The following is a 228,305-nucleotide window of genomic DNA, read 5'->3' as shown; positions in this document are numbered from 1 at the left end:
CCTAAATGTATGCAATCTGCATCACAACCGATCGTTTTCTTACAACTCATTGAAAAACATCCAAGATCTCATAGAATTACTGCAAATGTGTATGATCTAAATTCATGTAAAAGCTACACCAATACATTCCTTATAGTTGTAACCCAATTATTCTCTGCTTCAACTTCTTCCCGTCGCGCTAATACTTGCGCCAATGCTTTTATCATCTTTGTGGCCAACAAATAGCCTGCAGCAAACATGTGTACCGAAACTTCTAATGGCGAAAAGATCTAACAAAACGCAAAAGCAAATATCGTAGCCTCCCGACCCGACAGCATTTGCCTTCCTGATCAAGATTCCTCCTAATCCTTCCCAAACCCCCAAATTCCACGGAAATCGAGCACCCAGCAGCAAGACAAACATCCAGCACAGCGCACACCACACCCTAATGTGGAGAGCAAACTTTTATTAATGATAACTCGTCCCCATTCGTCATTAATGGACTCGAATTGAATAAATATCATTCCGAGAAACTATCGCTGGCACGCTAAACTTTTCCCTCAGCCTTATCACATTCTCCTTTTCGTGTATCGATGCAAGGCATATCGAAAACCGATCATCCAAAGCACATTTACTTACATTTACCCTGTGGGAGGGAAACTTTGGCTTTAGCACACACACATAGCACATCCTCCTATTGGATGGGAAAGCACTCTGGGTGGAGAAAGTGCGAAAATGTGGTTGAGAGTGACGTGAATAAAGCGACGGAAAACCCCCATGTCCGTGGTTCGAAGGGAGTGGAGGAAGTTTTCCTTCCACCCTTACACTTCTTCGCTGGCAGCATACACAACCGTACGCGTCGGGTTTATCCCATGAGGTGGGCCGGGTCGATGGTGTGGTGGCTTACGCCAAAACTTTGATACTTCATTTACATCATTAGAGTGAATTTTTGGACTATCGTTGCCTAGAACACTTCATCCATTCGTGTGGGGGAATGAAGATCGCGAGCGCCCTAGTCAGGATGCAAACCATTTCAACCTACGGAAGGAGACGCATAGGACGTGACGGGCGAAATGGGGAATAGGGGATGAAAAATCGACTCTGTCCGGTTCACCAATCAATCATCTCAAGATGCGTTACGAGAGGGCTTCTGAACGATATGAAGCTACTTAAAGTGGTGGGCCCATCGTTAGCGTTTCGGTCACCGGTCACGAGAGCGTGCTGTCGTGCGATTTCCCCGCCAAACGTAGCTCTCTCCGGTTTGCTGCACGTGCGGTATTGTGCTTCTCACGCACCCAGCGAGCGCAATGCCATGAGCGAGAGAACCGGTTCGGCAATCGGAACAACGTCGGGAAAGCATTCGCGTACGAGACCGATTGGCTGAATACCGACTGCAATAGATGACTCGGATCGAAAACTTTTACTATAATAATTTTGCTGCTTTTTTTAATTTACTATACAACTTCTAGAATGATCTATAAAAACTAGAAACAACAACGTAATCTTAAAATGATAAAAAAATATTTTAAATGGAAATCTCAGAAAAGGTTTTGAGTGTTTAATAAATATCGAAGGAAGGAACTAAGTATTTCAAAATTTCATATCGTATTTGCCAACCTTATTCAATATTTAATTAACATTGAAAGGACTTTTGGTAGAAAAGTGTAAATTTGATGTAAAACATTTTTTCTCATTCATTTAATGTCATATTTTTAAAAACTACTTAAGAAATTATTAAAACATAATTATGCTTTAAAATTATATCATTTAGTTCCTCCAATTAATTTTACAATTCTTATACGTCAAAACACTCCTCAACCCTTATTTTGGAAAACGCTCCGTGTACATTACAACCGCAGTGTGTATGCTGTCAATCGAAGCAACCGAGCACGAACGCACACAAAACCGGACCGACCGACCGAAATGCGTCGCTAGTGGTTACACTTAGTGCATCTCTGCCCGTCGTCCCGTACGGCCGTGTCTGTGAAGGTGTGTTGTGCTTTACGTAGCGAAGCGTTTCGCTGTTCGGTGTGTGTTTTAACGTAGACCGCCTCGACGTCGCTAACCCATCAGTGGCAAAGGTGTGTGTGTTTCGGTGGGCCATCTAATTAGCTTTGCATTTAATTACAACCTGTAAACAAGTGTTTCCTGCGTACAAAAGCAAGGTGACAGAATCCAGAAGCTTTATTTTGCCGTTTCGTATAGAAAAAAAGCTACCTCTTTCTGCGTTGACACACAGTAGTACAGTCTGTGCCTTTTATGGAAGGATTCGAAAACCAGATGTGACACAACGGTCGGTCGAGGCCACCGTAGCCACTCAAAGCCGTCCTTGATTGTTTTCTCACAAAACCCCGCACGAACGGGCGAGCGAAGGAAACCGCGTGCACCGGAAGGAAGCTTCACGCTTCCGGTAACTGTGGAGGAAAATAATAGCACGCGTGCATTGTGCCCGCGAGGACACACACTGAATTCCTTCGACATTTGTGATCGGGTGGCACGTTTTGGTGGGCGAAACTTTCGAAACTTTGCACCCCCGCCATCCCGGTCACGGCTTTATGATTTATTAGACGTTGTGTACTCTGCACTAGTGTGTGTGTGTGAATGTGAGTGTATGTGTGAAAGGCGTATGTGTATGTGTGTGTGTGTGTGTGTGTGTGTGTGAGAGCAATGAAGTGCGTGTGCATGATTGTGAGCATTTATTGGCATTGAATTGTGTGTTCCAGCACAATGGGAATTGATGTTGTTGTGATTGTGTGAGTTCGCGATACCGGTGTAAATAAATAAGTCGCAAGTTGCGAACGGGAATGAAAGTTGGCCCAACTGAGCAACGCTATTTGTTGCTGATGCCGTATTGTGCGCCGAAGAAAGAAATTACAAACAAGTGGAATACGCGCGATGAAGCTGCAGTGAATACAATCGGACGCACACTTCGTTTGTAGCAAACACGAGGAATACAAGGGAGTTGCAATTGTTACCATTTTTGTTCTGTTTCGTTTTCGTTTTCACAGCTGCATCAAAGGTTAGCGTTTGGAGTGTGTGTATAGCTGAAACAATATATAAACAATCTTGAATATAAAGGTAAGCAGAGCAGTCGTTTTAAATTAAATAACTTTTAAGCTACTCACGAAAACTGTTCTTATGGGTTCTCAGTCATACTAAACACGCTACAGTTACCATAAGAATTATTTTTATCATAACACGCATACTTCTACATTGAATATTTTCGAGAAAGAAATTTTTAAACTTTTTTTATTAAATAATCAACTACTATCCTACACCAAGTCGAATGAGTTTCGCCATCACCTACAGTGGAAAGTTCCGCATAATCTCTGGCGTGCAGATGTTGACATCCTGTCGTCGTCGGCTACGATATGCTACCCCACATGTCATCGCGCTTATCTAGCGTTCTACACCTGCTCACCGTACTGTGCGCGACGCTGATATCTGCAAAGAGGACGACTATCACAGAAACATAGATAGAGAGAGAGGGAAAAAACAATTTTGTAATAAATCGCATTCCATCCTATCGCTCGTTCGGGGTCGGTAAATCGAGAATGTCGTAGAAGTCGCCGCCGTCGGTCCCATAATTGTCTTGCGATGGCCCGCGGCAGTACGGCAGTACGAAAAAGCACTCGAGGTTATCAACAAACGGGGCTCCGTGGTACACCAACACCGACACGATTCAGTGCGCTGTGCTGTGCGTGAGAGCACCAACACCACCACTACTACGCACACCGTATTGAATGTCGATCGGTCGTTTGATCATGCTCGAGCCGTAATCATTGCTGGGGCGAGATGTTGATGGGGTAGGAGCTACTAACCCTTGGGGGTGTATCAGCTTCTTTGCTACGTCAATGTTGATTATGAGTCGCTTTTGATGTATTATTAGAGTTTATATAGCTTTTATAAATTTTTAACCCATTGTGTATCTTTTGTCTCCTTTTTGTTGAAATCATTTTCTTAATCTCTGTATTTTATGAACAACAGTTCTTTCCAGAGGCTGGAATTAGTGGATGAATTTGTCAAAGATGCTGTTTGATCAGAATTGCTTTATATTCATTGTAGGTAAAAGTAATTTTAAGATCTGTCACATGTAATGTTACTTATGAAATGATAGCTATACTAAGCTATAAGAGCTTTATTTTCAATTGTTTCGTTCAAAGAAAAAAACAGTTATTATTCAAAATGTTCATACTTAATTGACAGTTTATTTGTCGTCATAGATTTGGTTGATCTCGACAATGAAACATCTCAATATCGTCCTGTTTTTCGTTTTTAGGGTGTAGTTAAATATCGTTAGTATTAGAAACATTTTAATTATTTTTAACATTTATTGACATTTAACATTTTACTTAAAAAATATTGAAAAATGTATCGACAATATATTTGTACTTCCACAGGATATTTATAAGCAGAAATGAACTAACCTGGTCGAGCATGGACGGTTCATATGATTTAGGCTGAGATTTTTGACTTGATTTTTGAATTTCTGAATTTTTTTGACATAAGTCCTTCCAATCCTTTCAATCGTAAAAACGTTAAATGTTAAACTTCATTTTAATGATAGTATAAAGATAATGAACATCGAAAGCATTCAAAGTGACACTTATGTTCCAAAAAAAATAAGGAAACAAAGTAAAAATATAATTGCCACAAAACACAAGCCGGCAACTAAAAACACATTTAAAAAATCCAAACTAATAACGCTCACACATTGTTCGCACAGTTGTATTGCATATAATTTTTACAATTTTGTATTTTGGATACTTTGTTAAGACTTATTTACCTTGACAGCGACGAAATGACAACGAAGGGTTTATACGAGATTTGTGCATTACTGCTACTTTTAGCCGCGAGGTTCCATCCGAATGAATCGCTCGTTTCTTGGCTCGCGTGCTGTGTTTGTGTGTGTGTGTGTGTGTGTGCGTGTGTATTGAGTGTTGGTGATGGCGTTTTATGTTTTTTTTTGCGCGTTGCCGTTGTCTCTTGCTTTGCCCCACCATGCCATGTATTCCATTTACGGCCTGATGCGCTCGAAGCTCCGGTAACCTTCCGTAAGGCCCAACCGGATTCTCCACCCGGAGGCACCCCTCCCGCACGCCATTAAATCTGAATCGGCGATCGACGTAAAAGCATTCCCACCACCACCACCACCGTCATCATCATCGTCATCATCATCATCCCCTATTCTAGCACCTTTGAAATCGAAACGGTCTTCAAAGGGAGACGGACAGAGAGAGCGAGCGCACAGAAGAAAAAAAAACGTTGGGGCCGCAATTTTGGGAGTGCGCGAAAATGGTTTGTGCGGTGTTTGTTTGGGTGTTGTTTGTATCCATCATCGGTTGGGGAGTCATCGAGCAGCCGTTGTTTGGGTGGCCCCACCACCACCACCACCACCAATGTTTCGACGTTCTCCCCCAGCCCGTGTGCGCTCAGTGTGCCCGGAACAAGTTTTGGCCCAGGTTTCACGCGCGAATTGTGCGAACGGTAAGGCCAAACTCAACCAAACTGTCAAAAAGTGATTAGCCAGGAAAGTTTAGAAAACCCCAAAAACCACAACCGCAGAGCGAGTGAACGGAAAAAGTTTATTGCCAACAAGATTTGCAGAAGGGCTGGCAGCAATGAATCACTCAATGAAAATGGTGCATTGACAATAATGGGTTTACGTCATCTCGCCGCGATCGAATGATCGAATGGTTTGAATTGCTCGGGATGTAACGAACGCTTGCTTGTGGTGTTACAATATATTTCGAATCGAACGCTTGTCAATGCTTGCAACCAGAATGAAGTAATTTTGTAAAATATTCCTTGTATGTTATACGTATTTTTAGTATATTTAGTTTTTTTATAACAACTAGTCTACGTATGACTTTAATTTAATTAATTATAACTCCCCCTATTATACCCCCATGGTTCGTTTTGCTTCGTCTGCAGCCCGCTAGCGAATTATTATTTCATATTTTGTTGTCCAGCCAAACAAAAGCACCTTGGGCCCCATGGGCAGCCATTTTAATTTATTTGTTTAATATACCAATTAGTGGATTATAGGCTTAAATGAGTAATCATCAAATGCGTTCGCCCGGTGGGCGGGTGCTCCTATGCGGCGTGGGTAACCTCGAAATTAACACCATGAACTACGGTTATGTTTTACCTCGCGTTTACTGCCTCATCCACCCCAACGGAGAGGGTGGAAAAAATACTCCTCTATTTTACCAGACTCGGTCGTCATAATTTCATACAGATCGTATGAAAAAAGTGCCCTTTTCACTTTCTCTCTCTTGTTTCCTCTTACACGTTCCCCACCATCCAGGTTGCATATAAAACTGGATTATAAACTTGCCACGTGTTTCTAATTCGATTAGCTCTGGCGGAGCTACTGCATAAGCGTAAACAGCCCCAGTGGGAGAGACAGAGAGTATGTGGGTTTGAAAAGTTGATCACTCATAAGCGGGAAGCAGATGGGAATGATGATGCAGCGAGAGTAAAATTAGATCGACATTGCATATGGTTTTGGGGGGGTGGGGGGGGGGGATTGTTTACTCTCCAGTGCGACAGTAAATAAATTTGTACCGATGGAAAATCGTGGGAAAGCTGTTTAATAAGTATTTGCTTTTTAATGATTCGTAAAACGCTTTTGGAACAGCTGTAAGACGAAATACATAAGTTAAAAAATTGTGCCAATTATACAGCTTTATAATGCTGATATTTACTTCACAATATCGGGATGAATCTCTCTCTCTCTTATTTGAAAGGCGATGTAATTGTCCAATAAGAGAGGGTTTCAAATTACAGAGGTTGAAAGTGAATGAAAGGTCCCTACAAACAAGAAAGAGACAGAACATATAGTATGCAGCCTTATCGCGCGGCTACATGAGGTGAAATATACAGCGAAATGAACTATTTGACAGGTGAAATATCTGACAGGTACAGCTAAAGGGTTGGGGGAGACACAACATCCGCTTTCGAAATTCTATTAAAAATAATTGGCCGTATCGGGGTGGTCGTTCGTCGAAGAACGTTCGTCGCTCATGAGTGGACAGGGTTGTACCACTAGATTGGGCAGAACAAAATCTATACGGTTTTCTAAATTTTGATCATAGACGGCTATGAAATGAGTGAAAATGAGCGTCGCGGCGAACGTTCCCGGGAACGAACGACCACCCCGATACGGCCGAATATCTTTTTAAGCAGAACATTCTCTAATTGGAAAAAAATTATGAACTGTTGATTTGACGAAGTACTCGATATTGAAGTTAAATTTAATGGATTTAATTACGATTTTGTGCACGTTATTTGTTTGCATTGCACATCAGCTGGTTGCTGTGATGCTTTATCCGTCGGATATTTCGCCTGTCAAATAGTTCATTTCGCTGTATATTTCACCTCATGTAGCCGCGCGGTTAACTTTTGTTATAGGAAACTGCGAACAGGATTGCCAATTTGAGCATTCATCATTCAATAACCATGGCAACACCATACACAAATAAGAGGGTATTTTTCAAAAAGATATTTTTCGTATCCTTTCCTGGCGCTCCCTGTGAAGCATTTAGATAAAAGCAACCTGGAACAAGATTCATCTAACTAAATGCCCCTTTTTGTCTAATGCTTTCATTTGTTTCACGTTTTTTTGTTGTCGTTTATGTATCTTGCATTGACCACAGCACTCTAAACAGCTCACAAAAAAACCCTGCTCGGTGGAAAATCTGCTCTGCATGGTACACCAGCAAACACCTGCTTCCGAGAGTGTCGCAAGAAAACCGGCGCAAGATTCCTCACCAGAAACCGTGTCCCCTCACCCCATCGGGTGTGTAGATGCATGCATATTTGATGCACCTTTTTATGAGCACTAGCAGCAGCAGTAGCAGCAGCAGCAGAACGAAACCACGTACCTAGCACACTGGCAGTCGTCCGTGTCCGTGTGACTGGGGCAGGGGGAAACTTTACTTTTCGGGGCAAAAAGCACAACCACAAGCACTGTGGGAGAGTAGCAGAGTTTCGGTACGTCCCACCCAGTAAACGAGAAGTGTTTGCGCTGTGGCTCGAGCGATGCTGTTTGGATGGTTGGCTGGTTGCTTAAGTGCATTATGCAGGTGTTTAAATGTTTATATTTGTCGAGTGATGATGCTGATGTGAGAGTGATCAAAGGGAGGCAACCAGCACCCCGGGGTGGTGGTGGTTTCTTGTTTGCCTGGAAATGCTTTATAGCACTTGGAAAACGGGACGGGTTAACCAGCATGGGCTGGGACCAGCGTGGTCCGCTGTCGCCGTTGAAGTATCCTAATGTTTGTAGTCAATTAAATAATCTTGTGCAAATCGGTCGCGCGAAGTAGGGTGGATTATTTATGTTTAATAATAACTTAAACTCTCGCCTCTGTAAGACAGAGCTGTCTGTACACCATCGAAATCGTTTCTTTGTACAACTCTATTATCTTCTTTGTACGAACAATGTCTAACATTCCGAAGTCGTTCGATCATCCGCTTGTCTGAGGCATTCGTTGTTCACTCGTGACTCCGCTGAGGGCTTGAGGAACTTGTGGCTTGAAAGGGTGATGCTTGTGGTGATTACAACGAGCTAGAATTAATTGCGCTTGCAACCAGTCTAGTACAACGCGCTGTCTCACGTGGCTTCGTGTGTAGGTCATTATGTGATGACGCCTTGGCAATAATTCAGCGCTCTGTCAAGGCTGGAAAGCTGAAGTCATTCAACCGACTCGGCTCGCGCGCTAATTGTATGCTAAACGTTTCGTGAATGCTAAATGCGTTGTGCTGTGGTTTTCAGAGCAGGATGATCTTTAACTGAGAAAATGTTTGGTTTGTGATGATGTGGTGAGTTTAGGAGATGTTTTTTAGAATCTGAATCTGAAAATATTTAACAAAACCCAACAATTTAGACTTAAATTCAAGAACACAAGTATAACATAATTAAAAAAAATGCTTTCCTTTCATGTCCAGTGACTAATGTCAATCAAAACTCAAAACATGTTAAACATTTTTCATCATTTGTTCGACACAGCATTCTCACATTCATGTTCATCACTCCCACACGGTGGTCGGAAATCGTTGGCCGAGCTGACGAGCTGTTGGTTCTGTTCGAGCAAAAGTGACACATGAACATCTAAAAATAAAAATAGTGCCACATGTTGTCCACTCCTCAGCACTGCTGCTGTAGCCATGCCGTTCATGCCGTCCCGGGTCCTGGGTGCGACCAAAACTAAGCGTACAAATAATTAATACACATACTGCGTCAACATTCTCCTTCCTACCCTGAAAAGCAAGCGAAAAAAATGAAAACACACAAAATAAGCAGATGTTTGAACTTGAAATTTCATTCGTTGAGCTTGAGCGCGCCTGTCTGTTTCCTTTTCTGCGTTTTACGATACGCAAACATTGCATCCGAGCTTCTGCCAGAGACCGAGAGCACCGGAATTTGTGTCTCCAGGCGACATATTGATTTTTCTGTACGCTACGCTGTGTAATTCTTCTTCCTCTTTTTCAGCTTCCTTCTGCTGATCCAACATCTCTACTCCAATGCTTTTCCTTTCCACTTCAGGGTCGTCCGAACAAGAGTTCGTTGTCCGAGATGGGCTCACGGTTCACGCTCCCAGCCGGTACGGGAACACAGGCCCTTTTTTGGCAAAGGTGCACAGTCCCAAAGCTGGGTAGTGTTCACATTTAAAACGAATGGAAATGGGCAACGAACTCAATCGATGGGAGAAGACAAATTCTGTTCCACTTTTCAGTGGTGTAGTGTAGTATGCGTCGTTTCGTCGCACGGCAACGGCTCATCATGGGGCTGAAATTTCCGCGTTACGGGTATCAAATGTGTTTGTGTATCAACAATCGCTGTTGACAGCTGTCATTACCACCATTGCGTGGTTTGATAGAGACGCTGGGCTGGGCTGCATTTGTCTTAATCTCTGGCTAATCGCTTCAGTTCGTCTTCCCCAAAGGTCGGATTTGTGGCACTGGGTAGAGTGTGTAGCTATTTATTCTAAGCGATTAGCTCGTTCGCCGAATGGAATTCATTGCTATCTCGGGAGAGATTTTGTTTGTGCTCAGCGCTATGTTTGCCCTTGGGAAAGCAGACCCAGCGGCTTATCAACTGTTTGCGGTAGAGATGAACATTCAATGATTACCCCTGTAATGTAGCATTATTTGATTAGTGGATTGATTGAGTTTCTCGTAATCTGTAAGGCGATGCAATGTAAACTTGAAGACAAAATGATAGGCAGTAGTAGAAGTAGAACTCACGTTCTAATGCTTTCTTAATCATGTTTTATCAACCCTTCTTCGGCGTTGCAACAGCACTGATGCTCTGAAGCTCTGAAGCTCTCCAATTTCACTCTATTGCAGGCAACAGCATTCCATTTCGATTTCCAGCGTGTTACGTGCTAATGCGTATGTTTAAAGCACCGGCTCCTTTAGTGCCGTTAAGTTGTTTCCCCCCATTCCCGTCTCTAAACCGGACGCAGCTGAACCGGGTGACACATGCATCATATTTATGATACTATAAGCATCCTCAAAATAGCTCACCATTTGCGTATTGCCCGGGCTGGTGAAATATCTTCCGCAAGAGTTTTCTTTTTCCCACTTCCCCTCACAAACGCTGTGTGTCTCTGTGCACAAATGCGATGAAATGTGTCAAATAAAGTGTAGCGAGATGCTTAGAGGTATGAAATGTATTATAAACACCGGGTGAAATATGAGGCACAATGTTTGCAGCTCTCGGGCACGGTTTTCCATACTTTGTTGTTGTTTTCAATTCATTCCCAGCAGTGCATGATGAGCAGCGCCAACACCCTCCTGCTCGATTGAATGTTTTTTTGCGCAATTTTGTTACCATACGGCGTGTCATTAGAATGGAAACACTCCCACCGGGTGAGCCATTCATCATCCATCTAATTTATGACACATATCATGGCATATCACAATCTACAGTGTAGCCTTTTCTAGCTCAAGCTCCAGCGGGCTGTATCGAAGCCTTCGAGAAGCATCATTATTTTCACATACTTCTGTCTACTGAGCGGATCGGCGATCGAGTCCGTAAGCGATACACAATTAACGAATGAGTGGTGGGAAGCAGGAAAGGTAGCTGCTCAATTACACGTCCAATCATCATCATCATTCACTGGTATCGCACAGTACGACCAACCAGACGGATGTTAATATTTATTGTTTCATTTTATTTGCGCTTGTCCTTCGGATGACTTTCGGTTGACACTGAAAAGCGGAAGCTGAATTATCGATTGTGTACGCTTTTTAGCTACAGGGTAGGTGACTTGACTAGGCTGAATGGCATTTGCAAGCTCTACAACGATACAGCTATTGATTAGAAATTAATTGGAGCTACAGGAAATGGTTAAAATAACCTTCAGACTGCTTTAGCTGCAATGAAAAATGTATAAGTTTAATGATTAGAAAATGTATTTTAGAATTAAGGAAATCTCTCATCAAATACTACCTTACAAAGGTCTTCTCTTGTGTTCAAATCTGATATCTTTTAGGGCATTTTTCTTTTAACAGCGTTTTTTCTGGAGTGCTCAAAGCACTACATTAGGTTCGTTTCACGAAAGTAAGAGTTAATAAAGTGTTCCACAGCTATGAGAACTCCTGGAAACCCTGTATTACTTGAGAATTGAAATCTATAGAACATGATGAGCTAAATTCAATAGTTGATATGTTGGTACATCAGTACACTTGGACAATGACCTCAGCAATACCAACAACCACCTACAATTCATGTTTCTTCTTTAGACAGCAATATCCTCTTTTTTGCAGTGTAATAACCTGGGGCAGCCACGGCCGTAACAAAATCCCAGTTTTATTTAACAATTAAACTCAAACAACCCAACGCCAAACATATCGCTTACCTCATCTGACAAACCATCCCAGCATCAAGATTGACACACTCACCACACACACACACACACACACACACACACACACACACACACACACACACACACACACACACACACAAATCATTTATTTGATGTCTTTGTAGTCTGCGGTACAGAGGATAGGGGAAAAATGAAAAGTAAACTCCCAGCATCCCAGCAAAAAGTTGTCCTTGGTTGCAAATAATTCGTGTCATGCTGCCTGCAAAAGGTGGACCAAACCTTGGCACACACTGTGAGGAGCAAAATTCGAAAAGAGCAAAACTTTTTCCCACCCATTTCTCCTGCCCACACCACGGCCGGAGTGTGTTCATTCAACGCGCAACGGGAAGCAACAGCAGTAGCAAAATGAAAAAAAGTGGTTCAACAAAGTCAAACAAACGCGTGCTATCCACCGTTCAGTTTGAGGTTTGGCTAAGGTTAAGCTAACAAATCGTTCTGCTAAGGTTTCCTGTCCGTCCGCCCGCCGACACTTTGCTGTTTACATCTCCTCATCACACGTGGGGCGGACTCCCAAGGTTTTTGTGTGTAAGTGTATGTTTGCTGTCCGGGGAGAGGAAACAAATGAATCATGCAGACTGGACGCGCTGAGAAGCAAAATCAACCACTTCGGACCCCAAACGCGTTGGAAAAGTGTACATAATTTTCCTACTGGACAAACACACGCATCCGGGGTAGAGGAGTGGACCAACAAACGACCCACCAACACAAAAAACTCACCGCAAAGAACCGAAACGCTCGATCCCAAACTGTCTGGCCCGTATGCAGCTGCGTGGTGCTGAGCGCCACCACAAACAATCAAACAGAACTAATGATGTAAACATTCCATCATTTGGAAGGAACGATCGCTTTCCTTCCGTGGCCACGGCTCCACTTGCACAAGGCGAGGCATGGGCACTCGCTCAAAAAAGAAGAAAAAAAACGCCAACACCACGCCTGTTACGTACGTACGATGGGTTCCGGGACGAGCCAAATGAAGAAGATCATCGTTAATTAATGGCAATTGTCGGTTGACATGCGTCACGCGCAAACGTGGGCGTGCGGTGGTTGTTTTTTACGTCGCTCTCTCTGCGCTTTGCCGGTGGAACAACACGTCGTGAAGCGTGGAAAGAGTCGTTCCATGCCTCCGCCGAAATGGTGTTTGGAAGGCAACAGTTTGTCACATGGTAAGCTCTGCGGGGGGGGGGGGCTGGTTTTGTTGGTTCGCTTCTTCGCTGGATGTGTGTTTTTTTTGTACGTTAAAAGCATAAAATAATGTCACCCTGTTGTAACGGACAGGATCACACTGATCTGATGCGTTCCTGCTTGGTGGGTAACCAGTGGCTTTCGACTATGACTTCTCCCGGGTTACCATGTTGAGCACAGCGCCACTCCGAAGCCAATTCATGTTTTATTCAGTGTGACCGTTGATATGGTGATGGTGGTGGTACGGCTTGCTTGGATTTGCTTTGTTTCTTTCTTTCGCAGTTGCGCCCAAAAACACCACGACCACGGTTCGTTTTTATTTACGGTCCCGATGGTGATGGTGGTGATGGTGGTGGTGTCCTGCTAAACACATCCCGTGGAATAATGTTGATGTTAGTTGTTAAATTTAGCCTTGATTTACTCCCGTTCCGTGTGGAGGATTTGACTTCCTGATCCTTCTTTTTTCTCACTCACATTTTTTGTGAGTTTGTTTATCTCTTCACCGTGCTTTGGACGTTGCGGTTGCTCCCTAGGTGGACACGGGAATGAATATCCTGACGTAACGGCATCCATTGAATGGAAGGTGGGGAAAACCCTCCCCATTCCCCATTGCCAGGGAAGGCTGGGATGATTTGAAGCGTTGCGTCATATTACAGGAACCCCAAGAGTGTCCTGACCTTTCGTCCGCTACGGACCAATATGTCCTATGTGGTTGTGTGGTGTATGTGTGCATTATTTAGCAATGCGGGAACGTACGCGTGGCGTCATAATTCGTTCCGACCTTTGCTCCCGGCCCGAACGCTCAGACAACAAACATCAAAAACCACTGCCCTCCATCCTGTTGTGTGATGCCTCGACCCCTCGAAAGTGGAATTGCAAACATTGCCCCCGACAGGAGGGGGGGGGGGGGGCGATTGTGGTGAACCCCGGAAAGGAGCAAACAAAAACTAAGGGAAACGCGACCGGTAAAGATATCCGGAAGTTTATGAAATCATTTCCCACCGAGGAGGGGAAGCTCTCCCTTTCGCTCTCGCTCACTCTCTCACTCTCCCAAAGCACGAATGCTGCTACTCGGGCGATGGCGTAAAGTGATTCATTAATCTTTTCACACCATTATCAAGAGCGCTCATAATCGTTGCGTTTCATTATTGGCACCTACGAGTTTGGTGGATTTTGCGTTTTTTTTTGCTTGTTGAGAGGATCATTCAATTTCAATTCCTCCCTGTTTTCTGCTTGGTGGATGGTGGTGATGGTGGGTGATTTAATGTTGGTGCAGGTACGTTTGATTTTTTACCGCAGTGTATACAGGCAGCAACACAAAAAAAAAACAGTCAAAAACGAAGAAACGGAAAATTCCAATTTTCTCGTCATTATGGCCTTGGGCGGTGTGGAACCCTCCGGTAGCGGCGGTTGCCTTAATTTTGATTAATGATGAGTGATATTATTGGAAAATGAAAATCTTTTCCATCTTTGCCCAGGGACGGAATGTGGAGTTTGATACAAAAAGGAAGCAAATTGGTGGGAAATTCAATGTTTCTTTCGATGGGAGGGATTTGATGAATTTAACCTTTTTTTTTTGCTTGAAATGATACACCTTCATCTTTGATTTATATTCAAATTCCTCACATCTGAATCATTTCACAAAATTTGCTCTACAAATATGAACATCAAAACGATCTACAAAAACGTTTTCTTTTCAAAAGTGCCTTTCTTGAACAGCTGCAGTTGTCGTTTAATCCGTCAGCGCTTATTGCATATACGCGTTTGCCTAGCGATCAATGCCGATCATACTACTACACACCAAAGAGTGGATGCACATTTCACACACTTGCTTGCTCGTTCCGTTTCCTGGGAAGGCAGTGTTTTTATTTACTCTAGCATTTCATAATCCACCACCCAATTTAATCTCAATTTCGGTCCGAATCTAACCCCTTGCGCGCGCGTTCGATCTACTAAACAAAACGCCAAATGTACGTGAAACCCCTGGCAACCTTTGCTGGTGTATCTCTGTGCGTATGTGAGCCAATCATCCCCACGGGTAAGATACACGCTCATGATGCGCGGGAGGGGCCCCTCGGCTTTTATTATAGTGCCACACGCTCTACACCACGCTGCGGAACGATGTGCGAGATACATTTTTCATGGCGGCCACTAATAAAAGATCATCGCAAGGGCTTCTGAGTGCGAGGGCTGGCAGAACAGGGAAAACCGGCCCGATGATGACGATCATAACGGTTGCGCGTTTGCCTTTTGACGCCAAGACGTCACCGTTTTCGTGAAAAGGAAAAGGAAAGGTTAAACTGAAAGCTAGAATGGATTTGTTTTCAGTACACACACACGCTCACACACCCATACACAAACGCTCTCCTCCCATGAGAATTTGGATGGTTTATCGTTTACATTTTCCGGCAGCAACAACGACAAATATTGCCCAACGCACAAAATCAGCATCGTAATAATGCATATTTGGTTTTGTTATTACGCATTCCACGCGTTGCTGTTTTTCACGCAACAAACTGCTTTGCGCACACACTCAACTCACACACGCGTTCGCGCTGGAGAACGAGGATAGCCCATGGAAACGGGCCGTATGGTTGTATTTTTTTATTTTATTTTGTTTTATCTCGATCCTTATTCGCCATCTTCCGGCGAAGAGCCATACGATATCGGTCGGAGAAGGATCTCAACAGGACGGGAAGGTCTTTGAGGAAGTAATGTGGTGTGTGTGTGTGTGTGTGTGTGTGTGTGTGTGTGTGTGTGTGTGTGTGTGTGTGTGTGTGTATGTGTGTGTGTGTGTGTGTGTGTGTGTGTGTGTGTGTGTGTGTGTGTGTGTGTGTGTGTGTGTGTGTGTGTGTGTGTGTGTGTGTGTGTGTGTGTGTGTGTGTGTGTGTGTGTGTGTGTGTGTGTGTGTGTGCTATGCCTCTAAATTTACAGCGCAAACATGCAAATAAAGATGGATCGCTGTCGACATTACGTGCACGGCCGTATAAACACTAGCGCCGAGTGCCGAATTTGAACGTGAAAGCACACGCTCTCTCTTTCTACGGCACCAGTTCCGCGTGGACGACAACGACAATGAATGCGTAGGGAATTATTCCACGGATCATGTGTCGCGTGGTGCGTGCGCGGCAAAACCCCGGGCAAACAACGAGATTCGTACCACTTTATTGCGGTGAATTTGCTGAGGTTATGGTGCCTGCCGGTTTTGTTGCGCCCAGCGATGGTGGTGGTGGTGATGGTGGCACAATAATCGTAAATACTGTGAAATTGGTAGAATGGTTTCAAAATCCTTCTACGGCGGCGCTCTCGCGCGCGTAATTGTCAATTTTATGCTGTGAGGCCGCACAGGCGCATGGTTGTCACGCGTGTTTTGTTCTTTTGTTTTTGGGGAGGAGGGGGGGAGACATTTGTTGGTTGAGATGGTGAAAAGAATGGATTGATTTAACGCTTGCTTACGCACATTTTCTTGATGATTTTTAACAGAAGGAGTGTAGGAGCGATTTACACAAACCTTCAGCTATTTTCTGAATTATTGAATTATTTCATAAAGTACAACAGCAACATATTAATTAAATTAACGATGGATGACAAAGATTTGATGAAAAATTTAATTTATGACCGTATTTTTCATCAATTTTTCTTTCTCTTCTTTCCCTTCTTTCTCTCCATTAGGTACGTATCATCGTCAGCTTTAAAACATCCACCCACTTTCTGGCCCCCATCGTCCTCCCATCAACGGGCTCAAGCGGACTCTCACCACCCAACCAGTAAGAATGATTCATTTCTGTCTGTCCCAAAAACCGCTGTCACTTGCAGAACGCCGTAGCGTTAAAATAAATTGTACCATCTTCCTTCCAAACTGTCACTCAGCATTAAAGGGAGTGGCATGATTGAGATTGGAATTTGCGACTTCATCACCACAGCACCACCGTGCGCCTCCATATCGAGCGCGTAATAAGTTTCACCATAGCAACCCGGTGCCCGGTGTACCAGGCGTTTCCATCGCGCGCGGAAAACCACCAACACCACCGCCACGTGGGTTTTCGCCGGGGACATTTTGCGCATTCTGCTAGTGCTGGGCAGATTTGGCCCAGCTTGTGTACGATTGGAATGTGAGCATGTCGCATTTCAGGCTCAAATTTCAAGTCAATTCCGGCCTCAATCGCAAACGAACACAACAGAACAAGCGTTCGCGTGAAGCGTCGCTCGCTGCGGCTCGCTGTTGACGCTGGAGTCGAATGCGAACTGGAAGCTTGTCGTTATTTTCTCATAATTTCATTTATTCAAAATGCCATCTAAATCTTTTCACGACAGTGCTGGCGCAAGAGATTTGCGGCGCGCTCGTGTTACGACCGCTTCGTTATTACGCTTACGCCGACAGTAGTTGTTCCCTTCCCGCTTTGCATTGGCGTGTGCTGTGTGGTGGGCGGTTGCACTGTGTTGCCGGGATTTAAAATTAAACGAATCTTCGGCCGCAATCTTCGGCCCAGTTTTGCGCCCATCCTCTCCACACGTGTACGCGCGGTTCGTGAGCATAAATTGATAAATATGAAAATGAGCTTAAAAATCCTGATCCAACCACCAGCACACGGCAGAGGCAGATTTCTCGATTGTGGGGACATAAGCAAAAGAGAGCGAGAGAGAGAAAGAGAACGATGGTGTTAAAGTGGTAGGATAGACTGAACTCGTGTGTAAAGCTGCAACTGATGATAGTTGCTTACTTTTAGCCGGCTTGCTCCCAATCAGCAGTATAATCTTCTCAATTGGCACGAGCCGACGATGTTTTCCGAGAATTAGGGTCGTTTGCATGAAGGTCACGTGTAGCCGCAGACGCTTCGATTTATTTTATGGAAGCAATCAAACATACAACTTTTCAAAACAGTAACATAAAGTTTCTCTTTAAAACTAGTTTACATATTCTAGCCGAACAATGTTAAGCAAAAACCTTTTTCCTTATGAAACGAAATAGGGATTTCCGAAACCCATCCATTCGCAACGGTTTCTGTATGTCGACAGTCCCGACGGTGGAACCAGCTTACCGCTTACCGTCATAAATAGCATTCAATTTAATGAACATGCACGCAATATTCCCACGCTGGAGCCTACATTCCAATATCCCTACACACACACACACACACACACACACGCATGGACACAGGACAAAGCCATCGGTAGTAGATTCATTAGCAAAATGGACGGATGCCCATAAAATTAGCCAAAGTGAGTCTTGCCCCGCACGCACGCATAGCAAATCCATTTTGTATCCTGGGCCTGTGGCCGCTTCCGGGTCGCTCCCTCGCTGTTAACCGTCGCCGTCCGGCTAAAATCTGCTCTTTTGCTCTCGTTAGTTTTAAAATGCAACCATAAAACGACCGACAGAGCGACCGACCGGTCCTAGTTTTCGGGCACTCCGGGGAGATACAAATTGCGACCGAACAATGTGCGCCATCGGTGTGTTGTCGGGGGTCGTAAAAGGGTTTTTTTTGTTTTGTGGCAGTCTTTTTTCAGTCGAGGCAGAGACTTTTATTAGCACAACATATATATTTTTGTCATATTTCACATGGAGACGAAGCATAACGATTGCTCGTATTCCCTTTTAAACGGCTTATGCCACACTTATGAAGCGATAAACCCTTTGTGTTTATTGTTATCATAAAGCATGCGTCGTTCCAAAATTAACGATTGACAAGTGTGAGTGCGTTTCTTTTGCGTCGGTTTAAATCACGGTAAGGTCGCAGCAAAATATTAAAATATTGCCTCACCATAAACAATTCCGGTGCGGTGAATGGAAAAAGGGAAGCATTGCATCAAATCAGTTTGTTAATTAAATAAATCAACTAGCGGAAACCATTCATCATCTCGAATGTTTGCAGACGCAAACACGACCGTCTTGTCGCATTTTTCATCAGTCTATTATTCGTTGTAATTAAGAGCGCCCCAAGGTCCAACGCCGAGAACCACTTTCAACTCGCCAATAAAACTTTTCATCTTCCAATTTTCTTGCATAACAAACCCTGTTATAAATAGAAGAAACTTTCAAGCCAATACCACTTAGGAGACACTTTCTCCTTCTCACTTGTTGGAAACGTTCTGGCTTGTCTAACACGGCCGCACCGAGATGAGTTAATTTTGCCACGTGGTAAAACTTTTCACCGAAGGTAACCGGAGGCGTTGAAAAGGAACACAACTTTTGTGCGGCAACAACCTCACCGCCCGCAAGGATTAACCTCATCGAACGCGGAGTGCTGAAGGTGCTGAATTCGGTTAACTTTTCGAGCATCCGCTTGTACCAAAGGTGACTGCGTATTCTTAGAGCCGTGCCATACTTTAGCCGGTTACCATGCCTGCGGATCAAATTATGACAACGCCAACGGTAGCAGGCTGAGAGTTTCCAGGGGTTTTCCAATTTTGTGGTCACGTCTTCAGCTAGGTTAAACTTTTCGTGGCTCGGGAAAAGTTGTCACACGGGATAGAAATTTTAGAATATTACCTTGTACTTGGAGGCGCAATTTTGTTGCTTTAAATGAGAACCTCAATATTGAATGATTAATTATAATATTTTGGGGCGAAATCATACAATTTAAAAGTGCTTCCGTTTAAATGTAAGCTTTAGATCACCAATATTTGTTATTTATGTAGATCTTCTTAGTATCAAACTCATCTTTTCAACTTCAATACACTAAAGCTGACATTTCATGTAAAAGTTTGGACGTATATCTTGTCGAACGTAATCCTAATGGAATTCCAATGTCCATTTTCATTTCACGCAAGAAAAACTCGTGAAAGTTTCTCAAAAATTTAAGAACTTCTGAAATCCCCGTAAGATTCTAGTTCGTATCATAATCAGTATCTTTTTCTTAATCTTTTACAGTAAAACATTGTTCATTTCAACCATTTACATCGCCGTAAAGCATACAAAGTCCAAACCGACTCTATACTAAAACCTTGTAACAGAATCCTGCAAATTCCGATATTATTTCCTTCGATATGATATACTCCATATCAAATGATTCATTGCCGGTGAATTGCTAGACACGTTTAACGCACACCATAAATCCTGCAAATTGCACAACTTACCCCATGCTTCGAATAATCTCAACGCATTCGCATTGAAGTTGTTAAAATATCATTCCGGCAAACACACACACACACACACACACACACACACACACACACACACACACTTCACATCTTCACCGAGTGTCGTGAAGTTTTCCACTCAATCATCGCTTGCCGATTCTATTGGCGGTTCGCTATAAACAACACCCTTTTTTACGATCGTAATTCACGATCCCACCATGAAGAGTATGAAATTTATGATCCATATGGGGCAAAGTCTCGTTTCAGAGAGCGGGGTTTTTTTAGCGGCTGCTGCCCACCTAAGTATGTACATAAATAATCTATGCGAAGGTGGCAATGTTCAAAACCAGCACTTTAAACATTGCACACGCGCTTGAATATTGTATCATTACCAAGCGTTATTGCGATTCATTTACGATGTCAACTTTGTTTAGGACCCCCGTTTCACGTTGCTTAATATTTACACAATGAACATCATAAACACTGGTTTCGATTCGCAGTTCAACAAACCGCAGTTCTGTTCCTGTTCCTTCGCAGTTCCTTTTTTCAGCAACCAAACTGGAGTCAACTGGCAATCAACGGACTTAATTCCTTTCGCTTATCTGATTGGCGGTGGATTCGCTTATATTTCAAACAACGACAACAATCCCGAAAACAATGGCTCTCGGCACACGCGAACGGCTTTAAGACGGGGCGCGAATAATGGCCCTTACTTGGACGGTTTTAATTCGCTGCCATAAAAGTGTGTGCTCCGGTGTTATTACATTTCCTTCGCCTACTCAGTGCGTCCCCGACAGAAACCCTGTTACCATGTGTATCGCTTATAGTTGGCGCTGCCCTAACCAACCTTCCCGAATACTACCTACTCATCCGGAGAAGGGAAGAGGCAAGGTAGGCATACGGAGGGTGGAATAAAAAAGTCCCAACAACTAAACAACATCCCCGTGGTGGGGAGGGACAGGACAGGCGAAGGTGCTTCTTGCACCCGCCAGCAAGAAGCGCTGGAATCAAATTAAACTTGACTCTACTCATACTCCGATCCGAAGAAGTTTCGTACGTTCTTTTGCAGAACCTTTCCGTCCCCGAGTACTGGCCGCCGGGACCGGACCCGACACCGTTCTTTACGGTGTGCCATTAGTACCACCGCTCAACCATTGGACCGATGGCTCCCTCTAGCGTGATTTGCAGCGAAGCATCTCCCCATCTATATGAGGCCCAGATCCTCATAATGGGGGCGAGTTTTCAAACCCCCACCCCAGGGCAGGGCCCACCAGAGACTCGGAACGGGAAAGTTTTGCAGAAAGCTTCGCCAAGCCCGCGCTTGTGCTCTGTCGGACTTTCCGAGCTCATAATCGTCTTATCTGCTTTACGGACGTGCTTTAACAGACGGCGAAAAAGAGAGAGAAAGAGATAGAGGGAGAGCAGGAGCGCCCATCACACTGACAGCAGCACGCAGCACGACGCCTCGACACGTGTGTTATTATTTTCCACAACTGAAATAACACAAATAATTAATGCAACATTCTTGCCCACAATCACGCTACCCCCGCTTCACGAGGAGGAAACACGGAATTGGCCCCACAAAATGTGCAGATAGTTTAGTGCGGAACCGTTCTCAGACATTCCGACACAAAGTGGCGGCTAGGACCGCCGTAATGGCCGTAAAGGATTTCCGCTCCCGCAAAACAATAATAACAAAGTCGTCGCACCAATAATCAACCATTTCGTCGGTTCGAAATAGTAAATCATTTCCCTCTCTGGTCTCCTTCCCTGCCCGTTTGTTTGATTTGTGCAGGAATGCAGCAAGTTTTATTTTTTCTTCCTCTTCAGAAAACAATAATATTGGTTCAGGCCTTGCCTGCCTGCCAATTGGAGCTTTGGTTCCGCCGAGTTCTTTTTGCTTTAAAGCTGCCTCTTTTTTGCCCGCTGCACGGGCACACGGCACAAGTGGACAAGTTTGGTTCCATAATTTTATTACGCCAATTGTACGGAACGAACACAAAGGGTGAAGGGGTTTTTTTGCTGCCGTTGTTGTAGCTCTATTGCAACTCTTGGGACAGAGATAGAGAGAGAGAGAGAGAGAGAGAGAGAGTTTTCTTTTCTTTTAGTTTTGCCCTCTTTTCCAACTCTCCACAAAAAACAAAACCCCCTAAGTTTTCTGACCCCGACAGGACCCGGTCCCGGTGACCCGAACACCCTAATCGAAAGGCGCACAATAAAAGTTGACATTTATGGGTTCATCTTTTGTATCGATCCCATCGTCCCTTGGTGTCCCTCCCTGGGGGAACGGGTCTGTGCGGACCGTTTCTTTCTAGTCTGGAGCTGCGTATGGTTGAATGGTGGTTTCACAAGGAAAGCGGTCGAAAGCTTGCTTGCTCACGACAGCCTCCAGACGGCTAGAAAGCTGATTATAGTAAATTTTCGAAACATAATGTTGATTCCCACGTGTCTGTGTGTGTGTTTGCTACCCTTCAATGTATGGGTAAGTGTGTCCTATGGATCGGTTTAGCTCATGGTCTGTTTATCAGTGAACCAGTACTGATGCGTTGATTTACATTGAAAACTGGGAACACAGGGAAGGAATTAATTTTTAAACTATATTTTAACTAAAATCAACAACACTTACCAAACCAAAAACAACCCACCCAACCCAACCAGTAATGCTTCCCGTCCTAGGGATCCATCCCAAAGGGGATTCATCCTTCCCACCCAGCGCTTCACACATTGCCACGGATCCATGCTCCCGAAGAAAAAAAAAACCCATTTTGGGCATAAAATTTTATCGCTCTCGAGAATGTTTCTTGAAAGATATGTGTTTTACGACGGGCCGGAATCTTTTACGAAAGCCGACAAACATCGTCCGTCCGTCCCGAAAAAGGTTTCTGCTCCTCTTCGAAGGCGGCAGCAGCACGTGAGTTTTTCTCCCTTCCCAAAAGCCCACCCTTTCGATGTGTCTCGAAGAAAAGGGATTTAAAAGACAACCCCCAATGCGGGGGACACACTTACGTGTGTGTGTGGTAGTGAGTTGGTTAGTTGTTTATTATTTTTGTTCTGTCATGTGTTTAAAATGCGGAATAAGCTCCCTGCGCGAAGGGAGGGAGGAGCATGAGATGCTGGGTAGGGTTCTGTCAGACAGCGAGACACAGACCCGCCCGTGGTGTGCCAATCCGTGCGGCCCGACCATTACCCAAAAACCCGGCGCGGTGTGCTCCCGTGCCTTGTGGCGAGAGATACTAATTTCGATAAAGAATAGCGTCCCATCGTCAGATCGTTGTAAAGTTGGACGCAAACTTTGACAACCGCTTTGGGGGTTTCGCTTGAGTGAGCAGGGGGGGGGGGGAGGGGGAGGAAGGGAATGGGAAGCAAAGACGGAACCGGCGAACTCCTTGTGAGGGTTGCAAATTTTTCCATTCCGTTCGCAATTGTCCTAAAGGCCTACTAGGTCGACTAGCTCAGGTGTGTGTGTGTGTCTGTGGGCCACGGGTGATGACAGCAAAGCAACGGAACAGAAAACGGAGTGTACAGTCCCAAGCGTTTTTCTAGGAAGCGACCGTTCATGGTGGTACCTGTATCTTATCGTAAATCAACTTTTTTTTTTGTTTGTGTCTCTCGTTGTCCACGACTTGTCTTATTCTTTGTTCGCTTTTCTTTGCTCGCTCCATCTAATCAACTCTGTTCGTGGGTCTTTGGGGTTCATGAGACTCCTGCTACCTTGGACAGGTCGCATGCAGCAGAAAATTTATTACATTCCACCGGTGCCGCTCACACCCCGGGGTCAAAGTGCGACGAACAAGACGGTCGCTTGTTCTCTTCTTCAAATTTCAGACTCCCCCCCCCCCAGGCAGAAACTGTAAAACAACTTTCGATAAACTTCTGTTTATGCGTGTAAATAGCTGGGAGCTGGTGTGTATGTGACTACTGAGCTTTTCGAATTTAGATGAGGATGGAGCTTTTCTTTTTACCTTACTGCACACTGTGGAATGACAAGAATTTCATACAGATACGTGACAAAGGCTCCGGCTGGAATTTGGCTGGGTTTGGAAAATTTATTAAGAGATGTTATTATGTTGTTTTTCTATGTTTCTATGTAATTTCATACAACTTTACGTTATGATAAATATAAACTCAATATTTTGCTATTTTATATAACCTTTTATACAGAATTTCTGCATTTTTTCCATTCTTAAATACTTCAAATGTATGTGTTTTATGCATAATTTTAGGCAACAGAAGTTAAACATATAAAATACTAAATAAGAATGAAAAGAAACGCATTCAAGCACAAAATGATCCTTTTCAATCCCCTACTGCTCGTAAAAGTTGAACTGAACAGGTGGAAAAATGTATTATTCAGCCGTACTGGGGAACTCGTTCGTCGAGAAACATTCGTCGCTCATGAGTGGACAGGATTGTACCACTAGGTTGGCCAGAACAAAATCTATACGGTTTTCTAATTTTTTATCTAGAGGGCTATGAAATGAGTGAAAATGAGCGTCGCGGCGAACGTTCCCGGGAACGAACGAGTTCGCCGGTACGGCTGATTGTTATTCCATTTCTCATTGTTTGACACCTTAGTGTAGTATTTTCCTTTAATATTTGTTCACTTGATTGAATTTTTTTTGTTCAAAGTTTACTTTTTAGATTTTTTTTTTATCTATCTTTTTAAGATTATAATGTAGAAACTGTTTTATACATTACTATTTAAGGTTTTATGAAGCAATACGGTCTTTTTGTACCGTTCCTCCTGAATATTTTTTTTAAGGTTTTATGCTTCTTTGTTTCATATGTACTCCTAGTACTTTATAGCAAGCAGATGCTAGTTGTAACATTTGATAATTTAAGTACAAAACCAAGTAATTTTTAATATGTACACAATTATTATTTTTAGGTTTTTTTTTGCAAATCCTTGTTTCATATTTACTTCTCCTACTCTAAAAAACTCGCCCATATTTCCTATATTCTCAACCTATTTGATTGAAAATCTTTCAAGAACAAGTTTCCACTACTAACTTTTCCCTAATTTTTGGTCCTTCAAAATAGCACCATGACCATTTTGTTTTGTCCAACCTCCTTCAACTCGCAAAAGGGGTACAGGATTGTCAAAAGAGGCACAATCACACGCTATGCTTTCATCGGACGGATGTGACCCCGGAAGCACGGTGTGACAGCTCACTATAAATAAAATTTCCCACTGCTACTACTCCATCTTGGCCTCTTGCTTGGGGCACCGCGACACGATGTTGATTGCAATTAGTGCTAAAAGCAATCGATTATTCGACGTTAACCTTTTCCTTCGGAACCGCCTTTTCTGATGTTCCGTTTTTTTGTGTTGTCGCCGACTACTTTTCTTCCCTTTTCTATCATTTCTTACACCGACCGGTCATTGTTCACCGTCGGTCAAGGATGGCAAGATGGGTTGTTGGGTTAATTTGCTGCTGAAATTTTAGATGCGGAACCTGGGCGCCGGGTGGTACAGTTTCCGGTGGTGATAAAAAAGAAGGTCCAAGCGATAGAAAATTTATCAAAAGTCAAGTGAAAACTTTACGTCCTAAGAATTTATTCCATGCTATGCTGCTCCTCATGCTATCAATGCCAAATGTCAACGCCATTGTTGTGATCATTTTCGAGAGTGAGAGAGAGAGGGAGAGAGAGAGAGAAAACATACATTCTAGGGGTTGAAAAACTCCCGGTGCTTTCGCACATTGAAAAGCACAACGCTTCATTAAGCGTTCCAAGGCCGGAAAATATGCAACCCCCTTTTTTCCCCTCCGATTTTCCTTCTCGCCGTTCTTCTTTTCCATACGACACTCGGTCACTATCAGGATTGGAATTTTTCAACTTTTCACAATCACGTTTTTTCAGCTTCTTCTTCTTCTGCTAGCTCACCACCGTCCTTCGTGTGAATGTATTAACGTGAAAGCATACACATGCGATGGCTTTCTATCAGGTCTCTGGGGCCTTCCTTTCGCATTTATGAGCCTTTCCATTTCCATTAGGGACGGGGAGGAGCACGTACCATTCGTTATCCAAATTTGTAGCGGCCGCTTGATGGATTTTTCGTTCGTCTTCAAACGAACCGGTTGACAAACACATCAGCCGAATGGGTTCATTTGTTATCGTCCGTGCAGCTCCTTCATACACACACACGTTCACATTCGATCGGTCCGTTGTTACTTTGGCCCATCATTGTCGCCCGACAACTTCTGGAGTCCGTTCGTTTTTCCGTTCGTTTTTGGGGAGTTGGCGCACTACTGTCATCATTCTTTTCCTGTTCCAAGGAGTTTTTTACTGCCGCTGTTGTTGTTGTTCTACCCCAGCACGTACGGAAACATTTTATGGCATCGACAACGACCGACCCAAAAATCTTTTTTCCTCTCCCTTTTTCAAAGGTCCTTCCACTGCTTCTGTAAGACCTATTCGCATTCTACGCGGGGGAAAACAAGAATACGTAAGGATTCAACTTTAAGGTTGAGATTTTGCTTGTCAAGAGTTGGCTTTTTTGTCCTATTTTTCTCTACATTGGCGCATTCCTTTCAGTGTGATTTCGTTAAAAAAAAAGGCTTGCTGAAAATGCGTGCTCCCCATATCGATATGCTATCAGCGATTCCTGCCGCGTTCGCAATGCCACGAAGCCCCACCAAACAGGGTGGGGAGTCAAACGCTCCCAGACACAGTGGCAGTGGGGATCGGGATGGTGGGGAATTGGGACAATGGGACACAATGTGGGGTGGTTTGTGGTTTTGAGATTTTCAAACCCCCCATACGCAGCTGTGGTGTGCGGGCCCCGCCTGGCGGTACACGACAGGCACATCGACCGAATGATGTCGGTGCCTGTGTGTCCTGCTGATTCGCTTGCAAACGCGTCCACAAACGCGTCCACAAAGTACATTTTTATTGCTTGCCGAAGGAAAACGGCCGCTGTGTTGCCCGCTGCTTTCCCCATAGAAAACAATGTATCATCTGGCCTGGTGATTGGCTTGGTTTTGTCAGATGGCACACTCAAACAGTCTGTGTGTGTGCTGTGTTGTGTTGTGTTGTGTTGTGCGTTGCCTAATTATGATACACTTGATTCGAGCACGGGACAGCAAGACAGTACTGCATAGCAGGCGGCGGAAAACAGTGCTGCTCCGTACAGCGGAAAAACTAGGTCTCTCGCTCTTTCTTTTTCATAGACAACCACACACACAGAACACACGCAGAGCGTGAGGGGGTTTAATATCTTCCAATTCGCACGCCACCGCAATTCATTGACCCAGTTGCAGACCTGCTTTAAGCGAAACGGCTCCACACCGCCAAACAGACAATCACACACACACACACACACACACACACACACACACACACACACACGCACGGCCTTGCCCGTGACAGTTCTTTCACGCTTCCGCCGGCTCATCATGCTGGCCCGACGAAAACGGTTTTCAGTTTCGTTGTTTCGTTGAAACCTCAGACGGCTGTGCTATATTTGTGCGCCACAGCACAGCACACACACACACACATCACACCGACTGTTTGCTAAATCCGACAGCTTTCCACACGTTTCGCGGGCGGGGAGGAAAAGCTCAAGGGCAGAGTAGAGGGATAGTAACCGCATCAAGTGCGGGACGACAGGGTGAAGTTCCGGAAATCGAAAATCCATCATCCACCCCTATAAGCCTATGACGATGACCCTCACCTAACCTTCCTTGCTGCTCGTGCAAAAGGGAAGCTACCACCCCCCAAATCGGCTGTGCTTTTATAGGCCCCCCGTTCGTGTACCGTACACGTAAAATGAAACCACAACTAATAGTGCACATCATTATTTTATCGCAAAGCGATTCTATTTGCACAGTGCGCTCTTCCACCTCCGACGAGTCCTTGTGTGGCGGTTTCAGGCAGCTCTCTCTCTCTCTCTCTCTCTCTCTCTCTCTCTCTCCCGAACAACTGCGTTATTCTGATGAGCCGTTTCGATGATGTCATTCTGGCGAATGGTTCAGGCCTTCATCTTCCAGCATGCCATGCCGGAAACGATGAGAAGCCAGTTTTTCCTGCAGGATCATGCAGCAGGCAGGGTTGTTGAACGTCACAGCATCGTCACAAGCGCTGAGAGTTGTTTCAATCTCGGCACCACAATTCTTCATGATTGTTTCTGTAATCTGTTTGCGTTGGACACACGAGATGAGTGTGTCGTCTCAGCGGTTGTTCTCGATTTACATATGCAACTAGCTTCTCGTAGTAGAGATGCTTGCTCAGCCAAAACTGTGGCTCCGTGGTACGATCGATAGCGTAGGCCTTTTGTGTCTGCCTAGCTCCAAAATGGTTCTCCAAACATTGAACGCGTTCTGTGTGACAACTCTACCGTACCTTCCGGCATGTTTGGGCAAGAAGTTCGGTGGAGAGTGCAAATTAGGATATCCACATAGAGTGCAGTGGCCAATAAGGGGGCCGATGTCTCCTTTTGACTTGTCGGGGGGGAAGATCCTGGTTAAAGATAAAGTGTGTCTTCTATCCATATACTCCCCTCCCTCTGTGCCTTCTTGAGGTTAGGTACACGTCTTACTCCCACTGTCAGACGACCAACCCCTGATAAGAACGTATTCGGTCGCTCCAATCTTCAATAAACATACATATGTTATCATCATCGCTTAGTGCCGTACGAATGGCAATCTCTCCATATGTACTCTCCTCCCAGACGGCATGACGTCCCCGGGCTTGTGGGGACAGATTCTGCACAGATAAGCATCCCTGGATTCGGTAGCAGAAATTGAATATATCCGCCAACCTCCTCCCAACGGTCACCAAGCGAGAATACGTCTCGATGATGATGATCGGTTTGGCGAAATTGATTAAACCACACACAGAGACACAAAGAGGGGGAGATAGGTAAAATCGATTCCAAGCCACCGCAAAAAGCTATACAACATCACTGTCCAGCCCGATAATGAGTGAGTGCAGCAGTGGTTTTGTGGTTCCGGTGCTGCTGCTGCTGCTACTCGCTGGCCGTGTGTAATTGGAGAGATGACCGCAAACAGGCTGATTGCGTTCCGCTCGTTACGCCGAAATTTATGCAATGCGCTGCAAACGCAAAGGTGTCGCGCACAGAGAGTGAAGCAGCAATGTGAAAGTGCGCAAGAAACGGTGTGTCAACTTGTACGGATCGTGTTTTATTTATCTTCGCTTTGTGTGATGCTGTGTTTTGTTAGGGTATCGTCATCTTACTCTTTCTTCCCTCCCTTTTCACCGCTATTCATCTTCATCGCCAGCGATTCCTTCACCAGTCACACAAAGCGAGCTGCGAGCTTTAATTAAAATTTGCCATCTCTCACGGCAGCCTTCATCTGAATTTGGGTCGAAATTTGATTTTCTGCCCCGGACTGCCCGGACCCTTCTCAGTGGGGGAATCGTCCACTGCAAAGATGCCGGTGTGTGCATTGTGCTGGTGCGAAAAGTGGCGCGACATATTCGGGTCACATCCAAAAGCACATCCCCCCCCCCCCCCCCTTGCCGAATGCTTTACCGATTCTGTCAAAATTCAATTTACTTAGCGAGCGGCACACCAGTAAAACTTCATGCGCCAGTTCGTGTGATTGGATTAGCTTTCTCCTCCCCCTCCCTCCGGGTGCTTTCCTACTCCGTGCTCCGTCCAGACCCAGAGGGAGTTGTGGGGTGTGCTTCTTTCCCCCATTCGCGAAGCTTAATGTATTCATCGTCACTGTTAAGGGGGCACTGCATCAGGGCGAAACACATCCGGCAAACGAACTGCAATTGCAAAAGCGAAAGCGGCCGATGGAAACGATCGCGTCATGCAAACACCGAGCAAACGAGCAAACACCAAGATAATGAAGAACAAGGAATCGCGCTGTCCCTTTGCGTGTATGTGTATTTGTGGATGTGTGTGTATCCTTCGAAACCGGCACCGGTTTCCGGCGAACCGTTCCCAATTCATTCAGTTGCATGTTTACACGTGGCGGTAAAATTAATTCAACCCAGTGCTTGTCACCTTCACCCCGCTCTTGCTCTCTCTCTCTCTCTCTCTCTGTCTCCACTTCCACTTCTATGTCCCTTTGGGTTTTTCTGTGTGCAATAATTCTAATTTGCCAGAACAGCGCCGAATACGAATGTCGGTGACTGTAGCTGTTCGATAATTTGATTGCGTACCGGAAGCAAGACGGACGCAAATCGATACACTCGCTCGTACCGTCGTCAGTGGGTCGAATGCTTAATGGCTTGTTAGGTGCTGATAAAAAAACAGCACAATCAAACTCCTCTAGGGTAGAAAATATGGACGGAAAAGAAAGCAAACGTTAGGTCAGGGAAATTCATTCACAATTTTCAGTCAGACGTTGCAAAAAAACAGAGGAAACTTTCAACCAACAAAACCTAACCGAACGAAAGAAAATTCGCGTAGTGTTTGTTGTTCACCTTCCCCGAGTGTGGCTAGAGCTCTGTACGCTGTGCCCAATTTCCGATCGGTAAACATGCACTGTTTGATTTTGGTGATTTGTGCAAGCATGCAAGCAGACTGGGTGAGATACGGTGAATTTTGTGACAATTTTTTTGGTTGTAGATTCTTTTGTGATGTGGGTCATGCCCTTTCCGAATGATTCGTTCAATGCAGTTTTAGTTGAAAGGTATTAAATGAAGATTCAACGTAACTTGGAGATTTTTCACAAACACACAAACACAAAGATTCTAATCAATCAAAAAGTTATTTGTAATTTTAAAAAGGGGTAAAAAATCATTCTTTTTTTAGCAATATGTCTAGTGCTGGGGTTTTTTTTATAAATTATTTTATATTTTTAATTTTTTTTTATTTTTTTTATTCTTTTTTTGTAAAGATAATCAAAGTATTTTCCTTTTTTTGCTAAGAAAATTTTCTTTTTGTGTAAACAACAACATTTCAACAGCGTAAATGTAAATATAAAAGGAGACAATATATTCGTTGATTAGCTGTTGTACATAAAATGCTTCAAAACTAATAATAATAACAATAATAATAATAACAATGATAATGATAATAATAATAATAAAACTAATAATAATAATAATAATAATAATAATAATAATAATAATAATAATAATAATAATAAAGAAACTAACTGCTTTTCCCCATGATTTATGACAATATAGCAGAAGTATTTTATTTGTGATTCATCGTCCGGCAATCCGGCATCGTCAAAGCGTTATCGGTCGCCGTAAATACTTTTTCGGGCGACGTCAACCCTCAATTGGGCACTGTCATTTCTATTCGAGCCTTGTGAAGTATGAATCGGGCATAGTACAGAATGAAAGCGTCCTACTTTTGAAGGTGTTAAATCGGTAGCTTCGGTGTGTTTGATCTATCAAGTTGATTATAAATACGTATTTTGCATGTTGATTAACTTATTATATATTATTTTAAAATGTTTACCTAATTAAATCACCAAACATATTATATTTAAAAAAATATAAAACCAAATTGCATTGTACGGGTTTGAATTAAAAATTTTAAAAAAGGAATTTGAATAATTTGTTATGTGATTAAACTTAAAAATAGTGAATTTTCATACATATCAGTTCAACTACTAGCAAAAAAGTATTGTTTTACAGCTAGAAAGCAACAAAATATAAAGTAGGCCCAATTCATTCTGTATTTTGCCCGATTCATACTTCACAAGGCCCGAATAGAAATGACAGTGCCCAATTGAGGGTTTACGACGCCCGAAAAAGTATTTACGGCGACCGATAACGCTTTGACGATGCCGGATTGGCTAGGTAAACCCTGTATTTCTCAAACTGCAATCAGACAGTAAAACATGATTGTTGCCTTAAATACGCAATTATTAGTAAGCAACAAATAGAAGCATGAATAAAACAAACAACAATACAAAGCAAAAAAGAACAACCTTGCCCTTCATGAGTAGCATTTTTCAAGCGACGTAAAAATGTCTAGTTAAACACTCCGTTAAACTACCCCATCCATGGGCTGTATCATTTACTAAGATTTGCCTTTTTGCAACACCAAAAGCACTGCACTGTCTCGTTAGATAGCATTGCTGACATTCTCATGTCAAGTGTGGGTATAGTTGCTCCAGCCATCCTTCCTTCCTTCTATCTGTTGGCTGCCTTCTTGCACCCATCTGTTCAGCGCGGCGCTTTCATTCGTTCGTACTCTTTATATCCCAACGCCGTTGCTCAATGCAACACAATTTCTGTATGTGCGGTGCGATTAACGTCAGCAGCAACGGGCGGGCGCGGTGTGCTTCATAAGCAGAAGCCATAAGCCGTGAGCTTCAACCGCGAAAAGATATTAAAAGTAGCAGTGTGGTGTGTGTGCTGCACAAGCACGAGAAGCACCCTTCTCCTTTGCATCGAGCACACAATCTTCCACGTGAACGAGTGGCTCTGCTAAATGCTAAGAATCCTTCAACCGTCTATGGCATTACGCGATCACCGTGCGGCAAAAGAGCGGCCTACACAGCCACAGCCTACAGAAGAAAGGCAAAAGAGCAGCAGCAATCAGGATGGAGAAGTGCAAAATCGCAATTCGTATAAATATGTGTGTGTGTGTGTGTGTGTGTGTGTGTGTGTGTGTGTGTGTGTGTGTGTGTGTGTGTGTGTGTGTGTGTGTGTGTGTGTGTGTGTGTGTGTGTGTGTGTACTTGCACGAGATGGATGTGAATGAGAGTAGAAATATTTCGCAATACCACGAGCGTGAGCTTGAATACCACCCAAGTGGTGCTAGTGACGGCCACTTCAACCTCAATGCACTCTCCGCTGCGACACAATACGGCGGCAGCAGCAGGGGCGTTGGGCAGCTGGACGAACGGAGATGTAGCGCAGCAACATCTCCAGAGAATCAAGGCAGTAACGACCCAAGAGCACAACAACAAAAAGTGCAACAGACTGTGAATAGCAAGAAAAGGCAAGAAAACCCCCCTGCTCACATGAAAGCTACTTCATCCTGAGATAAGATTACATGAGCAAAAAGAAAGGTATGAATTATGCACCGCAGCAGTGGTGTGTGTGTGGTGCTTCACCGCTGCACCACTGCCTGCAGACGCAGCCGGTAATGTAGTGAAGGACGAAAAAAGGACACCCGAGCTCGGATCGGTGTGCTAGTTTTGTAAGATTACATTCTACCACTACTTTCCAAAGGCGAATCCTGTCCCTCCTTTTGCCACGACCTCTCACCTCAAACCGTGATAATCGCACTGATCCTTCTGATTTATCGCACAAAGTAAATTCACTTTTCGACCTTAATTGTGTATATAGAGCGAATAATTTATTCTACACGTGATCCAAAAGGTGCTTTTACTCACCACTTTGAATGGTTGTACTTTGAATGGCTCCCGCAAGCGTCTGACCCTGACCTTTCTTAGGCTGATTATGATGCAACTTCTTCTGACAGAGAGTGCGAAATTGGAGCAAAAACCTCGAACAAGCAAAACATAAAGAACATAAACAAACCTGCAGCTGCATATGCATTAATGTACCATCAGGCGAAAGAAGATGAAAACAGAAAGCCGCAACATTCCACTCGTGTATGCAAAACGCGTCGTTACCGTGGAAACCGTGGAAGCCTGACGAAGGGAGTTGAAATAAATCCCTCATCAGGAAGGCAGACCCTTCCGGTCGTTAGCATATTGAAATTGGGGTCGTTTTCATCCACACTTGCCTGCCCACTGTGCGCTGGAGGCCACCATCTTTAATCATCGTCAGCTGGTCAACGGGGAAAAGGGTTGAGAAAATCGAGGGCTAGAGTCACGCTCCTTTTAAAGCCGACAATTTGCATCAACAGCTCAGCCTTTGTTTTTTTGGTTGAAATTCTTATTCTGGAGGTCAAGCAGATGTGTGCCCGGGGAAACGTGGTTCGTTTTTGTATACCCATTTTAATGTAAAGCAAATATGTATAATTGTCTGCTATGTCTAAAGGCCGGGGTAAATTGTCCGTACTCGTACTAGTGTAGCTTCAATTTTCATCATGCTGGTTTTTGGTCATTTGGAGGGAATGCTCGTGCCGGATCTCAAATTTAAGTAGTTTTTTAACCGTTTTACGATGCGAAAATGGATTCAATGCGTGGCAGAACGTGTGTGTCTACCTTTTACAAAACTTTTCCCATCCGATTTAAATAAAACAACACGGAAAAATAACATATTTTCTGAAGCGCCTCTAAATTGTTTGGCAAAAAGCTTCGGTCAGCCGCCGCCAGATGCGCTAGTGAAAATCAAAATTACACTAGCGAGTACGGACAATGTACCCCGGCCTTAATAAAACATCATATTTGTTGTTTATATTTAAAATATTGACACTTGATCTGACGATTGGAGCTTTTTCGATTCTAGCCAACAGTTTTACGTGGAGTTTGATACTTGGCGGCTGAAATCATGTCAACACTCCGTACAAAAACACACGCCAAGCTCAGATTTTCAGGCTAGATTATTTTAGCCCGAAACATATGGAAATATGTATGGGCCGGCGGTACAACAAAATGCCCGTCAAAGCTCTAAATAATTCAACCTACCCAAACTGAAAACAAAAACTCCTGGCGCTCAAATATTACACATGACTCAAGCAATTCATGCTCCCTTCACAAAAAAAACCCCACCCCAATCCCAATCCCAACCGCATTGTAGCACAGTTTTCCACCTCGCCGAGCATCAGTATTGCAGTCACAAACAAACCAGCATTAACTGCAAACCGGTGGTGGGAGAGTGTGGGAGTGAAGTCGCTGAAATGGAACCGAATCGGTCGGGAACTATAAATAAGATTCCGCAACCTTGCACGGGTGTGCCCGCATGACCATTGGTCAATCCGCTGCGGAATGTAATGTCCGCCTGCACAAATAGTACCTCCGGACACCCCGGACAAACCCACCCGAACCCACCCAGTCACTCCAATGGGGCACAGAAAGGACACGGAAGTGGTAAAATTTATGCTTACCGCTACTTATCTTTCGACATGCAGAGTGCAACCCATTTTGCATATGTAGAAGGGAGTGGTGGGTGTGGTGAGAGGAGCCAGTATGCTTTCGTAACGCCACCGTGTCCACTACTGTTCACAGTGCACACGGTTACAGTGTGCGGGAATAAAAACCATCCCACTGCCTCGAGGACATCGTGGTACGGCGAACGAGCGGAAGAAATAAAAATACCGCTTCACGAACCCCCCACGAGGACAGTGTACTTGCTGTGTGTGCTACCTGAGGCGGAACGAGGTGCACTGGTATAGCTTTTTTTGTTGTTGTCCTCCCTAGTTTTCCTTTACCATTTTCCATTTGCCTTCATTCAACTGCAATCCGCAGTTTGGCCCAGCTCGTTTGTCATCGTGTGAAGGTCACATCCGAGAATGCTGGGGAGAGAGTGAGAGAGAGAGCGGTACATAGAAAGGGAAGAATAAGATTGGTATCAGAAGACATGTGGAGGCCGTGGGTGCATTTAACAAAAAAAAGGTGCCCTGCATCGCCAGGATAATGCTGACTTGTTTGTAACCTTACCACCATTCGTTTGCATACAATCGGGCGGAGAAAGTGTTGGCGTTTGTGGCTTTTCTTCCCTTAAGTTGGTGGGGTTTTTTTCCTTTTTTCGCATCTCTTTGTAGCAATGGAAATCTTACAAAGAATTTTTCATTTCTTTCTTTGAAAGGCCAACCTTTTTCTTGACAGCTGTTGAGACGGTATCTCAGAATGGTTCTACGAGTAATGGGTTGTTGCTTCTATAAACTAAGAAAAGATAAAGAAAGCGTATTTTCTAGGAGTTAATCTGACAAGGAGTTCGTTAAAGAAGCAGTAAATAGTGTAAAATATGTTATACTATTATAAGCTTTAAAGACTGTTGTTTTTTAATTCAAAATGTTCACCATGCAAATTATCCTATACGAAAGAACTGTACGTTCCTAAAAATCCAATTGCAATTCCAATACGACTTTCTTTATGTATCACATTAACAGCTGTATTGCTTCAAGCACTACTCGCCTACTGCGCTACACTCATACATCATAAGCTACTTCACTTTTATGCCTCTTACAAATTTGCATTCCGTTCGCCGCTCCATTCATCCTCCCCCCCCCCCCCCCCACCCATTAACAACGAAATGGAGCAAACGAAACAAATGCAGATAAGCAGACTGCTCGCAGAACATTTCATTGAAAATCATCAGACACTTGCGAGTGCTGAAAAGCGCGAACGTCTAGCAGACGCTTCTCGGACAATCGTCACCAATCGCAAACGGGTTTCGGGTACCGAGAGAGCATCCTTAAGACACATTATGCAGATTTTCCCACGATCGTTCTGCCATATCGTCTGCCAGCCGCCGGTAGACGGGGGGGGGGAGCGGTGTATTGGTAAAGTGTTGCGAATAAAATATTCATTTGATACTTAATCCGACGCTTAGTTTCAAGTGGGCAAGAGCTCTGTCTCTCTCCCGGGCGACGAGGGCGATACCATGCGGAGCAGCTGTCTTTCTGTTGTACGGTTGCTAGGCTGCTACTATGTTTTCAATCATGCTTAGTTGCTTTCCAAAGGGAATTATTATGTTGTTTGTGTTCAATTTTAATCAGTCAAACAACGCGTCTCATGTCAAGCAAAATGATTCATTTTATCCTTAAAGTTTATAGTTTTTATCGGTAATAATTTTGTTCTAAAAAAAGCATAATAAATAAATAAGCTTTCCCAAGCGACGACCGTATAAGTAAACACATGCCATTCCAGCACCGCCAAGAAGCCGGCAACCACCGCAAACAAAGCGCCCCGTCACGTGTGTGTGTGTGTCTGTGTGTAGAGTATTGATTTTATTCTGACCCAATTATTCAATATTTTCTGCAACGCTTCTTCGACATTTCACTTCGCGGCCCATTTTGGAACGGCGACGAGAACGTTTGGATGAAAGGAGATCGAATCCAGTCGCTTCACGGTGGATGATGAAATCCACCAACTAACTCTGCTACCCCTCTTTCCCTTTGCCAACCCCCGGTTTTGGTCCATGGAATGAAAGCCATTGAGGTTTATGTGTGTGTGTGTGTGTGTGTGTGTGTCATCGAAAGGCGAAAGATGAGATGCATAGCGATGATTGATTTTCCCCACTCGAATGAGACACGACTCCTTCGGAAAGCCGAGCATCCGCTGGCAAAACAGCATGTGGAAGATTTCTTGGCAGACGGCAGACGAGGAGTTTTAGTTTCGCCTCCCCGTTCTTCTGACGGCTAATGACAGTATGTTCAAGCGGTTTTGGGATAGCGTTATTGCGCTATTCGTTCCATCCTATGTCACTGCTGGAGGAACAGTTTTTTTCTCCTTACTCATCGTGCACAACCGTTCGACTCTTGCAAAAGCAAGCATAATGTGTTCTATCCGAAGCAGCCGAAGCACTGCCCGAGGACCTAAAGAAAGCACCCAGATCGAATGTCATTCAACCGGAACGAGAGAGAGAGAGAGATTGTTTGGGAAACTACACTACATCCTCCCTCTGCTCTGTATGACGAAAACGGATTTTCCCCGTAGCCCGGTATTGGATGCTTTCCGTAAGCAAGATAACCAGGCAGCCACCCAAAACGCCAAAACGTCTTGTTTCGTTTACCTTTAGGCACGAACGCTTTTCTGCCTTTGTGCACTTGATCGACCGCATCGAACGTTACCTGTGGCCGCATTCCCGCATGACATTCTGACCGCGTGACCGAACGTTCGAGCTCTGTTTGATGAAAAGCAACGGACGATTTTCCGTAAAGCTTCGCTTTCCACCTTCCGCTTTGTCCGTCGTTCTGCTGTGCTGTCGAATGCGTGGAAGATGGAAGCTTGCAAGGGGGATCAGGATCAGATTGCTTTAACCTCAAAAAACAACCGGAAACGGCTCGTACGGCGTACGGCAGATATGAATTTATCGCAGAAGCCACATTCCGGGAAACTATGGAAAGCAATGGAAGGTGAGGGACACTTCCCAAACCACTCCAAAGCGCAAGATGGACAGTTATGAAAGCCCACCCATTGCCATTGCCGGCAGCTTCTTGGAAGCTAGCGCCCCAGGCGGGGAAGGGAAAGGCGACACTTTCACTCGACCCACACCCATTGGCGCTTCTGCCATCGAAACAATACTGCGCATGATTGTGTGTCACACACTCACACACACATACACACACATGCGTATAGCCAGCGGCCGGCATAAGAATGTCACAATAGGGAGGACACGAGGAAAGCAAGTGCACGGAGTTTCCCAACAGGACAAAGAAAAGTCTTTGCGAGCAGCACAACGGCTGGCGGGAACGGTTTGCGTGTGTAGAAAAATTGGTCCACACTTTCACCTACCTTCGCTCGAATGTCTTGGAGAACTCTTCCAGTTCCGCTTCCGGCGGTGGGTTTGTCTTTAGATAGCTTTCGCGCAAAGGAAGCAAAAGAAAGAAAAGCAGCAGTTCAAGAACTCTTCTCTACCTTCACCACCACCAGTGGGTTGGAAAGGACAGTATTTGTTTAGGATTTTACGCTCCGTTAACGGCGGGCATTGTCGGGCAGCGTGAAAAGTTAGTGTGTGCGTCCACCGCCAGGAGTCGCTTGTGTCGCTTTTGTCTCTTTGCGTGCGAAGCTCTTCGTGTGCGACACCGCCTACTGAGGAAGCGCATATATCCCCATCTCTCTTTGTCTTACTCGTTTGGGTCGTTTTGCTTTACGATAAGCCGGGCTAAGCTCGTTAGCTTCTTCGCTAAGGTGGAGGTGGCTTCCCCTTTGCTAACTTCCGAGGTTTAAACTTCATCCAAGGCCAGTGAATCTTGGCAAAACGGTAGTCACACACCCCCTACCGAAAGATGAGAATGTTTACACGAACTTTTCCCACCGGCAGTCATCCGTTATGGTTGCGTTTTATAAACTTTTACAACGTAACTCAGGGCAGAGATAGAGGTAGTAGCTCCTTTCCCCCTTGTGGATGGTGCGATACTTGCTAGGAATTATATTTCTCATCATTTCCGCCACCAGTCCACACTGTAGGTGCCTGTAGAATCTATCTTCATTTGGCTGCCCCTGAGAGGGGGGGGGGGGTGTTTTAATAGTTTCTGTTTTTATTATACTGACAAAAATGGCAAAAGTTCCATCTAAAGCTTGCTGCCAACGGTTGGAATGAGAAGTAAAAATTTAAAACACTACAGTTTGACAGCGTCCTTTCTTTGTGGCATGATTTTTAAACTAAAGCTCTCAAATTTATAACAATAATTTATGTACGTTTTATTACTATTCAAAACCATTTTAAAATGCTTTTCATCGCATTGGACCATAAGATTTTAAATGAAGCGTAAAATGATAATTCCGTCATTCCGATGCTGCACTAATTAAAAAGATGGTCTCACTACCAGCGCCAGTTTGGACACAAATATTAGCCCATAAAAATAGCTCCACGATTTAAAAGACAAAACAAAGAGCCACTTCCCCACGTTCCCCGCGGAATGAAAACAATAAAACACAATCCTTCGTACGCCATTAAATTTCTCATCGCTCATTTGTTTTTTTTTTTCTTCTATTCTTCCCGGAGCTGCTTCCGGGTGCGAACAATTGTGAGTGTGTGTGTGTGTGTGTGTGCAAACAAAACCCACATTGTCGCTATTGTTTCGAGCCCAGCGCCGAAGTTGTGATGGACAGAAAACTAATGGCATTTATATTTTGGGAAAAACAAAAGCAAAACTAAAGCAAGACGCCATACGCTAGACAAAAGCAATTCGCTAGACACTCCAACACTGGTGTGAAGCTTAATTTATACATTTTTTAGTGCGCTACATCGCCCGAAGGGTTTTGTGCACAAAACTAAAAAATAAAAACCAAAAAAACGGCATCCAACTCCACGGATTTTGCACGCCCATCGATTGTCGCACGATGTCACCATGATACCACAGTTCGGGGTGGTTTTTTTTATTCAATTCGATTTTCCAACCCAATTTCCTGTCCCACTCTATTTGGGTATGCTCTGTATAAAGGTAGCGGAAAATAATAGCAAAACCCCAACCAAGAGCATCCGCTTGGCGTTCCGGCGTGTGGATTAAGGATACACGACCCGAGAGTACAATGCACCGCACACGATTTGTGTCACCAAAACAAAAAAAAACGGTGTCCTACGAGGAGAAGAGAAGAGGGTTGAACCAAGCGGCAGCACACAATTGTCATTGATGGGAAAGCGGGCAGCACACAGTGAAGCTAAAAACTATCGTAGAAATCGCAAACAATGAGCCGCGGGACTGGCGTGATGCGAATGGAAACGGAAAAGAAGCACTACCCGTAACCACTCCCTGCTCCCCTGCCTACTGTGACAGTGGCGTGCGTTGGGCTTACAGAAAAAAAAAACACCACTGCAAAGGGGTGACAGACCGGAAGAAGTGTCACTTGACGTTTGACAGCAGGGAAATAAATAAACTGGGCGATAGTTTTGCGTGCTTTTTTGTTTTGTTTTTACCTCACAGTTTTCCCTTCTTTTTGTTGTGTTTCGTAGTGCAGCTTTTGTTTTCCCATGACGGGAAAGATATAGTTTCATTTGGTGGTGTTTTTGTCGCTTCCAGTGGTGAACTTTTGATTAATTAATCAGTATCAATGAGCAGCGCGCGTAATCCATCGCAGTGGCAAAAGGATAAAAGGGAAAATATAAAAAGTAAAACCAAACCCTGAGTGATAAATTATTATTAACAACAGAAATAAGAGATAATGATATTTATATTGACTTTACTATTTTTGTAACGTCGGAAATTATAAAAAGGAATATTTCATTGCCATTTTTTGTAAAAATTGTTAAACGAAAAAAACGCACATTTTCTCCTTCTTTTTTAATATAATATAGCATGGCCAATTTTCCCACCATTTTACAACTCAAAGTTCATTCCATCGCTAATTACACAATCGTGCCAGAATGCCCAGACAAAAAAAACCCCTGTTTGCTCTAGTGACGTGAACCAAGCACAAGCCAAACGGCAAAACGAACTGGACGGAAGCATAATTTTCCAATTTATCAACCTCACATCCCGCACGTGCTGTGTAATCGACGCAGCTGGGACGCAGCTCAACTGCACCTTCTGTCACCATTTGTCAACGAGCCATTCACCCGCCACCAGGCGTCTCCATTCGTTATTTGGGTCGCACCACCCAACAACAACAAAAAAACCTTCCAGCCGCAAGGGGTAGGCTGTGATTTTTTGTGTTTTGTGCTGCTGAATCTGCTGAAGCATCTGAGATCATTCCCCATCGATCATTCCACGTTGCAGGCGATTGCTGATGCGATTTACAATTTTACCGTTCAATTGAATCGAAACGACCCCCGTTGGCTAAACTGTTACCTTTGGCGTGATGATGGTTGTTTTTGCTCCAAAGGCTATAGCAGTAAGAATGAAAGATTTACAATAATTGGGTTCCAGAAACAATCGTCCAGCTTGATTGCAGTAACTGGTGTGTTTGTTTAGCGCTTCACTGGAGCTCCAATAAAACGCCACCGACACGTGCTGGTCGTGATTTGGCATAAATAATCAAATTACAATTAGAAGAAACAAGGAGAGATTTTTTAAACACAAACTTCTTAACAATTCAAATAAATTGAATCACATACACCTGTTTATGAAGGTAGTTTAATCAATTACACAGTGCTTACACAGGCACAAAAAACAATTGCATTAAAAATTACTCCTACCCATCTCAACAATTTGCAGGCGTTCAGATGAACAACCTGACAACAATTCTTCAAAACATCCTCGAGCGAAGAGTCACTCCAGTCGGGCAGCACACGGGTGGGGGGGGGGGCAAAACTCTTAACAAAACCTTACTTTTCTACCACTCACCGGTAGACAGACGCACACAGCGCGTTCAAGCAGCCTCGAAATTGAGCACTCTCCATTTCCCTCTGTAAATTCAACAGCATCAAACGAGCGCTTTGTAATATTGCTTTTCATCACTTCTCTATCTCTATCCCTTTTTCTGTGCAAAATAAAAAAGCAGCTCCAGCTCCCTGCAGTTAAAAGTGAATGTATAAAAAAAAACAAAACACAAAAGTCCATGTATTTCCCAACATCCTTCCGGTACGAGCAAAATTTTACAAAAGCTATCAAGATGTTGGCTTTGTGTGCTGCTGTGTGTTTTATGCTGTCTTTTTTTGGTGTGTGCCCTTTTTCGTTCTTTTTTGTTCATTTCAATCCTCCCTATCTACCCTAGTATTGTGGTTCAGCAGACTTGGGTCGTTTTTTTTTCTTCTTCACTTTTCCTACCGAATTCTTGTACGAGCTTAATGTAACAAAGAACCCAACACTGTAGCCGAAGTAGCAGCAGCAGCAGCAGCACTGTTGCACTTGCAACTGCTACGCTAGAGTGTACTTCCGGTCGGGAAAGTGTTTCGCTTGCTGCTTTTCCTTTCAAATTATGGAAACTTGTGTTTCGGTTGTTTTTGCTACGGAATTAATGTGTGTTTTTTTGTGTTTTATTCCCTGCTTTCAGCATCGTTCTTGTAGCTGTTAAGCATATGATTATATTTTCGGTACATGGTGGCTTCGTTGTTTTATTCCTTTGAGCATAATTTATGCCGTCCTTTACATCTTCGGGATGATAATGCAATGTGCATAACAAAAGCATAAAGAAACAGATGATTTACAAAAACAGTTTCCAACAGCTTGGTAAAAGAATTTAGTCCTCTTTTATCTAAATTTATTCCTTTCTGATATATTGATTGCGTACATTAATTACTCACTGCGCGAACGAGCCGCAACTCTCATTTGTTGCGACCTGCATACATGCTTCTGCCATTAAACAGCCACGACGAATAGACATGCTAGCAAACCCGTTTCGGGTGCTTAATAAAATTCCTTATCAATTTATTGACCCCATAAAACAGCTTATCAATAGGCGCTTCAGCTGACGGCACGCAACGTGCGTGCTAGCCATATAGCCCCGACTTCCATTCATCATCGTAACAAGACCTCCCAAAGCATGACCTCGCTCCCCCTCTATTTTCCCAGTGTATAGAACGATCCCAGTGGGTGATAGAACGATCGGAACCCCATCCTGCAAGTCGGACGGAAAAATATTACCACCAATTTCCGGTCGGCTATAGCACAAATCACGACCAATCGGTAACGCAAACACAACGATCGAATCCCGCTTGCGCGCGCGCCCGCTTGGACGGAACTACGAGCTGGAGCGAATTCCGGTCATTAGGCTTCCAAATGTCGGTCGCTCATCGCGTCAAAGGAAAATCAATTCCACGCTTGTCACGACACAAGCGAGCACACATGCGTTTTTCCTTTGTGTTTCTTACGTGGGTAGAACGCGCCGGTAGAAATTTTATTTAATGCTGAACGAAAAGAACAACATAAAAGGGGCTCATAACATACTCACCACACCGCATAGCAACGGATGAACGAGTTGGGGTGAACGCAGAAGGCTACTCTTTTCTTTTTATTTGACAATTTCGCCCCTCACGTACGCAGCCACATCATCGGTGGAGACAACGACCAGGCGCTTCCATTGGGCAGGAACAAACGCGGAACCGATACGGAACCGTACGCGAACGGACCAAGTAAGAAAGAACATTCGCTCTCATCGATTGGTATTTTAGCGATGCGAGCAAATATTACTACCGGAAGCACTAAAAAAGACGTGGAATGTAATCTTTCAGCCCGGAGGAAAATTCCCCAAAAAGTGCAATGCAATGTTGTGATTGTTTATAGAATTTATGGGCAAAAAAGCATGTAGTTCAACCATTATATATACTTTTTCATTAAATTTCTCTAATGATATCACGTATCCAAGCTACATTACTTATCTTCACTTACACTACCAAACTGGGGAACATTTTTCCTCGCTTCGTCTTAACCACTGATTTTGCCTCCATCGTCAGAACGAACGAAGCGATGATACAAATTATTTCTTATCAAATATCAATTATGTTCACCCTCCCGACCATCCACGATCGATTCCATCGAACAGGGCCCACCCCAAGCCCATCCCCACTCATCAATCTCGGTTTACTGGCGCAACGAAACGTGACAAGCGAATGATAGGGCGCGCCTCCATTTAGCCGCTGCCATAATTTTATCGATTTTGGTGGTCTGATATTGTTGTGTATGTGTTTTTTTTTACGAAACAACCATTTGATTTGAGCTATGGACAGCAGGGGAGCAGTGGGACGTGATTCTATCGTAAACATAATCCACCGAAAGCAAACTACATGCACATTAGCGCGAGCTTCATTATTAGTAGTTCAGCGAAGGGAACGGTTTTGCATGACTTGTTTAGCTGCGGACAGGAATTTACACACACACACACAAACGCGACAGCCTCCTAAGCCCAATTTATGATCATTGTTATGCATTTATTCAACCATTCCCTAAAATTACTAATCTGTCAATCGTTCAATTAGTACGCAATAAAACACAAACCATTACAATAATTTTATGCAATTGCTGTGGTTTTTTTTTACCACCCGCGGTTGTGGGTAATAACAACACCGACCGCTCGCCATCGTTTTATTATCCATCAAAATCGCTGCAGGAGAAAAATGGTAAACGAAGCAGCAAAAAAAAATAGTACCAACGTCGTAATTTTGTCACTTCTTTGTTTAGGAACGTTTTTGCTTCCCTTTTGTGTGTGTTTGTGTGCTTTTTATCTGTGTGCTGCTGTTGTGTACACATAAACGCTCATTTTACCCGGTTTTGCAGTTATTACGTCCCCAGGCGTCGAACCGAAATTGTCGGGTCGAAAGATAAATATTGAACGAAACAAAAGGCAAAAAAGCCGTTGGTTGCTTTGACGATTTCGCACGATGGTCAGAGGTATAAAAAAGAAGATGGCTGACGGAGGATGTGAACTGTCACCTCGCTGTGGGCATTTCCTCTCTCTCTCTCTTTCTGTCTCTCTTTCTCTCTCTATGTTTTGCTTTCAAATTGCCTTCAATTACATTTTATTTTGAATTTACTTCTGTTTTACAACCGGTCGTCTGCTTTTTCGCGATAATTGAAGTAATAATTTGAGAGCCATTGGTTTCTGGCTTGATGTATGATAATTTAACTGTAATAAATTCATTTATTACAATCTATTTTCAAACATTTTGAATGAAGCTTTTGAAGAAAAAACCCATGCCAACAAAATAAGCATTAAACAGTGGCAAAGAAATCCTTGGAAAAGAACATTAAATCATAACCTCTGTACCGTTTTCATAATTGTTGAACCAAATAATAACCCAGCCAAGTTATTCCGGCACACAAACACACACACACACACACACAACCTCTAAACTTTTCTCCATACATCATCTGCCGCAGTGTGGCAAATGGTTTCGTAAATCATTCCGAATTGCTTTGTCGTCCAATATTGTCTCGTGCGCAAAGTGCGATCAATATAGCAAATAAAAAAAAACCTCCAAATCCTCTGTTTTACTCCAAAAAGAGTAGAAGAGACAGGAGACAAAAAAATATACAGAAACAACTCAACTTGTATCAACTTGTTGAAAATACGTGCCGCACGAAATCTGTGCCACTTTTGCTACACATACACAGTCTTTGACGCACCAACGTTTCGTGGACGCGGCACGATTTATGCGTTTGCCACCACCGCCACCACCACCCAGCACAACAGGGTCGATCATTCGCTCGTCGTTGCCATAAAAACGTAGCAGGATTTCCGCTGTAATTTAATTAATTATATTTTATTACTATCTCTGCTTCCTCTGCCTGTTCTCTGGCTGCTCCGGTGAAGTCGTTCCGTTGTAATGTGTTGTTGTGTGTGTTTTTCTTCCTCATCCTTTTATCACCGTTTCTCATGTACTCTTATTTTGTCTTCTTTTTACAGAGCTTCACTCCCGTGCGGCAGCTAGCTGTGGCAAAGCGGAAGGGCAAGAGTTTCCGTCACGGATCGTAGCATCCCGGCGTAGGGCGGTGTGTACGGTGTACGTCTTCCGGTCCACGGACTGTCGATTTCGTTATTACACCGGAACCTCCGCTCCGGCAAGGGCAACAGCAGCAGCAGCGTCAATCAAATCTGCGACTTCCATACGCTCCCCCTTTGAAACTTATCCGCACAGCCAGGCGGCACAACTCCACTGCGGAAGGTGCTGAGCCGAGTTCCGAACCGCACGATGGAACTCTCTCGGATAAAAACCCTTTACTGTGGGTTAATATTTCAGCTGCTCTTCACACTAGCCCTACCGCTGCCCTACACAAGTGAGTATTTGTGAACTGGGGAGGGGGGGGTGTTTTTCTGTCCACTAAGACACAGACAAATACAGCATTTGCCACACCCGGTTTTGCTTCCAAACTTCCAAATCCAAACTCCAAATCCATCCTATGGGGGGAGAGAAGGGGTGACACTCAATTCAATAAAATATAGCAGAAGAAAGTACATTCTAACAACTACCACCTCCCCACTACAGCACCCAAACACTATCGCACCGTTCGATGTCTAGTGAAACATGACAACATTTTACCCGCCCAAATACCGTTCGTGAGGAATCGGACCAATATTTGGGGCGTCGGGTAGCTTACTTTGTAACACGGTTTACTTCACGTAGGACCCTCTCCCACCCCCCTTCCCGGAACACACGAAAGGTTGACAGAAATTTGCCACTTTTATTTATTGCCTTCTAATGATCCATGAAATGAGGTTTCCGTGTGGATGGAACTGGGTTGCAAACTGGGCAGGGAAGCCGAGTGGAAGTAAGAGAGCAACTTTCCATACCCATCCCCATCCAAACATCCACCGACAGACACACACACACAGGCACACACAAACACACAGACACACGCACACGGGGTGAACCATTTCCAGGTTGGAAAGCCAATCAACCTCACAGTTTGATCCATTTTCTGGTCGGCGGGTGGCCCACGGGGATGGGTTTTTTTTCCTCTCTTTACACCGAAGCTAAAAATCATTTACCATTTACTCCGCCTACACACTAACCCCCCTCGTGTTAGTGGACATGTTTTGATATGGAGGAAGGGAAAGTTTGTGGCGAAGTTTAACTTGTTTTATTGGCTGCAATGTAATGGCGGACTGGCAACCCATTTCGTGATACCTGTCTGCCTTTCTGTGTCCCATCGGGATGGGGTAGGGGGAAATGATGATGGAAATTTATAATTGTTAACGCAATTAAATATAATTGCTATTATTTTTTAGATTCGTTTATCAGAGTTTGTATTTTTTGAACGAACATTGATATACGTTTTAAGTGTACTACGAACTTACTGAATTTTAATGTCAGATGTCGCTACTTGTTTCTAAAATGTTTGTTTAATCAGGCAACACTTTTATTTTGTAGAATCAGCTTTCTGATTTCTGAACCACTTTAACTCATTTCGCTACAGTGCACACAAAACTGTTGTTGTAAGCTCCAAGAATTGACAATATGTACAACGGTTGTGCAAAAAAGTAATCGAATTTCAATGAAAGTTTATCAGAATCATGCTCTAGCTGAAGGATTTTGGAGGGATTTTTATCTTTTTCGTGTAACGAGCTACGCCGTCATGCCGGCCTATGCAGGCTTTCGGAACTTATTCGGTTGCCAGATTCGAAGGTACAGTACGAAGCCGAAATAATAGATACCGGGGACGGTTCAGACGAGACTTGAGCCCATGACGGACATGTTTGTAAAGTCGAGCAAGATGACGACTGTACCACAAGAACATATCCACAAGAACTTAAATTGATATGTACCACAAGATATCAATTTAAGAACGGCGCCTGTATAACAAAAACATAAGCCACTTCAAGCATCTCAATCAATCCGCTAGCCCACCACAGGCTTCCATTGAATCCCGATAGAGGACAACATTGTAGTGGTTTCGTGTGGATAGCCGCCCCGATCCCGATCGGGCCAACGATCTTCGATTACACATGAAAATTCTCGATCGTGGCAAAGGTAGTGCTTGTGTTTTTATTTAATTACCATATTCCGGGCGAACGAAAGAGTGCAGTTGATAACGTCTCAACAGCATCTGTAAAAACGTACTTAGTAGTTTAAAAATCACGCGCTGTTTAGCTCAGTCATTGTTATTTTGAATTTGTTTCTGTTCTGATCGAATGGCGCATAATCTAGTTAACCAGCTAACATCACCAATTAAGACATTCACCTGAAATGGAAAACCATAGATGTTGTGCTAAGGATAAGTTGCGAATGTTTGACCAAAAACTGCGTTTAAATTCGATTGACAATGGTACGAAATTGTTGATATTTCCAATAGAATGCTTATGCGATATTGAAAATTAACCGTGTGGAATTATTGTGAAATTATTTAATGATTCTTCTTTCATTCCAATTAAAAACATCTTAAAAACAGATTGAATTTCACCGACATTCACACTGTACAATTATGTGTAACATAGCTAAACACAAAGCTGTAACCCGTAAACCATTTCCACCGCATCGTTAATACAGTTATCTCCGTAATTATCCCACTGTCAATTAGTTTCTGTGTGGCCCCGTGGATACACGCTCCAAAATATTTGACAGCATACCGGCAAACCCCCTCTCACATGCAAACATGTTTTGAACATTTCCCGTCCACTCCGCCATCCACCACAAACCAGCTCAACCGCCTGCTTCGTCCCAGACAGAGCGCCTTTACTACACGCCTTTACTAACCCATTTTCCACGGTCAAGCACAAATGGAACGCCAAAACCAGTGGATAAGAAGGATTCACCCCGTTTTCCTTTTGGTTAATGTAATGGCAAAAGCAACTACTGACGAACAATCATTCTGCGGTATCATGCCGTTGGGCCGTTGGGTTGGTTGAGCAAAAGCAAAAGCGTTCGCTGACAAACGGTTACCGTTGTATCGGTCCCGTACCACACAGATTCGGTCTTGACATGTTCGCCTCCTTTTTTTTTGGCCTGTTCAACGTTCATCTAGGACAGCCATGCAACGCAATATTGATATGGCAGCCAGAAGGGGCATAAAAAGGAATGTGAATAGTAAAGCGATCACGGAGAGGAAGGAAACGCTTACACCAGTCTGACAGCCGTATTCCCTTACCATTCCCTTACCCAGGCCCAGGCTGTCTGGCCAAAATTTGTATGCACATCCATACATGCAACAGGACAACATTGTGCAGCAATGGCAATCCGAATTCCACCAGCCGGCGAGTCTATTCGCCCCGTACAAATCCGCAGATGATAGCAGGGTAAGGGCGCGGATGCTTCCACCCGCAGACACATCGCCCACAAACCTCTCGGATCGCAAACGAACCGTTTAAGATTCAATGGGACTGCTTCCTATTATTTGCTTGGCTGGGTGAAGCTGCACAAATGTGTGTGTGGCGTTGTGTTGAGCGTAATTTTTGTCGAATTTTCCTCACCAACCAACCGACCAGGGGGCGTTAGATGAATGCAAAGGGTTGGAAAATTGAGATGGGTTTTTTTTGTTTCATTTTCTCTCTATTTGGATTCGCAGGCGGAGAATTTGGCTTCCCAGGCCAGGATCCGGTTTGAGGCCACCAACCAACAAGGACATACAAACATACAGATTCGTTCGAAAAAAATAACCAGCCCCAAACGGATCCTCTGAAAAGCATTCGGAAAAGCGAACGGAAAAAAGGAGTAGAGTTGGTGCCCCAGGCAAGCTCTGTATAATTAAGTATGGAGATATAATGGCATACATTTTCTTCCTCTCCATCCATGCCAGCCTTTACCATCTACACACACACATCCCCTATCACTGTTTTTGCGTTCACAGAAGGGGGAGGTGCCTTCGGGGGCCCTGAAAAGCCCACCCCGAAATGTGTACCCCAATGGCGTGGACAAGTGATAATTTATGGTTATGGCTTTTGACATGACATCTGTTTGTGCCACGGTCGTACCCAGTACGCTCGCTTGTGTGTGGTGTACTGTGTGACGACTTATTGGACAAGCTCTGTTCGTTTCTGTCGGAAATGCTTTGAAGCACGATCGGAGTGGATTTGGATTGGAGTTGAGTTCGAAAATGGACTAAAGGCACAACAGCAAGCAGTAGTGTCTGCATGGAGAAAGAACCACAACATCGATGCTGCCAGTAATAACAAGGAAACGCACATGGTGCGGCGGGCATGGGTTAATCTATGAGAATTGCGACAGCAGTAGCTTTGTGGTGGAATATGTACACAATGTATTGTACTGTTTATACCGTGCAGTACTGTGGATAAGTTCTCACACTGCAATTGAGGTTAAATCTTTTTTTAAATTGTTTATCCTACCATTGACAACGTGTCTTAGTAATTAAACTAGTAAACAAGCAATGACACATGCTTATTCCGCTAGATGGCGCACTGCTCGCAAAAGCGTTAAAGTTTATCTCAGCCGTAGATTGCTTTGATCGCTTCAGAAATATATCGGTGTGCATGCAGCAACACGATAAAGTATCACCTTGCTTCGCCAATACCTTCCCACAGCAATTTAAAGAGATTTGCACTAAAGTGGATAAAGTGCAAAATCAGCTTTGAGCCAAACAATTGCACACCTTCCCTGGCACTCCACCCAAACCCCGCCCCCCCCGCCCCCCGTACCATGGCTTTACAAAAGTCGGCCTACTTCGGTTTATTTCTCGCAAACAACAACCAACCGATAGAAACGTCCGTTGACAACAACGTCCATGCTATTTCCCATTTCCTGCTGCTGCTGCTAGTTGGTCCACATCGTTTAATGGAAAGTGCTGCCGTAAGCTTGAATAAAGATCCCCATGCCCATTTGGCTACGGTATTGAGTGGCCAGAAAAGGGGCTGGGGATTTGGTAGAGGGGAGGGTTATAAGTAGCAAATGGACCTGGAGATAGGACGGAGTACACAGTATCGGTTTAAATTTTCTTCGACGTGTCGGGTGTTTGTAATCTACTCTCGGCCAGGACGTAGACCCAAACGGTTGCGAAAGCATGAAAATTATCTATTCCATTAACACTGCTGCAGAGTCGCACAAACAAACACAAACGCATACACACACATTCGGTACATTAAATCGATGCTTGTCGTAAGAAGCAAAGTCTGCAGCCTGGTTGTGTGGTGATATCGGGGACAGTTTTTTTCGTTGTTGTGTGCACACTTCTCCTTGATTGTACTCTCCCTTTTGCTGTTGTGGGATAATTGGTGCAAGATGTTAAATTAAACCAAAGCATCTCGGATAAAGGGATTTAATCCTTCCTGATGATATGCAAACATTCACCAACATGATGGCGCAAACCTTGAGCGTAAGCTAGCTTGATGACCTGATGAAGACTGAAGCTCTAGTTGAAACTATTCCCAACTCATTGGAATTACTCGTCACGAAAAGGCGTACATGCTTATGAGCATTTTGTTTGTAAATTGTATAATGAGCATTCAGTTTCAGCAATTACTAATTTAAAAAAAATCTTTTTCATTACGCGTCATCAAATATTGAAACAGTGTACAATTTCAACATCCACCCCAACATGACCTACAGTGCGTAAAATTTTAAATTAAAGCTCCACCTCCAACGATATGCAAACAAACAAACGGCACCACCAGCAGCACTACGAGTACACAATCAAACCTCAGCGGACGCACAAGCGACATTGATAAACAGGAAAAAAAAACAAACAAAAAGAGCGAAAGCACGATGGGAAAACAAACTGTACATGCATATAATTAATTTCGGCGTATCACGCGCTTACCTGCCTGCCTGCCTGCCTGATTGAAAGAAGGACGTCGCTGTTTCGCGCACGTTTCTCGCACCTTACCAATTCATTTCCTGTCCATAAGAGCGTACACACACACAGTACTCCCGGCAAGTGCAATTAATATAGAATGAGTGGGAAATGGTTTTTTTTTAGCGCCGTTGGGTGCATTTTTGTGTGTTTCTGTGTGGGTAAGCCCTCCTGTGTGGGATAAGTATTGCGAGTATGGTGAAGCACACGAAATTGCTGTTGAAAATTTCATACGTGGCGGCTTTTTTGCACATATACCGCTGTAGGTTTTTTTCCCCCGAAAAGGAATTTCATTAATAAGTAGAACCTTACTTATTTTAATTTATTTAAAAAAACCGTCATTCCCCAATCGGATTAATTTCCCGCCATTGATTGCACATTGCTGCTGCAGAACGTGACCGGCAAGTAGGCGGTTTTTTTTCGCAAAGCAAGCTGCAATCAGCCCATCACCTCAGGATGAAGCACCAACACCGTCCGTCCGTCCAACAAGCTCGAACAAGCTACCGCTGCACGCTGGTTCCATGGAAACGCAAAAAAACGTGACCGTGAATGGAAAGTGTTCCCCTTTAAAACCCCCCATTCTTTCCCCGTTGTTCCAGCCGAAAAGATGCCATTTTTACACGACAAAACAATGCCCGATTGCAACAAGAAATTGGAGCACGTTTTACACACTCCCTTGACCCCCCCCTCCTCTCTACACGGTATAAATCCCTTTTCCTCGGCTGCTGCAGTGATAGAGTATGTTCGGTGCGCTCGTTCACTCTGCGCCAAACGTTTGCGCCGTGCGAGATAATACACTTTACCCTTGGTACAGTAGTACCAAGAGCCGTGCCATCTCAAGTCTCAAGATCGTTCGTGCAATCTTAAATCGATTTGACGAAGCAGTGCCAGTGTGCCAGCGTGCGAAAGTGGAAAACAAACCATTCTATGGGACTATTTTTTGTTCTCCCCAGAACGAATGCGTTTGTAGGGCTGAAAAACGTACCGCTCGTTTGTGGTTGCAATTTGTATCGAATGACTCGAAACTGATGGGGCGGGGAGGGGGGACTGGCACATAGAGCACATAAGGCGAGTTTTTGCTGCGTTATCTGTACTGTATTTGCTTAACCCTATACGAGACGAGGGGGTCTATTTTGCATATTAAGCATAAGCAGTTGTGTTTAAGGTTTTTGATGTATTTTATAACATAATACTAGTAGAATAACATTCAATTACTCACTGAAAGCCATTCGTTAAGTGGGGTTGTTTGAAAAACACATTTAAAATCTTAAATAAATGAAAAATTCCCTTCTACGTGCACGGTCTGTCTTGGAAAACCAAAAGAAAAGCATAAAAAAGTAGCACACTATGTGTAAGAAAAACATACACCACAATCCCTCTTCCGGTGAAGCTAACAGATGGTTCTGCTCATCATATCTAATGCCCTAGCGCCATCCGCCTTTCCCTTCCCTAGCTCATTTTCGCTCGGCTGGAAAATATGTTTAATGTACGTAAATTTAAATTTTTGCTTATCTTTGTACGTGTGTCTGTGTGTGTGTTGCTACAGTGCTCAGCCGCATGGTTATCTTTCTCACGTGCATTTTGGGCTTTCTACTTTTTGTCCCATTCCCCGCCTCCTCCTCCTCCTCCTCCTCCTCCTTGGTCCTTTATCCTTGGCGACCATTTTCCACCCGGTTGCGCTTGTTCGCTTTCAAACACACACACTCGGGATCGGGCGCTCGGTGGGTTAGTTTTTTTGCCATGCCACGAAAGTTTGCTGCTACGAACTGGTGGAACCATTTTTTTCACCCTCCGAAAAGGGTGTGAGGCTGTGAGGTAATGGTAGAAGGGGCTTTTCACCTCATTTTACGCTCCTCACTTTTAGTGCACTTTTCGCAAAACCGGGGGATTCTACCTACCCCACCGAGCGGTGTGCCGTTGTGTCAGCGCTTTTAGCCGATGCACCGGTACGTGTGATACGATTGTTTCGGGGACGCGCTTTATTGGCACCATTTCCGGTCAGTCCACGTAGGCAGAACCTGGGAGAGAAAAGCTCCCAACGCGCCCGTCATGTGGTGCTGTGCACAGGCACATTACATGCTCATTCCCGCTAGAATGCACACAGGCTAGAGTGACGACGAGTGTTAAACGAATTCAAACAACTAGTTAGTGGAACGTGAGGACGAGTTTCTGTCAAACTTCTGCTTCACTCTCGGGTGAAGCAGACAGAAGATTTTGGGAAAAGTGTAACTAAGCCTAGTTGGTCCGTTTCGGTAAGGATAACTTTCGTGCCTGTTCAACGTGCCTGCATCGGCAAATGTGTTCGTATTTTGATTCTATTTTAAAAAGCACTGATGCAACTACCGTTTTTTTTGTAGTAAGTTGGTCCTTCAGAGTTTGCCACTTTTGCCGTATGGAGCATTACACTTTGAAGAGAAAAATATACTGTGTAACTAGGGCTAAATGCTCGCCGATGTGCCTCTTATATTATTCATTTTTATTTCACTACCATACCCTTAGAGAGTAAAATAGTAAGCAAGCTCCATCTAGCGGCAAAAAATGCCCCCACCGTAGCATACTTAATCCCTTTAGTTTTGTCTATATTCATCACACACACAAACACACTCGATCTAAACAGCCTTTTTTTTTTCGACTAACACTTACTTCACATGCTACCCAATTTATTTTGGCATACACAAATTGACGCTCGGGAGCGGGCGCTTTTTCACTCCAACTTTCTAGTGTACCGGCTCTGCACGACGAAACACGAGATTTATCGGCTACCCTCTATCTGGATCGTTCCATATTTCTCGTTTGGCTTAAACCACCGACACTGCTTCATGTTGCGTCTTACGCTCGGGTGTGTGCCCCACATCCCCATAATACAACATTACCCATGAACACTCTACCGGCACGTTACCGAGCTGCACGGACACCCTCCGGGTAGATTGATGCGGTAGAACCATCAGAAGCTTTTCTCGCAGATTATGGTTATGTGCTGCTTGGTAGCTTCTTCTATATCCATCCCTGCAAATCCATCGTTTTGTACCTTGCGCACCAAGCACACTCCGACCCTGTACGCGACGCCCGATCGGGCGTGACGGGTGGGCAAGAAACGGTGGAAAGATGGACCAATTTTACCCCCTATCCTTGATGGGCTTATTCCTCTGCAACGAATGGATCATTATTACTACGTTCGTGCATGTTGTGCTTGATGTGGGCTGCATCACTCTGCTGTCGTGTTGTTGCTGCTGCTGTTGGCGCTGCTGCTGCTGCTGGTGCTACTACTAACGAAGCCCTTGTAAGTGTTGCAGTCCCAAAAAACCGGTGTTGAGGGAAGGTCCCCCAAATTGAGCGTACTACGGACCAGCCTGCACGTACTACGGATAAAAAGCTAAACCATCATCTATCTAGGATCTTTTACATAACCTCCAAACTATCGAATTATCCTCCGGTGTTGTGGCTCGTCCTCTTCCGGCCAGCAAGCCGTTCTTGCCATGCTCTGTGGCCGTTGTAGTCGGGCCCCATTAGTCTAGCTTTTCCTTTAAGTTGATGGTTTTTTTGGAAGGGGTGGGTTTTGCTGAAACTTTTCCGTGTTTCGTGTCTTTTTGCCTATGTAGATCTTTCACCAGGCATATGCATGCTTGCCACCATCAAAAAGCCACCGGTTTTTGGGAGATTTCAATTTAGATAAGACCACGTACTACGGCCACTCGCACGTATTTGTGTGTGTGTGTGTGTTGGTACAATTATAAAATATTGCTTCCTTTCTCCTCACTCTGCTTCTTCATGTTGCCCGCTATTCCTTAATCTGACTGTGTACACCTCTTCTATATCTAGCGATCTCGAAACGTCATTCACGGCACGGCACACTGGCAAACTGACCGTTTTGCTGCTGCTGCTGCTGCTGCTGCTAGCGTGCAATGCTGGATCCAAAAGTGGAAGCGTGGGTCATTATTATGCGACCGAAAATCCCCCATTAAGTCCTAGAGTGGACTGGAACCTGGAATGGTAGTAGCTGGCCGCCACGCTACGCCACCACATTAGCTTCCCGTGGCCTTTAGTGAGCGAGTGTGTTATTTGGAGATTAAATTTGTTTTTCCTTTCTTCACCATCACCATAGGCCTTTTCCCCGTCAACCGCTCTGTCCGTTTTGCCACTAGCATATGTCTGTGGGCTTCATTATGGGTTGGTTTTTTAAGGTACTTCGCTGAAGCTTCCTAATGTCGCGTGTCGTCCAGTGACACGGAAACCACTCTTTCCCGGTTCCATAACTTCCTGCCGTCCTGCCGGTGGTCGGTTAGTTTATCTGATGTAGTTTCAGCTTTTAAAATGACCGCTAGCTCTTAAAACGTCAACCAGGGTATGGGGCTGGTTGGACAAAAAACCCCCATGTCCAATTGTGGACGGAACAGAAATAAAAACACGCGCCACTAATGAAGGCGGTAGTGATACGTGAGAACTGTGGATGTTTGTTTTTTTTTTAAATTGAAATAAAAAATGGACGGAATGGGAAGTCATTAGGAAAATATGCAAAAAAGACGAATTGGAAAAGAGCACAAAACAACGGTAAGGTGAATCCAGTGGCGCCATCTGTTTAGAAATTCTCAAACCCATATGTTTGCTCAAGAATAATTTAAGCTAAACCAATAAACTCTTTGCGAAACATAATTCTGTGTCTTAACGGCTGCTACTCTTCCACTCACTGTTTAATTGTACAATAACCAAGTTTAGCGTGCGACAGCACAAGTTTAGCCTTCACATTTCAAACTAACACACACACACACAGCCACTCAACTTAAGCAAGCATCTAAAACACTTACGCAAAACTTCCACAATGTCTCCAGTGCCCCGAGCGCGGGCCCAGGTCACGTCGTTCAGGCAGCGCAGCTGCCACAAAGAAACACACCAGTGCGCACACCGGTCACAAACAACAGTCCTGCTGCACACAGTCTATTGGCACACGTATACCGCGGCGCTAGAAGTTGTTCCATCACACACTGCCCTTGAGCACAATATCATATGCTACTGCGATGCGATGCGGCTGAAGGTTTCCCGCCTGCTTCTAAAGAAGCGGTAGCCCCTAAATGTAGGCTATCGCTATCGCTGCCGGTACAACTTTCTCGCGGCGACAAGCCACGCCACGGAGACTTTTGTCTCCGCTTCGTTTCTTTTTCCCCGGGCCAACCAACGTGCGCGTGGCGATTGAGCTCTCAACTCTTTTGCAACGTCTTTTCTTCAAAGTTTGTGTTTGATTTTTCTTATCCAGTTTGGTAGGTTAGGTTTGAGTGTTCACAGCACAAGCGCCTTTGCATGTGCGATGCGTACTGGAGCTCGTACTTGTAGACGATTAGCACTTGCGCCTTTATTTATTTCGTTTATTTCCAACTTTGCTTCCTTTTTCATGATTTTGTTTGGTGTTATTAAGAAAAAGTTGCACTCTCCTACAAATATCAGTGGTGGAGTTGAACCGGGTGGCATTAATATGCATGTGTGTGTGTGTGCATATGTGCGAGGACGGTTTATTGCAAGCTACTGCAGCCACCGAAACGGAACGGTTTGGTTCCGGCATGCATAATCATTAGGGTTAATTTGTTTCAAATTTGCTTCGCCAAACTAACGAGGCAGTATGGACAAGAAAAAAGTGCATAATGGTATGCAGTCGGGTCCGGAGAGTTCGTCCCGTGTTGCCATTAATGGGGTGCTGGGCTCCCCGTGTGGTGAAACTTTGCACACTAAATTCTAATTGCTATTGAGTTTTGGAATTTATAGTTCAACTATTTTCGTAACGTTGGAGTTCCGTTGGTTCGGCACGAGACTGCAGAGGAAGAGGAACATTATTGTAATTTACAAATTGTTATTAAAGTTCCAAAAAATGTGTAATGTTTCGAAAATATGCTTAAGTACATAGAAAATACAACAATCTTTAAAATTCCTCTCCAGCTTTCCATTCCAACTTTCCTTTTCCTTTCCTCCGAAAAACGATGTGCGGTAAAGCTTACAAACGCTATAAATCCACTTCCTGCTACTGATTGCCATCTGAATGCCAGTGCACAGAATGCCATCCATCTCCCGGGCTGATACTAAACGTTTGCCTCAGGCACGAGCGAAAGTGTGATTTTGATTGATACAGCCAATTAACGACAAAACAGAAACACGATTATACATCGCTCTCTCCCTCTGTATGCCCTGTGTGTTGTTTTCACGTGCCGCGTGGAGTTAATGTTGTGCCCGGTGGCTAAACGAAACCATGAGAATGTTGTTGCTCAACCACTCAAACGATTTACTCGTTCGTTTCTATGTTGTGCTCTTGCTTTAGTATTCTTGTGCTCCGCAAGTTCAATGATTTAGTGGTTTGTGGTGGCTGTTGTGTTTGATGACGCTGATTCTCTGGTACAGCAATTCAAGACATTTAAACGATGCCATTGCACTGATTTTTTTTTGTATTTTCCTGATACTGATTTCTAGACTGCAAGAAAATCTAAAGAAAAATTAAGTTAAATTTCACTTCGTCGTTTTAATCCAGTGTCCCCCATCACTCTCATTCCGTATAGCGATTAACTTTTTAATTATTTCGGCCTCTTCTCTTTCACCTTTCACCGACGGAGTGACTATCCTGTGAACCGAAACACCTGCAGGATATTAAAATTTATTCATCCACAAGAAGAGTCTCTTGAAGAACGAAGTGCGCCAGCTTATGGTAAACTCTCCGTGCCAACAAATCCGTGCCGGATTCTTAGCCCGAGCTGGGATGTTTTGATTGTTTTTTCTTCACCAACTCTCTTTCTCTCTTTAAAGCCTTTGCATTCTTGCTCTTTCGTTCTTATCCATTTTTCACTCGCTTTTGAACCGTGTGTAGCCAACACAATCTCCACCTTTAATTCCTTTAACGCCTTCTGTTTGTTCGAACAAAACCCGCATGCTTTATGTCTAAGCGTATGTGTGGTTTTGCCCCTTTTCCAGCTGGAGTTGGAGAAACTTCGAAGATGCTTGAGTGGTTCTAGTCAAACATTCCCGGAATGCCATTGCTTAATCGGATATTCTACTTTCCTCCCGCAAACATCCCTCCACCGGGCAAGGCTTTACACGGCGGTGGCTTTCAGACACTCACAGGGATGAGAATATTTGGAAAAATTCCATTTTCCTCCTGCTCGCTTCTTCACGTTGGCCCACTTAACCGCCCCACCAACCGTCCACCGCACTGGGTGAGCTATTTCTCTACCGGTGACGATGAGTGCACTCCCGCAGGATCCTTCTCTGTGTGTGTGGGACCAATAGACACACACAGTCGATGAACGGGCCTGGCACGAGGACGAACGACCCACAAATTGATATGCTAATGCAAGCTAATAATAATAAGGCAATCATAATCTCGAACACACTCGAGCGTGGTTGGAGTGGATTGTGCCGCGGCACTCGAAAACCCCCGGCACAGGGGATGGAAGGGACGTCTCCCACCGTTAGGACACGATTTGTTTTGTTAGCTTGTACCTCGGGTAGGTAGTAGAGAAAACGGCCTCTTCGGCTAGCTGTTTTGATACAGCTTTGGCACTAAACGTCTAAAGTACCACCGTTTGGCAAATGGACGATGGCAGGAACACATATCGAAACGGGGGCACCATTCTTGTAGCGTGCTCAACACAGCACAGCATAGCCGGTCGGTTCGATTGCGTGCGACGATCGGGAATGAAGTTATCGAGTACTCTACTGCCAAACAGCACTTACGGCTTAACGAATGAAGCAATAACCGTTTTCGATAAATTCATCGCTCCTCGCACCTGACCTCCCACTCCCACCCACGGTAAGCGATCGAAACGACGAAGATGGTTAAAAACAGGTTGAAACCCGGCTTTCAGCTCCTTTCGAAATTAAATAACGCTCCGTTAAATTACTTTCCATTTTTAACCACCAATCTGGTACGAGGCAGGCACAATCTCTCGAACGCGCTGAGCATAATTGAATTGAAAAGCTTCGCTCGATTTATTTCTCCACCCTTCTTCTGCTAAGGGATATGCTATAACGGGTCGTCTTTTAACTTCGTTCCTCGGTCGGGAGGTCTATAATTGATCGATTACAGGTGTGGCTCACTATATCACAGCTTGGGGCGACTCGTTCCAACAGCAGATTTGCCCTCAACCTTGCAACCTGCTGCCCCGTCCAAGGTGAAGTGACTTTCGTGTTTGCGAGGCGCAAGATGAAGAAAAAAATCCCACTCGATCAACTTCTTGGCGCAGGCAGATGACGCAGCATCACTCAGTCCTGCCTTGCAGCCTCGGAGAGGCGAAAATAAATATTCATCACAAGGTGTACACCTCCCCCAAACTAACCTGTATTCACCTGCACTCCGAGACGAACTTAATAATTTTCGTCCCGAAGTGGAAAACGATAGCAAACATAACAAATAACCCAACAATGTTCCACACCACGCACTAGAAGGTGAACGGTTTTTACGCTAACAAAGTATAGAAAAAAGGATCGTTCGGTGTTCTTTTTATTTTCTGCAATCGATTACGCTGGTCATTTTGCTGACCTTTCGATGGGGCCTGCGAGGGTTGGTGGCAAACAACAATTTCCCCTAACTACCATAGCGAACAGTTGGATTGACCTTTTTCATTCGCACGCTAGACAAGCGAGGTGATCGGTAATCGGTATTTTAGTCGCTTTGTTTCACACGTTTCACACAGTGAGGGAATGTAATCCTTTTTGTGGATGGGTTATATTTGTACATCATTCAATCAAAAATGTGTATTTCGGGCTTTTTGCATTAGCATTTTGTACTTATGCTTGTATAAAGACGGCTGTGATACGAGTTTTATGTGGTTTGCCAACAGATGGCGCTGTAAAGCAAGCACTTAGCTTAGCTTGACGTAGAAAATGAACTGGCCATTTGTTTTGCGCAGCTTTCGAACACTTAATATGCGATAAAAGTCAAAAACTATTCACTTTTAACTAAAGTCACTTTTAATTGTTTTAGGTAACAAGAACATTCGCGTTTTAATTGAGCCTTGGGGTATTCAAACGCTTTAAACAACACTGAATAGTTCTATTAAAATAGTAAGATAAGTAAAATAAGTAACATAAGTAAAACATTTCATCCTAAGCCTTCTCAATACAATTAGTAAAACTCATCTCCCACCCATATGCCCCTAGGGAGATAGTAAGGGAGTGATTGCCATAATTCTGCCGTACAAAATACCGAAATACCGGTAAATACGACACACCGGTGCAGAAAATATGCTTCCCTTCTGTGTACTTACCGTACGTGATGGCACGTTGCAATTTCAACTCGAACCACCGGGTGTGTACACGTGTTTTTTGTGTCCTTCCTCCTCCCTTTTCCGGCCCGGAACGGCTCAGCGCTGACCTTCTCAAAACAACATGAAACACCAGCCTCAGGCGCCATCGTTCGATTCAGCGTTTTCCGCAGTTGATTAGTAACGCAGGGCACGTACTGCGGACAGGGTTTGAGTTATAATTTGAATTCGAAAAGAAGGAGCGCACCGAAAAGCCCGACCCACACCGACGGGCAAAAGCACGAGCGGGCGAAAGGATTGTTCATCACCGCTTCATAATCACGTCATCCGTTCGTTTCCAGTCCCGGTTTTTGGCCGCTTGTAGAGGGAGATTTGCAGTGTTAGGAACCTTTCTAAATTCATGCCCTTTCCTCCGCCGGTGCAATGCAAATCTGCTGACTCAAGGCGCACCTTGTCCGGTCGGTGGGCTGCTGCACCCGGCAGCGTTGGAGGTGACGGAAGACACCAATAAGCGTGCTGTTCGATTTTCGTCGTGGGACGTGTTTGTTTCACTGCGTGCTGTGACCCTGTTTCGTGCCCCGTTGAGGTACAGCACGCTCCAGTACGCAGTAAGGGCTGGGTCAATGCATGTTTAAGCAGCCACAAATCGAAGTGTACGTCACACAAATCACGTTTTCTTTTGAATAAAACGTACAAAAAACAGTAAATTAACATCAGGCGGGGTAGTTTAAAGAAACATCCGAAAGAGGTCGCCCCTGGTGTTAGTGTATTAGTGGATTTTTTTTCCATTTTCCACCCTCGCGCCAAAAAACTCCAGTCTGACGCCGAAACAAATGTCACTGACAAGTTGCTCATTATTCATCTCACACAGAGGATTTCACCACAAAACCGCCCTTGTTTTGTCCATTCGCTTCAAAATACCCCTTTTCTTTTTGACGCAGCTGACCCACAAAAGAAAGCCCATCGAATGAAAACCGTACTTAGGTTCGTCTGGGTATGTTTGTGTGTGTGTGGGTGTGTTTGTGTACATTAATGTTCCGTTCGCAAAGCCTTCCATTGAGGAGCTTTTGTGTGTGTGTGTGTGTGTGTGTTTAGTTTTTCCACCAATAGTAGTAGTACCTATACAAATTCGTGATTCATCAGCATTTATGGGGAGAGCGGTTTGATTGATTACCGAAAGATGGATGTTTCATCTCGATATGTTGGTGGGAAATAAAAACCCCAAAAACCGGAACACACGCCCAATAGTGCCCCAAACACATCACACATCCAACAGTTTCTACTCGTACAAACTACGAACAGTTCGGGGGCCGCTTTTGTGTGTGTGTGTGTGCTTATTTCCACCCGCCTCCTCGCCGCCATAGCCATTTTCCCTACGATGAATCTGTCACCGATTCCGCCGGTTATGAATTCCACAGTTGCTCCAGTTTTCCGCACACCATTTTGGCACAATCCTGCTTGCTTTTGCTGCCCGCGCTCGTCCGGTGTCATCGAAGATGCATCCCTCGGGAGGAGTATGAGCAGAAAGCGGCAGACCAGGCAGGCAGGCAGGCAGAACAGGCATGGAAAGTTGTATGATTAAAAGACCAAACCACTCCCAAAATGGCCGAACGAAATGCAGGTCGTGTTTCGTTTTGAGGTCGTCCCCCGGCCCGGGTTCCCCCGGTAGTTTTTAGGGGGGGGGGGGGGGTGTACAGTACAGTGCTTTGCGTCACACCCTGTCATACGCCGCTTTACTACTGACGGACGGACAGTTGCTTACCCCCCTCCACGACGGGGACGGGGGTCAGGGTAATTGAATTAAAATTCATCCTCATCGGTGGTTTGACAGGTTTCGAGCATGCTCGCTTCATGCTCATTGCATCCCCCTACTAATTACCTATAATCGATTGGAGCAGCAATCGAATTCCTGCTGATCAAGCAACGGCTCAGCAACGACAAACGAGAGCCAGAATCGCTGTGACACACAAACAACCAGAAATGATCCAGTTGCAACTCAAAGAACCACTCACTCGGGCTGCTGTCAGAAGATGGTAACAGTACACCCGGGGACCGATGTATGTACATCAATTAGTACATCGATCGGTACTGCAACGGGTAGCGGATTGCCGATAGTACACGCCGCGACAGTAACGGTCAGCCCGTTCTCGTTTGGTGGATCAGTTTATGTGGGTAATTACGCCGCTGCTGCCAATCCCAAATGCATCCAAAAAAAAAGGCGTCAGGAGTTTGTGAAAACATGGCACACCAAGTAGCGGGGTCAGGAGGGTTTATCATTTATAATTAACGGAGCACCACTGGTACACTGGTCGGGTGGCGAGTGCTCGTGTGTATGGCCGAGTGTATCAACGCGGATCATTATAATGATTGACAATTAATTATTGATGCATTAGCATAAATTGACACTGTTCATGGGGGAGGCTGTTTTTGCCACCGGTGATGTATACACAACCGATCCATATAAAGTGAAGTATTTGCAACACTGATGCTTTGTTGAGTGTTTTTTTTTTAAATGCCAACTGGTAAAAGTTTAATGCTTTAAGGATGGAGTTTAAAAAACGAATCACTAAGTGTTACTGAAACCCTTTAGATTCTAAACATTTATCTTATATTACATATTTTACGTCTTTTATGTTATATACACCGCAGTTATGGGATTAGTCTTCAGTCCCAACTACAGTTCCCTTCACTACTAACATACACACTCTCTCTCTCTCCTAAGTTTATTAATCCACTGTACGATTCATCATGCCTTCCAGATTGCAAACATGATTTAAAACATTATTTATAGCAAAACCGTCTCTTCCTCTTTCACCCACCCAAACAAGCCCTGTTTGCAATCCACGTGTAGGAGCAATGTAGCCAACGGCCAAGTGCTCGGGCAAAGTGGCCCGAAAGTGCATCGGTCGACAAAAAAAAGACACCCTCTACCACCCTGCCACACATTAACATAATAAACCTATTTTTGCCCTATGCAAATCGCGCGAATATTTATGCCGTTACGCAGCAACATTTGCAACATGATTCGCTTGCCGTGGCGTGGGAACGTAAATACAACGCTAGCAAAAGTCAACCCCAAACTGCAACAAAACGGCAGGAACACCAAACAGACGATATCGTGAATTGTCGTCGGTGCGTTGCGTCAGTTTTGGTTTTGTTATGTTTTTTTTTTATTTGCAAGGTGGCTCTATGCTTTCCCTTCCGTATTATAATTTACACTAACAAACCCTCCTCATCCAACTATTACACCAAATTCACCAACACACACACATATCCCGCATTTACCATTTACTTTAGTTGCTTATTCAATTGTTTTGCATCGTTTGTTTTATTGTTTTCGTCTTTTGTCTGCGATCGGACCGCGATCCGCTTTTATTACAGAGTATGGACGTACCTGCGGCGATATCGGTTGCCTGTCTAGCCAGGTGTGCGTGATGGCGTACGAATCCTGCTCGATTGGGCAACGCGAGGGTAACGATTGTGGCCGTTACCCGACCTGCAAAAAGAACACGGATCCGAGCGTCAGTGCAGGGCCGAGCGGTAAATTTTCCAAAACCATATATTCTCTTCCATCTTTTTCTCTTTTCCCTTAGTGTTAGTTACTTTTAAGTACGTTTTTTTGCCCCATTGCTTCCGTGATCTTCCAACGTTACGCATTGGTAACGTGTAACGCTGCGGGCAGGGCAGCTCTTTGGAGTTTGTCCTAGGCTCGTGGTGTGTCTCTCTTTCTCCCTTTAACCAAGACAGAAACTATTACGGGCAAGCGAGCGAAAGAACAGGAAGCTTTTTTTAGGTGATTTTACTTTTTCAGATGATACTCTCTCCCTTTTTAAGGATAGTTGGGAGTAGTCTCTTTTCTAAAATGCATGGTACATTACGAGGAAAGTCGAGGGAAACACTGTCTGTGTTTTGAGCGTAAAACACATACTGCATGATCAGTAACAGCAACTTTGTTTCGTTGGGAATCACATTCTGGGATGCATCTCAACACCATACAGTGGCAACTTGCATTATACCAATCCCGTTAAAATGCCTCCCGCTGTCACTTTTCCTCCCCGCTTCTACACAATTGCAATCGCAGTGAACTTTTCGCGAGCCTCTATCAAAACCCAACCCTCCCCATTTTGCAGGCGTGCTCAGTCTGAATCCGGCACCGGAAAACACCAAGGTGGTGGGCAGCAAGGACCCGAACTACCCGAACATGCCGATCGACCCGAACTACATCTTTGGCAGCGTGCAGACGACCCGATCGCCGTTCTTCAGCAGCTACCCGCAGCAGCCCGGCGCTGGCAGTCCGGCCGTCTTCCAGCCGCTCTACCCACCGCTCAACCAGCCCCCGGTCATACCGCAGGCACCGTTCAACTTTGGCGCGTCGCCCCACAATCCGTTCTATCCGCACAACCCGAACCCGAACCCCACCTCGACCGAGCCGAGCCTGTGGAACCAGTTCCTGTACAACAAGCAGCCGGAAAAGCGGCCACGCAACGGTGCCGGCAGTCGGGCTCCCAGCCCGCTGCTGTTCACTCTTTTTACCCTCCTGTCCATCGCCGTCCCTGTCTTACGAGTCCTTTCCTGTAGTAGTACCAGCGGTTCCTTATAATTCCCTCATTCCTTCCACTATTCCGTTGTTTTATCCTTCTTAGTTTCCTGGTGTTTTCCTTCATGTTGTGTTTTCTCATCCGTTTTTGATCTTGATCACCTTTACTAATATCTTCATCTTGTGAATAACCGTGATGTTTATTGGGTGGGTGAAAAACAAGTACACAAAGAATGAATTACTTGGGCTACTTTTACCAATTGTAAATGGATTTTTTGTACATTTTCTAACACAACGACAAACTGGTTCTAATCATTTAAACAAAACATTAAAGCAATGTGAAACAAACACAAAACACAAAAAACACACACACTAAAAGAGCTAATAATTATCGCACTAGGGAAAACAAATCGAATGAAAGATTGATAAAGAAAAGAGAAAAATACGAAGAAAAAAAAATTAATAATTACACAAAAACACACATAGACCTACAGGTGTTAGACACTGTTTGGGTGATGGTGTTCGACGGCTGACTGGTGAAGATGAGGATGAAATGTAGAAGAGAATGGCCAAACTATGTGTTAGCAATCAACGAACGAGCTGTTTTTAGCTGGAGCGCTTTTACTGTGCCGCTGGAAGGGGGCAGGCGATCTACGTTAGACGTTGTAAGATATAAACAAGACCGCACACAGACTCACACAGACACACCATGACCTTTACCCTCTTTACATCACTTGCATCACCCTTAAGCAACAACAACCGTTGAGCTACGTGCACCCGAATTCAAACTGCAAAGGTATCAACACTTATTCGTAGCAATCGAGTATGAGAGGTGACTGTTTAATGCAATCGTTATTTTGTGCTAAGCAAACCAAACCAATGTTAATACTAAAGTCTAACACCAAACCCGTTAAATAGGCACATACACACACACACACTGGAACTCTGTTGTAACCGGTAACCAATCGTACACCATCCAGCATGGGGGAAAAAACAACTAACAAACACACCAATGCCAGAGTCTAGCAACAGAAGTAAAAGTATAGATTTATGAAATAAACAAAGCTAACACTAAACAGGTGAAGGGTTAGTTCGAACTACTGGGGAATAGATACATAAGGTAAACTCAATTTTACACACACAACCCAACACAACAGCTATGAGGCAAGAGGTGGTAACATGAAAATAAAAGAATAAAACGAAACAATCTTCCACTAAACGTGAAAGTTCAAATTGCACAACATATTCAGAGTCAGAGTTGCGGAAACCAAACCTAGTACATGTTGAATACTGTCCCAACCAGCCACCAGACATAAAACACACACAGCACAAGCAAAAACAACAACAACAACAAAAGAAACGAAAACAAATCGTGACTAAACACTAAAGGAATACAGGAAAACTTTAAATACAAGATTTACAACTTAATGTTTAAATGGAACAAAAAACCACACAAACACAAAATTATTGACCAGTTGCTGCAGGGTTTTGCACACGAGCAGTAGAGTATAGATAACGAATGGAAACTAATAAAAAAATGAGAAAAAAAAACTACAAACAAACTGAATGAAGCAAAGAGAGGGTGTAATTTGGCAGGCCTTATCACCTGATCCTAAGGCAATGCGAAGCAATCTGAAGGCAAACGGTGGCAGCATACACGCCTGAGTGTGTGTGTATGTAGTGTGTGTTGAGAGTGTGTGTGTGTGTGTAGGAAAGCTACCAGGAAAGGGCTAACGTTCGTTGACTGGCAGCCGCCATACGATGTGCACCATGTTTACACGAAGCAATTTTCATGTGAAAAACAAGGAAGAATATGACCTAACACTAAAAGTAAAAAGGGGGAAAAAACTGCAACACCACACAAATTCTTTAAGAAAGATTATTTGTGACACAAATCTGACGAAGATGGAGTCTTCGCCCATCCCCAGTATGTGGAGTTAAGGTATTAAGAAGCTGAGCAGGGGGCAAAGCCACCCACGGACGGAATACTAAGCTAAGGGGGAGATAAGTAGGAAAAGGGAAGTGGATATAGAAAGAGAGAGATAAAAAAAGAAAAAAAAAGCAAAAAAATGGTAAATCTGAACTGATAGAAACAGTGGTTTGGGAAAAAGCTGTGCTGCTGTGCCGGTGCCCAGAGCTTTGCCGAGCCGGACGACTGTGATATCAGAAGCGAACGGCATGCAGTAACGGTATGTGGTTTGCATTGCGCCGTGTAGCAGGTCAAGAGGACTTTGCCGAGCGTGTGCACCAACCGCTCCTTCTGTGGCTGAACGGATGCTGAAGCTGCTAGACAGCGCGTAATCCCGTCGCCAAACTATGAAGCTTTCGAGCATCGGAATCAGTGGCCCGATAGCAGCCCCGAGTTGTCCGACACGATGACATAATTCTGTAAGCCCGCCCTGTAAACACGGTGCATTAACTTACTGCCCTACCAAGTGCCGGGGGAAGGGCTGATGTTCCGGTGATGTTCAGCTAACGCTGACCATCTGTTGGCAATTGTTGGGAAGGAAAGTTTTTACTTACATTTGTGCAAATTCGACTAAATTCGTCTGAGCTATACTTACAGATTGGATTTCTCTGAATGGGAAATAATAATGCAACATTGGTTACTTTTCTTTGTGTCGTCCTCGTTCGCTTCTGATACATGGCGTGCGCTCAATGGGCTCGAACCGTGCAACGCAAATCTGTTCCGCACCTTCCCGTAGTGGAAAAAAAATAATGATCATGTAAATAAATCCTGTGCGCAGAATGCGAAAATGTGAAAATATTAGTAAATCAAAGCTAAGCCGCTGCTGCTGTATTGCGTTTTTCATTTCATCTACTAACCTTTATCCATCTTCATTTCTCTTTAGCTTAGTGCTCATGATATTCGTGTACTTATTCTTACTTAGTTATTTTGCAGTTGCCCTTGTCATTTTTCTATAATATTCTAAATGATTATACCGGTTGTTTTTCCCATTGGATTCCTTCCGGCGAGAATTCGATCGGAAAAAAACTAAAACAAAGAACAAAATTTTATGTTAAAAAAGACACATTTTGTTACTTTCTGTTGCTTACCATGTATGTTTTGACCTTGATCGCTTTCTGTTCCTTCCTTGCTTTAGTTTCTGTTTTGCGTAACTGTCCCCGTACGCCAACTGTCCCCCTATCCCGTGTCCCACTAACTGGCTTTTGTTGTATTTGTTATGTTTTTCTTTTGTTTTTTTTTGTTTTATTTTACCTTCTACTTCATTCAACGGTTTGCCTCGTGTGCTTCGGTCCACTTGCCGGCAGAGGGAGTTAGCAATGTGTACAACAACGGTCCGAAGCCTTCCGCACCGGCCGGTCGCCCTGGAGACGACGATGTGCTCGGCACGCTCGGTTTGAATCCTAACAATCCGTACGGCCAGCGCCCAACGCCACCACCGGCCCGACCACCGCAACCAGCTGGGCCCTCACTCTACCCTTCGCTGCCGACGGACAACAACCCGGGCAACCGTTACGGAGGCAATGGCGGAGGTGGCTACAGCGGCGGCGGTGGTTCCTACAACGGAGGTGGTGCAGGAGGAAGCTCTTACAATGGTGGTGCTGGTGGTGGCGGTGCGTACAATGGAGGTGGCCAGTTTGACGGTGCAGGGGGTAACATCGTCGTACCGACACGCAAACCGGCCGCACCCGCCAACAACGGTGGATTCTTCGGTGGCATCCTGAGCGGTGTACAGAACGCAGTCTCGAACGCGGTCAAGCAGCAGATCGGCACCTACATCAATCAGCGGCTGGGCATTGGGCCGGCGGCAGGTGGGGCCGCCGGTGCCGGCGGGTTGGGCGGCCTGTTCGATGCACGCAATCTGATCGACAACAAGCGGCTGGGTGGTTTGTTTTCCGAGAATAAGCCGGCGGGCAGTGGAGGAGGAACCGGCTCGTCCGGCACTTCCATCGGGCCGGGGGGATATCCGGTGACGGTGGATCAGCGCACGTCGGCCAGTAGCTACAATCAGCAGTATGCGGCGGCACCGGCACAGTCCGTACCGTATCCGCAGAACTATGGCAGCTACAATGCGGCTGCCCGTACCCGTTCCACCGAACGTCCTGCTTATGGATGGAACCGGGACTAGGTGTGAGATGCGCTCCTGGCTACCTTACTAAAATACTCCCCACAATGCACTAAAATAATTACAAATGTAACACATTCACGCTGTTGAGGAATTGCTTCTGTTTCTCTCTAACGACGTATGCGCCCTCTGTAGGGTTTTACGGGTAACTGCTGACAGCGATCGCCGAGCATTTGAAATCCGATATTTTCCTTTATATTTTTTTTGTTTACTGTCATAGTATATTAACCTGATTAAAAGACAAATATCTGCACCTTTTTATACCATAATCACACTGTGACTAATAAAATACATACACAGAAAAATGCGTGAGCAAAACTGTTTGGTACGTTAAGCGTTGAGAATGATTTAGCATTTAAGTATTTCGATGAAATGTTCACACGGTAAGTAAAATTTAAAAGACTTTGATATTTAGAGGAATTTGTGCTAGTTTTTTGATGTATTGAAGTATTTTTTTTTCAATTAAATTTAATCTTTAACATTTTTTCAAATTAAAATCACATAATGGAGCAGCCTGGTACTTTGTATCAAAAATAAAAACCTAGCATAAAAATATAGAGTAATCAACATTGAGAGTGAAATGTTATAGTCTATACAAAATTGTACTATTTTTGTACGTAATTGTTATGTTGTTATAAATTATATTTTTCCCTTTTTTTGTAAATTGAATTTTGCAAAGCTAATGGAGTTGCATGGTACCTGTTACGAACCGAGCTTCTCCGGAAGGCCACGCGAAGGTTTGGCCCTCAGCAAGAGTTGCAGGGTTTGTAACGGAGGAGAAACAAACAGCAGCAGAGTGGACAGAGTATTTGATACTTCGCCTACTAACCAGTCCTTCCCGCTAGTTGCTTCTGATCCAAGGTTGGGAAGCCTATGCAGACGGAAGGGGGTGTTTGGCTCGGAAATCCAGGGGCTCTGTCCTATTTCGGATATTTAGAATTAAATCTCTTTACTCCAAGAGCTTCTGCGTTTGAATCCCTGCTTTATTTAAAATATGGCCTACTTTTATACTAAATTTATCCTCCCAAGTTTACCCGAATATCCGTTCGGACGGGATAATTCGTGTTTCCAGAAACATCTTATTTTCACGTGGAAGGATAAATAATGGTTACTATGATCAGATTGGTAAAAAAAAAGAAATTTAGAATCGCGTGCGTAACAGTAGGGGAAAGCGGGGCAAAATGGGCATGTGGGGCAAAATGGGCACCCTCTATTTAAGCATTATTTGACTACAAAGATACTTTCCAATGCTAAAAATGCATTCATTAGAGTGTTCTATGAACACCATGTAAGTTTCATAACCCTTATATAACAAATAACTAAGAAAAATGCAAAATAAGGTTTAGCAGTATATTGATGTAATTTTTGCCACTTCGAAAATAAGCTTAAACGTGTGTCACAGGGATGCGTTGAAGTTTTTCATGATATATTTTTAAAGATATGATATTTCTTTACAATTTGTCTGAAGCAATCAAGGCGATTGAATTCGTATTTTTACTAATATAACAAAAAATACAAAAATGCTTCACGTGGGGCAAAATGGACAGTTACGCTTGGGGCAAAATGGGCAGATGCTTTTGACATCTGGCGCTTGGTGAGGCTATGGTGTTGTATTTGTCGCCTAAATAACGATGACAGCCACAGCTTGAAAAGTTTCAATTTTGTAGATTTCAACGTGTAAAAATTGTTTTAATGTCGATAACATATTTTTGGAAGAATTTTAAGGGCTTTTCTGACCAGCAAAACAAAAGATAGAACGAAAATACATTTCACAAAACGTGCGCAAAAGCATAGACCATCACCTAAGCGCCGTTGTTGTGGCCCATATTGCCCCAGTGTTTTGACGTTTCGCAGTTTGTTTACATATGCCCATTTTGCCCCAGGGCTATGCCCATTTTACCCCGCGTGTCAAAATAGCTTCTCGTAAAACATCAACTTTTATTTTTCATTGTTTTCATGATTTTAAGTTGTTTTCTTTCAATGTGGCAATTTCAATCCATAGATAAAGGGTGGAGGCATACAATAATGAAAGAAAAATTGTGTTTTGTGGCATATTTAAAGGAATATTCAGTAAACTGCTTAACATGCCCATTTTGCCCCGCTTTCCCCTACCTCATACAAAAAAAACTAAAATATAAAACTGTAAAGATAAAATACAGAGACAAAAAATGCATCGTACTAAAACTATATGCTATATTCAACATCGATGAGATTACTCAATTACTTGCCTCAAAGAAATCAATTAAGAAACTGCTATTGATTCGCTTCATTCTCATACCCTAATACAAACACGGCATTATGCAAGGTAACAAGGGCGTGGTAGCCTTGCCTCGGGCAACTTAAAACTACCAGCACCGTCACAAAACAATGTTCCAACTTTCATACCGGTCATTTGTTCGTTCGTTGTGCGCATTGTTTCCCCCCCCATTCTTCGTAGCATACCGGTCAGTGCAGGAAGGAGGAAGAGAACAGCACAAACAATCCATTCCCGTCCCGTCGTCGCTGCGCCTGCGGATGCATCCGTGCCGAAGCAAAAGGAGGAAACAACAACTTTGACCTCACGGACCAAACGCTCTCAATAATAACGATGGTACCACCGGGCCCGTTCCTTTTACCTTCCCACCGGCCACAAGCCTTCGACCTTCGGTTTAGTTTGTTCATGCACAAATAAAATGCTTTTTGCTATCCATTTGTGTCCTTTCGGCCGGGTAGGGCAGAGCAGTCAGAACGCCAACAAAGAGTGGCGGAAAATTATTCTATTTTGTTTCGTGAGAACTATTTCACTACCGGGCATTCCGTCATAGTTTGCTCGCAGTTGTCCCCTTTCGGCATGCCGGCCACAATGCCACCCACTCGTTCCCATATTCTGCACCATCCCCCAGTCAGCTTGATCGAAAATTGTCTGCTGGAATTAATTAAAAGTTTTTTGATTGCAATACATCGACCGTTCGGGCATGGGAGCTGGAAGGGTGTTGCAGCGCTCTGGGAGTGGGAAAGGGGGGGAAAACTATTTCTCCCGGAAACGGGATCCAACTTTGTGGACATTGTTTTACGCGAACCATTACCACACGTACTCCCCCCCCCCCCCCCTGTCGCCTCGAGTGCTTTATGATGTAGAGCATGACCGAATGCTTTTTGTGCAGAAGAAGAAAAAACTCCACCAGAGTGTGACCACTCGAACGCGAAACAAAACTAAGCTATTTTCATTAAACTTTGCATCTTAAGTCAGCCATTCCTTCCCAGCGCGCAAGAGAGCGTCGGAGAGAGCGTACAGCGAATGGTTGCGGGGTTAGTGTTTTGCACCACTTCATACCACCACCATTCACTCATTCCAAAGGGTCACAGGTCACAGGTGAGTAACATTCGTGCCTTTTCCTTCCCTTTGCTTTTATGTATCTTCAGCAAAAGGAAACGTTTGTAAGCTTCTCTCCTACCTTCCCTGCCACCTACCTACCCATATGCCTTTCATCTACACCTACACCGGTAAAAGTTGATGAAGATGGAGAGTTACATCGTGTGCCGCAACATCGTGTACACGCGAGTGGAAAAAGGGTTTCCTGTTTTGCGACAGTGAAAAATGGTAGCAAAAAAGAAGCAGGAGCAAAATGCTTCTGCTTCTGGCGAATGTGCAGCGTGAAGTGTGTGCCGAAGCTTCTCGTACGGATGTGGTTGTGGCTGTTGGCTTACAGTTGGGGCGATGGTTTGGTGCTGCTGGACAATGAAATAACGACGAGCAAACGGACCGACCGACCGGATGCAACGCTGACCCCCTCGAGGGTAACGTGTACGCGAGTCATAAAGCAACTAAACTAACTAAGCCGCCAGTTAGGCACTGGTATACCCTCAAACTATAAAAAGGACACGGAGTTCCCCATTACCTTTTTGCTTTGTAAATTGTTAAATGGAAGATAAAAATTAGTTTAGTTTAGAAAGTGAGGTGCAAAAATTTAATGTTTTTTTTCAAAAAAAAAACCTTTCTGATGGAAGAAAATATACAGCACAGTACTAGTGATGGGAGCTCCGGATTGGATTCGTGAATCCACTCCGACTCCGACATTCTTAATCCGGATCCGACTTCGAAATAAATATGACTTCCAATCCAGCTGCTCCGAACGAATACAGTTTCAATTGGCTTCGATTGAATCCGGATTACTACGATCGAATCCAAATAGCTCCTATTAAATCCGTTTCACTACCGTGCTTAATTCGTAAAGCAAAATACTTACACTACAAAACAAACCTTGCGAGCAACCCTAGCTCCTAGCTAACATTACTGTATTCATAGCCACACATACAGTGAACCCTCTCTTATTTGAGACCTCTCCAATTTGAAAAACTTTTCTTATTTGAAAACTTTTCACAGTCCCTTTATTTTCAGTACATTTTTGTCGCTCTAAGTTGGAAAACCTCTGAAATCTAAACCCCTCTTAGTGTTGTACGGTGTTGCCATGATTATTGAATGGTGTATGCTCCAATCTGCAATCGTGCTTGCAGTTTCCTATAGCAACAGTCAAGGCTGCATACTAAATGTTCTATCTCTTTCTTGTTTGTATGGACTTTTCATTCACCTTCAACATCTGTAATTTGCAAACCCCTCTTATTCGACAGACCCATCGCCTCTCAAATTAGAGAGAGTTAACTGTATAAGCAAAAATTCGATCGTCTATGTGCGTACCGACAAAACACCGTATCCTGGGTTTTCGATGGTTTTCTGGTTGTTTCCAGATTTTTGTTTTGATAACTCTCCTGATTATTGGTTTGCTTCCCTAATGCGTTTGGATTCTTTCCACAATTTACTATCAGTTTCCCGCATATGTTCTACGCGTTTCTACAATTAATTTACATTATCTAAATGTTGTGGACAGACCGCTGCCTCATCCTGAGGGCTCACTGTTGACAGCAAGGCTGTCATCCTGTGACGTCCTCAGTGAGGATCGCGGCGCGAGCAGGACCAGTCGTCCTCTCCCCGCATTGCGTGTGTTGCCTTTATGTTATTTTATACCCGTGTAATACAATAATACCAAAGAGTAGTGATAAAATATATATTCTGTTTGTGCCGTACACACCGTCTCTTGTTTCATTTGTGCGGACACAACACTAAACATTGTTCAAACAAATAATACAAACAATTTAAAGCAACGCTCAATACCTTATTGATTAGTTGAAATAAATTTATTGGACCCAGATTATTTCTTGAAGCTACCAATAAATCGTGAGTTCACAGAGGCAAATAGGAAAGTTCACAGGAAACTTATAGCTTGTAGCTAAGTGCATACATAGAGTATAGTGGTACTGTATAGTGCAGATAAAGGAATGTAAATTAGGAATTGTAGTTATGAGTTTTTTTTTTAATAATTGGCTAAGGATAGTGCAATTTACCCAACTACTTAAAAAAGGCCAAACATTATTCCATGCCAAACAGCCATCCCCGCCACTAACTCCGGAGTTGATCCGGATTCGAATCCGAAAGCAGACCAATTTTGCCCATCACTAGTCAGTGCCCCATTTAGACGGTCTCGTGGTACTGTCGTCAACTCATACGACTTAACAACATGCCTGTCATGGGTTCAAGTCCCGAATAGACCGTGCCGCCATACGGTAGGACTGATGACTATCCTGCTATGGGGGGAAATCAATAAGTCACTGAAACCCAACCCCACAAGTGGTACAGGCAGGCTTGACTAACAACAACGGTTGTTGAACCAAAAGTAAAAAGTCAGTACCCAAGAATGTAATTAAAACTCATCAACAATGAAATAATCACGCAAATAAGTCATGTAAAACACAGCAAAACGACCACTAGAATAAAACAAAAATGTCGTTTTACCGACAAGTACAAAGGAATAAAGCCAATTTCAAAAGGTACAAAAGCACAGCAAAGGAGCTGCATTGTAAGCTAATTTAAACGAGACATTTCATCACCGCTACCTACCTACACGGAGGGCTTGGCACATGAAAACATTAGGCTCCCACGAAAACAATGCAGTAAAGATACGGTGCCGCCCATAAATAATCCAAGCAACCCTTGCACTGTTGATTTTAAATTTCTCTGCCCACCTTTGCTTCAATCCTTTCCCGTCGCTAGTGCACCGTGTATTCCACACTTTTGTATTCACTTTTCCCACTGCCCCCCACACATCATGAGCTTAGCGCGCCCTCAGCGTGGACAAGGGGGTTTTCGAATAATTAGAAGACATTTTTCATTTCCAGTCGTCGCAAAATGAAAGCGGCTCTCGGGAGTTTTTCTTCAAAAAAAAAAAAAGACCCCAAACACACGACCCCTTCTGCGCTCTAAATCATAGTGAGACCCAGAAGTAAAAAGGCATGCCAAGCAATTTGAGCCCATCCACGCAGTTGCTGCTCTGTTGCTGCTGGTTGACCGGGGAGACGAGCAACTGCCCGCCAACTGCTACTAAAACAACAAGAAACGCCACTTAGCGCTGTTTTGCTTTTGTTTTTTGGTTGCCCAGCCCAAAGTGTATGAATATCAGGTGGTCTCATAGCCTGTTTTTCATAGCAAAAGTTGAACGTCACTGTTTGACAGCATGGGTTAAAACATTTCCCCAAACAAGCTTTCTGACGACTTGCCTTACACACAAACAATCTTAGAATCTTCGTTATTTGCACTGAAATACCTTAAAAAGCACTCAAAATATATGTTACTGTAAGCTAAACCAAATCTGAACTAATTAAAATCCATTTTTGGATCAAAATAATGCCGTCGATGAGGACACCAATGTGTGCTACGTATGTGTTGCTAAGAACAAAGCGAACGGTTCCTATGGAAATTCACTTCACCCATTCTGTCAAAAGGAGATTTTTTTGATTTCGAAATTAGTTGTCAATTTGTATGGGACGAGACCACCTGATATTCATACACTTTGGCCCAGCCCATGCAGGGGAGGCTTTAATTTGTTCTGGGTTTCTTTTCTTTTCTTCTTCCTTCCTTACTTGCTGTAATGCAGCCCATTTTGTTGAGCTCGCCGGTATGCCGGTAGCCCCGGCACACACATTTAACACACAAATACGCAGTCGGAGTAGATGTTCATCGATGGTGCAGAAAATGTGTCCGTTGTGTGTGGCACATTAAACATATTACAGCACAGAGGAGATACAGACACGCGCATACACACACACTCACACACCCGTCGAACGATACGGCTCTTTCGTGGTACGCAAAACTTCCTCCATAGCCCGCATTGCCCGCACACACACAGCAAGCCGTGAGCAACACAAAACAAACACATCGGGCAAATGCTTTCCCACTGCCAGAGCCACGAGTACGGAGGCACATACGAGCCCTTTTTTCTTTTATTTTCCCTTGTTTTTTTTGTTTGATTTTTGGGTTGAGAAGGTAGGTGAAGTTGTTGGCAAAATTTAACCGCAATGCTGACATGCTTTTCAAATGCAAATTACCATGTTTTAGAGGGAGTGAAGGGAAGCAAAAAAAAGAAACTACTACTCACCATCATCACCATCCCACCATCGACTGGCGGCGGTTGGGGTATAATCCACTTCCTTCTGTTTTTCTTGCTGTAGAGGGACGGCGGAGAGTGTGGTCGATGCTTTTTCGTGACAATCAAACTTCCCATTCTGTCCACCACTCTCCCACTTCCGGTGCGTTTGATACATCAGACCGGAACGTATTATGCTCACCAAAAAAGAAGGAAAAGGGACGCCCGGAGTCTTCCGGAGCGGAAAGTTTTTCTAGCGTTGGGGGGTTTTCCCTTCCATTTCGACCCACTGTTTGCGTTTTAATGAACGGTTGCTGAGAGGTGTGTAGTAAGTACGGCGAGTGTACACGAGAGAATGTTTCACAAATGCGTCGAAGATGATGATGAGACCGAGCCCCCGAAGACCTCGAGCGATTGTCATGGAAACGCACTGGTACCATGGTTGTCTGTCTACTTGCCGACATGGGTTGCTTAGAAAGTGTAGCTCCAATGTAGCGTGGCCTCCAAGAGGATCTTAATATAACCTGAACAGTGCCTTGTCTGCTTCTTTATAAAGGAGTTTTTATTGGCAGGCCTCTTCGTTGAAACATTCAAAAAACTTTGTTAAATGACCCTAGTGTTTGAATCAATTGCATGCACGCTGTAAAAAGGCATTCATTTTTCATTATTATATTATTCTAACTTAATACATAAATAAAAACATCTTTCCTATCGTTCCACAAAAGAAACCTCAACTGCCAGTTCGTCCGTCTAATTCAAAAAGACCCAGAAGAAGAAGAACGACAATTGCACCCAAAATATGTTTACCCAGTTTGCCCCGCTTGTACGCGCTTCCAGCAACGTCCCACTCCCCCTTCTGTCCCATCGAACACACCCGTACCCGTCTCGTACCCGGCACTGAATACATTAGCATACGGAAATGGTTAACAAGCCGTTCGGTTTTGCCCGGTTTTCGCTATCCCAGCGCTTCTTTTAAGGTCGTTATATCGGGCCCCCCGTACTGTCGAACCTTCAATGAGACACGCTCCACCCGGGCTCTGTCCTGGTTTGGCACGTTGAAGCCAAACATTTGCATAGATCATCATCGTCGTCGCCCGTCGTTAGGACAAAATTCGTTAAGTTTGCCCGCGTACCGCCTTCCGAAACGCGCTGCAATGATATCCCGAGCACCGGCGGGCACACGCGGAAAGGCGAACAGGAGAAATACACCACGGCAAGATTGTGCACAATTGTGTGCCACAAGCGCTGGACAAATTTGTTAACAACTGGGAGAACTTTTTTTTTGCTTCTTCTTTAAGCCCGAATCTTCCCAACTTTGTGAGCAGAGAAGGACACGGTTCGTTACTTACCTTCGTTAGGCGATGTTTTGTATTTGAAAGGGCAACAGCATCGATAAAGGTACGGCGTAGCTTCTTCAGATGTAGATAGGAAACCGCAAGACCACTTTAAGGAAAGGTAAACAAAACATTATCCGTATCCTTTTCCCATGGACGGCTGGAAATTTGCGCAAACGGAAGCTTTTGATGTAAATCCATTTCTTCTAAAAGGCGAGTCAACAAAAGCGATGGAAAAAAAACATGTTTTACAAAACTAAATGAATCGAGGAAATAGAGATAAACCCCTTCATGTAGGTTTCTTTGTTCATGAATTTTGAAAAAAAACGCCACACAAATGTGCTTACTGTATGCGACAACATTTATCTATTTTATTTTGTAACGGTTTAGCACGCCCTGCCTAGAAGACAGTTTGGGCCTGTCGCCGTTTGGACACCGATTAATTTGGAATCACTTTGATCGCTCATTGGAAGACAAATGTTCTCTCATTCACGCTTTATGTAGCGTGTTGGTGTGTGTGTTTTATACTTTTGTTATATATTATTTCATTTCCCTCTCTGTCGTACTGGCAGAGTTTCTATTATATATAGCTTAGACGATTTCTCAACATGGCAGCTACAAGCATTACTAAAACAAATCCACGGCTGTGCGGTACGCAGACAGGGAAGAACTCTCTGGTCCATCTTATTGTCCCCGCTATGGAAACCGCGCGACCACCTAACCGGGATCATACCATACCGTAACGAATCAATCTACTAATGTCTGCTTCATTTTGTGCGCAAGTCGCTGTGCTGTGCGTGGAAGATTATTAAACTAATCGGAGCAAATCCATTTCCCATTTTGTCCGCAATGTAGCGTGGTTGCTAAATAGCAAACATCCTCAATTCCAATCCATTCATGTAGCAGCTGTCCGCTCATTCTCATCCGCTTCTGTGCAGTAAGTTAGCTGGCACAGGTGCTGGGCGTTTGGCGTGCGTTTACTTCACCTCCTTCAGCACCTGCCGGAATTTGTCCATAAAGATGTCCACGTGCTTCTCGCCGAAGATCAGTGCCGGGCGGAAGCGAATGCTCTGCTCACCGCAACCACCGGACAGGACACCTGGAGCACAAGAGACCACGGAAACGATAAAAAAAACCCCGGAATCGGAACGACAGAATCCATTCCCCACCACCCCCCAAATCCTTACCTTTCTGTTTCAGTGCTCCCACAATGTCATCGCGCAGCTTGGGCGTGGCACAGTTGATCGCCAGGAAGGTTCCCCGGCCGCGCGCAGCACTCAGCAGATGAGGGAAGTCTTTCTGGGCCTCCATCAGACCCTGCTTCAGCTTATCACCCGTACGGCGCACATTCTCCAACAACGATTCCTGCTTGATCACGCGCAGAATCGATTCCAGCAGCAGCAGCTTGCCCGGATCGCCCATCCACGTGTTGAACACGCGGTACGGCTGCGACGGTTTCATGTGCGCCCCGTGATAGTATCCACCCAGCTGCATCTTCTTGCTGAACGTCACCACGTCGGGCGGGCTGGGCAGATTGAAGTGCTCGTGGCACCAAATCTTACCGGTCGGTCCACCGCCCGTCTGCACCTCGTCGATCAGCAGCGCACTGCCCCGTGCCTTCGCAATCTTCTGCAGCTGCTGGAAGAACTCGGGCGACGCCTCATTGTCCCCGCCCTCGCTCTGAATCGGTTCCACAATGATGCCCGCCACCGGGATGCCCCGCTTGCCGTACTGCTCAATCAAGCGCTCCACCTCCGCCAAACAGCGCGCATCTTCCTGCGCGTTTTCGCGCACGTTCTCCTCCAGCGGATAGCGATACTGCGGGAACGGTGCGATCGGCCAATCGAACGACGGCACATCGATCTTGTGGATGTACTTCGAGTGCGTCGTCGACAGGCAGCCGAGCGTCCGGCCGTGGAACGCACCGTGGAAGCTCAGGATGCTCAGCTTCGGCGCGCCCGGGGCCTGGTTGATCATGCACGACTGGATCTCCGACTCGGTGAACGGGGTGGCTTCGCCTCGCTGCCTCTTCTGGTACCAGATGAAGATGTTTTTGAACGCGTTCTCGTTCGAGCAGGAACCGCACATCATGGTCGTGACGTGATCGAGCCCAACCGGAGCGACCGACATCAGCACGTTCTGGAGCCGGTTCGGCCAATCTTCGCCCGGGAACACGCCGAGCGCTGGGCGATTGATGAGTGCTGGAAAACGTTTGGAAAGTAACCGTTAGGGCGCGTGTGTGGCTGGGACAGTTTGCTATAATGTTTGCTATAATTTGGCCGGGGTGTGTGTCTTGGCTAAAAGGGAATTTGTTACAGCTATTTTGACCGATAGAATAAAGGAATTAAACGGCAAAGAGTAATTTTGTTTGCACTTCAAGTAACAAAACATGTTAGAATTACATAAAAACAACAAATAAATATCTTAATAGATTCCTTGCGGCCTACACTACAAATTGTAATAATCTAATAATTCAAAATAATTTAACTCTACTAATCATTTCATATTCCCTAAACTCAACATAACCACATGGAAAATAACAGTTTAATTAAGTAATCAAAGCAAATTGTATCCCTTAATTAAATCCCCTCGATGTGAAAGTAACCAAGCTGTATTACACATTCCCGCATAGTTGCATTTCCTCTTTGACATGCATCAAAATGCACCCTTCACCCTTCAATCTGTTGCACATTGAGTGCACCGCTAACTGCCTAACCTTGACAAACAATTTCCAGGTTGTCTCTAACGCGCGCTTTTACGAACCGGTATGATAACGGTTGGACTCTCCCTCCCCCCACCTACTAAATTCTACTCTACCCATTTGCCACGCGACACGGTCAGGGGATCTGATAAGAGGGACATAGCTGTAACGACAGATAATGCTGCGTTTTGCATCCAAAAATGCATAACAAAAAACGAACCACGCAGGTGCAGCAACCAACGTGTACCATTGTTTTATGTACACTCCCCTGCCGACACTGCATAAGCAACGAATCTCTTATCTTGCAGTTGACCAGACGGCACACGCCATCTACTTTATTATCTCGCATGCATTTAACGGTCAACAATTGCTATCGTACCGAAATAGCTTATCGAAATAATGTTTAAAATAATGTTAAAAATAGCAAACAGATTAGATTTCCAATAAGAAATGTAGAGCCAATTGTAGCGAACTTTTTGAACTGCTTGAAAATTACCTAAATTCTTATTAATTTAATAAACAGTCTTAAAACTTTTCACCCCAAACACACTTACTCGACAGGTTGTGCTCATCCCGGAACACGTTCAGCAGCTCCTTGTGATTGTAACCGAGCGGGACGGATGAAATTTGCGTGTAAATGTCGAGCAGCACGTTGCCGTCCACGTCCTGCAGATAGTTTCCGTACGAGTTGTCATAGTCGACAAACATTTGCACCGAGTTAGCATTCTGTGTGTGCGGGAAGAAGAAAAGGGAAGGGAAAAACGTAAGAAAATACCGTCAATGGAGCGCCAGTTGTAGGGCCACTGGGAAACGCAAGGTAGCAAATGGACAGGAACGTCCAAAAATAGCGAAACGCGTGGTTCAAACAGCGCCACAATAATGCGTAGGACAGCAGAAGAACAGAGATCAAGTTCATGATCAATCGTCGTACACTCGCGCAGGGGGAGAATGCGAATAATGGTGAAGGAATGTCTGGCGGCGAGGGAACATCGGTACCGTACGCCGGCACCGCAATAAATTCACCTCAACATTATAGAGGTCAGGGAACCGTACGAAAAGTGTCCCATCCACACACACACACACACACACACCTCCTACTACAAAGTGGCGTGATGGTTATTTATATAACTTTAATCGTCTCCAAGTGTGACCGGCAACACACCCTTTCTTTTTGTTTGCGTTCTACATAAATCACCGCAATCCTCCCAAAAAATCATACGCGTTTAATTTCAGGGACAGTTCATTGACGGACTGAGCCACTACGGCGCGGATTGGACTGTCCCAAGGAACGAACGAACCCCCATCGACGGTGTACATCGGAAGAAAAATGAACTTGCAAAAGCGAGGAAAAGGCGAACGAACGCCGCCCTACGCTGGTGGGCGCGTTGTTTTGGAACAACGCAAACAACTGATTGAAAGCAATTCCCTTCAATTGATACCAATTGTGTGTGTTCGCGGCATAGGGCGCGCCCCATCAACACGCGTCTCATGCACGCAATCAACGCGAAGGAAACCGATCCGGGATGCACAATCAACGCCCTTCCGCACGGTTCTGGGACATTCTCTCGGAAGTGCTTTTCTTCATGTTCCGCGACTACTTGGATGTGAGCAGCATACCTGCAGTTGATTTAGCTGCTGCAGCAGTGCCCTTGACTTGGGTCCAGGTACTTCGGTTTTCAGCGACGGTGCGGCCGGTTCGGCCAACGGAACGGCGGCAAAGTGGCGACTCACTGGCAAAAGGGGTAAAAAAAGAAGAACAAATTATTATTACTCAATACTAAGCAATGCTTTTTTTGCATTCTACAACATAAAAACTCACACTGGAGCAAAGCACGATGACGACGCTGGCATTCGGCACGCGCCAGAACGGTACCGATTTGTTTGAGCAGCATTTTTTATTCACCGGCACGTACTTTTTGCACTCCCTAAAAACACTTGCAAACTAAAAACACTTTAAATAACAGCTCACAGCGATACACTGCACGGCTTTCCAGCGGTGCGCTAGAATGATGTCTATCTCAGTGCAGCAGTTTTTTGTAGCTTCTTCAGCAGCCGACAGACCGAGCAAGTCACCATCGACCATGCGCGAATCGGCGACCCCGAAACACACACGCCGCACTGGGTTTTTACGTACGTGAAACTCACTACTGCACGACACACAGAGACCGTACGCGTGTATACGGTCAAACGTTTCGCTCTCTGCAACGGACAGATGCGGTTTGTACCCCGATCTCGTGGGAAATGTTCAATTTATCCTCCTGCCGCACACACGATGCTGGTGTGGTGGAGTCAACGCTTTTTTAAACCACACAGAAGCAGTGTTTTTCAAGCAGTACAATCGCTTGCACGGAATTGTCATGTGCTCTGTCAATTTAAAACTAAAAAAAGCAGCAGTTTTTCACGTATTTTTCAGCAATTCGTCCACAATGAAACAGGATGCCTAAATCCTTTTCATACCTGACTGAATGTATCCTTGTTATTTAAATTTAATTCCCCTGAAAACGGGTACCTGCGGCAATGACAGCACAGCCGGCCGGGATTACATCGTTTAGAGGGTGCAGTTGAATACTTTTGTCGCTGAACAGAAGGTCCGTAGACCGTTTGCTTTCAAAGTTCTTTCGTGTTGTGGAAAGGATACAGTTATTCACGAACAAAAGGATCCAAATTCGCTTTTTCAATTAAATTAAATATAAAACTTTAAATTTCAATAAATTTGCAGCTTTTTTATCCAAAAGTTCACCACAGAACAAGAGGACGAGATGTAGGTAAAGCAATTGTCAAAGGAAAATCAAATCATATCCTTCAAATTTACATTTTTAGGATTACGGATGTGCAGTAATAGAAATAAGTTTAAAAATACTTTATTTGATGCGATAATATGCAATAATAAGATACTTTCAAAACCTTACATCCTACGCTCTCAGTTCAACTGATTGGAAGTTTTCCTCCAGGAAACATCTTTGCGCCACATAGCTAAGAAATGAAACGAAACAAAATTATGTTATTATTTCGTACGAAAATTCAAAAAAACCGAGCATACCTTTGATTAACGCCCCAGCCGCTATCAATATCATCGTTCTCGACCGGCATCACTTTATCTAAATCATCAAAAATACCATAAACGTTCGACTGGCCCGTGAAAGTGATTTGCTGCAGCCGCTCGGACGGTGGACAGTACACACTGCAACGAAAAAAAACGAACAGAAGCTATTGATTAAAGAAAAAAACCGAATAAAAACCCCGTCAATTCCACTTACGTGTCGTAGAGATTTCTCAGCTGCACAAAGTGCTGCCCGTACGCCTTTCGGGACGCACCGTTGTCGTTAATCGTGGCGGACCAGTTCACACAGAGCGTCATGTGGCTGTCCCGTTGGTTGACTATTTGATTGAACTCTTCATTGCTGCCCGGTTCGTACACGCGTATGAATTTGGTTTCGTTCTTGAGCAGAAAACTGCCCGCCGCTTCCAGCGCGGGAAGTGTTGCCTTTGCGGCCGGCTCCGATGCGCGCACCGTCACGGTGGACAGCTTCTGCGAAACGTAACCTTGGAAGTTGCCATCATACGCGACGTCGGCCGTACGACGCTGCAGGTTACAGCGCAGGCTGACGGTTTCATTCGTTTTCAGCCCCCCACCCGACTGCAGTTTGGTGTGGCCGGGTGTTTTAATATCTAAAAAAAGGCATACAATATCAATTACATTGTCATTGTGTGTTTTTAAAGGCAAAGGAGCTCCTTGATACATACAAACCACTCTATTTTGCTGCAGCTCGTACGCAGAACAGTAAAGATACAGTTCGTTGATAACAATTTCCGTCATTAGCGGATGGTGGACTTGATTTAGATTCTTCACATTCACATCAACGCCCAGCTCACGTTTGGTCGGATTGCTCAGGTTGCAGTTCGCATCGACGAGCAACGAATCGTTCACGTTAAAGTTCCACGTATGACGCACGAGACGATGCCTGAAAGCAACCAAAATTAGCAACCATTCCTAAAACCATCGATTATTTCCATTGCTTACTTCAACTTCGGATAGTCCTGTGGCATTGCATAGTAAATCATCAGCTTGATGTCTTTCTGGCCCTTCGAGTATGGGGCCTGCAGCCACAGCGTGGCCGTCTTCGTCTCGTTCGGAGCGATAAAGTTGCCATCCGCCTCGCGGAACGCTCTACACACGTACTGCTTGCGAGCCTCACGATCTCGGCCCACGTTTTCGTTGGCCAGGTTTTGTAAATCGCGCCGTATCGACAGCGGTATGTCCGCTTCGCTCGGATTCAGCAACACATACCGTGGATTGTCGATGCACACGTAAATATCGTTCAGCACACTCACGCCAGCATTTGTCATGTTCATTTTCAGCGGAATAACCTCTCCCGCCAGCACCTCCGACGGTGCGCGACTGAAGCTGACGTGCAGGGCCGGCGCCGGTGGAAGAATTTCAATCTCCAGTTTGCGATCAAAGGCCGCCACGGCGGACGCAGCAGCTGCAGCTACCGGTTTGTTCCCGTCCTTGCCACCGGCACTGCCGACCCGTATCGGTTGCGCTTCGAACAGCTGTTTGCCCCACAGGGACGGCGCTTCGCCCGAACCGGCTGGCTGGGCCGCCGATATCTTACCGACGATGCCCAGTATACGCAGCTGGCCGGTACTACGCGGCGTGAGCTTCAGGACAAGCGTTTTCGTCTCATGCTCGCCGAACGTGACGAGCGCCACAAAGCTGGACGCGACCACGTTCTCAATTTCCGACCGCTCCTCCAAGCTAACGTCGCCGAGAAAGAGCGGCCGGTTGGAGAAAATCTCACCCGTCTCCCGGCGGAACTCCCACAGCAGGTTGATGTTCTCGAACAGCACCGCCGGTTTGATGGTGTTTTCCAGATTGAACGCCACCTCGATCGGTTCCCCGTGCACGGAGCGGGGGTTTTCCGTCGCCGGCGCCTCGGTGGAGAAGAGCGACTTCGAGGGACGGAACACCATCACCGGACGCTCGGCAGCGCTCTGCACCAACATTTCCTCCATCTTGTTCCACACGTTTTCGTCCGTTGGGGTAGCCTAAAAAACAGAGGAGCATGTTGTAAAGATACAGCTAATAGTCAGTCCTACGTGTGTATGGTCAGTGCGCGTTCCATGCGGGGCTTCAACTCATGATGGACATGTAGTTAAGTCGTACGAGGTGACGTGATGACTGTACCATCAGACCGACCCAAGCCACAGACTTACCGTAATGTTAATATTCGTTGCCGCCACGTGCAGCGGATTCGAAACCGGCGGCGGTGACGTTACCAGCACCTTCGTCATCGTCTGCACAATCTTCGGCAGCGCAATCGATGGAATATCGTTCGCTCCCTCGCCACCCTTCGCCTGCAGTGCTTTTTTCGTGCTGAGATACTCGCGCAAAAACAACGTCTGCTGGGTGGCCGTTTGCATGCTCGACGGGCGCAACAGATGCTCCAGACAGAGGCTCGCTTCGTCCAGCTTCTTCAGGTTCGAAGCCTGCCGGCCGATCGTGTACTGGATGTGATCCTCCGCCAAACTCCAGCCACGGTTCTCAAACACCTGGTACGCCTGCTTGTACGTGCGGAACGAATGCTTCCGCTGGCCCACCTTGGAAAATCTATGGCCCGCCAGCACGCAATGCAGCGCGTACTTACGATACTGGGGCGGATTCGCTAGCAGGAAGCAGTACGAGGCCTGCTCGAGCAATAGTGCCGACCGCAGGTCCGAATCTTCGCTCGTCATCCGGATCAACTGCTTGGCCGCTTCGTTGTACTGTTTGGCCGCTCGCAAGCACTCCATGGACAGCAGCGTGGCACGGGTAGCGAACTGGGGCAGCTTGCAGCTGTTCAGGTAGGTCAGTATTGCTTCCTCCATGTAGTCGTACGTTTTGCGACTCGCCGTGCCCTGCATGTGCGCGGCCAGTGCTGCCATCTCGAGCGCACCGGCATAGTACTGCCACGCCGAGTCAGCGTTGAAGTCACGCTTGGCCTGATGGTAGGCTTGGAAGGCGAGCGAATAGTGGCTGAACATGAAGTACAGATCGCCCAGCTTTCGCGTCTGCAGCTCTGTGGATTCGTTCGTGTAGACGACCGCATTCTGGTTCGTGTTAACTCCCGGCTTGTTCGTAACGAACCATCGCTTGGTCGCGCTTAGCAGCGATCGGCTGACACCCTTCTTGTTCGATATCTACAATTAAAGAGAATAATCTCTATGTCATGAAATAGTTCCCTATCATTTCATGCCAACTCTTACCGAATCGTTCAACACGCCCACCAACCGTTCCACGTAAGGAATCAACGCCCGCACGGCGAAATCCTGCACAAAGTGTTTCAGGTTGTCCAAATCGCCCGCCGTCAGAAACGACCCGTGAGCCACCTCGATGTCGCTCTCGATCGGCCACACGTTCGGATTGATCGTTTGCAGCGACAGGCTGTCGATGCTCGACGTCAAGCTCGACGTTTCCTGTAGCTCGATGCCCGTCTCCTGCACCGGACTCAGCGGATGCGCAATCACCTCACCCACCACAATGCCGGAAGGCGGTGTTTCGGACGAGAGGCTACTGCCGCTGCTGCTTATACCGCCACCGTGCACTAGCAGATTGGACGATTGTACCACCGTCGTGGGCATGCCCGTTACCGAGCCCATATCCTGCGGTGTCTTCGGCGCACTGTCCACATCGCTTGCCGTGCTCGGTTCCGACCGTTGGTGTTTCTTCAGATACCTTACCCACGGGTCGGGACAGTCGGTCGGTGGGCCACCGTGCGAATTAATCTGCAGCAGGAAGCACTTGTGCTCGCCGTAGGTCGATTTCAGCCCTTCGAACGCTTGCTGAGCCCTGAAAGGAGTTTCAAAATAGGATTAAATACAGCTGCCAAAGCACTCTGCGTCTGTCGTCAACACACTTTCCAATATCCCCAGAGCATCCGTCGTGCAGCATAACGTAGCAGTTGAGCGCATCGGAAGCGAACCACTTCGGCAGCCGGGGCGGCGTAATGTTCTGCATCATCTGTATCTTTTTCGTCAGCTGGCTGGCGGTCTCGATCGGGTTCGGATCGATGCTCGAGACGACGATCAACGAGCACAGCAGATGCCGGGTAAACTCGTGGTCCGCCGGGAACTGCACGGTGAGAAATGTTTCACGCCACTGCTCGAACCACGGCTCGGAGACGGGGATGTCCACGAAGCTACCATCGTCCAGCTTGATCGCCCGCATCTTATCGCCGCCCGGTGCGGTGGTGACCGCCTCGTTTAGCATCTTTTTCGCCAGTATCGTCTGCGGTGGGCGCCAGTTCACGTCCACCACATTGATCCGCAGCCCCTTGATCGAAACGCTCGTGCCGGCAATGTCGCGAAAGTGTGCTACGAAAATAAGGAAGCAAACAGTACCGGTCAACGCGGATACAATCACCGTTGGAGCGTTAATACGTACCATCGGAGGAAAGCTTCAGGAAGGGCTGTAACATTTCCACAAACGAAAGATTGTTTTTCTGGCACAGCTCCTCGGCCTGCTGGGACACGATGGCTCCCACCATGGGCGAAAATATGTTCTGTATGATCTCCTTGGTGGAGTAGTTCTGTCCGGTGAGGTGAATCATGGTTGTGACGGGTACTTGCAATCCCGTGCGCAAAATTACATTTAACTAATGAACTGATAACAGGAAATAATTCGTCCTCCGAGCTGAAACGTTTATCGATTTCCCTTTTCCTACGTAAACAAACACTACCACACTTTGACAGATGTGTGACAGCAACCAGCAGCTGATCCCGTACAGTGGTTTTCGCACGATCTCGTACGACCATCAAAGGAGTTGGCGAACGATAAAAAATATTCGATAATTTGCGTTAAAAAAAATATTGATATTTTCACGTTATTAAGCTTTCATCTAAACCGATCCGCTTCTTTTTTCTTTTTTTTCACTTCAGTGCATCATTAAATTATTTTATACTTTTTTAGATTTGTTTCGGGAAGCATTTCTCCATCACGCAACATTTGCAACATTGTAGCACAATTTAAAATTTTATCGTTGACGGTTTCTTATCACAAATGTTTTCTTATCTACACATCCACTAAAAAAGCGGCCTGTGATTTGTGCCCAATTTATCTTCGCGCAAATTCGATACGCACAGTCTCACGCGCAATCATCTGTGCGTGACAGATTCCGTGACAGATGCAAACGTAAATATTTACCCTCTGCATTATCTCACTCGCAACAACAAAAAGGAGGTGTTTCGTCCAGCTCCCAATCTAGTCGGCTCAGTGCAGCTTGCGCGAACATGCCAGAGAAAATTATCATCGTTACCGGATTCGGCCCGTTCGCAGGGCACGAGGAGCGTAATGCGAGCTGGGAAGCGGTAACGCTGCTGCCCGATGTGTTCCACTTCCGGAAGGATGCGTACCAGCTGCGAAAGTATCAAGTACCCGTTATATACGAAGAGGTGAATCGTATCTTGCCACATATTTGGAACCAAAAACCGGACGTAAGTTTAACCTTCTTGGCCTTGTTGTTCGTTTGAAATGATCGATAATTGTACCCATTAAACCGAAAATGTGTGTCGATGGTTACCTGTTGATCCATTCCAGCTGGTAGTGCACGTGGGCGTCAATGGTACGATCAACACAATCAACCTGGAGCATTTCTCCTACACGTTCGGCTACAGTAAGCCCGATTTCGCGCAGCATTATTTGCCCAGCGATAAGATAACACTCAACGGAAAGCATGCAAACGACAAAGAGTGCGCGATGCTTAAAACGAATCTTAATGTCGAACGCTTGGTCAAGGAGCTGAACCTCGAAACGAATGTAGCATGCTGTTGCTCGACGAATGTGGGAAAGTAATAGCAAAGCAGATGTTTTTTTGTTTACTGTGGTCGTTTCAATAACGGAATGTAAATACTCGCTTCTGTTGCAGCTACCTTTGCGGCTACATATATGTGAAATCGCTCGATGTGAACCAGGACAGGACGCTGTTTGTGCATGTGCCTGAAGTGAACGAACCGTACACCTCGGAGCAGACGATGACGACAATCTATAATGTGATAGGCAAATGCTTGGAGCAACTTGCCGCTGAACATAAGCTGTCCTAGGATGCTGCTCACCCCCTAACTACCTCTAATGCGGATTAACTCGGTAGAGCTTCACCTCAATGATAATTATCATCGGTTTCTGTATCTATAAAATCAAAAGGCCATATTTACACTACATTATACTGTGTAACGCAAGCGAATCGTACAGTATTGACTAACAATTATATTATATACCAACGGGAATTAATATATATCTTGCATAACTCAAACAGTTTTTTGGAATTCTTATCTTTGTGTTTGCATACAGCCATAGAGAAAAGGTAAGATAGGTAAGATAAAATACCGATAAGGTTTTATGACGATGTATGGTCTGGCAATTTGTAGAAAAGTGCGTGAAGTTGAAAATCTATTAAAATTCAACGTGTGCGATATTAACGTTATAATCTGATGTGTATTTTAACCATTTAAAGGGTACAGTACACATTGTTATGTGTCTTCCTATATCCGGCCAATATTTAGTATTTCCTAATTATTTTAAGCAACATACTGAGGAAACATTTTGTGCATTTAAAAAGTCAGTAACGGTCCGTTCAAATCACTGCCTTGAATTATCCTGTCAACACATTTGCTGCACACTGGGAGTTTCATATCTGTGTTTTATCGTAAAAAAAAGACAAATTTAATCAATGATTCGATGTTATTTCTATGAAGAAATTTATCAAATACGTTTTAAACCAATTTAAGCTCGTTTCTCTCTTTGGAAATAGTGAAATAATAATATTCAAAGCACAATATGCCACCTTGCTGTCTTGCTCGATGACCGCCGGCTGCTAAATGTCGTGTGTGTTCACTTCGAGGAACAAAAAAAAACACCGACACATCATCGTAACATTGTTGTTCTCTGTGCCGTGCAGGAGTTTAGTCAAATAAATATCGCCCAGGAAAGTACGATAAGTTGTAGAGTAACATGCACGCTCTCGATCCCGAAACGGCAAGAATTGTTGGCTTACCGACAGGAAACGACGACCGGAAGGAGGATGAAATCGAACCGGCACTAAGATTTGGCTTTCGGCTCGTCTGCTCGACGGCCCTGTATCCGCTGGAGTATGCCAAAACGCTCATCCAGGTACGTGGTGCGCGCCGGACCGTGGCTAATCCTCCGCCGCTAACCAGCTAAATCCTTATCGCAATCCGCATGTCTTATCGCCTTCCCGCAGCTCGGTTACGAACCGATCGCACCACGCCCCGGTAGGACGCTCTTTGGTGCGAAGCGTTTGATGCTGCCGAACATTTTCCAATACGGTACGTGTTTTGTTTCGTTCAACCGGTCCCTAGTCCACGGGGATCGCCTGAGCTGGGAAGGCTTTTTCACGTATACTTTCCTTTAACTTCGCCAGCTGCATACATCAAGAGCGTGGATGGATTTTTCGGATGCTTCCGGGGACTAAGCGCCCGACTGCTGGGCAATGTGCTCAGCTCGTACTACAGCGAAAGGATGGCCGTGGTGGTGATTGGCAAGGCACCGAACCGTTTCGATGACTTCGATTGGTTCGAGGCGACGTACGAAGACGTCGATGAGTACATGGTCACGAAGGACGGCAAAGTCCAGACCCGGCCGGCTGGCCTGGTGCGCAAAGCGGTAACGCACGTTTGCGGCATACTCATCTCCCATCCATTCCACGTGGTGTCCATCCGGATGATGGCCCAGTTCATTGGCCGGGAGCACATGTACGATGGGTTGTTCGGTTCGATCAGGGAAATCTGGGCGCACGAAGGTATTGGCGGGTTCTTTTCGGGGCTTATTCCCCGCATGGTTATGGAATTGTCGTGCATGGCATTAACCAGCTCGATCACCTACCTGTTCGCCAAGTATTCCGGGGCGAACAAAACAACCTGTGGCCACGTGAACACTATCGCTCACTTTTCGGTTACAAGCGTTTTCTACCCGTACCATGTCGTGTCGACCTGCATGGCCGTCCAGGGCTCCAGGTAACAATCGACGCTCTTGCTGGATGCCATCGTTATAATGTGTTAACCGTTAATTGTAACTTTTTTTTAATGCAGATTGAAGGCCGGTAACCCGCCCATGATGGATCATTACATTAACTGGCGCGATTGCTACGCCCGGCTGCTGCTGGATAGACAGCACAAGCGTGGATCGTCGTTCTTCTTCCGGTAAGTGGCCTCTAAGTGCCGTATGTTTGCTTAGTCATTCAAAGAACGCTGTTTAAAATCATACCGCAACATGTCTTATTAATGTGCACGTTAATAATGCATCCTTGTCATTTTTCTCCACAGAACGGTGGCCAGAGTAACTGGCAAGCATAGCGATTCATTCGCTCCGTACCCGGAATTGAAGTAAACACGCACGGAACAAGACACGCTGTGCTTGCTGTGCTTCACATGGACGGTATGCACGACTTTCCTTTCACATTAGATATTGTAGATTTCGTACCCTATTTCCCTATTTGCCCTATTTCCCCTGTTTAAAGGATGCAGTTTATATGGACACTGGTTCAAAGATTGTAGTTCCGTTGCTTGCATTTTCCATATTGTTCAATTTAAATCTGCATTTAGTTGTTGTGTTTCTTCAATTGGTTTCGACAATCGTGCGCAAGATGAAGCATTTATCGCCTCGGAAGCAAAAAAGTTATGTAAACTATAAAATAAACAAAAAAAAATCTACCCGTTTGCATTCATAACCAACCAAATAGACATTATAGAAGTGAGCTAATTTTCGTAGAGGCAATTCTATACTAAATAATACATCGTGCAAAACACACAAACCAGTTTAAAACGTTGAATACCTCTTCGAACAAGTCAGTAGTCAGTCAGTAAAGTGATAAGTAAATTTAAACACAGAAAAACAAATCCCCATAGTGTGTTGTTAAAGAAAGCATACATTTCCTCTCATATGTATGTCTGTAAATCCACACGCCCAACCGATGACAAACGTTTATAAACTGCTTAACATTAGATTTCACTTTTGCCCCACGGGTTACAAGATAATACTTTAGTGCAGGGAGGTCAACCGTCGCAGCACGGCCAACAGTAGTAGAGGAGCAACGCCCAAAGCGATGCTGCCGGCTAAATGCATCCCAGCTGCCCCGCTGCTCTGGCAGTACGTCCGATCGCAATTGCCCTCGGTGAATCTTTGGTACTTCTGCTTAACGTCCGACCAGTTGCACAGTCCCACGCTGCACCAGTCAAGCATGAGCGGTTTTTCGTTGAGGAAAAATATCACCCTTTCAGGTTCGCGCTGCTCGGCACACCTGCAAAAAGGGGGGAAATCCCCCAAAAAGACCGTTAATTCAAACTAGTTTACATCACGACTAATTATCGGGCGACTTACTGATACTTCACCGCAGCAACGTTCGCCGCAAACGGGATATCACTCGTCGTGTACTTTCGGTTGCGCATGAACGGAAAATTGTCCGCCCGCAGCGGCATCTCGTCACGCTTCGCCCCGAGCGCAGCCAGGAAGAGCTGTATCTCCGTATCGTGCGTAAAGTACGCCACCACCGATGGATCATCGCGGGACGACAGTTGCCGCAGCATATCCGCCATAGCGTGGCAGGCAAGCTCCGTACTCGGCCCGTACCCGTAGCTCTGGCGGTAGTAGTACGCCAGATCTTCCTTGTACTCCAGCACCCGCACCTGATCCCCCGTGAAGGCGGCACAGAACGGACTGGGGCGGGAAATTTTCCACGCCTGCTCATACCGGCACGCATCCCACAGCGTCTCGACCTGCTCCACGCTCAGATTGTGCCGGAAGCCGAGCCGCTGCGAAATGTCCCACACCGTGCCGGTAAACAGGGCCGAGCGAAGGAATTTGTTCACCTCCGAGTTTTCGTCCCGCTTGTTCCGATCCTTGTTCGCGTCAAAGTCCGGACAGTCGTCGTACGGTTTGAGCAGGCGGTCCGGTTCCGTCGCGGGCGTTGGTTTCACGCGCTGCGCCTCCTCCCGACCGAACAGGCCCTCCGCGAACGCTTTGAAGCTTGCCTCCGTGCGCTGCGTTTTCGTGTGGCGGAACATAAACTTGGCCGGCTGGTAGCCGCTGCCAAACACCTGCCAATACTTCTCCTTCGCCCGCAGTGCAATGTACTTCAGATCCTCCCAGCCCTGGTCGGTGAGAAACGAATCGTACTGCTCGGTTATGTTCGGATCCCAGTGCCACTGGCGCAGCAGCTCCAAGTCCTCCTCACACATGCGGCCATTGTCGGGCGGTGTGCGGCGCGTAAAGTAATTATCCATGATCGCGTCTTGTAGCTTTAATTAAAGGCAACCATTTTAGGGCAAATCGTAACTCCGAGCGACAGCAGCACTGACCACTTACCAATTTCAACTGCTTCGGCAACTCATTGATTTCACTCTTTCCCGGTAGTCTCGTGCCGTGGCGACTGAGCAGCCAAAATTTCACCGGTACACAGTCTGCAAAAAAGGAGGAAAACTTAATAAATCAAAACTATAAACAATACACTAAAAACAGCACTTACTCGGCACAATATGCTGCCGATCCGTGTCCGGTGCGCGTACCAGCTCGTACATCGTTTTGGTCGCAAAATGCTTCACCTGCTTGCGCTCGGGATCATCGTTGTAGCAGTACGACTCGCAGCACGTGCTGCGTTGCGCAGCGATCAACTGCACCGCGCAGTGGAGTAGCAGGATCACCTGCCAGATTCGTGGTATCATTTTTTCAAAGCTTCTGCAATGAAATGGGAAAAAGACTTATTGAAATGATAATGGGAAAACATTTAAAGGGCGGCTTATCATTGTGCTATCAATGAATGACAATCGTTATACGCGAACATGGATGGTCGCCGTGCTTATCGAACGTGTACTGCACATGTTGATCACGCTCACCTGGCCACACAGCAGCCAACCCATCACGCTTAATTGCAAAACCGAATCGATTGATACACAAATGTGTCCATACGTAATCTGTTTAAAAACAATTAGCCACCTCCCTCCCATATTTTAGTAGCAGTTGGACCTTTCGTCATCCAGAAGCAAACGAAAGCCATATATCAACATCACATTTGTTTGTCTGCTCTCGAGTGGTGCAAATGATCTTTGTTTGATCAATTACGATATCTAGATGCATTGCTGAGTGGTTTTAAACAGTGGTGGAAGCTGTTCGAAATCTATTTCAGAGACGATTCCGATTCCGGAGTCGGCTTCGAAATCGATTCCGGAATCAGAATCGACATAGGAATCGCAATTTGCACCGGTAACGGAATCAGGAATGACTCCAGAAATGCAATTAGCTCCGGAACGAGAATCTGAATTCTCGTTGTTCTTGAGTTCTTGAATTGAAATAAGAAGTTCCAGATGCAAAATCCGTCCGGAAATCTCCATGAGAATGGATCGTTTACAAGTAAATTTTGATTCTTTGCGGCTATCAATACAGCATCAGTGCATCCCAATGCCTATTCTTATGGAAATGCCGAAACCGACTCCGATTCCGAAGCCAATTCTGATTTCGGATCCAATTCCGATGCCAGGGCCAATTCCGATTCCAGAGCTGATTCTGATTCCGATTCCGGAACCTATTTCGAAGCCAATTATGGAACCAATTTCAAAGCCAATTCCAGAAACTGATTCCAGACTTACTATCGATTCCAGAAAACTTCGGAGCTAGCCGGAATCGATTCCGACGAAATCTTCATTTTTCCTATCACTAGTTTGTACACATAATTCTTCCGAACTTTCTATGATTTAGAAGAGAAGAAATTTATTTTAGATAATTTATAACAAACTATTCCCTAAAAGCAGATTTATGGTGTTTTTTTTTACCCCAAAACTCAAACCATTTCCGATACCATTTATGGTACCACTTTTCGGCGTTCAGTGACCTCTCTAATAGGGACGTCTACAATTGTCACCCCTGTTTTCTGCTGGTGCTCTTTCAATCGGAACCACATTTTATCGGCCAGAAGTTGTTGAACCGCAACCACACACACACACACACACAGCTCATTAATTGAACGGCCATGGGAAACATGCCGGCAGGGTTCATAATTTGATCAAACGATTGTAACTTCTTACTGGGCGGCAGCAACAGTTTAAGCGATATGATCCAACATGACCTTCGGGGAGCGCCCGCCATGGCCGTTATCACTATAGATCAATATTTATTTCTTATTCTAGTTGCAAAGCGCAAACACTCCCGTGTAGAACAGCGCATGCAAAAGGGGCAAACATTTACTAAATGCTTTAAACATGTATGTCTGTACGTTAGTCACCTGTGTTCCACTGGTTGCGTTTGTTTGCGGTTTTATCGGTGTATTGAAGACCTTAGCGCCTTTACCACAACGCATTACATCATATTTGAATTGCATTAGCGTGCAGCATAAACCGGTTTTCAACCGAATTGTATGCAGAAACGCTCCAAATTCCATCGCCCTTTTACGTTAAAAAACGCGCGATTTGTTTTCGAGCTACGATCATCATCATCATCATCATCCACGACCTTGGATAACTGATGCTGCTGCTGCTGCTGCTGCTGCTGCTAGGCCAGAGCCTACTATGCCGGTCAGCCAGCAACGAGATGGTTCACGATGACATAATGCCGGTGGTTTTTGTGTAAACGCGCTTCATATGTGTGTGCCATCATACGACGATGACGATCACTCAACCTCACATGGGTGGGAAAAGTGGCTCCCACCGCAGTGAACCGATCGAACCCAACCCCACCAACAGGGACAGGTGATGTTTAGCCTAATCATCATCCTAGGGAGTGGCTCCAGCATAATGGAGAAAAAAATATATGCGCTCTCCTAGAAAGTGCACCCCCTCTTTCACAGTCCACAGTCCCAGCACAAGCACCAGACGACACCAAACGAAATACATTCCATCGCGCTCGCTTCTTTGGCATTCCTTTTGAACTTCTTTTCCAGGCACCTTTTTTAACCGGTTTATTCTATTTCGTCGTTCGTCTGCTTTACCTGCCCGCATAGCTTAGCCGAGCAGCATAGTCGGCCAGGGTAGAATCATCTTTTTTTTTCTTTTCCCTTCCCTTCCCTTCCTCCCCCATCCGCCTTGACTGCTTTTATTTCTTTTTAATGCTTGTTCTGCACTTATGCTCAATTCTATTGTAATGCACTCGACCCGGCGTCTAAATGGTGGTGGTGCATTTCTTCCAACTGTGTAGTTAAATCGGTCGCTTTTTTCTTCTATCTATACGCCCGTTAGTTACCGGTATGAACTTACAAAGCACTTTTTTCTGTCTCTGTCTGTAACCATCAAACGGGTAATAATTAGACCCTGTATCCCTAACAACCAGCAACAGCAGCTTGACACACCTGCGAACACTTTTTTAGTAACCTTTGGATACTGCGCACACAAACGGGCCACTACCCAAACCGTTTAAAGTACCACACAGGAGGTGCACGTACACACCGAAAAATTGCGATTGACTCTTTGAACGTGTTTAATTGCTCCTTAGCTGCTAAAACGCATCACTTGAGATCACTGTGTTGGTAAGGGCTGATAATGCAGTAATTGTCTCACAAGTAGCAGCAAAACGCCTTAGAACAACGAACGGTGGTGTCGCTGAAGATGAGTTGCACCCTTACCAGATCGATTGATGGGGTACACGGGCAACGGCCGTTCACATCACCGTGCGCAGCAAGATTTTCTCCCGACACAATGAGCACAGCAGGCCGTAGTAGCGAGGACCGGACGCGCACAACAGACAGGTTTAACAGACGGGCGTGAACTGAGACATAACTGCGCCGACCCGCTAAACCTCACCATGAACATCGCCCACAGACTGATGATGATGATGGCGATGATGATGATGATAGGTTGACGCATATGCCCCGCGGGTTGTTGGTGCGTGATCGTGACCGCGGTTGTGCTCCCGCGCGTTTTATTCATTCGCTGCGCCGGTGATCGAGTGAACCGTTCAGTCCGTTTAAACCACGCGGGAGTTCATTTGGTTGTAATAAAATTTAAAAGTGTTTGTTTCAGTTTTGATTAATAAAAAGAAAAAGGATTGAAATTGGTTGCCAGAATGTAACAATATGTCCTTTAAATATTTGTTTTAATTATAACAACATACGCTCTTCTAGGTTCTAGAACCGCTTGAGCACGACATTCTTCGCGCATTCATTAGCACATAGTATTTAAATCCTAGTAAGCGTTTCCTAATCTATTCCCCTCTCGGAACGTGTGGCACTCAAGTCAAGTCGGTGTCGTTTTAAGAATAATACTTTAATCCAAGCAACCATAGAAACATTCAGGTAAGGCCCAAGTGTCCACTCTATTCCTGGAAAGTTAATTGCTAGATAACAGAGATACGAAGGATAATTTTATACAATCAAAACATGAAAAATACAATAGATATACATTTGTTAGAAACCTTTTTTTTTATTTCCTTGTTAATCTTTGTTCATTCCATACTTCAATAGTTGAGATTATGGCTAAACTCGAGGAACGCATTTATCCAACCTAACGAGATCTTGTAACGTAACAACTTAAAACATGCACACAACTCCTGCGCTATACCCGATTTTCACTTCTTCTCTCTCTAAAAAGCTAATCTGTCTGCAGTATGCAAACACAAAATACCCAAAAAAGAAAAGCAATAGTGCTGGAGCGTTGTGCGTGAGGATTAATTGTACCGTACAAAAGATAACCTAGTGTGGGGGGGGGTCATGATAACTCCTTCCTGGAATACAAGTACGTAAGCTTAATTTGTACACAATTCGATTTAATCGACCTCCTCCATGTGCGACAGATCCTCCGAGTCGTCCACCAGCGGTGGAGCATCGCCCGACGCTGGGGCCGCCGCCGCAGCACCGCTGCTGCTGTCCTCCGTCGTCATCGGCTCGTCCTCGTCGATGCCCAGACCCAGCTTGATCATGCGGTAGATGCGGGACGCATGGGTTCCGGGCTCGTCCAGCGAGAAGCCGGAGGACAGCAGCGCCGTCTCGAACAGCAGAATCACCAGATCCTTCACCGCCTTATCGTTCTTGTCCGCCTCGGCGCGCTGGCGCAGCGTCTCGATGATGGCATGGTCCGGGTTGATCTCGAGATGCTTCTTGCCCGCCATGTAGCCCATGGCCGACGAGTCACGCAGCGCCTGCGCCTTCATGATGCGCTCCATGTTGGCCGACCAGCCGTACTGCGACGTCACGATGCAGCAGGGCGAGTCCACCAGCCGGTTCGACACCATCACCTTCTCCACCTTGCTCTCCAGCACCGACTTAATCACCTTGCACAGGTTCTCGAACTTGGCCTTGTCCTCCTCGCGCTTCTTCTTCTCGGCCTCGTCCTCCGGAAGCTCCAGACCCTCCTTCGTCACCGACACCAGCTGCTTGCCCTTGTACTCCTTCAGCTGCTGGATCACGTACTCGTCGATCGGTTCCGTCATGTAGATCACCTCGAAGCCGCGCTTCTTCACGCGCTCCACGAACGCCGAGTTCTTCACCTGGTCGATGCTCTCGCCCGTGATGAAGTAGATCTGCGTCTGGTTCTCCTTCATGCGGCCCACGTAGTCGTTCAGCGAGCAGTACTCGTCTCCGGACGCGGACGTGTTGAAGCGCAGCAGATCGGCCAGCTTCTGCCGGTTCTGGCTGTCCTCGTGCACGCCCAGCTTCAGGTTCTTGCTGAACTGGTCGTAGAACTTCTTGTACGTCTCCTTGTCCTCGGCCAGCTCCTCGAACAGCTCCAGACACTTCTTCACCAGGTTCTTGCGGATCACCTTCAGGATCTTGTTCTGCTGCAGCATCTCGCGGGAAATGTTCAGCGGCAGGTCCTCCGAGTCGACCACGCCCTTGATGAAGTTCAGGTAGTCCGGGATCAGCTCCTCGCAGTTGTCCATGATGAACACACGGCGCACGTACAGCTTGATGTTGTTCTTCTTCTTCTTGTTCTCGAACAGATCGAACGGCATGCGGCGGGGCACGAACAGCAGCGCGCGGAAGTCCAGCTGGCCCTCCACCGAGAAGTGCTTCACCGCCAGATGGTCCTCCCAGTCGTTGGTGAGCGATTTGTAGAACTCGCCGTACTCCTCCTGCGAGATGTCGTCCGCGTTGCGCGTCCAGATCGGCTTCGTCTTGTTCAGCTCCTCGTCCTCGGTGTACTTCACCTTCACGGTCTTCTTCTTCTTGTCCTTCTTGTCCTCATCGTCTTCGGCGTCCTCCAGCTTCGGCTCGTCGTCCTTCTTCTCCTCCTTCTCTTCCTTCTTCTCCTCCTCGGCCTCGTCGTCGCTCACCTCCTTCTCGCGCTCCTTCTCCACCAGCAGCTTGATCGGGTAGCCGATGAACTGCGAGTGCTTGTTCACGATCTGCTTGATCTTGCTCTCCTCCAGGTACTCCAGCTGGTCCTCCTTGATGTGCAGCACGATCTTGGTACCGCGGCCCAGCGGCTCCCCGCTGTCCGGGCGCACCGTGAACGAGCCGCCGGCCGACGACTCCCACACGTACTGCTCGTCGTCGTTGTTCTTCGACGTCACCACCACCTTGTCGGCGACCAGGTACGCCGAGTAGAAACCGACACCGAACTGGCCGATCATGCTGATGTCTGCGCCGGCCTGCAGCGCCTCCATGAACGCCTTCGTGCCCGACTTGGCAATCGTACCGAGGTTGTTCACCAGGTCGGCCTTCGTCATGCCGATACCGGTATCGATCAGCGTCAGTGTGCCGGCCTCCTTGTTCGGGATGATCTTGATGAACAGCTCCTTGCCCGACTCCAGCTTCGAGGGATCCGTCAGCGACTCGTAGCGGATCTTGTCCAGCGCATCGGACGAGTTCGAGATCAACTCACGCAGGAAGATTTCCTTGTTCGAGTAGAACGTGTTGATGATCAGGGACATCAGCTGAGCAATCTCAGCCTGGAATGCGAAGGTCTCGCCCTCTTGTGGTTCCGGCATCTGCAAAAGAACGAAACGAACGAAAAGAACGAATCAGATAAGGTTGAAGGAATATGGGGTGAGGGGGGAGGGCGAGGACAATTCCTCTTTGGACATGAATGAGTCAGCAACAAAGAAACACATGGAGCCGCATTTCCGCTCAGATTAATGCCGTTTGCAGGTGCTTCCCGGCTTTCTTTCTATCAATTGCATTCTACTTTTCAGCGACACAAGATAATTCTAGAATCATTTCCTCTTCCATTGATCTTCTCAACCATCATTGTGCAATCATGGTGTGCTCATTATCAAAAGAATGGGTAACGGACACTTCGCGGAAATCTTTCGCTCTCTTCCTTCGCTTGGCGACACGCACAGCAAGCCTCCCGCTACACTTACCTTGGATGAGTTTTGTGGCTTTTCCTACGGTAGAACTGAGACCAATTTCACTTTCACACGGATGTGACTCGTTCAGCAATTCTGCGTTATGCACTGCACTGCCTTTTTCTTTATTCTTTTCGACACGTGCTTTGCGCCACCAGATTTTATACAGTATCAAACCGCTTCTGGAAACTTCAACCGCAAGACTGCTGAGACGACGTTCATCGGCTCGGCAAAGTGCCGTCCCGAGCGCTCGGCCGAATTGGAGTGGGGATAGCATGAACACACACTGCTAGACCGCACACCTCGAGCAGTATCGCGCACTTTGGTGGTGGAATTTGAATTCACCGCTTAACGCGAGCAATTTCTGTATTGAGCTGAAACAAACTTTCACACCTGAAGGTTCTGGAAATTGATCATGGGGAATATTATTTATGTAATTGTGCTTACTTTGGAGGAATAAATTCAAAGGAGGAATAAATTTTATTCCCAGCAATTTTACCTTCCTCCGGATTGGCTCTTTGATCGCAAGGAGTGTTGTACGATTATATGAAGAATTTTTAATTAAAATCAATTATCTGTACAAGCATTGTAGTCGATTTAAAAGATCCTATTAACTGCTTATTCAAGAAATGGAACGAACAAATAAGACTTTTCTGGAAAGTTCAGCAACACCGAAAATCGATAAATTCACTGTTGGTAAAAGGTCTTACAATTTCACTTGATGGAGCTACATGGATCCATCTTGTTGTCCCACCATTTGCTTTAATTAAAATTTAGTTTATTGATTAAAATAGTGCGGAAAATAGATAAATATTTCTTTATCCGGAGAAATTTCCAGTACAACAGAAAAGCTAGGTTAGGGCTGCCGGCGCCAAAATCGTTTGCCGGCGTTTTGTCGAGCAGCTCGCTTTGCTCGTATATGAGGGGAAGTGCAGGAGTAATCTCTTCCCCAGATGAATGAACACGCTTCGTGTGGAGGAGAAATCATCAGTTCATCGCTTCGGCTTGTTCCTGTTCATGGCTCGTGGTTCCTATGCATTTGTAAAGGGAATGGTCTAGAATGTTCCAGAACATTCTAGAAGCATCTCGAAAGATCCAAGGTGCTGCTTCCGTTACCGGTCTCGTTCACTCCTACTGACAGCTTCTATTAGCGGAACTGTGTGCATTGATAATTAAATTTTGTCATTTGAACTTCGTTTTAAAACGCATATTGTAAAATTTAAATAATTTGTGATACTGTGAGAAATTTTTGCTGATTTTCGGTGAATAGAAAAATATTTCCACTTCCCAAAAATTTCTTCTTCACTCGCTCGTTTGACAGTTCTTTGTTTACAAACAAGAAATTCAAATATCACCGTTAGTGTCCGTTTTTTTGCTGGTGGAACGGTGGTAAATCAAGATCCATTAAAAACTACAAATTCAAAATAAATTTTTTAATCAATGTAAATTACACAAAAAATACTACAAAATGTAGTGTATATAACAACATGTTAAATAACATGAAACATTACGCCATAGCTTGTTTTTCTTCTTCATCGCACCCGTCGTTTTCGTTTTTTGTTGAGAATTCGTTCCAAAAAAAATGTTAATACAAAACGTTATTTATTTATTGTTATAAAAATGATCAATAAAACGTACCAACTTCAAAGTAAAAAAAAATAGGTCTCACATTAGAGGTAAGACATGGAATGGTGCTCTACAGTACAGAACTGGACGGAATTAAGTTGCATTTCTCGAAAATACTGTTCACGGACTGACTCCCCCCCTCATGGGCCGTTCATTCAGATGCTGCCTCGAGGTGCGGTAAGTACGGTGGTAGCTGCACATTCTGCTTGCGCTCAAACGACAGCAGATACCGGAGCATCGGTAGCGTTTGTCGCAGATAGCGCCGTAAATCGTCAAAACTGGGCCTATCGCTAGCGTCCAGATCCCAGCAATTCAGGCACAGCTGGTACAGATCCTCGTACATAAAGCTGGGCCGTTCCGGCTTTTGGCCGGCACGTATCGCCGCAAAGAGATTGTCCGTCGTCGTGGTGCCGTACGGCGTTGCCCCGAGACAGCAGCACTCCCAGATTAGCAACCCGAACGACCACACGTCGCTTTTGGTGGAGTGGTTTTGGAATTTGATCACCTCGGGCGCGTGCCAGCGGCTGATTGCAATCGGGCTGCCAGTATCTTCGGCATTAAGCGGTGGCCCGAAGGCACTGACCTTTACCTCGAATTTGGTATTTACGTACACGGTGCGGGCACACAGCTTTTTGCTTACAACCTGCAAAGAAAAATAAATAAATAAATGTAGCAAACGTTTAGCAAGCACACAAATCGCACAAATCGCTTACATTGCTGTCGGCTAAGAACTGCATTCCATCGCACACCAAGCAGAGGATGTTCACCACTATCTCTTCCGAGATGGTGGAAAACTTCACACTGTTCGCACTGGCCGGTACGCGTGCGTTCAGCAGCGTCTGCTTGAGCGTGGTTTGCATCTGCTCGAACAGCAGATAGCACCAGTCGGGCGTAACGCAAACACCGTAGAACAGAATCACGTTCGCGTGGCCCTCGAGCGCAGTTAGGCGCCGGAACTCGTTCAGAAACGCTATCTGATCGACGCTCTCCATATCGTCCGTAATGACGTGCACCTGGGCCGGCATGTCGCCGTCCTGCTCCTGGGACAGCTGCAACGCTCCCAGCAGCACGTCGCCATACTTACCGCTGCCCAGCACCCGGTTAATGTCCAGGCTCAGGTACTTCCGGGCGTGGTTTTTCGCCGGCTCCAGCCCCTCGATGATGTCGCGCAGTTCCGCTTCGAAGCCGCGCTGCTCGTAAATGTCCGGCATGTAGCCATTGTTCTCCACCTCAAGTATGGGGCCCTGCAGCGTCAGCTCGTGATGATCTCCGAAGGGGCGCGTGTTGGCAGCGGGCGTTTTGAAGTGCAAGTACACGTACAGAATGATCGCACCGGTCAGTACGACGCCGAACAGGATGCAGGCAGTGGTGAGGATCGCAATAAGCGTTTCATTTCGTTCTGAAAAAACAAACACAAACATTCGAATTTAAAATAACTGCAGTGCGGGTTTAAACACGACAACCGGTCCTTACCGATTTCTACCGTTTTCAAATTCACATGATGATGGTCCGGATACTGGTGCTGCTCGTGCGTGGTCGTGGCGTACCGCACCTTCACCACATGGTTCAGTATGCTCACCACACCGATCGAGATGTGCACGTGCGTGCGGGCCGTTATCGGCGGGTTAAAGTAGCTGCGATACTCGCGCCCATCGCCCACAGTGAACTGTAGCGACTCGTCGTCCTTCATCTCCAGCTCGGCCGCGATGTAGTACGGGACCTTGTTTTCCTTCGACTGCTGGAACGTGCCGAGCTGGCTTTCGTCAATCTGCTGGATCAGCTCGCTGTTGACGTAATGCACCACCACGCGGTAGTAATTGACCGGTCCGTTATCATTCACTGCCCGCGGGATCTGTATCAGTATGGTCGATTCGAACCGGCGCAGAATGATCGGCTCCTCAGGTTCCGGATCCGGATGGCCAATCTCCGTGCTGCCGGCAATGCTGGCCCGTCCACCGGCCCCTCGAGCCGACACCGACACCACCGTAATGTTGTAGTCCGTGCCGGGCTGCAGGTTGGACAGCTCGAACCCGGTCGAGGTGTTGTGTACGGACCATCGTACCGGATATATCCGGAAGCTGGCGTACGTGCGTGTCGCCTCGGCAACGATCTCAAACTCCTCCACCATCACACCGTCGTCGGCCGGCAGATCCCACCGGATGGCGATCGTGTCCTCCTTCTGCTCACCCTCGATGCGAAGATTACGCACCGGTCCGGCTACATCGATGCCCGTCTCGTACACCGCCTGCGCATTGACTCCGCCACAGTTTGCGTCCGGCTGCTTGCCACACTTCAGATCGCACTCCCGGTCCTCCACGATGCGGGTTTGGATGGTGTTGGTGCAGCTACACCGGGAGCCGGACAGTTCGGCGTACCTTAAACAAAATGAGCCAGGTAAGTGTAACAGCAATAACGCCCAATTAATGCCCACCACCACCACCACCACACACAAAGCACAAAGGCTTCCCGGGCATGGCCTACCTGTGGAAACTGTTCGCACAGCTATCGACGCATTCGTCCAGATGTTCCGTCGTCAGGGCCAACCTGGCAAAGCGATCCCGTTCGTAGCAACCAAAGTATGCTCGCTTTTCTGCTCCCGCCAGGCCACCGCAGATGCTGAGCAGTGTAAGCACGCACAACGACAAGCTTTGCCAGCGATGAAAATGGACCACCACCGACGGAGGGTTGATTGCTGGGCGTGCAGATGACATCGTTTACTGTTGTGACACACTTTTATGCTGCCATCCCGCAATGAAGAAAACCCTCGCGCTTTACTGTAACGCTACAACGCGCTCGCTGACCACTGCTGCTGCTGCTGCTGAATCCACGAGTGCACCACGCGTTTTAATTGTTACACCCAGTGATCACACCCTGGCGAATGTAATCAGAGCGGTTTGCTCTGCAACGAGATGCACTTTGTTTATAAGCTGCAATGACGAATCGTGTGAGATCGCGCACAGAGCAGATCGAACGAGAGGGAGGTACAGACACACGATACACGCACACCTGACGGGTGTGTAACCGTTCTGCCTGTGTATTGACTATAGCAACCGTTGCTATCCCCACCCTTTCTCGCCGCGTCGGCTCGCTCGAGCGACGGCAAACATTCTTCCACGCGGAATGGGGGAGAAAGAACGTCGTGGAAAACAAAAGACCGATCAACAGCAACGCGTCAACAATGTTTGACTGTGTGCGTGTATGATGGGAGCGGGCGTGCCAAGATCACTAGAGATCGTGCTGTGATCGTAAACCAAGCGATAGATGCTCTGTGCTGTGGATGATGTGAAGAGCGAAAGATTTATTTTCGGTCAGTATTTACAGTACTTTCATATAAAAATTCATACGAATGAAGTTATGTACGGTCGTATCTTAACACCATTATAAAAGAATGATAAGTTCGCGTTAATGTACGCATCGTAACTCATCCAAGATCTTAATAATGATTAATCTGAATTTAATATGCAGCCCGGTGGTATATTCGTTACATGCGTCGGCTGGATATCATCTGTTCCCAACCGGACAACCTCTCCGTAGAAGGAACTTGACCGGCGGCATAGTTCTCATCAAAAGTGCCAGTAAATTCTCAGTATTGGTCGATCGACACGCTAGAAGATGTTTCAACTAAATATTCATAATTCTAGTAAGTAATAAAAACAGCGCATATATATTTGTTAATGACTCGAAACGTTTATTAATTCCATGGTCTTATGTTCCACTATAACGCGGTTAGAACTTCAATTTCACTTCAACAATCAAGGGTACAGCTGTGGTCAATCAGATGCTAACGTATGAGTTGGGACAGCAATTGAGGGATAAGGAATAAATGGAAAATATTGTGCTCTACTCCTCATTCACAAGAGATAGGACACAGAAACTAAGCTATTTTATGGCTTCCCCTCAATACTGATTTCAACCGTAATGTTGTGCAACCTCTGACAGCGCTCTCCTATCCTATCGGTAATCTTATCAAAACCTATGCGACCTATCTGCATTAATTCAAATATCAGCCTTTGGAATCGCTTTACATAAATATAGTTTTAAAATCTAGAGACTGGCGTGTGTGGCTTCCTTAACGGTTGTGTAGCGAATTGTAAAGAGCTTTACTAAAGCTTCTTTACCACCTTAATCGACCTCCTCCATGTGCGACAGATCCTCCGAGTCGTCCACCAGCGGCGGAGCATCACCCGACGCTGGGGCCGCCGCCGCAGCACCGCTGCTGCTCTCGTCCGTCGTCATCGGCTCGTCCTCGTCGATGCCCAGACCCAGCTTGATCATGCGGTAGATGCGGGACGCATGGGTTCCGGGCTCGTCCAGCGAGAAGCCGGAGGACAGCAGCGCCGTCTCGAAAAGCAGAATCACCAGATCCTTCACCGCCTTATCGTTCTTGTCCGCCTCGGCGCGCTGGCGCAGCGTCTCGATGATGGCATGGTCCGGGTTGATCTCGAGATGCTTCTTGCCCGCCATGTAGCCCATGGCCGACGAGTCACGCAGCGCCTGCGCCTTCATGATGCGCTCCATGTTGGCCGACCAGCCGTACTGCGACGTCACGATGCAGCAGGGCGAGTCCACCAGCCGGTTCGACACCATCACCTTCTCCACCTTGCTCTCCAGCACCGACTTCATCACCTTGCACAGGTTCTCGAACTTGGCCTTGTCCTCCTCGCGCTTCTTCTTCTCGGCCTCGTCCTCCGGCAGCTCCAGGCCCTCCTTCGTCACCGACACCAGCTGCTTGCCCTTGTACTCCTTCAGCTGCTGGATCACGTACTCGTCGATCGGTTCCGTCATGTAGATCACCTCGAAGCCGCGCTTCTTCACGCGCTCCACGAACGCCGAGTTCTTCACCTGGTCGATGCTCTCGCCCGTGATGAAGTAGATCTGCGTCTGGTTCTCCTTCATGCGGCCCACGTAGTCGTTCAGCGAGCAGTACTCGTCTCCGGACGCGGACGTGTTGAAGCGCAGCAGATCGGCCAGCTTCTGCCGGTTCTGGCTGTCCTCGTGCACGCCCAGCTTCAGGTTCTTGCTGAACTGGTCGTAGAACTTCTTGTACGTCTCCTTGTCCTCGGCCAGCTCCTCGAACAGCTCCAGACACTTCTTCACCAGGTTCTTGCGGATCACCTTCAGGATCTTGTTCTGCTGCAGCATCTCGCGGGAAATGTTCAGCGGCAGGTCCTCCGAGTCGACCACGCCCTTGATGAAGTTCAGGTAGTCCGGGATCAGCTCCTCGCAGTTGTCCATGATGAACACACGGCGCACGTACAGCTTGATGTTGTTCTTCTTCTTCTTGTTCTCGAACAGATCGAACGGCATGCGGCGGGGCACGAACAGCAGCGCGCGGAAGTCCAGCTGGCCCTCCACCGAGAAGTGCTTCACCGCCAGATGGTCCTCCCAGTCGTTGGTGAGCGATTTGTAGAACTCGCCGTACTCCTCCTGCGAGATGTCGTCCGCGTTGCGCGTCCAGATCGGCTTCGTCTTGTTCAGCTCCTCGTCCTCGGTGTACTTCACCTTCACGGTCTTCTTCTTCTTGTCCTTCTTGTCCTCATCGTCTTCGGCGTCCTCCAGCTTCGGCTCGTCGTCCTTCTTCTCCTCCTTCTCTTCCTTCTTCTCCTCCTCGGCCTCGTCGTCGCTCACCTCCTTCTCGCGCTCCTTCTCCACCAGCAGCTTGATCGGGTAGCCGATGAACTGCGAGTGCTTGTTCACGATCTGCTTGATCTTGCTCTCCTCCAGGTACTCCAGCTGGTCCTCCTTGATGTGCAGCACGATCTTGGTACCGCGGCCCAGCGGCTCCCCGCTGTCCGGGCGCACCGTGAACGAGCCACCGGCCGACGACTCCCACACGTACTGCTCGTCATCGTTGTTCTTCGACGTCACCACCACCTTGTCGGCGACCAGGTACGCCGAGTAGAAACCGACACCGAACTGGCCGATCATGCTGATGTCTGCGCCGGCCTGCAGCGCCTCCATGAACGCCTTCGTGCCCGACTTGGCAATCGTACCGAGGTTGTTCACCAGGTCGGCCTTCGTCATGCCGATACCGGTATCGATCAGCGTCAGTGTGCCGGCCTCCTTGTTCGGGATGATCTTGATGAACAGCTCCTTGCCCGACTCCAGCTTCGAGGGATCCGTCAGCGATTCATAGCGGATCTTGTCCAGCGCATCGGACGAGTTCGAGATCAACTCACGCAGGAAGATTTCCTTGTTCGAGTAGAACGTGTTGATGATCAGGGACATCAGCTGAGCAATCTCAGCCTGGAATGCGAAGGTCTCGGCTTCTGGTCCTTCCGGCATCTGGAATGGAAAAAAGACGATTGTTATTTAATTTTCAAATTCAACAGCCAGATGCGTTAGTAAAAATCGATACTACACTAGCGAGTACGGACAATGTCCCCCGACCTTAAAGTGGGCCCTCAAATTTACTTTCTCTGTAACGCCAGGACTCCACAGAGCATAACACGGAGCGCAACATAACAACTGACAGCTGCCAAACGCTTGAGAAAACGCTTGGGAAAGGAGGTTAAGCGTTTCATTAACTATCGGTCATCGCAGTAGGTTGGTAGCTTTTCAACGAAAAATGAGCGGCCTACTAAGGATATTCAAAACATGGTACCGGCAATAAAGCGTTTTATGAAGCGTTTAGCAGCTGTCAGTTGTTATGTTGCGCTCCATGTTATGCTCTGTGGAGTCCTGGCGTAAGAAGTGGATAATTGTGGAGAATAGAATGCCCCCACTGAACAAATACAGTTTAAGCACACCGAACGCATCAGGTCACGTTTGGAACGATCGTAGATAGCATTGAGCTCACGACACGTAACAAGAAATGGATCAGAGTAGCCGTTAGCATAGCAGTGCTCCTCCACGTTAAGAGTAATGGCCTCGCGTGGGGTGATTTAAGCATTGAAAATGAAGAGCAAATGACTGATAAAACAATGGCAACTAATCAGAGAAACAGAAAAATAAATGTAAAGCTAAATAGATCTAGAGACGTTTATGCATTGATGATGATCAATCATTACAACATGTATTACTAGCTGCAATCCGTATGTTTCGATTTACCAGCACACTTCGAGAAAATCGAAGCCATCACAAATCGATATTTAGTCCTCCTTCAATCAAGTTACGTTCTTTATACTTCTTCCATATAAATTATGGTATAAAATAAAATGCTCGTTCTGACTCCTAAATTTATTAATATAGCCTTGTTCAGACTTATCTACCTACATCCAGACCATATATTTAACGCACATTGAAATAATTAAAAATAATTGAAATAATTTATTTGACAACAGAAGTAAGAGACCACTGGAGAAGATGCAGTCAAAACAAGTGATTAGCAGCTCTCTGAAGCTTAAAACACAAAAATTTAAGCAATCTTCAATAGTATATTCTCAAATTATATAGCGGTAGGAAGAATTTCCGTGGAATAAAAAAAAGTCGCCTTATTGAAAAAACAATTCAATTTGGTAAACCCATACATACCTTGATAGCTGTTTGTGAACGCTTTCTTTAAAATCAACGAAACTTCTAAACTCTGGTAAATTAACTGTACAGAACAGTTCTTCAAACTTTTCGCTTTGGTTACAGGGCTTTCACACACTTCCCGGAATACACTGGCTCTTGAATCGCTTTGATCTGCACGCGGCAACGATTTTCTTGTGAATGAACAAAACTCACATGCGGCGCGCGGTTTTAGTATGAATGTTCACTTTGTTCTCTGGTAAACGCTAGACTTTTCTCGAAATTGAACATCTTGCTATAAATGTTGCTCGTCACTCTCTCACTCAAACTGTCAGTGCGAGCGAAGGAGACGGGTAACGGAAGCAGCAACTCGGATGTTTCGAGATGCTTCTAGAATGTTCCAGATGATTGTAGAGCATTCCCCTTACAAATGCATAGCAACTGCGAGCCATGAACAGGAACAAGCCGAAGCGATGAACGGGATGATTTCTCCTCCACACGAACCGTGTTCATTCGTCTGGGGAAGAGATTACTCCTGCACTTCCCCTCATATACGAGCTATGCGAGCTGCTCGACAAAACGCCGGCAAACGATTTTGGCGCCGGCAGCCCTAACCTAGCTTTTCTGTTGTACTGGAAATTTCTCCGGATAAAGAAATATTTATCTATTTTCCGCACTATTTTAATCAATAAACTAAATTTTAATTAAAGCAAATGGTGGGACAATTTTCGAATGTGAAACGTTTTCAACAGAACACCCCAAGATGGATCCATGTAGCTCCACCAACTGAAATTCAAAGATTCCTAATTCACAGTGGATTTATCGATTTTCGGTGTTACTGAACGTTCCAGAATAATCTTATTTGTTCGTTCCTCTTCTTGAATAAGCAGTTGCTATGATCTTGTAATTTGACTTCAATGCTTGTACGTGGTTGTAATTGATTTTAATTAAATGTTTTCCATATAATCGTACAACACTCCTTGCAATCAAAGAGCCAATCCGGAGGATGGTAAAATAACTGAAAACAATAATTTATGCCTCCAAAGTATGCAAAATCACATCATTAATATTCCCCATTATCACTTTGACTACTTTGATGAGAACTTTGATGCGTTAAACTTTGTTTCAGTTCAATATAGAAATTGCTCGCATGAAACGGTGAATTCAAATTCCACCACCAAAGTGCGCGATACTGCTCGAGGTGTGCGGTCGAGCAGTGTGTGTTCATGCTATCCCCACTCCAATTCGGCCGAGCGCTCGGGACGGCAAATTGCCGAGCCGATGAACGTCGTCTCAGCAGTCTTGCGGTTGAAGTTTCCAGAAGCGGTTTGATACTGTATAAAATCTGGTGGCGCAAAGCACGTGTCGAAAAGAATAGAGAAAAAGGCAGTGCAGTGCATAACGCAGAATTGCTGAACGAGTCACATCCGTGTGAAAGTGAAATTGGTCTCAGTTCTACCGTAGGAAAAACCACAAAACTCATCCAAGGTAAGTGTGGCGGTCGAGGCTTGCTGTGCGTGTTGCCCAAGCGAAGGAGGAGAGCGAAAGATTTCCGCGAAGTGTCCGTTACCCGTTCTTTTGATAATGAGCACACCATGATTGCACAATTGGTGGTTGAAAAGATCGATGGAAGAGGAAATGATTCTAGAATTACTTTGTGTCGCTGAAAAGTAGAAAGCAATTGATAGAAGAAAGCCGGGAAGCACCTGCAACGGCATAAATCTGAGCGGAAATGCGGCTCCATGTGTTTCTTTGTTGCTGACTCATTCATGTCCAAAGAGGAATTGTCCTCGCCCTCCCCCCTCACCCCATATTCCTTCAACCTTATCTGATTCGTTCTTTTCGTTCGTTTCGTTCTTTTGCAGATGCCGGAACCACAAGAGGGCGAGACCTTCGCATTCCAGGCTGAGATTGCTCAGCTGATGTCCCTGATCATCAACACGTTCTACTCGAACAAGGAAATCTTCCTGCGTGAGTTGATCTCGAACTCGTCCGATGCGCTGGACAAGATCCGCTACGAGTCGCTGACGGATCCCTCGAAGCTGGAGTCGGGCAAGGAGCTGTTCATCAAGATCATCCCGAACAAGGAGGCCGGCACACTGACGCTGATCGATACCGGTATCGGCATGACGAAGGCCGACCTGGTGAACAACCTCGGTACGATTGCCAAGTCGGGCACGAAGGCGTTCATGGAGGCGCTGCAGGCCGGCGCAGACATCAGCATGATCGGCCAGTTCGGTGTCGGTTTCTACTCGGCGTACCTGGTCGCCGACAAGGTGGTGGTGACGTCGAAGAACAACGATGACGAGCAGTACGTGTGGGAGTCGTCGGCCGGTGGCTCGTTCACGGTGCGCCCGGACAGCGGGGAGCCGCTGGGCCGCGGTACCAAGATCGTGCTGCACATCAAGGAGGACCAGCTGGAGTACCTGGAGGAGAGCAAGATCAAGCAGATCGTGAACAAGCACTCGCAGTTCATCGGCTACCCGATCAAGCTGCTGGTGGAGAAGGAGCGCGAGAAGGAGGTGAGCGACGACGAGGCCGAGGAGGAGAAGAAGGAAGAGAAGGAGGAGAAGAAGGACGACGAGCCGAAGCTGGAGGACGCCGAAGACGATGAGGACAAGAAGGACAAGAAGAAGAAGACCGTGAAGGTGAAGTACACCGAGGACGAGGAGCTGAACAAGACGAAGCCGATCTGGACGCGCAACGCGGACGACATCTCGCAGGAGGAGTACGGCGAGTTCTACAAATCGCTCACCAACGACTGGGAGGACCATCTGGCGGTGAAGCACTTCTCGGTGGAGGGCCAGCTGGACTTCCGCGCGCTGCTGTTCGTGCCCCGCCGCATGCCGTTCGATCTGTTCGAGAACAAGAAGAAGAAGAACAACATCAAGCTGTACGTGCGCCGTGTGTTCATCATGGACAACTGCGAGGAGCTGATCCCGGACTACCTGAACTTCATCAAGGGCGTGGTCGACTCGGAGGACCTGCCGCTGAACATTTCCCGCGAGATGCTGCAGCAGAACAAGATCCTGAAGGTGATCCGCAAGAACCTGGTGAAGAAGTGTCTGGAGCTGTTCGAGGAGCTGGCCGAGGACAAGGAGACGTACAAGAAGTTCTACGACCAGTTCAGCAAGAACCTGAAGCTGGGCGTGCACGAGGACAGCCAGAACCGGCAGAAGCTGGCCGATCTGCTGCGCTTCAACACGTCCGCGTCCGGAGACGAGTACTGCTCGCTGAACGACTACGTGGGCCGCATGAAGGAGAACCAGACGCAGATCTACTTCATCACGGGCGAGAGCATCGACCAGGTGAAGAACTCGGCGTTCGTGGAGCGCGTGAAGAAGCGCGGCTTCGAGGTGATCTACATGACGGAACCGATCGACGAGTACGTGATCCAGCAGCTGAAGGAGTACAAGGGCAAGCAGCTGGTGTCGGTGACGAAGGAGGGCCTGGAGCTGCCGGAGGACGAGGCCGAGAAGAAGAAGCGCGAGGAGGACAAGGCCAAGTTCGAGAACCTGTGCAAGGTGATGAAGTCGGTGCTGGAGAGCAAGGTGGAGAAGGTGATGGTGTCGAACCGGCTGGTGGACTCGCCCTGCTGCATCGTGACGTCGCAGTACGGCTGGTCGGCCAACATGGAGCGCATCATGAAGGCGCAGGCGCTGCGTGACTCGTCGGCCATGGGCTACATGGCGGGCAAGAAGCATCTCGAGATCAACCCGGACCATGCCATCATCGAGACGCTGCGCCAGCGCGCCGAGGCGGACAAGAACGATAAGGCGGTGAAGGATCTGGTGATTCTGCTTTTCGAGACGGCGCTGCTGTCCTCCGGCTTCTCGCTGGACGAGCCCGGAACCCATGCGTCCCGCATCTACCGCATGATCAAGCTGGGTCTGGGCATCGACGAGGACGAGCCGATGACGACGGACGAGAGCAGCAGCGGTGCTGCGGCAGCGGCCCCAGCGTCGGGCGATGCTCCGCCGCTGGTGGACGACTCGGAGGATCTGTCGCACATGGAGGAGGTCGATTAAATCAAGGGGCTGCTATGAGCATTCGGGGGTTCCGTGGTTAATCATCCATCTGAAGTGTTCAGGGTAATTAAACATGCCAGTTTTTAGGTTATATTTACGTAAAACAATTCTAAATGGTGATATCTCATCTAATGCAGTTAGGTCATGCAGGTCTGAAAGAGAGCAGGGTTTACAATAGAATTTTAATTTTCAGGAGAGTGCGTTAATGGAAGAGTGCGATGTATAATGGATGTTCAGGAGAGTATGCAGTACAGGATTTTTTTTAAATATTTTTGTTCCATGCGATAATTAGTTCGTTCAATAGCGTTGCGACAATTTTGATCAGTTCTGTATACTAATCTTTAGTTGAGTTGTACTTTACATTTGTGCATATCCTGATAAATTCAACCGCGTTTTAGCGGAGGACTCTACAATAAAGGACAATGAATTGTACTGTTTAAAACTGTTTCTATTTATTTCGGTGTTTGTTCATGAAAGATGCCAACCTTTATTTTGATCATCAGTTCTGAGGGATCGTATATTTGGTGTACTTGTTCACCTTGTATTATGTAAAAATTATTTGCGAGCTAAATGTGCTTGTTATTGTTTAAATTTGTACCGTTTGATCTTGCTGTGCTACAAAACGGGAAAAGTGCAAAATTTCCCCAACGATGTTTGACACCCCTGTCCGTACAAGCATTTAAACTGCGCGCTACATGTGTATGTGTATTGTTGCAATCGAGTTGTTTACGTCTTCGAAACGTCATCCAGCAACCCGTTAGCATCAAAACAAACCCGCGTCCAGGCAATGCATAGTAACTAATACAGTTTTTCTTTTCAATTCACATAAAAATCCATGTCGTTCGAAATGGAGGCCGACATGGTATCTAACCGTGCGATAGTGGAAATCGTGAACGAGTACCGCACGATGCTACAGCAGCAGATTGCGCTGCATCTGAAGCGACAGCGCGACCACATCGTGCGCATGAGACGCCGGTTCCTTTCGAAACTTGTGCGCCGTTTGCACCGCAACTACATCCTGTACGATCGCCACCGGCGCTCCCTACTAAGTGACGTGTCGTTTCTGAACATGAGACGCAGAGAAGTTCAGCCAGCAACGTCCCGCAGCAGCCTACAGCAGCCCGTTCCCGAGCAACTGCACCTGTTCCCGGCTAGCAGCGAGCTCGAGTTCACCGAGGAGCAGCTGGAACGCTTTCGTATCAATCACGCCACGTTCCAGTGCCTGTACGATCAGCTGGAACACGAGCTGGAAGACGCAGATTGTGAGCCAGCGATGACGGCAAGGATGCGAATGGGTGTAGCCCTGTACGTGCTGGGCACCGGGAAGGATTTCGAATCGGCCGCGACACTGTTCCACTTGCACAGCAGAGCCGTACGCGCATCGGTACATCTGTTTTGCAGTGTGGTAAATAAGCTGCTCCGGGACAGACAGATCGATTTTCCACTCAGCAGAAAACACATTCGCTGTGGGGTGAAGGAGTTTGAAGAATTGGTCGGGATTCCACAGGTGTTCGGAGCGATCGGGTGTCTGCATATACCGGTCGAACGGGGTACGGATAAGGATGCGGCCAAGTACATTAACAGCAAAGGATGGAGCTCCATCATATTGCAAGCCATCGTAGACAGCCGTGGAAGGTGGTAGCATGGTAACGCGTTGCACAAGGAGATCACCCTATTTATGACATTTTTTTAATTGTTTCCAGATTTCTGGATGTATCCTGTGAACATCCGGGAAACACGAATGCGGCAGATATGCTGATACAATCCAGCATATATCAAAGAATGGAGCAATTGGATGGGGTGAGTAGAGCATTCCATGAGGAGATATTTAAACAATTTTGAAGAAAAACACTTTATGCTCGTCTATTTCATACACAGCCATGTCAAAAGATTGATAAAATTAGCGTTCTACCGCTCCTGCTGAGCGACGGGAAATACCCGCTGCTACCGTGGCTGATAACTCCCTATCCAACGACGGCACAAATGACCCCCGCCGAACGCTCGTTTAACGTGTACGCAGCGAAGGGAAGGGCCTGTATCGTCCGGACCTTCGAACGGCTGGTAGGACGCTGGAAGGCGCTAAATCGTTGTTCCACTATAGTAGCGGCCAGCTACGTTCCCGAGATAATACTGACGTGCTGCATTTTGCACAACATCGCCGAACAGAACGGATCGCCGTACAAGGACGCTTGGAGCGAGTGTCACAACGAGGAGGACGTTGCGCCGGAGCAGCCCCACTGGGAGTGCCAAATCACCTCGATGGACGGGGAGGAAGTGCGCAATCGGCTCAGCAAGTTCATGCACGAACGTTTCCCTCTGATTGTAGACGATGATTGACTGCTGAAGAAGAGGCTGGCACCAGTTAGTTCAATTAGCACGAAAAGATAAAATGTTTCAAGATACATTCAACACGTATATTTTCCAATTCATTCTAGACGGTCTTTACGGCTATACGAGATCGGTCGTTTAATGTGTCTACTTATTCGTACGTTTCGATTACCTCAACCTGCTGCACGGACGGGCCCGCCAGCACGTCCTTTAGACGGGTAAAAAATGTGTTCATATTTTCCTCCATCATGGTCCGCGTCGTCTCCTGTATCCGGTCGATTAGTTCCTCCTCCTTGCGCACGTACAGGCTAAACTCGTAATCGATCAACCGCTTCTGGCTGCGGTAGAACTCGTCGCTAAGCTCCTGTTTGCTCATCGCTATCGTGGTGTCGAGTGCGTTCTTTCGCGTGGGCTTCTTCTGGCCCGCTGCCGTATAGCGCCCTAACGTTTTGCTAGTGGACACGCTTGCCCGCTGAACCGCAACGTTCCGTGCCGGTTGGGATGGTGGTTTGTTGTCGACAGATGCTGTATCGTCCTGCACGCTCGTACTCAACTCTGACGCTGCTGAAGTGTTGATTTTAACGCTCACCGGCTCGCCCGGATCCAGTGCACTGACGCACTCCTCGCCAGCAACACTCTTGCCGACCCGTTTGAGCAGATTGTCCATCTCATCGTAGAACGGGAAGAGCTGCTGTTCGTTTTTGCTGTTGCTACGCTTTGCCTTCGTGTAGAGGTTTTTCAAATTCTTCCACCGCACACCGATCTGCATGTAGTTTTTGTACGGAAAGCCGCTCTCGATCATTTTGTTCTCGATCTTGCGAAATATTTCCATGTTCTGCTTGTGCTTGCTGCTGAACGCACCGGCGTAATTGTTGTCCTGCATGATCTGGAGCATTTCCTTCGTCTCTTCATACTTCCAAATGTTGCGTTTGTTCATCGTTTGATTGCAATTTGTGTAAATCCGAAGCACAGAACGTTGCAATTGCTCGTAATGACGCTAAAAAAAAGATGAATTCACAACAACCGAGCAGGGCGCTGCTTGAATCACAACAAAACGAAATGTTTATCGAAGCTGACAACAGCAGTGTTGCCAGCTAGTGTAAAACGTTTACAGCGGCATCGAGGATGATTTGAATAGACCGTTGCAAGAGTGTAAAGCGATTATTATAAACTGCTGAGTTATTTGGACTGTACAGGCGGTCCCCGAGATACACGGTACCTCTTATACGCGGATTCGGAGATACGCGGTTTTCAAAATTTGACAATTCTTTGAGCAAATTGTACTGATTTGACACATCAATTTTAAATTGCCAAATAATTTCCGTTTTGATCGAATGTTAAAAACTATTTCAAATGGTTTAAAACTGTTATATTCAGTAAGAATCATATCAACTAATTCATAAAGTAACTATAACCTCCCCCTACTTGCAAAATTACACGAACATTACTGATATTTTAGCTGGAAACCACGAGATTCGACTTACGCGGAAATTCGAGATACGCTGTATTTTGTGGCCGTTTTCGGTCCCCATTAACCGTGTATCTCGGGGACCGCCTGTACTAATAAAAAGTTCAACGATAAAGAATAATTTTGATCTAATTCGAACGGGTAACTTATAATTGTTTAAAAAGTGGAGACATGGAAATGAACTACATTCGACAAAAATATCTATGTTATTGTTACCATTTAGATAATTAACTTGGTAATACGGACCAATCCAAACAATTAAATCACATGTAAGTTCTTTGCTTTATTTGTACATATATATTTCTGTCAACTTGTTTCAGTTTCGGATTGTAGGAAAAGTAAATAATATTTTAGCTAGACAACAACGGAAAAGCCTACGCCATTTGCCTACGGTTTCATCTAGAAAAACTAAACCCGAACAAAACGAAACGCAACCCCCATTCTCGTACGCAGGCACACTTCCTAGGTTCGCAACCCACCCACCCGCCCACCCAATTCCGCTATGTACAGGAGAGTGATTTATTACAAAAAAAACGCCGACCATCTTCAGCACCACCCCCCGTACCCTTACTACGTCCGCGAGGCAACGTGTGTCCGCGAGTGCAGGTGAACGAATGATTGTAACAGGATAAGGTTGGCTAGCAGCAGCCCGGCCACGAGGCTGCCACTCAGTGGCGCACCCCGCTCGGCCCCGTTGTACGTCGCGTTGCAGCACTGGGCGGCAAAGTTGATGACGCTCGGGTAGTAGTGGTTCCAGAACTTGACCGCATCGAAGCTCATCGTCGTGTGGTCGCTCATGTTGAACGACCGGTCGATGATCAGCACGCCCGGCTCGGTAACGGTGAACTTCTCCCACCGGATGTACACGCCCACCTGCGTCGGGTTGGTGAACTTGGCAAAGTTGGCCCACAGCGTCATCACGATGTCGGCCACCCGCTTGTCCGCACTGTCCCACTGCATCTGGTCGGCGAGGGCGAGCCAGTACGGCAGGCCCCACAGGAAGATCAGCTCGAAGTTGTGCGGCACGCCGACCCACTCGGGCACGTCCTTCAGTGCGGCGGCCGTCCGCGGCTTGATGTCGAACCGGTACACGAACGTGTCCGCCTGCTGGCTCATGTGCATCGCCAGCTCGATCGTCGGCGCGACGTACTTGCGCTCCGTTGCAAACTCGATGTACTTCCGGCGCAGCGCGAGCGGCTCGGTCGTCGGCGGGTACGGTTTGTACTGATACTGGACCGCCTCCATCACGATGTCCATGTTGCCGCCGCACAGCGTCTCGTTGAACTCCATCTCGGCCAGATCGCTCATGACGACGTCGCCAAGCAGCGTGTCGAACATCTCCGCGCCCAGCCCGTGCTCGAGCATGTCGCCCATCGTCAGCTCCAGCACCTCCTCCATGTCGGTGTGGCCGATCAGCAGCGGCACCCGGCGCAGCTTGCCCTGATGCACCAGCATGTTCGGGTGGTCCGGGATAAAGGGTGTGGTCGTGTTGCTCAGGCCCTGGTCGATGACCGGGCCCCAGTCGATGGGGGGCGAGTTCTCGGCCAGGATCTGTGCGTCGACTCGCCGCAAGCAATCCATCAGCTTTGTGGTCGGCCGACGGAAGCACCCGAAGGCGGTCGCCAGCTCGTCCAAAGAGGATGCATATTGCTTGGCGGTGCGGACGCTCGAGTCGAGCAGCAGACTGCCGGACATCAGGATGGCCTTGTGGAACATGTCGTCCGTCCAGTCGCCGGACGTGAGGTGCAGACCGACGCAGACCGCCCCCGTACCGTGGCCCATGATCGTGACCGAACCCTCGTTCCCGTTGAACAGCCGGATGTTGCGCTTGATCCAGAGCAGCGCGGCCGACTGGTCCATCAGGCCGAAGTTACCCGGTGCCTCCCCGTCCATGCTGGTGAAGAACCCGAAGATGCCCAACCGGTAGGCCACCGTCACGACGATGATCTTCTGCTTGAACACCATCTGGAATGGATTTAACGTGAAGGGCGTGTCGCCGTCAAAGTCGCCGGTCGGAAAGGTAACCAGCACCGAGTACCCGTCCGTTGGCATCGTTGCTGTCCGGGAGAGGAGGGGCGAGGGGGGCATGAAAGGAGAAGATGGTAAGAATTAATTAATTATCAAACATTTCAAAATGAATCAAACATCGAGTTTCCTCTTAATATTATACCAAAATCTAGATGTCGACTCAATCGATGAGATCCACAACGAGTCGACATCTAAAAATTAATCTAATTACCACAGAAACGAACCCAGCTTGCTAAGTCTGTTTAAGGGAGTCCACAGAAGGGACATGGTAGGCTCAAGTTGAGGTGGCAGATTAACAGACGAAGTACGTGAGACTGACACACTAGCAGTAGACCAAGACCACTAAAGCGGTCGTAGGGCCGTATTAGTGCGTAAGTAATCATAGAATACATCCAGTACAAACATGCAGAACAGCCAAGATGGTAGTATCCCATTATGACGACCACAAAATCCTTGTACAAATTAGTTGAGTTCTTAATACTACCCTTTATCCAAAAATACCTTCATACACTTCAGATTAATACAACTAAAACAAAGAAACTTTAACATATAAGCAGCTGTGTTGAACAGTATCGGCCAATGATCTTGAGCACATAACATTTCGATGACAATGCCAAAATCAAGTTCCTAGGGAGATCTAGAGCTTGTCGACTTCAGAATGGGGCCCTTCTTCTTATTAGCGTAACGACCTATGCCGCTCATGCCGGTTTGTAAGGCTTTGGAGACTTATTGGATATCACGGTCCATATGAGGCTTGAACCTATGTCGTTAAGTCGTGCGAGTTAACGACTGTGCCTGTGCCTGCTCAAGGCGGTAACAGTTTGTATGCCTTCCAGGGTTGTTATTCGTAATAGGAAATCATTAGTAAATGAGGATGACTAATATGTTTTATAGATAATTGCATTACGAATTAAGGATACTTAAGGATAACATTTCGATGATCAAGTTCCTAGGGAGCCAATATCAAGTTCCTAGGGAGATCTAGAGCTTGTCGACTTCAGAATGAGGCCCTTCTTCTTATTAGCGTAACGACCTATGCCGCTCATGCCGGTTTGTAAGGCTTTGGAGACTTATTGGATATCACGGTCCATATGAGGCTTGAACCTATGTCGTTAAGTCGTGCGAGTTAACGACTGTGCCTGTGCCTGCTCAAGGCGGTAACAGTTTGTATGCCTTCCAGGGTTGTTATTCGTAATAGGAAATCATTACTAAATGAGGATGACTAATATGTTTTATAGATAATTGCATTACGAATTAAGGATACTTAAGGATAACATTTCGATGATCAAGTTCCTAGGGAGCCAATATCAAGTTCCTAGGGAGATCTAGAGCTTGTCGACTTCAGAATGAGGCCCTTCTTCTTATTAGCGTAACGACCTATGCCGCTCATGCCGGTTTGTAAGGCTTTGGAGACTTATTGGATATCACGGTCCATATGAGGCTTGAACCTATGTCGTTAAGTCGTGCGAGTTAACGACTGTACCTGTGCCTGCTCAAGGCGGTAACAGTTCGTATGCCTTCCAGGGTTGTTATTCGTGATAGGAAATCATTAGTAAATGAGGATGACTAATATGTTTTATAGATAATTGCATTACGAATTAAGGATACTTAAGGATAACATTTCGATGATCAAGTTCCTAGGGAGCCAATATCAAGTTCCTAGGGAGATCTAGAGCTTGTCGACTTCAGAATGAGGCCCTTCTTCTTATTAGCGTAACGACCTATGCCGCTCATGCCGGTTTGTAAGGCTTTGGAGACTTATTGGATATCACGGTCCATATGAGGCTTGAACCTATGTCGTTAAGTCGTGCGAGTTAACGACTGTACCTGTGCCTGCTCAAGGCGGTAACAGTTCGTATGCCTTCCAGGGTTGTTATTCGTGATAGGAAATCATTAGTAAATGAGGATGACTAATATGTTTTATAGATAATTGCATTACGAATTAAGGATACTTAAGGATAACATTTCGATGATCAAGTTCCTAGGGAGCCAATATCAAGTTCCTAGGGAGATCTAGAGCTTGTCGACTTCAGAATGAGGCCCTTCTTCTTATTAGCGTAACGACCTATGCCGCTCATGCCGGTTTGTAAGGCTTTGGAGACTTATTGGATATCACGGTCCATATGAGGCTTGAACCTATGTCGTTAAGTCGTGCGAGTTAACGACTGTGCCTGTGCCTGCTCAAGGCGGTAACAGTTTGTATGCCTTCCAGGGTTGTTATTCGTAATAGGAAATCATTACTAAATGAGGATGACTAATATATTTTATAGATAATTGCATTACGAATTAAGAATCTACTACGAACTAAGAAGAGCCTAAAATCAACTAATCTACTAAGAAATATAATACACTAATAAAAAACTGACAGTTTGACTTCCATCCTTTGGATCGCTAGGCATAAATGATCTTATTGAAATTATAAATAAATGAATTCTTCATTTTAATTGATTGATGAGCTTAATTAGAATCCAATATAAATACTGTAATGATTAATTATAGCAACAATTTGTGGTAGGCTCACCATGAATCGTGTTCTAAGCACGATTCGATTCGCTCACTTATCAATTATCGACAGTTTGTCATCGAACGATTCGATCGTTTGATTAATCGTCTAGGTCTTCTTTGCCCATTGACAGTGCTTTGTGTCTGCAGTTGAACGCTTTCCCAAACAACCCCCTCAAACACACAAACACAACCCAAACAACTGGCGGCAAACCCCGGTGCTGGTGGTGGCCCTTAATTTGTTCCACTTTTCTACTTCCACTACGGGCCACTACGGGCATAGTAGTGCCACGTGATATAAATTATGTATCCTCGGTGGCGTTATACCGCGAAATCAGCCACAACAATACAGCCTCAAAAAAAGCGACCGTGCCGCCACCACAACGGCAATGTTGGTGAGTTTGCAAAATCATGCTCGCGTGTACACGAAGTGAAGAAGTTACACACAGAGAGGGGCGAGAAACTAACCTAGTGCCCGACTGGTCCGACCGCGTCCGACGCCAGTTCGTTGAACTTCGTTCCGGCGGAAATCGAACCTCCTGGTCGCGTAATTTTTAAGAAGCAAACCCGAGGGCGGCTTGCTTTCTCTGTATGAGTATGTGTGTGTGTGTGTGTATAGGGGTCTTTCAGTGTTAGTGGTGTAAACGCCGATGCCAAGTAGTAGTGGTGGTAGTAGTAGTGAAGGTAGCTGACAGGTACTCTGCAAGCAGTGGACTTGGAGGATTCCGTAGGCACAGGCTCTTTATCAGCACGAGCCGATCTTGAAATATTGATGTAGGGTTCACTTTTGACACTACGTCTGAGTCGCCGGACGGTGGTGTTTGCCAGCCAATGCTGAAGACGCGACACCATATGAAGGCACAAATACTTTGCTTAAGAAAATGGGAGTACATACCACAAAGAAACTCACAAAATTCCAGCTAATGAATGTAAAACTTTGACCACAAATAACGTGAAACTTGATTAAAATTCGTAGTGGTACTTTGCTGAACAGGGTTGTAAATTACAATCCCATTAACTACTGCGAACATACTGCAAACATCGGGAGATATGTACTAAGAAACCAGCAGAAACCTTCTACTGACACGTTTGGTGTGGTGTGTCGCATGAACTTTGGTGCAAGAATTTGTCGTCCGTTTAAATATTAGACAGCTCCGACGTCCCCCTTGCCTTGGTGGACTTCGCTCCTTCGCTTCGGGTTTTGGCCCCTACCTCGGGGGGACTATTTCGGGGACAATTTCCGTAACAAACCGTAATTATACGCCATACCCAACCATCCAAGCTGTTGTTGTAGCACCCTCGGTAAGTGTTACGCTAATGGGAGGGAATTTAAAATCTGAACCCCATTGCATCATCGGTGGACACGTTACAGGTGTGGGGAATTTGGGAATTTGATGTTTGCGTGTTTCAATGGAACCCACCATGGGTAGAGTACGTGCGGTTTGAGAAGTGTTTTACGGAGGGCAGCAAATATGGGGCAAAATGTGCGGTATGTCGCAGCCTATTGTGATACGGTTACGGCTAGAGTAATATAACATTTTATCGGCTCGATTGGTGGGACGCATGCGATGGTTGACGTGTAGCAAAGTCGCACAACGTTCTGTTATACGAAGAGTTTTGCGGTTCTAGACAGCGTCTAGACGCAATTTGCCAGCTCATCTTATCGTTGTTTTGTTGTTTTTTAGTTTAATTTCCATTTTATAAGCAAACAACAATGGACCGACGCGATGAACACTGTCTTTATTCCACTTCAAGTACCCTATTTTAGAACCCTTTTAAATCACGCTTCATGCAAGGAGTGTTGAAACTGGTCAAACACGCTCTTACAATGATAAAAACGCGATAGTCCTTAATATACACGTGCCATTCGGTACGCTCATTAGGTCAACGGTGGACGTCCAAGTTGCCAACGAAATCATCTCGTACAGCAGTGTCCTACCCTCAGTACGAATCTACTATAACGCTGCCCCGTAAGGAGCTTTTCTTAGGGTCAACGGAGCTACAGAAGGGGTAGAAACCGATCCCATTCCAACGCCCGCATGCGTTCGGTAACGACGTTGGAGCACAATTAACTTAGTCACGCGATTAAACCACGGGACAGGAAGAACCAACAACATTAAGAACGACACAACTACACATACAACCAACACAGTTCTTGGGAATTACACCAAACGATCCCACACACTCAATACGGTGAGACAAAATTGCAAATCGTGTCTTATCAGAGATTACAATTAACTGTCATTTCATAGTCAATTAGTAGGAAGGCTCCATCGATGATTGATCCAACCGATACGGCCCGGAAATGAATAAATGGCGCTTAACTAAGCGAATGAGGTTAAGTTTGATGGATATCCTGTCACTGTCGAATGCCACTTTGCCATTTTCGCGCATCGTAGTAATTCGAATGGAACGATGATGATGGCTGATGATGATAAATTTGCGGAATAGCGAAGTGTCAGTCAGAACAATACAAATGCAGCAAAGAAATCGAACTGGTGTAGTTTAAACAGAGAAATTTACGACTATAGAGAATGAAATCATGCTACAATCATCGCATAGAGTGATTAACTATGAAGTATAACAACGATTGAAAAGTAGGTAAGTATTTAGTATATGTATGTTAGTACAATGTTGCAGTACTTACAGCAACTAGTGTCCGAATAATAGAAATTTTGTTAAATTGATGTCTATAGAAAACGATTATTTATGAATATGATGCATTCATTCATGTATTTTCTCTTTGCCACCTTCGAAAACTTTTCTGTACTGTTATACTGTTATACGCGGGAGGTTATTTTATACAACAGTATAACACCAGCGTTGTTCAATACGATAAACTAGCGATCGGATTATAGTGTGATTTCCTTCATTAGTCCTCCACTAAGCTAAAACTAAGATATATTAATCTAATTATAATGAATTTACACATCCCTCGAATGTGTTAACATACCTAAATGTTGCATATTTATTTACCCTGCCCTCACCATCGCCAAGACGCTTTGGCTATGTGCTTTTGTTTATATATTTTCCCATCCACCTTCCTCGCGTTCATGTAGCATTAAGCGATGTAAACCCACCGATTTGCATATCGATTTCGGAGAAAAGACTCCCCTCCCCCCGTTCATACACGTTCTTTGCTGTACACACGCTTAAACCGTCGACCACAAACAAACGGGTAGGGCACAGTGTTCCTTCGGGGTAATCTGTCTTTTGTAGGTAGGCAACCTGCGACGGTTTTTCCCCTTCCGGAAACTGCCATGATTCATCCGTGTGCCGAAGGACGGTACAAAACCGCTAAGAACACTCCCAAAAAATAAAAAAAAAACCGGTACAAGGTGTGGTACGGGAGCTACCACTAGCACCAACTTCGATTACGCTAGGCACATATAAATTTGAAGGTCTAATAGAATCTCATAAATGTCAGCTTGAGCCATCGTGACGACGCTTCCTCGCCGTCGAAGGTTAACGTGAAATATTGCCCCACCGAGCGAACAAGCAAGCCAGCAGCGAAAACGACTGCCGCTTGGTGGCGATATTGTTGCGGCACTAGCCACTCCACAAACAAGCAAGGCAGCTGAAATTGTTTTCGAAGTAATTTTATTGTGTGTATGCATATGGGGAACCGTTTTACGGCACGTCATATTTAAATTCTTTTCCGAACAACCTTGAAAGTGAGATGGCACCGCATTTCACACAGCACCGTACATCGGGGATTGCTTTGGAGAAAGTGGTTCGATCCAAGGATGCGTGGATGGGGATGCAAAACAAAATGAAAGGTTCTGTTGTTTTGTGTTAGTGAATGTCTACTGTGCACGGCACCGCCTAAGAGAGCAGAATAGCTTAGCTTATAGTGCACGTACACGTACGTATAACAGTATGTGATTGATCTAATTGATTTGCTTGCTAATGCTCTTTTGGCAATCCATCTAACCGAACCGAATCCAAGCTCCTCTCCCCGACTTTCGATACGCTCTAAAGTTGTTCTTTCACGCACAAACAATTAGCTGAGCACTAAACATCCGCTTTCTGACAAAAGGGAACGCGCGTCCATCGGGCACACGGCACGCCCGCCCCCCCCCCATCAGCGTTTGGAGTTGTAAAGAAATTAAAACTTTCACCAAACCACAACCGATTACAATCAATTACACTGGTAGTGTGGAGGGGTGAAGCTCACGCACGATACGCTCCCAGCGCAGAACAGACCTTTGCTGTTCACTTGGCAGCTCAATTATTGGAAACTCCCTACTTCGGCTAAGGGTTTGAGAAATCGAAGAGGTAGTACTACATAGAAGAGTCCTCGATAAAGATTCAATTACCGGGCGAAGCGGTGTTGAATGTGCGTGCTTTCCCACCACCTAGATGGCGTTCCGTTGTAACTTTGCGGGTCTTTGGGGGTTGAAGTCAAAGTTTTCACCCCCCCCCCCCCCCCTGCGCAAGGAATCATAGCAAGCGTGGTATGACCTTCAAATCGGGCATTCGATCCAATCAGAAGGTGAGAATCCCGAAGGTTTCGGGCAGTTCGGCGGCTCCGGATGTGTTATTTACTTTGGTATTAACACATCGGTTTTCTGGCGGGTTTTTATTTTAACACATCCCAACCAGCTTCTCGGTAATTGCTGCCGTTCGTGTCGTAAATCAGACGATCTTATTACCATTTTTATGATCGTCTTACGGGGCGACGAAAAGGCAGAAGTATGAAAAAGCTGCTAAAGCTAAAAAAGGATTCGACGCTCTCTTTTTGACCTCTAAAGCGTTCTTCTTTTTTGTTGTACCACACTGCACAAAATCACTGCAAAGAGAAATGATTAAATGTTTGGCTTTTGTGTGTGTGTGCATTGTTTTTTTTATATATAAAATGAATCTGCTTCATCCATCTGCAGCAACGTCTGCTGGCTGAAGGTGTTGTTAAGAGTGCTACATTCTATGCTATGACCCACGGTGAGTTCAGGGTCAATCGGTCGGTTATATAAGCCCGCCGGCAAAAATGTACATAATTAGGGGATTGTACTGTATGTGTTAGGGAAAAAGGCTCGCTGATTGATGTAAGGATCGACTGATGCGATTACTTATGCGGCTGAGTGCGCGTGATGATGTACTTCTTGACCGCAACAAACAGGTTCAATGTCAAACCGAGGTTCTCTTATACCCATTTTCATTAAGAGTTTCTTCTTACTAGCATATTAAGCCAGCAGTTTAATTGAGCAGGCTTGCATAATGCTGTAATCTGTTGTAGATTTGGTGATTCTGAGTACGATGGTTTTAGCTGCGATTATGTTCATTGGGACCTTAAACCGAATGAAAAATTACCATAGGAAAAAAGGATTGTTTTAATTTAAACAAAAATGATAAAAAAAGATATAACGTCAAGCCAAGTTGTTAGACCATAATAATAAAATTACTGAAATTACTATTACGGAGCTCACTATTTGCACTTCGATTGCTTACTATCATTGGGATCGTAGCTATTGATTGGCACGAATTCTACATAGAAAATAAATCCGACTTTTTCTTAGCGAGGGATTTAAGCGAATTTTTCAAGCATGCCAACTAGAAGGCTTTTAACTATTGAATCCCGACTATAACAACATGGTTCAACTGCACCAACATATTAGAATAAAGGCCTTTTGATCTTTTATTTGTAGGCTTTTTTGTTTGCTTTTTAAAGCAATAGTTTATTGAGATAAAATTCAATATTCTGTTCTGCCCATTATCACAATAGCAAAGATCAAGTCTATTATCAAACTCACAATTAATAACAAAGTAAATCGGAACTGTTAGCAACAACCAAAAACCAGGTATTCCTGCAGCTATTAAAAAAACTTTCAAACGTGCACTTTGTGAGTGCCAACATTTGGGCATTTGAACCCACACAGTGGGGGGACCCACACCCACCGCTCAATGCAATAAAGAAAAACAATTCTTCTTGCCACATGGAAATCGATTACCTATTCCGCCATTCCTTAGCAACGCTGCTTTAATGCTCCCCACCACTATCCTATCTCCTTGCACGACCCCCCCTCCCCCTCCCCTTGATCCATTTCTACACACGTGCACAATGGAGGTGTTTGAATTTTGCACCAGGGAAAGGGGCCTACTTTTTTCGCCCTCGTAGCAGCGTGTTCGTGAAACTAGCAGCAGGCGGTGGTTTGCATATTTTGCAAGCGGAAAGCTTACCCCAAGCCGAAAGGAAAGACAGTTTTGACAGTTGAATAGAATAGCGCGTAGAAGTTTTGCCGCCTACAGTTGTTTTGTACATGTTTTCTCTTTTTTGTTGTTGTTGTTTCGTCTATTCATTCAAAATGTAGGTTAGAATTGATGTTATCATTATTTTGCTTTGTTTCTACGACTGTATATTGTTGCTGCATTAGTATTTGTTGCAACTGTATTTCGAGCAGTTCATTCAATGGCGAATTGCATTTACTTCTTCACGTGGTAACACCGTGCTAGAATGATTTTCCATCGATGTCTTTCGTGTTGGTTTCCTATTGGTTTCCTCTTGGTCCGTTATAGTCCTGGCTTTACTACACTTTTGTGTGAGAAAATGAGCATGAAAGCAAGAAATTAGTGCGGTCTCTAATTTTCCACTTATGGTTAACCCATTTCAGGTTTACGTGTGACCTAATTTGTTTAGCGAGGAGTTTAGGTGTTCCTTGCTAAAGAAATGTGCCTCTTGAAAAGCGACCGTTTGATGAGTGGGTTACCTATTGCAAAAATAATTGCCGGAAGGGTCATTAGGCTTGGCATAGTGCCATGCAGGATGGTGATTTCCTCACTCTTCATGATTTTTATTGCATGGGTTTTGGAGCTTTCGAGGCTTATGTTATGCACATTGGAACTAGCAGTGTGGTTTGAAAAGAAATGAAACACAAATGATTCAAAGCTCCAACGCTGTTCCTTATTTGCAAGAAGGTACAAACATACAACATTTCATACACTAAGCCAATCCCCATTTGAATAGATTATTCCTTATCATCGCAAATTGATGCTCGACCATCGTTTGAATTATCTATAATTATGATGATAAAGTCACCGAGGCTACGAATTAGTGATGTTGTAGGTAAAAGTGGGCGCAAACTCGCTAGCAAGATGCTTATCAGCACATGCTTGTCTAGCAGGAGGAACACCCTTAAGGGCGCTCTTTAGAAATGTAATGCTTCATAGGTTCAAGCAGGTCTATTTTGAGTGATGATTAGCATACTGTTGATATAGTTCTGCGATAGGTAACCATCACTCACGTTGTCGACAGCGCTGTTTTCCCTGTTGGTTTGTGCTCCCTTTTCTACCATTCCTTTCTGTGTTAAGGTTTTCATTCGCGTCAATTATAATTTTAACATATATAAGTACGATAATAATGCCACATTCTTCATTATAAACATTGGAACACGCTTACAAAATGAACTAAATAAAATGTAAACGTGTATGATGGAGACGCCTGGTAGTTAACAGTTTAAAAATTGAAAGTAGGTAACTATTTAACGTTAAACGTTAAACACCTTCATAAATCATTGCACATTAGGGAAAACCAATCCTCCACTGCACTATATTTTTGATGCATTACGATTTATGGTTTCGGTGTCTAACGTTAGCTAACTCAAAGACACACACACAAAACACATCACACAACGATGCATGTGTTTTCCCCATTTTGTCCCAGGCTTTACTGTGGTCAGGCCGGGACGACCGGCACCACAGGAAACGTCCCCAGCAAAGCTCAAAGCGCTCCCAGTATGCTTTCACCAAAAAGTGCACTCAAGAGCAATAGCATCGGGCAGCGAAATGGCCCATGCAAATGGAGGGAAAGAACTCGCTTTGTCGGCCAACGCACCGCTACAACGTAAGGGCCCTACAGCTAGCCTTAGCTAGTAGCTTTGGTTTATTTCATCCAACCGCCAACAACAGTAAAACATTGCTCTTCGCAGGAAGTCAATGGCCATAAAATGAAAATTTGACTCCGTTCAAGGAAAAAGCCACCGCGTGGCTGGCACCTTGGCTACTCGCTTTTTATTATGTTCTACCCACTCATTGCGTCTTCCTCGGACGGCGTCTTTTGTCAACGGTTTTGTGTGTTGTGTCGCGAAGGCAAAAGGTGGGATTTATGATTTCCCCTCCCGTTGCGGGACCCGTGTGCTGTGGCATGTGGTCGTTTTCCCGCTCGATTCTTTTACTCGATGCCGAGAGCCACGTTTGGTTTGCGAAGTAGTTGGCCAACGTTAGTTTTCGTCTCGTTGGAAGGTACGACGGGTTCAATGTTCAACGTAAAAGTGTGTCACTCTATCCACCGTACGCTCTACCGGTTGTGGAGTAGCGAAATAGTGTATCGTAGGAATGTTAAACAGTAATATAGTAGATGAAAACTACTAAAATATCCTCTAAATTGTAATGATTTTCGTCATCTAAGAATAAAAGGCTTTTTTCGTAGCATCTTTTCATGGTCTTACAAGTTGATTGCTGGTTTAAATCTCATTGGTTTCTAATAAGTTTCCACATTTTGAGCAATTCACCAATTAATAATCAGCTTTTATCTAACGATCCTCATCATTACGCTAACTTTGATCTAGATTACAGGAAAAATAATACACTATGAGCTGTTTCACAAGATCATTGTAAGAACAGAATGCTGCGCCTTTCTCGCTGGTCCTCAAAACATACCGCCACAAAAACAGCTTTGCCAACCCGTTCCAACCATACTTACAGTCCGGAATGTAGATGTTCAGAAACAGACAGTCCTCGTCGTACTGCCGGTCACCGCCACCATCGCCTCCACCACCGTCGTCGCCCGACCGGATCAGCTCCATAAACAGCTGGTTGTGTCGCCGGTGGGTGTCGCGCGGCATGTGCCAACAGTGCGGCGCCGAGCTGGTCGCATTCTTCACGCCCTCCCAGCTGGGCAGATTGTCCACTACCGGCGGCGTGAAGCGCTTCTCGTTGACCGGTGCCTGCGCGTACGGAATGCCCAGGTACGCGACGACCCGCTGCGTCCGGAACATCTTCATGTACATGCCCATCACCGTGCCCTGGTCGGGGATGGTGACGGTCGGTGGATCGCGACCCAGCCCGCCCCGGCACAGCAGTGCCAGCAGCAGGACCAACCGGGTGAAGGTTCGGCTCGGAACCGTCGACACTGTTACCATGGCGAAATTTCACTTTCTCCCGCCCGCTTTGCGGCACCCTCCGCACTCTGAACCGCACCGAAACTTTTTGCACGTAGCACACCCGAAACTGGGACGTCACTCCTGGGGTCCTGGGTGAGTGGGTTTCTTTTGGTACAAATTTTCGAATCTAGACCACGAACAGGACAGCACCGCCCCAGACCCAAAGGGCCGCCACACCACTACCAAACAACGCGCGGCACAGGTTCACCAAACAAACAACCAAACACACAATCCGGCACACTGACGACGGAAAACGGGCGCACGAAAACAAACCGTCGTCGCGGCACCAATTCTGCAAACCTGGCTTGTCGTTCTTCTGCTTCGTGCGGGTTCAATGGTTGTTACGTATCGAACACGAATCGACAATCTCGAGAGCAGAATCGAAGCAATCGAAGGTTGGCGCACAATATCTTAACTCCACACTCACTTTAACCGCACAGTTTAACCCAGCACGGGTGCACACAGACACGTGTTCCCGGGTGGAGCGTTTCCACTATGGTAGGCACACTTTTCCGTTGATGGCCATTGCCTGCCTAACGGCGCCGCAGCACATGGCGAAGCTGTCGTTTCGTTCGTGGTCGGCGCTTGAATGAACGTTCGCTCGGCTGGCGCTTTAGGGGGTACTAGTGAGCGTTCGTCCTGGTTCTAAAATTCCGTCGTTTTGTTTTAGAGCCAAGGGGGCGAGTCCTTCCCTTTCTAAGCTAAGCGCCGGGGGTCTCACGCGATGAAACAGAGTACGGGGTGAAAGTAAACGGGGCACGCGAACGAGCGCCGCTGTTATACAAATACAATCTCAGCCTGCTCAGGATCAGGACAAGTGTGTGTGCGTGCGTGCGTGGTTAACAAAGGAAACAGGGGGAAAGAGGTATGCGTAATTCTTTAGGAGGAGTACCGCGTTGGGTTGGACAAAAAAGGACTAATGTCTTGCAAGCTTGAGGGTGAATTTGAATTAACAAAATAATGCGTAAGTAGAAGTTATTTCACGCAATGCATTACACTAATTAACATCGTTAAATTAACTCTTTAAAGGAATAATGTGAGAAAAAGAGTTTGCAAAGTATCTTCAGATTATTCTACCTTCTCGAAAGAAAGATCATAAAAGTAGCAATGGAACAACAACATGCCAATTGCAATCCTATAAGAATCCAGTAGGTATAGCAAGCACACCTGCAGATATAAACCTTGGCCTAATCAAGTCATCACGATTTTTTTATCCTTCTTCAAGCTCTTGCTGTAGGTGCTACAGGATTCCCTTGTGCCTGTATGTGTGCAGGCAACGCTTTCTTTGACGCCATACCTTTTTTGCAAAGGGGTCCTCTGGTAATTGTACTGAAGGCATTGTGTAGGTGTGTGAATGTGTGTGTGTGTGTTAAGAGTCTCCATAAGCCATTTGTGTATTGGTGCGCCTCTATGCAAATCAGTTGCCTTCTCCCCGCAGTCCTCACGATGCGTTTAAAACAAAGAAATCCGAACGGTTACAGTTCGAGCGCGTGCCTTTGCTTCGATACCGATTCCTTCGCGCCGTACGTTTTACGTACCCCACACTTCGGTAAAATTGCACCGGGGTGGGTGTCGAAAACCTTAGGGTCCGTTTTCCCTTGAATGAGGCCAACCGAAGGAGTCGCGAGCAGTGCTTCGGTTAACACTCGGCTAGCAGCGACGAATAACGTTTCCCACGATTTCACGTTTTGGTGTGTTATGAAGTAGCGCAACGAAAGCAGCCAGACCCCCTCTGACCAATCCACCTGACAACCGTGCTGAACTGAACGGCGGCGGGAAAATTCACCGGCTTTTTTCCCGCAGGAACCAGTGCCATCGGACCACCGGTGGAAGGATAATTGCGACAAAAGAAAGCAACTAACCCGTGGGGTGTGGTGAATGGGCCGAACGCCGAATCGGGAAAATTAGCACAAACGTGGACATTTACTTTGGCACTCCTCCTTAAACAGCGCCATATGGTGGGTATGTGTGAAATGTTTTTGTTTGGCTTGACTTTCTTGACTTTACTCTTCTCCACGAGGTGAGGCGAAAGGAATGGAGTTTGCTCAAACAAAGGCGGCTTCGGTGGCTTGAGTTTCTTGAAGTTTTAACCACACGAGACCTCGCTCGGACATAATAGCCCCTTGCCCGGGGCCTGATTGTGGGTCCACCCCTTTTCCACGCCCTAGCAGCAGGCCAGCATATACGAACAGGTAGGGGAAACCGTATGACCAGTCCGGCACTGTATGAGGTCATTGTTCTAATTGTGTCCGTTGGACCGGTTGGCTAAGGGTGAAAGTGGCGAAGAAAGCGTGGCGGAGGTGAAACGGTGGTCCGAAGTAATGTGATTCCCTCGGGGGGAAGGAAGGCAAAAGAAAAGGGACGAAAAAGTACGAGACACACGGCACAACAGTAATCACGATGCGTGATGAGGCGTGTTTTTTGACGGTTTAATTAATTCACCTTTCCCCAGAACGGTTGTGTACTGTGGATGTTAGTTTTAATTTTGTTGATAGATTTGCTTTTGTGCGCTAAAGTCGATACCGGGAAGAAAAAAAGTTAATACCGTTGAAAATATGTTTTTCAAGAGGACATAAGTCACATGCAAGTGTGTGTGTTTTTTTCTGTAATTTTTTTTTTGTTCAAAAAGATACACATTGTGGATTATCAGGAAAAGCCTGTTCGTGATGTAATCCTTTTAATGTAAGTATTTTTTTTTTTGCACAAAAATTATACCTTTCCCTAATCATGTACTAATCTTGTGCAAATGATAGCTAAATCCTATTTTCATCATCTTAATTTACTTTGCTTCATGCGTGTTTAGACAAAATTAGCCCACTGTACTGGGTGCGTCATACTTTCACACCTGTTTGAATTAATGGACACTCCCAGGGTTTAATCCGGAAATTAAAAACAAAAAATACCATCACTCGCACCGCTATTTCAACCCATTTTTGTATGCATGACGTAAGTTTATCACCTAAATAATGATTTACAGTGTGAGTTATAAGGATTAAGAAAAAATAATGGTACATTTATAATGAGATCTTAAATATTTACAATTTTGTTAAAAAAAATAAATAAAAACGATTCTAAAGCTGTCGTTCCAGGTGTTGATCGGTGAAATTTGAAGTCTGGTAGGTAAGGCAAAAAACTGAAAAATATACAAAATCTTAAACAAAACAGAAACTATTGTTTTCAAATCATTTAAACTTAGTCTCAGTTGGAGTTCAAGATTGATCTCCATCTCATGTTTGCTTAATATTTTACGACACTTCCTACAGTATACAATAAAGATGTACACAATAATAAATATTTTTTATATTTCTGTTTTTACAGCACTGGGAAAAAACAAAGACACAACAAAACGGAAAACTTCCCATTTTAAAAACACAATACATGTTTTATAGCGCCATTAAGCATTTTGTGTAACACTCGCCTTAGACAAACTGAAGTTGAAATTAGATAAATGATGATAAATGATGATAAGTCCCACCTCTTAGCTCAACAAACGTTTGACAAGGACGAAAGTATCTATAAAATAAATTTACTGTAATATGTATTATGAAAAAAAAACGAACAAGTGGTGGCATCTGAAAACTCTTAGAGGAACCGTGCGAGTCATACACACACCCAAGACGACCAACATAGTTCCATCAAAGAAAAACGGGTCTTACTCCATCAAATACAATGCATCCTTTATGTAGCTCATCCAGAACCAACTATAGGAACTGGCGCATCACTTATCAGGACACAACTGCGACATGCATATGGCCAGTTCCACTAGCCACCAATCGCTGACTCCCGGGTCTCTGGCACTAATGGCTGGCTCAATAGAACTACCTTTACGTAGCTTACCAAGAACCAACTAGTGGAAATAGTAATCTACATGCGCTTCGAAATATCCATCACTCAATCCTCAATCCAAACCTTTTAAAAATACGCTTTTGAAATCGAAATCATAACCAACTCCCATTTCAAATGAAATTTTCCACGCGCATGCCCGCATATCGAAGCTGTCTCGTTTGACAGGCGTCACCATGGGCCTAGGATGAACACCTTCAGCTTCCCCACACCCACTATCCGGGTAGGCGAGTGTGTTCACGATTCCGTCAATGGTCACTGTTTCCTTCGCATAACATCTTCCACTATCCTCACTCAGATCCGCACGCACGTCTTAATTGTATCAATCTCGCTAGGTTTGCACCAACATTTCGTTCCGTGGCTTCGAGTTTCGAGCTGATATAAGCGTAAGACACACAAGCATTTCTGCACGCGCAAGGGACAAAGAGGCAGAGTAAGGAGTAAGGAAAACTCCTTGCCTTACAATGGAATTGCTAGATGTCAGTTGTGTTGATTTCGACGCTTGAGGGGTAAAGTGTTTTCCATTGCGATTGTACGTGTGCTGCAGTGAATCGCAGTGTCACGGGCATTAGGGAATTGAAACAAGTGCAACAAAGTGGAATTGTGGCTGTGTGTGTGTGTGTGGGTGGCTGTATTCACAATACCACCTGCTTTCTGGTGGATTCGTCCTGCCAAACGACGCTGGAGCAGGGAGAGGCAAATGCACACAGGAATTGCTGCAAGCTGGATGTAGTAGCGCGCGTGTAACAAAGAGCACACATACGCACACAAGCTGTCACCTGAAGCGTCCTCCACCCGTGCGTACGGTAGGGGCTGAGGGCCGATGATTGTGTGGCTAACAGTCGTCAGGTGCTGAGCAACAAGCATACGTTTCAGGCGCATTAGGGCATCGCAGTATCGTAAAACGCGACATCGACAGTAGCAACGTGAGCTAGTAGTGTCGGCAGCGAATGTGGGCAGTACTACGCGACACGGCAGTCGGTTTGCTTGCCGAAATACACTCACTGCAGAATGAGGCCAAAATGTCAATTATAATCGCAATCGTCTTCATGGGCTTGCTCGAGTTAGGTAAGTGTGCGGGGAATGAGGGTCGCTTTGTACGCAGTGTGAACGAAGGGAAACGGAGGCTGTGAACGTGTCAGTTTATCATTATCCTTTAATTGTTTTTCCCCCGCTTTTTTACCCACATCACACACACACACACTCATACACACTCACAGGAAGATCGCAGTACCTAACGAACACTGTACATAAGACATCAGCTGCGACGGAGAAGATTAATGATCTCTGGTGCTACTCGTGCAATGCTACGGACGATGGCGAGGCCTGTATCGATCTGTCGTCCGGAAATAATGCATCCTTCGTTAAAAAGTGTAACCCGGAGGAATTTATCTGCATGGTAAGTGACGTTGTTGCTCTGCTGGTTGTAGCCAGTATGCATGATTTCGATTACGATTCGAGGTGAGGAGCAGAAAGCACGCAAACAACTTTTGTCCCTCTCTCACGCGAGTGCCGCATGTGACGGTGTGTTTGTGTGTGTGCAGTGATAACGATTAATGCAAGACGAAGATGGCAAGATGTTTTCTTGGGCAAGGAGATGAAAGAAGCTTCAGAAACTCGTTCTCGGGATGCCCAAAATGTAGGGCAGAATGGGCAGCCGCGTGTAGCATTGACACAGATTGAACCTGCACGGAGCAAAACAAACGTGGGGGAAACGTGGGTAAAGAGAGTGTTTTACGATTTTTGACAAACGCTATCATATAACACGCTAATAGTAAAGCACATGGCACAGAGCAATGCGATCGTTATGTTGCCCGCGTGTTAGTACAATTTAATTACATTGAAATGGGCACAGTTAAGCAGCAGGTCGTAAAACTGGGTAGGGCTAGAGCTTGCGGGTTAAAGTTTATTTGAGGATGTGATGACGGTGCCGGTCGCACTGTCGTTTTCTAAACTAAAAGCTATTTACCAACCGTCCACTTAGTACATACGGATGCGCTACGCAAAATACATGGTAGTGTGTGCGGTAACGGAATCATCGTAACAGTACACTAAATTAATACGCGCTACATTATGATGATGAATCGATAAGAGACACGCGTTGCAGGGACACCGTGCTGCTTGGCGTGGGGATGAAGCGAGCGACGAGACGACGTTCGCTGCCGGAAGGAAGTGTCATATTTCAGTGGCATTTAATTGACAAATGTTTGAGCAAGCCAGCCCACCGCTGGTTTGGGGCTGCTCGCTAGGGGCTTGATTTTGGAGCCAGTGACGTCAGCAAGGGAACAGCAGCAAGCCCGGGTGGTGGTAATTAAATCACCATTAGATTTTGATGCTGCCTGGTAACGGTAAATTGGAAACGAATACGAAGAAATTGATGTGCTACAAAATGGTAAAAAAGGAACATTAAACTAGTTTAAAGAAAATGTTAAAAAAAGATCAATTTGCTAGTCATTAAATCATATTTAACACATATTTAACAACAATCAGGCTCTGGCAGTAATCTCCCATTTGCTTCCTTTCCCATTTCAGGTTAAACAGTTTTCCTACACAACCAGCACGGAAAATTCCACCTCCACGCCGAAGCTGTGGTCGCTCGAGCGGCGCTGCATCAGCAGCTGTGAGGCGGGTTGCATAATCATAGGCGAACGCACGAAGCTGTACGCCTGCACGAGCTGCTGCGAGAAGTCGCTGTGCAACACCGGCAAAGCCCACTCGACCAATCCGATCGCACACTTCCGGCGCACCTCAACGACACTGGCACTGGGCCTGCTGGTGCTGCTTAGCGTAATGAAACCCACACTGTCGGTGATACTCTAGTTTAGCGTACTTGGTAGAGCGGATGCAGGCTAACGTGTAGCGTATAGTACTCTTAATCGAAGCACAAGTTTTTTCTCCCATCCACTTCATCCCACTTGCCCCCCCCCCCCTCTTTCTGGCAAGCTTATGATAAGGCTTGATAGTACGGTGGCCAACAAAAGAGGGCGGGGAAAGAGAGGTACACACAGACCAATGCTTCCAGGGACCCCACAATAGAATATCCATTAGGACACAAAAGCTACCTTTGATTAAAAAAGGGTAAAGATTCACCTAGCCGCGTGAAGGTCAGAATTGGTCACCCTCCTTTAAATTAAACCCTATTCGACCCCTAAACTCCGTAAACAAAAAACGATTGCGAACACCCGCATTGATGCCCGCACATTGCCATATAATCCCACAATCGATCCTTTTTCGATTCCATTCGATTGCATGTTCGTGCGTTCCATTTTAGATAGAATTTGAAAGAAAAGCCAAAAGTTCACTCTTCAATATCGGTTACAAGTTTTTTATCTAAATGCACACCACACACACACACAAATACACACACAGTGACGAATGACGATGCTGTGTCGAATGTAGATATTAAGAAGCTCTCACATTCGCATTCAACTTCAACTCAATTTCCACTCAACAAACAAACGATTCCACATGTCCAACCAAATTTAACGTGGCTCTGGACGACAAAAAGCACAGCAAACCCACAATAAACACACAATTTGCATAGAAAAACAAAACAAAAACAATAAATAAATCATCGAACTTGAGTGCTGAGTGGTGTGTGCTGAGGTAGAGTAGGTAAGAAATGAATTTGAACCAAAACCATTTCTAATCTGCAGTTCAAGTTTTAGAATAACGAAACCTTTCGGGGATAGTTTAAAAAAAATACATTTAATAATTAACACACATACACACATGCACAAAGATAATTAAAAAACAAGAAAAAAGTGATGAAACGCTGCCAGGTTTTTACGATCAGGTATGATTTAAGGCAGGAATCGGGTTTACTGTTTACTGTGTCAAATATGTTTCATGCACCACAACATATGCACCCATCACCGTTGGTCGTACAGGATTTTCCGTTCCCCCCTCCCTCCATCACAGTCACAGTGACAGAGGATGCCGCCAACAAGAGGTCCCGTGCGGACAGCCAAATGAAATTCATATTTATTATTAAAGTAAGCAACAGCAGCCGTAGCAGCTTCGGTGTACACCCCAGTTCTGCAGCATAGAAACAATGTGTCAAAAGATCGGAAAATCGCAAGCTGTGACAAGGAATTTTCATTTGTAACTTTATTCGTCTTGCCTAGCCGTAAGAATAGTATTTTTTTTTTGAACAAAACACATACATTTGATGCAATAAAGATTTTAACGAAGCTAGAATAAATCGACCAGTTGGATTTGGGTTTAAATTCTTTGTTTTATAATTCCTCATTCATCTAAGCATCATATTAAACAACAATTGAACACTTGTCATCCTCTTTCTGATGCTTCATTATCGTACACATATTTAACCAAAACGAGTTACAGAACTTCAAAACAATCATTCAAATTGCATTGAACGATTTGCATATAATTCGTCGCAAAACCCATCGTAAACACCGCAACAATGGATTTGTCACTACCTGTAACCTTGATTGCACACACACGATCCAGCTTGCAGACCTACTCCAGTTTCCTAAGCACTCTCCCCCTCCACCCAAGTGACGTCAAAATTTGGTCCATATTCGTTGCCGGACGCATGCGTAAAATATTAAACCTTTTCTTTATCACCCCTCCCGGACACGGTAAACAAACCGCGCAGGCAGCAGCCAGCTAAACGGTATTACATCAACAACTCCTCCCCCTCCCCCGGGGCGAATTCGACACTCCGAAGGCCGCGACGCGCGACACACAATGGGCGCAATGTGGTGATGATGAGTTATTATTCACTAACGTGACCATCGACCGCAGAAACGTGCCGGTGGCTACCCTGCGTACGGTGATCGGTGATGCTTTCCTTGCGGTGTTGGTTGCAAAGTACGGGAGGGAGTTCAATTGAGGCCACCGGCCTACACAACACGCACCGGGTACTACTCGCCCGGTATTCATCGACAATTTCGAAGGTAATCGTCGGGAATCCCAGCCGCACAGAATTTCTTAAACCAAAATCCGCAGAACGACCGGCAAACCTTGGGGGTATGGCCCCAATGCAACACGTGGTGTGAATCAGCCACTCTGACACTTCGCGGAACGCTCAAAATCGCGTCTTTAGGGTGGCATTTTGCATCGAACGGGCCCCGAAAGAAAGGGAACATCAAGAGCCTACCGAGCGAGTGAGTTTTATGAATGAAACTCCAGCCAAGATCCGTGTTATGCAATCCGGGCCGGCCCACGAGCTGAGTGTGTGTGTGCGTGTTTGTCTGCGCGTACGAAACATTTCTAGCCGTGGGGAAAAACCCAAACACAACACCCCTCCCAGAAGGCTTCTTACAAATCAAAACAATTCAACACGCGAGTACCGGCCGTCGGGGTCGGCGAGCGTGGATGCATTGTGGCTGCTGTAATCGAACACATTGGTGGAAAACCCCAACTATTGCTTTAGCGCTGGGCTGGTGGTGACGGCGGCAGCATAACGTTACAGCTACAATTCGGTACGGGCTGCCCCGTGTCGGTGGGCTGTGCAGTGCACCGAATCGTTCAGTTCAAATGCGTTCAATCGACCTGGCCTCGATACCGTTTGTATCCGGCAACGTACAGGCGATCGGTTTCGATGCGGTCCATTAAAATGTACATGAAAAAAATATTTATAATAAAATTAAATAAAAAAAAACATAAAACAAATTATCTTCGGCACTTTAAACAATAATTTAATCACAATTCATGACAGTCATGCTCGGGCAACTATACAAAGGCAGCAGCATCAATAATTAGTGTGTCTCATAAAACGAGACCTTTCCTTTCATGCTCAACATACCGTTCAACAACCCAAACCGACTTATGACGTCGTAAAGCCGAAGAGAGATAAAAATAACCCACTCAAAACCACAGGCATGACGTCGTCAACCTCGCCGTCGAAGCTAGAAGGAAAGTGAAGGAGAAATAAAGCCTCCTGCGTACTAACGACCGCAACCAGACACTCATCCATCCATCGTCATCCAGACACGCAAATAAACCTTCTCAGGGCCGTCGTCCCGGTGGGCTGAATAAATGAGTTGGCCTTATTACACCCGGTGCCGTAAATTGCATAATCCGGCTTCTCCCTGTCGCTGGCTGCCTGAATCCTTCCGAATGCGAAACGAATGCAATGAAAGCATGAACGTGAGCTTCACGTGTGTCATTCATTGCAATCGCACGTACTTGCAGCCGCGAAAACTGCAAGCAACTTACACCCTTTTATGCCGGAGGATTGGTTCTTTTATGTGTTGGGTGGGTGTGCATGTGAAACGTTTTTTTATAGCAATTATGTTGAAAACTGTACCGCAAGAGCAAGAGCTCTGCATCGCAGCAACATCCGGGAGGTAGCCGTGCACATTAATGGTTGATCGACTTTTTTCGGCTACGGACAGGATTTCGAGAGGGAGTTTTAGTATTTTTGTTGTTGATGTATAGTTTACTCTTTTACTTACTAATTGGAAGGATACTAACAAAGCTATACAGTTATCAACAACATTAAATCAATTAAAAAAATAAGAATCTGCTTTTCAATCGTAGAACGAACATTTCACCCATTTGTATAACAGAAACAACAAGTGGTCAAAAATATCAATAAATCTGTCATCAAAACACGGATCCGCGCGTACGCGTAGTAAAATGCTTTCATCATTTCCTTTAAATCCCATTCCATTTCCAAGAAAAAGCCGCAATCGCTCTGTAGGTCAGTTTTGCCCGTTTCTGCCACGATCGACGAAATGCACGAAAGACTTCAATGGTAGGTAAGGCGCGAAACCCCAATTTGTTGAAGTCATCCGTTTCGTGCATCGGTCAGCCATCCGTTTCGGAAATGGCTCACGTTTGGCCCTCTTTCGCTCTCGCTCTCTCACTCTTTCTCTCACCGTGCGCGATGATTCATCCTACTGCACCTCCCGGGCCCGTTCGAGAGTGTGATCATGTAATCCTCCAACTGAACTGTTCACGCGGTCAACTTTTGTGGATTCGAGACACACAAACGCTATGCGCTAAAGATACAAAATGTAGCGTAATATCTACCACCACCACCCTTTTCCTTCGCCATGTTCCGAATCGCCCCTAGCGCCAGCGTTCGACCGTAAGAGGCGTAGGTTTGTGTGTGTATGTGAGTTGAGGCATGATGTCAATAAACCCGGCTCACCACCCAGCATTTCACGCTAAAGGACCGCGCCGTCCCTTCGCATCCCCGACACGAAGGAATAAAGAAGCTGAACGTTCAGATCAACGCAACCAATGCACCAATGGTAGTGAAAGAGAAAGTACTCTACCCCTATGTTCGATCTGACATAGGCTGAAGGCTGGTCGGCCGTGCTAACGATGGGCAAGATTTTTAGCTCATCCGCCAGGTCAAAGACTTCCACTATCATCAGCAATCCCGTGTATGTGTGTCTACGTTTCAGATCGTTTCCATACGATGGCTAAACGCAGCGGTTCTCCCCGTGCAGAAGTTTTCTTCACCCTCTCCCTCCCTCTCTCTCTCTCTCTCGCTCTTCCAAGCCCCGCTGACAAACCGATCTCGGTAGTTGCAGTCCGCTTTCTTCGGTTACGGTAATTTTTTACGGGAGTTTAATTTTTTTTCATCGCTTTTTGGCTTCGGATGCGGATCTTGTAACCGGGTCTCGGCTGTACCGTGCCGGAGCGGGACACAACTCTTTTCAAAGGGGAGCGGGACACGATCAGCGAACACACGATCGTCGTAGGTGTGGAGGAAGGTAAACAAACGCGTACCCTCCACTATTCGGCTTCGTGAGAGGCCGCCCGGCGTTCCGTCGGCGGTGGGGTTCTATAAAACAATCCGGTTGCCGTTGGCCGAAGTCAGTTCGAGCTGTGCAGTTTAGCCGGAATGGTAGACCACATTCGGCAGTGAAAGCATACAGAGCGCAGAGTGTTGGGGATTAGTAGCTCTTGGTACTGGAGAGCACGTTTGGAGTGAACGGTTAAAATCGAAAGGCTACATCGAATACGATACGAACGATCGCAAAAAAACACAAACGAGTGTAGTGAGAGTTTGGTGTGCATCTTAAGCAAAAGTGAAAAAGTCCCACACGCGGACGAGTGATCACAGTGAAGCGTCGCGAATTGTGCTGCTGTAACAGTTTGCTGCATCCGTTATTAAGGCGTTGCACAGTGGAAGATCAGTGAAAAGTATTAACGGAAAGGTTAGTGACAGACAAAACCATCACACCAAATGCTTCAACGGTTGGGATTCCGTTCCGGTGACTTTCAGCGGGCTTTAAATTAAAACTTTTTTGAACTGCTAGTGCTGTTTCTATAACGAACAAACGAAGCGCACCCAACGAGTCAAACAGCATCTCGATCGATGGGTTTGGTTTTGGTAGGATGAAAAGGGAGATGAAAGATGCATAACGAAGTAACGGGAAAACAGAGATTATGCTTTAAGAACAAGACGCGCGGTGGGATTAATGGTCGTTTGACGATCGTTCACCCGTAAACAGTAAATGAAAGGGAAAGAGAATTCTTTGACTGCTAAGATGGTAGTGCTTATTAGAACAAGAGGGAAAGTTTTATAGAGGTGTAAGTTTTATGCCCCTTTGTGAAGCGCTTGCATGAGCAAAGGTGCAATGAACTTTAAATAATGGTTTAGAGTTCTTTGAAATGATCATGTAATGATTTAAATATTTTATAAGAAAACGATGCTTGTTAACACAACTTAAACTGACTCCATTTATAATCTCTGGCATCAGTAGATATTCCTAGGAATGCAAAGTAGATCTATATTAGATTTGATATCATACTCTGTAAATTATAAGATCCATTGGCCTTGGTTGTGTAAGATCGTCATCATTCGTTCAAAATCGTTCAAGTGTAAGATCTTCATAAATTAAATTGAATAAAACAAAAAATTGCTTTAGACTGCTCCATAACATTGAAATTACATCTTAAATTACCAATCTGTGTCAAGCAGATTAGGAGATTTGCACAACTTCACTAATTGTGTTAATTATCCTAAATTCCCCCAACCTCCTCCTCCTTATGGCATATTCATATTATATAACACAGTTGAATACTGCTGCCATCTACTAAAGATATTGGCGCCGTAAATTGCCATCCAGACCATATGCATCGCCACCATCATCATCGCACTTTCATATCTGCCGGCGGTGCGAGAAAGTTTGGTAAACTACTGTTTATGGTTCCAGCAAGATTCCCGCCGTGAGCTCATTGTATGCAAATCGCTGATCCGATCCAAAACACTCACACTTTCATCGTACGCATACGCGGTTCTTTTCCCCTTGCTTTTCGGAAGTAAGGGGGGTGGGAAGAGGACAATAAAACATCTCAGCCACACACAGCAGCAGCTCAAAACAAAGACATTTCATCTTTCACGTAACTCCACTTACACCCAACGTCTTGTTCAAAATAAGGCATGGCGAGTTTACCGATTAGAGCAGAAACGTTTGCTCCCTTCCTGCTCGATTAGGGCGGGTAGAGGAAAAGCGCTATGAAAACGGCTCGATCTTGGCAGCGGTATGTGTCCTGCCCAGCCCGCATATTTCGTAATTTTCGTTATTTTGGCAGGTCGTGTCTAGACACGCGGGTTCGCCAAACGCCAACCGCCCACGCGCCTGCAGCGGCGACGGTTGTACAACGGTTGACCATAACCAGTCACGGTAAACAAACGGGTAAATTTCACTTTTCATATTCCCACCCTAAGATTTGCGAGTAAAGACGCGACAACACTTGCACACGCCGCCCTCGAGGGTGGAAGTCTAACCTCCGCAGGAAGGTGATCATGTGGCGTTGGCCAGTTGAGAGCAGTACAAGACGATGGGGCAAAAAAAAGGAACGAACCACACGCACAGACACAAAAAAACAGTGTGAAGGCAGACAAATTCGCGCAATCATCTGGTGTCGATGACGGTGGTGGTTTCTGCGTTGGTTGTGCGAATTATGCAACGACGCGACCTCATTTCTCTAGCGGTGACCACAACACAACAGCACACACACACACGATGACACTTCTCACATGGTACCACTTTCGGTGAGCGGCGAAGGAACTACCTTCCTTATAGGGGCGAACCGAGTCGGAAGTTGATCCGATCCGGTCGTTCATCTTTGTCGATATTTTTGACAATAAACGATCGTGATCGTTGTGATCGAAGCAGCATTATTCAATTTCAGCAGCTTCAGAAATTTAATTTTTTTGTTTGTGTTTGCATGAGTTCATTCATAATTCGAATGTGCTTTTCTTTTCTTCACCGTCAAATGTAAACAGTTGATCTTTGCTGCAAAACAAGGCAACACAAGATCGCTTCAGCTACAAGATAATAAGACACTTGCGCGAGTCATACATTTTGCGAAAGTAAAAGTTTCCGTTTTTTTTCTGTGCTACAGCCATCCACATCAACGTCTGTACGGTTCGGACCCCTACGTACAGTTTAACGATTCTTCCTGTTTATACTTGTGTGATGCCATACTTTTTCACCTTTTCCCTTTTCTTTCTTCGCCCCGTTGACGATCAAATCAGTGAAACACTTTCGTCTTCTTTATATCGGGCCTGGCGCATTGTATGCTGGCTGTGGTGAAGTTTTGCTTCTCATCTTCACACACACACACACTCGCCCATTTTCCCCAGGTGCCGTTAAAAAGCCGGGCAAGGAAGTGAAACATTTTCGAGGCCAACCATTCCCGGGATAAGTTAGCTTGAGATGGATTTCGTAAGCCAAGCGAACCGAAACCGAGGGGAAGGTGAGGGGCGTTCACAAAGGGTAAAAAGGTTATTGTTTACCGTAGGTTTCAACAGGCACACGCAAAGCCAGCAAGATCGTCGGCGGTCGTTGGATGTTTCTTTGTGCTGGTTTTATGCAAAATTCAAACCATTTGCTTCGGTGGTTCACTTGGCCCGCCATTTCACCGCGTCGGTTCAGGCAAAGGGTGAAAGGAAAATACATCGTTTGTGGTACATCAGGGTCATCACGCTATTGTGACCCGGGGGGAGCGGGCGGGAATTGTACGTTGCACTTATTTCCGGGACTGCTCGACACTATTTGTCAGTCTTGACAAAGAGATACTGAAAATAACGTTACAGAAACTCCTTTAAAAATCTCTGTTCACTAAAGATCGACCACGATGATCGACAATGTCAAGTTCAACAAACATTTTTGAGAAATCATCGACTCCTCTCTAGGTGGATCGATCAGCTAACGTGTACACCTTCGCTGCTTTTCAGCCTTTCTTCCAACGGTGCTCGGTCATACACTTCTTAACCCGCAGGGCATTGGTGCGGACGATAATTCACACCGTAAACACCAACTGCGGGGCCGAATTTGACTCGACTTCCGAGCGATTGGATGCGGTCACTTTCGCCTTTACACTGCTCGGCGTCTTACCGGCGCGGTTTCTGCTCAAGCCACAGCTCCACAGCCACTAAAGATAAACAAAGAAACACAGGAAGGAGGAGGTTGAATGCATATTACCTCACGCGTTGTCAGTGAGCGATGCGGTCAGAGAGATGGGAAGGTTGTTAGGTAATCGTGGCTGGTAACCACAATAACAAAGTCACCATTGCAGCGGAGGCCTCCTCCTCCTCCTCCTCGGCGGGGGTTATTTCGATGGTCAGATGGGTAATCATTTCTTTCCGCGGAAGTCATCGGACGAATGTGGTGGCCAGTGGCATACACTATCCGGAAGCTCGGAAACAGTGCGTAATTGTATTTTTATTTTCTCTTTCTTCTTTTTCTCTCTCTTTCTTTGTGCTTGCCTGTAGAGCAGTCAAACTACGATGCGATTGCTAGGATCCGCAGCACTGCTGCTAGTGCTGTCAGCGGTTGCCGTCATCGGTGCTGACGAGTGGGGTTGGCTTCCGCTCGAGGATGGACTGCAGGGCGAGGAGAAGGTGCGCGAGAAGCGGCAGGACATCGGAGTACTGCCCGCTTCCCAGCAAAACGTCACCGAGGTTAGCGACGAGGACATCCTGAAGTTCATCCTCGACAGCGGTCGGCAAGGGCGCAGCCTCGAAGGGTTCGACGAGGTGTACAGCGATCCGTCGGTGCAGGACGCTCTCCAGAATGCGGACGATGCGCAGGCACGTAACATCATCAAGGACAAGCTGTGTTCGCTCGGGTTGATGCAGTGTGACGGTCAAGGCGAATCGATCGAAGGCAAACGACCGTACTATCCGATCTACGCCCAGCAGCAACCGCCACGACCGAGACCCCCGGTACGAGGGCCACCGCTACCGCCCCAACAGTACGCCCAGCGTCCTCCGCAGCCACCACAGCAGCAAGCTTACCCACCCAAGCCACAGCACCAGGGACCGTACGGACCGCCGAAACCGATGCCCGTACCGAACCACGCGCAGCACAAGATCGGCTATGCCGGACCCCAGCAGCGTCCACCGTACAGTGGACCGCCGAACTCGTTCGCTGGCCCCAGTTACGCGTCCGCCTACCCATCGAAACCACTCGGACCGATCTACGAGGGCGATACACCACCGTTCGAGTTCGAACCGATCGGAGCTGGCGAGAAGATCTACGAGAGTCCCCTCTCGAAGCCGGGACTTGTGCTCAACGAAGGACCGCTGGTAAAACCGGTAGAGCAGCACATTCACCATCACTACCACCACATTGACGGTGCGGCCGATTCGAAGACGGTCGTGGTGAACAATCCTGGCCCGGTGGGCGCTTCGGTACTGAGCGGTTCGGCCGTCGTTGGCGGATCCAGCTCGTCTAGCTTCAACAGCGGCCTCTACTCGGCTGGCGGCGTTTACGGTGGCGCTCAGGGACTTTCGGGCGGTGGATTTTCACCTCTCGCTGGGTCAGACTTTGATTACAAAGAGCTGAAGGGCGTTAACAACAACAATGGCTTCGGGCAGTCGGGAGTGTATGCCGCCCAGTCGAAGCCTGTGTTTGAGGGTTCGTCATCTTCGTTCGGGCAGGGAGGCCAGAGCAGTCTGTACAACCAGGGACCGGCACAGTTTGGCAGCAATTCGCTGTACAGTGGCGAAAGCTCCAGTGCGTACCAGGGTGGCAATGGAGCGGGCTTCCATTCCTCCAATCCGGCGCTGTATAAGAAGGAGCTGAACGTTAAGGGTCCGGCCGCCTCGAACGGTTTGGGCACGTACTCCGGCAACAACTACAGCAAGTACAGTCAATACACCAATGGACAGTATGCCGCGAACGGAGGACAGTTTGGCTCTAGCGGAGGACAGTTCGGAGCAAATGGAGGCCAGCAGTTCGGTGCAAATGGAGGCCAGCAGTTCGGTGCCAATGGAGGCCAGTTCGGTGCTAACGGTGGACAGTACAGTCAATTCGCCAACGGAAACGGTATTGAGGATTGCGTCTGTGTGCCGTACGATCAGTGCCCGGCGCAGGATGTGATCGGCCGCAAGGACGATCTGATCCTCCCGCTTGATCCGCGTAATCTCAAGACAGACATTGAAGCGGCAGCTGATGAGGTGGTAATTACCGATGGTAACGGTACGATGACGGTGGTGCGCGTACCGAAGAATGCCACAGCGGAACCGGAAACGAAGACGAAGAAGATCAGCAAGCGCGAGGCAGCGGAGGGCAAATCGAACGAGGCAAAGGATAAGGCCAGCATTGAACCGGTAAGTGTGATACAGTTTAATACTTGTGCTGATCTGGTACTGTTAACCAATACTACTACTACTGAATGCTCAAAATTCCATTTTAACCCCGTTCCGTTCGGCTCGCATTAAAAAACCCACACACCCACACACACAGAAACGAAACACTCAAACTACTCAAAGGCGCCTTGCCCACAACTAAATCCTAATCCTTAATGTCCTAACCTATCATGTGCTGAGATCCCCTTAAAATCCCTTGTCTAAGATGTCTGAGAATTGAGAGAGAAAGAGAGAGAAAGAGAGATTTTCCGTTGTACGTGGCGATCAAGCACAAAGCTCGTACGATCAGGATGTTTGGTTGGCGGTCGTCATCCAACGTTTTGGTCATAGAAACCGGAAATCGGCAGCGATACTGACACCTCAGGGCTTGACTGTTGCCACCATTTGAGGCCACTGAATTGGTCCACAAAAAAAACAACAGACGCTACAATAATACACTGGAACGCAGACAAACTTTTGACTTCCAATAAAGAAGCTCCACGAACTTGGACGGCAATGGAACTATGGATGTCCGTTCCATGGTCCTTATTTGCCAAAAAGGAAAGGAATTGAAACACAAACACAACCCTAAACGAATATTCACACACACACATTAAAAAAAACCCGCAATACGCCACCTTTCTCCACTCATAGACGCCGTGCGGCACGGGTTGTTTAATGGGAAAACGCTTGCGCTTGCCTATTAACCGGTCGACGGAACGCCCTATGTTGTGAGCGTGCGTGCGCGTGTTGGTGGTATGTGTATGTGAGCGTACGTGTATGTTTGCCAGCAATTGTCCGCAGTGTTTCCTAATCCTTTTCCCCCCAAATCACCCTTTGCCCTCTTTGTTCCTCTTCTCTCAACTGTATTGTTTTAGCGTTTGTTGGGTGGTGGTAACGGTGGAGACAAGAAGGTAGTGCCCACGTTTGGAGTATCGTTCGGTTTGCCGTACCCGACCGGCGGCTACCCGCTCAACCCGTACGGTCCTCACCCCGCCCCGAACCCTTACTTTGGATCGCTCAGTGCCAATGGCTTAAATCTGGGGCTGATCAACGTCAACCCGCTCCTGTCGCTGCAGGTGACAAAGGACGAGTACGGCGACAAGGTGCTGAAACCGTTGGTCAACCTGCACGTCACACCGACCGAAAACATTGTGCACAAGATTGGCGGGCTGCTGGCGGCCAAAAAGCAAAACATTTACCACGTGTTCAATCAGCACGAACACTACCACTCCCACCACGGAGGGTATCCGAGGCCGCCGCCAATCTACCATCCCCATCACGTGCACGGACCGCCTCCACCGTACGTTGACGGGCCGATCCTTTCCCGGCCACCGCCGTTCGGTCCCGGTGGCCATCCGGAGCTGATCTACACCAAGCCGCCCGGTCCGATTTACACCGGAGGTCTGGGAGGGTTTAATCGACCGCCTCCACCTCCACCGTTTGTTGGAGGTCAGCCACCGTTTGGGGGACCCGTTGGGCCCCACTTTGGACCACAGGTTGGGCCGGCGGGCGGCTTTGGCCCAGCTGGTTTTGGTGGTGGTCCCAGGCCTCCGTATTTCCGTGACGCTTCCTCGGTGGTGAAGAACGGCGAGGACACTGAGTACTACGACAATGTTGAGTTGGGTCGTAGCACGAACGTAACGTTTGCTGGTGAAAGCACGAACGCTTACCGGCCTGCCGGTAACTTCAAGTACCAGTCGGTATATCCGCAAAATGCACCGAACAACATCAATGCAAACAGAGCTCAGTACGGTCGGCAGTACCAGAACTATAGGCACGAGATCAGCGAGCTACCTACAGACCGATCTAACGCTGTAAGACTTCCATCCTCCATTCCGACCCAGAGTGTGCCCACGCCGGCACCGGGCCACGCGCAGGGTAGCCCCACGATCAGCTTCCCAAGCAGCCGACGCAGACGCCGGGCCACGGACGTCAGTGTGCCGGAGTCGCTGGAAGAAGGTCAAGAAACGGTAAAGCAAATTGAAGAACCGGTTGCGGTTGAACCCTCCTCCGTACAGGAAAAATCTTTCTCCACCGAAAAGGTATGTAAATGCAAGGACGGAGTGCAGTTTTGCTGACTTCTCTGAAGAAGCTTCTTCTACGCAGTGCAAACAGGATTAGGTCACATAGAACACAACACTACTACACCTCACACTTCAATAGCGGATTAAGTCGCGGGAAGCTTACCGGGCAAATGGATGAACTTTTCCACTCTTTTTGTTTCACAAATTCCACAGAGACAAGCGTACTACGGACCTCGCCCTGGTCAGCAACAGCAGCAGTGCAGCGGTCGTCAGGTTTGCTGCCGTAAGCCCGTGTATCGCAATCCAGCGAGCCAGAATCTGGGCAAGTGTGGTGTACGAAACGCGCAAGGCATTAACGGACGCATCAAGAACCCGGTGTACGTGGACGGTGATAGCGAGTTCGGCGAATACCCATGGCAGGTGGCGATTCTGAAGAAGGATCCCAAGGAATCGGTGTACGTGTGCGGTGGTACCTTGATCGACAATCTGTACATCATAACGGCGGCTCACTGTGTGAAAACGTAAGTACATAAAACGCCTACCCAATGTGTTATATTTTAATGCCAATACTTCTTTCATTACAGCTACAATGGATTTGATCTTCGTGTACGCCTCGGCGAATGGGACGTAAACCACGACGTTGAATTCTACCCGTACATTGAGCGCGATATCATCTCGGTGCAGGTACACCCGGAATATTACGCCGGCACGCTTGACAACGATTTGGCCATTCTGAAGATGGACCGTCCGGTGGATCTTACCAGTGCGCCCCACATCGCGCCCGCCTGTCTGCCCGACAAGCATACCGATTTCTCCGGCCAACGTTGCTGGACCACCGGCTGGGGTAAGGACGCGTTCGGTGACTATGGCAAGTATCAGAACATCCTGAAGGAGGTGGACGTGCCGATTGTGAATCACTACCAGTGCCAGAACCAGCTGCGCCAGACGCGCCTCGGCTACACGTACAACCTGAACCAGGGCTTCATCTGTGCCGGCGGCGAGGAGGGCAAGGACGCGTGCAAGGGCGATGGTGGTGGTCCGCTGGTTTGCGAACGGAACGGCGTCTGGCAGGTGGTTGGTGTCGTGTCGTGGGGCATTGGCTGCGGCCAAGCGAATGTGCCCGGCGTGTACGTTAAGGTCGCCCACTACCTGGACTGGATCAATCAGGTTCGTGGTCGGTTCTAGGCGTGTATGAGACTCGGCCCACCCCAGATATGCCACACTATATTTATTGACCCACGCAGCGTAGTTTTGTAGAGCTTAGGGTACTATGAGCGAGACGGATGGCGCAACGATATAATATGTATTAACAGTCTACTTCTTCGGCTGGGGCAAGGTGCAAATGCGCAGACCAGCCGGAGTTACAGTGTACGATGCTATGTGCAGGCATTCGAGTGTGAGGAACGAGTTTGTTTTTCGCGAGATTTATTGTGTATACCTAGCCGTAACGAAAATCGAGATTCTCGTGCATGAAATGAATAAATTATTCTATTTATTCTGTCTTTTGTAAATGACTGTGATTGAGTTTTCTATTACTGATGACAAGTATGGACTTTTTTCAGGTCAACTAGTATTGTGAGTTATTCATGGACCAGGGCATTACTTGAACAGATGACTCATGCAAGCTTCACCTGTCTCAGAACAGTCAGGTCAGAATCCAGCACCAATAGCAACTGCCAGTAGTAGTCTGACGAAACACCCGTAACAAATGGACGGTGTAATTACATCCAAGTTGACTTGCAAAAGATCAGAGTCGGTGGTTTTGAAACGGTTTCCGATGTAGTACTCAGAGTGCCAAGGAGATGCTCCCTCAACACCACATCTAGTAACCGAACCAACCATCAACCTGAGCCAAATAAGAAGCGCACCCTTGTGAGGAGAGTAGGAAGTTTGCGTCTCTTAAAATACTCCCGAAATAGATTGGATTCTTGGACTACGTTTGCGTGACACTTACAACAGTTTTGTGAAGCTCAAACTCCTGACTAAATAATCAAATCTGCACAGTAAAGGTGCCATCAGCTTGATTTGACTGGGACGATTCATAGTAGGTTGACGAGTGATCTGGCCACAATCCCCTTTGTAGCACAGGAGGATCTAGCACTAGGTCCAAAATCTATTGCAATACTTTGTTTCCTTTTGGACGATTTCTCTCTAGGATAAGCGGAAAACATTTCAATACAACCATCGAAAATGTTTACCAATAACTTACCATTGCTTTATGATCATTGCATGTTCGGAATTTTCCTACACCCTAAATGAATTACGTCACGCTAGATTTACACAATTTTACACACAAATTAAATATCCACCACAGTCATCACAACACTCTCCACAGCACTTCCAAGGCCAACTTTCCCAATACAGCGGGCAGTTTGGGGTTATGTTTCAACTTTGCTCGCAACTGTCAGTGCGTTATGTCGATGTATTGGTGAGAGCGCACCTCCTTTACCTACCTGCTTTCTACACACGTAAAGTCAAAGAAACGTAAACACGCCGTTTGCATAACATACGGAACTCTTCCCGTGAAAGGATGGCCACGATAAAGTACATTGGCCGGACAACGGATTTCCGCGGCAAAACGCTGTGGGAAATCGTGGGAAATCTGAAGAACTTCGGTGTTGGACGGATCGTCGTGAGGAGCATGTTCGAACGATACCCGGAACCGAGCTTCATGAAAATAGTGAAAGTCGAAGCACTGCCTAACGAGGTAGGACTTGTTTAGGGCGATCCACGCAGCGTTTCGTTATGACCCAATCGCCTCTGCTTGATTCTTAACAGGAACCGGCCCGAAAGGTGCGCGTCACGGTGGAGAAAACGTTCCGAGGCCAAAAAAGCCCCAACTTGGTACAGATCGAAAGTGTGTCCTACAAGGCGGACTACCGGCTGCTGTCAAAACACGAGGAAGCATCGTACTGCAAGCTGGTCGACCGGGCGGAAAAGATATTCCCGCGCGAGATCGATCTACCGCCACTGTTGCAAGAGTTCATTGCGCGCGAGACGGGTAAACCGGCGCCGAAAGTTCCGATCAAGCTAAAGGCCGGCCGGGAAAGCAGGTACCGCGTGGCGCAGGAAGGCGAACAGCCAACGGTTGAGGTTGCAATGAACATCGGCAAACCGGCCTGCCCAAGCCTGTACGCCGGCTGTGAACTGTAACGTGCATTGAAATATAGTCTCTAATCAAGCTCATAAGCTGTCCGTTTATTCGAACAAGAAATCATCGTCGTTGATCAATCATCCCGCCACGTGACTTCCACCTCGTCCGTCCGGAAGCGCTGCGTAATGGTCGCATCGTTCCACGCCATACGCGATCCGCTGCGGAACATTTCCCAACCGGCGTGTGCTATCATCACACCGTTATCGATACAGAACCGTTCGTCGGTCGCAAATAGCTTGGCACCGCGCTCCTCACACATTATGCCCATCATCTCCTGCAGGCGCACGTTGCATCCAACGCCACCGACTATGAGCACCTCGGCCGAACCGGTATGCGCCATGGCCCGTTCGGTAGTTTCCACCAGCATCGCGAACAGCGTCTCCTGCAGCGAAAAGCACAGATCCTCATCGGTCCATTTTTCCTCCTCCGTTGCCTTGGTTTGCATTTTCTGCTGCTTTCTTTTCGGGCGTGCCTTCTGCTCCAGGAACGACAGTATGCCCGAGAAGCTCATGTCCATACCCTTGACCGAGTACGGCAGCGGGACATAGTTTTTGCCCTTCTTCGCCATCTGCTCGATGTTGTATCCCGGGCTCGGGTCATTCGAAAGGTGGATGATGCGTGCAAACCGATCCAAACAGTTGCCGATCGCAATGTCGATCGTTTCGCCGAAAATGCGGTACCGTTTGCAGGCGTACGAAATGATTTGCGTGTTGCCGCCGCTCACGTACAGTACGGTGGGATTAACGGCTTTCGTTATCAGCCGGCCCATCTCGATGTGCCCGATGCAATGGTTCACCCCCAGTATCGGTTTGTTCCAGATTTGCGCTATCGTTCTAGCGACGATGGCCACCGCTAGTAGGGGCGGTGCCATACCGGGGCCTTTCGTGTAGCACACGACATCGATCTCGTCGGGCGCTATGCCCGACACATCCAGCGCTCGCTTCAGTATGTCCAACACACGGGACCGGTGATGCTGTGCCGTTTCTTTCGGTAGAAAACCTTCAACGCAATGGAATGGGAACGTTAATGTGAAATATTTCCTTTTGAACAGTGCAAAATAATAGGTAAATACCTTCACCGGGCGGTGTGATGTACGTTTCACGCTCGTTCGCCAACACTTCACCATCCCGGACGATTCCGACACCAATTTTGTTGGCACTACCTTCGAATCCGATTGCAACCACCATTTTAATAAGCTAGAATGCAATAGTTTATATACAAAAAACACTGATATCGCTGATAATTTGCGCTTGGCCAACGAAATGAGTTGATATTTCCAGCAAAAGCAAAACCACACACACTGACAATTGAAAGTAAACAAGCAATCGCAATGACAGCAGGCCAGAGCCGCGGCTTGTTTTATTTTTAAATTCCTTCATTGCCCACCAAAACATTATCTAGTTGGCCGTTTTTCACCATTTGTAGTTTATTTTAAATGAATTAACTTCTTTATTTAAAACATTGTTTGTTTGTCAAATAGATGAGCAAATTAATACATTTCTTTCCATTCTCTAAGCTCCCAAGGTCAGTGATAAGATTCAAATTCGTCGGTAGGAGCGTCTTATGCATAAGCAATTTATTTAATTACATCTTGAATATCTAATTTTTTGTAAGCATTCCAACAATCAGCATATTATCCTAAGCACAACGTGAATCCACACATTAAGCACTCTTGCTGTGCATCGTCGCATTGACTACCACGCTGGAGGTGACTTTGTGCAGCGATGGCGTTACCTCCGCAGGCGTTTCTACATCCGGTGCGTGGAAGAAGTAGAGCATAAAGCCGGCTGCCAGTGCAAAATGTGCCAGTTCGATCGCGAGCACGATGAGAATCGAATACCTTGACTTTCTCACCGCCGGCATCAGGATTGTTAGCAGCGCAAAACCGGACAGAAATGCACCGGTGATGACCAGCAGCCACTGAAACAGTGAAACCTGGGGAAAAGGTAGGAAAATAAATGTTTCATTCAACGCAATCAGTTCAGCTTCCCAACGTTCCCCCCCTACCGACCTGTATGGTCCAGAGTACGGACACTGGAATGTAGATTGCTAGCGAGTAGCCATAAACGCAGACCAGCGATAGCAGACTCGGTGTGGTAGGCTCAATCGCTACCTGCTCCTCCTCATCCTCCTCAATGTTTAGCTCGATCCCACGCACACTCCACTGCAAGAAGGCCCACAGCGCGGCGGGAACCAGCAGCGCGTACGTGATGATGGCGGTGGCCGAATAAGACACCAGATGGAAATTGTACCGCCACTGATGATTTCCTGTATTTTGCAGATAGCTTGCCATGTTGCCCGAAATAGCGATGGTGAAAATCTGCCGCACAAATAAGCCATTAAGTACAGAGGGTTGACAAACGTGCCCCAACGCAATACCCAACGTACCAACGTCAGCACAATCCAGATCGGTCCATACAGATCCGGATTCGTGGCAATGTTCAGCTTCAGGTAGTTTACGGGCGCCCGTTTCGGAATCATCGAGGTGGCAATCCGGTCCACCACGATCATGGTGTCCACGTTGAAAAACTGTTGATAGTACTCGAGGCTGAAAATCGAGCCGCCTGGCTTTGTTGTGGTAGTGCCTGTAGTGTGTGAGACAATGTGATCGATTCATTAGCGGACGTGTGTGGCCAATTGGATGTGCCGCGTAGGAGAGACAGGTCCTACCCGTCGGAATTCCATCCTGGTCTGCTGACGACGACGGGTCGTCGGGACTGTGGAATGATCGTTGCGGTGAATTGATGTTGATTTGTGCACTTCCGCTTCCGCTGGCTTCGTTCATCAGCGGAAACTCTTTGAACGATAACAAATCTTCTAGGGTTCCGTCCATTTTCACTACAGCGGAGGAAAATGTAAATAATGTTTGCCCGTTTGCTGTGTTGGTGAATCTTTGCTCGCGAACGTCAAATTTGACAGTTCCGCACCATCGCGAATTCATCGCCGACAGAAAACCTTTTGTTTACCGTTTGATAATTTTGATTTCTGCTCGCGCCTACCCTGCTCTGCAGGGTAAAAATCGCAGGAAATAAACACACAGATCTTGCACACTTTTTTATAAACTCATCTAAAATAAAGCGAAGTGCTTTATCCAAAATACATTTATTGTTAAAATTTTGACCTATATCTACAACGTTCTTAACTAATGTAAGGCACCTGTCGCTGTTGGACACATTGAAGAACATCCTTCGTACGGTATGGCTAGAAATCCCACTTTTCCGACACTAAACCGGAAAGCCACATTTTGCACACCTTTGAGACGTGAGGAGCATTCACCCCGGCACGAACGCCACACGCACACCTCTACACAATGTCCATCGTGAGCGGTATCATAAGACAGTTGTTGAGCATTTTACTATTTGCCAGCGCGGGCAGATTGTCCACTTTTTTGTACCGTATGTACAGCTTCAGCATCCGTATTTTCCAATTGTTGTTCTCCATCGGATCGCGCCTCAGCCCGATCAGCGTTTCGAACTCGCCCAAACACACGAACCGGCCCTCGGGACCCGGCTGGTTGTTGTACACGACGCCGCACGACAGTGCCAGCACGCCCGACTCCATTATCCGCCCCTGACAGCCATCGAACATGATGTTCGGCACCAGCTGAAAGCTGTACTGGAACTTGAGGCTCAGTATCAGGTTGATGATGTCCTGCGGACCGCACACCTGCTCCGTTCCCTGCTGGGTTTCGCTGATCTCGAGCATCACGGTACAGTTGGCATCGTGCCAGAATGCGCTCTCGTCCAGCGAGTTGCGGTTCCACTTGAGAAAGAACCAGACGGTGTAGTCGAGCGCGAGCAGATTCACCGGGTACTGCTCGAGCCCGGGCGGTTCCGTGTCCGAATCGTCCCCGGGGCCATTCGTGTTTTCGCTGAAAAACACTCCGTTCGAGGAGGCCGCCAGGGCGTTATAGTTATCGATGTGGTTTTGCAGCGTGGTGCCACTGGAACAGCTCGAGTCGGCAGAGGTGGATGGAAATGCGTACGGTGCAGAGGATGACGGACCGGGGATGTCGCTGGACGATGGCACGTACCCTGCGTCGGTGGGACCGCCGTACTTTCTTCTCCACAGCTGCAAACAGTGCTCGATCAGTATGGCTTTCGAGCTGTCCGGCGGTACGCTAATGTTGTAGCTTTGCAGGTATTTGTAGAGGTACTCCGACTTGACGATATTCTTTGCCAGCAGCGTTCCCGCATCGCGACAATGTTCCATCATTACGTTTAACGATTCTGCAATGAAAGCAACGATAAATGCATAAATCGATATGTTTCAATGCAATGCTGCACACTGCTTATCGTGCCCGAGCAATTGTGTGGATTTAAGAACTGGCCAATTCTGTTTAATTATTCTGCAAATCCCCCCAATCGCCATAAATCATATGAACTGCCACTCATGCTCCATCCGATTGATAGATAAGCGAGATATCATAGCAGTGCGGCCCACCAACCCTTCAACCCTCGCCCCCTTTCCCTTCCATAACATACTTTCCAACGTGATCTCTTTGATGGAGTTCTTCGAGATGATGTTCCCGATCGCAAGCGTCACCTTGCGCACCTCCGGATCGACTTGCGTGAAGAAGTCGGCAATGCCGTTGCGCTCGTGTTCCGCCGATATCACCATTCTCTCGGTGGAAGGGCGTTTCGTCGGTTTCAAACGGGTTACTTCCGGTTCCTCCGGTTCGGCGGTTCGCACTTTCTCACCCGTTTGTTCAATCTCTCTCTGTCTCTCTCACTCTCCCACTTTCGGTATCTCCAACCACCCGGCTTTACACAGGTACACAGGAAGCGCGCAGAACAAAACGACAAACAACAATCACAGGAGCCCCTGCCCAACGCGGAAGCGTTTGTAAAACTAGTTTTGAGGGGGATTTTCGTAGCTGATCCGGGTGTGGCGTAGGACGGTGATGGATGGTGGCTCTTCAGTAACAAAACACGGTCGTTATGCTGAGCCCACTAGTTTCGCCTTGTGGCTCCCGCATTTCGCAGGCTCTTTTTACTATTCCTCTTTGCATGCTGCTTCGTAACATATGACTGAAAAATAACATCGCCCCGGCAGTGTTGCCGATTTGTGTAATGAAAGTTTGAAACGTTTTCATAGAAGGGGTTTCTCAATAAATTATGAAATTCGGTTCTATAATTAAAAAGGATGTCAGAAAAAAGAGGAAACCTCGAATGTGGTCAATCGGCTCAAATTATATATAAAATTAACTACACAAAATTCAACAACACTTTAAACCTAATAAAAAATGGTAAAATCTGTGCATATAGAGAAGGTACCAGTTCTTTTATTTCACAAATTCTTATTGCATCTTGCAAAAACTTTTTTTTTTTGTTGATTGCTACCTGGGAAGCTAGCCGGCTGTCAACGGCACGCAATGACACACACACACATACGCCGACATCTGTCACAAAGATACAGCTGTGTAGACAGGTACATTTACACGGTGCGTTCTTGTGTGCAGCAATAAAGTTGCACCAACAAACAAGTCTTAAATAACTTATATTGCATCATTTTGAATTTCACAAAAGTTACAAATTGCCTCTTATTCGTTTTCACTACATTCTTCAACTCGAAAACTTACAAAATCAGTAAAAATCGTGAAATACAAACCACCTCTCAGCAGCAATTACGCTCCGTGTAGAACCACCCTAACAATTTTCATCACCCTCCTCACACGCACCAGAAACTTGTAAGCTGAATTTCGTCAACACACGCAGTGGAAGAGGAATTGCGAAGATTGTGTAATAAAGTGTATTATGGTTTATCGTACTTTTCCGAGGTTTGCCTAAACGAGTGTGACCCTGCATGAGTGCGCTAATAGTGTAGAGCAACCCGTAGCAACCGCAGAAAGATGGCATACCGTGTCCTGACGACGGCCAAAAAGCTCGAATCCGTGCTGGTCGGGCTGAACAGACCGCACCGTACCGTGAACGGGCCCGACTGTGAACAGGTAGAACGGGAAAGTGGTAGAAGAGGGAATGCACTAACGCTTTCGTGCGAACATTCAATTAAAACGAGTTCAATTCCTTCCTTCCAAACAGATCATTCGCAGCCTAAGCTACCTGCAGTCGAGAAGCAACAAAACGTGGAACGAGTTCCTGCACCGCATACAGGTGTTCTGCGAGAAGCCACCGAAAGGGTTCGAGAAGTACTTCAAACCACCCGGCGCCGCTAGCGCACAGCAGGCGAAGCAGGCCAACAAGGCAGGTGAAAGTGGGACCAGCAAAGATGGCAGCAGCAGCAGCAGCAACAGCGCAGCCGAACAGTCCGCCAGCCAGTCCAACGCGCCGCCCGGTGCAACGTCACGCAAGAACGACTGGAATTTGGGCATGTTTTCGCCACAGCCGGCCCGAGGCAAGGGTGGTTCCAGCGGCAGTGGCGGTTCCGGCCGACCCATCGGCGGCGGTGAAGAGGGCGATAAGGAGAAGATGCTGATGTTTGGTGCGCTGGCCGGTGTTGCATTGATATCGGCGATCGCTTTCTTCGAGATGGGATACAAAGAAATTGCGTGGAAGGAATTCGTGAACAAGTACGGTTCCGCGCGAGGTAGATGATTTCTTTGCGGATTTGTAATTGTAAAGTATGTTTGCCTCATTCCAGCTACCTCGCTCGCGGTATCGTCGACAAGCTGGAAGTGGTTAACAAAAAATGGGTCCGCGTTAAGCTAACGCCCGGCAATGCTACAGATTCATCGGTACGGATGCAATGCACGTTACCGAAACTCAAAAAGGCAGGAACACTAACGGTACACCATATTCGTTTCCACCGCTCCATTTTGTAGGGCATTCTCTGGTTCAACATTGGCAGCGTGGACTCGTTCGAGCGCAACCTGGAGAGTGTGCAGACGGACATGAACATCGAGCCGGTCAACTTTGTGCCGGTCATCTATCGGAGCGAGCTGGAAGCGTCCAGCTTAACGGGTCTGCTACCGACGCTGCTCATCATCGGGTTCCTCGTCTACATGATGCGCCGCTCGTCCGAGATGATGGGTGGTGGTCGGGGCGGACGCCGCGGTGGAGGTCTGTTTGGTGGCGTCATGCAATCGACCGCCAAGCTAATCAATGCTAATGAAATCAACGTCGGATTCAAGTAGGAAGAAGCTTAAAGGGATGATGAAATACTTGATCAATTCTAATGGTGGATTTTCTTACCCTCTCCCTCGCTGCTTTAGGGATGTGGCCGGCTGCGAGGAGGCCAAAATCGAAATTATGGAGTTTGTCAACTTCCTCAAAAACCCCCAGCAATACATCGATCTCGGTGCCAAGATTCCCAAGGGCGCCATGCTGACCGGACCGCCCGGTACGGGTAAAACGCTGCTCGCGAAGGCCACGGCAGGGGAAGCGAACGTACCCTTCATTACCGTGTCCGGGTCGGAGTTTTTGGAAATGTTTGTCGGCGTGGGACCGTCGCGCGTACGCGACATGTTCGCCATGGCCCGCAAGAACGCGCCGTGCATTCTCTTCATCGACGAAATCGATGCGGTCGGACGAAAGCGCGGCGGCAAAAGCTTCGGCGGCCACTCGGAGCAGGAGAACACACTGAACCAGCTGCTGGTGGAGATGGACGGGTTCAACACGACCACGAATGTGGTCGTGCTGGCCGCCACCAACCGGGTGGACATCCTCGACAAGGCGCTGCTGCGACCGGGCCGCTTCGATCGGCAGATCTACGTGCCCGCCCCGGACATTAAGGGGCGTGCTTCCATCTTCAAAGTGCATTTGGGCCCGCTCAAGACCGACCTGGACAAGACGGATCTGGCCCGCAAGATGGCCGCCCTGACGCCCGGCTTCACCGGGGCGGACATCGCGAACGTCTGTAACGAGGCCGCCCTGATTGCGGCGCGCGATCTGAACGAATCAATCGTGATGAAGCACTTCGAGCAGGCGATCGAGCGCGTGATCGCGGGCATGGAGAAGAAAACGAACGTGCTGTCGCCGGAGGAGAAGCGCACGGTGGCGTACCACGAGGCGGGCCATGCCGTGTGCGGCTGGTTCCTCGAGCACTCCGATCCGCTGCTGAAGGTGTCGATCATTCCGCGCGGCAAGGGTCTCGGGTACGCCCAGTACCTGCCGAAGGATCAGTACCTGCTGACGACGGAGCAGCTGTACGATCGCATGTGCATGACGCTCGGGGGCCGCGTGTCGGAGGAGATCTTCTTCGAGCGCATCACGACCGGTGCGCAGGACGATCTGAAGAAAATCACCGACAGTGCGTACGCGCAGATTACGCGCTTCGGCATGAACAAGAAGGTGGGCAACGTGAGCTTCGACAGCTCGCAGCCGGGCGATCCGATGTTCGCGAAACCGTACTCGGAACAGACGGCCCAAATCATCGACGAGGAGGTGCGCGCCCTGATCGACCGGGCGTACGTGCGAACGAAAGCGCTGCTGACGAAGCACCGGGCCGACGTGGAGAAGGTGGCGGAGCGTTTGCTCAAGAACGAAATTCTCAGCCGCGATGACATGATCGAGCTGCTCGGCAAGCGCCCATTCCCGGAGAAGTCGACGTACGAGGAGTTCGTGGAGGGTACGGGCTCGTTCGAGGAGGACACCACGCTGCCGGACGGGCTGGCCAGCTGGAACAAGGAGAAGGGCCAGGAGAAGGAGTCCAGCGCGAAGGGCGACGATGGCGGCAAGGTGAAGGCATAATAATCTGTCGAGAGCGTCATTGTTGTTTAGTTGATCAAGAGAAAAGTTACTGAATGTGTTCCACTAACGCCACGAAGAGGAAAATAAAAGCTACACACGAGCGACACATGCTGCAATCCACACACACACACACGTACGGAGTTCGCAAATCACTTTTGTTTCGCCCCAGTGATGGGTTGGTATTTGCAGCAACAGTATGAAATATTACGATTTTTTAGGCGCTCATAGAATTAGCTGACGCGAGTGGAAAGGCAAATGGTGATGATGCTACATGCACAAACAGTAAATGATGAATGTTGTAGGACCCAGTCGGAGTTGCCCAGCCAAACAAGCAACATTGACACGGGATAGTCAAAGCAAGCATTGTGCAAAGAACTTGTACTTACATGTTACCCCCCGTGCGGTTTTAACACGATCTTCACACTTCATCAAATAAATTGGATAGTTGAATTGATTTTTATTCGTTTCAAAATTTCACCCTGAGTAGTCCCATAGGGACACACGCATAGATAAAAAGTAAAAAACCGACTTATTTTTTGTAAGTAAAGATTACGGAATTATCTAAAGTTACGTGAAATGTGTCATACCTAAACCGCAAATGATAACTGATTAAGATAAACATCCATTCAAATACTTTTTATCGAATAGATTAGTAAAACATTTTTAGAAAACATTCTTTAAATTTAAAAACAGGAAAATGTACTCACAAAATGAATAGCAGTGGTCGCACTGCTCTTCATGGTCTTAGCAAGGGTGTCGAACATCAAACATACAATACTAAAGAGGTATTTCTAGAAAGCAAGCCGTGGCCTCATAGTTTCATGCCGAGTGTGTAGTGTGGTATTTTCGGCTGTCGATATTTTGTTGAAATGTTTCATCATAATAATTTTGATGTTATTCTAGAGTACTCAAATGGCATTCAAAATCCATGTTTTAGCCGATTTTTTTCATTTCATTTTCATCCAAATCTCAATTACGATTCCAGGGTGTCTGTTGCATCCCAATATATCCTACTGGGGCGCTGCCACGTTTGACACACTTGGTACCGTGCCCGCTCGTTTCGTTTGCCTTTCCAACGCATGCTGTGAGCACGTTATCTTTTAGCAGCCCGAGCGCGCTGGTACCGTGCCGCGCGTCGTTCGCACGTACGTATAGTATACATAGCGCGTCTCTCGAGGTTTTAGTCTCGCGCGCGCGTTCCTGCGGTCAGAGCGGTTAGAGAGCTGTTCTCGTGTTTTGCACAAAATTGTACAGGAAAGAAAAACACTTCATTTCCAAAAAAACAACGCTGCGTAGAAACATTGTTTGTGGTACCTGTGTGGAATCAAATCTTAAGTGACTAGTTTGCGTGAATTAGTAGGAAGTTCAACGAAATATTTCTTGTGCGTTCTTATTTGAAGGTAAATGAAAATTCATCCATTTTGCACTTCCAAGTGTACTATGATGCTCGGTAATGGAAGACAACAACCAGTACCCATGTTGCTGTGCGTGCAACAGGAAAGGCAACAAAAAGAAAAACGTTTGAAACTATGCTCGTTTTGTGTTTTACGAGAGTGGCATCCCAGAAAAACAACGATAATCAAATGATTCCGCAAGTGAAATCGGTTTTGGCAGTGGTCCAAAAAGCGAAAACTTCTCCATACTACACAAACACTCACACACACACACACACACACACACACACACACACACACACACATGCATATCCAGCAGGGCCAGATTCATCTCGCATCCTCATCTCGAGAGCGCGGAGGATTCTGGTTGTGATGATGACGTGAGATTCGTGCCCACATATCCCTTCGTACCCGCAAGGGTGTTCTCCCACTGCCCGCCGCAGATCAATAATTGTTCATGCGCATTATCGCACTTCCGCCGTGCGCGCGGTACGGGCGTGATTTCCGCTCAATAGGGAATCGGCACGGCGTACAACTTTTGCCCTAGCGTCGTAGAACCCGCGCCAACAGTAACGGAATGCTGTCCACCAGGCCCCATCGTCACATTGTGGTCTGCAGTGGACAAAGAAGACCCTTCATTTTGTTTGGGAGGGAAGACGATTAGAAGCGTGTTACGTGGTGACCACACGCAATCGACAAGGGGAAAAAAAACCCCCCAAATGCAATTCAAATGGTTTGCCGAATGGAAAGGAGCTCACCAGTCCAACGGAATACCGTCGCGAGTGGTGCTCATTTAAATGAATTTTAATCTAACATCAAGCGGATAATAGGGAAAGCTAACGCAACCCACGAAGGTCCTTCTTCGCCCACCTGTGTTGGATTTGATTTTCCGTTTTTTTATTACTCCTGCCTTCACCCCGGGAAAACGAAGCTGACCATTCTCTGAAGCCGTTTTATGTATGATATAAATGTCATGCAACGGCCCTCGTCATGCGCCTCCACCGCGTTCCCTCTGTGTTCGCCATTTTAGTGTCCTGATTCGTCGCCTACTGCTTGTAGTGCTGGTGACGAGCCTTTGTTTACGTTTAGCCTGCCAAGGATGAAAGTGCGCATGAAAAGGGAAAGTGCGCACCAACACTGTGGTTGAAAGAGGACGAAGCGACGATGTTTGCTTCTGCAAAGTGCGCCGCCAAAGGTCAGTACGGAAGAAGGAGAAAAGACGCGACAAGCAAGAAGTGGATTTTAAGGTGGTGGTTGTGGGGCACAAACACATACACACCTTACCACCCAACTGGGATACTATTTTTTCTTCTTTGTGAGGAATAACGTTTTCCAACCCCTTTTCCAGGATGACTCATCCTGGAGTCAAGGTGTTTATGAGCAGTTGAGGCACCTTAAGGATATGGGACATTAATTTGCTTTGTTTCAATGCTAACCAGAATGCATTCAATCTTTATATTGAAAAAATAATTGCAGTTTAATTTTAAATGCATATTCTTGATAAAGACTGTACTCGTTATCGTATCTAAACGAACCGGCCGATATCAAACGGCGTTATGTTCCGTCCCCGTGTCCCAACAACGCCCAAGACTGCCGCTGCCGTCACTTGACCTACAAAAAACCGATTGTTATCTTCCAATCATCATCTTTCTGATGCGAACTTATCGCCACTTTATTAACCCCTTGTTGAATCGCTATGTACTAGTCGAAATGTCTGCTGTCGCCCCGAATAGAATCGGGACAGGTTCTTCTCAGTTTTTGTTGTTGCTGTTGTTTCTTTTGGTCAATTTACCACTTTTATTGGTCGCGCCTGTCTTGCGAATGACACGTACCACCGCTTTGCGAACATGTATTTCGATATCAGCTTTACCTCCGCATGACATCATATTGCTGACATTGAAAATACACACCCTGGTACACTGGGCCGCATGGGGGAGGCACGAATGGCACGAGGTGATGTGGAGAGGTAACTGTATTTTAGAAACGAATTTTTCAATTCCATTGAAGGTTTTAACGTGTTAATCAAAAACGCATTTAAGGACCATGGAACCAGTTGAATCAAGTCTCTCCCAAGTGTAGTGTAGTCATCTGCTAAAACTATTAATCTTCAATTTTCTCTCATTACACCCCCTCAACAGAAGGATGTCCGGCGAACCACTAAAAAAAGACCGCCCATCACCACCTTCACCATGTAGTTGCTGCTTTCGCATAATTTGACCCTCTCCACAGCCATTTGCTGCTTTGCTGCATCCCCCCACCATCCTATTAGTGAAGTAATATCTAAATTTATATTGTTTGTTTTGGTGACCACCGTCAAGCGTGGCGAACTTGAGCGTCCGCGGACAGGCACCGGAGAAGAAACGAGTGGTAGTGATGTATGGAGGCGCATATCACACTGCTAGTTGACGACGACTACACCAGTGGCAAGCATATGGCAAGCCAATAGTGGGTTCCCCTTTACACAAAACCATGGACTTTACAACAGTCCGGGAGAGAGCGCTGGGTGGGGTGGGTGGCTGCTGCCGATGATGTAATGAAGTTTGTCCGTTTGAATGAGTAGAGCACCCGGCCGATCTAGCGCATCGCATGGAGAGAGAGCATCTATCATACCCAGCAAGTAAAGGTTGTTCCCTCCCTCCCATTCCTCTCTCTTCGTTGGGTACATATTTAGTTTACTGTTTTGCAATCTACCTTGTGCTGTTTCATGCTCAAGTTCAGCGTCTTCTGGGTGACCGTGATTGTATGTATTTAAATTGTACTTATTTGCTAAAATCAGCTTTCTTTGCACTCTATAAACCGGAATGTCAGAAAATCTGCATTCAAAAATGGATAAAATAGTGCTCTTTACAAAGTTATGTCCGGTTGGGAATGCAGTAGGGGCCAACAGCTTAACCATAATCGCTACACGATCTTTATCATCAAACCGCGCGCAATTGCGTGTTCGCTCGAACTGATAAATTGAACTTCAAACATAATCAGAATCAAATTAACCATTTATGAAAACACTGGGAAGGTAAATTACACAGGTAAGGGAGATGGGTCCCATCGTACGCTCCACTGGGTAGTAGTACTCAGTCAGGTCGCAACACATCACTTTGACGCGCGGCGGACTATTATAACGGCCTAACGGTCGGTGGTGCTAATTGGCCAACATCAGCCAACCATGGGTGGTATCAGGGCAAGGCACATCGTATAATGTCCAACACGCTGCAAACGTGCCACTTACCTTTAAGTCGATCCATCATCGCATCATGCAGGGCGTCACCACACATGTGCACACGCCACTCTGTAGTTGTTTACACTTGTTGCTTGCTTGTTCATAAATATAATTTTGGACTTCCAGCGGCGGTCAGCGGTGGTCAGTGGTTAGCTACTATCCTAATTATGGCGGCGCTCAAATGTACGCGAATACATGATACATATTTGTTCAGTTTACACTTTGACGCCTAATGAAGCAAGCATCCGGATCGGATATGTAGTGCCCAGTATTGCACTTCGCTCGATGGCGCAATATGGTATGCAGCTGTGTGTGTGTTTTCGGATTTAGTCACATATTACTTTCAAATAAAGCGCAACAATAAAGGCAAACTAATTTAAACTTTAAATCATTATTCCAAATGATCCGTTCGTATGAATTGTTTTTCAACTATTTAATAATGATAATATATTTCCTATTTTAAACGATAAACCATTAATCGAAATATCTGCTAAATTAAGTATTGTAAGGATCGCAACAAATCAACAACCTAGCACAACTAAACCTGAGCCTTCTATTGTACGTTAAACTGTAGCGACAGTGACATAAGCATGGGGAGACCAAAATGAAATGTTAGTTATTTGCAATCGTGTCAGCGCGGGTGCTAATTACCTTTTCCGGGGCCCCATCCCGTTGCGTGATACGACGTGCCGGGACAGTACTTGCTCAACTACTTGAACGGTAACACACAGCACAGCACAGTGTACCATCCCCATACCCAGGCAGTAGTTGCGTATTTTTGGAGGGCAAAACATAAACAAACAGCTTGCCGATAAGATGTACACACATGTCGCAGTTCATCGGTGTGTGCAATATACCCGTGTTTTGTTACCTACATTAGACTACTCTTTGAAGACACTAAATCTAAACGAAATGTGTTCTCTCTTCTATCTTATTCCGCGCCAGCTCCCACACCATGGCCGATGAAGCGCAACCACCGAATGGTACGGACGTCGTAGACAAGATGACCGTAGAGGTGGCTGAAATGGCACTCGACGCTAAAGAGGCTGCAGGCAAGGAAGCTGCCGGCGGCCAACCGGGTGCAGCCGAACCGGCGGCAAAGCCGTCCGACAAGGAAACGAACGGTTCGGCGACACCTGCCAACAAGCCCGTCTGTTCCGCGGCCTTTAAGGAACAGTTTAAAGCGTTCTCAAAGTTTGGTGATACAAAGTCGGATGGAAAACATCTAACGCTTTCGCAAAGCGACAAGTGGATGAAGCAAGCGAAGGTGAGTCGCTTTTGTTGCATATTGGGAGAAGAAAAAACGCATTAAAAATGTAATCTACCCGGGTATGTAAACTGCACTTCCAGGTTATTGATAAGAAGATAACGACCACCGATACGGGAATACACTTCAAGAAGCTAAAATCGATGAAGCTGACGTACGAAGACTACAACAAATTTCTGGACGATCTGGCCAAAACGAAGAAAGTCGAGCTGGATGAAATCAAAAACAAAATGGCAAACTGTGGCGCTCCCGGAGTGCATAATGCAACGGTGCGTAGATAAGATGCAGGCAGTACTTAAATAACTTACTAGTGTTTTTAATTCATCCTTTTTTTTGCTACTCCACAGCCAGGAAAAGCGGCCGAAACGGTGGCTCGCCTTACGGACACGTCCAAGTACACCGGTTCGCACAAGCAACGGTTCGACGAAACTGGCAAGGGCAAGGGTATTGCCGGCCGAAAGGATATGGTCGACCAGTCCGGCTATGTGTCCGGATATGGGCACAAAAACACCTACGACAAAACTCACTGAGTGCAAGGGAGCAACGATGCGTAACATCTAGCACCCAAACCGAAACGGAAACATTTAAAACTGCGCGCTTCGTAACGTACACTTTCGAAACGGCAATTTCATGCGATGCGATTCCACCACGTGTGAGATTGGTTAGTTGCTGACCATAAGCCTTTATGTATCCCTGTGTCCCAGTGCAAAAACAAATCAACCTGTATTACAAATCAACAACAAAAATCGAGAGAATCAAAATCAAACCCATCCTGACGCCATTCTCATTATTAACGTAGCTTGTTATTGAGGATTGTTTTAGTTACATTTTTACACGTACACGATTGTTTGCTGTTTGTGTGGATGTTGGGGTTACTTTCTACACGTCTTCTATACATAGTGTTATTTGTCTAGTCCTTAAAGGTATGTTCACTAGTATAAGCTAAAATACATCCATTTGTTTCAATTCGGATAAGGGAAAAGTTCGCGCCCGATAACACGATAGACATTATTGAGCCAATTATACAATTTCTGTGTGTGTTTTTTTTTCATCAACGAACGTATGTTTTGTCGGAATTTTAATCTCAACGCTAAGCAGTATGATTCACCATTGATTCACCAACAACTTATACATATATACTGTGTCATGTATAACACACCACAATCTTCGAACGAACCGTTGATAGTAAGCGATTAATATACAAAATTGAATACAGTTCATCCGAGCAAATGAATTTAATTTCTGTGTTGTGTGTATTGGACTTACCAGAGCATCATGATACAGCCACCGAGCCTATCATGTGTACCGCGTGTCCAATTTCGTCCGTGTATGAGCATACTTTCGTGTACGCCAATCGCCCGTTTCCATGACGATGGCGGAGTTGAACACCTTTCATAATTCGATTTCGCGACACTCATAAAATGGCGCGTCCGCTGCCACTCTTCTAGTCTTCGATGCAGCACAGTATGTTGATGCCACTTCTGCCGAGATTAATGCCCTCCAGTGAGCATTCGTGGTGGGTTTTCATATACATTAAAAATTGAATGATGACGTAGAACAGATTATTTCGATCCTTTAGAGAAAATAGAGCGAAACAGAGAGAGAGAGAGAGAGGAAGAGTTCAAATAAAATTACCATTATTTCTAACTCCCGCCTTCTGCTGACAACTTACATAGGCACAGCTGTGAATTTTGTCATCCGAAACGAAGTTAAATTTGGGCTTCAGGGGGTTTGAGTACAGAATGGCACACTTGGCCTTATTTTTGGTGTTCACTTCGGCAAGTGTTTCCTTGGTCGTCTTCTTGTCGCCTACTACGACGTAACGGTTGAAGAAGGGACGCCCACCCGGTTGTGGCAGCGGACGCAGCTGGCTATCCAGATATGTGCAGAAGAGGTGGAAAATAATCTACAAACACCAGAACGATTAACATCCGGACATTGGCATCCCAGCGTGTGTGTGTGTGTTTACTTACGGCCGAATCGGTAGGCAGATGCTCATCCCAGCTAATACCCTTGTAAGCCGAACCGGAATTCCACCGATAGTCGGCCAAACAGCTACCCTTGGCAAGGTCCTTGATACGCTGCACCAGATACTCCTGATTGGTGGACATTTCCAGAAACGGTATCAGCAACGGTAGCCGCGGGATGTACAACGACACCAGCTGCTGATTTTCGGCCGTTTTCTTCAACCGCTCCAGCCCGATATTGCCGATCTGAATGTCAGCAAAGCCGCGGCTCTTGAATGCCTGATCGGCAATATTGATCTCCTCCTCGATACGCTGCAATATCGTCAGCGAGATCCACATGCGCAAATTGCCCACGTACGTGGACAGCTGCGTGGTGGAGACTTTTTTCAATCCCTCGGGACTGCCATCGATAAACGCATTGTACGGGCCCGTCTCGAGCTCCTTCGTCAGCTGTTTGCTTGGCGTCACCGAGGACGACAGTTGGTAAAGGGAGGTTTTGAGCAGGTGGGACATGTCGTTGAACCGGTACCGACCAAAGGACGAGTTCATCGAATCATCGGTATTGTTCGCTTGCTCCTTCTGCGAACGGTTGCTCTTATCCATCGATGCTTCACTGTAGGAAAGATTGAACTTACTAAAATGGGACTTAGTACAGCACACAAACACATCGTAAGGATTGCTACTCACTGGTTTCCATAGGTTTCCATAAATTTGTCATCCAGTATCGTATCGCCCGGCGGACCTAGTTTCCGCAGCGCAGGAGAAAACTTGATCGAACCGCCACTGACGTTCGGTGACGCCTCGTAGGACAGGTTGCGGTCGTACAGCATCGGTGGCCGGGGCGGTTCCATTGGTGGGCTGCCCCTGCTGAACACCCAGCGGGGCGAGGCAATCGAAAAGCTCGATTCGTGAAAGGACCGCAACAGTGAGGTGGACACGTTCATTGGCGTGTTGTCCGCGCTGGCCGATTGCTTGGCCTGCAGCGGAGTGGTGATGAACGAGCTATCGTTTGCATCGAACCTGAGTATTCGCCGTTGCTGTTCCGTGCCCCGGATGGGCTCCGCACTGAACAGGTAGTAAAAGTAGCAGGTATAGTAGTACACCATGCTGCAGGACAGCATGGCCGCGGCGACGTACTCCACGTAGTACAGGTTCGAAAACGAGTACGAACACTTGTTGCAAATGTCGAACAGCACCACGGACAGTAGCAGTATGTGCACCGTGCCCCATCGCAAGCATTCCTTCGAGCGCTTCCTATTTAGGTTCAGCTCAAGCGTCCGATTCACGATCGGGCTGCACTGCACCGGGGAACCGGGACTGCGTGTGAAGAAGGGGAAAAGATTATTGCATGTTATATTTACCGGATGATGCCAGAATCATCAAAACCGTTCCATTTCTACTCACTTGCTAGACATTTCGCTAAAATGCGTTTGCGTACCGCGCAAAAGATCGAGATCGGAGACGGAACGCGGAGAAAATGCATACAGCCGGCGATGCAGCAGCTTTGCTAAACGTCAAACCATTCCTTTGCCGGGTAAACTTCAGCCCGTTGCGTTATTTTCGAGAAGCGTTACGTAGAGCTTCTGTGTGTGACGTACAGATGGCGCCATAATGAATTCCCAGTCAACAATTTGAGTGTGGTAGTTATTTTCGGTCGATTACGGAGCAGCGAACGAAATAAGGGTAGAAATGTAAATTGCAATATGGTGCGCATGCAATCTTGATATTTAAAAATAGATTATTTTCACGATTCTGAGTTGAAACAGCACCGCAATGCACTCTGTATACGTGAAAAAACGCTTCCGGTAACGCTTCTCCGATGTAACTCAGTGGATTCTACTGTGTATTTACTCGGAAAAGGAACAACAAATATTAAAACAGAGCAATTAAATAAACGCTCAAAATATGTAATTTACTTATTCGGATTAGTTAAAACAATTAACACAATTTATAGCCAAAAAAATGTTTTATTTTGCATTTACGCACAGTAGAGTCCACCGCTGTCGTCCGTCGGAACGTCAAATGAGTCGAAGAAAAAGAATAGCAACAAGAACAACAGAACACACGGTAGAAATCTCCTCGCAATAGTTTTCCCCTCCTGAACACCGGGTTTTGCAGCAGGTTGAACTAGTGAACATTAAAATAAATTTGTTTCGCCATGAGTGCAAAAGTAGAAACAAAGTCGAAAGGCACCTTTCAACCGGTAAGGAACTACACGCGTCCCATTCACCGACGGCCACTGTACTCATCGCTCTTTTGTGACCATTTTAGGACTCAGATGTTCACATCACCTACGAAGACCAGATGAAGATAAATAAGTTCGCCAACTACAACGCGAAGGTGGAGGATCTGAAGGAGGAGCTGCGCATCAAACAGAACGAGCTGAAAAATCTCGAAGAAGCGGGCGACGAAATAGAGCTGCTGGACGACGACGTACAGATCCCGTTCCTGATGGGGGACGTGTTTCTCTCGCACGATCAGGCCAAAACGCTCGAGCTGCTGGCGGAAGCGAAGGAGCGCAAAAAGAAGGAAATCAACGGCATCCAGCAGACCAGCCGCGATCTGCAGCAGAAGATGAGCGACCTGAAGGGTTACCTGTACGGTCGGTTCGGCAGCAATATTCATTTGGAAAATGATGAATAAACAACAGGCACGGGGGGATGCGGTATGGTAAAATTGTACCACTTGTGCATTGTGCGTTTATTTCGGTGCTGATACAATGTTTCGAAACAAAAACACTATCTCGTCGGCACTCCGAGCCAGTCCGAGCTGTTCCAGGACCCGTTCGGACACAGGCGATCGGTGATGTTCCCAGCGCATTAGTTCCTGCATCTTGAGGGCGTGCTTTTTCGTACCTAGCTTGCCATGCTTGCCTCCACCACCAACAGTGGGTCGTAGCTGGAAGCGACTTATCGGTTCGTTTGTTTCGTTGGTAAGATCATCCAGCGGGTCGCACAATTCCGGCAGTTCTGCCACCCTATCCGGTGCGTTACCGATACCCGCACACGGACACTCGAGCAAACTGTGCGTCAAACAGTCGGACTCAGCATTGGGATCGATGATGGAGAACAGATCCTTCAGCTCTTCTTCGGATAGTTTGAGATTGCTCAAGTTTTGCCGCTGGTCTACCACCGTACCGCTGAGGGAGGTTTTCGAAATTTGTCGCTGAAATATCCGCTCCTCGATGGAGTAAGCGGTCAGGAGTCGGTAAATGAACACCGGCTTCCGTTGGCCATCACGCCACACGCGTGACATGGCTTGCAGGTCGTTGGCCGGGTTCCAGTCATTATCGTACAGCACCAGCCGAGAAGCACCGATCAGATTCAGCCCTGCACCGCCTGCTTTGGCGCTAAGCAGCAGTATGAAACTATCGTTGGCAGGGTTGTTGAATGCGGCCACGATCCGGGACCGATCGGGACCCGCCGTCGATCCGTCCAACCGACAGTACTTGTAGTTGTAATGGTCACACAACCCACCGATCATATCGAGCGTTTTGCTATAGTACGACACGATCACGATCTTTTCCTGCATTGCCAGCATTGCTTCCAGCAGTGCCTCCACAATGCCCAGCTTGGCCGAATCGGTCGGTCCCATCCGCTGCCAGGGTGGCAACTGTTCCGCCAGCAGATGCACCAACGATTCCGGATCCCCCTTCCCCTGTACCGACACGAGCGACGGGTGATTACAGATCTTTTTCAGAATCGTTATTAACTGTAGCGGAGAGACCGCATTGTCCGCACCTTTTTCACTCTCGTAAAACGACAGTGCCGTTCGGGTCAGTTGCGTCTGCAGCGCGGACGGATGGCAAAACACGACCACCTCGTGCTTGTCGGGCAGATATCGGTTGACCACTTCCTGCGTGCGCCTCAGCACAAAGCGGCCCGTTATCGCGTTCAGCTCGTTTAGCCGCTCGATCCCGAGCTCGATCGATTGTGGCAACACGCCGGGTCGTTGCGATACAACGATGGGCGTTTCGTAACGTGCCTTGAAATCCTGGTACGTACCGATCGCTCCCGGATTGACAAAGTTAATTAGGGAGAAAAATTCCTGCAGATCGTTCTGTATGGGTGTACCGGTTAGCAGCACCCGGCGCCGGCACTCCAACCGATTCAGCACGCCGAACGCCTTCACGTTGCTGTTCTTTAACCGGTGCCCTTCGTCGCAAAACATCAGATCGAACTTGACCGTCTCCAGTTCACCGATCTGCTTTGCCAGCATCTCGTACGATATGATCAGTATGGGAATGTGCGGCGACTGGGCGTACCGTTTGAGCTTATTGTTTGGCCCAACGATGAACGTAAAAATGCGCTCGCTTCGCAGCCACTTGGTAATTTCTCGGTCCCAGTTATCCACCAAACTGCTGGGGGTGACAATCAGAACACGCTTGGCGAGCGGTTTTCCGTACGGACCGGTCTTTAGCAGCGTATACATGAGCGCAATGCACTGCAGCGTCTTACCGAGCCCCATTTCGTCGGCCAAAATTGCACCGCACCCGGCCGGTTCCAGCATTCTCAGCCCGGTCACACATTCGTACAGGAAGGCAACACCTTCGCGCTGGTGCGGTCGCAGGTGGCGTGTAACACAGAGGGGGACCTGCACCTCCACCACCGTTTCATTTTGAGCATTGTGTTGAAATTGGTGTTCGAACGATGGTTTCTTCATAATCAGTGGTTGCACTGCCTCTTGTTCGTCTTCTCGGGTTGTAAAGACCGATTTAAAATTGCTCTGCACACTACAGGAACTATCGCGGGAAAAGTTGGTCGTATCAACCAGCGGCACAGCATCAATCCTGGGAGGTGCTTCTGATCGTGCTTCCGCTTCAACATCATCCCGCACCACTTGCACTGGCGGTTTAAAACCACCAATCGAGGGCACTGGCAAACAAATCGTCGAACCACCAGTACTGCTCACTACGGTTGACGATTTTTCCAACCTTGGTTGTTGATTTTCATTGCATTTCTCCAAAACTTCCACCTCCTTAGAACCCACCACCAGCTGGATACCTTCCGTCACTTCGTCGATCTTTAATCCGCTGGCCGTGGTGATTACTTTCCCCGCTTCATCCTTCAACACCGCACTTCTGCCGGACACTTCGAGCGTACCGTCGCCTTCCCAGGTCTTGTGCTTCCTTGTGCTAATTTTCCCCCACACTACCTTAAAGATGGTTTTGGAACAGCTTCCACCCGAGAGCCTATCGTCATGGCTTACTGGGACGGCTGCAGCTGGGAGTTGCGAATCGTGCGCACTGTTGGTATTGCTCACTACATTAGCATTTTTCTTTGCCGGCTGTAACCTTTGTACCGGTTCGCCGGGACGTTTCATCGACGGAGCACTACTTCGTCGCATAATGAGCGATGTAAATAACGCACGAATATGTCTATTTCTATAACAAAATGCAGATGTTTTTTGCAACTTATCCAACGCAACTGCCCATCGCGGCGAAGCAGATAGAAATGCCGCCACAATTTGACAGTTTGTTGTTTGTTGACAATCAACTGATTTGGGGCGAGAATCCGAATAGGAATAGCTTTTCCAATATTGCAATTTTCGTATAAGAAATTCCATTTTATATCAATATTTTCTCATGTTACGCAGTTTTCCAACTACTTTCCTTCAGTTCGCTCAAAATCGTACACAACTAAGAATGATTGCGCTCTTCTGCCCACCAGGGCACGCATTTTATTCCAACCTATTATTCGCTTATCATGTATCATCATATACGCCAATGGCTTGATTGAATTTGAATGTTATGTTCTGCGTACTGCGACACGTCGCTCTCCAAATCGCTCAATACAGTTACAGTTGGTTGATGTTGCTTTTTTCTGTACCCTCTCTACACGATCGTTCTTTCCACCTTCCACCGCGTTGGTTTGCCTCCGTAAAATGCTCTTCCCGTGCTTCCTCGCGTGCTGACACACACACACACACACGAACAGAAAGCACAGAAAAGCGTGTTGTCCCCGGGATGCGCCCTCTAGTAATACTTCCAGTGGCCTTCGCCGGCTTCCTGAGTTTTAGCTTTGTGCTTTCGCTCGACCAACAGGGTCAACGCTTCGGAGCGTACAGAGAGGGAGTCAATTTTTTCTACCAGCTGCTGGTAGGGCGAGAGCGGCTGCGTACCCATCACCACGTGTCCGAGCTTCGAATCAATCTTGGCGTCCAGCCGCGCATTGCGAATCAAGTTCACGATCCAACACTCCGCCTCGTCCGGCTTCATGTTCAGCTTGTCCGCCAGCATGCCGATCGTGATGCACTGGTGAATGCGACAGAACGTTTCGAAGATCATCAGACGCGCGTTCTCGACAAACTCCGTCAGGCAGCCGATGATGAAGAAATCGTTCACGATGACCGTCTGGCACTCGTGCAGCTTCTTGCGCGCACCCTCGAAGTCAAAGTTCACGTACAGATGCTCGAGGAACTCGGTGATCGGATCGCGGTACGTGTACGACTCCTGCTGGATCACCTTGATCAGATCCTTGAGCGCATTGCGCCGACCACGGTTGATGATGACCGCCGTCGCCAGGTAGCGCAGGATGTGCGGGCACATCGTTTGAATCGCGTTCAAGTACTGCGGCTTGTACAGGAACATGTCGATGATCAGATCGCGGCCCTTGCCGTGGTTAAAGAACACCAGCACGCTCCAGTGAATCAGCCACGCACGCTGCTGCAGCACCTGGATCGGCGAGAAGTTGTAGTTTTCGATGAAATCGCGCAGCCGCGTCAAATCCTCCAGAGCCGTCTGCCAGTTCAGCGTCAGGATTTCGACTGCCAGCTTGCCCCACAGCACACCGAGGTAGTTTTTATCGTTCGGCTCCATTACCAGCATGCAGACGTACAGGTACGAGAGCGAGTCGTTGTAGTTGCCGCATTCGTACAGATACTTTGCCAGCTTTTGCGCGCTTAAGATAATGTCGTACTAAAACAAAACGAGACAGATTGAAGCCGGCTTCTTATCGGTCGCCGCTGCCGTCTACTTACATCCAACGTCTGCTGCAACGCATGGATGACCGATTTGGAATCCTTCGTCGAGTCCGGATTCTTCAGCTCCTCCATGCACTTCATCAGCGGCGCTACCTCGGCCTGCAGCTCCTTCAGCGTTGCGAGCACATTCGCACGGCCCTGGGCCAACTCATCCGGGTGCACCTTATCCATGGCCAATCGTTCGCGAATGTCATGCTTGTAATCGACCATGTTCGTTTTGCTCACCGTCTCCAGGATGAACTTCAGCAACGACGTCTGGTCGAATACCTGCCGGAAAGGGGGGAAAAGCGTTAAAAAGTGAGGTTATACCAGTGAGATGACGGGTCTTTTGCGGAGGGCATAGGGATGTAATCACAACACAGGAAACACCCTGCCGATCAAAGGCAATCAATTCTCCCGGCGCAGGATTCGCTGCCCCGCCGAAACATTCAAGCCGTGTCGTTGTCATCCTTCCCTTTCTTCCTTCCTTTCATCCTCCGCTCCCTTTTGCTTCTACTATTGCAGCTGCGGAACTTACCTTTTTCTGGAGCAAAAATTCCAGCAAAGGAAACGTTAGATGACGATCCAAATACTGGCAATTCTTTGCCGTGAGGTCGAACTTGGCCATCGTGATGGATTTTGGCTGAAACTGTACGCTTTTCCCAGAGAAATTCACTGAAAAACTCCGCACTAGTACGACATGTGGACAAATCGCACGGCAAGTTCGGTGAAAAGAAGAAGACGAAGACTACATTGCAACGCCACCACGAAACCGATTGTCAAAAAGGGGGCAGTGTTGCCAGGACAGCATAAAACATTATTTCAGCTCGGCAGAATATTATGAACAGTAAATTTAATTGAAGCAAACGAAAGAGTGCTTTTAAATTGTTATAGTGTTTTTTTTTTAACATTTACAGATAATTATTCAACCCAATGTATGGCCAAAATATCCCGATTTCTTGTACACTTTGGCTCCTCATGTTTCATCCATAAAGCCAGCTGACAGCTGCCAACTGTCAAATCAGCTTCAAAATGACAATAAACAAATCCACTTTCTCTCTTTCCGCTCGCTTGCGTTCTCTCGCTCTCTCTCTCCCTTTCGCACTCGCCACTTTCCACGTACCATTCGCCGTGCCACAACCGAAACATTGCATCTACGTTCGATTCTGTTTGCACACCGATGTAGCCAGAATAATGCTAATCACGGTTTGCCCTTCCATTGTGCAAGCTACAGTAGTTAAAGCTAGTTAAGCGAACAATTGTTCGGCTCCAGATCACCCAAAAACACAGGTACTGGTGGTGGTTTGATCGGGCAGAAATGCGGTACGGTGTTGAATGTGAAAAAAGAAAACAACATCGTCAACCGTTCCCCCTACTTGTAGTGACGTGTACCTGGCGGGCAACGTGAACTACAGTTCACGCTTACAACGAGGGGCAGGTTGTGTGTCGCTCAATAAATGATTCTAAAGTGCTGTTCTTGCTTTCTCCGATAGCAAACCAGTTTACGAGGAAGCCACGAGGACACACGGCATCATTCAAAGCACTCAAAAGGGCGTGTGTAGCAAAACAAAAAGGCAATGAGCAATCGGCGCAAGAAAACCGATCGGCATGATCACGAAACGCTTCTCCCGCCGGTCGATGCCGACGAGGAAAAGCACGAAAAAAGTGACCTGCGGGGTGACTGGGGCAACATTGCCATCCTGTTCTTTCTCTACCTGCTGCAAGGTATTCCGATTGGACTGGCCTCGGCCATACCGATGTTGCTACAGAACCGTGGAGCAAGCTACAAACAGCAGGTAGGTGGCTGGGTGGGTGGGTGGTTGGGAGCAAATGCGGGAAACCGCAAACCCCTTATCATAGTAGGCTTATCATGATTGATGTGTAGAACCATATCCTCCGCCAACTATGATTGGTTATGCAAGGCAGTGTAGAAATTGCAGCACGTTTGTTTTGCGCTACATTTTCTACCCTTTTTCCTCTCTTTTCCAGGCTGAATTCAGTTTCGCCCACTGGCCGTTCAGCTTAAAGCTGCTGTGGGCCCCGATCGTAGATTCGCTGTTCTGGAAACGCTTCGGACGGCGAAAATCATGGCTCATTCCGACGCAGTACCTGATCGGCATATTCATGCTGATACTTTCGCTGCACGTGAACCGTTGGCTGGGCGCGGAGACCACCGACACCGGTGGCGACGACCATGCCACCGAGCAAACCAGCACACTCAACATTCCGCTACTGACGGTCATCTTTTTCATGCTAAACTTCCTCGCCGCCACGCAGGACATTGCCGTGGATGGGTGGGCGTTAACGATGCTGAAGCGCTGCAACGTTGGGCACGCATCGACCTGCAACAGCGTCGGCCAGACGGCGGGCTATTTCCTCGGGTACGTCGCCTTCATGGCACTGGAGTCGGCCGAATTCTGCAACAGCTATCTACGCGCCGAACCCGCCCCGGAAGGGTTGGTCAATCTGTCCGGTTACCTGTGGTTCTGGGGGTTGGTGTTTTTGGTTACCACCACGCTGGTTGCGCTTGGCAAGCGGGAACTATCGCCCAGCCTCGATCGGGGCCACGAGGAGCACCTGGAGCTGGACATCAAGCAAACCTACCGCTTGCTGGTGGACATTATGAAGATGAAACCGATTCTGACGCTGGTAGCAATACTGCTGACAGCCAAGGCAGGGTTTGCTGCCTGCGACGCGGTCACCTCGCTGAAGCTGATCGATGCAGGCGTACCGAAGGACAAACTGGCCCTGCTGGTTGTTCCGCTCGTTCCACTGCAGATTGTACTACCGTTGGCAATCAGCAAATACACCGCTGGAACGCGACCGATGGAAGTGTACCTGAAAGCGATCCCGTACCGGATAGGGCTCACGCTTGCGGCGGCCGCCATCGTGTGGATAACGCCCGCCATCATACGCGATCACCACGTGCCGTACTATTACTACATGCTGCTGCTAACGAACTACGGGCTGTACCAGATCGCGCTGTACAGCATGTTCGTGGCCGTGATGGCGTTTTTCGCTCGCATTAGCGATCCCGCCGTCGGGGGCACCTATATGACGCTGCTGAACACGCTCAGCAACCTCGGTGGCAACTGGCCCACGACCGTCGTACTGTGGCTGGTGGACTATCTTACGTGGAAGCGCTGTTCGAACACGGCCGATAACGATTGTTCGGATGGAGCGCTAAAAGATGTAAGAAATACTCCCTCTCCTTTCTATTGTAGTTGTACTGTTGTGCTAAAAACCGTTTCCTCTTCCTTTTGCTTTTGCAGGCTTGCAGTGCCGGCGGTGGCAAATGCACGATCACGATCGATGGGTATTATATAGAGATATTTGTCTGTCTGCTGTACGGGCTCGTTTGGTACCGGTGGGGCAGTGGCAGGATACGTCAGCTACAGGAACTTCCGCTCAAAGCGTGGCGCGTTGCGCGCAGAGTTCCACGCACGCACAGCAGCTAGCAATTAATGCAATTAATATGACAATTCCATTAATGTGTGTAACTTGTGTACGGGGAAAAGGGACGAAACAAGACGAACTGTTGGATATGTGCGGTTTTTAAGAACCCCGCTACAAAACGAAAAACATGCGATATGGTTTTTTTAGGGAAAATTATACTACAACAAGTTTTGTTTTTGTTTTATTAATTTAAACACAATTCGCTTAGCGTAGTCATATACAGGACAAATTGATAGAGAGAGATAGGCAGTCAGAGAGAGATAGACAGAGAGAGAGAGAGAGAGAGAGAGAGAGAGAGAGAGAGAGAGAGAGAGAGAGAGAGAGAAGAGGGTACATTTTTGTGTACAATCCCACCTTTTTTTGCTGAAACGTAGAAGAAAAAGCACAAAGATCGCGCTCCTTTGGGTGCGGTAGAAGGAAGAGTCAGCTAAAACCGTAAAAGGAGACACATCAAATCAATCTATCAACTACAGTCAGTTGCTTTATTTCTGTTGCTATTATTTTTTGTTAGTATTTGCTTTCATTCCCACCTCAGGTGCGGTCAGGGGTAGGAAAAAAGAAACGAAATCTGTCCACACCGAGGTGCTATTATTATGATACTTCTTCTCCGGTCGTGCAATAGTGTGTTGCGTGGCGACATCCACAGAAACCACAGTCTAACACTTGCGTGTGAGTGAGTAACAAGTAGTGGAAAATAAAACAGTTAAAATGTTTTAATAGTACCGCAAACTTGGTTGGTTTTGAAACTCTTTATTGACCCTTCCCGTGCCCTGTCCTTTGCCGTTTAGCAATCGCGGAAGCCATTATTGTCATCTCGTTAAGTTAAGAAGCAGTGCAAAAACAACAAAACCGCACCGTGCAGAGTACACGAAGGCGTGGGCCGAGCAGCAGTATGATTTTAAAATAATCCATTGATTTAGTTATTCACTCCAGATGACAGACAAACACAAGACACATTCAATAAACAACAGTAAAGCCGCATTCTTAACACGCTTTGTTTCTCTCCTCGAGCAGAATTAGTGCTAACATAGAAAGGTTGATATATAAGAAGTATATGCGTCTCTTTGCTAAATTGCCTTTCTAGCTTTTTTCTACGTCTCTTTCGTTTTTTTTTTTTTAGTTTTATCCCTAGCCTTCTTACCTTCCGCCTGTAGACGAAGATGAAACACTTTTTATCACATCGTCTGCTAGCCCTCCCCGTTTCCCGGAAAAAAAGGAAAGAAAGATCCGAGAGCAATACAATACGAAAAACGGCTATTAACGGCTACTTCATTTGAATTTCTACTGTATTACAAGTATACGTTAGGTATCTAAGTTCTGTTTGAGCATGTGTGTATATTGCTAGGTGAACATCTAACATTTCGCTTTTGCAATGAACAAATATCTATCTCGTTTTTCGGCATGTGGACGTAATGTTGGCTGGCCGCTACATTGCAAAGGACACGCCAGCACCGACCGAGGAAAGGTGGTTTGTTCATTATTGTTATGCTTCTTCACTGATTTCAATAGTCTCCTGTAAATTATACCCAGACATCGCTTGTTCCTTAATTAGTTTTCTAATAAATGCAGATCTCGTTACGGACATACGCAGGTGGTGGAATAGAGTATCCCAGCTGTATAATAGCTGTCTATGTATTTAGTTCTGGCCGGTAAAATGTAGTGATGACGCTTTTCGTTAAGCAAACAAAGCAAGGAAGAACGAAGGGAAGGGGAGTTGGCTAATGCAAAAGGCCGTGTTAGAGGAGGTCGCAAAGAAAGGGCATGAAAAGTTACTACTACCTGGAGCTATGTAATATAGCGCCTGTGTTTTAGAGTTCAAACTTTGCCATATAATGTGTATTTCTATTAAAAACTTATATCGTCTTGGACGAGCATGCATACGAACTTAAGCACTACACAATATGATACGCGAGTAGATAAATTATACGGTTAGTAGAGAAACACAAAAATAATTATGCACATTTATAGAGTTCCTTGTGCACGCAGAAGGAAAAGTACTTTTAAATGTGAGGAACTTGCGCAAACTCGTGCCAATCACGTGGTGCAGGGTGTAACAACGAAAGTAGCCAACTCGTGCCGTGTGCCGGAAAGCAAACGTGAACAAATCATGCTCGTACGCCTTGTCAGGTGTACAATGAATATGAATTATCAAAGAAACATAGATCCAAAATAACAATGAACCTTGTTTGTCTAATAGTGTGGTGGTGGTGGTGATGGTGGTGGGTGTTTAGAACTATTATAAGATTTTTGTTTTCTGTGGGTTAGATTTGCAGCAATACACGTAGACGGATTAGTTAGTGTAATGGCGGTTCAGTTCATTGACGATTGGAAGGAAGCTTCTAAAACATTCTCTCTTTCATGGATGAGTTACGAGAGTAGGTGATAAACACCGTGGGTTCTCTGCCCAAGGTGACCTAGGCCGGACGAGCACCGTCTTCAATGGCGAACTTTAAAAAAAAAAAAACGACAGTTCGAGAGAAAATGGGAGAGCAATCCACAGCCTTATTGTTTGCATGAACCATTTTCCATCACATTGTCACTCGGACAGTTGGAAGATGGTCTCACGACATACGCTTCCATCCATGCATCCTTTCTACTAATCTTCAAATTCTACTAATTGAATCTCCTCTTTCTGAAACTAAAGAACGATCGGACGACCTAACACTGTCCCTACCTTTTTGCTTTCCTGCGCTTCCCCACGTGCACTGCCTGCTGGTTAGTGAAAACACTTGCCTCTCTCGATTCCTTTCTACTTGCTACTATCCCGTTTCATGCATGTATTATGCAGGAGATATGGATTGATGTACGTGACGAACAGTTTGCGCATGAAATGCGGCTTCGCTAATTTCTACTGCAGCGAAAGCGTTTGCACAAACTCGGCAGCCTCGGCGCTGCTGCGGATCACCTCGGCGAACTTGTCCGGGAAGTCTTTGCTGATCTGTTTCACCAGATTGTGCACCAGCTCGCGGCATTCTGTAAAAGGTTGTGAAATAAATCCGATTGAAATGGTATGGACCTCTGCGGTAAACATCACTGCTCCACTTACCTTCAGTGTCATACTCCTTCTTGCAAAGCACCTGCAAACCAACCACCAGAATGCGGCACAGCGCCGGTATTAGGTTCTCGTCGCCCTGCTTGTACAGCAAATCAAGGCACTGGAACACGGCCAAATTTTCGGTAAAATCTTCACGCAATGGAAGATACTCCACAAACACCGGGAGAACCTGAAATGAAATGGAAAAATGCAAAGATTTGATTAATTAACGAGTCGTTTACATTTTCCACAGATCCACAGAATAATCCACCCATCAACGTACACTTTTCAGCGGCACCAAACTGCAGTTGGTAATAATGAGTCGTGCTAGGGCCCCGCACAGGTTGTCCAGTGTGCCGGCATGCTGTTCTTTGGATACGAGCTGGGAGAGTGCTGCCATAATTTGTGGATAGTGACTGCAAGAATAAAGAAAACAGATCACATAATAAAACAAAAAAAGGTCAAACACATTGATCACTTGCTTACCCGAAAGTGCAATCCTTTCCATGCTTCACCATCTCTCCCAGTCCGTACACCGTGTTGCTGCGTACCTCGTTGTTGCGGTCCTGTACGCACGACAGAAAGATGGGCAGCAGCGTGTCGATCCAGTTGCGGTTGAATTCCTTCAAACCTTCAAAGCATTCCGCCAGCACGCCAATCGCAAAGGCACGCTGCGAGTCGCTCGTTTCATCCTTTTGCTTGGTTTTTTCCTAGGGTGTTACAGCAAAATAACCATATCATAAAATCAAACGTTCGGAATCAAAGGCTTTTGATAGACTGCTCGCAAGTGACTTACAATTTTCTGAATAAAGTATGGCCACACGCGTCCAAAGTAAACGGCAAACTCTTCCGCCGGCAGGGCACGGCCAAACTTGGGCAAAATGTCACCAGCCGACTCGAGGATGGCTTCGTCGTACTCGCTCTCCTCCTGCTCCTCGTCGACCGGCTCATCGAACTGGCAGGCAACCTTTCCATTCAGCACGTCCACAATGCAATTAAACACGGCATCCTTCTGCCCGTCGGCCTGGAACGTGGCCACACCGACCTCCTGCAGTATGTCGCTGAACCCATCCAGCGCCGACATGACGACCGTGCGCTCCTCGTCCGTACGGATGATTTCGCTCAGCTTCGGTATCAGAATCAGGATCGTCTGGTGGACACCCTCCATGTTGCCCAGCTGGTGCAGTGCCACCACAAACTGTTTGACCGCGTCGATCGACGCCTTCCGAATGTCCTCGTTCGGGTGGTTCAACAGTTTGTAGATTTCCTCAAACGCCGTCTGTATGAACGGTGCAAAGGCGGGCCCCGTATGCTCGGCAAACTCCATCAGCGCCAGAATCGCTTCCTCCTTTTCGTCCATGTACGCGTTTTCGATACTATACCCGGCGATATCTTCCTCGTCCTCTTCCTCATCGCCGACCGAGTTTTCGATGTCGAACTCTTCGTCCTCATCGTCGCCGTCGCCGGAACCGTTCGTACCTGCCAATGCACCGTTCGCCAGGATGGCCATATCGTCCCCGGCGCCCTCTTTGAACGTCGGCACGATGCCCTCCGAGCTGCGCACGCTCTCCAGCATTGTTTCGACGATCTTGTTCAGCGAACCCGACATGTCCTCCTTCACCGACGAGGCCATCGAGGCGAACAGATTGTAGCAGCTGCGCCGCAGATCCGGATCGTTCGATTCGTCCATCATCGTCAGCCCCATGTTCAGCGTGTCCACGGCCAGCGGCAGGAAGTTGTCCTTCCCGATGGTACGTACCAACGCCGCAAACGTGTCGATCGCCTGCGGGCGAAGCGTGCAGATGTCCTCGTCGTCCGTCTTCACCAAGTACAGCTTCAAACAGTCGATCAGCCGGGGAAAGTACGGCAGCATGTGCTCTTTGGCGGCGCTGGCCGTGGCCGCAATCGTCGTCAGCGACAGCTCCCGCAGATGGACACTGTTACGGGTGTCGAGCGATTCGAACAGACGCTCCATCAGCATCGGCAGGTAGGGCGTCACCTGGTCCTCTAGGTTCTCGCACGTCGTTTCCAGCGCGTAAAACACACGATCGATGTGGGGCGGTTCCTTGCCGCCCGATCGGATCTGAAGGCACAGCTGCTGCAGAAACTCGAACAGAATGGGAAGAATTTCGTCCGCATGTTGCGAAATTTCCGGCTGCAAGTGTTCCGAAAACTGCCCAAGCGCAAACAGCGCCGCATTGCGTATCATCACGTTCTCGTCCGTAATGCCGCGCTTGATCACGTCCACCAGTACGCGCAGGTACTTGCTGCAGATGTGCTCGGAGCAGCCCTCGGCAATGACGGCGATCGATAGGTAGGCCGCCTTCTTCGGGAGCGGATTATCACCGGCCAGCGCCGGTTCCAGCAGTGCCATGAGCGGCGGAAACAGCTGCTTCGGCGGAATGTGCAATGCCAGCACATCGAGCGACTGGGTAGCGCAGGTGCTCGGCGTCGAAACCTCGTTGCTGCCGAAGTACTCCTCATCCTCGTCCTCCACGTCGGGCGCTACGCTCATCAGTGTGAACAGGGCATTCACGATGGGTTCCACCAGCTTTTGCTTGATGATCATTTTTTTCTTCAACCGCACCAGCCACCCGATGAAGGTAATCGTTTTCACGCGTACCGAGTCGTCTAGCTGGGTGTTGCCAGCCATCTGCAGACAGAAGTCGATCAGCAGCTTCATGTGAGGCGACAGCGTGCGAGACGACTCGTCGGCCAAATTCTCCAGTATATCGAACGCCTCGATGAACTTGTACGAGTCCTGCTCGGCAAAGGCACTGAGCGCCTTCAGCACGTACGGTATCGAGTCCTGGTAGGTCTGTTCGATCTCTTGCCGTCCCGGAATGAACGGGACCAGATGGGACATGCCGAGCAGGATGTTGTAGATTACCGGCGTGGCCATGTTGCCGCTCGCCTCCGTTGCCGTGAGCGCGGTTGAGAACAGCTGGCAGACCATCTCGATGTGGGGCATAAACTGATCCGGCGCCACATCGGTCAGCGTGTTGAACACGGACGAGCCGAGTTCGCTCAGCTTCGGATCGCTCGAGCTGGTGCTTTCAAACATGAACTTGAGCACCTCGCCCATCCAGCCGTCCTCCTTTTCGGCCTCATGCTTCACCAGCACTCCGACAAAGCCGGTGATCGCGTTTCGGACCGACTTTTCCGACTCGTTTACGATGGCCTCCAGCATGCCCTTCTTGATGAGGGCTTGCGTTTCTGCCGGCACCTCTCGCCACGCTCGCAGCTTGCCCAGATGCTTCTTCAGCAGCATTGCCGCGTACTGCCGCACCTGGGGATCGGTGTTGGTGACGCATATTTCACACAGCTGGGGAATGGTTTCCGGTTTCTTGAAAGCTTCCTTCAATTCTGCCGTGGCCTACCGGGATGGAAGAGGGAGCGACAAGACACGAAAGACATATAAATTACCATCCTAATTTGAATGAAAAAGTTTTCCGTTACAACGTGCGGCGGAACGCACTGCCCACGAACAGGAAGCTTCTCGAAACAGGAAATTGAATCATCTTACGTTAACATGTCTACCGGTGCAACGGAAACTACCGGGGAGGTATACTAAATTAATCACACACGTACGTCTCCCCACGTCCACGCCACCAATCTCAGCCGAATGGAGTTTCCATGGCACCGTGCTTACCTGCTGTATTAAATCGTTGTCGGCCACTAGCAGATTTTTGATGGTTTGTTCCATTTTGTGATGATGGGGCTGAACCTTCGCTCGGGTGGGTTGGAAAAGTTGGAACAATTCACACTTCGTAGGCCGGGGAGTAAAATGTGTCTCCGACTCCTTCTTCCCCCAAAAACGTTGTTTTTCGTACAATTTGGTATTTGTCGTACCGTGAATGCAGTGCAGCAGAGCAAATGCTGCAAGAAACCTCTTTTGCACGACGCTTTCTTCTTCACCGGAAGCAATCCTTTGTTCAGCGTGAAATTCCGATCGCCAGCGTGCCAGCCTCTGCGTGTTCAGAATACTGCGAATTTGCACACTTCTCTCCGGGAGCGCAAAGATCGTGCAGGGACTGAACTTTTTTGCAGCCTGCTTTAACCTCACTTTTTGCACACGTCAAATGCCCAAGGAGCACTGCCCAAAGAACAAAATTCGACATCGCGATGTTGCACAAATAATTTAATTTGCTTGCAATACGAATGAAAAGAAAAAGTACGTTGAAATAGTTCTGAGAATTAAAATTATCCAGCTCTTTCACGAATTACGCCAAAGTATACGATAGTCCTGAATTTTACCTAATTTATCTCTAAATTTACTCGGAACCAGGTTCGGAATCAATCCCCACACCGGGGTAGGTTCGTAACCAGTTTTAGGATAGGAATTGACTTGGTTTCACTCAGCCTGTAAAATAGACTTGTTTTCTGAAAGCATCTTCAACGCATTAATCGGTATCAGAATGAAAAAAAACGTGTTTCTTTTGGTGTTTCGTTGCGAGGCCAGGACCACGAATTGTTCCCGGACAGTTGTCATGTTGTCAAATTAGATGACAGATTGATGTGCGCAAAATGCTACCTGGAAAAAGGTGATTTTGTTCGTTGGGTATGGGGATGCCGAAATAAACAAACGCACGTGTTGGTTGCCCGATAATTAGAGCTTGAGCCCGTTCGTGCACCGGACTGTCCCGCATCAGCGATGGAACTTTTTACCATAAATCGGTATGTTTTGTGGTATACTTTTACATTACAGCTGTGCAACGTGTACATTTCAACTCTCCCTCTACACAGGTACGATGAGACCAAACTCAACGAGGATGCTGAGAAAGCTCAAGAAGAGCTTATTCTGCAAAAGCTGCAGGCCCGTAAAGAAAAGAAAGCGCGTTTAAGGACACCTCAAACTGCAGTGGAACTCCAGGAAACTGCAAATCAATCATCTGAATCGCTAGTGAACACCGTTGCCCATGAATCCTCAGACGAAACCCTCAACGGTGGTGCTCCTACCGACGAAACAGAGAATGGCGAGCAGTCGGATGAAGAACGTACCGAAACACAGAGCGGTATGGAACAGGATGCCGACGAATCCGCCTCAAATAATGACAACGAAGAAAAGGTCCAAAAAACGGCTGGGGCAAAGCAGTTGGGCGATTTCATTGTGCTGGGCGGCGATAAACTTCACCGCCTAAAACAAACGGACGAAGTGCTTCCGCCCTGGCTGTCTCATCCCACGATCATTCAGCATGATCTTTCCGCCAAGGGACCGTCGATAAAGCAGCAGTCGTATCTCGATGACAGGATCAAAGCCAATCTGAAAAGCATGGGCTTCAAGCGTTTGTTCCCGGTGCAGGAAAAGGTCATTCCCTGGATACTGGAAGCTCACCAGAAACCGGCCCCCTTTTGGCCCCGGGATGTGTGCATCTCTTCGCCGACCGGTAGCGGTAAGACGCTTGCCTTTGCCGTGCCGGTGGTGCAGCTGCTGCTGAAGCGAGTTGCGCCCGCAATCCGTGCGCTGGTCATCCTGCCCGTGCAGGAGCTGGCCGAGCAGGTGTTCCAGGTGTTCCGCCAGCTGTGCGATGGTACGAACATCCATCCCGTCGTCCTTTCGAGAGGCATGCAGCTCGAGGTGGAGCAGCAAAAGCTCGTCAAGTACTGCAATGGCGAGTACATGCCGAAGGTCGACATCGTGGTGACGACGGCCGGTCGACTGATAGAGCATTTACACTCGACCAAAGGGTTCACGTTACGCCACCTGCGCTTTCTGATCGTGGACGAGGCGGACAAGGTGATGAATCAGATACAAAACGATTGGCTGTACCATCTGAACAAGCACGTCAAGCACGAGTCGGACGAGTATCTGCTTGGCCGTACCGCCGATCTGCTGTCCCAGAGTGAGCTGTTCGATCGGGCCCGGCAACCGCACAAGCTGCTCTTTTCCGCCACCTTCAAGCGGGACGCCGAGAAGCTGAAAACGCTCAAACTATTCCACCCGAAGCTGTTCACGGCAGTGATCGACCCGCAGGAGCGAACCATGATGGCGCAAAGCACCGCTACCACGCAAGCAGCGGAACCACGGCGGGGCAACTTTGCCGGCCAGTACACGATACCGGCCGAGCTGAAGGAATGCATTTGCTTGACGGAACAGCGCAGCAAACCGTTGACGCTGTACGGGCTCATTCGTGAGAACGGGTATCGCAAGTTTTTGGTATTTACCAACGGCATCAACACCTCCCATCGGCTTTCGTTCGTGCTGCAGCGTCTGTTCGGCACGGACATGGTAATCGAGGAGTGGTCCTCGTCACTAAGTCCCGCGACCAGGAAAAGCGTGCTGAACCGCTTCAGTTTGGGCAAGGTGAACGGAATCATCTGTACCGATGCGCTGGCCCGCGGTATTGACATCGAAAACATTGAGGTGGTCATCTCGTACGATATGCCGAATCACATCGATAAGTACATTCACCGTATAGGGCGTACGGCGCGTGCTGGTCTGCGCGGAACTGCCATTACGTTGCTGGCGGAAGACGAAAAGAAAAAGTTTAATGTAAGTGTTGTATTTACTGCTTATTTACTGTGACAGGATCCAGCTGAATGATTAACCCACTAAAATGGTTCTCCTTTTATACAGGCTCTTTTAAAGGAAGCTAACAAAAGGGAGCTTGAAACGATGGAGGTTAGTCCGTCCCTGGAGGAAGAGTTTGCCGCCAAATACGCGAACGTATTGAACGATTTACGCGAAGCGCTGGAGCTTGAGACGGAAGTGATCAACAAAATACGCAAAGGAATATCGATCGGGAATATAGTAAGAATTAACGTGACAAATTGAGAAGCTGTGATAATACTTTATTTGTGCTTCTTTTTCAGACGAGAGTCAACTTACTGACAAAATTGAAAGATCAAGTCGACATTACGTATTCAACGGAGATAATAAAAACGTTAAAAATTCTGCCAAAAAGCTGGACCAACGAAGAGATAGAGCAGAGGGCGATGCAAGGAATGCCGAAGAAGAATAAACGCAAAGCAGAAAATATTGGTGATGACCAGCCGAATGGCGATGGTGGTGCGGCTGAAGTAGAAGTAGGAACAGAAACCACGGCCAATGGAAAGGTCAAAGGGGACAGGAAAAAGCGTAAACTTAATGTTGCTCCTGCTGTAGCGGGTAAAGAGTCTACCGGAAACGGCACGCCGCCAACAACTGAAGATAGTGGGGCGACAAAGCAAGCAGCAAAACGTAAGCGAAAGAAGGCAAAGTTATCCACTGGCGTTGCGAATGGAACTTCAATCGCGAATGGCAATGCGGTAAAAAGTGTGAAAAGTGCAGAGAAGAAAGGAAAGGTTAAGAAGAATCGTTGGAGAAGTAATGCACCGAAAAGTGGTGCAGATAAACCAGCAAAATAGGTGCGTTATGTTTTGTAGGGTTGTAACATATGCAATTTCTTAATAAAGCTTATGAACCATATATGTAAAATTAAATCTCAATGCTAACAGTGGAAGCCCTAGTACAAGAAAAATATGAACAATTAATCATGATATAAGGTGCAACTTCTGGCCAATTGACATCGTGCGTAAAATATAACTGTCATTTTAAACCACTGCCATTGAGGAGAACAAAACCAACCAGCATAAACGGCGCTAAATTTGCCCCCCTTTTTGTTCGTGTGAAAACAACTCACACACACACACACACAGCCCATAGCAGCATACGTGCGTATTGCGACGAACACACAGCCGTAGTGCGAGAGGTGCAAAAACATGACAGCGTTTAGTGTTTGTTTATAATCGATTCACACCAGGCAGCAGCGACCAGGGCAGGATGAGGCCAATACAGTGCTCACCCGCATAAAAGATTTCGTTTTGCACTCTTTCCCGGGGCGAGAAGCAACATTGGCCAGCAATTGCCAGCATCCTGGTGGTGGCTCTAAAAATAAGAAATCCACTCACCGAGGGGAAGCGTGCGTGCGTGCGTGGTATTGGTGATGCTTCCGAACTGTGGCAAATTTTGGCAATGTCATTCGAAGGTTTCCTGCCCTAGGTGAGGTGGAGCGGAAGAAGAGAGCTGCACTTTTGCAGCTGCTGCAAAATAATTACGTTCTAATTGCACGTCTTGCGCGGCGTGTGCTCGCGTACCAGGAACGGGTCCCCTTCCCTCCCGTGTCGTGCTCTCGTTGCCGTTTGTGTGTGCGCGCGCGTCGTGTGTACTTCCCCGACCTGTTCTTCGATGGGTGACGAGCTGGACATGAACTTTGGGGGATTGCGGGACAAGAATGAGATCATCCGAAAGTACGTGGATAATCTGAACCGCCTGCGGGTGCTGGCCGCACGGCGCGGCCAGATCAGCGAGACCGAGTTCAACAACTACCTGATCCGGCACTACTTCCACAACAACAACATCATCAACTACATCTTCGACAAGCACACGAGCCGCACCCTGCTGAAGACGGTGATCGAGCGGAAGAAGAAGATCATCAACTTTATCTTCGTGCTGCTGACGCTGTTCGTCGTGTTCTCGTACAAGCACGAGGTGTCGACGGTGGTGCTGCGCAACATCCAGAGCTTCATCTACCCGGGGATGCGGTTCTGGCGGAAGGCGACCGTACCGATCATCGCGTCCTATCCGGCGCTGAGCGAGTACTACGACGAAAGCTGCCTGCTGACCAATCCGTACTTTCAGGTGGAAAACCTCAACTGTGATCCGTGCGCGGACGTGGCCAACGTGCTCGACTTTACCTCGGTGCCGAACGAGGTGCCGCGCTCGTCGCTGGTCGCCTCGGCCGCCGTCAATTATCCGTACATCTTTAAGACGCAGAAGGAGCTGATCGACATCGGCAGCCTGCAGGCGCTGGTCGAGCAGCACCGGTCCGTCTTCACCAAGGACGCGTACCGGGTGCAGTCGACCGACGATGCCATCCACAATCTGGACGATCTGTTTCGCGTGTTTGCGAACGTGAGCGAGCGCACCGCCGGTGGGCAGGGCGGTGGTTCCACCATGGGGACGCGCGAAAGCCACAACGTGTGGCGCTGCAATCGGATGGAACCGGCCCGGCTGTTGCGGCGATTGTTTCCCCGCCCGAACCGGCTGCCGGCGACGGGCGTCAGCTTGGAGCGGTTCCTGCTAATCGACACACCGCAGGCACCGCTGTACAGTGTGCCCGATGCGGAGTGTGCCAACATGTTCGTGATTCAGGGCAGTGGCAGCAGGACGTTTATGCTGCGGCCGACGCAAGAGTGTAGGCACCGCTGCCGGACACTTTCCGTGCGATTGCCACCGTACTATGGACGTATGTATTGCACTGTTTGCTTCCTCGGCGAGTATTCGTGCCTTTAAGCCTTTCTGTTTAATCGACTGTGTTATGTTCTTTGCTGCTTTTAGTAATTTACAACTGGTGGTACTGGAGGCCAGTATCGTTACCCGAGTTCACCGCCAAAACCCCATCGATTAGCTATGTAGGCAGTTATTGCTGAGAGGTGCGGCGTCGTCCAGCACAATGCGCACCATTTGCGCACCTGAACCTGATGTCAAGCAACGGAACCGATTTGCATTTATAGCAAGTTGCAGAATGGGATTCTTTCTTTTCGCTGCGGCGTGTTATGGGTCAGAGCGTTAGCGTTACTAGAGAGAGAGAGAGAGAGAGAGAGAGAGTGAGTCAAGGAAGAAGCATTACGTGTCCTTTTGTACGCAAGAAGACAGTCGGAATTTCCAAAGAGTGCATAGCGAGAGAGTAGGTCACGTTTGTGTTGAATTAATTTGATATTTTATAATTCTTTTGCGCATTAATACACCTTTGTTTGGAACCAAAAAGAAAAGGAGGAAGAGATAAATTTAACTTAGCGAGAGAATCTACAAAAGGTGATTCAACCCGCCTCAAAGCCTAACTAACGTAGGTAATACAATAGAGCAAACCTCCCAGTAAATGAGATGTTGTATATATATAAGTAGGAATGAGTGTATATTATTATATATCAAAAGTGAACACAAACGCATATACCTAAAGAGCACACTCATAATCTAATACCGCATACCGGCATAAGCCGCAGCTAAAGGCACAAAGTGAAATCGAACGATTGTTTTTTTTTTTCTGTTTGTAGCATACCATCCGGATTACACGGAAGTTGCACAGTGTAATAGAAAGGGAAGAAAGCTTTCTCCAATTAATTTAGAGTACTGCTCTATTAATCAGCAACCGGCTTCCAATTACAGAGGGCAGGATCCGGGGGTGTTTGATGTGCTGTGTGCATCGTTATGATATTTGTTTGCAAAAGAAACGTGATTAACGAATCGTAAAACAACACACTGTAGAAGGTTTTAAACCAAAAAAATGAGAGAGATTCTTTATGCTCCACTACTGGTAGAGAGACTGGCAAACTGGGTTTTTCCTTTTTTTTAATATTACTAATGCAGAGTTATGTATTATTTTTATAGAATAGAAACGAATGCTGATTGTGAATGCGTGTAGAACGCGACGCGCAAACAGGAAACGGAAGTATTTATTGCTGTCTGTGTGGCGAGGGTAGGAGCAGAAGCGTGCGGCTTTTTCAAAATTTACAACAGAAGAGCTATGCAGATCTCGAAAGCAGATGAACTGTTGGCTACGCTACACCACACACACACACACACATAAGGTTCAACATTTACACCTGCAGAAGGGAGGGGCCACATACACTCAGTTTCGATCTGCGAGCCCCTGGAGCGGCATTACAGTTTAAAGACGAAATAGAAGGCACACAAGGAGTAAGGTGTTGCAGTAAACCAAATGCAATCAAACGATGAAGCAATTCAAGACGGCCATAACAGAAGAAGCGACGAATCGCTTTTCGCATAACATCCAGAAGCTCGTGTTTTTTGGGGTTGTTTTTGATTTCTTTCCAGCAAATTAGCGGAATAAGTTCGTGTGTATTGGTCAAAGTTAGGTCATTTTTGGAACTGATGTAAGTTTCATCAAGAGAAAACGATCCGATGATTAAATCTCTACAGGATTGCCACTATTTATTTCGTCCAACGTGTCATTTCTTTTAGAAGATGGTAAGCTCTTTGTTGCTTAGGTTCATTACACAAATTACGGATATATTTGCAACAATTTCCTCCTCATGTATTTCCGCGTGTCCCTAAACCAACACGCTAGAATGAGCACTATTAAAGAAAAACCGAACAGCAGTTAGGGAATACGATAGCGAAGAGTGCATGGGAAATGGGGTAACTGGTCTGATCAACCGCGTGAAGCGAAATTCTTGAAAGCAAATCGAAATTAACAATAGTATAAATCTTATGTTACATACAACAAAATTGCGGTTTTCAGCAAAGAACCAAACACATTAAACTAAAGAGACATGTAGAATGAAAGTACGATCAATTAAAATTCAACTCAATTCTAACACTGTCCAAAATCTCCTGGTTGCTTTTCTCTCGAGTTTAAAACGTATTGGAATCACCATAGTGTTACATCGTTTGTTCACCTGCCGTCTACCTTTTTAGTACTGATACTCATCGTCTTCGTCGTCGTCGTCGTCATACTGGCGCTGTAAATTATTGCCCTCACGCCGCGTGGCCGTTGAAACGTTTCGCAAAATGGCCGACCCGAGCGTACACCCACAGTAAGTGCCATCGTCCAGCGCTCGTTGTAGCACACGCATCCACGTTTTATCGGTGGCCAGCAGCTTCGGATTGCCGATTACTATCAGCGCCACTTTCGCGCGAGACAGAGCTACGTTAATGCGCTTGGGGGCCGAGATAAAGCCAATCTTGGTGTTGGAATCGTGTGCGAGATAAGCACTGGATGAGCGAACCGTCGACACGATGATCACTTTGCGCTCCTGGCCCTGGAATTCTTCCACCGAGCCAATCTTGGGCGGTTCCAGCATGGCCGCATCGAAGGTACGCCGAATGCTGCGCACCTGCATGACGTACGGTGTGATAATGCCGATATCGGCCGGACCACACCGTCCCCCGCGGTACAGCCGTTCGACGATCTTGTGCACCATGCACGCTTCGGCCGAATTAAACCAGGACGGGCTGTCCGGCGACTGTTTGTTCGTGCCGTCGATCCCACAGAAGAAGAATCCCTTGCGCGTGTCCTCCGAGCCGTCGGACGGCTTGGGAAGCTTTAGAATGTCCCGAATAGCAACGAGCAGCTGGACGTCTTCGTCGACGACCTCCTTCACGTACGGCTCGAGCGCACTGTCGTAGAACATATCGTTGTACAGCGACAGCACGTTGGGGATCGATCGATAGTTGATGCGCAGCAGCGTCACCAGCCGGGGGTCGTAACCGGCCGTATCGCCTGTGAAACGCTGCCGATCGATCGAGTACAGCCTCAGGCTGAGCAGCCGCTCCAGCAGCGATAGGTGGCTGGTCCAAGTCTGTTCCTCGTTAAAATGAACCATCGGGCCGAGCTGCTTCGGATCGCCAACCAGCGTAACCGACCCGACCGTCCGGCTTACCTGGCAGATGGGAATGAGTACCTCCGGTTCCAGCCCCTGACCCGCCTCATCCACGATGACGTGCGTGAAGTGGTTCGGATCGAAGTGCATCATCATCAGGGAACCGATACCAAGGCACGTGCTAATCGTGACACGGTGCCGTCCAATGTGCTTCGCCTGGAACTTCATCCGCAGCCCTGACTCGGTCACGAGCACATCGCCGAACGTGCTACGCTCTTCGGCCACATCGACCGTTGCGCAGTACTGCGCCAGATGCTCCGGAACCGCTTCCCGCTCGACCTGACTCATGGCGACCAGCCGAATAAAATCGCCCGGCTCAAGTACGCCTCCCCGGGCCAGCCGCTCGGTAATCAGGTAGGCCGCACTGTTCGACGGTGTGACGACAATGAGCCGCGCGCTCGGCACATTCGCTATCAGCTGGTGGATCAGCTCCACTATAGTGACCGTTTTGCCCGTGCCCGGCGGTCCGAAGATGATGTGCGGCATGGGACGTGCCTCTCCGCGCAACACATTCACGATCGCCTGCTTCTGGTAGCGGTTCAGTGCTGCGTTGCACCACGGCAACACACGCCCTTTGGTACAATCTCCCTCCATGCTCTCCTCCAGCACCAACTCGCCGCGCGCGTTCAACCGCACATTCAGCACCGGCTCCTGCACGTTGATCCGCTCCGGGAACAAATACTCCAGCCCATGGGTCAGCTGCATTCGCTTGATGGCGTGATGCTGCTTGCGGAACGAGCTGCGACCGAACGTGAACTGTATCGCGTAGCTTTCCCCGTTGTAGCGCGAGTGGAACGTTTGGTCGAACTTGATCAGCACGCGGCTGTGCAGTACGCGATGTATCACGCCCTGATAGATGGTGGAGTCGTTCGTCCAGGGGGCTGTGGCGCGCACACAGTCACCCACCAGGATGGAGGGCCGCGCCTCGGCAATGTTCGCTACCTCCAGCGCGAGAAAGCTTTCCTCGGGCGTAAAGTGGGCCCGATCGAGGTCGTGCTTGCGGAACTCGATCTGTAGCCGGATCTCCTCCAGATGGATGAGCGTTTTCTTGATGCGGGCGTAGTTCTTCGGGGACAGCTCTTCGCTCAAGCAGTAGGGCGGGCGCTCGAGCGCATTGCACACCTCAGCACGGCTCGGTGACGTCAGGATCAGATCGTACAGCTCCGACGGCACGTTGTAGGAGGGCATTGGATTGGCGATGAAGTTCGCCCGCATACCGATGCGCGGCCCATTCAGGACCGGCCCCGGGGCACGTCGCATATTTAGCAATGCCAACTGCTTCTTGCAGTATGACGACTTCCCATTGTATCCGCCACCAACATTGCTGCCGATGGTGTTGATCGTCGGAAGCTTCCCATTCGATGTCTCCTGCCCTACCGTAATGCGAAAGATGCGACCGATGCGGAACGATCCGCCGAAGCACCAGATGCAGCTTTCCTCATTCCGCCCGAACAGACCTGCGCCCGTTATCTCAAACTCATACTCAACCGATTCGCCCGGAAAGAGGTACGACTGCGTGTGTGCGAACGGCGACTTTAGACATACCTGGGGCGCTTCACTTCTCGGGGGTAACATCTTCAGTATCTTGTGCTGCTTCCGGGATTCATTTTTTATCACAACCTTACGCAGCTCCCGATCCTGTCCGTCCTTCAGGGTCACATCGAAATCACCGGTAATGTTGATACCGTGCTTATCCGCCCACAAGCTGCCAGCCCGTTCGTCGGAACCATTCCTAACCGATCCTCTACCGGTTTCGTTCGTTTGGTGCGATGGTGATGTGGCTATATCGAGCGTTTTCGTTACACCGGCAGCAAGAAGCTTCAAGTTGATGCAGCGCAATCGCACGTGCTTGTTTTCTACTGCTCGAAATTCTACCCGGTCACCTTTTCCCGGCCGATAATCGGTGAGGGTTTCCACCATGAAGATAACGGTTCCGTTCGTTGTAGTGCGGATCTCACCACCGTCCTCCTCCAGGGCGATAATTACACCGGTACCGTTGACGATGCGACTCGGTTCAATGGATTCCACCTCCAGCACTTCGCCCTTGAAGTCGACAAACTTGCCATCCATCTGTACCACGCAGGCGAGCGTTACGTAGTCGCCGAGTGCCGGTACAAACGTCATGCTTGTTTTGTCGATGTTCACACTAATCGGATCGCCGGCATCCGTTTCCACGGTTAGGATGTCACGGTCCTTCCCAATCACGGTGCCTGGTTCGCGGCGTCGATTCTTCTTGAAGTACGTGACGGTGGAAGCTGTATCAGCCGGTTGTGTCTAGGATAAGGGAACGTTCCAATAGAATGTTCAGCTCTACGCAGCCAATCTTCGCATCAGTTCACTCACCCAATCTTCTTCTTCAGCCGCAGCAGCAGTACCCGTACCTCCATGGTTCCAGACGTTGTCGACTACGGAAAGGACTTTAACCACTTTGGTGGAAACTTCACCCGACACCGGATCCGTTTTACGATTGGCAAGAAACTGAAGCTTGGTGTTCTCTTCCACGTGTTTGGCCGCTTCCGTATTTTTAAGCATAGCCCTCGGCACGAAGTAGATTCCGTCGATGATGAAATAGTCCGCCTTCACTTCGGTTATCGTACCTGGAAGGAGTGATAAAGGAAGGGAACATAAGAAAAAATCAGTCTAAATTATCGCTTCCTCGCGTTTGGGTTGCCATAGTTACCTGTCGTTTGGAAGCAATCCGTTGGTTCCATCGCCTGTTTGACAATTTCTGCTTTGATCTCCTTGCTCTCCTCATCTTCCTGTTGCAGTTTTTCTTCGCACTGTTTTATTCTTTCCGCCAGCGACAGCTGCTGGTCGGACGATTTCTCGAACGCCTTACGCACAAACCATGCCGTGAGACGAAACATTTTGTCGCCAGTTTTGTGTTACGTTTAAAAGCAAAACACGCCAAAGGAGCTCAAAGCAACATTAATTTGTACAACCGAATACTGAAACACTAAAAAACTACGAAACGGCACTTCCAAGTGCTATAAAGGAATTTCTTTTTTTTAAATGATAAAACATACGCTAAGCGTGGAAAATTGGCTGCATTGGGATAATGGCATTCAAAAGGCAGACCAAGGCCGCACCAATCAGTTTTGGCCGAGGATCTTTTCCACCGAATCGTACTGCCAGTCCGTTTCCTTCACGTAGTTTAGCTCCTTGCGCAAGCTCTGCAGACGATTGGCGTGATTTTCGAGCTGCAGATTGTTTTCACACATGTCCACAAAGATGTAGAACGTCACACCGATGATACCATCCTTTGACGGGGACAGTTGCTGCTCGACCTTTGACTATTTTGGGGAAAAGATGATTGGGAGTTGGCAAACAAACATGTATGGAAAGAGAAAGAGAATGTAATTTAAAAAAGAATCATATCGGCCTTCCACCTGTTCGGGGTATTGTCGACAGATGCTTGATACTTGCACGAACATTATTCCGCAGCGATCCGGACACGCCCTAGAGCGAGCGAACGTAAACTGCCTACCTTACCTTGTGCGTTTAAAATGGCTAAAAGCTTGGGAAATGATCGCATTAAGTGTTATCATTACAGTAGCGTACATTGGTGAGGAATTTTTTTCCATCAAAATAAAACATGTGCTAACCGTTCAATCATCAATCTTTGGGCGAGAGCTAAGATGTGGCCACACTTACCGCGACACGCTTCTGCAGCATTGCGTTCTCATTGCGCAGTGCCATCACGAGCTCGTCGTTGCGCCGCAGCATGCTGACCTCCAGCTTGAGCTCCTTAACGTAGTCTACCGTCCCTTTCAGTATGGTGCCCTTGTTAACGCGCCCATCCTTGCCATTCAGCTCGCTGCTCGATCCTTCCATGTTTTTCGGTAGCAGCGTGCCCAGCTCCTTGATTTTATCGTTAATGTTGAATCGACGACGCCGCTCAACTTAAATAAAACGGTCATTATTCGCTATTGTGCCCGAGAGGGAGGTGCCGAAGCAGCAACAAGATCGTTCGTTGCAGCTTGGTTTATCGAACCGTCAAAAATCGTTGCCACACAATTTGTTTTCAAATACATTGATTGCCCGATACGTTACATTAACGCACGCGTATCATCCAGAGCATTAAGAGCAATATTATTTAACCGCCTCACTATCTTACCAACCGTTGCCATCGCTACCATACAAACCCAACCAGCCGCACGGGCACTCAATCCCTCGAGGATCATCGTTTGTTCCGCAAACGTCTCGACTGGTCCCAGAGCAAGCAATGGGAAGGGCTGGCAGCGAATTCACGATGATCGACTGATTCCAACCGCCAAAAAAAGGCTGCTACTGTACGGGTCTAATGGATCGGCCATCATACCGATTAGCATTTACTACAAGTTGCTTCCGGATGGGGAAGAAAGCCATTCTGCCCGGGTAAACGATAAAGGAGCAACATCAGCAACTTGAATAACCTCAAAAAAAGAGCGCAATGAACCGACGAAGCACAACGATTGAGCGAGGGGGGTTAAGGAATCGTACGCCATTCAGACTTGATGATCATGAGATGTACATGTGGATGCGAATGTTAATGCAATGAGAGTATGCCAGCCAGTACACACAAAGTTGTGGATAATTTTAGTCTCTACATCCTTACACCACTGCGGAATAGATGAATGTTCGTGCAAGCGATTTTTTCTCTCCTTCGCTTGCGGAAAGCTTAAGCGAAGAGCGACATTATTCGTCCGATCACGCTTGCTACTTACGATGGCTTCCTTCGTTGTGAGATCGCTGCTAGACATATTTCCGATATGAGCTTGTAAAACTGCTGAACAAGATATCTTGCGCCGATCAAATTTCCGGAACTTTGCAAACGCTAAGCAAGCATTCCCGTTATACGAACTTGAACATTGTTGTTTCTTTTTGTTCTGAACAAATGATATCACTCTCGTCAAGAGGGCCGCTTCTGTATCGGGAAACTTAGATAAGTGCAGGGCAGTGGACGTTCGGGAAGCTTATTTTAATCAGAGATTTAATGATATCCGAACAGCAAATATGCACTCTCGCCATTGGCTGCGGTTGACACGATTGTAACCAAAACGAACGGGATGTGAAGGTGATGTCATTCTGCCCAAATTGACAGCTCAGCTCTGGAAGAAAAGAATTTTTTTTTTGCAGAAAATATTATGGAAAATGATGTTTAGTTGTTTTAATTCTTATGTCGTTTGGTCGTTTTATGTTTATTTCTATCCAATTAATTTCATGATAATTTTTTTTATTTTATTGCACTCCACAACCAAGGTAAGGAGAAGCAATATTTGTCAACGGTACACACCTTGCCTATGAGTATCTTAAAGTTGACACATGTGTTTGTGACACATGTGAATACATGCATGCGTATGTGTGGGTTGCATGTAAACAAAACGTTGCGTTTGCAGCACGATACGGTTTCAGGAGCAGAAATAATTGTGCATTGCGGTACCAAATGGAGGACACCTTCCAGGACAGCGCTTCGGAGGATGGGGGATTCGATCTGCGGCAAGAGATAGCACGCAGCGCGTTCGCCGACATGTGCCACGACTGGGAGCGTAATCAGAAATACGACCGAGCGCTGCAGCTGACGATCGCCCGGCTGCACGCGGCAGGCCAGCAAGCGCACGTGCTGGACATCGGTACGGGCAGTGGGCTACTCTCGATGATGGCCATCCGTGCCGGGGCGGACAGTGTAGTGGCGTGCGAAGCGTTCCGCCCGATGGCCGACTGTGCGGAACGGATCATTGCGGCCAACGGAATGCAGGACCGGATACGCTTGGTAAAGAAACGGTCAACCAAGGTGACGGTCGGTCCGGGGCAGGATATGGAGCGGCGCGCGAACGTACTGGTGACGGAACTGTTCGATACTGAGCTGATCGGCGAAGGCGCCCTCGGTACCTACCGCCATGCCTTACAGCATCTGCTGACGGAGGATGTGCTGACGATACCGCACCAGGCTACCGTGTACGCGCAGGTGGTCGAATGTCCGCTGGCCCTTAGCTGGCAGCAGCTGAAGACGCTCTCGAATGCCGACGGTGATATTCTGCTGCGAGTACCGCCGGAAGTGGCGAGCTGTCGGGGATCGAGCGCTGTATTCGACATCCAGCTCAGCCAGCTGCCTGCGGGTAGCTTTAACGTGCTAACCGATCCGGTTCCCGTGTTTAAGTTTGCCTGGAGCAAACACCAAGAGCTGATCAATGATCGGTGCGAGCAGAGCGTATGTCACGCCCGCACGGCCGGTTTTCCGCAGGCCGTATTTATGTGGTGGGACCTAACGATGGACCGCGAGGGGGACGTGTTGCTAAGCTGCGCGCCGTACTGGGCTCATCCCGAGCATGAGGCGCTGAAGAAGAAGCACTCCGACAACGGTTCAAAACGACGGTTGCCGGAGGGAAACTATATTCCCTGGCGTGATCACTGGATGCAGGCGGTATACTTTTTACCCCCGCTGAAGATTCCACTTCAACGAGGCCAACAGTTTGTGCTACAATCCTACCACGATGAGTTTTCGCTATGGTTTGGCGTTGGAGAGCAATCGGTCAAAGAGCCGCTCACTGCACCGCACTGCACTTGCGGATGGCACATAGCGCAGTCCCGGTCGCGCATCGGACAGCTCAACGATAGTCTGCGCAACAAGCGGTACCTGAACTACTTTGAGCGAGTGTTTTCGAGCGACTCCGTTGTGTTGGTGCTTAGCGAGGGCTCGCTGCTCGGACTGGCCGCCGCCCGGATGGGTGTGAAGCAGGTGCTGCTGTACGAACCGAACGCAATCTCCCGCCGCTGCATGGAAGCGTTCGTGGAGCATAACAGTGTGGCCAACGTTCGGTTTCTTCCGTCCGCCGATGCGCTGGAACCGGAGCAAGCGGCAACCATTACGCACGTGTTTGCGGAACCACACTTTCCTTCCGCGATCTTACCGTGGGACAACTTGCACTACGGAGATTTGCTGAAGAACCTTCGGCCGTTGCTTCCCGCCAGCGTGACGGTGATTCCTGCATCCGGCACACTGTACGCACTGCCGGTAGAGTTTGTGGATCTGTACAAAATAAACGCTCCGCTCGGCAGCTGCGAAGGGTTCGATCTGACGCTGATGGATCAACTGATCGACCAGCACTCGACGTTTGCGGACTCACCCGTCGAAGCGCAACCGCTGTGGGAGTATCCATCCTTTCCGCTGGCCGGAACGACTCGCCTGATCGAGATCAACTTTGTGAAGGACTTCGAACAGTCTAAACTGGAGCGCGGCGAGTTGTGCGTATCGGAGCCGGAGCGTTTGAACGGGATAGCAATATGGATCGATTGGCATCTGGACGGAAGTCACAGCCCGAAAACTACCATATCGAGTGGGCCGCTAGTTCCGGTTGAGGAATCGTCCGATGAGCCTACCAGGTGGAACACAAACTGGCGACAAGGCGTGCATCTGCTACGGAAAACCCCAAACCGGAAGGGAACAATTCCGTGGTCGGTGAAGTTTAATCCCGTGTTGAGCAATGTATACTTCCGATTTGATGAGGAGGAGCAATAAAATGATATGCTTCGTGTTCGAAGAGCGATTCAAATGGAAACATGTTTTAATGGCAAAAGCGATAAAACACAGATAGAATATGGTGATAAATCATACCTCTAGTGATATCAATTCGAATTTTTATAACCAAAACCATTGCTTCAAGCCACCACGTTTTAAACGCTGCATTATGTCGACATAACTGTCAATTAAAACTTAAAAACGTCCCAAAACTCGACAATACCTTGCTTGACCGTATCTTCCCCTGGTATAATTTTCTTGAACAGTCAGTTCAGTCAGTAACAATCAATCCGCTTGCGGGTTGCATGTGTGTAGGTACCTTTCGGTGGAACCAATACCAGTGCGACCGTTCGCTACATTTCAATTTTCTGGCTGGTCTGCGGCTAACTTCGTTTCGCTATCAAAATTGGTCTTCGAAATCTCGTCGTACTGCGCGAGCCAAGAAAAGTAAGCCCCGAAAGTAATAACCGTAACTCTCACTGCACAGCACATATTGCCACCCGGAGCCATCCGCCGGCCATTCCCGGGGGCGTAAGGATTAGACGGCTTTTTTTTTGTTGGCTGGTGGTGCCGATTCTACATCGCACGGGAAAAAAGGGAGCGCAGCAGCAGCAGAAGTAGAGAAGTGTGTTTAGTACGCGAAGTTTCCAGGTGACCGTGGTGCGGACGACCCCCGTGATGAAAGGGTCGATATATCGGTATTGCCGCAACGGAACGTAACGCGAATGCGAAGAAAGTTTAGTTGAAGCAAAATTCTGCCATACCCGTGCTAGCGAGCTGTTTGTCTGAGGGTGTGTTTTTAAGGGTGTCTTATTATTTTTTCTTTCTGCTACTGCTGTGGCTGCTGGTCGTCATCATCCGGTGAGAGCTGTCGCTTTACGTACGTGCGCTCCGCGTTCGATCGTAGTCGCCGACGACGACAGTGAGGTTAGATGCAAGACTTTTCAAAACATTCACATTTCCTCAAATCAGCGAGGAGGATGTGGTGGGCAGTGTGTGAGGCCAACAGTCACAAATAGTCCGTGTCCGTGAGTAATTACTGTGCCGTCGTTCGATCATCCGGAACGAATGGTGGGTAGCAAAACGACGGGCTCTTCCCGTTAGCTACGAATCCAACAAACAGTACGAATTTGAAGAGGATTAGATAGAAAATGGATCTATGATGTGGTGAAACGGTCTCTTTTTTCATATATCGTGTTTTTTTCGGAGTGCGTGCGCTGTTCCGCGACTCGCCGATGACGTTTCCTTTTTTACCCAGTGCGTTCCTCTTTCTCCCCCGTCTTTGCAGTCCCGTGTCTTTCCTTAGACACCTGAACACTCCAACCGTTTGGACTGGCTATTTTTCAGCAAACGTTTCCAAGTGACACGAAAATGTGTTGGCCCCCAGCCCGGCTCCTATACGTCTCGATGGGATGCAGTTTGCATTTTTTTTCCTTTCATAGGCTGCGGCTCCCAATTTCATCAACTAGAAAACACGCAAAACTTCACCTTACCAGCGGAAGGCAACCAATACACGCGCACAGATGCCGCTGCTGTCTGGTTTGCGGTTGCATGACGGTCACTGGTGCTGGTATTGAAAATCGAAACGAAAATTGCGGCTTAATTCATTTGGAGAAAGCAACGATTAAGATGCGCACCACCAATTTGCCGCATCCTTGCTAGCACTTGTGAAGAATTGCTCGAACAAGCTGCGCCGAGAAGCATTTCATTGAACTTGCGTGTCAGCATGCTTCTTTCGAAGTAAGAAAACACTGGAAAAATCCATTCGGGTTGATCATAGTAGGTATGGCCCGGAAGGATGTATGATCGTTTGTATGGTTTTTGTGTGTGATAAAAATGGATTGTCCGGTGTAGGGGTTGACAGTTCACGAAATACGTCATGCAATCATGCAAAGCGACTACCACAATGTAACGATTCGGTACACAAACTGAGCTGCAGCAATTCTGTGCACCCTTTGCGCGAAAAATATGATACGCTTATCTATGCATGCTTGCATTATTTGCTCTCTAATCCAGCTTTTTTCCCATCCCTCTCTATCTCTCCCTCTTTCTACACGCTCGTTCCTTTGGTACAGCAGCAGCGACTGGCGGAATTGCTTAGGACGAGCAGAAACTGATCCGCCTGGAATCTCCTAGCCCGGGTCCGTATCGTTGCAGCAACCTCACGAGAAACAGGAGAGAATCTGGACAATTTGTGAGCCGTATCCACGCCGCCACACCACACATACTCGAGGATGGCTTCGTCAGGAGTTGGTAAGTTCGGGGGCCTTGGGCGTAGCGGGTGTGTACTACGATGCAACGGTGGTTGTTGCAACCAGAGGCGCTCAAAAGTCAGCTTACTCGCCGTCCAGCACGATCCCCCTTACTTTTGTGGTTGTTGTGGTTGTAGTGTTTCTGGTCGTTACAGTACAGAATTATCCATTTAATTAGTCGTCCGTTGTTAGCCGGGCGAGACTCGTGCTTTATTAAATTATCTCATTATTATTTTTAACTTGCTACTACAGCTACGACCAACGATGGCCTGAACCATTATGTTGTACAAGTCTTGTGTGGTGCTGTAATTAACACTCATCTACAAACAAAAAAAAATCAATTTCATTCATTGCTATTTTATTTTTTGTACTTCACGACATGATGAACATGGTGGAGTTCCTATTTATACTTGATCCTTTAATTGGTCTCACCTGACGCAACTGAAACTTTTACGTTTTTATCATTGATTGAATGTTTGAATGTTTTCCCTCTGCATAAAGGATCCTTGCCTTATGCGGATAATTGCTGAAATGAAACGTGACCGATCCATTTTTGTGTTTATGCCTTCCGCAGTTGTTCCACGAAACTTTCGCCTACTTGAAGAGCTCGAAGCAGGACAGAAGGGCGTAGGAGACGGTACCATATCGTGGGGTCTCGAGAATGACGATGACATGACCCTTACTCACTGGACTGGCATGATCATTGGCCCACCCAGGGTAAGTACTGGCAGCGTAACACCTCCACCGGTTATTGAATTGTCCTGCACTGTCTCTGACCACAAAACCTGGCCCTCCCTCTTCCCCAGACTCCATATGAAAACAGAATGTACTCACTGAAAATAGAATGCGGCGAGCGTTATCCGGACGAGCCGCCGACGTTGAAATTTCTTTCCAAAATCAACATCAACTGCATCAACAGTCAGAATGGTGTGGTAAGTAGTGTATATAACAAAGACCCAGCTAACTATGATCTGCGTGACGTCATTTTTCATTTACATTCCCCACCCCGTAATTTACAGGTCGATCACAGGATGGTTCCAGTGCTGAGCAGATGGAACCGTGATTACACGATTAAGACAATTTTACAAGAAATACGTAGGATTATGACGCTAAAGGAAAATCTTAAGTTAACACAGCCTCCAGAGGGTAGTTGCTTCTAGTGCTCTTAATTCAAATCTTCGAAATCCCGAACACTATTTCTCTCTTCTCTCTCTCTCTCACTCTGCCTGTGTCCCTCACGTGTGAGGTGCAAGTGAGAGGGGAAGAAAGCGCGAAACTATTGCAAGTGGAAAGTTGTAACAGTGAGAGGAGATAATAAAGAGGAAGATGCAAAAGCTGAAAGAGAAGTAAGAATCGCAGTAAGTTATAAATCAACCAACACTGATGATGATGATGATGATGATGATGATGATGATGAGGGTGAGGAGTGTGATGCGAATGGTCAGATCAGAGGTCCGATGTGGTGAATCGCTATATATTAACAAAACTTATTAGCAAACCAATAACGAGAGGTTGATGCGCATGGAAAATATACTAAAAACAGGACAAAGTCACATGCTAAAATGGGAAAGAAAATTGAATCGTAACCACCGCTTTATGGGAGCGATCAGTGCGAACAGGTAGCAAATGCAAATAATAACTGAACAATAGGTAACATCTCTCCCTATCCCTCCTCCCCGCCCCTGTACTGAACAGCAAAACGCAGTAAAAATGGTGAAAATGTAGCAAAAAAACAGAAAAAAACACGCAAGCACGAATGCGAAACACCCCTATATCTCGTCCGCAAAGAGCGAGCACCACATTGAAGAGAAACCGAGGAAATAAACTTCCTTTTCGGAAAGGCAAACAACCATCAATTATTAACGTTCCACTGTCCTGTAACACTATATTTATCTCTCTCTTTCTCTCTCCCTCCGGTGCTGTGGTCAGTTCTTTAATATCGAATGATGCCCCAGCTACTAGATACTATCACCCAGCGATCACACACCAGCGACCGCTACTCATCCGATCATCAAGCAAGGAAATCCTTTCAATCCTTTCCCTTTGCCCCTTACGCGCTGATTGTGTGATCTTATTGGTAGGGATCAAATGACCTGCTTGAAAGGTGTGTTAGTCATTAGTGGATCGAAATCCGGTTCGACATTGAATCGAGATCCTAATTGTGATTACCAACAGACCCGGGAGAGGGCGGCTTTTAGAAGAAAGTAAGCAATCGCTTTAGCCCGAGGTGTGTACATGGTTAACCTGTGTCGCATCAACAAAAGTTACGTTGAAGCGTTTTGATGGGAAACAACGCAGAAGCTCTTAGTTGGATCAAAAGACGTTTTTTTTCGTTTCTTCGCAATTGGTTCCGATTATTGCACTTAAAAAATTGCAGAAAATTACTTCGATCAAGGCCACCAGACAACCTTGTGTAGACAAGCGGGGGTTAAGGAAAGAAATAAGCAAACGCCAACTTGATGACGAGATTCAAATGTTGTATGTGCAAAGGCAAAATAAACCATTTCCTTAACCACCACGTGTATCTTCTATGTAAAAAGGGTAATCCAGTTTCCAGTAGCTCTTTTTTGCTTTAAATAATTACACAGGGTTTGCACAGTGATTTGACTTACGCAATATCCCCTATTGCGGTTCATATATGTGTTGTTTCATCGTCCTTATTGTTTTTATCGTCCAAAATCGGCACTCACACACCGCTGGAACGCGAGAGAAAGGAAAGGTAGTTGAACTGTGTAGCGTTCTGGTTAAGAGAACGATCATTCCTATTTTATACTGCGTAGAGAGTCCCTACAAAATTAAAGAAGAGTGGTTTAGTTAACCGATGCGACCAAGCAACTAATGCGCATTCGCTTTTGATAAAGAAAGCTCAGTAGATCAGTAGAAGGGAACACAACACAGTAGGCTCTGTATTCCAAAGCCAGGATCAGGACAACGGGATATGATCTACAGAAAGGGAAAAGACACGGAAGGATAACAAACACGGTTTTTTTTTCAAGAGTTAATGAAATGGAAATAATAATAACAACAATAAACAATCTAATACGCCAGAAGATAAACAACAAATATTAAAAAAAAATCAATAATGCATAACTAAAGAAAAAGTGAGTCAACAATCTCATGGCATAGGATGAATCAGAGGAAAACAAAGCAAAGTGGTGAAGTAACTTCACGCACATACACACACACTGATCGCAGTTACCCATTAGAAGCTAATGCAAAACCACCCACAGGGAGCATCGATAAAATATCGGTAATGGTGTATAGCAATTCATCGACTGGCTTTTGGAACGGGACCGAAAAACGTATGCAAATTGACCATCGATCTGCAGTAAAGGAAAAAACCAATCCAATTTGCAAATGCACATTTCCGTTTGGCGGCAATGTCGTTTTCCGACAGCTTTTCCGTGAGAAAGGGAGAAGGTTTACCATGTGGGCACGTCATGGTACCTCCGCGGGGGTCTCTCTTTGCAAGATACTAACCGGCCCCGCTCACTCCCGGGTACTGCAGTACTAACGACCTTTTTTCCGTTTCATTAAAACTTACCTTCAATATCGCGAGCGCTTTAAGAGAGGGAGAGAGAAAAAGGATAAAAAGGAAGCAGCATACCGTGTCGTACATATGTCGTAGAGGTCGGTGGAGCCGAAAGGAGCAAAATGTGATGTTAACCCGAAAACAAACAAAAGGTAAATAAATTTATCTTAGCTTCACAACACGTGGCTCAGTTTTCTGAACGGCTGCTTTGTCCTGCATTGTTGTCTCCTTTAAGCTTTTTATTGTTAATGTAAAATGAAAATAACGACACAAACACAAACACAGTAGGCAGCGCATTAAATTAACAACGGTTTCGGTTTTATTTTTTGTTTGTTTTGCTAATCACACTTTCCATCATCCGCCGCCAAACCGCGGGAATCGTTCGACCAAGTTTTTGATGATTTTTTATAAAATAAAATCTTATGCCTCCATACTACTACCACTACTACTACAACAAGGACGCTTGTGTTTTTGCTCCTTTTAGAAAGGATCGTGCACCACCAGCTCCACGATGGGTGAAACACACACACAAGCGCACGCGGCCATTGGGACTAGTGTGACAAATTTAAAATTGACACGCTTTAACTTTCACAAGAGCAGTAATTGTGACCACCTGGTGATCACACACACACACACACCCACTTTCGGACAGGGAATCGTATCGTCCCGGAAATCGACCTCACCCACAAAAGAAACAAGACGATCGTGAGAGCTTTGTGTTTGTGTCGGTAATTTCTTGTAGCACATATCGGGTAGTGGTTTGTTACTGCGTACAATAGGATAATTGAACTATACATGTGGAAAAGAAAGGAAGGAAAAGAAAACTAACCAGAAGCCCGTTGCAAGGATGTTGCGCGGCGCACGCAATCCGTAAACAGATCGCGGCTGGTGTCAGATGGAAGGGGGTGACACACGCACACACGGGGAGAAGCGAGAAGTGGCTGGCGAAAGGGAGGTGTCCTGTTCTTGTTTGCGTAAGGTTGGTGGCAGCTGTAACCAGACGGATCCTTCTCTGTATTTGGCGAGTATCGGTAGCTTAGGATTGATTTTAATATCCTATTCTTTAATAAAACAAAGTCCTTACATTCGACCCTCCCCCCTCCCAGCCGCTACACTTCGCTACCCTCCTCCTCGTACATCCTTGCACCCAATTCCCACTGGTGCACTGTGTTCCTAGGTGCCAATTGTTGCCGGCGTTACTCTAAAGCGTGTCTCTCCTAGAGCCGTTTTGCGTCCGGTTTTTCCTTCGTTTCTTTTGCGCTTTTTTCCTCTGCGTGTGTGTTTTGTTGTTTGTATGCCGATGATTCCCGTCCAGTGGTCTCGATTCGCGCGGTCGGCAGCTGATGGCCAGTTTCCTCCACCTCACATCTCACCTATGCTGTTGCTGCTGTTGTTGGTGCGGCCCGAGCGCGGTCCCGCTTACTTGCTCTTTGGGTGGAAGGAAATCTTTCGCGTCTTGAGCGCGGCCCACTTGTGTCGCTTGATGTAGTAGGACAGCGCACCGAGGATCATGATGATGCCGACCGATTTGATGCCCATGCGCTTGCGCTCGTCGTGGTAAGGTTCGGCGGCCCACACCAGGAACGTGGACACATCCTTCGCCAGCTGGCTGGCAGTCGGTGGCGTACCGTCGGAATATTCAGCGGCCTGGTTTTGCAAGTACAAGGAAGGGATGGGGGTTTGTTTAGCTTTCTCCACCACACGACGGTGCTGCTGCTCGACTTACCTCGTTGTACAGTGCCTGCGCCATCGAGATGGCACCACCGGGGAAGTACGGGTTGTAATACTGACCCTCGCGCAGCACCACGCCGGCCGGCGCATCGCAGTAGCCGGTGAGCAGCGCGAACAAATAGTCCTCGCCACCGTGACGTGCGAGCGCAATGTAGCTCAGATCGGGCGGATAGGCACCGTTGTTGGCGGCGCGGGCCGCTTCCTCGTTCGGGTACGGGCTCGGGAAGTAGTCGGACAGCTTGCCGGGCCGCATGAAGTAGTTGCCCGCCTCGTCCGGACCGTCGCGCACCTGGATCTCCTCCGCCTCGGCCTTCGCTTCCGCCTCGGTGTGCGACACGCCGACCAGATTGCGGTAGGCGATGAAGCGCATCGAGTGGCAGGCCGCACACACCTGCTTGTACACCTCGTACCCGCGCCGGACCGACGCGTGGTCGAGCGAGTCGAGCATACCCTTATGGTTCCATGGCAGCTCCGGTGGGTGCACCTCCGTACCGGAAGCGGACACCGATTGTTCGAGCGCGTACAGAAGCGCTCCGGCGCCTCCGACCAGCACACCGGCAGCGGTGGCAACCTGTTAAACACACACAAAAAAAAAGATTGCAAAAGGGCATGAACGCGAGCGGCATTGGGCAGGTGGTTGAGGGTGTTGACGTTGCGAAACGGGCAGTCCACATACCTTCTGGTTCTTGGTCCAGGCGCGGCTCGTAGAGAAATTTTGTACCTGACGTAAGAGAATGGAAGGAAAAAAATACAAATTTAATACATCGATTCATCTCTTCCACCACACAAAGCATAGTTTCGATACATATTTCTTTAGCGCGGATAAAATACCACTTCGCTCTACCCCATCCACCCTAGTTCACCCAACAAGAGGAGAATTATATAATGCGAGTGAAAAAGAAAAACAATCGTGTTCTACACGCTCGTGTCACTTTTCTTGCCCTCTGTGCAGCATTACACGGTCGAACGAGAAAAGATTTGACCTGCCTGTGTGCAACTATTCGGTAAGTGAATAGAGGAAAATATCCACTTTGGTGTTCTTGCTGCAATTGATCAACAAAGTGGTTCGGAGTTTTGTAAATGGGGTTGGCACAGCATAAAACATATCGAACCCCCTTTGCAGTGACGTTTGACGAACGGCGAATATTTTTGCGTTTTTGCGCTGCGTGTGCTGCCGAATTTCACAATTGAACACATTCGCACCGTCGGTCGGACGATGAAAAGCAGGCGGCCGTGATCCAGCGCATCCGTAGCACCGTGCACAGTACGTCCTGTGATTACACAACATTTTTCTCACTATCGGATTCTTCACTACGCTGCTACCCGCCGCCCGCCACCACCTGGCACAAATCCACGAGACAGCGCCCGGGGAGATGGAGGTGGGGGTGGTGTCGTTTTGCACGGGTTCTGTTCGAAACACGGTCCCCCCGCTTCTTTGTGTGTCGGATTGGCACATCTCTTTCGCATGGGGGGGGCAAGAGTTAGGACATTCGTATGGGCAATCCGCAGGACACGGCCACTCGCGCACACGCACGCACGCACGCACGCACTCGCTTACCCCTCCCGGGTGAACCTGCCCCGTAAAGGATGTCACGTATTTACCGACCTTCTGCAAGGTAGCGCCGCCTTTCGGGCTCAACAATCCGGATCCACAAATTCGTCCTACGAAAGCCGCCATGATTGGACTGCAACGGGGCAAAGTGAAAGATTTCTCGCACACTCTGTTCGGTACCGTCGTTTCGTGCCTGCTTCTGCCGTCTCGTTTCTGCACCGTTTCTTCTACCTCCGTCCGGCAGCGCTCGTCGTCGTCGTTGAGTGCTGATTTTGACAGTCCACGATCGAGTTTTTTCGTTCCTGCACTGTTGCACACTGTGACGGTCACGCAAGTTGACGGTTGAAGTTGCGAAGTAGGAAATATTCGCATGAGTTTCATCGACTTTTTGTGAAGAAGAAGAAGAAGACTTTTTGTTGGCCGATTTTATTTGAGGAATTGTAATTCAGCTCCAACCAATAGGCTGTTTATAATTCACAATCGATCTTCCTTCCTCATTAGTGTATGTAGCTACATCGTAGTCGATATGTATTCGCAATGCAGAAGTAATCAATCGAGTTGTTCTTTCGAACTAGCCAACTATTCCTTAGTCAACTTTATGCCCAACTTTACAAAGCATTTGTGCATATTCTGCATAGATCTGATAATCATAAATTATAAGAGAGTTTCTTAAGTCTGCCGATGGTAAATAAACCATTGTATCGCTTCAAAAAAACTTGAAGAATGTAGTTTCATCGATTAAAATGAGATTTATTTGTTTGCGCTAAAAATGTTTTACACCTGCACTTGTTTGATATAGCTTCGTAATCATTAATTGGCATGGCACGCGAATGGCCTCGTCACAACTGGCACGAAATAAGTACATTTAAAAAAGCAACGTCAAAAGTTCAATACCGGCTTTCCTCGATTCCCCAGTAAATAAATGGCCACCATCGCATCAGCTGATGCGATAGAGAAACGTGTATGAGACAGTGAGACAGCGGAGCGCAGATGCTAATGTGGCACACATATGAAATGGACCCCGTGGGGTGAAATGTTGAACCCTCGAAAACCATCACAACGCCTTTCAAAAACGATCGCCGGTGAGGGAAAATTGCACTGATTTGGAGCGTTGATGAGCTCGCGAAAACCCGGTTTTGGCATGCTGCTGACAGAAGCTCAATCTATACGTTCGGTTTCAGTACTCTGCTGGATACCGTGTTAATCAGATTGTACATTTCTTCCTTGTAGTATAGCATTTTATAGCCAAATATGACTGTAATATTGAGCAACAAGTATACTTACATGTACTAATAACCATATTGAATAAATTCAACTCGAAAAATTCACGCAATCAGTGCTGAAGATCCACAGTGATGGGCCGCAAATCACTGTACCACATCCCAATCTGGCTCGCTAAACACATCGCGTCGCGCTGGCCGTTTTTGGTCGGCATCCTGAACGCCGTAGTCGTTTGTGCCCGCCGTCCCGTCCACCCAACAGACGTCTGTTCCACTCGAGCGCGCTGTCGATTTTTTTCTCCTCCACACAACGTCAGAGAAGTGAGTGTGCGGAATAGCGAGTGCAGCGAGCGTTCCTTTCTTCGGTCTTTTCGGCGTGTGTCGCGTAGAAAATCGCGCTTCGCAAGGCGGCTCCACGGCGTGTGTGCGTGTCCCCGGGTGTGTTAGCGGTGGTGAGTTGTGGGTTTCCCAAAATGTCCGGCCCTGGTGGCGCTCCGTGGCGTGTTGTTTTTTGCGCTTCTTCCGCCGAGGGGTTAGGGTTTCGGCGGTGGGCAGGGTTAGGCAAGTTGGCGACGACGGTGCAGGCATTCCCCCCGCACGGTCGCCTCCTTTGACCCGGTGTGGTGGTTTTTTCCATACGTGTGTGTGTGTGTGTGTGTGTTGGTGGATGCGTGCGTGCGTGCATGTGTGTGTGTCCCTTTGTGTGTAGGGGGTAGCATTTTCTGTAGAGCTGGAATGTGAAATTTTCGATCAAAAGCGAACGAAAATTGACGGTAAAAGAAGTGCCCCCGTTGGTCCTTTCGTTTCCCCTTTCCCTGCAAGGTTCTTCGCTTCGTCGTTAGGTGTGAAAATGAGTTTCGTTTTCTTCTTTGCTCCTCCGGCGGCGTGTGAAGAGATGGTATAGTGGTGGTGGTGGTGGTACTGCTAGTGATGGCGTTAGTGGTGTTGGTGCAGTTTCCAAAGTGCAGTTGTCGGACCACCGGAAGGGTCAAATGCGAGTCGGGGCAGTTCATTTTTGCGTCTCTCGTTCGTGTATCGGCGAAAAGGGCAATCACGGCAGCATTTCAAGGGCTCTCCCGGTGGCGTGGTTGGCGAAAAGAAGAAGCGCAATCAACGGTATGTGGCCAGCAAGAGCATAGCTGGGAACGGTTTTCCTTCCCGAGCCAGTTAAGCACACGCCAGCTGCTGAAAGTGGACACTCTTGTGAATGGGGAAGCAGCGCGGCCGACCGTATTATTTCTTCCTTGCTTGGTTTTTTTCTTTCTAGTTTTTCGTTTGTCGATTATTCTCTCTTTCGCTCATTGGCGGTTGCTGTCAGCGCCGTTCCATTTTCGCCTTCCCAGCTGTCAGTGCGAGAAAAGGTTTGCACCACTCACACACACACACATTCGCACACACTTAGGAGGTAGGCTGCTCTTCCCGTTTCATCTGGCTGCCTGTTCGTTGGTCGATAGCGTTAGATAGAAAGAGAAAGAGTGCGCTTATTAGTTTTCTGCTCGTATGTGTGCGTGTTCATTTCTCGTTCCGTTTGTCGTCCATCTTTGAATTACTCTCATCATCAGCATCATCATCATCATCATCATCATCGTCGTCGTCGTCGTCGTTGCGTTGTCGCTGTCTCGCCGCACACCTTACCGAAAGCGCTACCGCCTACCACCGAGTAGCAGTAGTACGTTGGCAGAATCTTTTCATCCTCCAGCGCGTAAACCGCAAATCTGTCGATCGGAATATCCTGCTAATTTCTTCAGCGGTCTGTAAAGAAGCAGTGAGCCACCGTGAGTAATCGTGTCAAGTGGTGGACATTTATTTTTGCTTCTCTCTAGTCCTTCTAGTCGCCTTTCGAGGGCATGCTACAGGTTTGCGTCATTTAAGTCCATTTCCCTCTTCCTCGGCGTGGATCCTGTTGCGGAGCTCGAAGCATTCGCATGCTGCCATTATTAATTTCGAACGCTTTGCTGTCTGATGCCCCCGCGTCGCCATTGCAACCGAAGCGCCGGAAGTGAAAGCCGCCATATAGGAAAGGAAAAAAAACTGTTTTCCACAGGATGAAAAGTGCAAAACCACACGTCACACCAGATGATGTTCGAACATGTGAAATAGGCCGGTTCCTCCTCTTCGCATCGCGCGTCTAGTTTCCGTAGAGCATTCACGCCGCGATCGAGTACTTTTCACACGCTAACCTACTATCGGACGGGAGAGATACACGCCACGGTTGCTTGCCGGTCCGTAATTGGCGAATCTTCTTCCCCCTAACCTATTTCAGAAGAGTCACCTTGCTGTGCGTATGTGTGTGGTGCGTGCGTGTGTGTGTGTATGTGTGGTTCGTGGGTGGGAATGCGTCTTACTTTTACATGCGGAAGACGTTCATTCGATGGTAGTTTAAAAGTGATTTTTAATTCATTTTTTTGCACTTCTTTTTGCAGCTCTCTTTCCCAGGCGCGGCACAGCACATTGGTGTGACCGGGCGGTTTGTGTGGCGTTTTGCTGGTGTGTGATCGAATACGCCAAGTGCGCGACCCGGCCTACAGTCCGTCGTTTTGTTTGGTTGCTGTTTCTCCGTGAGCACCAGGAGGCTGGATTGTGTTAAGTGATAGCGTGTGAAAGATACTGTGACCCTTCCCCAAAAACGACCAAAGCGTGTACCCGGTGTGTGCGTGAGTGATTGTGTGCGGGAAAGCGAGAAGCAATTGTGTGTGTGTGTGTGTTGTGCTGCAGAGGGCGAGAGGAGCAGGCACAGGTGGTGTGGAACGTTTCGTCGTCTCGCCGCAATCGGCGGTCTATGACCGCTGGAAAGAAAGCAGTAGAAGCAAAAGTAGGCATCTTGCGGTAGAAGTGAACAGGAAAAGGCCTCAGGATGAGTTGCCCGATGCCGGAAATTGGTTCCTGCATCTCGCTGATATCGAAGGCCGATATCCGCTACGAGGGACTGTTGTTCACCGTTGATCCGGAGCGGTGCACGATCGCCCTTGCTCGAGGTAAGTATTGTGTGATACAGAATTCCACACAAATACGGCTGCTGAACATGATCCTTTCTCGTCGTTTCTCGAACGATCGTCTGTGAGAAACACGTGCTTGTGCTTTGCTTCATTGTTGATTTATTGGAATACTTTTTTTAAGCAAAAACTACTGCTATCAATTAGAAAAATAGCTAAAACTTCAACTTTTGTCCACGTTGCGTTATTTTTAATGATTTTTAATACGGCCAAAGGATAGCAGGGATGGAATGGAGGAAACAAAATGTCCTCCCAGTAAAAAGTGTAATGGAGGTGTAGCAGAATGTTGTAATACCATGTGTGTTACTGATGCTATCCAACCTAACTGTAGATTAAATGGCCTGTAACAAAATGTATTCATTATTCTGTTACCTAATTTACTCATCAATTCTAGTAGCCACTCGGCTAGTATCACACAAGTTCACAACCTATTGCAAATTTAAAACAAAATCAATTAAGGCAAAGCAAATGGCGCCCATTTACTAATATTCATGTTCCGTTTTGTTCTTTTTCTTATTTTCTGCCCTCACGATGGATCGGGTGTGATCATGTCCTCCGTCGTCCGCACGTGGCTCCGCACCACCGTGCAGTGAAGTCGTATGGTACCGAGGATCGGGAGACCCAGTTCCCGATTGCGCCGCAGAACCAATGCTACGACTATATCCTCTTCCGCGGGACGGACATCAAGGATATTCGGGTGATCAACAACAACCCGGTCCCGAACGATCCGGCCATCATGCAGATGCATCTGCCGCCGCAGCAGCCGCCCCAGATGCCGATGCCGAACAAGCTCGGCCAGCCGAGCTACCAGTCGCCCCAGGGCTTCATGATGCCGCAGATGGGAGGCCCACCGACCGGTGGCCCGCCCGGCGGTCCGATGGGTGGCGGTCCCCCTGTCACCGGCGGTCCGATGGGTGGTCCACCACCGCCCGGCCATGCACCGCAGATGGGTGGTGGCGGTGGCGCCGGCGGCCAACCGTACAACGCTTTCGGTGGAATGAACAATCTCGGAGGTATGCTATCGAATGATTTGAATGTGGTCGGAAATAAGCTTATTGTTGTTGGTGATGGTCGTTCATTCGTTAATAATGATGGTGGTGGTGGTGAAGATGGCGCAGTGGATGGTAATGGCTCGAGCCCACAGCAACAGCAGCAGCCTCAACAGCAGCAACAGCAGCAGCCTCAGCAGCAACAGGCGATGGATATGTTCCCGAAAGCAGGATCCACCGCGGCGACAGATCTTCCAGCCGGGTTATTGACAGGTACCCCCAACGCACGGTCGATGCCAAAACAATCGCCGTCCGCTTTTCTTCCAACAATCGCTACGTCCGGCTCGGTGGCAATGGTACCAGGAGCGTCTCCTCGCTCCTCCAATGAGCATGAGCAGGCCGTTGTTAGTGAGCGTGGATCGGCAGGGGCCGTACCGGCTGTTTTTGGTGGTGTTGCAGCGGAACGCAGTACAAAGCGAATCGCTCAACAACAACAACAACAACGGCAGCAAGGTGGGAAGAATATGATGAGCATCATACACACCATCACATGTTGTCGTATGTGCAAAGTAGGGACAACACTTTATTTAGTTTAAAACACACTCTCTTAAGCATAGGCCAAAAGACAGCTCTACACTATTATACGCACAATATGCTTTCATGTTTTCAGTTGTCGTTTTTTCGTTTAACTTTTCCACCGTTGTATTGCAACAATCCGTTTGCGCGGTCATATGTGCATGTAGATTTTCCTTCCGGAAGCATATTGTGATATTGAGCTCTCTCGCGTTTATTGAAAGTACAACACACATGCATATAGGGCCTGGTACATTGCGAAACGAGTCCGTTTGTGTTATCATGCCCTGGCGATAGCGCTTTGTTTACCCGATAACGTTTATATTCCGCCCGTTTTTTTTGTTATTGTTGCTACGATGCTTTCGTTTACTGGTTTGCATGTGTGTACATATGCGCTTGTTATTGCTTCTCCTTCTGCATTCTGTGCTAGATTCACTATTTTCCCATTCAAAACATCTGCAAGGGGATTTTGTTGTTGTTGTTGTTGTTGCTATCTGATGTGTGGAGTAAAGTATAAAGAAAAGTAAAGAATATTTTCTTCCCTTCATTAGTTAGTTTTTTAATGTTTCGTTTCATTTATTGTATATTTGCTGCTACCGTACTTAGACTATACAGGCATAATTCTTCTTTATTCAGTTTTTCATTCAGTTGTTTCTGTACAGTTCATCCTTTGTTAGAATTGAGCTTTGAATTCAATTTACGTTTCAACTAAAAGGTGCTGTTGTCGCAAGGGAGCGTCGCTATTCATTCATTTCAAATTGTACGATTGTAATTCGCGATGAGAAAACTTTCCAGGAAATACTATTTTACTATAATTGACCGCCGCTGCCGAAGTTGCTGTTGATGCTGTTACACTCATTCAAAACCATACCGGAGACAACTGCGCCTTCTTCACTGACTGCTATTTCATGTTCATTGTTCAACTCATTTCATATATTTTGTTTCTACGCGTTTTTGGTTCTTATTGCTTGTTGCTTGTTTATTAGGTTTGTTACTAAATGATAGCTTAGCTTACGTTTTCTATTGATTTTCAGCTTTCAGTTACAATTTACATTGTACAGTTACAGTTTTATGACACAATTTAACATTTATCTGACATTCCATTCTTCGTTTATTATTTAGCATTATCGTTATTACTATCCATTACAAACATGGGCACATATTGGATTTGTTCAAAACTATTAAACTTTGTCCTACATTCTCCACACAGGAAGTGGATCGCGTTCGGGAACTCCGAGCAACATGTTGTCGCGCAAGAGTCCGACGGTGGACATTGCTGTGCAGACGAACCAGCAGCAGCAACAGCAACAGCAGCAACAGCAGCAGCAGCAGCAACATGGACAGCCGCAACAGCAGCAGATGATGCAGCAGCAAAACAACCGCGACGGTGGCAATAACATGCAGCGCAACAAGAACAACCAGCAGCACCGGGGAAATCATCAGAACAACAATATGCGAGAGCGACGCGATTCCGGCAAACAGCAGCAACAGCAGCAACAGCATGGTGGCGACAATCAGATGAAGGAAAATTACAAGGTACATCCCAACTGCTTCGGTTTCTCCTTTCAACTACTTATACGCCAAGTCAATTTTGTTCTGTCAATTTTAGCCAAGACAACAACATCAGCAACACCAGGGACAACAGCAGGGCCAACAACAGGGTGGTGGTCAAAACCGTGGCGGCTGGAACAACAATCGTAACCACCAAAACCAAAACAATGGTGGTAACGCCATCATGCGCCGTCCTCGAGGAAACATTGGCCAGCCGCAACAGCAGCAGCAGGTATGGCCAATGGGCTAGTGACGACATGCCGTGGAAAGGATCGGAAGCTCAGGTGGTAGTGGAACGTTTATTTAATCGGCATGCACTTGTTTCTTTTAGGGTGGAGCCGGCGGTGCCGGTGGAGGCCAACGTGCTAAGAATTTGCTTAAGTTCGAAAACGATTACGATTTCGAACAGGCCAATAGCAAGTTCGAAGAGCTACGATCGCAGCTTTCTAAACTTAAGGTGGGCGAAGAGTTGAAACCAGAGCAGGTATTTTATTTTTTTTATTTGTTATTACTTTTATTTACCTCCACACACGCTACACTCCATTGTCCTTCCCAGTTTCCTTATCCGTGTTGCCGGTATTGTACAAACAAGAATTAAGTGTGCCGTTTGCACGATATGCCGGCATTGTACTACCCAACACGACTGAAGATGATGGCTATTGCTAAAGGTTTTTGATTTGAATGTGTGTGTTTTCTTTTATTGATGAATGGATGTTCATCAGTATGTAAAATCAAGCAAATTCTTCACCTTAAATCTACTGTTTTCCATTCAATTAATTTGCGTTCATCGAACGCGTAATGTGAACTCTATTTAAATGTAATAGAGAATTTTTAAAAGAAATTGACGATTTCTTACGGTAATAGGAAATCATTGTTTAACAACCACATTACTACAACGGACGGAAAGGCCCGTTTAAGTCTCTTTTTAAAATGTTGAAAAGTAATCCTTTTTTACTCTACCAAACAATGTTATTCAAATGTTTCAAAGAAATGATTAAACGATTTTTTTACTTGGTAATTATCAAAAAAAAAAAAATCATTTTTCGCTGAATGTGTATGCTATCTTAAATAATGCTTTTATTAGTTTTCATTGTTTGCATTCTTTTCAAGCATATATTAACCAATGCTATTTTGTTATTTGTCCTAGTTTTTTTTCTCAACGCAAGTGATTAAAACCTCTTAGCTGTTAACGTTTCTATGCACTATGCTTTGTTTCTCTTTTGGTTATTTTCTTTTTGCCAAAACATAATGTTATGTTTCAATATTAATATTGTTTCTTATTTTGTTACTATTAATTCATTAATTCAATATGTGTTCATCAAACAATTCATGAATTGAAAGACGAAGGTTACTTACAGTGCGTTTGTGTTTGGCTATCACATGTATATTATTTATTGGACCATGATGAAAATACAAAAAAAAAAAACAGATTTGATGAATGGCCATGGTTTTCCTTGTTTTATAATTTGTTAAACAAGAAAAATCGTGCAATTGTAGCACCCTATAAAAAGGACCTAGCACAAAATTTAGAGTCGTCAAAATTTTGCTGTCAACCATCTTCTTTCTCATCTCATCATAATCCCTATTACAAGAAAAAGTAGTTCGTTCCCCACTACACGCACCTATCTCAATATAAATTGTGCATAATACGCGCAACACATTCGGATATGTGCATGTGTGATGAACGGGTTGTTTTTTTACTTTTTATACAACCAAAATTTAATAAATCATTTTTCCTACACTTATAATGTTTCGTTCCTCGCGCTGCGGACATGATGATGATATACTATTGTTATCAAATAAACTGGTGGTGCAGATTACAACCGAAACGTTGGACAAGAAGGACGATTCAGGCAACGAAACTGGTGCCGGTGAGCACGAACAGGAGGAGGAAGATGTCATTTGCTACGACAAAGCAAAGTCCTTCTTCGACAACATTTCGTGCGAGGCGGTCGAGCGCGCGAAGGGAAAGCAGCAGCGTACGGATTGGCGCCAGGAGCGCAAACTGAACACGGAAACATTCGGCGTCGGGTCGACCAGACGCGGCGGGTAAGTGTCCTTTATAAAAGCAACATCGAGATAAATACATTATAATTTTAATGTGTGCGTGTGTGTGTGTGTGTGCGTTTCCCTCATAATAGATACAACCGACGAGGTGGTTACTTCCACCGTGGCATCAACTACCATCGTGGAGGAAACAACTATCGCGGTGGTAACAACTACCGGGGCCGCAGCGGAAACCGCAACAATCAGTTGAACGGTGGCAACGGCATGTCGCATAACCGATCGGGCGGACAGCAGCAGAACGCGTCCGGTAACAATGCGAATGCAGGTGGCCAGCAGCAGTCGAATCAACTAACCTCGACTGCCCCGGCCAGCCAGGATCAGCAGCAGCCAGCGGTCATAGAAGTGGCGGCAGGTAAGCAATACATATCCAAATCTTACTTTCGCATGTTTTGCAATTGTGTTTCGTTCAGGATTTGTTTAACCGTTGTTTAGTCTGAATCGAATTTTCTATGTTGTTTGATTGATAGTTGTTTGATCAAACCAAATGGTTTGGAATAATTGTTCAATTTATCTTGCAAGGTTCAAGAAAACAATCGTATTATAATGTCAAGAAAAAATCACGTACGAAAAGTAATATAAATCGAAATTACTAATGTATTACAATTTACTAGTAAGTTAGGCTAAAATTACGATCCCTTAAAACATTTCATTATCCATGTTATATCACAGAATCAATAATTGAAGCTTATTTTAATTCCAGGTAAATAATGCCACGGAAACCGGATCACCACGGATAAACTGTTACTTTTAGAAAGCTGACTAGTTCCATAAAAAACGATTGAGCAGTAAGAGGAAAGAGAGGATAAAGAGCTATGTTGCGCGTAAACGCAGATGGAAGATTGAACAAGTAAAAGTAGTGAAGAACAAAAGCAGAAGGTGCACAATATCTATAGCAAAAACATGTTTCATGTGCACAATATGTATTAACGAACGCGTGCAGGAGAGGAACCAGCAAAAGACAACATCATCTTCCTCCCCCATACCACAATCTCCAAATATTGTGAGAACGTATCTCTGAAGCCCAGAACGCGCTGGCAGCAAATGTGACAAAAACAAACCAACAACAAACCCCCCCGTACTACCGTAACGGATTGGTAAAGAACGAAATTGTACAGTGCAAAACATGTGAAACGAAGGGGGTTCTATGGATAAATGTTGTGCACCGGTTTAATAATAATGTACGTTCAACGATGATTTGCTTACTACTAAAACCAACAGCAGCTCAGTAGTGAAGCATAGAGCAAAGACAGTAAAGATCTTCACGGCGTTCAGATGAATGTGGCTGAAGTTAAGCCTCCCATCGCTACGGAGTGACAATGGCAGGCAGTAAAGTGGCGAACATATTGCGTCGAGATATGAAGAAAGTAAACCACCAACCCCCCAAAAGTATGCGAAACATGGATCGTACACGATCGATCCTATGATGGTGGAAGAAGGTGATGTGTGTGCAGCCGCTAAAGTTGGATGATGCGACTATTGCATAGGATTATTCACGAGCAAAAGCGAATAGCAGCAGCATACCTACCCGGTCGGCTTTATATACGAATGCAGGAATACTGGTTCAGTATTCGGCGATAGGGGCGAACCGATTTCCCTGTCAAATTGTGCATTTTCAACGATAAACAACAACAAAAGCAGCATAAGTTGACCATATGGAGCAGAACGATGAACCAAGGAACTAACCTGCTGATCAATATTGCGAAACAACCATCGTCTGGCATATCACGAACAGGAAGTTGCAACTATGCACACCTCCCCCGTGGTGATGCCTTTACATTGTCGTACACTTTGTTTGGCTTCCTTGTGCTGGCAACAGAGGACGAACAACACGCGGTCACTGCTACGAATTCTATACCGAATGCAACATTGTCGGTACAGGCTCATCGTCCGATTATTCTCGTGTGTTGCATTGCCGATACACTGTAAAGTGAAGTGCGGACGAATGGGATTCGTCCATCTGCAGTCGTTCGTATAGGGAAGTACCGGCTGGTGGTGGTGGCTGGTTGTGCTTTCCAGCTTCTGCCCATCCGTGCAACGTGCATCGTTCATCGATAAGTTAAATTTATTTGTATTAGAAATAGTGGAAAAAAAGCGGCACGCACGCGCGCTCCCCCGTTCATCCGCAGGTGAAATGCGATTCTTCTACGTAAACGAGACAAATCGCACAGGGCTCGGAGGTGCAGCGGTGTGTGGGTATAGGTAGGAGCAGCGAAAAACTAAATGCACTAGTGCACAGTGTCCATATGTTGCATATCTACAAAATCGCTTGCACCATGAATGTAACTAAGCATCAACTAAGCAGACGGTAGAGAGAGAGAAAGAACAGACCGACCCCATGTCGTCTGTGTAGCGCAAAACGCTGAAAACAAACAAACATAAGATGAGTTAACAGAGCCCGCTTCCCTAACTGACGGATAGGCCTCTCTTTTTTCATTTTGCTATCGAATGCGACGCGCACCTGGTAAAGGATGTGTGTATAGCGAAAATGAACGTGCTACTTGGCAGCATTGGTGAGTGCGACGGATACATAATGCCGTCCATCCGTCCGGAGAAGAGAAGCGGTGTAAGAAGAAAAACAAACAAAACAAAAAATAACAGAACTGTAGAGGTCAAACACTATTCCCAGCTGGCTTTATCTGGTTTCGTACAAATCGGTTTTAATGATTTGGAAATAGTCGTCGATTCGAGGGTATCAAATCTCACTTTTGTTAAATGATGAACACCAACGCCCCGGAGGAGGAGCGTCAGAGTTGTTTCCTTCCTGGTGTGAAGTTTAGGAAGCTTCTATGTACCACTTATCACGTTTGCGCGCTACTGGCTGGGGGCTAACGGATGACGGGGCATTGAGAGCAGGGATATAGAAGAAGAAGAGTGCACTGCTCCAAGGGCTGCATTATCCAGCCGCTCCAGTACCACTCTACGTCAAGTAGGAGTAGGAGATCATTTTGGAATTGGAAACTTCCTGAACAGTACTTTAAAAAAGGTTGATTGCGGCGCCTAATATCCATAATTAATTTGTTTTTTACCTTAAATTTTCTAAGATTTTCATTTTTCATTCTTTATAAATTGTATTTAGTATGCATAGTTTTTTTTTGGTATTAATTTCGAGCATAACCACTTAAGCGTGTGGTGCGTAAAATCTGTAGTAAAACGAGGCTCACTGCTACTGCTAGTTTTCAGCTCACTGTCTGGGGGCAAAACGCTTTGCTATTGTTCGCTCGCTGTCCCTCTCGATATCTGTTAATTAGCTTGCACAGAAATCAAACGATTTATGTGAGATGAATCAATACAATTTCAGTACCCCGATTCCCTGTTCCCAAACACACACACACGTACCAGTGGGATTACACTCAGGACGATGGTCGAAAAGTAATGTTTCGAAAGATTAGACTTGAGCGTTATATACGATCCTTCTTGTGCGTGTGTAGAGTAGGGACATCGAGTATAGTATACAAACCAGATGATTGCAGTACTGCAATCACAGAATGTTAAAGCAAAATGTAGATCCGTAATCTCGCGTAAAGATTTTGAATCGCAGGGACATGCATATTGTTTTCTTTTAGAGGGAAGTTTGGTGATCGAGGAAATCCTCTAAACTCCCAAAAAGGAATAATATGAAGCCAGTGAGATGCAACAAGTGTGCGCTCACACAGACGTAAAGCAGTAGTAAGCAGTAGCAGCAAGTGTGACTTGATTAAATCATTTGCTTGTTATTAAAACGTTACTTTTGAACGACACATGTTCGTGCGCCTGTGCAAAACCCTTAGGGTAGAAGGTACAATAGTAGGGCTTTCTAATCGAGAGGCGAGTTTATTTCCGCCCGCGTCGAAATGAATGAACACCAGATAACCAGTCAAAAGCGCAGCATAACAATAGCCGGCAAAACAGTGTGTAAAGGCCAACAGAAGCAAGATCGCTAGGAATGGATTTAATTATGAAGGAAACAAAATAATATCAGCTAAGTTTTTGGATTAATTATATTTAAAACAAAAGTCGTCAAAATCGAAACCGGAAGAGTCGAGAAGGAAATATAAAGCAAGAAAAAATATGAAAAATGCATAAACAAAGCCGAGCGTTCATTTTAGTGTTCCAGCGAGCGTGTTTGTGTGTATGTGTGTATGTATACGCAGCTGCTAATAGACATACTCTGCTGGGATGTCTATCACCGAATGATTCCGTTCATGAAGTGATAAAACCACGAAAGAATGATGGGGAAGCACATGTTGCAAATAATCATGTACCTTTTCTTGCGCTCGTCTCGATGGCGGTGTGATGGATGGTGGCGGATGTATTTTTCTGGACGCGTTGTTAAAATGATGATTTAAAAAAAAATCGTTCCGAAGATTTAATCGTACCGTTTTTTCGGATATAAAACACACATATACGTATATAGTCATCCAGCGCAGTTGAATGGGTGAAAAGGCGGTGAGTCGGTATGTGTCTCACACCCTCGAAAACGACGAAATTAGGCATCGAACCACGTTCCCGGAATGTGAAACGGAGAAGAGCACTGGATATTATACTGGGAGGGATGATGGAAACCACCGTGGTTGTATTGCTGTATGCGTGTGCGTGCTGCGTGTGTTTGTGGCTATATATGTGTACGGTTTTCACCACTTTAAAGAACTTCCTTTTAGAGGTAAGCATAAATCAAGCAAAAACAAGAAACAGCACTGGGGGCATCATCCATAAAGAAGACATGGGACACAAAATGTTAAAAGGTTTAAATCAACCAACAACATTAAAACGATAAAAGTAAACTGTCTAACGCCGGCAACCTTCATCTTTAACCTGAATGTTAAACGAATTAGGCAAATATAGGCAAACATGTTTGAAGCGCAAGAAAGAACAGTAGGCAAAACAATGCCTAAGAACAGTGAAAGTACACAAGCCAGAAACAGAAAAGAAAGTAATAGTAGTAGCGGCAATATTCAATTGCATAACAGAAATATAACTCATAACTTTATATATAATAATTCAAGAGAAATAGCAATGTAACAGTCATGGGCCATCACACCACACACACACTAAAAGCGATTGAATTAATTGCAGTAACAAAAAGTGAGTGGTGCAGGTAGGATGACAGCAGGATTGGGATGTGTAGTGGAAGGGTCAAAGGAAAATTTAAATCCGGCGCAAGTGTATCACTGTGAACCGAGTCCGTTAAAGGAAAGAACGAAGATAGAGAAAACAAAGAGAAAAATAAGAGGAGAAAAGAGAGAAGGGAAGAAAGAGTGAGAAAAAGGAGAAAAGAGAGAAGGGAAGAAAGAGTGAGAAAGAGGAGAAAAAGAGAAAGAGAGAAAGAGAGAAAGAGAGAAAGAGAGAAAGAGAGAAAGAGAGAAAGAGAGAAAGAGAGAAAGAGAGAAAGAGAGAAAGAAAGAAAAAGAGAAAGAGAGAAAGAGAGAAAGAGAGAAAGAGAGAAAGAGAGAAAGAGAGAAAACAGATAAATAAGATAAATAAGAGTAAATAGAAAGAAGAGAAGAAGGAGAGAAAGAGAAAGAAAGAAGCGAATA

The 228,305-nt window shown here is 46.7% G+C and overlaps 35 protein-coding genes across 77 annotated transcripts; 17 read left to right on the top strand and 18 right to left on the bottom strand.

Annotated features, from left to right (window-relative positions):
• Nucleotides 1-1,903: 1,903 nt before the first annotated feature.
• Nucleotides 1,904-69,882, top strand: LOC1270118 (PE-PGRS family protein PE_PGRS16). Of its 7 annotated transcripts, XM_061648612.1 has the most exons (6): nt 1,913-2,060; nt 2,703-2,732; nt 2,988-3,057; nt 45,883-46,253; nt 64,331-64,489; nt 68,760-69,882. In XM_061648612.1, exons 4-6 carry the CDS (start codon nt 46,169-46,171, stop codon nt 69,578-69,580), a joined length of 1,065 nt encoding a protein of 354 aa, XP_061504596.1. In that variant the 5' UTR covers nt 1,913-2,060; nt 2,703-2,732; nt 2,988-3,057; nt 45,883-46,168; the 3' UTR covers nt 69,581-69,882. The 7 variants fall into 7 exon arrangements, with proteins under 7 accessions (XP_308790.5, XP_061504598.1, XP_061504596.1 ...); XM_308790.5 differs by lacking the exon at nt 2,703-2,732 and having other exon boundaries at nt 1,904-2,060; XM_061648611.1 differs by lacking the exon at nt 2,703-2,732 and having other exon boundaries at nt 1,913-2,074.
• An 8,826-nt stretch (nt 69,883-78,708) lies between these two features.
• Nucleotides 78,709-83,660, bottom strand: LOC1270119 (4-aminobutyrate aminotransferase, mitochondrial). The gene is made up of 5 exons (XM_308791.5): nt 82,886-83,660; nt 82,684-82,796; nt 81,621-81,792; nt 79,553-80,566; nt 78,709-79,464 (listed from the first exon to the last, which is right to left on the bottom strand). Exons 1-5 carry the CDS (start codon nt 82,956-82,958, stop codon nt 79,343-79,345), a joined length of 1,494 nt encoding a protein of 497 aa, XP_308791.5. The 5' UTR covers nt 82,959-83,660; the 3' UTR covers nt 78,709-79,342.
• Nucleotides 83,661-83,911: 251 nt separating this feature from the next.
• Nucleotides 83,912-89,101, bottom strand: LOC1270120 (trafficking protein particle complex subunit 8). Its single transcript, XM_308792.5, has 9 exons — nt 88,490-89,101; nt 87,963-88,419; nt 87,313-87,895; nt 86,284-87,246; nt 85,088-86,115; nt 84,811-85,028; nt 84,324-84,735; nt 84,107-84,247; nt 83,912-84,039 (listed from the first exon to the last, which is right to left on the bottom strand). The coding sequence occupies exons 1-9, from the start codon at nt 88,653-88,655 to the stop codon at nt 83,979-83,981; spliced, it is 4,029 nt and encodes a 1,342-aa protein (XP_308792.5). The 5' UTR covers nt 88,656-89,101; the 3' UTR covers nt 83,912-83,978.
• An 87-nt stretch (nt 89,102-89,188) lies between these two features.
• On the top strand, nt 89,189-90,353 carry LOC1270121 (pyroglutamyl-peptidase 1). The gene is made up of 3 exons (XM_308793.5): nt 89,189-89,538; nt 89,642-89,892; nt 89,970-90,353. Exons 1-3 carry the CDS (start codon nt 89,335-89,337, stop codon nt 90,142-90,144), a joined length of 630 nt encoding a protein of 209 aa, XP_308793.5. The 5' UTR covers nt 89,189-89,334; the 3' UTR covers nt 90,145-90,353.
• Nucleotides 90,354-90,704: 351 nt separating this feature from the next.
• Nucleotides 90,705-92,955, top strand: LOC1270122 (mitochondrial carrier homolog 2). Its single transcript, XM_308794.5, has 5 exons — nt 90,705-91,210; nt 91,302-91,386; nt 91,482-92,073; nt 92,149-92,259; nt 92,383-92,955. Exons 1-5 carry the CDS (start codon nt 91,052-91,054, stop codon nt 92,444-92,446), a joined length of 1,011 nt encoding a protein of 336 aa, XP_308794.5. The 5' UTR covers nt 90,705-91,051; the 3' UTR covers nt 92,447-92,955.
• A 6-nt stretch (nt 92,956-92,961) lies between these two features.
• LOC1270123 (multiple inositol polyphosphate phosphatase 1) lies at nt 92,962-97,860 on the bottom strand. Of its 3 annotated transcripts, none has more exons than XM_061650639.1 (5): nt 97,297-97,860; nt 94,581-94,789; nt 94,421-94,515; nt 93,437-94,353; nt 92,962-93,356 (listed from the first exon to the last, which is right to left on the bottom strand). In XM_061650639.1, the coding sequence occupies exons 2-5, from the start codon at nt 94,774-94,776 to the stop codon at nt 93,098-93,100; spliced, it is 1,467 nt and encodes a 488-aa protein (XP_061506623.1). In that variant the 5' UTR covers nt 94,777-94,789; nt 97,297-97,860; the 3' UTR covers nt 92,962-93,097. The 3 variants fall into 3 exon arrangements, with proteins under 3 accessions (XP_061506623.1, XP_061506622.1, XP_061506621.1); XM_061650638.1 differs by having other exon boundaries at nt 97,662-97,841; XM_061650637.1 differs by having other exon boundaries at nt 97,389-97,814.
• A 573-nt stretch (nt 97,861-98,433) lies between these two features.
• On the bottom strand, nt 98,434-101,579 carry LOC1270125 (heat shock protein 83-like). The gene is made up of 2 exons (XM_061650635.1): nt 101,339-101,579; nt 98,434-100,963 (listed from the first exon to the last, which is right to left on the bottom strand). The coding sequence occupies exon 2, from the start codon at nt 100,961-100,963 to the stop codon at nt 98,801-98,803; it is 2,163 nt and encodes a 720-aa protein (XP_061506619.1). The 5' UTR covers nt 101,339-101,579; the 3' UTR covers nt 98,434-98,800.
• Nucleotides 101,580-102,908: 1,329 nt separating this feature from the next.
• On the bottom strand, nt 102,909-106,139 carry LOC1270126 (putative inactive tyrosine-protein kinase Wsck). Its single transcript, XM_308798.5, has 4 exons — nt 105,431-106,139; nt 104,423-105,324; nt 103,663-104,348; nt 102,909-103,592 (listed from the first exon to the last, which is right to left on the bottom strand). The coding sequence occupies exons 1-4, from the start codon at nt 105,658-105,660 to the stop codon at nt 103,101-103,103; spliced, it is 2,310 nt and encodes a 769-aa protein (XP_308798.5). The 5' UTR covers nt 105,661-106,139; the 3' UTR covers nt 102,909-103,100.
• Nucleotides 106,140-106,616: 477 nt separating this feature from the next.
• Nucleotides 106,617-110,830, bottom strand: LOC1270127 (heat shock protein 83-like). Its single transcript, XM_061650636.1, has 2 exons — nt 110,423-110,830; nt 106,617-109,234 (listed from the first exon to the last, which is right to left on the bottom strand). The coding sequence occupies exon 2, from the start codon at nt 109,232-109,234 to the stop codon at nt 107,072-107,074; it is 2,163 nt and encodes a 720-aa protein (XP_061506620.1). The 5' UTR covers nt 110,423-110,830; the 3' UTR covers nt 106,617-107,071.
• Nucleotides 110,831-111,637: 807 nt separating this feature from the next.
• On the top strand, nt 111,638-114,871 carry LOC1270128 (heat shock protein 83). The gene is made up of 2 exons (XM_308800.5): nt 111,638-111,889; nt 112,267-114,871. Exon 2 carries the CDS (start codon nt 112,267-112,269, stop codon nt 114,427-114,429), a length of 2,163 nt encoding a protein of 720 aa, XP_308800.4. The 5' UTR covers nt 111,638-111,889; the 3' UTR covers nt 114,430-114,871.
• A 275-nt stretch (nt 114,872-115,146) lies between these two features.
• LOC133392103 (uncharacterized) lies at nt 115,147-116,858 on the top strand. Its single transcript, XM_061650640.1, has 3 exons — nt 115,147-116,064; nt 116,133-116,229; nt 116,308-116,858. The coding sequence occupies exons 1-3, from the start codon at nt 115,265-115,267 to the stop codon at nt 116,764-116,766; spliced, it is 1,356 nt and encodes a 451-aa protein (XP_061506624.1). The 5' UTR covers nt 115,147-115,264; the 3' UTR covers nt 116,767-116,858.
• Nucleotides 116,822-117,694, bottom strand: LOC133392104 (uncharacterized). Its single transcript, XM_061650642.1, has one exon. It carries the CDS (start codon nt 117,692-117,694, stop codon nt 116,909-116,911), a length of 786 nt encoding a protein of 261 aa, XP_061506626.1. The 3' UTR covers nt 116,822-116,908.
• Nucleotides 117,695-118,483: 789 nt separating this feature from the next.
• On the bottom strand, nt 118,484-132,662 carry LOC1270129 (acetylcholinesterase-1). Its single transcript, XM_308801.4, has 2 exons — nt 131,451-132,662; nt 118,484-120,282 (listed from the first exon to the last, which is right to left on the bottom strand). Exons 1-2 carry the CDS (start codon nt 131,887-131,889, stop codon nt 118,796-118,798), a joined length of 1,926 nt encoding a protein of 641 aa, XP_308801.4. The 5' UTR covers nt 131,890-132,662; the 3' UTR covers nt 118,484-118,795.
• Nucleotides 132,663-135,976: 3,314 nt separating this feature from the next.
• LOC3290275 (uncharacterized) lies at nt 135,977-139,961 on the top strand. Its single transcript, XM_565241.3, has 3 exons — nt 135,977-136,821; nt 136,974-137,152; nt 138,286-139,961. The coding sequence occupies exons 1-3, from the start codon at nt 136,704-136,706 to the stop codon at nt 138,571-138,573; spliced, it is 585 nt and encodes a 194-aa protein (XP_565241.3). The 5' UTR covers nt 135,977-136,703; the 3' UTR covers nt 138,574-139,961.
• A 3,574-nt stretch (nt 139,962-143,535) lies between these two features.
• On the top strand, nt 143,536-152,864 carry LOC1270130 (uncharacterized). 4 transcript variants are annotated; one of them, XM_061650632.1, is made up of 5 exons: nt 143,536-143,897; nt 147,472-149,308; nt 150,205-151,371; nt 151,567-151,874; nt 151,938-152,864. In XM_061650632.1, the coding sequence occupies exons 2-5, from the start codon at nt 147,482-147,484 to the stop codon at nt 152,536-152,538; spliced, it is 3,903 nt and encodes a 1,300-aa protein (XP_061506616.1). In that variant the 5' UTR covers nt 143,536-143,897; nt 147,472-147,481; the 3' UTR covers nt 152,539-152,864. The 4 variants fall into 4 exon arrangements, with proteins under 4 accessions (XP_061506616.1, XP_061506617.1, XP_061506615.1 ...); XM_061650633.1 differs by having other exon boundaries at nt 147,467-149,308; nt 151,174-151,371; XM_061650631.1 differs by having other exon boundaries at nt 147,467-149,308.
• Nucleotides 152,865-153,805: 941 nt separating this feature from the next.
• On the top strand, nt 153,806-154,535 carry LOC1270131 (uncharacterized). Its single transcript, XM_308803.5, has 2 exons — nt 153,806-154,060; nt 154,132-154,535. Exons 1-2 carry the CDS (start codon nt 153,884-153,886, stop codon nt 154,504-154,506), a joined length of 552 nt encoding a protein of 183 aa, XP_308803.5. The 5' UTR covers nt 153,806-153,883; the 3' UTR covers nt 154,507-154,535.
• LOC1270132 (tRNA N6-adenosine threonylcarbamoyltransferase) lies at nt 154,531-155,837 on the bottom strand. The gene is made up of 2 exons (XM_308804.5): nt 155,580-155,837; nt 154,531-155,506 (listed from the first exon to the last, which is right to left on the bottom strand). The coding sequence occupies exons 1-2, from the start codon at nt 155,692-155,694 to the stop codon at nt 154,581-154,583; spliced, it is 1,041 nt and encodes a 346-aa protein (XP_308804.2). The 5' UTR covers nt 155,695-155,837; the 3' UTR covers nt 154,531-154,580.
• Nucleotides 155,838-156,050: 213 nt separating this feature from the next.
• LOC1270133 (protein YIPF1) lies at nt 156,051-157,443 on the bottom strand. The gene is made up of 4 exons (XM_308805.5): nt 157,178-157,443; nt 156,896-157,092; nt 156,519-156,827; nt 156,051-156,442 (listed from the first exon to the last, which is right to left on the bottom strand). Exons 1-4 carry the CDS (start codon nt 157,338-157,340, stop codon nt 156,170-156,172), a joined length of 942 nt encoding a protein of 313 aa, XP_308805.5. The 5' UTR covers nt 157,341-157,443; the 3' UTR covers nt 156,051-156,169.
• Nucleotides 157,444-157,552: 109 nt separating this feature from the next.
• LOC1270134 (uncharacterized protein C3orf38 homolog) lies at nt 157,553-159,584 on the bottom strand. The gene is made up of 2 exons (XM_308806.5): nt 158,992-159,584; nt 157,553-158,736 (listed from the first exon to the last, which is right to left on the bottom strand). Exons 1-2 carry the CDS (start codon nt 159,125-159,127, stop codon nt 157,811-157,813), a joined length of 1,062 nt encoding a protein of 353 aa, XP_308806.5. The 5' UTR covers nt 159,128-159,584; the 3' UTR covers nt 157,553-157,810.
• Nucleotides 159,585-159,908: 324 nt separating this feature from the next.
• Nucleotides 159,909-163,609, top strand: LOC1270135 (AFG3-like protein 2). 2 transcript variants are annotated; one of them, XM_061650598.1, is made up of 6 exons: nt 159,909-160,196; nt 160,287-160,457; nt 160,549-161,036; nt 161,108-161,201; nt 161,289-161,596; nt 161,679-163,609. In XM_061650598.1, the coding sequence occupies exons 2-6, from the start codon at nt 160,359-160,361 to the stop codon at nt 163,153-163,155; spliced, it is 2,466 nt and encodes an 821-aa protein (XP_061506582.1). In that variant the 5' UTR covers nt 159,909-160,196; nt 160,287-160,358; the 3' UTR covers nt 163,156-163,609. The 2 variants fall into 2 exon arrangements, with proteins under 2 accessions (XP_061506582.1, XP_061506581.1); XM_061650597.1 differs by having other exon boundaries at nt 159,941-160,457.
• A 710-nt stretch (nt 163,610-164,319) lies between these two features.
• LOC1270136 (tubulin polymerization-promoting protein homolog) lies at nt 164,320-170,272 on the top strand. Of its 2 annotated transcripts, none has more exons than XM_001688044.2 (4): nt 164,320-164,555; nt 168,712-169,033; nt 169,117-169,302; nt 169,381-170,272. In XM_001688044.2, the coding sequence occupies exons 2-4, from the start codon at nt 168,722-168,724 to the stop codon at nt 169,561-169,563; spliced, it is 681 nt and encodes a 226-aa protein (XP_001688096.2). In that variant the 5' UTR covers nt 164,320-164,555; nt 168,712-168,721; the 3' UTR covers nt 169,564-170,272. The 2 variants fall into 2 exon arrangements, with proteins under 2 accessions (XP_001688096.2, XP_308808.5); XM_308808.5 differs by lacking the exon at nt 164,320-164,555 and adding an exon at nt 168,171-168,608.
• Nucleotides 169,815-172,555, bottom strand: LOC1270137 (transmembrane protein 209). 2 transcript variants are annotated; one of them, XM_308809.5, is made up of 5 exons: nt 172,405-172,555; nt 171,688-172,317; nt 171,007-171,634; nt 170,706-170,939; nt 169,815-170,606 (listed from the first exon to the last, which is right to left on the bottom strand). In XM_308809.5, the coding sequence occupies exons 1-5, from the start codon at nt 172,413-172,415 to the stop codon at nt 170,478-170,480; spliced, it is 1,632 nt and encodes a 543-aa protein (XP_308809.5). In that variant the 5' UTR covers nt 172,416-172,555; the 3' UTR covers nt 169,815-170,477. The 2 variants fall into 2 exon arrangements, with proteins under 2 accessions (XP_308809.5, XP_061506594.1); XM_061650610.1 differs by having other exon boundaries at nt 171,007-171,613.
• Nucleotides 172,556-173,024: 469 nt separating this feature from the next.
• Nucleotides 173,025-173,681, top strand: LOC1270138 (probable prefoldin subunit 4). The gene is made up of 2 exons (XM_308810.5): nt 173,025-173,203; nt 173,272-173,681. The coding sequence occupies exons 1-2, from the start codon at nt 173,159-173,161 to the stop codon at nt 173,641-173,643; spliced, it is 417 nt and encodes a 138-aa protein (XP_308810.4). The 5' UTR covers nt 173,025-173,158; the 3' UTR covers nt 173,644-173,681.
• On the bottom strand, nt 173,662-176,565 carry LOC1270139 (DNA repair and recombination protein RAD54B). Its single transcript, XM_308811.5, has one exon. The coding sequence runs from the start codon at nt 176,563-176,565 to the stop codon at nt 173,701-173,703; it is 2,865 nt and encodes a 954-aa protein (XP_308811.5). The 3' UTR covers nt 173,662-173,700.
• An 83-nt stretch (nt 176,566-176,648) lies between these two features.
• On the bottom strand, nt 176,649-178,973 carry LOC1270140 (eukaryotic translation initiation factor 3 subunit E). The gene is made up of 3 exons (XM_308812.5): nt 178,499-178,973; nt 177,979-178,248; nt 176,649-177,916 (listed from the first exon to the last, which is right to left on the bottom strand). Exons 1-3 carry the CDS (start codon nt 178,586-178,588, stop codon nt 176,975-176,977), a joined length of 1,302 nt encoding a protein of 433 aa, XP_308812.2. The 5' UTR covers nt 178,589-178,973; the 3' UTR covers nt 176,649-176,974.
• Nucleotides 178,974-179,054: 81 nt separating this feature from the next.
• On the top strand, nt 179,055-182,145 carry LOC1270141 (acetyl-coenzyme A transporter 1). The gene is made up of 4 exons (XM_308813.5): nt 179,055-179,250; nt 179,454-179,756; nt 179,950-181,152; nt 181,233-182,145. The coding sequence occupies exons 2-4, from the start codon at nt 179,538-179,540 to the stop codon at nt 181,416-181,418; spliced, it is 1,608 nt and encodes a 535-aa protein (XP_308813.5). The 5' UTR covers nt 179,055-179,250; nt 179,454-179,537; the 3' UTR covers nt 181,419-182,145.
• A 1,077-nt stretch (nt 182,146-183,222) lies between these two features.
• LOC1270142 (importin-4) lies at nt 183,223-188,520 on the bottom strand. Its single transcript, XM_308814.5, has 6 exons — nt 188,103-188,520; nt 185,247-187,826; nt 184,937-185,160; nt 184,734-184,866; nt 184,463-184,640; nt 183,223-184,389 (listed from the first exon to the last, which is right to left on the bottom strand). Exons 1-6 carry the CDS (start codon nt 188,154-188,156, stop codon nt 184,265-184,267), a joined length of 3,294 nt encoding a protein of 1,097 aa, XP_308814.5. The 5' UTR covers nt 188,157-188,520; the 3' UTR covers nt 183,223-184,264.
• A 397-nt stretch (nt 188,521-188,917) lies between these two features.
• LOC1270143 (probable ATP-dependent RNA helicase Dbp73D) lies at nt 188,918-191,872 on the top strand. Its single transcript, XM_308815.5, has 4 exons — nt 188,918-189,127; nt 189,197-190,943; nt 191,028-191,201; nt 191,264-191,872. Exons 1-4 carry the CDS (start codon nt 189,105-189,107, stop codon nt 191,795-191,797), a joined length of 2,478 nt encoding a protein of 825 aa, XP_308815.5. The 5' UTR covers nt 188,918-189,104; the 3' UTR covers nt 191,798-191,872.
• A 211-nt stretch (nt 191,873-192,083) lies between these two features.
• LOC1270144 (uncharacterized) lies at nt 192,084-195,781 on the top strand. Its single transcript, XM_061650612.1, has 2 exons — nt 192,084-193,677; nt 193,770-195,781. The coding sequence occupies exons 1-2, from the start codon at nt 192,618-192,620 to the stop codon at nt 193,859-193,861; spliced, it is 1,152 nt and encodes a 383-aa protein (XP_061506596.1). The 5' UTR covers nt 192,084-192,617; the 3' UTR covers nt 193,862-195,781.
• Nucleotides 195,358-199,701, bottom strand: LOC1270145 (probable RNA helicase armi). Its single transcript, XM_061650596.1, has 3 exons — nt 199,515-199,701; nt 199,178-199,431; nt 195,358-199,108 (listed from the first exon to the last, which is right to left on the bottom strand). The coding sequence occupies exons 1-3, from the start codon at nt 199,699-199,701 to the stop codon at nt 195,866-195,868; spliced, it is 3,684 nt and encodes a 1,227-aa protein (XP_061506580.1). The 3' UTR covers nt 195,358-195,865.
• Nucleotides 199,702-199,832: 131 nt separating this feature from the next.
• On the bottom strand, nt 199,833-201,887 carry LOC11175452 (uncharacterized). The gene is made up of 2 exons (XM_061650630.1): nt 201,541-201,887; nt 199,833-200,127 (listed from the first exon to the last, which is right to left on the bottom strand). Exons 1-2 carry the CDS (start codon nt 201,574-201,576, stop codon nt 199,927-199,929), a joined length of 237 nt encoding a protein of 78 aa, XP_061506614.1. The 5' UTR covers nt 201,577-201,887; the 3' UTR covers nt 199,833-199,926.
• A 265-nt stretch (nt 201,888-202,152) lies between these two features.
• LOC1270147 (protein arginine N-methyltransferase 7) lies at nt 202,153-204,366 on the top strand. Its single transcript, XM_308819.5, has one exon. The coding sequence runs from the start codon at nt 202,164-202,166 to the stop codon at nt 204,330-204,332; it is 2,169 nt and encodes a 722-aa protein (XP_308819.5). The 5' UTR covers nt 202,153-202,163; the 3' UTR covers nt 204,333-204,366.
• Nucleotides 204,367-204,591: 225 nt separating this feature from the next.
• On the top strand, nt 204,592-207,925 carry LOC1270148 (ubiquitin-conjugating enzyme E2 variant 2). Of its 19 annotated transcripts, none has more exons than XM_001688046.2 (5): nt 204,592-204,779; nt 206,408-206,585; nt 207,159-207,301; nt 207,391-207,516; nt 207,604-207,925. In XM_001688046.2, the coding sequence occupies exons 2-5, from the start codon at nt 206,567-206,569 to the stop codon at nt 207,742-207,744; spliced, it is 429 nt and encodes a 142-aa protein (XP_001688098.1). In that variant the 5' UTR covers nt 204,592-204,779; nt 206,408-206,566; the 3' UTR covers nt 207,745-207,925. The 19 variants fall into 19 exon arrangements, with proteins under 19 accessions (XP_001688098.1, XP_308820.3, XP_061506597.1 ...); XM_308820.4 differs by having other exon boundaries at nt 204,606-204,779; nt 206,411-206,585; XM_061650624.1 differs by having other exon boundaries at nt 204,648-204,957; nt 206,411-206,585.
• Nucleotides 207,926-210,412: 2,487 nt separating this feature from the next.
• On the bottom strand, nt 210,413-213,990 carry LOC1270149 (cytochrome c1, heme protein, mitochondrial). The gene is made up of 4 exons (XM_308821.5): nt 213,454-213,990; nt 212,524-212,568; nt 211,843-212,418; nt 210,413-211,763 (listed from the first exon to the last, which is right to left on the bottom strand). Exons 1-4 carry the CDS (start codon nt 213,778-213,780, stop codon nt 211,536-211,538), a joined length of 1,176 nt encoding a protein of 391 aa, XP_308821.5. The 5' UTR covers nt 213,781-213,990; the 3' UTR covers nt 210,413-211,535.
• An 859-nt stretch (nt 213,991-214,849) lies between these two features.
• Nucleotides 214,850-226,859, top strand: LOC1270150 (protein LSM14 homolog B). Of its 11 annotated transcripts, none has more exons than XM_061650600.1 (10): nt 214,862-215,071; nt 217,043-217,594; nt 218,203-218,625; nt 218,722-218,874; nt 220,385-220,710; nt 220,784-220,957; nt 221,057-221,182; nt 222,542-222,774; nt 222,867-223,144; nt 223,493-226,859. In XM_061650600.1, exons 2-10 carry the CDS (start codon nt 217,474-217,476, stop codon nt 223,498-223,500), a joined length of 1,842 nt encoding a protein of 613 aa, XP_061506584.1. In that variant the 5' UTR covers nt 214,862-215,071; nt 217,043-217,473; the 3' UTR covers nt 223,501-226,859. The 11 variants fall into 11 exon arrangements, with proteins under 11 accessions (XP_061506590.1, XP_061506587.1, XP_061506584.1 ...); XM_061650599.1 differs by having other exon boundaries at nt 221,057-221,209; XM_061650606.1 differs by lacking the exon at nt 218,722-218,874 and having other exon boundaries at nt 214,850-214,940; nt 221,057-221,209.
• Nucleotides 226,860-228,305: the final 1,446 nt, after the last annotated feature.

This window comes from Anopheles gambiae, chromosome 2 (assembly GCF_943734735.2).
Source record: "Anopheles gambiae chromosome 2, idAnoGambNW_F1_1, whole genome shotgun sequence".
Classification (NCBI taxonomy): Eukaryota; Metazoa; Arthropoda; class Insecta; order Diptera; family Culicidae; genus Anopheles; species Anopheles gambiae.
This window is presented reverse-complemented; position numbering and strand designations above follow the sequence as displayed.

Coding starts and splice junctions, on each gene's coding strand:
- LOC1270120 (XM_308792.5), bottom strand. CDS start 88,655: ATGATTCACCTCACCGGACAGAACTACTCCACCAAGGAGATCATACAG. Junction 87,896..87,962: donor TGCTCTGGGGATATTGGAAA/GTGTGTTGACGA, acceptor AACTCCTTTCAG/GGCTCAGCAAGCGTTCGAAG. Junction 84,040..84,106: donor GGCTGGGGCGTTAATCAAAG/GTATGCTCGGTT, acceptor TTCATTTCTTAG/CTATGTGGCGCAAAGATGTT.
- LOC1270125 (XM_061650635.1), bottom strand. CDS start 100,963: ATGCCGGAACCACAAGAGGGCGAGACCTTCGCATTCCAGGCTGAGATT.
- LOC1270148 (XM_061650613.1), top strand. Junction 207,302..207,390: donor TGATCATTGGCCCACCCAGG/GTAAGTACTGGC, acceptor CCTCTTCCCCAG/ACTCCATATGAAAACAGAAT.
- LOC1270139 (XM_308811.5), bottom strand. CDS start 176,565: ATGGAATTTCTTATACGAAAATTGCAATATTGGAAAAGCTATTCCTAT.
- LOC1270129 (XM_308801.4), bottom strand. CDS start 131,889: ATGGTAACAGTGTCGACGGTTCCGAGCCGAACCTTCACCCGGTTGGTC. Junction 120,283..131,450: donor GAACATCTACATTCCGGACT/GTAAGTATGGTT, acceptor TCTCCCGGACAG/CAACGATGCCAACGGACGGG.
- LOC1270149 (XM_308821.5), bottom strand. CDS start 213,780: ATGAAACTCATGCGAATATTTCCTACTTCGCAACTTCAACCGTCAACT. Junction 212,569..213,453: donor GCGGCGCTACCTTGCAGAAG/GTCGGTAAATAC, acceptor CTCTTACGTCAG/GTACAAAATTTCTCTACGAG. Junction 212,419..212,523: donor CCTGGACCAAGAACCAGAAG/GTATGTGGACTG, acceptor TGTGTTTAACAG/GTTGCCACCGCTGCCGGTGT.
- LOC1270122 (XM_308794.5), top strand. CDS start 91,052: ATGCACGCTCTCGATCCCGAAACGGCAAGAATTGTTGGCTTACCGACA. Junction 91,211..91,301: donor ATGCCAAAACGCTCATCCAG/GTACGTGGTGCG, acceptor GCCTTCCCGCAG/CTCGGTTACGAACCGATCGC. Junction 91,387..91,481: donor GCCGAACATTTTCCAATACG/GTACGTGTTTTG, acceptor TAACTTCGCCAG/CTGCATACATCAAGAGCGTG.
- LOC1270118 (XM_308790.5), top strand. CDS start 46,169: ATGGAACTCTCTCGGATAAAAACCCTTTACTGTGGGTTAATATTTCAG. Junction 46,254..64,330: donor CCTACCGCTGCCCTACACAA/GTGAGTATTTGT, acceptor CTTTTATTACAG/AGTATGGACGTACCTGCGGC. Junction 64,490..68,759: donor CGTCAGTGCAGGGCCGAGCG/GTAAATTTTCCA, acceptor ACTTGCCGGCAG/AGGGAGTTAGCAATGTGTAC.
- LOC1270119 (XM_308791.5), bottom strand. CDS start 82,958: ATGCTGCTCAAACAAATCGGTACCGTTCTGGCGCGTGCCGAATGCCAG. Junction 81,793..82,683: donor AGCAGCTAAATCAACTGCAG/GTATGCTGCTCA, acceptor CCGCACACACAG/AATGCTAACTCGGTGCAAAT. Junction 80,567..81,620: donor GGATGAGCACAACCTGTCGA/GTAAGTGTGTTT, acceptor AACGTTTTCCAG/CACTCATCAATCGCCCAGCG.
- LOC133392104 (XM_061650642.1), bottom strand. CDS start 117,694: ATGAACAAACGCAACATTTGGAAGTATGAAGAGACGAAGGAAATGCTC.
- LOC1270138 (XM_308810.5), top strand. CDS start 173,159: ATGAGTGCAAAAGTAGAAACAAAGTCGAAAGGCACCTTTCAACCG. Junction 173,204..173,271: donor CGAAAGGCACCTTTCAACCG/GTAAGGAACTAC, acceptor TGACCATTTTAG/GACTCAGATGTTCACATCAC.
- LOC1270134 (XM_308806.5), bottom strand. CDS start 159,127: ATGGTGATATCGGCGGAACACGAGCGCAACGGCATTGCCGACTTCTTC. Junction 158,737..158,991: donor CAAAGAGATCACGTTGGAAA/GTATGTTATGGA, acceptor CTTTCATTGCAG/AATCGTTAAACGTAATGATG.
- LOC1270131 (XM_308803.5), top strand. CDS start 153,884: ATGGCCACGATAAAGTACATTGGCCGGACAACGGATTTCCGCGGCAAA. Junction 154,061..154,131: donor TCGAAGCACTGCCTAACGAG/GTAGGACTTGTT, acceptor GATTCTTAACAG/GAACCGGCCCGAAAGGTGCG.
- LOC1270132 (XM_308804.5), bottom strand. CDS start 155,694: ATGGTGGTTGCAATCGGATTCGAAGGTAGTGCCAACAAAATTGGTGTC. Junction 155,507..155,579: donor CATCACACCGCCCGGTGAAG/GTATTTACCTAT, acceptor ATTGCGTTGAAG/GTTTTCTACCGAAAGAAACG.
- LOC1270147 (XM_308819.5), top strand. CDS start 202,164: ATGCATGCGTATGTGTGGGTTGCATGTAAACAAAACGTTGCGTTTGCA.
- LOC3290275 (XM_565241.3), top strand. CDS start 136,704: ATGTGGGCAGTACTACGCGACACGGCAGTCGGTTTGCTTGCCGAAATA. Junction 136,822..136,973: donor CATGGGCTTGCTCGAGTTAG/GTAAGTGTGCGG, acceptor ACACACTCACAG/GAAGATCGCAGTACCTAACG. Junction 137,153..138,285: donor CGGAGGAATTTATCTGCATG/GTAAGTGACGTT, acceptor TTCCCATTTCAG/GTTAAACAGTTTTCCTACAC.
- LOC1270142 (XM_308814.5), bottom strand. CDS start 188,156: ATGGAACAAACCATCAAAAATCTGCTAGTGGCCGACAACGATTTAATA. Junction 184,867..184,936: donor GGAAAGGATTGCACTTTCGG/GTAAGCAAGTGA, acceptor TTATTCTTGCAG/TCACTATCCACAAATTATGG. Junction 184,641..184,733: donor GTTTGGTGCCGCTGAAAAGT/GTACGTTGATGG, acceptor ATTTCATTTCAG/GTTCTCCCGGTGTTTGTGGA.
- LOC1270150 (XM_061650599.1), top strand. CDS start 217,474: ATGAGTTGCCCGATGCCGGAAATTGGTTCCTGCATCTCGCTGATATCG. Junction 218,626..218,721: donor TGGAATGAACAATCTCGGAG/GTATGCTATCGA, acceptor GTGGTGGTGAAG/ATGGCGCAGTGGATGGTAAT. Junction 221,210..222,541: donor AAGAGTTGAAACCAGAGCAG/GTATTTTATTTT, acceptor CTGGTGGTGCAG/ATTACAACCGAAACGTTGGA.
- LOC1270143 (XM_308815.5), top strand. CDS start 189,105: ATGGAACTTTTTACCATAAATCG. Junction 190,944..191,027: donor ACGAAAAGAAAAAGTTTAAT/GTAAGTGTTGTA, acceptor CCTTTTATACAG/GCTCTTTTAAAGGAAGCTAA. Junction 191,202..191,263: donor GAATATCGATCGGGAATATA/GTAAGAATTAAC, acceptor CTTCTTTTTCAG/ACGAGAGTCAACTTACTGAC.
- LOC1270141 (XM_308813.5), top strand. CDS start 179,538: ATGAGCAATCGGCGCAAGAAAACCGATCGGCATGATCACGAAACGCTT. Junction 179,757..179,949: donor GAGCAAGCTACAAACAGCAG/GTAGGTGGCTGG, acceptor TCTCTTTTCCAG/GCTGAATTCAGTTTCGCCCA. Junction 181,153..181,232: donor CGGATGGAGCGCTAAAAGAT/GTAAGAAATACT, acceptor TTGCTTTTGCAG/GCTTGCAGTGCCGGCGGTGG.
- LOC1270126 (XM_308798.5), bottom strand. CDS start 105,660: ATGTCATCTGCACGCCCAGCAATCAACCCTCCGTCGGTGGTGGTCCAT. Junction 105,325..105,430: donor TGTGCGAACAGTTTCCACAG/GTAGGCCATGCC, acceptor ATTTTGTTTAAG/GTACGCCGAACTGTCCGGCT. Junction 103,593..103,662: donor AGTTCTTAGCCGACAGCAAT/GTAAGCGATTTG, acceptor TTTTCTTTGCAG/GTTGTAAGCAAAAAGCTGTG.
- LOC1270145 (XM_061650596.1), bottom strand. CDS start 199,701: ATGTTTCGTCTCACGGCATGGTTTGTGCGTAAGGCGTTCGAGAAATCG. Junction 199,432..199,514: donor GGATTGCTTCCAAACGACAG/GTAACTATGGCA, acceptor CACTCCTTCCAG/GTACGATAACCGAAGTGAAG. Junction 199,109..199,177: donor CGGCTGAAGAAGAAGATTGG/GTGAGTGAACTG, acceptor CCCTTATCCTAG/ACACAACCGGCTGATACAGC.
- LOC1270136 (XM_308808.5), top strand. CDS start 168,583: ATGTACACACATGTCGCAGTTCATCG. Junction 168,609..168,711: donor ACACATGTCGCAGTTCATCG/GTGTGTGCAATA, acceptor ATTCCGCGCCAG/CTCCCACACCATGGCCGATG. Junction 169,303..169,380: donor CCGGAGTGCATAATGCAACG/GTGCGTAGATAA, acceptor GCTACTCCACAG/CCAGGAAAAGCGGCCGAAAC.
- LOC1270123 (XM_061650639.1), bottom strand. CDS start 94,776: ATGATACCACGAATCTGGCAGGTGATCCTGCTACTCCACTGCGCGGTG. Junction 94,516..94,580: donor TCGGCAGCATATTGTGCCGA/GTAAGTGCTGTT, acceptor CCTTTTTTGCAG/ACTGTGTACCGGTGAAATTT. Junction 94,354..94,420: donor TGCCGAAGCAGTTGAAATTG/GTAAGTGGTCAG, acceptor CTTTAATTAAAG/CTACAAGACGCGATCATGGA.
- LOC1270137 (XM_308809.5), bottom strand. Junction 171,635..171,687: donor ATGGAAACCTATGGAAACCA/GTGAGTAGCAAT, acceptor GTCCCATTTTAG/TAAGTTCAATCTTTCCTACA. Junction 170,607..170,705: donor AAATTCACAGCTGTGCCTAT/GTAAGTTGTCAG, acceptor TTTTCTCTAAAG/GATCGAAATAATCTGTTCTA.
- LOC1270144 (XM_061650612.1), top strand. CDS start 192,618: ATGGGTGACGAGCTGGACATGAACTTTGGGGGATTGCGGGACAAGAAT. Junction 193,678..193,769: donor ATTGCCACCGTACTATGGAC/GTATGTATTGCA, acceptor TGCTGCTTTTAG/TAATTTACAACTGGTGGTAC.
- LOC1270135 (XM_061650598.1), top strand. CDS start 160,359: ATGGCATACCGTGTCCTGACGACGGCCAAAAAGCTCGAATCCGTGCTG. Junction 160,458..160,548: donor ACGGGCCCGACTGTGAACAG/GTAGAACGGGAA, acceptor CCTTCCAAACAG/ATCATTCGCAGCCTAAGCTA. Junction 161,202..161,288: donor GCAATGCTACAGATTCATCG/GTACGGATGCAA, acceptor TCCATTTTGTAG/GGCATTCTCTGGTTCAACAT.
- LOC1270128 (XM_308800.5), top strand. CDS start 112,267: ATGCCGGAACCACAAGAGGGCGAGACCTTCGCATTCCAGGCTGAGATT.
- LOC133392103 (XM_061650640.1), top strand. CDS start 115,265: ATGTCGTTCGAAATGGAGGCCGACATGGTATCTAACCGTGCGATAGTG. Junction 116,065..116,132: donor ATCGTAGACAGCCGTGGAAG/GTGGTAGCATGG, acceptor AATTGTTTCCAG/ATTTCTGGATGTATCCTGTG. Junction 116,230..116,307: donor GAATGGAGCAATTGGATGGG/GTGAGTAGAGCA, acceptor TTTCATACACAG/CCATGTCAAAAGATTGATAA.
- LOC1270127 (XM_061650636.1), bottom strand. CDS start 109,234: ATGCCGGAAGGACCAGAAGCCGAGACCTTCGCATTCCAGGCTGAGATT.
- LOC1270130 (XM_061650632.1), top strand. CDS start 147,482: ATGCGATTGCTAGGATCCGCAGCACTGCTGCTAGTGCTGTCAGCGGTT. Junction 149,309..150,204: donor ATAAGGCCAGCATTGAACCG/GTAAGTGTGATA, acceptor GTATTGTTTTAG/CGTTTGTTGGGTGGTGGTAA. Junction 151,372..151,566: donor AATCTTTCTCCACCGAAAAG/GTATGTAAATGC, acceptor CAAATTCCACAG/AGACAAGCGTACTACGGACC.
- LOC1270133 (XM_308805.5), bottom strand. CDS start 157,340: ATGGACGGAACCCTAGAAGATTTGTTATCGTTCAAAGAGTTTCCGCTG. Junction 156,828..156,895: donor TCTGGATTGTGCTGACGTTG/GTACGTTGGGTA, acceptor TTTGTGCGGCAG/ATTTTCACCATCGCTATTTC. Junction 156,443..156,518: donor CCGTACTCTGGACCATACAG/GTCGGTAGGGGG, acceptor CCTTTTCCCCAG/GTTTCACTGTTTCAGTGGCT.
- LOC1270121 (XM_308793.5), top strand. CDS start 89,335: ATGCCAGAGAAAATTATCATCGTTACCGGATTCGGCCCGTTCGCAGGG. Junction 89,539..89,641: donor TTTGGAACCAAAAACCGGAC/GTAAGTTTAACC, acceptor GATCCATTCCAG/CTGGTAGTGCACGTGGGCGT. Junction 89,893..89,969: donor TGCTCGACGAATGTGGGAAA/GTAATAGCAAAG, acceptor CTTCTGTTGCAG/CTACCTTTGCGGCTACATAT.
- LOC11175452 (XM_061650630.1), bottom strand. CDS start 201,576: ATGTCTAGCAGCGATCTCACAACGAAGGAAGCCATC. Junction 200,128..201,540: donor TCACAACGAAGGAAGCCATC/GTAAGTAGCAAG, acceptor TCCCCAAAATAG/TCAAAGGTCGAGCAGCAACT.
- LOC1270140 (XM_308812.5), bottom strand. CDS start 178,588: ATGGCCAAGTTCGACCTCACGGCAAAGAATTGCCAGTATTTGGATCGT. Junction 178,249..178,498: donor AATTTTTGCTCCAGAAAAAG/GTAAGTTCCGCA, acceptor CCTTTCCGGCAG/GTATTCGACCAGACGTCGTT. Junction 177,917..177,978: donor CGTTGCAGCAGACGTTGGAT/GTAAGTAGACGG, acceptor GTTTTGTTTTAG/TACGACATTATCTTAAGCGC.